Source organism: Pan troglodytes, chromosome 20 (assembly GCF_028858775.2).
Source record: "Pan troglodytes isolate AG18354 chromosome 20, NHGRI_mPanTro3-v2.0_pri, whole genome shotgun sequence".
Classification (NCBI taxonomy): Eukaryota; Metazoa; Chordata; class Mammalia; order Primates; family Hominidae; genus Pan; species Pan troglodytes.
The window spans coordinates 46,809,674-47,069,109 of NC_072418.2; the positions used below are offsets into that span (position 1 = coordinate 46,809,674).

The 259,436-nt window shown below is 39.9% G+C and overlaps 6 protein-coding genes and 1 pseudogene across 80 annotated transcripts; 4 read left to right on the top strand and 3 right to left on the bottom strand.

Moving 5' to 3' along the window:
* Positions 1-22,484: 22,484 nt before the first annotated feature.
* ZNF404 (zinc finger protein 404) lies at positions 22,485-52,013 on the bottom strand. Its single transcript, XM_009435780.5, is given in 6 exon segments — positions 22,485-23,463; positions 23,465-24,098; positions 30,032-30,158; positions 33,990-34,085; positions 51,008-51,087; positions 51,170-52,013. Coding segments are annotated over 4 exon segments (1,656 nt in total). The 5' UTR covers positions 33,999-34,085; positions 51,008-51,087; positions 51,170-52,013; the 3' UTR covers positions 22,485-22,577.
* Positions 52,014-62,746: 10,733 nt separating this feature from the next.
* On the bottom strand, positions 62,747-85,457 carry ZNF45 (zinc finger protein 45). 50 transcript variants are annotated; one of them, XM_063801797.1, is made up of 13 exons: positions 85,078-85,457; positions 84,584-84,881; positions 82,774-82,855; positions 81,379-81,497; positions 80,051-80,133; positions 75,463-75,596; positions 74,540-74,699; positions 74,376-74,448; positions 73,437-73,487; positions 72,306-72,352; positions 69,690-69,816; positions 68,987-69,079; positions 62,747-65,315 (listed from the first exon to the last, which is right to left on the bottom strand). In XM_063801797.1, the coding sequence occupies exons 10-13, from the start codon at positions 72,318-72,320 to the stop codon at positions 63,505-63,507; spliced, it is 2,046 nt and encodes a 681-aa protein (XP_063657867.1). In that variant the 5' UTR covers positions 72,321-72,352; positions 73,437-73,487; positions 74,376-74,448; positions 74,540-74,699; positions 75,463-75,596; positions 80,051-80,133; positions 81,379-81,497; positions 82,774-82,855; positions 84,584-84,881; positions 85,078-85,457; the 3' UTR covers positions 62,747-63,504. The 50 variants fall into 50 exon arrangements, with proteins under 50 accessions (XP_063657867.1, XP_063657887.1, XP_063657865.1 ...); XM_063801817.1 differs by having other exon boundaries at positions 80,051-80,130; positions 82,770-82,855; positions 84,584-84,848; positions 85,384-85,446; XM_063801795.1 differs by having other exon boundaries at positions 82,770-82,855; positions 85,192-85,446.
* A 15,876-nt stretch (positions 85,458-101,333) lies between these two features.
* Positions 101,334-163,114, top strand: ZNF230 (zinc finger protein 230). Of its 18 annotated transcripts, none has more exons than XM_054674106.2 (10): positions 101,348-101,535; positions 112,884-112,966; positions 115,102-115,228; positions 115,385-115,477; positions 115,957-116,138; positions 138,042-138,141; positions 139,623-139,711; positions 160,267-160,393; positions 160,561-160,647; positions 161,738-163,114. In XM_054674106.2, the coding sequence occupies exons 2-10, from the start codon at positions 112,886-112,888 to the stop codon at positions 162,931-162,933; spliced, it is 2,082 nt and encodes a 693-aa protein (XP_054530081.1). In that variant the 5' UTR covers positions 101,348-101,535; positions 112,884-112,885; the 3' UTR covers positions 162,934-163,114. The 18 variants fall into 18 exon arrangements, with proteins under 18 accessions (XP_063657911.1, XP_063657916.1, XP_054530081.1 ...); XM_024351432.3 differs by lacking the exons at positions 160,267-160,393; positions 160,561-160,647; positions 161,738-163,114 and adding exons at positions 141,147-141,273; positions 141,441-141,533; positions 145,685-147,918; XM_063801841.1 differs by lacking the exons at positions 112,884-112,966; positions 160,267-160,393; positions 160,561-160,647; positions 161,738-163,114 and adding exons at positions 141,147-141,273; positions 141,441-141,533; positions 145,685-147,918 and having other exon boundaries at positions 101,334-101,535.
* Positions 163,115-176,780: 13,666 nt separating this feature from the next.
* ZNF222 (zinc finger protein 222) lies at positions 176,781-184,578 on the top strand. Of its 3 annotated transcripts, XM_001158893.6 has the most exons (5): positions 176,801-176,953; positions 177,501-177,561; positions 178,497-178,623; positions 178,871-178,963; positions 183,285-184,578. In XM_001158893.6, the coding sequence occupies exons 2-5, from the start codon at positions 177,547-177,549 to the stop codon at positions 184,496-184,498; spliced, it is 1,449 nt and encodes a 482-aa protein (XP_001158893.1). In that variant the 5' UTR covers positions 176,801-176,953; positions 177,501-177,546; the 3' UTR covers positions 184,499-184,578. The 3 variants fall into 3 exon arrangements, with proteins under 3 accessions (XP_001158938.1, XP_001158893.1, XP_009434065.1); XM_001158938.6 differs by lacking the exon at positions 177,501-177,561 and having other exon boundaries at positions 176,781-176,953; XM_009435790.5 differs by lacking the exons at positions 176,801-176,953; positions 177,501-177,561 and adding an exon at positions 176,982-177,237.
* An 18,204-nt stretch (positions 184,579-202,782) lies between these two features.
* Positions 202,783-241,027, top strand: ZNF284 (zinc finger protein 284). Of its 6 annotated transcripts, none has more exons than XM_063801853.1 (6): positions 202,818-203,282; positions 203,554-203,655; positions 206,568-206,650; positions 211,921-212,047; positions 212,215-212,307; positions 217,528-219,433. In XM_063801853.1, exons 3-6 carry the CDS (start codon positions 206,636-206,638, stop codon positions 218,736-218,738), a joined length of 1,446 nt encoding a protein of 481 aa, XP_063657923.1. In that variant the 5' UTR covers positions 202,818-203,282; positions 203,554-203,655; positions 206,568-206,635; the 3' UTR covers positions 218,739-219,433. The 6 variants fall into 6 exon arrangements, with proteins under 6 accessions (XP_054530086.1, XP_063657923.1, XP_063657924.1 ...); XM_063801854.1 differs by lacking the exon at positions 202,818-203,282 and adding an exon at positions 237,471-238,761 and having other exon boundaries at positions 203,478-203,655; positions 217,528-218,704; XM_054674111.2 differs by lacking the exon at positions 203,554-203,655 and having other exon boundaries at positions 202,783-203,282.
* Positions 236,633-236,723, bottom strand: LOC112206482 (U6 spliceosomal RNA; annotated as a pseudogene).
* A 4,717-nt stretch (positions 241,028-245,744) lies between the features above and the next one.
* On the top strand, positions 245,745-258,057 carry ZNF224 (zinc finger protein 224). Of its 2 annotated transcripts, none has more exons than XM_003316429.6 (6): positions 245,745-245,956; positions 247,770-247,858; positions 249,286-249,368; positions 252,288-252,414; positions 252,620-252,712; positions 256,127-258,057. In XM_003316429.6, the coding sequence occupies exons 3-6, from the start codon at positions 249,354-249,356 to the stop codon at positions 258,013-258,015; spliced, it is 2,124 nt and encodes a 707-aa protein (XP_003316477.5). In that variant the 5' UTR covers positions 245,745-245,956; positions 247,770-247,858; positions 249,286-249,353; the 3' UTR covers positions 258,016-258,057. The 2 variants fall into 2 exon arrangements, with proteins under 2 accessions (XP_003316477.5, XP_003339371.3); XM_003339323.6 differs by having other exon boundaries at positions 245,754-245,914.
* Positions 258,058-259,436: the final 1,379 nt, after the last annotated feature.

Sequence of the window (259,436 nt, forward strand, 5' to 3'; positions counted from 1 at the left end):
ACTTCATCTTGCAATACCTCAGAAGCAGATAGTATCCATTTCCCCCAGTATCACCAGTGCCAAGTTTGATCACTTATGATAACTACTGGAGTTGTCCGTTATAAAGATCCATTATATACCTAATAGGATTGGTCAACCTTGATCAATGATCTTTGGAAATGTGTGATCATATGGTACGTATTTTACTTTTTTGGGGGGGGGACAGGATCTCTCTCTCTGTCACCAAGGCTGGAGTGCAGTGGTGTGATTTCGGCTCACTGCAACCTCCACCTCTCGGGTTCAAGTGATTCTCGTGCCTCAGCCTCCCAAGTAGCTGGATCCACAGGTGTGCACCACCACACTGGCTAATTCTTGTATTTTTAGTAGAGATGGGGTTTTGCCATGTTCGTCCAGGCTGATCTTGGACTCCTGCACCTGCCTCTGCCTCCCAAAGTGTTGGGATTACAGGCGTGAGATGCCGCGCCTGGCTGTATTTTACTATTTGGAAATCACAATGCATCTTAAAATTGATGGCTTCTTGCAACCACTTTCAACCAGGTGCCTGTCATGATTTAGTGCTAGCATCAAGGCAGGTTAGTTATGAAGAAATAGAGTGTGTGTTTATATACTCACACAGTTAGAAATCGACCCTTTTAAAAATTATTTCTTTTTGAAAATAATGTCAGTTCCATCAGAACTAATGCATTGATAACTAAATGTCTGTGGTTCCTTGTCATAGGTCTACACCTGACCTCTCTATTTTGTGCACATAGGGGATTCGTAATACTGTCCAGTCAGTCATTCACCATCTAGTGATCATCATTCTACATGATTGCACTTTTTCAAAGGCATAAAAAGCCAACAGTTGCACTTTTAATAATCAACTGTAACACAAAGCAGAGTACTTTGGGAGTTTTAACAGGATATATTATTGGTAACTGGCTATTATGCCACTCCCTCTGGGTGCCACATTTGCCTGTTAACCAAGAAATGTAGACATGGTGCCTTATCCCAACATTTCTGAAATTATATCTCAAGGAATCACCAGTGCTTACTAGTACTTGACAATGAAGGAGGATTTTACAGTTAAAGAAGCTTATAAAGTAGCATCTACTAAATCCCCTCTTAAGGAACAAGCAAAAGCACCTCACCAGCTTATCAAAAGACTAAAGAGAAGTGAAAAAAAAAAAAAAAAGACGGCCAGGCGCGGTGGCTCATGCCTGTAATCCCAGAACTTTGGGAAGCCGAGGCGGGCGGATCACGAGGTCAGGAGATGAAGACCATCCTGGCTAACACGGTGAAACCCCGTCTCTACTAAAAATAGAAAAAATTAGCCGGGCGTGGTGGCGGGCGCCTGTAGTCCCAGCTACTCGGGAGGCTGAGGCAGGAGAATGGCGTGAACCCGGGAGGCGGAGCTTGCAGTGAGCCGAGACTGCGCCACTGCACTCCAGCCTGGGCGACAGAGCGAGACTCCGTCTCAAAAAAATAAAAATAAAAAAAGACTAAGGAGTATTCTAGTGAAGAAAATGGTTGAACTTTGTTTAAACTGGTGTATGGCAAACTTCACTGTTGAAATACTTATTCCCATGACCTATTATCTTTGTAGGTGGGTGAAATTGCATTGGGAACTGCTGCTATAACCAAAAGAGAATTTCAGTCACCATGTCTGGTTGTTAGCTATGATGGAATGGCAGCATCATGGTCTCAGTTATGAGTGAAAATCTTTATTGTAGCTAAGTAGTGGTGCCTCCTGAGTTTTATTAAATGCCGTTTCACTATCTTTTTCTGCACTTCTATAGTATTTAATTTGTTCATGTGATAATTTATTCTGATGGATTCACTGACTTTTTCCCATTCCTGGATATTCCAGGTTAGTCATAGTATCCTTCTGATGCATTGCTTGATTTCATTTTGCCATTTTATTTAGTATTTTTGCATCTCATGAGTGAGATTATATAGTAGTTTTCTTTTTTATTGTATTTTTGTTTGTTTTGGTATTGCAATAGCCTGTTTTTTAATATTGTATGATCCTATTAGGTTATTTTGTTTGATCCTTGACCACTTTTCTAGTTCCATCTGTTGCATTTTTTTTTTTGTCTTTTAATTCCTACTTCAGACATAACAGATTTATTGAGTGTTAGCACAGTTCCTTTAAGGAGCCTTCATAGCCATGTAGTACTAGCCAAGATCCGCATAAAAGACGCATCCCAGCATGGCCCCTTGTTGAAAATCCTTCATTATGTGTTCTTAAGAATAATGTGTTGGGAAGTCAGAACTTCCTTATAGGGCTGTTATGATCATACTTGTACATGTCTTTTGGAGCACACGTGTACACATTTCTTTCTGTATATACTGGGAGTGGAATTGCTGGGGTGTGGTCATGGATACACATCTATTCAACTTTTTAGTAAGTTTAAATTCTTCTGAACAGTTTTCCAAACAAATGAACCGTCTTATACTCTCACCAGCAGTATATCAATGTTCTGCTTTCTCCACATCTTTGATAATACTTGACATCATCAGTTTAAAGAATATTTTCATTACTCTCATAGGTAATATAGTGGCATTTGATTGTTGATAATTGTGGTTTAATTTTCCATTTTCTGATTGCTGCCTATTTGTATATTCTTGCAATTTCTCTTTGCTCCTTGCTCCGGGCATTGGAGGCATTCGATGTGTCTGTTTTTTACAGAGCCTCCGTTCAGTTTGCAGGACAACAATTAACACCTAGGCCATGACATTCTCTCTCTCTGTGTGTGTGTGTGTGTGTGTGTGTGTGTGTATGTGTGTGTGTGTGTATTCCCCACCAGTGAGCTGGTTTTGATGACTGTGATGGAATCAGCTTTATCTCTGCATCTCCAGTTCCCAGTATGAACCATGACCCTTAGTTGTTTGATTCAGTTAGGATACACTCAGCAGAAATTAAAATACCACACTGGGGCCAGGCGCGGTGGCTCACGCCTGTAATCCCAGCACTTCGGGAGGCCGAGGCGGGTGGATCACAAGGTCAGGAGACTGAGACCATCCTGGCTAACACAGTGAAACCTCGTCTCTACTAAAAAAAAAAAAAAAAAAAAAAAAACCCAAAAACATTAGCCAGGCGTGGTGGCGTGCGCCTTTAGTCACAGCTACTCGGGAGGCTGAGGCAGGAGAATGGCGTGAACCCAGGAGGCGGAGCTTGCAGTGAGCCAAGAACGTGCCACTGCACTCCAGCCTGGTGACAGAGCGAGACTCCATCTCAAAAAAAAAAAAAAAAAACCACATTGGCTAGAGCAATGAGGAAGTATATTGAATGATATAACATGCTTTCAGAGGGACACTGGGCTCCAGATATTTTTGATTCATCAGCAAAATTAAATTTCTTTTTTTTTTTCTTTTTCTTTTTGAGACAGAGTCTCGCTCTTTCACCCAGGCCGGACTGCAGTGGCACTATCTCGGCTCACTGCAAGCTCCACCTCCTGGGTTCACGCCATTCTCCTGCCTCGGCCTCCCGAGTAGCTGGGAGTACAGGGGCCCGCCACCGCGCCCGGCTAATTTTTTTGTATTTTTAGTAGAGACGGGGTTTCACCGTGTCAGCCAGGATGGTCTGATCTCCTGACCTCGTGATCCGCCCGCCTTGGCCTCCCAAAGTGCTGGGATTACAGGCGTGAGCCACCGCGCCCGGCCGCAAAATTAAATTTTCAGAGGCTCAGTTTCTCTTCCATTTTCCACTCTGCACTCCCCAGTGTTGGCTGGCACCATGATGGCTGGCAGGTTTCCAGATATTACAAACAGACATGACAACATCCACAGAAAATAATAAGGGAGAGCATCTCCTGTGACAGGAGCAAGGAAACATTTCCCATTGGCCAGCAGCGTACATCTGCTTTTAGTTGCTAAAATGGGTTATATGTAATTCCTGAAATAATCATTGGTATTACTTTAAATTAGCCATAGACTCTCAAAGGTTTTAGTTAAATAAAAAATCAGACTCTTAAGTTTCATTAGCTTTTTATGTATGAGACATAACAAGTGATCCTTTATTTTAAAAAGTAAAATTACAAATATGTATAAATTTCATAATACAGATAATTTAATGTATATATTAAGACCACAAACATAATTTCACCTTTTTGAGATTAATGTTAATTTTTAAAAGCAGAAATTCTGAAATAGAAAGTCTATATTGTTAGAACATTTACTAGGAATTTTTTATGATATAGAATATTATCTGATTGTTTGTAGATGTAGGGGACAGGGAAAATATTTTTGGTCTAACCTTGTTAAGTATTTTTTCTTCCAGACTCAGAGGAGCCTACTCTTAATTTCTAGAATTCTGTTAGTTAACCTGAAGACTGAGAAGGCCAAGATTTACAATGTGGAAATGAAACCAAGGTGTAATTGGAATTTGGGTGAACATATTTACTCAATTCATTTTTTAAAATTTGAGACAGAGTCTCTCTCTGTCACCCAGGCTGGAGTACAATGGTGTGATCTCACTGCAACCTCTGCCTCCTGGGTTCAAGCGATTCTCCTGCCTCAGCCTCCCGAGTAGCTGGGACTACAGGCGTGTACCACCGTGCCCAGCTAATTTTTGTATTCTTAGTAGAGACAGGGTTTCGCCACGTAGGCCAGGCTGGTCTTGAACACCTGGCCTCAAGTGATCTGCCTGCCTCCACCTCCCAAAGTGCTGGGATTACAGGTGTGAGCCACTGCACCTGGCCTCAGTTCATTTTTACAGCACACATACGTAGCACTAAATTCAAAAGAAACAAAAATCTTATCTCTCACCTTTTCTGAAGCTTTAAAATCACCCTTTTCAGAGACAACTACACTTTCCAGCCTCTTCTGTGTTCTTGAGCAGATAGTCCATGTAAATAGCAGAGTACATTGCCTTAGAGTAGACATTCAAGATTTGAAAGTATTCCTTTACTATCTCATAATTCAGTGTTAGTCATATACCAGTGTCATTATGGATTTCATCAATAAAAATTTTGGTTCAATTTATTTTCACTATACCCAAGTGTTTACTGTGGAGGAAGGGTCTGCAGTGTCCTTGGCCACATTTAAAAAATATGGTTCATTCCGGACTGTTTGCCCAGATCTCTGCCTGTTGCACAAGAGATATTGTGGCCTCTACCACCATCACCACTGGGATTCTCTTCACCTCTCTCCTCTACTGAATTTCTTGTTTTCTACTCATTCATTCTGGTGGAAAACCCCTTCCACTTGCTTTCTTTGAAGAGTGACTTGGAAATAATTCACGTGGTTGAAAGGATTTTATTCAAGAACAAAAAACCAAACACCGCATATTCTCACTCATAGGTGGGAATTGAACAATGAGATCACATGGACACAGGAAGGGGAATATCACACTCTGGGGACTGTGGTGGGGAGGGGGGAGGGGGGAGGGATAGCATTGGGAGATATACCTAATGCTAGATGACGAGTTAGTGGGTGCAGCGCACCAGCATGGCACATGTATACATATGTAACTAACCTGCACAGTGTGCACATGTACCCTAAAACTTAAAGTATAATAAAAAATTAAAAAAAAAAAAAGAAAGGATTTTATTCTACCCTTCTGTTTTTGGTGTCTCCCTATTCTTGGCCAGCAGGTTCCTAGGCATGTTCTTTTCATAGTAGATGGCAGAAACACAAGAGGCTGAGCCAAAGCATATTTAAAGTATCTATATCCATTGTAATCCACCCAAATTCTGTTGACTAGACACATGGCCAAGCCCAACACCAATGGGGCAGGGATGAGCTCTGCCAAGGGTGGAGAGTAAGGGAAGAATTGTGGGCAAATATTCTAAGCCACCAGATTCATACCAACATTACTGGCATGACTGTGAGTCAACACATTCCACTGTGGGGGGCAACTGAGCAATAATTAATGATGTCATTGAGAATAGTTTATTCTTCACAGGCTTCTTGTAATTCAGGTCTCTGCCCAAATGCCACCTGATTGAACAGGTCTTTCTTGACCACCCACTTGACTAGCCCCACCCTTCTGTCAGTCACACTGTTTCAGATTATTTTAAAAAATTTCCTCATTTCACCAAACACTAAGTGACATTCTTTGATTTTATTTATGTATTTATTTATTTTATTTTTTGAGATGGAGTCTTGCTCTGTCGCCCGTGTCTGAGTGTAGTGGCATGATCTCAGCTCACTGCAACCTCTGTTTCCCGAGTTCAAGCAATTTTCCTGCCTCAGCCTCCTGAGTAGCTGAGATTACAAGCATGCACCACCACGTCCAGCTAATGTTTGTATTTTTAGTAGAAATGGGGTTTCACCATGTTGGTCAGGCTGGTCTCGAACTCCTGACCTCAAGTGATCACCTACCTCAGCCTCCCAAAGTACTGGGATTACAGGCGTGAGCCACCACGCCCGGCCAGGCATTCTTTGATTTTAAATAATGTGTCAAAGAAAGTGACATTATTTGTCCCCATGTTGATTGTCTACACTCTTGGACATAAGTTCCACAGGATCAGGGGATATGCTTCTCTTGCTATCATTGTATCTCCAATATCTAGAGAAATGTATGGCTCAGAGAAGATGCTCAAATATTTGTTGAAGGTATAAAAATGAAAATGGATTGATTCATATTTAGACTCTAAATAGAGGTGGAGTACTGCTGCCTCCTTTAGAGAATAAAACTCAAGGCTCTGAATAGTATGAGTTTCTCATATTTAGGGAAGGAAAATATGTGAGGACTAAAGTAGAGTTAAATGCACTGAGGAACCTAATATTTATAAGGATGCAATTTGGAATAATATTACTTCCTGGATTTAATTGACTTCTGGTAATTTGAATGTAGTGTGAAGGAATCAACCCTTATTCTTTGATTCTGGAACTCACACCACACAAAATAATGCAGTGGTTGAGGGCATTGTCTCAGAGACTAAACCTCCACCACTTACTAGTAGTTTACTTAATGTCTTAATCTCAAGTCACTTAATCTTTAGTATCTGTAATAGAGATATAACAATAGCATAACCATGTCGTAGCACTGCGGAGGGTATTATATGAGTGAAAACATGCAGCATGGTTAAGGCACTGCCTGTAAGTTCTGTATAAGGGCTTCCCACAGACCTCCAGATCTGGCTTGCCAAGACTATAAGTGGCATCCAAAAGGCATGGGCAAAAGCCCTGAGTCCATACCTTTTCTGAATTCTTATATTAGTTCTAATAATTTATCTGATGATTTTTTGGTGTTTTCTTGGCTTACTATCATATTATCTAAAATATTAATTTTATCGTGTTCTTTTTATGTATTTTCTTTCTCTGGCTTTATTTATATAATTTTTTGAGATAGGATCTTTCTCTGTTGCCCAGGCTGGAGTGCAGGGGTATGGTCATAGCTCACTGCAGCCTGAAACTCCTGGGTTCCATTGGTCCTTCCACCTCAGCCTCCCGAGTAGCTGGGACTGCAGGCACAGGCCACCATGGCTGGCTGGTTTTTAAACTTTTTGTAGAGACAGGGTCTCCCTATGTTGCCTGGACTAGTCTCAAACTCCTAGGTTCAAGTGATCCTCCTGCCTCAGCCTCCCAAAGTGCTGGGATTACACGCATGAGCTGCTATGCCTGGCCCTCTTTTTCTTGCTTTAAAGCAGGGGTCCCCAACCCCCGGGCCACAGACTCATACTGGTCTGTTAGGAACTGGGCCACACAGCAGGAGGTGAGCAGTAGGAGAGTGAGCAAAGTTCATTTGTATTTACAGCCACTCCTCATCACTCACATTACTGACTAAGGTCCCCCTTCTGTCAGATCAGTGGAGGCATTAGATTGTCATAGTAGCATGAACCCTATTGTGAACTGTGCATGCAAGAGTTCTAGGTTGTGCATTCCTTATGAGAATCTAATGCCTGATGATCTGTCAGTGTCTCCCATCACCCCCAGATGGGACTGCCTATTTGCAGGAAATCAAGCTCAGGGCTCCCACTGATTCTACATTATGGTGAGTTGTATAATTATTTAATTATATATTCTAACATAACAATAATAGAAATAAAGTGCACAATAAATGTAATGTGCTTGAGTCCAAGCAGGTAAGTCTTTCCCTATAAAACCTACTCCAAAATATTGGAAGATGTGAGTTTCACTAGATGACTAGAAATCAACATAGGGAAACATCAAACATGAAAATGCAAGAAAACGTAACACCTCCAAAGAAACACAATAATTCTTCAATAATAGACCCCAATCATAAGGAAATATATGAAATGCCAGAACAAAAGTTCAAAATAATGCTTATAAGAAAATTCAACATGGTACAAGAGAACACGGATAGATAATTCAACAAAATCAGGGCAACAATGTATGATTTGAATGAGAAATTCAACAAAGAGAGAAACATCATAAAAAAGAACCAAACAAAATTTAGAGCTGAAGAATTCAATGAATAAAATAAAAAATACAGTCAAGTGCTTCAAAAACAGACTAGGCCAAGCAGAAGAAGGAATTTCTGAACTTGAAGACAGGCTGTTTGAAATAACATAGGCAGACAAAAAAAGAAAAAAGAATGAAAAAACCTTACAGGATTTGTGGCACACTATTCAGTGAACAAATATTCACATAATGGGCATTCCAGAAGGAGAAAGTTGAGGGAAACATATTTAATGAAATAATAGCTGATTTATTCATAGATGGCAGAAATAAAAAGAAATAATAGCTGAAAACCTATAAACACCATCTTGAAAACATGCAAAACTATAAAACTCACTGGTAGAGCCAATGCACAAGAAGAGAAAGGAATCAAACCTTATCACTACAGAATACCACCCAAGCAAAAATAATAAGAGAAGAAGTAAGGAACAAAGACTATATAAAACAACCAGAAAATAATCAATAAAATAACACGAGTATGCCCTCACCTATTCATAATAACCTTGCACGTAGACAGATTAAATTCCATATTTAAAAGATATAAACTGGCTAAATGGATTTAAAAAAAAAACAAGACCTAACTATATGCTGCCTATAAGAAACTCACCTCACCTATAAAGACACAAATAGGCTAAAAGTGAAGAGATGGAAAAAGGTATTCCATGCAAATAGAAACCAAAAGTGAGCAGGAATAGCTATATGTATATTAGACAAAACAAATTTTAGGTCAAAAGCTGTAAGAACAGACAAAGAAGAACATTATATAATAATAAAGGGATCAATTAAGGAAGAAAATGTAACAATTGTAAGTATATATGCACCCAACACTGGAACACTCAGATTTATAAAGCCAATATTATTAGATCTAAAGAGAGAGATAAAGTGAAATACAGTAATAGTTTGGGACTTCCACACTCTACTCTCTGCATTGGAGAGATTATCTAGACAGAAAATTAACAAAGAAATATTGGATTTCAACTGCACCATAGATGAAATATACCTAACATTTATGGAACATTCTGCCCAATGGGTGCAGAATACACATTTTTTTCATCAGCATAATAAATACCTACATCAAAAATAGAAAATTTCCAATAAACAACCTAATTATGCATCTCAAGGATCTAGAGAAGAAGAACAGGCCCAATTAGTAGAAGGAGAGAAATAATAAAAATCAGAGCAAAAATAAAATTGAGAGTAAAAAATACAATAGAGCAACGAAACAAAAAATTGTTTTTTTGAAACAATAAAATCAACAATTAGCCAGACTAAATAAGAAAAGAGAGAAGACTCAAATAAATAAAATTGGAAATGAAAAATGAGACATTACAATGGATACCACAGAAAAAAGGATCATTAGACAATACTATGAAAAATATATGCCAATGCAATTTTAAAACTAGAGGAAATGGATAAATTACTGGACATATACAACCTACTAAGATTGAACCAAGAAGAAATAGAAAACCTGAAAAGACTAATGACAGGTAATGAGATTAAATCAGTAATAAAAAGACTCCCAATAAAGAAAAGTCCAAGAATGGATGGTTTTAATTACTGAATTCTACCAAATCTTTAAAGAATTAATACCAATTTTTCTGAAAATATTTCCAAGAAATTGAAGCAGAGGGAACTCTTTCTAAATCATTTTATGAGACCAGCATAACCCTGATACCAAAGTCAAATAAGAATGCAACAAAAGAAAACTACAGGCCAATATCCTTGATGAACAGAAATGCAAAAACCTCAGCAAAATACTAGCAAATGGAATACAACAATACATCAAAAAGACAATACACTATGATCAAGTGGGATTTATTCCAGGAATGCAAAAATGGCTCAACATATGCAAATCAATAAACGTGATCTATCACATCAACAGAATGAAAGACAAAAACCATATGATCACCTCAATAGATGCAGAAAATGCAACTGATAAAATTCAACATTCCTTCATGATAAAAACTCTCAATAAATTAGGTATAGAAGGAAAGTTCCTCAACACAATAAAGACCATATATGACAAACCCAAAGCTGTCATCACACTGAATGCAGAAAAGCTGAATGATTTTCCTCTAAGATCTGGAACAAAACAAGGATGCCCACTCTCAGCACTCTTATTCAACATAATACTGGAAGTCCTAGTTAGAGCTATTAGGCAAGAGAAAAATAGCAGGCATCCAAACTGGAAAGAAGGAAGCTAAATAGTCCTTGTTTGCAGACTACATAATTTTCTATATAGAAAAACCTAAAGACTCTACCAAAAAACTCTTAGAACAGATAAACAAATTCACTAAAGTTGCAGGATACAAAGTCAACATGCAAAAATCAGTATCATTTCTACACACGAAAAACAAACTAGCTGAAAAAGAACTCAAAAAGGCAATCTCATTTTCTAAAGCTGCAAAAACAACAACAACAACAAAAACCTAGGAAGAAGCTTAACCAACGAGGTAAAAGATCTCTACAAGGAAAACTACAAAATGCTGATGAAAAAAATTGAAGAGGATACAAGTAAATGTAAAAACACCTTATGCTCATGGATTGGAAGAATTAATATTGTTAAAATAACCATACTACCAAAAGGAATCTACAGATTCAATGAAATCCCTATCAAAATTCCCATGGCATTCTTCACAACAACAGAAAAAAATCTCACAATTTGTATGGAACCACAAAAGACCTCGAATAGTCAAAGCAATCTTGAGCAAAAAGAACAAAGCTGGAGGCATCATACCATGAAACTTCAAAATACAAAACAAAGCTGCAGTAACCCAAACAGCATGGTGCTGGCATAAAGACACACATAGACCAATGGAACAGAATAGAGGACCCAGAAATTAATCCATATATACACAGTCAACTGATTTTTGTCAAAGGTATGAAGAACACTCATTGGAGAAAGGACATTCTCTTTAATAAATGTTGCTGGGAAAACAGAATATCCATATGCAAAAGAATGAAACTAGATACCCATCTTTCATGCTATACAAAAATAAACTCAGAATGGATCAAATACCAAATGTAAGACCCCAAACCACAAAACTACTAGAAGAAAACATAGGGGAAATGTTTCAGGACACTGGTCTGGGAAAAATTTTAATGAATTTTTTTTTTTTAAGTAAGACCACAGGCAACAAAAGCAAAAATAAACGAATGAAATTATATCAAACTAAAAAGACTTCTGCACAGCAGAGGAAACAATCATCAGAGTGAAAAGACAACCTAGAGAATTGGGGAAAATGTTTGCAAACTATTTATCTAACAGGGGATTAATATCCAGAATATACATTTCAACAGCAAAAAAATTTTTGGTTAAAAAAATGGGCAAATTTTTTGAACAGGCATTTCTCAAAAGAAGACACAGAAATGGATGACAAATATATGAAAAATTCCCAGCCTTATCATCAGGTAAATGCAAATCAAAACCAAAATGAAGTGTCATCTCATCCCACTTAGGATGGTTATTATCAAAATGACAAAAAAATTAACAAGTGCTGGCAAAACTGTGGAGAAAAGGGAACTCATAAACTGTTGATGGGAATGTAAACTTGTATGGCCACTATGGAGAACAGTATGAAGGCTCCTCAAAAAAAACCTACGAATAGAAGTAATCATATGGTCCAGCAATCCCACCCAGACATTTATCAAAGGACAGGATATCCGTATATCCAAGAGACATCTACATCCCCATATTTATTGCAGCACTATTTATAATAGCTAAGACATGAAATCAACCTGGGTGTCCAACAACAAATGAATGGATAAAGAAAATGTGGTATATATACACAGTGGAGGACTAAGCCATAAAAAGAATGAAATCCTGTCATTCACAGTAACATGGATGGAAGTGTAGGACATTATGTTAAGTGAAATAAGCCAAGAACAGAAAGTTAACTGCCACATGTTCTCATTCATATGTGGAAACCAAAAAAGTTGATCTCACAGAAGTAAAAAGTAGAACAGAAGATACTATAGGTTGAGAAGGGGAGAATATGAACAGATTTGTTGAAGGAGGAAAAAATCACAGCTAGATAGGAAAAATAAATGCTAGTATTCTATACTACTGTGGGATGCCTATAGCTAACAGTAATATATAGTTTCAAATAGTTAGAAGGAGGATATTGAATATTCCCAATACAAAGAAATGAAATATATGAAATGATGGCTACGCTAATTACTCTGATCTAATCACTATGCATTTTATATGTATGTGTGTGTATATATATACATAAACATCACTATGTACCACATAAATATGTACATTTGTCAATTTTTAAGTTTCTATAAGTAAAATAATAGGTTTTTAACCCCATAAAGTGTTTCATAACAATTTAATTTTAATTGTAATCATGCAAATGAATAGATGCTTAGGTGCTAATTAGGAAAAAATTGCTAGAAATAATTTTTTGAAGTATTATATATCTTTAGAAGTATTTCTCTACTTCGGAGGTGGAGGGGGAAGAGAGACATATCACTAAGTCAGAGCAAGGGTATTGGGAATACCTTGCTCTGTGTATCAAGAATTATCTGTATACTGCATAAATAATAATTCTTGAATGTATGTAGCAATCTTTAGGTATATAGATGCTGTTTTAACAAATGACAAAATTTTTAAAAAGTTAAAATATATTAAATCTCACACACACAAACACTTACAGACCCTACATGGTACCATTTGCAGTTGGAGAAATGTAATTAATTGTAAAGATGCAGTATTAAATTATAACTGCATAAAATTAACTGTAGAACATACTGTTCTATTATAATAATATCATAGTCACCTCCAGTTGTTATTGCAGTGGATGCAAGTGTTGCAAGTATTCACTTAAAACACTATGTGATACTAGTCATTTCTGTGGAAGCAGTTTGTCTCTCCAGTAAATTGCATATTGCAGTAAAAAGTGATCTCTTGCAGTTCTCATATATTTTTCATCATGTGCAGTGCAATACTGTAAACGATGAATAACAGCATGGGGCCCATACAAAGCACTGCTTGTGATATTCGAAGTGCTCCCAGGAAGCCGTGAAAAGTTATTACATTACAAGAAAAAGTTGAATTGCTTGTCATGTACCATAGACTGAGGTCTGTGGCTGCAGTTGCCTGCCATTTCAGACAGATGATTCATCTTATAAACAGATTACGTAAATATGTTATTGATAAATACAGTATGGTACTGTAAATGTATTTTCTCTTTTTTATGATTGTCTTTAAAATATTTTTCTTTCTCGGCCAGCACTTTGGGAGGCCGAGGCAGGCAGATCACCTGAGGTCAGGAGTTCAAGACCAGCCTGGCTAACATGGTGAAACCCCATCTCTACTAAAAATACAAAAAATTAGCTGGGCATGGTGGTGTCTGCCTGTAGTCCCAGCTACTAGGGAGGCTGAGGCACAAAAATCGCTTAAACTCCAGAGGCAGAGGTTTCAGTGAGCTGAGATCACGCCATTGCACTCCAGCCTGGGTGACAGAGCGAGACTCTTTCTCAAAAAAAATTTTTTTTTCTTTCTCTAGCTTACTTCATTTTACGAATACAGTGTGTAATACATATAGCATACAAAATTGTGTTAATTGACTGTTTATGTTATTGGTAATGCTCAATAGTAGGTTATTAGTAGAAGTTACTAATTGGTGGAGTCAAAAGTTACCTCTCGATTTCTGACTGTACAGGGGGTTGGCACTCCTAACCTCTGGACTTTCAAGGGTCAACTGTAGTTGTTATACTGTATTTTGAAAATTTTGCATTTTTTATTGTCTTATTGCTATTTTTTTGGTCCTCAGTTGGTTGAATCTGCAGATGCACAATCCACAAATACAGAGGGCAGACTGTATTTGCTTTGCTAGTATTTACTTTTGGTTAATGTGCATGTGTGATTTATGAATGATGGCAATAGCTATGCAGTGGCAGAAAGTTGGGAGTTTATGCCCCATAATGTGTTTTTGAAGGCAGAATACTGCTAGGTGAAATTGAACAAAACCTAAATATATAGAGAAATATACCATGTTCATGGATTGAAATACTCCACATTGTTAAAATGTTTATTCTTCCCAAATTGATATGAAGATTCAATGCAATCCTAACAAAAATCCCAGCAAACATTTTGTAAATCTTTCCAAGCTAATTCTAAAATGCACATAGAAATAAAAAGGTCTAGAATTACCAAGAGCAGTCTTGAAGAGGAAAAACTTTGGTTTCAAAGAACATCTTTATTTCTGCCTTCATTTTGTTAGGTACCCAGTAGTCATTCAGGAGCAGGTTGTTCAGTTTCCATGTAGTTGAGCGGTTTTGAGTGAGATTCTTAATCCTGAGTTCTAGTTTGATTGCACTGTGGTCTGAGAGATAGTTTGTTATAATTTCTGTTCTTTTACATTTGCTGAGGAGAGCTTTACTTCCAAGTATGTGTCAATTTTGGAATAGGTGTGGTGTGGTGGTGAAAAAAATGTATATTCTGTTGATTTGGGGTGGAGAGTTCTGTAGATGTCTATTAGGTCCGCTTGGTGCAGAGCTGAGTTCAATTCCTGGGTATCCTTGTTGACTTTCTGTCTTGTTGATCTGTCTAATGTTGACAGTGGGGTGTTAAAGTCTCCCATTATTAATGTGTGGGAGTCTAAGTCTCTTTGTAGGTCATTCAGGACTTGCTTTATGAATCTTGGTGCTCCTGTATTGGGTGCATATATATTTAGGATAGTTAGCTCTTCTTGTTGAATCAATCCCTTTACCATTATGTAATGGCTTTGTCTCTTTTGATCTTTGTTGGTTTAAAGTCTGCTTTATCAGAGACTAGGATTGCAACCCTTGCCTTTTTTTGTTTTCCATTTGCTTGGTAGATCTTCCTCCATCCTTTTATTTTGAGCCTATATGTGTCTCTGCACGTGAGATGGGTTTCCTGAATACAGGACACTGATGGGTCTTGACTCTTTATCCAATTTGCCAGTCTGTGTCTTTTAATTGGAGCATTTAGTCCATTTACATTTAAAGTTAATATTGTTATGTGTGAATTTGATCCTGTCATTATGATGTTAGCTGGTTATTTTGCTCGTTAGTTGATGCAGTTTCTTCCTAGTCTTGATGGTCTTTACATTTTGGCATGATTTTGCAGCGGCTGGTACCGGCTGTTCCTTTCCATGTTTAGCGTTTCCTTCAGGAGCTCTTTTAGAGCAGGCCTGGTGGTGACAAAATCTCTCAGCATTTGCTTGTATGTAAAGTATTTTATTTCTCCGTCACTTATGAAGCTTAGTTTGGCTGGATAAGAAATTCTGGGTTGAAAATTCTTTTCTTTAAGAATGTTGAATATTGGCCCCCACTCTCTTCTGGTTTGTAGGGTTTCTGCTGAGAGATCTGCTGTTAGTCTGATGGGCTTCCCTTTGAGGGTAACCCGACCTTTCTCTCTGGCTGCCCTTAACATTTTTTCCTTCATTTCAACTTTGGTGAATCTGACAATTATGTGTCTTGGAGTTGCTCTTCTCGAGGAGTATCTCTGTGGCGTTCTCTGTATTTACTGAATCTGAACATTGGCCTGCCTTGCTAGATTGGGGAAGTTCTCCTGGATAATATCCTGCAGAGTGTTTTCCAACTTGGTTCCATTCTCCCCATCACTTTCAGGTACACCAATCAGACGTAGATTTGGTCTTTTCACATAGTCCCATATTTCTTGGAGGCTTTGCTCATTTCTTTTTATTCTTTTTTCTCTAAACTTCCCTTCTTGCTTCATTTCATTCATTTCATCTTCCATCGCTGATACCCTTTCTTCCAGTTGATCTCATTGGCTCCTGAGGCTTCTGCATTCTTCACGTAGTTCTCGAGCCTTGGCTTTCAGCTCCATCAGCTCCTTTAAGCACTTCTCTGTATTGGTTATTCTAGTTATACATTCTTCTAAATTTTTTTCAAAGTTTTCAACTTCTTTGTCTTTGGTTTGAATGTCCTCCCGTAGCTCAGAGTAATTTGATCGTCTGAAGCCTTCTTCTCTCAGCTCGTCAAAGTCATTCTCCATCCAGCTTTGTTCCGTTGCTGGTGAGGAACTGCATTCCTTTGGAGGAGGAGAGGCGCTCTGCTTTTTAGAGTTTCCAGTTTTTCTGTTCTGTTTTTTCCCCATCTTTGTGGTTTTATCTACTTTTGGTCTTTGATGATGGTGATGTACAGATGGGTTTTTGGTGTGGATGTCCTTTCTGTTTGTTAGTTTTCCTCCTAACAGACAGGACCCTCAGCTGCAGGTCTGTTGGAATACCCTGCCGTGTGAGGTGTCAGTGTGCCCCTGCTGGGGGGTGCCTCCCAGTTAGGCTGCTTGGGGGTCAGGGGTCAGGGACCCACTTGAGGAGGCAGTCTGCCCGTTCTCAGATCTCCAGCTGCGTGCTGGGAGAACTACTGCTCTCTTCAAAGCTGTCAGACAGGGACATTTAAGTCTGCAGAGGTTACTGCTGTCTTTTTGTTTGTCTGTGCCCTGCCCCCAGAGGTGGAGCCTACAGAGGCAGGCAGGCCTCCTTGAGCTGTGGTGGGCTCCACCCAGTTCGAGCTTCCCGGCTGCTTTGTTTACCTAAGCAAGCCTGGGCAATGGCGGGCGCCCCTCCCCCAGCCTCGCTGCCACCTTGCAGTTTGATCTCAGACTGCTGTGCTAGCAATGAGCGAGACTCCGTGGGCATAGGACCCTCCGAGCCAGGTGCGGGATATAATCTCGTGGTGCGCTGTTTTTTTAAGCCCGTTGGAAAAGCGCAGTATTCGGGTGGGAGTGACCCGATTTTCCAGGTGCCGTCTGTCACCCCTTTCTTTGACTCGGAAAGGGAACTCCCTGACCCCTTGCGCTTCCCAAGTGAGGCAATGCCTCGCCCTGCTTCGGCTCCCGCAAGGTGCGCGCACCCACTGACCTGTGCCCACTGCCTGGCACTCCCTAGTGAGATGAACCCGGTACCTCAGATGGAAATGCAGAAATCACCGTCTTCTGCGACGCTCATGCTGGGAGCGGTAGACCGGAGCTGTTCCTATTCGGCCATCTTCAAAACTTTGGGATATTTAGCTTACCTTGTTTCAAAGCTTAATATAAAGCTATTTCACAGAGTGTAGTATTTGTATAAGGAAAGTTAAATATATCAGTGTAACAGAAGACAGGCTCCAGAAATAATTCCAAATATATACAACCAATTGATTTATAAGAGTCACCTATGCAAATCAATGAGGCAAATAATTTTTTATCTTAAAAAATCTATTTGGAGAGATTTTATAATAAAAAAATTCCTGCAAACTATTCAAAAATCCATCAATAGAAGAACAGATGAATAAACTATGGTATATTCATACCTTGACTATTACTAAATAGTAAAAAGCTATAAACTACTAATCTAAGGAATAACATAGCAGAATCTCAAATTTTTCTATTGAATGAAAGAATTAAGGAATAGTAGTATTCATAATGTATGATTCCATTTACATGAAGATCAAGATAAGGTAAAACACATTAATTGTAATAGAAATCAGAACAACAGTAGCCTTAGGAGAATGAAAGATAAGAAGCAAGAGAGAACTTTTAGGAATGATGGAAATGTTCTGTAAGTGTCTTCCCGTTGCAGATACTCTGAATTTTTGATGAGTTGGGGATGAGTCCTTACGTGGAAACATTCATGGAAAGTATTAGCTCTGGGGTTTTTTTTGTTTTATTTTTTGTTTTTGACAAGAGCTCACTCTGTTGCCCAGGTTGGAGGGCAGTGGCACCATTTCGGCTCACTGCAACCTCCACTTCCCACGTTCAAGCAATTCTTGTGCTTCGGCCTCCTGAGGAGCTGGGATTACAGGCATGCATCACTGCACCAGGCTAATTTTTGTATTTCTAGTAACATCGGGGTTTTGCCATGTTGGCCAGTCCAAGAACTCCTGGCCTCAAGTGATCCGCCTGCCTCAGCCTTCCAAATGCTGAGATTACAGGCGTGAGCCATTGTGCCCTGCCTTGATGTATTTATTTGAATACTTCAAAAAGAAGAAGAGTTACAGTGATACTAAGGAAATAATTATTAGTAATTAAATGGAAATACTTAGTACTTTATAATTAAATTATTATTCTAGGTTGAAAAATAAGTATGGACAAAATTTAAAATTTAAAACAAATGAAGGCATATTACACAGAATTGAGTGGAGACCAGTACTATGGTCAGAATTGTAAAAAATGAGCCTGGAAGATAATATACTATGAATTTCATGATGAATGTCAATTGCAATTTGCTGTGAGAGAGCAAACAAAAAAGCTGTTTATTACATAACAAATTAAATTGTTAAAGAGAAAAATATTGTGAAACATTTTCAGCAAATACATAGTAAATTTGATGAGACATTTTCTCTTGATAAGCAAAATGGAATAGATGAAGTTAGTTGCCTGAAATTAGAATTAAATGTCCAACCAAAATATTTAAACAATTTTTAAACAGAATCTGAGTTTGTAACCTTTTTGAGCTATAAAATGGCTCTGATTCTTGCACAAAAAAGAAATGTTGGATATAGAGATAAGATAAATTATTAGTTTGGTTGCAAAAATCTTGTTAGCATATTCTGAGAAAGACTAAAATGATCTTATAAAAAGTAAAAAAAAATTAAGTCACCTAAAAACTGCTCATAGAATACAAGATATTTCTAACAATATCATGGATCAATTAATTCAAAGTTAGCAAAAGCTTCAAGTACTCTTCTTTAGCCATATATGAGTTGTGCAATATAAGATAATTTAGCCCAATTGATACTGTGGGTACACTTTGTCTCAAAAGATCCCCAAATAAAAAAGCTGTCAATTCGCAGCCTACAAAACCAGAGTCATGACATAGATATTTTTGTCTTTTATATCTGTCAAAGAAAAATTTCTGTTAGGTATCAAAAAATATTTCTATCACAATAGATGATACACCAGCTGTATTAGGTTAAAAATCTGAATTCCTTGGAATTTCAATGCAAGAGACTGATGTCTCCCTAACTGCTTTGCTCTACTGTATAAAGAATATATCTATGAAGTATATACATGTAAATATTATGAATCACGACTACTTCATGGAACTGTTAAAAGAAATAGAGGCCAGGCTTGGTGGCTGACGCCTGTAATCCCAGCATTTTGGGAGGCTGAGGCGGGCGATCATGAGGTCAGGAGATCGAGACCATCCTGGCTAACATGGTAAAACCCCGTCTCTACTAAAAATACAAAAAATTAGCCAGGCGTGGTGGTGGGCACTTGTAGTCCCAGCTACTCGGGAGGCTGAGGAGAATGGCATGAACCTGGGAGGCGGAGCTTGCAGTGAGCCGAGATCGCGCCACTGCACTCCAGCCTGGATGATAGAGTGAGACTCCGTCTCAAAAAAACATAACAAAACAAAACAAAAAAGAAATAGAGAACGATTAATCGTATGTTCTTTCCCAATGCTCATCTGTTTAATGGTGTAAGACATTTACAAAGATTTCTCGTACTTTGAACTCCAGTTCAAGATTTTCTTTAAAGAAAGTTTTCCAAATACTTAATAATAAAGGAAAAAGAAGACAGTGATTTTTTTTCCTCACCAGTATCACATTGCATATGAATAAACAAAATCTGAAACTCCAAGGAAAGGAAAGCTTTTTTTGTGTGACCTAGTGAAAATAATAGGAACATTCATTGAAATGAAAACTTTTCACAGTATAAGTTCATAATAATGATTTTATATATTTTTCTAGCATGAATCAATATATAGAGGATTTTAACAGGACTGAAAAGCCTTGTGAAAAGATGCATGCAATGAAGAAATAGGCAATCTTAGTAAAGAAATAGGAACTATAAAAGTACTAAAGGAAAATTCTAGAACTGAAAAATGTAATATCTGAAATTAAACAATTTGATAGATAGGCTTAGCAGCAGAACTGAAATGACAGAAAAAAAGAATAAGTGAATTTGAAAATAGAGTAACAGAAGTTGTCCAAGCTGAAGAACAGAAAAAAAATACTGAAGATAAATAACAAAGACAGTGACCTGTGGGACAGTACCAAAAGATTTAACATATGAGTAGAGTAAATGCAGAAAAAATATTTGAAGTTATAATGGCCAAGAATTTCTGGAATTTGGTGAAAGGCACATGTGTACAAATTTCAGAGGCTCAGAGTACCCCAAGCAGAATTAACACAAAGAAAACCATACCTAGGCACATCATACTCAAACAGCTGAAAACCAAAGGTAATAAGAAAATCTGGAAAGCACCCAGAGAAAAAGGACACATTACATAAGAGAAAAAACAATTCAAATGATTTCTTCTTGTAATCTATGGAGACTTGAAGACCAGAAGTCGGTGATTTATATATACATATATAAAACAATATATATCTCTTTACGAGTATATATATGTGTGTGTATTCTTTGTGTGTGTGTGTATACACACACATATATTCATATATCTCCAAAAAACTGCCAACCCAGAATTCCATAGCCAGAAGAAATCCTTAAAAAATAAAGGCATTTCAGTAAAAGAAACTATGAAAATTCATCACCAGCAGACGTTCACTCTAAGAAATGCTAAGTTAAGTTCCTCATACTGTAGGGAAATGATACCAGAGAAAAATTCAGATCTCTGGAAAGAAATAAACCGCATGGGAAATAGTAAATATATGGGTAAATATAAAAGATGAGGATTTTCATCTTAATTTCTTTAAGCAACTGGGTGTAGCACTGTGTGCCTATAGTCCCAGCTACTCCAGAGGTTGAGGCAGGAGGATTGCCTGAGCTCAGGAGTTCAAGGCTGTAGTGTGCTGTATAACATCTGTGAATAGCCACTGAATTCCAGCCTGGGCAACATAGCAATACCCCATCTCTAAAAATAGAATACAGAAGACTGTTCAAATTTCCAACATGACTTTCCATGGATTACTTATTTAATTGCAAAGAAAAAATTCACCCATACAATGGAAGGAGCTGGTGGTCAATACATGAATCAAGGGATAAAACATAGTTTCACTTGTAGGCCACCTGATACTTTACAATATTAAGTACATGATACTATCTATGAAGTAGTCTTTTGAAAATGTTTAATCTGAAACCCAATCAAGCCTCTAATCATAACCTCCAGGTCACAGTAAATATAGAGGACAAAGAAACAAGTTAATCACACCTCCAGAAACAATAAGACAAACACAGCATGTGCAACACTATTTAGGTCAAATCTAAAGTCTTCAAAAAGTCTATGTCACAAAATGATGAAGGGTAGGCTGTTGACTAAAAGAGACTTAATAAGCCATAATCATATAAAATATATGAGATTAGTTTGGTTCTTGGCTTGTGAAAAAGACAGTGCTAAAAGACATTATTTTAAAAATTGGAGAAATTTGCAAATGGAGTGAATATTTTAAGACATTATAGGGTTACTGTGAATTTTTTTGTGACAATGGTTTAGTAGACATCTAGAAGATTATCTTTGATCCTAGCAGTTGTATGTTGCCTTTTTTTTAGAGGTGAATGATACCTAAAACATTCACTCAAAAAACAGGAAAAGTGATATATGTAATATATACATATATTCATGTGTAATAAGTATGATATATATGCATCTGTGTATATACATAGACATAAGACATGCATGGGTATATATGTATTTGTGTGTATATATGTGTTAGTATACACATAAAAAAGAGAGACATCAGATGTACTGAAACTAGGTGAAGGGCAAACAAGCCTTCACTGCACCACTGTAAACAGTTACCTTTTCTGTAAGGATGTAAATCTTAACATTTTCATAAACTTAGGGAAAACTTTTCCAAGTTAATATCTGTCTTTTGGCTACCTAACTGTTCATTTCTAATTTATTTTAATTGTAGAGGATGCAAAATATATGTTATCTGTATTATAGGATTTGTGAAAAAATTTCTTTAAACCACTCTCTAATTTTCAACAGCTATCCTTTCATTATTCAATAAATACACATTATTTATTCCAGCATTAATCTTCAGGGGTATGAATTCTGAATTTAAAAATTTCTCATTTAATATATTCTACAGGATTTTGTCCAGAATAAATTATATGAAGTGATGATAGAGCATTTTCAAAATATCACACTCATAGGGTCTTCCTTCTATAAAATTTATTTTTAGTAATTCTAACAATTATCATAAAAATAATTTAGTAAGCAAATACTATGTGCCAGATGCCTTTCCAAGTATTTATATTCTATATTAACTAGTTTAATCTTCACTATAGCATCATAATAGTGACAACAGTAAAAATGTGCCATGGCTAAAGGCTTTCCCTCTCATTACATTAAGAGTCTCTCACCATGGTGAAATCTTTGATGTTGACTAAGTTGATAGCAATGACTAAAGGCCTTACCACATTCTTTGCATTTCTGTGGTTTCACACCAGTATGAATTGTCTGATGTTGAGCAAGTCGATCACTGTGATTAAAGGCCTTATCACATTCTTTACATTCATAGGGTTTTTCACCAGTATGAATTCTCTTATGTTGAGAAAGACCTGAGATAGAACGAAAGGCCTTCTTACATTCTTTACATACATAGGGTTTCAAACCAGTATGAATTGTCTGATGATAAATTAGTTGAGAATTAAGTCTAAAGGTTTTTCCACATTCCTTACATTCATAGGGTTTCTCCCCAGCATGAATTGATTGATGTGTCTTAAGGTCTCCAACACGACTGAAGGCTTTCCCACATTGCTTACATTCATATGGCTTCAAATCAGTATGAATTATCTGATGTTGAATAAGATATGAATGAAGCTTAAAAGTCTTCCCACATTCTTTACATTCATGTGGCTTCTCACCAGTATGAATTCTCTGATGCTGTGTAAGTTGAGAGCCTCTACAAAAGGCCTTTCCGCAATCCTTACAATCATAGAGTTTCTCACTACTATGAATTCTCTTATGTTTAAGAAGGCTTGAGCCCCTACTAAAAGCCTTTCCACATTCCATGCATTCATGAGGTTTCTCACCAGTATGACTTCTATGATGTTCAACAAGTAGATAGCTGCGAACAAAGGCCTTTTCACATTGTTCACATTTATATGGTTTCTCACCAGAATGAATTTTCTTATGTTGGTAAAGACTTGAACGATGACCAAAAGCCTTTCCACATTCTTTACATTTGTAGGGTTTCACACCATGATGAATTTTCTGATGCAGACACATGTCGATATAATCTAAACGTTTCCCCACATTCCTTACATTCAAAGGGTTTCAAGCCAACATGAATTTTCTGATGTTCTGTAAGGTGAGAATGACGTCTAAAAGCCTTCCCGCATTGCTTACATTCATAGGGTTTCATACCAGTATGAATTATCTGATGCTGAATAAGCTGTGAATAAAACCTAAAGGCCTTCTCACATCCATTGCATTCATAGGGTTTCAAATCAGTGTGGATTTTTCGATGTCTAATAAAATGCTGGAAAACTACAAATGCTTTTCCACGTTCATTACATTCATAGGGTCTCACACCAGTATGGTCTCTCAGATGTTCAGTAAGGTGTGAATATTTTCTAAAGCCCTTCTTATATTCCTTATACTCATATGATTTCTCTCTTGTGTTATTTCTCTTATGTAGAGGAAGGGATTTATGTTTTTTGAATATCATTTGACTAAAACATCCCACTTTAGGTCTCTGTTGTCTCCCAAATTCAATTGTGTACTGTGGGTCAGTTCTGAAAATAAACCTCATAAGGTTGAAGGTTTTATTTCTTTTCCATGTCTCCTGATGGTACGCATTTACTTCATAATTTCTTTTTTCTGAAGATAACTTGTCGCTTTCAGTTGTGAAATCAAATTCTGGAAGAAAATGAAAAAACAAACAAATGCTATTTTCCAATAATAGGGGTAGGGAGAGGACATCTATATTAAAAATAGTGATAAACTAAAAAGTGTATCTGTTAGTAGTAAAAGAGTTTAGAAAATTCTAAAGTACTGCCATGCAATTTTTAAAAGGCAAGAAGGGCTCAGAAAATTATGAAAGTGCACAGGAGGATGTAAGATTTATGAGTAGGCAAAGACAAAGTCACTAGTTCTCATATTTAGTTGCAAATCAGAATTACCATAGGAGCATTTTACATACACTATCTTTTAGATATCCACTCAGACTGAGTGGATCAGAATGCACAGGAGTATGTCCTGAATATCTCTATTCCTAACATTATCACATTGCTCTCTATATAATTTTGTCAGTGGTTTGGCTTTATCTTAGAATGAAAACCAAACACATAACCATGAATAAAAGGCCCTGTCTTATCCACACAAATTCATTTCAAGCCCTTGATATCTGCTCCCTATATTGTACCACATTGCATCTTTTCAGCTGTGAGAACACACCACAAATCTTTCCCATCTCCTGGGGTGTTACATAGATGTTCCACCTTTCAGAAATCCTCTTAAGTGGCTTCTTTAAATAATTGGCTAACTTTAAGTAAATTCATATTTTTAAGTCTATATTCCATTTCCCAATTATTTGCCTTTATACTCCTTCTCTCAATTACATATTTACTAAATCTCATTTGTTTTACTACTTATTTTGTTACCCTAAAACATAGCATAGGTGCAAATCTTCTTTCAACTCCCATTGAAAAACAAGTCCCTACCATTGGTAAGTATTACATAATTCATTGTAGAATGAAATGTTGAGTTAAAAATGTAAACTGGATGAAAATAAAGGTCATTGGAAAAGACAGCTGAGTAAAATAACCATTTCATTTCTGAAAATTATGTAAAAATTATCAGGTATCTCTCCCTGACTCCAATGTCTCACTCCTTATTAATCTTTTACCTCACATTTACTTTACAGGTGAGAAAAATGCACTTCCAAAATAGCTCAGTCAAGAATATAAGTGGAAAAGGCTGATATGTGGCCATTCTGCAATAACGTGTCCCCTTAAAAATATACATGCCTCTACCACTGGTGTTCATTCTTTCCTTTGCATAGCCATGCTTTTCTGTTTCTATCTCAATCAAAGTAATCACATGTTGCATTAATTTTTACTGTAATGTTTTAAATAATGTTTTTTTAAAAATCTACAAATAATGCCTGTAAGGTTGAAGGTTTTACTTCTTTTCATTCTACACATGTTCAATCTGTTGTGTTTCTTCAATGCGTTTCCCAAATTCTCCCTTCTATTCATTTAAAGCCAAGGTGGATCATTCTTGAATTCTACAGAAATGCATCTCAGCAATTTTTCAGGAATTGCACGAATTAATATATTGAAAGGCTTATCAAAGTCAAAGCAAATAAACCTGGGGATATTGGGAAAAATAAAGTAAAAAATGGGGCAAGAGTCTAGGAAACTGAGTGCCTAGTAGTTTGCAACAAAGAATATATTGGACGTAGGCTGAAGATTGATAATCTGTGTGAGGGAGCAGCCTTTGAAATCTAATATGCTAAATGGGTCAAGTATTGAAAACAAGTGGAATTCTGTGAAAAAAGTATAAATTTAAAAAGTCAAAATAATACAGATGTTATCCTCTGAGCCAATGCAATAAAGGATAAGTAGCAATATCAAACAGCCAAAACACTTCCTATTTATAAACAGAAAGTACTCAACAACTACTGTTAGGTCAAAGACAAAATACAAACTGAAACTGTAGAATTTCTTGAAGATAGTGATAATGGAGATACTACATATCAGAATCTATGGCTTTCAGTTATAATGCACCGAGGCAAACTCAAAGATTAACATGCTTACATCTAATTGAAAATAAAAGAATTAAAATGAATAAATGAAGCATTTCATTTAAAAATTAGGCAAAACAGCCAGGCTCAATGGCTCATGCCTGTAATCCCAGCACTTTGGGAGGCCGAAGCAGACAGATTGTTTAAGGCCAAGAGTTCAAGACCAACCTGGCCAACAATGGGAAATCTAAAATTACAAAAATTAGCCAGGTGTGGTGGCACACGCCTATAGTCCTGGCTCCTTGGGAAGCTGAGGCACAAGAATCATTTGAACCCAGGAGGCAGAGGTTGCAGTGAGCTGAGATTGCACCACTGTACTCTAGCCTGGGCGACAGAGTGAGATTCTGTCTCAAAAATAAATAAATAAATATAAATAAAAATTAGGGAGACATTAGGAAAAGAACGATGGACTGCAGAAAAGGAAAATATAATACAAGCAAAATTTAAATAAAACAGTAGAATTAACACATACAAACCATTATTTCCTTTATACCTAAGGAATAAAAGATAGGAGGGAAAATCCAAATATAATGACAAGGGGGAAATGACCATCAATAAAGAAATAAAGAATGTTAAAAAAACATACAACTGTGCTAATATATTTCAAATGTACATGAAATGATGAATCTTCCTTAAAATAAAATTTATCAAAAGTGACACCAGCTAGACTTACTGGCTGGCTTCTAGCAAACAGAATATGAAAAGGGAAAAATAATAACTTTACAGTGAAGAAAAATGACGGACATCACCTTAAACAAATTTATAAGGTTAATACCCCAGCAATAAATCATGCTGATATCATGTATTTCTGATACGATATGATGAGAAAGGTACTTCTCTGGTATTCTTCCCCAAAGCCGATAATCCCAGTTTAATCATAAAAAATTCAACAAACCCAAATTGTCGGGCACTTTTCAAAATACCTGACTAGTACTCTTCAAAAAGTATCAAGGTCAGAAAGGACAAGGAAAGACAAACTGTCACAGGTAGGAGGAAACTAAAACACATGATGGCTAAATGCAATGTGATATCCTGGATTGAATCACGGAATAGAAAAAAAGACAGTGGAAAAACTGGTACAACTGAATAAAATCTATAGTTTTGCTAATAGTTTGCCTATAGTTTTGTTAACAATGTTAACTTGTTAGTTTGCATAAATGTACCATGGTTATGTAAGATGTTATCATTATAGGAACCTGTGGTACCACATTTGTAACTTGTCTATAACTCTAAAATTATTTCAAAATGAAAGTAAAACAATAACAACAAATAGACTCCAGAAGAGATGGAAAATCTAAACAGACCAATTTCCATGAAAAAAAATAGAAAAAAAATTTAAAATATTTTTCCCCACAAACAGCTGGTCACAATTAGTTAGCTCCCTGTTGGCCAGGCTTCGGTCTCTATATACTATTTCCCATTAATGTGAACTAGGGTGCCTTGGAGAAATAGCTAATTCCTAGTTCAGGGAGGGAAGATACAAGGCGAATCTGGAACCTCTTGTACTAAAATGCAAAGAAGCTTTTAAAGATAACAGAAAATAACTTGTGCTTTTAGTTATGAAACATTAAGAGGGATCAGATTTCCCCTTTTACTTTATTTTTATTTATTTATTTATTTATTTTTTATTATTATACTTTAAGTTTTAGGGTACATGTGCACATTGTGCAGGTTAGTTACATACGTATACATGTGCCATGCTGGTGTGCTGCACCCACTAACTCGTCATCTAGCATTAGGTATATCTCCCAATGCTATCCCTCCCCCCTCCCCCCACCCCACAACAGTCCCCAGAGTGTGACGTTCCCCTTCCTGTGTGCATGTGATCTCATTGTTCAATTCCCACCTATGAGTGAGAATATGCGGTGTTTGGTTTTTTGTTCTTGCGATAGTTTACTGAGAATGATGGTTTCCAATTTCATCCATGTCCCTACAAAGGACATGAACTCATCATTTTTTATGGCTGCATAGTATTCCATGGTGTATATGTGCCACATTTTCTTAATCCAGTCTATCATTGTTGGACATTTGGGTTGGTTCCAAGTCTTTGCTATTGTGAATAATGCCACAATAAACATACGTGTGCATGTGTCTTTATAGCAGCATGATTTATAGTCCTTTGGGTATATACCCAGTAATGGGATGGCTGGGTCAAATGGTATTTCTAGTTCTAGATCCCTGAGGAATCGCCACACTGACTTCCACAATGGTTGAACTAGTTTACAGTCCCACCAACAGTGTAAAAGTGTTCCTATTTCTCCACATCCTCTCCAGCACCTGTTGTTTCCTGACTTTTTAATGATTGCCATTCTAACTGGTGTGAGATGGTATCTCATTGCGGTTTTGATTTGCGTTTCTCTGATGGCCAGTGATGGTGAGCATTTTTTCATGTGTTTTTTGGCTGTATAAATGTCTTCTTTTGAGAAGTGTCTGTTCATGTCCTTCGCCCACTATTTGATGGGTTGTTTGTTTTTTTCTTGTAAATTTGTTTGAGTTCATTGTAGATTCTGGATATTAGCCCTTTGTCAGATGAGTAGGTTGTGAAAATTTTCTCCCATTTTGTAGGTTGCCTGTTCACTCTGATGGAACTACCCTGGAGGCTCTGGCTGAGTACTGATATGAATTTACATGTGAGCAAACTAATGAGGCAAAGGAAAGCACCACCATATAGGGGTAGGCAGAACAATACCTGAAAGTCACCAAGGGTAGTTAGGGGATAGTTCCTGTTTCCACCAGTCAGGAGTGGTAAGTTGGCCCTAAGGCTCTACAACTACTTTTCCCCTGAAAAAACTCTCTGATTCTAAGTACAGCAGGAGTTAAAAGAACAGCGATTACAAAGAGGTAGCTGAGCATTATCAAACTGAAAACCAGCAGTGACCCATTTAATTCCTGGTTGTATTACTGTCATCAGCCTGCATTCTATCAGACTAACAGAGGAAAACATAAATACCCTCTGGTGGAAGATACCATCATCTGAAACCTCTTCATTTATTTTATATGCAATGTCCAGCATACAATCACAACTACTAGTAACTTGAAGATGCATTAACAAATGACAAATAACAAGATTAAAAGAAAGAAACAATAAAAAAGCAGACCCCCAGATGATACAAAAAATGAGGCATAAAAGAATTAAAAAATTAACTATGATTAAAATGTTCCAAGAAAACAGATGAAAATTTAGTAATAAAAGGAAAGCAAATAAAAGAATGAAGATTTCAACAAGTATTTGGAAGTTATAAAAGAGAATTAAATTGAATTTCTGGAACTGAAAAAGACAATATCTGACATGAAAAACCCCTCTTTAGAAAACAGAATAAGTGAGCTGGAATACAGGTCAACAGGAAACATTCAAACTCCATCATATGAAAAATAGAGGGGAAAGAGAGGAGAAAAGCAGATAAGGACATGATAAAGTTGTGGGATATGCTCAAAAGGTCTAACATAGGTATAATTAAAGTCCCAGATGGGAGGAGAGAATGGTCACCTATCTTCCAAAAACTGAACAAAGACTGCCCCTTCTGCATGGAATCTATCAGATCACTGGAAGCCAACAGGCCCACTGCTAGAACTACAAAAATAACAGTAAAAAAGAGAATAATCTTAATTCATTCTACTACTATAAAAATTATGGAGGCTCTTTTGTGGTAAAGAGAAAACCATGGTTTTTTATGTAGGAAGATCAGCAATTAAAGTATTTACAGACATTCTGAACACACATATAATTTAAAATTTGTTTTTGCTGATAGTGTCTTTGCAGAAAAATACCAGAATTCAAACCTCTAGTCATTTAGAAAAAGAAGTAATTATAGGACAGGGCAGAGGCAGGCATAAAGGCAAGTGAAGAATAGTGAAGATTCAGGTGCTGAATGGGGGTGCCCATTCCACCTAACAAACTTCAAATATGCCCATTTCCACCTAACAAACTTTGAGAATATGGAGCAGAAATGTAGCTGGTTTCTTGGCATAGACCATAAAATATACAACAGAGAAGGCTGATATTCTAGAGAGCATATTGTACATCATTTTGTGCAGATATTCTTACCCAATGAGACCAAGTTAGTATAATTCTCCAACATCACATCTCTGTACAAATCCCTCTGATCCGAGTTTAAATATTCCCACTCCTCCTGAGAGAAGTCTATGGCAACATCGCTGAATGTCAATGGCACCTGAAATGACAAACCTGTGTATTATTTGTAAAAGTAAAGAAGTCTTTTCAAGATGGAACATTAAATTGCAATAAAGGGGCAATATGTAAAAAGAAGTAGTCTAGAGTTACAAGATGATGACATGGTTAGATAAGAGTAAATAAATTAGCATGTCTTAAGTAGAGTGCCCACACAATCTTAAGGAATCCTGTTGGAGCACACAAAATTTTCTTAGTAATATTAGAGAAAAATCCAAATATATAAAAATAAATGAAGTCACCAAACTTTCCAAATTAAATAGTATATATAAGCACAACACCTTCTACGTACCTAAGCCATATAATATTAATAAATACAAGTTGTTACAGCTTTTCTCTTCAAGGAATATGAAAAAACATGAATTGATAACTACCCCCTCCCCCATTGTATTATAAAATCTTTTCCAGCCAAGATGGAGTAACAGGGATTGAATTTACCTTCTTGTATGAAATAACTGAAAATCTGAACAAAATATATTAAACCATGGTTTTCAAGACAGAAAACATTGGGCAATGATACCCGAAAGACAAGTAACAAATGAGGTGAAACCTACAGTCACACTAGTTTACTGTAAGGAGACAATTTCTAGGCTATGGCACAGGGAGCGGGAACCTAAGCAAAGCCCACTGGATTCCACTGAGAACAAGAAAAGTACAAACCAATATCCATCGTGGACACAGATGCAACGATTCCAAACAAAGTTTTAGCACATCAAATCTAACAATATATAAGAAAGGGAACTCTATTATGACCAAGGCTCAATCCAAGCCTGTCTCACATTTAAAAATCAATCAAGGTAATGCACCATATTCACAAACTACAAAAGAAAAACCATATGAACATATCAATAGATGCAGAAAAGGCATCTGACAAAAGCCAACATCCACTGCTGATATCCTTGGTGAAACAAGAAAAGAAGGGAACATCCTTAACCCAATGAATGACATCTATAAAAAACCCATAGCTAACATCACATTTGATAGTGAAAGGCTGAATGCTTTCCTCCCCAAATCAGGAATATAGCAAGGATATCTACTCTCACCACTTCTATTCAACATTGTACTAGCGGTTCTAGCCAGTGCAACTCAGGCAAGAAGAAGAAATAAAAAGCATCTAGATTGAAAAAGAAGTAAAAATCTCTTTATTCACAGATAACATGATTGTCTACATAGAAAATCTAATAGAATCTAATAAAAATTCATTAAAACTATCAAGTGAGTTAGCAAGCTGAGAAGATACAAGCTCAATATGTTAAACATAAATGGCATTTTAATTAGCAACAATTGGTGGAAATTAAAATAAAAAATACTGAATATCAAATGAAAAATATAAAATACTTAGGAATCAATCTAACAAAAGATGTACAATACTAATACTCTCATAACTACAAATAATTACTGAGAAAAAACTTAAAAGATCTAAATAAATAGAAAGTTATAATATGTTCATCAGTCAGATGACTCTTACCTTTGCAAACACAGATTCAACAAAATCTCAGTCAAAATCCCAGCAGAGGCCGGGTGCGATGGCTCACCCCTGTAATCCCAGCACTTTGGGAGGGTGAGGCAGGCGGATCACCTGAGGTTGGGAGTTTGAGACCAGCCTGACCAACATGGAGGAACCCTGTCTCTACTAAAACATACAAAATTAGCCAGGTGTGGTAGCGCATGCCAGTAATCCCAGCTTCTCAGGAGGCTGAGGCAAGAGAATCGCTTGAACCTGGGAGGCGGAGGTTGCAGTGAGCCAAGATCCCACCATTGCACTCCAGCCTGGGCAACAAGAGCGAAACTCTGTGTCAAAAAAAAAAAAAAAAAAATCCCAGCAGAGCTTTTGTAAAAATAGACAAGCTGATTCTAAAATTCAGATGAAAACACGAAGGATCTAGAATAACCTAGACAACATTGAAGAAGAGCAAAGTTGGAGGATCAACCCTACTAATTGGAAAGCTTAACATAATCCTACAATAATAAAGAGTATGTGGTGTTTGCATAAACGTAGACAAATAAGTCAATGGAACAGAGTTGAGAAATAGACCTATACATATCTAGACAACTGGCTTTAAACAAGTGACCAAAGGCAATTCAGTGGATAAAGGACCGTCTTTTAAAAAAATGGTGTAGGAACAACTGGGTATCTATATGCAAAATAAATGATCTATACCTTCTACCATATGCCAAGATTAACTTAAAATGGCTCATGGAGATAAACATAAAACCTAAAACTATAGATCTTCTATGAGAAAACACAGTATGAAAATCTACATAAGCTTGGGGTGAGGCAAAGATTTCTTAGATACAACACTAACAGTACAATCTCTAAAGAAAAAGTACAATCTGTAAAGAAAAGAAAAAGCTGATAAACTGGATTTCATCCAGAAATGGAACTCTCATACACTGTTGGTGGGAATGTAAAATGGTATTATCACTTTGAAAAATTAAAAATTTCTGCTCTTCAAAATTCAGTTAAAAGAATGAAAAAATGGCCAAGTGTGGTGGCTTATGCCTGTAATCTCAGCACTTTGGGAGGCTGAGGTGGGAGGATCACTTGAGCCCAGGAGTTTGAGGCTGCAGTAAACCTTGATAACAAAACTGCACTCCAGCTTGGGCAAGACAGCAAGACTCCATCTCTAAAAAAAAAAAAAAAAAAATTAAAAAAAAATTAAAAATTAAAAAGAGGCTGGGCATTGTGGCTCATGCCTGCAATCCCAGCACTTTGAAAGGCTGAGGTGGGCAGATCACTTGAAGTCAGGAATTCGAGACCAGCCTGGCCAACGTGGCGAAACTCCGTCTCTACTAAAAATACAAAAATTAGCTGGGCATGGTGGCAGGCGCCTGTAATCCTGGCTACTTGGGAGGCTGAGGCGGGAGAATCGCTTGAACCCGGGCAGCAGAGGTTGCAGTGAGCCAAGATAGCGCCACTGTACTCTATCCTGGTGACAGAGTGAGACTTCATCTCAAAGAAAAAAAAAAAAAAGAATAAAGTGACAAGCACCCTCTTATTAGATTTCATCTTTCTTAAGGTATTAAGGCACTATTATTAAAAATAATATTATTGTATAAAGTATTATACTAACATGGCATGTATGTTGGACACAAATCCCAACCTCTTCCCCATAGTTCAATATCATCTACCACATATCATTCTAGTTGACTTTCCTTTCTACAACCCTTTATAGATCTGTTCCTGAGTTGGAACACAGTAATGCAGAATGATCCAGAACAACCTTGATTCCCTCAGGACTGTCAATTTCTCTTCCACTACAAAATGAGACCCTGGAATTGTTTTCATTTCTCAGTGATCCCTTAGCTAGATCCCTAATCTCTCTCTAGGTAAGTGATAATCCCATCTTCACTCAAACGTAAATGCATTTCAAGGTTGAGATCTCATCTCAAACAGACTGAGACCACTCATAACCAAGTTTTCCCTTATCTAACTGTGGAGATAAGGGAGCTGTGGAGAAAGTTTCCACTCCTGTAGTCAAATAGGACCATTGTTCCTATGCCATGAAACCATGAACCTGACAAGGGCTGCTCAACTATTTCAAGGTACTTCACTCTTTCACTGCTCTAACACTGCTCTTGAGAGAAGACTGAACACATGGAAGATGGATGAATTATTTGAAAATAAGTGAAAATCAGTTCAAAAAAGGAGGGCAAATGAGGAGGACATCATCCTTCGCTGGAATGGGAGGAATGTGAAATAGGTTCCGAGAGACAGCTTTCTGAGATAGGAGGTTTCAGGATAAAAAATGAAAATATTACATGAATTAAAAAATCACAATATGTCAGAAAAGCAAAAGAGACATCAACTCACCTGGGCCATGGTTTTAGAAATGCTAGTTCTCTTCAGGTTTCCTCTACCAGAGAAGCAGAGTTCAGAGAAGCCAAAGGTAGGTAATCAAGGCATCACCTGCCAAAAGATATGTAACTTTACTAAAGAGATGTTTCTAAGCAATAAGATACTGTCATTTTACAGGTATTTAGTTGTCACATTTAAAAGGTTGATGATGTACCACATATTAGTAAGGCTGTAGGGTAAAGTGCATTCTCATGGTGTTCTGTAGAGTTGTGAAAATCAAGGGCATTAATACATGTAAGTTCTGCATAAGAAGAACTTAACCATGAAAGGCCGTTTCTGAGACTCCATCCAAAGGAAATAATTATAAAATGTGCTCAAAGATGTATAAAGGAATGTGATGATACATATTAGTTGTAATGAAAAAAGCTGGAGAAAAATCTAAAGATACATAGATGGGTAGTTAATTAAATAAATGACTGTGTATTCACATAATGGAAAACAAGGTAGATATTAAAAACAATTGTGTAGATCACTGGTTCTGAACAGGCAGTGAATTTGTTCTTAAGAGAACATTTGACAATGTCTGGAGACACATTTGGTTGTCATAATGTAGGCAGGGGTGTTAAGGTATCTACTGGGAAGAGACCAGGGATGCTGCTAAACAATGTACAATGCACAGGAAAGTCCCTAAAACAAAGAATTAGCTAGCCAAATATGTCAATAGTGTCAAGGGTGAAAAACCCTGAAGTAGACTCATTAAAGGAAGATACCATAATCCAGAGTCTCTATAATATATAACAGATTATGCCAACACATGATAACTGTTAAACATGAAAAAAACAGGAAAAAGTCACTAATGAGCAGGAGAAAAAAAAATCTCAACAGAAATAGACTCACAAAGAATCCAGATATGGGAGCTAGCAGACAAGGGCTTGATAATATGATTAACATGCTAAAGAAAAGAAAGGAAAAGATGAGCAAAATGGATTGCAAAATGGAGTAAATCAATAGAGTATCAGATCTGAAAAGACAATCACATGAATATTTTAGAATTATAAAATTAATTAAGAGCTTATTGGGCTGGGTGCGGTGGCTCATGCCCATAATCCCAGCACTTTGGGATGTCAAGGCGGGTGGATCATTTGAGGTCAGGAGTTTGAGACCGTCCTGGACAACATGGTGAGATCCCGTCACTATTGGAAATACAAAAATTAGCCAGGTGTGGTGGCATCCACCTGTAATCCCAGCTACTTGGAAGGCTGAGGCAGAAGAATTACTTGAACTGGGGAAGTGGAGGTTGCAGTGAGCTGAGATCGTGCCACTGCACTCCAGCCTGGGCGACATAGTGAGACTCCATCTCAAAAAAAAGAGCTTATTATGCAACATTAAGTCAAATTTACAATAATCTGTCTTTCAAAAAATCCTCTATGTCTATTATTATTATTTTAGAGATGGGGTCTGGTTCAGTCACCCAGGCTGGAGTGCAGTGGTATGATCATAACTCACTGCAGCCTCAAACTGCTGGGCTCAAGTGATCCTCACATCTCAGCTTCCCAAGTAGCTGGAATTACAGGTATAAGGCACTGCACTGAGCCTCAAATTAACAATAATCTTATGCAGAGAGGAAAAAAAAGAGAACACAATTGAAAAGAAAAATGCAAGAAACAGTGAAAATGTGACACTGAACATCTAGAAGAAAATAAGAGAGAATGGGACAGAAAAATTATTTAAAGAAATAATGAACAAAAACATTCCAAATCTCAGGAAATACCTTGATATACAAATCAAAAAAGTTGTCAAGCCTAATCAAAATAAAATGAAGAAATTCACCCCTAGAGATATCATAGTCAAACTGCTGAAAAAAACACTGAAAAACATAACTTAAACCACATCAATTTAAAAAAAAGCTGTCAGCTATAAGAAAACAGTAAGAAAAATGGTTGACTTCTCAATAGAAACTATAGTAGCCTAAAGAATGGAATTTGTAACTTTAAAGTACTGAAAGAAAAAAACTGAGAACTCTGAATTTTATACCCAGAGAAAAAATTTTTCAGAAATAAAGGTGAAATAAATACTTGTTGAAACAAATGCTAAGATAATTCTTTATTAGTAGACCCACAATATAAGAAATACTAAAAGAAAGCATTAGGCTAAAGGAAGGTAATCCCAGATGGAAGCATGAATATGCAAACAAGCAATGAACAGCTGTAGATGGAGTAAAGACACGACTGATATGACTAAACAAATGAATTATTTAAAGCAACAAAAATAATAATGTTTTATGGGGCTTGTAATATAGGATGGAGGAATGACAATAATAGCAAAAATGGTGAGCAAGGAGGTTAATGGAGTTAACACATTAACCTCTATTAATGACTATTGAAATGCCCTTACACTATGGGGACTCTATTAAAGACGCACATTATATTATAATATCTTGGCAGCCAGGAGTGGTGGCTCACACCTGTAATCCCAGGACTTTGGGAGGCTGAGATGGGCAGATCACCTGAGGTCAGGAGTTTGAGACCAGCCTGGCCAATATGGTGAAACTCCGTCTCTACTAAAAATACAAAAATTAGCTGGACTTGGTGGCGTGTCTGTAATCCCAGTTACTTGGGAGTCTGAGGAAGGAGAATTGCTTGAACCTGGGAGGCGCAGGTTGCAGTGAGCCGAGACTGTGCCACTGCCCTCCAACCTGGGCAACAGAGTAAGACCCTGTCTCAAAAAATAAATAAATAAAACAAAAGAATGTACAAACATGTACAATTGAAAAACCTGATAGAAGAGGCCAGGCATGGTAGCTCATGCCTGTAATCCCAGCACTTTGGGAGGCCGAGGCGGGTGGATCACCTGAAGTCAGGAGCTCGAGACCAGCCTGGCCAACATGAGAAAACCTCGTGTCTTCTAAAAATACAAAAATTAGCCAGGCATGATGGTGGGTGCCTGTAATCCCAGCTACTCGGGAGGCTGAGGCAGGAGAATTGCTTGAACCTGGGAGGTGGAGGTTGTAGTGAGCCGAGATCGAGCCATTGCACTCCAGCCTGGGCAAGAGCGAGACTCCATCTCCAAAAACAAAAACAAAAACAAAAACAAAAAACAAAAAACAAAAAAAACTGACAGAGGAGATGAAATGGAATAATAAAAAAAAAAACTTAATTTATACAAAAAAATCAGGAAAAGAGCAATTAAAAATATAAAGAATAAATGGGCCAAACAGAAAACATATAGCAAGATGGCAGACTTATATTACAGTAAATATAAATTATAGTATATTACTACAGTATAATTTATACTTATACTAATTATAGTAATTATAGTAAATACAAATGAACTAACAATTGCAATTCAAAACTAATATTATAAGATTAGGTTAAAAAGAAAAATAGGATCAATTAGGCTGCTTACAAGAAACATTCTCTAAATATAAAGACACGTGTTTAAAAAAATGGAAAAAATCTATCAAGCAGTATTGAGAAGAAAACAGACATAGCTATACTAATAACAAATAAAGTAGATTTTAATGCAAGAAGTATTGTAAGTAATAAAGAGGGTCATATTCTGCAATTCAGCAAGAATACAACAGTAGTCCTATATTTGTATGTACCTAATAACATAGTTTCAAAAAATATAAAGGTCAACAGAATTAAAGGATAGACAAATTTTAGAGATTTCAACACTCTCTATTGGTAACTACTAATAGGAACACCAAAAAAAGAAAAAAAAAATCCACAAAGCCATAAAAGTTTGAAGAAGATTAACCGAATTGAACCAAATGAACATTACACCAAACTGCAGACTACACATTCTGTTCAAATGATTACATCACATTTATCAGAATAACATTCTGGGCTAGAAAGTAAGTATCTATAAATTACAAAGGATTAACATAAAACAATGTATATTTTCTGAGCCTTTACAATTAGCTTAGAACTCAAAAAGAGGCAGTTCTCAAATGTTTCCAAATACAGACATGCTGTGGAGATATTGCAGCCTTGGCCCCAGACCACCATGCTAAAGTGAATATTGCAGTAAAGTGATTCACATGAATTTTTTGGTTTCCCAGTGCATAGAAAAGATATGTTTATACTGTATTATTAAGTGTGTAATAGCATTATCCCTAAAAAATACGGTGCATACCTTAATTTAAATATACTTCATTGCTAAAAAATGCTAATGGTCATCTGAGCCTTCAGAGAGTCATAATCTTTTTGCTGGTGGAAGGTATTGCCTTGATGTTGATGGCTGCTGACTGATCAGGGTTGCTGAAGGGTGGGATGGCTATGACAGTTTCTTAAAAGAAGACAATAATGGGCCAGGTGCGGTGGCTCATGCCTGTAATCCCAGCATGTTGAGAAGCTGAGGTGGGTGGATCACAAGGTCAAGAGATCGAGACAATTCTAGCCAACATGGTGAAACTCTGTCTCTACTACAAATACAAACATTAGCTGGGCATGGTGGTGCGCACCTGTAGTCCCAGCTACTCGCTCGGCAGGCTGAGGCAGAAGAAGCGCTTGAACCCAGGAGGCAGAGGTTGCAGTGAGCCGAGATCGCGCCACTGCACTCCAGCCTGGGTGACAGAGCGAGACTCTGTCTCAAAAAAAAAAAAAAAAAAAAAAAAAAGACAGTAATGAAGTTTGCCACATCAATTGACTCTTCCTTTCACAAAAGATTTCTCTGTAGCATGTGATGCTGTTTGATAGCATTTTACCCACAGGGGATCTTTTTCCAAAATTGGGGTCAATCTTTTCCAACCCTGCTGCTGCTTTATCAACTAAGCTTGTGTACTATTCAAAATTGTTTGTTTTTATTCAACAACATTCACAGCATTTTCACCAGGAGTAGATTCCATCTCAAGAAACCACTTTAATTGCTCATCTGTAAGAAGCAGCTCCTCATCCATTAAAGTTTTATCATGAGATTGCAGAAATTCAGCCACATCTTCAGGCTCCATGTCTAATTCTAGTTCTCTTGCTATTTTTGCCACATCTGCAGTTACTTCCTCTACTCAAGTCTTGAACCCCTCAAAGTTATCTGTGCGGGTTGGAATCAACTTCTTCCAAACTCCTGTTAAACATTTTGACATCTTTCTATGAATCAGGAGTGTTCTTAATGGCATCTAGAATGTTAAATCCATTCCAGAAGCTTTTCAATTCACTTTGCCTAGATCCATTAGAGAAATCACAATCTATGGCAGCTAGAGTTTTATGAAATGTATTTCTTAAAAAATGAAACTTGAAAGTTGAAATTATTCCTTGATCCATGGGCTGCAGGGTGGATGTTGTGTTAGTAGGCATGAAAGCAAAATTAATCTTTTCCATACATCCCTAACAGAGCTCCTGGATGACCAGGTGGAATGTCAATCGGCAGTAATATTTTGAAAGGAATCTTTTTTTTTTCTTTCTGAGCATTGGGTCTCAACAGTGGGTTTAAAATAGTGAGTAAGCCATGCCATAAACAGATGTGCTGTCATTCAGGCTTTGTTGTCCCATTTCTAGAGCACAGGCAGAGTAGATTTAGCACAATTCTTAAGGGCGCTAGAATTTTCAGAATAGTAAATGAGTATCGCCTTCAACTTATAGTCACCAGCTGCATTAGCCTCTAATAAGAGAGTCAGCCTGTCCTTTGAAGCCAGGCATTGACTTCTCTCTAGTTATGAAAGTCCTAGATGGTATCTTCTTCCAACAGAAGGCTGTTTTGTTTACATGGAAAATCTTTTGTTTAATGTAGCCACCTTCATCAATAATCTTGGCTAGATCTTCTGGACAACTGGCTGCAGCGTATATATCAGCATTTGCTGCTTCACCTTGTACTGTTATGTTATGGAGATGACTGTTTTCCTTAAACCTCATGAACCAACCTCTGCTAGCATCCAATCTTTCTTCTGTAGCTTCCTCACGTCTCTCAGACTTCACCAAATTGAAGACAGTTAGGTCTTTGCTCTGGCTTTGGCTTAAGGGAATTTTGTGGCTGGCTTGATCTTCTATGTGGACCACTAATCTTTCTCTGTATCACAGTATCTCCATATGACTCGAGAAGCACTTTTCATTTCCTTCAAGAACTTTTCCTTTGCATTCACAGCTAGGCTAACTGTTTGGCACAAGAGATCAAGCTTTTGGCCCATCTTGGCTTTTGACATGCCTTCCTCACTAAGCTTAATCACTTCTAGCTTTTGATTAAAAGTGAGAAACAGAGGACTCTTCCTTTCATTTGAACACTTAGAGGCCATTGTAGGGCTACTAACTGGCCTGATTTCAATATTGTTGTGTTTCAGGAAATAGGGAGGCACAAAGAGAGGAAGAGAGACAGGAATAGCTGGTCGGTGGAGCAGTCAGAAGACACATAACATATATTCATTCAGTTCACCATCTCATATGGGTGTGGCTCACGGTGTCCCAAAGCAATTACAACAGTAACACCAAGGACCCTGATCACAAATCACCATAAAAATAATGGAAAAGTTTTAAATATTGCTAGAATTACAAAATGTGACAAAGACACAGAATGAGCACATGCTGTTGAAAAACAGAGACAATATACTTGCTCAATGCCGGGTTACCACAAATCTCAATTTGTAAAAATTGCAATATTTGCAAAGTGCAATAAAGCAACATGCAATAAAATGAGATGTGCCTGTGTAAAAGGCATACTTCTAAATAGTTACTGGTCAAATAATAAATCAACGGAAGCTAGAAAATATTTTGAGTTAAATGATAGTGAAAGTAAGATATATCAAAGTTTGTGAGACGCAGGTAAACCAATGCTTATGAAGATATAAACTTTAAATATATGTTCTATCAAAACAGAAAGGTTGAAAATCAGTGATATACATCAAGAAGCTTGAAAAGGAAAAGCAAATTAAACCTATAGAAAGAATAACATACCAAAAGTAACCAATAACATAAAAAACCCCAGATATACAATAAAGAAAAATCAATAAAGCCAAAGCTATTTCATTGAAGAGATTAATAAGAATAATAAACTTCTAGTTACACTGATCAAGAAAAAATTGCCAATATCAGGAATATAAAAGAAGATATCACTACCTATTTAACTACATACATTAAAATCAGAATTGTATGAACAACTTTATAACTTTCTAATAAACTTGAAAATGTAGCTGAAATTTTAAAATTCCTTGAAAACACAATTTGAACTGATATAAGAAATTGAAAATCTAAATATTGTTTTATTTATTAAAGAAATTAAATCTGTATTAAGGATCTTCTTACAAAAATAATGTCAGGCCAAGAGGATTCAGTAGCAAATTCTCCCAAACATTTAAGAAATTAAAAATGCCAATCAAACTCAACTTGTTCTAGAAAATAGAAAAAAACAAACTATGTCATAAGGCCAGAATAACTGTGATATCAAAACCAGATGAGGATATTACATAAAAGGAAAATTACAATATATCTGTTTCATGAACACAGACGCAAGCATATTAAACCAAATATTAGCAAAGAGAAACCAGTAACATATTGACCAAGAGAGCTTTATTTTAGAAATTCAAAGGCCATTTAATTTAATTTTTTACCATAACCTCAAACAAGTATAACTTTAATTTTTAAAAAATCAATGTAATCTTTCAATGTTAACTAATAAAGGAGAAAACCATTCAATTATTTCATTGGAAATAATCCATTTAACAATATACAACATTAATCATGATAAAAATTCTCAGCAAACCAGGACTAGAGGGGAACTTCTTTCATCTGATAAAGAGGACCTAAGGAATAAAAACTACAACTACCATTGTACATAAAGGGATCATTATACATAATATGGACCACTGTCTTTCTGATTTCAGGAACAAGGTAAGGTTGTCTACTCTTACATGTCTTTTCAGTTTTGTAGTAGAAGACCTATCCAATATCATAAGGAAAAAATAAAAGGTGTAAATGGAAGGAAGTAAAATGATCTTTATTTGCAGATAGTGTAGATTACATGATTATGTACATAAAATATTTTTTAATTCCACAAGCTTTAAATTAAATAATTTATTGTTGAATAAAGGGTAAAAGTATAAAACAATTATATTAAAGCAAAGCTACTGAAAAATAAAAATTTTAAAACCTTAACAGTTTGTAAAAACATAAAAAATGTAAAACACTCAGGAATAAATTTAACAGATGTGCAAGACCTTTAGACAGGAAACAACAAAACCTTAAGGAAAGAAATTAAAGATGAATTCAATAAATGGAAATGTATTCCATGTTCATGAACTGTAAGACTCAATTTTGAGATAATTCTCTCTAAATTTATCTACTGATTCAATGTACTGCCAACAAAATGTCAGCAGGGTGTTTTGTTTGTTTTGAGAAAATTAATTAACTCATTCTAAAATTATAGAGCAATGCAAAGAACCTGGAATAGACAAAGTGATTTTGAAGAACAAAGTTTTTCTTCAACTTATATTACCAGATTATCAAGATATAATATAAAGCGACAGGAATTAAAATGGAGGTGCTGGCACAAAGATTGACAAAGAGGACCAACGAAAAAGTAGAAAGACTCCTGCACATATATGGGCCCATGCTTTACAGTAAAAGTCTGACTGCAGCTTAAGAGAAGGCCAGTGTTTTTAACAATCGTGCCAGTGCACTTGGATATCTGTATGAAAAAAATGATTTTGAACTTCATCCCACTACATACACAGATATAAATTCAAGATGGATCATAGGTCTAAGTGTGAAAACAAACAATAAAGCTTCTGGAGGAAGAAACAGAGAAATAACTTTGTGATCTTGGGATAGATAAAATTTTCCTTTTTTTTTGTTTTAACTTTTAATTTCCACTTATTTTAGACTTAGAGAAAAGTTGCAAGAGTAGTACAGAGGGTTCTCATATACCCTTCATTCTAGCGTTTATCTTACATAACCAAAGGATAATTATCAAAACCAGGAAATTAACATTGGTACAATACGAAAAATTTGCACATCTTATTCAAATATGTTTTCCCATTAATGTCCTTTTTCTTTTCCATGATCCCACACATTAATCTACGTTGTATTTAGCTGTTATTTCTCTTTAGTCTCTTCCGATCTCCTTAGACTTTCTTACTGCATTAATTTTCAGTTGCTACCATAACCAATTACCACGAATTTAGCTTAAAACAACATATATATATGTATGTGTATATATATATATATATATATATATATATATATATATATATATATATATATATAATCTCAGTTTCCATGGACCTGGAGTTTAGCTGGGTGCTCTCCTCAGGCTGGTCTCACAGGCTGCAAATGAGGTGTTACCTGGGCTGTGTTCTCCTCTGGAGTTCAACTGGGGAAGAATTCATTTCCAGGTTCATTCAGATTGTAGGGAGAATTCATTTCCCTGTGGCCATATGACTGAGAGCCTCACCTTTTTGCTGACTGTTGGCTGGAGGCTGCCCTCAGGTTCTGCAGGCCACCTGCAGTTCCTTTGCAAGATGGGCTTCTCCAGCATTGCCACTTACTTCATCAAGCCCACAAAAGAATTCCAATCTGCTATGAGTCTTATATGGTATAACATAATCACAGTAGAGACATCTCGTCACTTTTTTTTTCATATGATAGGTTTATTTTTATTATTTTAAGGAACCTTCATACTGTTTTACATAATGGCTATACCAATTGATATTGCCACCAACAGCGTACAAGTGTTCCCTTTCCTCTACATCCTCACCAACACTTATCTATTTTCTTTTCTTTTTTTTTTTTTTTTTTTTGAGACGGAGTCTTGCTCTGTCGCCCAGGCTGGAGTGCAGTGGCGCCATCTCAGCTCACTGCAAGCTCCGCCTCCCGGGTTCACGCCATTCTCCTGCCTCAGCCTCCGGAGTAGCTGGGACTACAGGCGCCTGCCAGCATGCCCGGCTAATTTTTTTTGTATTTTTAGTAGAGACGGGGTTTCACCGTGGTCTCAATCTCCTGACCTCGTGATCCGCCCGCCTCGGCCTCCCAAAGTGCTGGGATTACAGGCGTGAGCCACCGCGCCCAGCCCACTTACCTACTTTCTTTTTATAATAGTCATCCTAACAGGTATTGTGGTAACATCTCATTGTGGTTTCATTTGCATTTGTCTGATGTGCTTTTCAGGTACCACTTAACCATTTGCGTGTCATCTTTGGAAAAAAGTCTATTCAAGTCCTTGCCCATTTTTAAATTGGATTATTGGTTTCTTTTTCTTCAAAATTAATTAATTCATTTTTATTTTACTTTAAGTTCTGGGATACATGTGCAAATGTGTAGGTTTTTTACATAGGTATATATGTGTCATGGTGGTTTGCTGTACCTATCAATCTGACATTTAGGTTTTAAGCCCCACATGCATTAGGTAATTTGTCCAGTGCTCTCCCTCCCCTTGCCCCCCAACTCCCCGACAGGCTCCAGTGTGTGTTGTTCCTTTCCCTGTGCCATGTGTTCTCATTGTTCAACCCCCACTTATGAGTGAGAACATGTGGTGCTTGGTTTTCGGTTTCTGCATTAGTTTGCTGAGAATGATGGCTTCCAGCTTCATCCATGTCCTTGCAAAGGACATGATTTCATTCTTTTTTATGGTTGCATAGTATTCCATGGTGTATATGTGCCATATTTTCTTTATCCAGTCTATCACTGATGGGCATTTGGGTTGGTTCCAAGTCTGCAATTGTAAATAGTGCTGCAATAAACATACGTGTACATGTGTCTTTATAGTAGAATGATTTAGAATCCTTTGGGTATATACCCAGGAATGGGAGATTCCTCCAGGAGCTAGAACCAGAAATACCATTTGACCCATGACTTTTGCCATATAAATTAACCTAATGAGAGGAGTGACATTTCCTGACCTTTGCCATTTTCCACTGATTAGAAGCAAGTCACCACCTCTGCTCATACTCCAGGGTAGGGGACTAAACAAGGCTGTGGACTCCAGGAGGTGGGAATCATGGGGCCACCTAACATCTGCCTGTCATACCTATCTTCATGTCCTTTCAATTTGGAAGAGTACCAATAATTTATTCTGTCAAATTTCCCCCAGCTGGGTTTGTATGATGTGTTTTTATAACTGAAATGAGGCATGTATTCTTGGCAGTGGCACAGTAATGATGCTGTGTCCTTCACATTGCATCATCATGTCCAAGGGTGCGTGATATCAATGTTCTATTACTGGTGACATTAACCTTCATCACTTGGTTAAAGTGTTTTCTCCTGTGTTTTCCTTCTGTACATTACTACCTTCCCATTTGTAGTTAATAAACATCTTGGGAGGGTAATACTTTAACACTATGCAAATCCTCTTTCTCCTCAAACTTTCACCCACTAACTTTAGCATCTCTTGTCTTGGTGTCCAATGTGAGGATACACTGCAGCTCCCCTATGTACATAAGTTCTGCTAATAAACACTTTGAATTGGTCACCCTGGTATTGCTGTTTCTTTCTTTGGAATCCCAACAGCCCCATCCTGGGATGGTTTGGGGCAGTCCCTTTAGGGAACTCCCCTGCCACTGCTTTTGGGGTGACTCCAGCTGAGTGTTCAGCAGGACAAAATAAGGTTGTTTCTGGTATTTGACTACTATGAATAAAACTTCTATGAACATCCTTTACAAGTCTTTGTGTGGACATATATTCTTGTTTTTCTTGGGTATATACCTAAGGGAGGATGTGGTTTACCTAGTTTATCAGACTGCAATGTATATAAGGTCCAGTTGCTCCTCAAACTTGCCAATACTTCGTGTTGTCAGACATTTTAACTTTAGCTATTCTGGTGCATGTGTAGTGGTATCTCATTGTGATTTTTATTTACATTTTCCTGATAATGATGGGAACACCTTTTCATATGATATTATCTATTTTGATATACTCTTGGGTCATTCAACTCTTTTCCCCATTTTTTAATTTGATTTGTCATTTTCCTATTGATTTCTAGGAATTTATAAATGTATTTTGAACACAAGTATTTTGTGTGTGTATACAGACATAAAAAGGAGGGTGGAGGAGGAGAGGGAGGGAGGGAGGAAGGGAAGGGAAGGGAGGGAGGGAAAGGGAGAGGGAGAGGGAGACGGAGACGGAGAGGGAGAGGGAGAGAGAGAGAGAGAGAGAGGAAAGAGTTGCCTGTGTCTTCTTATTCACTTTCTTAATCATGTCTTATTATAAATAGATGTTCTTAATTTTCATGAAGACCCATCTACTTAGGTATGTCCACAATAAATGGGCTGGGTTATGAAATTTATAAGAGGGCTTAAGAAATTTGGCTCAGGATCACAGCTAGCTTGTGTGTGTTGTGCAACACATTTTGATCTTCCAGTGTTTCAGGCCATAACCTACACAACTTCACTAGTGCCTGGGAATGTTCAAGGCCTTGGCTTGGGTTCAAACCTGCAGGGAAAACATGCAGCTGAACAGGTCACAGAGAGATCAAGGCGCTCTGTGAAACATAGAGAGCGAGGGAAACTTGGGGAACCTACAAACCTATCATCATGAGAATGAATAAAAAATTGTGGTGTGGTCATATAAAGGAAGATTATATAACAATTGAAAAAAAGCCCTGTTGATTTCCAAAACAACATGGGTGAATTCCAGAAGTACCAGTTTGGATGAAAAAAGAGAGATACAAGAGATTCCATTTATATGAAGTTCAAGAACACGCAAATCTTATCTTGAGTGACAGGAGTCAGAATAGCACTTACTCCTTATGGGAGAACAGTGGATTCTAACTAGGACAGGACACAGAAAAATCCTCTAAAGCAGGGCACAGAAATCTTCTGTGTCTTCATCTGGCTGGTGAGTACACTGATCCTTTCAAATACAAAAATTCATTGGATTATATATATAGCTAAGATGTGGGCACCTTATTGTATATGATACATGCTTCAATAAAAAGTGATGACAGAGCTTTATTTGATGATAGTGAGTAAAAATATTACATTACAAACTGTTATTCTGTTATGGTGGGTAAAATAACACATATGAATATATGCATATGCCTTGAGGGATGGAGATATACATATATATATATTGTGTGTGTGTGTGAGACAGGGACTCACTCTGTCACTCAGCCTGGAATGTGGTGGTGCAAACACGGCTCACTGCAGCCTCGACCTCCTGGGCTCAAGCTATGCTCCTGTCTCAGGTGGTGGCATGGACCTGTAGCTGGGACTACAGGTACATACTACCAGGCCCGGCTAATTTATTTTTAGTAAAGATGAGCTCTCATTATGTTGCCCAGGCTGGTCGCACACTCCTGGGCTCAAGTGATCCTTCTGCCTCGGCCTCCCAAAGTGCTGAGATTACAGGCATGAGCCACCGTACCCAACCACAAAGATTTGGAGTAAAATGTTTACAGTTGTTGTTTCCTCACTTTGGGTTTTTCTGTATTTTCTGAACTACTATATGAGAATGTATTACTTTTATAGTAAAAAATGATAATAGAGCTAATCAATCTCTCTAAGATTAGAGAATGTAATAAAATAAGTTATGAATACAGTGATATTTGGAGTACGGTGAGGAGGCCTTGTTTTCTCCCAAGTCCTAAAGTCTTTGAGTTGTCTCAAATTAGAATATCAAGGCTCTGAGTTTTGAAAACTGATATACAACAGTTTTCCTTTTACTGGTTTTCCCTAAGTCACTTGGATAAATCCTCTTGTCACTACACTCTCCACCTATGAGGACTGGACTCCCTGCTCCAGTTCAGGAATTGCACCTACCTTAGAAATAAGCCATTTTGGTTAAAAAATCAATTGTTTCCAACATGCAGGAAATATCTGCATATGAAAAAAGAAATGGGACTTTGGCATGCTGAGGCTTTTGAAAAATTCCAGTACAATCCTGTGGCAGAGAGGTTCCATACAAGAAAGGCCAAATGAAAGCCACCCGAGGGACCAAGAAAATGATGCTTCAAGGAAAACAGAATGGAATGATCAATGAATCTCAAGAAATCCTTCATAAATTCAAACACTCCAGGGCCTCTCTAGAGGGTCACATTAAGGGATAAAAAAGCTCTAGAGATCATATTTTGAATTTAAAGAGTTGATCATAAAGAGTCTGCTCCTGTAGTTTTTCAGTATCACAATCATTTACAAGTCCATCTGAAATAGTACAGTGATCAGTGCTCCACACAGTAGAGGATGCTGCCACGTTCTCAGATGTTACTATCTCTGAAATTATAAAGACTGAAGTTCCCATGTGGCCCAGAGGAATGGAAAGAAGTGAGCTGATCACTCTATGAAAGGAGAACAGCATGTAGAAGCAGGCATGCTCACCATTCTGAGCTCAGCAACAGCTGATTAATTAAATATGTAACAGGACATCCATATAATGAAATATTAAGCAACCATTTAATGCTAAGTTTAGGAAGCTGTTTAAGGGAATAAAAACACTCAAGATACATTGTCAGTGAAGAAAATTAGGTTACAACATTTTAAAAAAGCAATTAAAAAGGGGGCAAAGAATTTGAATAGACATTTCTCCAAAGATGTACAAACGGCCAATAAACAAAGGAAAAAATGCTCAACACCATGAGTCATCAGAGAAATTCAAATGAAAACCACAATACCCACTTCACACTCATGAGGATGACAATAATAAAAAGAAAGGTAATAACAGGTGTTGGTAAGAATGTGGAGAAACTGGAACCCTCTTACGCTGGGGGGAATGTAAAGGGATACTTTCGATAACAATCTGGCAGTTCCTCAAAAGAGTTACCATATGACCCAGCCATTCCACTTCTAAGTATATATCTAAGAGAAATAGAAACATATGTCTATACAAAAACTTGTACACAAATGTTCACAGCAGCATTATTCATAATAGCTAAAAGTAGAAACAACTTAAATGTCCAATAACTGATGAATAAACAACAAAAATGTGGCATATTCATACAATGGAATATTATTCAGCAATAAAAAGAAACAAAGTACTGATATATGCTACAACCCAGATGGATTTTGAAAACGCTAGGCTAAGTGAAAGAAGCCAGTCACAAAACATCACTTATTATATAACTCTATTCATATGAAATGTCCAGAAGAGGTGAATTCATAGGGACAGAAAGTAGATAAATGGTTGTCTATGGCTGGGGAAAATGCAGAGTGAGTGCTAGTGGGTATGGAATTTCTTTTTGAGGTTATGGAAATTTTCTCATGTTGACAGTGGTGATGGTTGCACAACTCTGTGAATATATTAAATACATTAAACTGTATACTTTAAATGACTGAATTTTGTGGCATGTGAATTATATGTAAATAAAGCTGTTTAAGAATTGGGTTACGGGCCGGGCACAGTGGCTCATGCCTGTAATCCCAGCACTTTGGGAGGCTGAGGCGGGTGGATCCATGAGGTCATGAGATCGAGACCAGCCTGACCAACATGGTGAAACCTTGTCTCTACTAAAAATAGAAAAATTAGCTGGGCGTGGTGGCACGGGCCTGTAATCCCAGCTACTCGGGAGGCTGAGGCAGGAGAATTGCTCGAACCTGGGAAGCGGAGGTTGCAGTGAGCCGAGATCGCGCCACTGCACACCAGCCTGGTGACGGAGTGAGACTCCGTCTAAAAAAAAAAAAAAAAAAAAAAAAAAAAGAATTGAGTTACAAATGTATACAATTATGCAAATATAAATATGATTACATTTATAAAATATATGTATTTATCAATATATATAGAAAAACTGACAGACATCAATAAATTGAAAAAAGTATGGAAAACATAAACCCATATATTAACTTACTTAATATTTCTTTTATAGTCCTGGGTTTCTGCCTATTCCTAAAAGTATATTTCATAAAATTAAAACTTTTTTTAAAAAGGCAACTATCTTACTTATTCCTATTTTGATTTATTCTTCCTTACTGGATACCAAGTCATTTGAGGATAGCAACTATATCTTTTTGTCTTGAGACACAGTTAGATAGATTTTTGAATTTTTAACAGAGCAATCTTTTCTCTGAACAAGTGGGAAAAAATCCTCCCTGCCTTACCTTTTAAATATCTTTTGATCTGGAGGAGAAAACTTAGTATACTCTAGAACAAAGGTCCTCTAAATATAGTCCCTGGGAACTTGTTACCAATGCAGATTCTCTGCTCTACCTCAGACCTACCGAATTAGAAACTCTGGGGCTGGGGCCCAGCAAACTGTGTTTGAACAAGCCCTGCAGGTGATTCTGATGCATCCTACATTTGAGAACCAGCGCTGCTCTAAAAACTGCTGCTGTGTTTTATTGAAAGCTTTTACTTTATCTTCATCAGTTCCCATTACCTGAACCCACCCTATGATTCGTTTGCCTGTAGAAATGTATGTCAATGTAAATCGGAGACTCTGATATTTCGTATGCATTACTGGTAGTCTCAAAGCTGCTTCCTATTATACATTCCTGATAGATGGGTTTATTTTACTTCTGAATCTATCCTCCTAATCACAGTGTCCTACAAGCAGCTGTTAAGACATCTTGTTCCATTTAATGTCACTTTGCATTTAACATCATTAGAATAAAAACTCTAAGGTATAAGATCCATTTTCTTTCACTGAGTTCTCACAGTTCGATCATATCCTGACAATGCTGCTATAGCCAGAATGATGCCTCTTCCCTGTGAACTCCCAAGACAGGTCATCTGAATTTCTCTAGTGGCCTTTCACATCAACTATCTTTCTTATCCCTATTCCGATTTCATTTTCCTTACTGGATACCAAGTCATTTGAGGATAGCAACTATATCTTTTTGTCATTGTATCCCAACAAGTACAAGCACATGGTAAATATCTGATATTTGACTCAAATTTTGAAACTAGGGTTTATCCTCAGGGAATGGTTATAAAAGGAAGCAAAGATCTCTGCAAAATGGTGTTCATTATAGACTAGTTTTTAGTCAACAATTAGAAACATAATAGCTCGCAGTAGGCAAAAGGTTAAATAAATTATGAAGAGAAGGGCTTAAGGGCCTTGAAAGGAGGCTGTAATGGCATATTCACAGATACGTCACTGTTAGGCAGGACATTTCCAAAGAGAAGAAAGGGTCTCATGTCTTTAAAATTAAAGAGCATCTTACAAGTAATGAGGAAATATAAACTCACCTGGACTTTAGCTTTCAGATGTGTAGCAAAAATTCTTTCCTCTTTCAGGATCTTTTTTTTTTTTAAACAGAAGGGTAGCACTGGAAAAGAGAAGGCAATCATGAGACAGCTGGGGTTTCTTGGATAGCACAGTAACTTAGAAAATACCCTCAATGATCATACCTGCTCACCTACTTCACCGAGCACAACCAGATGGGAGTAGGAGAGAAACTGGAACAGTGTTGACCTTCCCAATACAAGAGAGGCCAAGATCACTGATGTCTAGGGTGGAATCTGTCTCTAATTCACAGCAGGTTCCTGGGGCTGGAGCTTTAGAAATGCTATGGTTACAAACATACAGCTGGCTCCTCGGCGCTTCCAAGGGGAAAATATCCAGGAGGGATGCCTATTCCTGAGAACTCTTTATCGAGTCTTCTCAGAGCCTGCCTTGAGGCCGCAACCAATTTCAAAAATCTCGTCTCAAGATCAAGTCTGTGTTTTCTTGCTGGGATCCTTCACGCCTCCATGAACCTGGCTTCTCTCTTTTACCTGCTGCACATCCCAAGTGTCTGTGAGGCGATAGGGCTGAGGAATCTGCAGAGCCTAGAGCCTGGAGTCACAGTGACAATTCACACAGGTACACAACACTGTTCATTTGTCTAACGCACACACACGTACACAACCCTGTTCATTCATCACACACACACACACACACAGTCTCTCACAGGCACACAGAAACTCCTCCTCTGCTGCTCAAGCAGACAGGCCTGAAATTCTACTGAAACTCCAGGGATGACACGCCCCGTTCACGCCCTGGGTCTTCTGGTCTTCAGCGCCTCTCATCCTCACCGCCGGTTCCATTCCAACCAGGGACTGTGGAAGCCTCCGCTGATTTCTGTGGACACGATCTACTCACCACGTAGGGGCTACAGCAGCTCGGACACCGGAAAAAGATCTAGAGCTCGAGGGTGACCCTAACGCGGTGACTTCTGGGAAATGTAGTCCACCCGGAATAACCATGTCCACGGCGCCCGCCATTCTGTAGCCTATGCTCGGAGGGCACATGAGCAAGAGCTTGACCATCTGTACCGTTGGTTGACTTGCTCTATTAAGGGCTATGATTTCAGGTCGTCCTGCGTGTTTAGAGGAGGCGAGTGGAATCTTGAGTCTCGGCTGGAGAAGGCAGAGCACGGGCATGCAGACCTCAAAGCCTCAAACCTGCGTGTGAGAGGAGAAGTTGGCGAGCTCCAGCGTATGGTCCACGGTTGGTACTCTAGGTGCGAGCTGAGGACAGGGGCTTTTGTTTTTCGCGCTCCCAGGTAGCGCCAGCACCTATAGTAGCTCCAGGAGCACAGAAGGCGTTAAGTGTGCATTGGTTTTAGAGAAAGAATGCCTGTGCGTTTTGTGTTTTCACTCTGTGACGTTGTGAAACTCATTGTGTGAGAACATGGATGGGGTTGTATTCCAGATTATGGTTTGTTTCTAAGTGTGTTACTTTGGACATGAAATGGTTTGTTTCAGATTTTGAGATTATGTAAATTTTTTAAGCCCTCTCCCTTCACTCCTACTCCCACTCTGAAATTTCTCCTGCCCAATTGCCATTCTCTCACTTAAAATACGAGTCTGGCTGATTTGTCCAAGGTAAATACTACTATGGCCTACTTATCCATTAGGCTGAATGGGCAAAGTACCGAGAGCCCACAGAAATGTTTTCTTTCAAAATAAGAAAATGAATTTTAAGGTCAAAGAAACTTAATATCGTAGTCTACTGGCGAGTGTATAAATTGATATAATCACTTGGGAAAACTATTTGGCAAGATCTATTGAATTTGAATATATGCATTTGCTATAACCTAGCAGTTCCATTCTTACCTTTAACCCAAAAGTAAGTGTATACATATTCACCAAAATACATGAATGGGGATGTTTGTGGCATTGCCATTTTGATTGGAATTGCACTCAATATATGGGTACTTTTCAGGAAAATTGGTATTTTAAACATTGTGAAAAGGCTGGGTGTGGTGGCTCATGCCTGTAATCCCAGCACTTTGGGGGGCTGAGGTGGGTGGATCACTTGAGGTCAGGAGGTCGAGACCAGCCTGGCCAACATGGCAAAACCCCGTCTCTAGTAAAAATACAAAAATTAGCCAGGTGTGGGGGCCCGTGCCTGTAGTCCCAGCTACTTGGGAGGCCGAGGCAGGAGAATCGCTTGAATCCAGGAGGTGGAGGTTGCAGTGAGCCGAGATCGTGCCACTGCACTCCAGCCTGGGAGAAAGTGTGAGATTCTGTCTCCCCCTACAAAAAAAGAAAAAGAAAATTGAGAAGGGACCTCCAGGAAGATGGAATAGATGTACTTTTTTCTATTTGTCCAGCTAAGTACAATAAAAACCCTGGGCATTAGTTATAAAAAAAGAGAAAAAGAACACTGAGTGGTAGAGAAAAGGTAGACTGGTGCTGAGTTCCCTTGGTTTTCTTTGTGCCTCCTTTGTGCCAGACTTAAAGCCAAAGAAGCTAGCAGTCCCAATACACCAATGGGCACAGACAAAAAAGTCCCAGCAAAAGCCTGCTGTCTTTAGCCAAAAGACAAGGAAGAGGGCAGCCTAGCAAGAAGGAAAACTTTTAGACAATTACTGCCATGCTCTAGTCAAAACACCACAGGAAAAACCTTCAGCACTATCCCCAGCATGCCAGCAAAGACCCATGCTTCCACTCTTGCCTGGAGAGTTAGGACTTTCCTCCCCACCCCTCAACCCAGTGCTAACAGTAGAAGCCACATGGAGTGCAGTAATAAGGCACTCCTTTCCCTCCAAATTAGAAAGGTATCAGTGGAGGTCTAGTGGGAAACCGGAACTCCCACCCCTGCCACTAGTAATGAGGAGCCCCCCTGTGGGTATCAATGGAGGCTGAGTGGGAAATCTGGATTTCTGTCACCACCTAATAATAATGAGGCAGGATCCACTTCCCCTACCACAGTGATGTCAGAGGAGAACAGGTGATATAAACTGAATTGTGTACTCCACTCCCTGAGTTCATATGTTGAAGTCCTAACTCTCAGTACCTCAACATGTGGACTGTATTTGGAGATAAGGTCTTTAAAGAGGTAATTAAGGTTAAATGAGGTCTTTGGTGTGGGCCCTAATCCAGTATGACTGGTATCCTTATAAGAAGAGGAGATCAGGACACAGATACACAAAGGGTGTGTGAAGGTAGCACGTTTACCAGAAGAACATGGCCATCTACAAGCCAAAGAGAGAGACCTCATAAGAAACAATACTGCTGACACCTTGATATCAGACTTCTACCCTTCAGAACTGTAAGGAAATTAATTTGTGTTGTTTAAGCTGCCCAGTCGGTGGTACTTTGTTAGGTATGATCCAGAGCCTCAGATCAGAAAACCAAAAATGTTCAGTTCTAACAGAAAATCACTTACCACACCAAGAACTGGGAAGATCTCAAACTGAATGAAAAAGCCTCAATAGATGCCTACACTAGGATGATAGAAATATTAGAACTATTTGACAAGAATTTTAAAGCATCCACCTTAAAAATGCTTCAGATAATAATTATGAACATGCTTGAAATAAATTAAAATATAGAATGTCTCAGCAAAGAAATCAAAGATATAAAGGAACACCAAGGAATTTTGACTCCTGAGAAATTTAGTAACCAATTAAAAACTCATTGGATGTACTCAGCAGCAGAAAGGAAAGAACAGAGGAAAGAATCAGGAAACCGGAAGACAGAACAGTAGAAATGACCCAGAATGAACAACAGACTGGATAAAAGACCAAAAACACAAAAATGTGTAAAACTCTACAGAAATTGACATAACAATTATAGTTAAACATAGTAATACTCTGCTGACAATTGATAGAATAGATGAAAAATCAATAAGGACAGAGAAAACTTGAACAATATTATCAACCAATTAAATTTAATTGACATAACATTCTGCCAAACAGCAGCAAATTGCCCAATTTTTCCAAGTACATATGTCAAGATAGGCCATAACCTGGACCATGCAACAAATCTCAAAAGCTTTATAAGGATTCAAGTTATATAAAATACGTTCTCTATTCCACAATGGAATTAAATTAGGAATCAATAACAAAAAGATAGCAGGAACTAAATAACTTTTTTTTTTTTTTTGAGACAGTCTTGCTCTGTCACCCAGGCTGGAGTGTAGTGGCACAGTCTTAGCTCACTGCAACCTCCACCTCCTGAGTTCAAGCGATTTTCCTGCCTCAGCTTCCCAAGTAGCTGGGACTACAGGTGTAAGCTGTACACCAGGCTAATTTTTGTATTTTTAGTAGAGACAGGGTTTCGCCATGTTAGCTAGGCTAGTCTCCAACTCCCTAGTGACCTGCCCTTCTGGGCCTCCCAGAGTGCTGGGATTACAGGTGTGAGTCACCACACCCGGCCAGCATTTCACAGTCTATAGGTCAAATAAAATAAAATAAAAAATAAAAACAACATATCAAAACATATAGGATGTAGATAAAATAAGACTTCAAGGAAAATTTATAGCATTAAATGCCTATATTAAAAGAGAAGAGTGTCTCAGTGACTGATATGGTTTGGGTTTCAGATGCTCTTCTTTTTCTCGTTTCTTAAGATAAACACTGTATTCGTCCATCAGTGACTGATATGGTTTGGATCTGTGTCCCCACCAAATCTCATGTCAAATTGTAATCCCCAGTGTTGACGGTAGGGCCTGGTGGGAGGTGAATAGATCGTGGGTGTGGAGTTCTCATGAATGGTTTAGCACTATCCGCCTTTGGTACTGTACAGTGAGTGAATTCTCAGGAGATCTGGTTGTTCGAAAGTGCATGGCACCTCCTCCCTTGCTCTCTTCCTCCTGCTTCAGCCATGTGATTTGTGCCATAAGTAAAAGCTCCTTGAGACCTCCCCAGAAGCAGAAGCCACTGTGTTTCCTGTACAGCCTGCAGCACTGTGAGCAACTAAACCTCTTTTCTTTATAAATTACTCAGTCTTAGGGATTTCTTTATAGCAGTGTGAGAACAGACTAATATAGTGACCTAAGCTTTTACCTTAAGAAACAAGAAAAAAAGAACATCTGAAACCCAAAGTAGGCAGAAGGAAACAAAAAAAAGAGAGAAATCCATGAAATGTGCACACCTGTTCATGATAAAAAACACATTCAACAAATTAGAAATGGAAGGGAACTTCTTCAACATAATAAAGGGCACCTATAAAACACCCACAGCTAATATCATACTTAATGGTGAAAGACAGAGTACTTTCTAAGATCAGGGACAAGACAAAGATGTGCACTCTCACCACTTTTTTTTTTTTTTTTTTTTTGAGACAGGAGTCTTGCCCTGTTGCCCAGGCTGGAGTACAGTGGCGCGATCTCAGCTCACGGCAACCTCCGCCTTCCATGTTCAAGGGATTCCCCTGCCTCAGCCTCCTAGTAGCTGGAATTAAAGGCGCCTACCACCACGCCCATCTAATTTTTGTATTTTTAGTAGAGATGGGGTTTCACCATGTTGCCCAGGCTGGTCTTGAACTCCTGACCTCAAGTGATCTCCCTGCCTCAGTCTCTCAAAGTGCTGAGCCACCACGCCCAGCCAACTCTCACCACTTCTATTTGATACATGCTGGAGGTTCTAGCCAGGGCAACTAGGCAAATAAATGAAATAAGAGACATCCATATGGAAATGAAGAAGTACAATGAAGAAGTAAAGCTATATTTGCAGATATGATTTTATATACATAAAGTCCTAAGGAAATCACAAAAAACTAATAAGACTAGTAAATGAGTTCAGCAAAGTTACAGGAAGATCAATATGCAAAAAAATTGTGTTCTTACACACTAGCAATGAATAATCAAAAAATGAAAGTAGGAAAACAATTCCATTTACAACAGAATTTGAAGAAAATACTTAAGGAATAAAGTTAACAAATGAAGAGGAAAGTTTGTACACTGAAAATTATAAAACATCATTGAAAGAAATTAAAGATGACCTAAATAAAAGGAAAGACATCTGTGGTTCATGGATAAGAAAAGTTAATATTGTTAAGATGCCAATACCTCCCAAATTGATCTATGGATTCAATACAGTCCTTAACAATATCCTAGCTGGCTCCCCCCTCCCAACCCCACTGCCTCTAGAAATTGACCAGCTGATCCTAAATTCATATGGAGACACAAGGGACCCAAAATAACCAAAACAACTTTAGAAAGGAAGAACAAAGTTGGAGGACTCGCATTTCCCAATTTCAAAAGTTACTGGAAAACTACAGTGTGGTACTGGCACAAGGGTAGACATAGAGATGAGTGGAATAGATTTAAAAGTCCAGAAGTAAGTCTTGACACTGTCGATTCATTTTCAATAAGGGTGCTACGGCCATTTAGTAGGGGAAAGAATAGTCTTCTCAACAAATTATGGTAAGACAACTGGATATCTGTCTGCAAAGAAAGAATGAAGTTGGAATTCTACTTTATACCATACACAAAAATTAACTCACATCACTGACCTAAATCCTATAGGAGCTAACACTATAAAACTCTTCAAAGACAACACAGGGGCAAATCTTCATGAGCTTGGAATAGGCAATGATATTTTGGATACACCAAAAGCACAAGCAAAACAATAAATAGGAGTATATCAAAATTAAAACTTTTTACTGCAAATGATACCATCAAGAAAGTGACAAGATACCCACTGAATGGGAGACAATATTTGCCCATCATACATATGACAATGGACTTGTATCTAGAATACAAAAACTCTTAGAACTCAACAATAAAAAAAAATGGATAATCCAATTTCTGGAAGTCAGTCAGATTTCTGGGATGATCACTCCCATCCTCACAACAACAACAACAACAAAAAAAACTAAAGAAATTAATTTTTTCTGGATCTGTCAGATAATAGAGGTCACAAGGCAAACCACCAGCCTTAAATCTGGAGAGACAAGCAAACAGAGATCAGCTTACTTGGAGCAGAAGGACCAAGGTAAGACCATTTAGGCGGGGAAAGAATATTGGTAACTAAGTGTTACCAATAACACTGCTAATTAAGTATTACCAGCTAATTGGTAATATTTACTAGCAGTGTAATTAAGTATTACCAGCTAATTGGTAACTAAGTGTTGGTAACTAAGTGTTACCAATTAGTTGATAATAAGTAATTAGCAATGCTATTGGTAGGAGCGCTTAATTGGTAATTTAGAGAATTCATTGGATGCTAGCTTCAAAAATCTTCCAGGGATGCAGTCTTAGGGGGAGCCTCACACTTTCATGGAATTTACGTCCAGTAATGCTACTATGTTCTCATGGTGAATTTACAAGAAAAATCTCATGTTTTGGAGGAGGACAAAAGTAACTATTTTGAAATACACTGAGAGTGTTCCACATAACAAAGGACTGCTATCCAAGGGAAATGACTTTATCAGATACTTATATAACTGGGGAGAAAGGCAATATGTCAACTCGCCTTCCTGTCTTACCTAAGGGGAAAACAGAAAGACTAAGAACTGCGTCTGAAGATCACAGGCCAGGGACTCAGGCCCACTAAAAGACAGATTAAATCATATGATTGTAGAACACTTCCCCTCTCCCCACACTTTACCACCATATCAATAGGATTCTTGTATAACAACAGGATAATAAAAGTGAGAAGGCTGCAAGACACAGATTCTATTTTTAAAGTTCTTAGGGAAATTCAAAGGCAACAGGGAAGGAAAAAGAAGGGACATTAGAGAAAGGTAAAACTGAAACCTCTGACACCTTCAGCTAAATCAAACATTAAACACAGCGCAACACCTAGCCAGATTAACATAAAACCTCACACTTAACTGAAGCTCCCACATTGCCTGCTATATAGCTGTCTACAGTTGTGTATTCTCCTGTCCTGCACAATGTAATCACACTCTGCAAGAAGCTAAAGCTTACTGGCAGGCCCTTACTTATCTAGGTATATCCAAACCCTGATGAATGACGGCACACAGGGACCTACCATTGCCAATGACCTACTCTTCTGCATCAAGGAACTGCAGATTAGATTTGTCCTTGTCCCATTCTATTGGCTCCTCATGTGATGCCCTTTTGGTGTAAGCCAATGCCCTACAAACTAGCCAACTTACACCCATTGGTGCCACACCACTTAATTTCATCCTTTGGGTGAAATGACCCCTACACAAAAGCCTTTAAAACTATACTTCCCTTCATGCTTAACAGTTGGGACCTGGACATGATAACTACCCCTCTGTGGTCTCCACAGTGACCTCCACAACCACATCAGCGCCAGTCCCATTGTCCAACAATCCATGCTTCACTCTGCACTATTCCTTCATCATGACACCACATCCTACTTTCTTCAACTTGCCAGATAATACATGTGAAACAGTAACAGAACATGTCATCCAAGAGATAAAACCCCAACAATGCTGGGCCTGCCAGCAGGCGTCCCAACCTGGGTAACCACTCGTACAACTAATTTCCACACTCTTGGAGGTATGTGATATCCATACTACTAACCAGTCGCCATCCTCTCTGGTCACCCTCCAGCTCCTTTACTTCCCCAGGCACCCTCAACCTCATCAGGTTCTTCCTCTGAATTTTTCCTTCACAGTCCCACCTTTCCTGCCCTCTGTCAACGATTGATATTATATAAAGCCATTGAAAGTACAAGGGCCTCACACGTATGCACTGGTGAATGCCCTTCCCATAAAAGGGGATACCAGGCCACCTTTTTGTATATTATAAATTGGGCCTCATCACAATCTTTGGTATAATAGGCATAAGTCTAGATCTTTTCAGTTCTGTAGCAGACTTCATTCTTAGAGCTGCCAGCCAAACAACGTCACAATTCCTGGCAGACCATATATACCAAACAGCCCAAGATTTAGAAGCCCTTAATGAGATAAAGCTCTGTAGCTGTCATGGTAGTTGATAAAATACTGCATTAGACTAACTAGTGGCATCTCAAGGTGGCCCTCTGAAGGGAACCTCTGGCTGTGTGAAGGTCAGTAAAAACAGGAAAGCTCTCCAGAATCGTTCAGTAGATAACAAACCAAAACAGTCAACGATGTTACTAAGTTACTAAAATGTGGCAAGAGTTTCTGAATCCCTATTTCTTCTCCTGACTGCTTCCTTCTGCCTGGATTAACATTATCTGGCACCACATTATCTTTCAGGGAGCTATTATAATTGCTGGCCTAATTTTATTGGGTCAACTTTGCATATTTGGCCTCTCTCAAATGCAAGTTTATTTATAGGAAACCTAGGAGTTTGCTGTGCTAACCCAAACATCAGGGGTGAATTGTGAAGACTGGAGGAAACTTGGTGTTTGACTTAGTGCAAGCCACCTATAAGCATCTCTTGCCTATGTCCAGTCTCCCTCACAATCCTGATGAGGTTCACTTACTGCTCCACAAGTGCATATGCCCTCCACCACCTCTTTTAAACTCTGTGCTGGCAGGACATCCCCTTTTATAAACTGCCTGAACACTAACTATTCTGTTTTGGATCTTTTCTTGGACAGCCCTCCCACCCCGTAATCATCTTTCTTTGATCATTCCAAAGGACTACCGTCAGGAGTTTGACATACAAACCTAACCTTGGAAGGAGTTTCGACATTCAAACCTAACCTTGGAAGGAGTTTCCCCACATCATAGTAGAGGTGCTGTAATAGGCATATAGATTGGGAGGGAAAAACTTTTTTTTTTTTTTTTTTTTGCAGATGACAAGATTGTCTACACAGAAAATCCCAGGCAATCAATAGAACAGCTACTTAAACCAATAACTAAGTTTAGCAAGATCACAGGACACAAGGTCAACATAAAACAATCAACTATATTGAAAAAGAACAATTGGAAATTGAAATTTGAAAAACAGTACTAATTTAGAACCCTAAAAAAGGAATATGTAGGTATAAATCTAATAAAGTATGTGCAGAATCTATATGTTAAAACTACAAATTACTGATGTAATAAGGGAGTCCTAAATAGGCAGATACTGTGTGTATGGTTTAGAACATTCTCAGTATTGCTAAAATGTCAGTTGTCCCCAAACTCATCTATATATTCATTGCAATCTCAATAAAAATCCCAGCAAATTATTTTTACAGATGACAAAGCTGATTCTGGAAATTATGGCAAGACAAATTTGATAGCCAAAATAAAATAATGAGTTGGAAGACTCACAGTATCTGGTTTCAAGACATTATATACAGATACAAAAGTCAAGATGTGCAATATTTAGCAAAATGATAGACACATAAATCAATGAAACTGCACTGAGGCCAGAAAAAGACCCATACATGTATGGTTAATGGATTCATAAAGGTGCCATGGCAATACTGAAAGAATAATTGGATTCTCATATGCAAATAGTGGACCTCCCTTATATAAAGATTCACATCTTATATAAATACTAACTCAAATATATGATAGACCTAAATATAAAGCCTGAAAACATAAAATTTGTGATAAAAAAGTGGGAGAAAATCTTTGTGACCTTGGATTAGGCAGAGTTCTTATATTTGAAACCAAAAGCACAATCCATCAAAGACAAAAAAGGAACTTCATTAAAAAAAATTTCTTGTGTGAAAAATACTGTTAATGGAATAAAAACACAAGCCACATAATGGTATACAATATTTGCAAAACACATAACTGACAAAGATATCTATCCAGAACATATAAAGAACTCTCAAAAATCAATAAGAAACAATCCAGGTTTTAAAAAAATGGACAAAAGATTTGAACATAGTTCACAAAAGAAAATAGGCAAATGGATAGCAAACGAGCAGTGAAGATGCTCAATGGCCATTAGGGAAGTGTAAATTAAAACCAAAATGAAATCCCACTATAACCCTTTGAAATCCTAACAACAAAATAAAAATGAAACCAAACCCTGACATACCAATTGTCAGTGAAGTTAAGGAACTGGGACTTTCATACACTGGTGGTGGGAATGTAAAACGGTACAGTTATTTTAGAAAAGTCTGTCAGTTTTTCATAGATAAGTATACTGTTACCATACAACCCAGCAATTCCACTCCTAGATATTTACTAAGACAATGTGGACACACAAAACTGTTTGCAAATGTTGACAGCAGCTTTCTTCATAATCACTGAAAACTGAAAACCCAAGTATCCCACCAGTGATAAATGGATAAACAAACTGTGGAACATCCATATGACAGACTACTACTCAGCAATAAAAGAAATGACTTCTGTACTGATATATGCAACAAGACAGATGAGTCTCAGAAGCATTAAGTGAAAGGTGCGACTCCAAAGGAAACATACTCTAGAATTCCATTTATATGACATTCTGGAAATGATACAAACTATACAGACAGAAAATGAGTCAGTTGACAAGGGCTGGTGATGGGGAGAGGAGCTGACTAAACAGAACAAGCAAGTTTCAGGGCAGGGGGTACTAGAACTGTAGACTATCTTGATTGTGATGGTGGTGTTCACATAACAGCACTTGCCAAAATGCATGATAGAGTCAGTTTCACTGTATATAAATTATTCCCTAATTAAAAAAAGAATGTTAGCTTATATGATTTTCATGGATGCCTTTTATCTCATTGAAGAATTTTTTCATCATGAGTGGATGCTAAATTTTGTCAAATGTTTTCTCTGAATCTACTGAGATGATCATACATTTGATCATAAGAATCCAGATATAAGAGTACATACTAAATCCATAGGAAGCTCAGGAACAGACCTAATTAATTTATGGTGTAGAAATCATAATACTTGGCACTGGAGGTGGGATTGACTGGAAATGGGCACAAGAAAACTTTTTGGTTTAATAGACATATTGTATACATTGATCTTGGTGATGATTACATTTGTCAAAATTCAGAAAGCCATGAACTTGAGACTTGTGCATGTTACTGCATGCAGATTACACCTCAATAAAGTACTGTTAACATACAAAACTTCTAGTTGCTAGCCAGAAACTGATTTCTGGACCCACTAACAAGCTGCAACCTTCAGTTTGATAAACACTTGTCCACGAGATCTGCAAAAATGGGAAAATCAGGCCATATGACTAACTTATATATCCTCCAAGCCTTGCAGAATTCTTCTGAGTACAATTTTAGAGAAACTTCTAGAGATAAATAAAAATGTCAAATATTACTGAATTTCAAATATGACAGTAATTTCAAATACTACTGAAAAATTACAACGTATTAGGCACTGAAAAGGCAGAGTAGATTTGGCAGTCAACAAAGTCCCTGCCCTCTTGGATCTTATATTCTAGTGGAACAGAATTCAGCATTTCCATCTTAGTACTTCTGATTTACTCCAGATCAGACTCATCCTTCCTGATCCTCTTGTCTGCATGTATCAGCTAATGGTCAATGTTCTGAATGCAGTCCATATGTCTCCACTCTTGTGAGGCTTCTCTGCTGTGTGGTCTCCCAATCACTTGGCTGAACTACTGACTCTATAAAACAAATGTTTTGTCTATGATAGCTCTGATTATTAAAATATTTCAGCACCCATCTGAGATAGTAAAACATATTTTATCGAGTTTTCCTGTGTGAATCCTGTGATGAAGGAAAGTCCTTGTCACCCTCATCATCAGCATGGACTCGCTGATGAATGATAAGACTTGAGCTCCAACTGAAGCCCTTCCCACACTCCTCACATTTGTATGGTTTTTCTCCGGTGTGAACTCTTTGATGGGCTTGAAGGTATGAGCTCCAGCTGAAGACTTTCCCACATTCCTCACATTTGTATGGTCTCTCTCCTGTGTGGACCCTCTGGTGGGCTTGAAGGTAGGATCTCTGTCTGAAGCGCTTACCACACACATCACATCGGTATGGTTTTTCTCCTGTGTGGACTCCACGATGTGCCAGAAAATTGGAGGCCCGACAGAAGCCCTTCCCACACTCCTCACATTGATAGGGTTTCTCTCCAGTGTGGCACCTCTGATGGGCTTGAAGCTGTGAACCTACACTGAAGCCCTTCCCACACTCTGCACACTGATATGGTTTCTCTCCAGTGTGAACTCTCTGATGCACCTGAAGGCTGGAGAACTGACTGAAGGCCTTACCACACTTCTCGCATTTATAGGGTTTCTCTCCTGTGTGGATTCTACAGTGTACATTAAGATCTGAGCTCCGACTGAAGCCCTTCCCACATGTACCACATTTGTAGGGTTTCTCTCCAGTGTGGCCTCTTTGATGGGCCAGAAGATTTGAGGCCTGGCTGAAGCCCTTGCCACACTCCTCACATTTATAGGGTTTTTCCCCTGTATGGACTCTAAAATGAATGTTAAAATCTGAGCTACGACTGAAGCCCTTACCACATGCATCACACTGATACGGTTTCTCTCCAGTATGGCCTCTTTGATGGTCCAGCAGATTTGAGGCCCGGCAGAAGCCTTTCCCACACTCCTCACATTTGTATGGCTTCTCTCCAGTGTGGCTTATCTGATGGGCCTGAAGGTGTGAACCCACACTGAAACCTTTCCCACACTCCTCACACTTATAGGGTTTCTCTCCTGTGTGGATTCTACAATGAATGTTAAGGTGTGAGCTGTAACTAAAGCTCTTGCCACATGCATTGCATTTGTATGGTTTCTCGCCAGTGTGGATTCGCTCATGAGCCTGCAGTCGTGAACGCCAACTGAAGCTCTTCCCACACTCTTCACACTTATACGGTTTCTTTCCAGCGTGAACTTTCAGATGAACTTGAAGATATGATCTCTGACTGAAGCCCACCCCACACTCCTCACATTTATAGGGTTTCTCTCCCGTATGAACTATCAGAGCTTTACAATGTGAGCTTTTCCCAACATTCCTCCCACACTCTTCATATTTGTATGGATTCTCTCCAGTGGGAACTCTCTGATGATGGTGAAGATGTGACCTCTGACTAAAACTCCTGTAACTTGCATCATTTGTGTATGATTTTGCTCTACTGTGGACTCTCTGATGGGCTTGAAGACTTGAAAACCGACGGAAGGCATTATCACATTTTTCACATTTGTAGGGCTTCTCTCCTGCGTGAGCCCTTTGGTTAATTTGAAGATGAGGGCTCCAGCTGAAACTTTTCACACAATGTTCTCCTTTGTAGGGTTTTTCACCAGTGTGGACTCTGTGAACTTGAAGATGGGAACTCTGATTACTGACTCCCTCATCTTTATAGTGCAAATCATCTCGTTTTTCCAACTGGCAGCCTGTTCTTTGAATATTTACCACAGAATCTTGATACTTGATTAACTCTCTTGTAATCTGTTGCCAGATCTGGGAGCAGAAAAGCTCTTCATGAGGCAGGTACCTTAATCCTACTTCTTGAAGAGTCTCCATCTCTTTTAGATTCTTGGCTCCTAAAAGGATAAAGAAAATTTGGAGATGGGGCATGTGAATAATGTTTTGTTCCAAGATGTCAAGTTTATAAACTTGGGCCCATAGCCTAAGGCTTCATTGAACCAGGAGAAGGTTCCATTGCCTACTGCATAGACATCTGAACAAAGTGGCCCTGTTCAAAATGTCTAGTAAAACTCCTACACATAAATTTTCAAAAACCTTTGCCTGGGATTATTTCATTGGAAGTTTATTCCAAGGTTGGGAGATGTTGAGGCACTGTGCTAGTTAGAAAGACACATTTTTCAGAAAATACCTTATCACCTAAGTCAGGGCCCCCAACCCCTGGGCCGTGGATCAGTACCAGTCCGTGGCCTGTTAGGATCTGGGCCACACAGCAGGAGGTGAGCGGGAGGCCAGTGGGCATTACTGCCTGAGCTCTGCCTCCTGTCACATCAATGGTGACATTAGATTCTTATAGGAGTGCGAATCCTATTGTGAACTGCGCGTACGAGGGATCTAGGTTGCGTGAGAATCTAATCTTATGAGAATCTAACTGAGGTCTGATGATCTGAGGTAGAACAGTTTCATTTCAAAACCATCTCCCCGACCCCAGTCTGTGGAAAAACCATCTTCCAACAAACCAGTCCCTGGTGCCAAGATTGGGGATCACTGACCTACATACCTAAAGTTCGAGTGCAAACAGATAGTGGTCCTTTACCTCTTGCTAGGAAATAGCCTCCATGAGAACACCTGGGAGAAGAGGTTTATGGTAATAACATACATTATTCTAAAACCTGATAGCAATTAAAGTTTCCATAACCACCAGGGGGGTTTCACCATGTTGGTCAGGCTGGTCTCAATCTCCTGACCTCGTGATCCACCTGCCTCGGCCTCCCAAAGTGCTGGGATTACAGGTGAGAGCCACCGGCACCTGGCCTTCTTTTTGTTTTTTTGAGACAGAGTCTCACTCTGTCACCCAGGCTGGAATGCAGTGGCGCAAACATGGCTTGCTGCAGCCTCAACCTCCTGACTCAAGTGATTCTCCTGCCTTATCCCCCCAAGCTGCTGGGACTACAGAAGCACACCACCACACCTGGCTAATTTTTGTATTTTTTTGTAGAGATGGGGTTTCACCATCTTGCCTAGGCTGGTCTCAAGCTCCTGAGCTCAAGCTATCCACCTGCCTCAGTCTCTCAAAGTGTTAGGATTATAGCTGTGAGCCCCCACGCCTGGCCCAGTGATGCCTCTTTATCACTCAATATCAGATAGTAAATTCTCCCCATCTACATTACACCCCTGGCAATTTCCATTCACCTGTTTTGTTTTGACAAAGCACATATTACCCTCTGACAAACTATATATGTCCCTTATTATTTTTTATGTCTCTGTTGAATGGATGTTGCCATCCATGAGAACAAGCATTTTATATCATTCACCACTTTATCATCACCCAAGAGCTCTGCCTGACTCAACACAGTGTTCAATAGATGTGTTGAATAAAAGAATTCCCACTTGTCTTCTCTGGGAGACTTTGAGCCAAATTACAAAAGTGAAAGAACTTTTTCAAGTAAACGATGCATAATGGGAAAGGGACTGGAAAGAGCGATTCTTCTGGGAAGTTTAAAGGTTTCACCAGATTCAGGGCTAAGTGGATGGTGCTGATAAGAAAATCATGCTGATCACAAAATCATGGTAAGAATTACTTAGGAAAAAAAAAATCATAAGGCAGAAAAGTGGCCAGGGGATCTAGGGACTGATTGCTTCTAAAATTTTTGTTCTCTGATTTTTCCTTTTTCAAGTAGGAGTCAATATTTAGAGCCTCGGGAATAATGTTTTCTCTGAAAGCAGACTATAAAAATGGATGGATGTAAATATATTTTTCTATATAGATCACACCATTGTTTTTCAAACTGAAGGCTAGGACTATTAGTGAGTTGGAAATAAATTCAGTTGCTTGTGACAAGCATTAACAGAAAAGAAAAATATTAGACGTGTTTTGTAAGCAAGAAATGTATTTCTCTGCATAAATTCTTGTTTAAGGCCACACGCACACACCTACCCATATGTGAATGTTTGTATTGTTTATGATATAAAATGTATTTCTTATTGTAACTCATACTAAAAAGTTTGAAACCTCCCAGTCTAAATGATTAAGAAAGGTATTAATTTCTTAATCAAACAAATTGTTCAAATAGAAAGTTACATTGTAATAATGGAAACTTGGGAAACAGATAAATGTGTTTCCTTTAAGTTGAAGCCTACATAGTTTGTCATGTCTGTATATATTTTGCAAGTTTTCACTTTTATTTTTATTTATTTTTTTTGAGATGGAGTTTCACTCTTGTTGCCCAGGCTGGAGTGCAATGGCGCGCTGTAGGCTCACTGCAACCTCCACCTCCCAGGTTCAAGTGATTCTCCTACCTCAGCCCCCCAAGTAGCTGGGATTACAGGTATGCGCCACCATGCTCAGCTAATTTTTGTATTTTTAGTAGAGACGGGGTTTCACCATGTTGGCCAGGCTGGTCTGGAACTCCTGGTCTCAGGTGATCCACCCACCTCCGCCTCCCAAAGTGCTGGGATTACAGGCGTGAGCCATCATGACTGGCTGCAAGTTTTCACTTTTAAATGTGACTTTTTTTGGTCTTCCTGAGAATGTGTCAATTTGAGGAGGGCAATTTCCCTATTTTGCCCAGGTTATAATGTTTCTAATTGAAAATGATATGTTAGGCCCTTATTACAATGCAGAGAAAACTAAAATCTACCTTCTTTAGTATATGTTTATTTAATGGCTATCTTCTATAACATTTATTTGCTTAGTGGCTAATTTTGTAGAAAATAAAGGCATTGCCATACATACCATATTTGAATAGGGATTACTAAAATGATAAGTAATATTCTTTTCTGTAACTCTCTTTGGAAGAGGTGGATGGTTGCCACAAAGAAAATTTTTAAAGGGAAAGACTTAAAAGCTATTCTCTAAACATTGTTTTTTCCTTGTGTAAAGTGTTTTTGGGGACCTGCCTAAAAAGTGGCTATGAGAACTTTTATTCTAAAAAGTAGTTCTTCACCAAGTGAGCAAGATTCACTATTAACGGCTACAGGAAAGCCACAAGGGGGAAGTGATACTCAATTTGATTACAACTAAAGCTAAGCTTTCATTAGATGTGAGTGCTATGGTCTCAATGTGTGTGCCCTTGCCATTTGTATGCTGAAATCCTAACTCCTAAGGCATTAGGAAGGTGATTATGTCATGAGGGCAGATCTTTCATGAATAGGATTAGTGCCCTTATAAAAGAGGCCTGAGAGAGATTTCTTGCCCCTTCCCTGTAAGGACGCAGCAAAGAAGGTGCTGTCATTGGATCAGGAAGTGGGCCCTCAGCAGACACTGAATCTGCTGGTGCTTTGAACATGGACTTCCCAGCCCCCAGAAATGTCAGAAATAAAATTCCGTTGTTTATAATTCCCCCAGTCCATAGTATTTTGTTTTAGCATCCTGAGCAAACTAAGTGGGTTAATGAATACAGATCTTCATATATCCAAAAGCACCCAATAAATTAGAATTAGATTAGATATTCATCAGGGGGAAAAAAACTGTTCTAGACTATGCCTTCGTCACACATTTTTGTTTGCCAACCTTGGAATATCTCCAAGACTAACAGAAAAATGTCCAGCAGCCCCAGCCCCTCCTCACCTGAGGAGTTATCTCTCTGGGTTGCCATCTTCATCACCCACAGCTTTTCTTCTCTCTCTAACTGTGGTAGACCATCTGGTGTGGACTGATGCCCTGTGAAAAGGCAAGGACATAGGTTTATAATTAATACATCAGAAGCCAAAATTACTCAAAATTATTGTCCTCATTTCATCGTCTTCAGGACATCAAACTTAGTGTTTTCCACACTTCTAATCATGACCCATTGGAGGAAGTATATTTCATGCAAAGACCCAAGATATGCAGATATAAGTATAAATTACTGGAAAAAAAAATGTTTTCATCATACCCCCTCCATTGTCTCTCACATTCTTCTTGGCAACAGGACATAGTTTTTGCTGCAATGTGCAGTTATTGCCAAGTGCTCTGACATTTTCTACCCCATTTTATTTCATTAAAAAAACCAATGGTACAATTCATCAAATGTATATCAGGACCCACTAACTGGAGATGACCACAATTTGAGAAAGGATAAAAGTGTATAGTTGTCATGCTGTCAATTTATGGTTCATTAACAAAATACACACTTTCGCCAGGGGAGAAAGACTTTAAAAATTCCATATCTGTCTTATGATGGATGATTAGAAAACTGAAAACCAGTTCAAGAGCTCCAAAGCCCTGTATACCCAAGGACAGAGAGACAATAGAGGGAGCCAATGTTCAGTCAGAGAATGCCTGTCCTCACCCACTGAGACCACATTCCTGAAGTTCTCCAGCATCACATCTTGGTACAGCTTCCTCTGGGCAAGGTCCAGCAGTTGCAGCTCCTCCTCAGAGAAGACCACAGCCACGTCCTTGAACGTCACTGCCTCCTACAACATCAAACACACTCCACCTAAATCTTGGAATAAAGGTCCACTGGAAAAGGGATAGCACTGAGAAATGTGAAAAAGATGTGTAGGGAAAGGTGTCAGATTCTTAAGAGACCATACTCAACTTTACTACAGTTAAACACATATAAAGTGTATTATATTTTAGAGGTTTTTCCTTTTCATAATAAATGCTGTAAAGAACAACTTTTTGCATAGATATTACCCACCTATTTTCTTAGGTAAGTTCCAAGAAGTGAAAAATCACAATGTCAAAGAATATGCAACTTCCAAATTATGATGTATGACAGATTTTCTTTTCAATTTTTCCCTATCTTATCCTTCCCCCAAGATAAAGTAAGTATCATTGATTTTCCATACCATAGATAACACTGAATATAACCAATTTTTAAAAAATCCTAGGCAATCTGTTCAGTAAGAAACAACTGGGTTTTTTGGTCTGTAATTAACTAGTAAGATCATATTTTCATATATTTACTGGACATCTTTATTTTTCTTTGGTATCTCACCTGTTACTGTCCTTTTATTGATATTCCATTTAGAATTTTATCTTATAACTCTGTAAAATTTCTAGTGATGATTTTAAGTCATTTTTTAGCATATACGTTGTTGTTCACCTACATTTTGCTGGTGTTTTATAGCTTTGTGTTCAGGAGTGTTTCTTAAACTCAACACTATTGCTGTCTTGGGCGGGACAGTTGTCTGCTGTGTGGGGGTGTCTAGGGCACTGTAGGGCGTTTTGCAGCACCCTTAGCTTCTACCTACTAGATGCTGGTAGCACCCCCGACCTGTGGTACCAGGAATGTTTCCAGATGTTGCCGGGTGGGGCGGGGGGGGGGGGGCAGTGGGCGGTAAAGTCACCCATGATAAAGAAGCACTAGCATATCGTATTGGTTTTTTTTTTTTTTTTTTTTTTTTTTTTTAAGACAGAGACTTGCTCTGTTCCCCAGGCTGGAGTGCAGTGGTACGATCTTAGCTCACTGCAATCTCCACCTCCTGGGTTCAAGTGATTCTTGTGCCTCAGCCTCCCGAGAAGCTGGGAATACAGGCGTGCACCACTATGCCAGGCTAATTTTTGTATTTTTAGTACAGATGGGGTTTAGCCATGTTTGTCCAGGCTGGTCTCGAACTCCTGACCTCAAGTTATCCACCTGTCTCGGCCTCAGAAACTGCTGGGATTACAGGTGTGAGCCACTGTGCTCGGCCAGCATTATCATACTGTTTTAACTTTTCATATGAAGACTGTTCATCCCTGGAGCCCTGCACATTCAGGTGCCCTAAATGAATGACAGTGGTCATAGAGAAGAAGAGGCCACTGGAGAGTGAATCGAGTAGGGGCAGTATTAGCTAAGGCATCTTCCACTAACCAGGACAAGCTAGGCACCCACACAAAAAGGGCCAGGTCCACTAAGTGGAGAATTCTTTTACTTTGCCTCTCTCCAGTCAAGTAAAAATCCTGGAGTCTTTTGAAATCAGTTGGATCTTTGGTATCCTATGTGAAACTAAGCAACTTTCCACAATTCTACAATCTTGTTTCTTTGTAATTAAAATGCACATGAGACCAAGTACTGCCTCATAAAGTTGGTTTGAGGAATAAATACAGTAAGAGAAGTATCTGGTAAGTCCTCTTGTACTGCTAGACTTTTAAAATTAAGTACATTATTACTTCAATAAAATAAGTTAACATAAGAGTAAAAGAATACGGATCAGTAAGTAAACATACATAGGGTGTAACTCAGGCCTGGGTAAGAAAAATCTAGCTTTCTTACGTGGAAATATCTAATAATATTTTCTCTAAAATCAGTGGCATCATGTCACACGATGTCATATTTGAATCATTGACATAGGAACTACCCAAAGTACCACATATCAAAAGTACTTTTTCAATATAGTGTTTCTATAACATTAAAAGTAAATAATAGCAAAACTCCTTCAAATTGCTTTTTGGAAAAAATGGTTATTTGTGGGAAAACTGTAGTAACAATTTTCAGTAAAAATTCTAAACTACCTAAACATTGATGAATGAGGAGAAAAGTTATCTCACATACACACCACAGAGTAACATCAATTCAAGGGACTATAAAAATATGGAGCAAGTAATATTAATTAGAAAAGGTGTAACTTGAACATTTTGTCTATACAATGCTTATAAATACGCAGTTATGAATACATCTGAGGAAAAGAACATGGAAAATCAAAACAGTTGTTTTGTAAGGGAAACAGTAGGAAAATGAGAGATTTTTATTGTTACTGACTTTTCTATTCTATGCTTATTTATCAAATTATAAAGTCATAAAATAAAGCAACAAAAATTAAACAACACAAAAGTAAAAAGCAGCAAGCATCTGGCACACAAGAGGTTCTCAAATGTCTACCGTTCTCCTTCATCTTCCTAACAAAGAGAATAAGGTGTGTGTAATCTTTCCGAAATGAGATGACAATTATTACGGAGAAAGGGAGGTCCAACTCACCTTAGACTTCGTCATTTTGTCCTCCTCCTTCTGGAGAAGTGCCAAGTCTTAAGAGGGAAGGAGAAAACATGGGGGAAGGAGAAAAAAGCCATGAGAGTTTGGCCAAAAAAAAAACCATAGCTGTTTTTTTGTTTTGTTTTGTTTAACGTGAAATAGCAACAGTGTTCCTTCCTCGGGCTGGCTTGATGAACAGAAACTAGGCTGGATTCCAGATACTACTTGTCCCTTTGGCTGTAAGACCCTGGCAGCAAGTGACCTGCCCGACCACACAGAGTATGCCCCCAACATAATTTCTCCTTGTGGCTCTCAGGGTATGACTGATTCTAGGGAGAGTAGAAATTGAGAGTAAAATACCCAGATTAAGAGTATTTGGCCCCTCTGGAGCCAAATGCCTAGATTTATGGCATTGCTATTTATTCGCTATGAAATCCAGGACAAATTATTAATATCTCTGTGCCTCAGTTCTTTCATCCATAAAATGAAGAGATTAACAATGAGAGAATTAACAATCTCATAGGATTGTTTACGAATTAAATGAGGGAAAAAGCTCAAAGAATATTTTCAGAGTACCTTATTTCTTAGCTGCAGAAAAGCACATAACATTCAGTAACATAAAACCTGTGCTCATTAATGGTTTCTACCAATAAATTCTTTGGTTTTTTTTTTGTTTTTTTTTGAGAGAGGGTCTTGCTCTGCTGCCCAGGCTGGAGTGCAGTGGCACAATCATGACTCACTAAAGCCTTGACCTCCTGGGCTCAAGCGATCCTCCCACCTCAGCCTCCCAAGTAGCTGGGACCACAGGTGTGCACCACAATGTCCAGCTAATTTTTTTACTTTTTGTAGAGACGAGGTCATGCTATGTTGCCCGAGCCAGTCTCAAACTCCTGAGCTCAAGTGATCCTCCTGCCTCAGCCTCCCAAAGTGCTGGGATTACAGGTGTGAGCCACCACACTCAGCCAATGAATTCTTTAGTAGAGGTTTTTTAACCTCTACTTTAACCTCGCCTTTAACCTCTGAAATACCTGTTATTCTCTCTTGGTTCCCCATACTTAATTTGAGGCTTTTGCAATAGTATTTAAGATTACAGTGGTCCTTCCTATCCATAGTTTTGCTTTCTGTGGTTTCAGTTACCTGAAGTCAACTATGGTCCAAAAATAGGTGAGTACAGTGCAGTAAGATATTCTGAGAGAGAGAGAGAGACCATGTTTATAGAACTTTTGTTACAGTATTTTATCATTATTCTATTTTATTATAAGTTATTGTTGTTAGTCTCTTACTGTGCCTAATTTATAAATTAAGCTTTATCATAAGTATGTAGGTAAAGGAAAAACATAGTATATTTAGGGTTCAGTAATATCTGAGGTTTAAGTCATTCACTGGGGGACTTGGAAGGTATCTGCTGTGGATAAGGGGGGACTACTGTACATAGATGACTGCTTTTTTTGATAGTAAAATATGTAACATAAAATTTACCATTTTAACCATTTTTTAAGTGGTTACATTCAGTAAGTACATTTACATTGTTGTGCAGCCATCACCACTATCCATCATCAGAATTTTTTATGTACCCATTAAGTAATAATTCCCCATTGCCCCTCCCAGCCCCTGATAACCACGTTATCTCTATGAATTTGACTATATGGACTGGTTTCTAAAAGGTATAAGACCTTGCAAAATTTGGCTGTGTAGAGTGGCTCATGCCTGTAATCCTAGCACTCTGGGAGGCCAAAGTGGGAGGACTGCTTGAGGCCAAGAGTTCAAGACCAACTTGGCCAACAGAGCGATCTCTAAAGAGAAAAAAAAAAAATCTAAAAAAAAAAAAAAAGACCTTGCAAAATTTACTTTAACAGTAGGGCCTTAAAAAGACTATCACAGAGACAGAGAAAATTTAATAAAAAATCATGACTCTGCAAGATTTATGCAACTATAAATTAGATAATGTCACTGAAATTAACAAGCTATAGGAAGCACAATAATAACAACAAAAATGGTGATATTTAACTAAATACATATTAGGGACCTTATGAAGAACTTGGCACATGATGTTTCATTAAGGTACTTCACACATACCTGTGAAGAAGCTACTGTTGTATCAGTTGTGTGACCTTGGTCCAAACACCTAAACTTCTGTGCCTATGCTCAGCTATAAGAAGGGAAATGAAAACAGGATGTTAATCATAGGATTACTGTGAGGAATCAATGAGTGAATTTATGCAATGCCCTTGGCACAGTACCTGGCATTTTAGGGAGTTCTCAACAGATGATAATGACGACAATTGTATCCATTTAACAGGCGAGGAGGCTGAGGCTTGGTGAGGTCAAGAGGCAGGAACAGTACCTGAATCCAGCTTTCATACCAGAGCCAGTATTCTAAATCTTGTCTCTCTGTTGCTTCTAAAGACAAAAATAAGCAGATGGGAGTCTAAGATCTCATGGAAGGAGAAATGAGGGCTCCAGAGTTAGGGGTAAAAGACAGACACAGAAATGGAGATTGGACTCTGAAGCCAAGGGAGCTGCTTGAGGGAGTAGAGAACAGAGTTGTGAACAGTCTAGACTCCAGAACCAGCCCACCAGTACTGGAATACAGGCATCTCCAACTTGCTAGTACTTTGTGCTCTAATGTCTAATCTATAAACTGGATATAATAATAATACCTACTTCATAGGAAGGTCAGTGAAAGTGACTAAGTATACACAAAACATGTGGAACAGTTTCTGGCAGCTTAAACAATCAATAGAAGTTACACATAAACCCATGCAGATGCTTTACATGAAACAGTCAGGGAGCCCCTCCCTTGCTGCTGTGGACCAATGTCTGTGTCCCCTCAAAATTCTTATGTTGAAGCCCTAATGTGATGTTATTGGGAGGTGGGGCCTTTAGGAGGTAATTAGGTCATGAGGGTGAAGCCTCCGTAATGGGATTGCTTTCCTTGTAAGAAAAGCAAGTAACCTAGCTCTTTCTCTCTTCCTCCCAGGAAGATACAAGACAACAGCTTCTGCGAACCACTAAGAGTGGCCTCATTAGACATTGGATTTGCCAGTGACTTGATCATGGACTTTCCAGTCTCCAGGACTGTGAGTTATAAAGGTTTGTTGTTTAAGCCACCCAGCCTATGGTATTGTTTGTTATAGCAGCACAAATGGACTAAGACACTCACGGAGTCTGCAGCTTCACAGGGCTTGATGATGGGGAAACATGGGCTGGATTCCAGATTCCACTTGACCCTTCAGCAGAGAGCCTCTGCACAGTGAAAAATGGAGTTCTTGTAGCTCTCAGGGTATGATTCTGATTCTATGGAGGGTGGAAACGAGTAAAATACCCAGATTAAAAGCTTAGTATTAGTTAATTACTGCTTGATTTATTAGTAAATTATTCTTAGTTCTCTTACTTCAGATAGAAGAACCCTTACTATTGAAAAGGGAAACATAAAACCTTCCAATCTTAGAAGAAATACTTATTTATTTATTTTTCTGAAATGGAGTCTTGCGCTGTGGCCCAGGCTGGAGTGCAGTGGAATGATCTCAGCTTACTGCAACCTCAGCCTTCCGGGTTCAAAAGATTATCCTGCCTCAGCCTTCTCAGTAGCTGGATTATGGGCACCCACCACCATTCCTGGCTAATTTTTTTTGTTTCTTTTGTTTTTTTAGTACAGATGAGGTTTCACTATTTTGGCCAGGCTGGTCTCGACCTCCTGACCTCAAGTGATCCACCCGCCTTGGCCTCCCAAAGTGCTGGGATTATAGGCGTAAGCCACCACACCCAGCCTGAAATACTCTTTTAGAATTTGTAATTCACTTTGTTCTAACTCTATATTTGCCCAGCAACCTCTGCTCAGTAAGAATGTTTTGCAGGGGATATATTTCCATCGCCTCGGGAAAAAAAAGAGATAATAGCAAATCAACCATCTGTCTTGTGATGAATGTTTATTCAGCTTTATATCCCAAGTACCTAAAACAGTTCCTGTACAAAGTAATTGCCCAGCAGAAATGACTGAACCCACCATCAGACATGGAGAGGCATATAGGGAGACTAGACTAGTTGGTCTAAGTCTCCCTGAGACTGACTCCAGTTGGGAAGATTTGGAGAGCAAGGGTTTTATTTCCAAATTTTTCCTCTAGGTCTTTCACCATATTTGCTGTCCTTGGGCAAGATCAAAGTCATCTTTGGAAGGAAAAGCATCTCTGGATTTTGTTAAATACCATCTTAGGAAAGTACTCTCTGCTCTTCAAAGTCAGCGACGACATGAGTCACTGTTACAGAACCCACAGAATGTGTCCCTTAAAATATTGAGAATGAACACTATTTTACTGCCTGCATAATTAGCACTAGACAGGTGAATTTATTACTACTTCATTAAATAGATGAGTTTATTAACTCAGTGAAGACTTGTGGGAACCTTACTAAAAGAGATGCAATTCCCCAGCCTCAAGATGCTCACAGTCTAGTGATGAGGAAGCTGGCAATTCCACTATACATGGCTAAATGCCAGAGTAGTGCACAGCATCCTTTAGCGGCATGAGGAACGGGCTCATAAGCCCACAGTGGAATGCAGGGGGTTCTACACAAACGTAGCTTAATCTGAGCCCTGGAGGGTGACTGAGCTCTATTAGCCAGAGAATCCAAATCACTATAAAACTCCCAGAGAACAAATGTCATGATGTGAAGACAAATAACAGGCAGAAAGAGATGGGCAGGAAGGCAGAATTCAAACCATGATGACGTTCAAGTCACAAAATTATCTGCAAGTCAGCAGGAGAACTGAAGGACTTCTGGAAAGGAGAGTAAAAAGATTCCTTTTGTGTTAGAAACAGATTACCCTCTCGGATGGGAGGAGGCTTGAAGGGGAGGAGGCTAGGGCCAGAGAGACTATTAGGAGAGCCACACTAAGAAACTCTTTCTTCTTTATTCAAATGTCACCACCTCAGAGTCTCTCTCTAGCCATCCTGTAGATAATTTCGGTCTCCTAACTGCACCCCAACACTTCCTATCCCTCATCTCTGCTTACTTCTTTTCTCTAAGCCCTTATTCCTCTCTAACATCCTTCTAGGTATTTACTTACTTATATTCATTACACTTGTCTAATGTGGAGTTTCGTTACCTGCTCCATCCCCAACACCTACTAAGTTGCTACAAGCATTTGGAAGGAACCCAAAGATTTGCAGAATGACTACTTTAATGACTCAGTGAATAGTTGATAGATACACCATGTGGATCAGGGCCTCATTATTTATCACCTGAACCATTCATTCAACATATGATTGTTGAAGGGTCTACTCTGTGCCAGCCAAGGGTCCTAGATGTGAAATATACAGCAGTGAACAAAGACCTTGATCTCACAAAGATGATATTATAATGGGCTACGAGGGCATAGCAAACCCCCAATATATAGCGAGAGACACTTTTAAGAACAATAGGGCAGGGTAAAGAAATAAAAAGAGATGAAAGGAGGGGCTGTCACAGAATAAGTTTTTGTCATGAAAGATTTCTCTTATAAGACCTCAAATATAGGAAGAGAAAGCCATGTAGATATCTGATATCTGAAGGCATGTAACTCAGCCCTGAAGAACATAGAACATTTTTTTTTTGTTAAAAAGCCATAGGTCTGGTATTTAGCAAAGACATGGAATCAACCTAAATGCCCGTCGATAGCAGTCTGGATAAAGAAAATGTGGTGCATATACACCATGGAATACTATGTGGCCATAAAAAAGATGTCCTGGCTGGGCGCGGTGGCTCATGCCTGTAATCCCAGCACTTTGGGAGAGTGAGGCAGGCGGATCACCTGAGGTTAGGAGTTCGAGAACAGCCTAACCAACATGGAGAAACCCTGTCTCTACTTAAAAAAAAAAATACAAAATTAGCCAGGCATCGTGGCGAATGCCTGTAATCCCAGCTACTCAGGAGGAGAGGCAGGAGAATCGCTTGAACCTGGGAGGTCGAGCTTGTGGTGAGCCAAGATCGCACCATTGCACTCCAGTCTGGGCAACAAGAGCGAAACTCTGTCTCAAAAAAAAAAAAAAAAAAAAAAAGATGTCCTTTGCAGGAAGATGGATGGAGCTGGAGGACATTATTCTTAGTAAACTAATACAGGAACAGAAAACCAAATACCACATGTTCTAACTCATAAGTGGGAGCTAAATGATGAGAATACATGGACACATAGAGGGGAACAACAGACACTGGGGTCTCCATCAGAGGGTGGAGGGTGGGAGGAGGGAGATGATCAGAAAAAATAACTCATGGGTACTAGGCTTAATACCTGGGTGACAAAATAATCTGTACAACAAACCCCCATGACACAAGTTTACCTATATAACAAACCTGCACGTGTACTTCTGCAGTTACAGAAGATCAAGGATGGGACTAAGAACCTATTTCTACCAATATCCCAGGTGATGCTAATGCTGCTGGTCCCTAAATTACAATTTGATAGCATCAGTTAAAACAGCTCTCTAGATATTTTCAGACAGACTAACACTTGAGGTTTTCACCTCCAATTTTTCTACTAACCCCAGTATACTATCCTATTGCCTAAGGGCAAAAAGAACTAAAGAAGGTAAAAACAAACTGCAAGCTTCTCTTTCTCTCTGATACTAACAAACAGGAATGAAGGTTTGTTAGGATCAGGAGTGCCAAGATCAACTCTATGCTCCTAACATTAACCACGAAAAAACCCAGGCCACTCATAAAATACTCCCTATAATGACAGCAACTGACATTTGGAGCAACTGACTGACTGCCTACCAAGGCACTGTTTACATAAATTCTTCACATGTAGTATCTCATTTGATTTTCATAACAATGATAGAGATTGAGAAAATAATTATGCCCATTTTACAGACAAGGAAATAGAGGCACACAGAAGTAACTTGTTCATGTTTAACAAGTGGCCAACAGAAAAGTCAGGATTTTCACCCAGTGCCTTATCTACTAGAACACTGGCTGCACCAGGCAATGAACCCAGGCAATCTGACACCTGTGCCCATGTTCTTAACCGCTCTACAGTGGTTCTCAAACTCTGGTATGCATCCACATCAAAAGGCCTGAGGTTCCATGTGCTGCCTTGATACCTTTGAGACTCACAGGGCCCTGAAGGCCTAGCCGTGAGCTCCCGGCTCTCTCCAGATATGCCCTCTCAGTGGGAAAGGATCCCTGCCCACCTAGTTCCTCGTGTGTTAACCATGTTTTATGTACTGGCTATTTGATATCTGCTATTCCTAATCTCTCCCTAAGTCTGCTGAATCACAGGGCCAGACTAACAACCAAAATTATTTGCATCTTCCCTGCAAGCAGCTTTCACTGGTGGGAGAAAGACATATTACAAAAGCATAGGCCCCAGTTCCTTTCTCTGTCTGCTTCCTGACCCTTGCCTGTAGTGGGCTTCATGTGGTCTGGTGTGGTGTGATGTACCAGTGGAACTCTAAGTATTAAAATACTATTCATTGGCATTAATCTCTCCATGTTGTCACTCAGCCACTTTTATAAAATTAAGACTTAGGCACAATTCATCCTATTTAGCCAGACCACCTGTACCCCACCAGGTCCTCCACATAACAGGTTTCGCCTCCCTGCCAGCCTGTAGAATTATCCAAATGGTCAATGAAATCTTCTTGCAGGAACCAAGGGTCACCCTGCTACCCTCCTGTCACTACAAAATCAACCTACCATGGCCCCTGTTGGTTCAATCTATTCTCAAGTGCAAGTCCCCTGGGCTGTGAATATGTGACTAATAAACTGCTACCAACCTCTTCTGCATAGGCTGACTGTAGGGTTTGTGTGTTCAGCCACCTCCTGCCAGTTCAAGTGATGTCTTAGTCCATTTTTGCTGCTATAACAAAATACCACAGTTATAAAGAACAGAAATTTCTCACAGTTCTGAAGGATGGGAAGTCTAAGATCAAGGCTCCAGCAGGTTGTGGGTCTGGTAAGGGCCTTTCTGCTGTGTTCTCACGTGGCAGAAGCGTAGGGGAAAAGGGGGATGGAGGAATGCTGTGTCTTCATAGTCTTCATATGGCAGAAGAACAAGGGAGGTGAACTCTCTCTCTGAAGCCTCTTTTATAAGAGCATTAACTCCTTCATGCCCTCATGACTTAATCACTTCCCAAAGGCCTCACCTCTTAATAACACCACAATGGGGATTAAGTTTCAATGTTTGGGGGACACTCAGACAGCAGCAGGTGGGGGAATCCCTCCTTCACCAATGGGGTGAATAGGTGACCAGAACCCCTGAATTACTAATAAAGAACACAGAAGTTCAAGCTCATAGAAGCAGTGTAGGGCCTGGGTCTTATGATTCTGATGTGACCACAGTTCAAGAACCACTGCATTATTCTACACTGCCTCTTAAAGAGTTGACGGAACTGTCCAAGGGCACCCAGGAAACCAGGGGCATGGCTCTGCCTGGCACTCAGGCCTACTGATTATCAGCTCCCTGCTCCTCTCCAGTATAAGATGCCCCTAGAGCTCTCTATAAGAGGAAAGGGCTGCAGAATGACTGGTAATGCCTCTGGAGGCAAATTCTCAGAATGAAAGGGGAGGCTTCCCTTAGACCAGTGCTGTCCAACAGAAATATAATGCAGGCAAGCTATTTGTGTAATTTAAATTTTTCTCATAGCTACATTGAAAAAGGTAAGATGAAGCAAGTGAACTTAATTTCAACAATATATTTTCTTTAACCCAACATATCCAAAGTATTATCCCCTCAACTTGTAATCAGTATAAGAATTATTGAGGGATTTTACTTTCTTTTTTCATACTAGATCTTTGAAATCTGTTGTGCCTTACCATTATAACATATCTCAATTCAGACTAGTTACGTTTCAGGTGCTCAATAATCACATGCGGCTAATGGCTACACTATTGGATAGTGCAGGTTTAGACCTTTTTATTAAGGCAATATAGACTATATAATCATCTCACAGGGACTTGCTAAGCTCAAAAGACAGCAAATTAGTTGTAGGTTTCAACAATCACTATCATAGAAACTATGCACATTTGTTTAAATATGTAACAGAATTAAAGTATCCATAGAAAAAGTGGAAAGTGGGGAAGAAAAGAATACTTAAAAATATACCTTTGAGGCTGGGCACGGTGGCTCACGCATGTAATCTCAGCAGTTTGGGAGGCCCAGGCGGGTGGATCACGAGGTCAGGAATTCAAGACCAGCCTAGCCAAGATGGTGAAACCCCGTCTCTATTAAAAATACAAAAAAATTAGCTGGGCGTGGTGGCGGGTGCCTGTAATCCCAGCTACTCGGGAGGCTGAGGCAGAGAATTGCTTGAACCTGGGAGGCAGAGGTTGCAGTGAGCTGAGATCGTACCATTGCACTCCAGCCTGGGCAACAGAGTAAGACTCTGTCTCAAAAAAAAAAAATGTATATATATATATATATATATATATATATATATATATATATATATACCTTTGCTCCTTCAATAACTTGTTGCATTTTTCAACTTATCTGTAGAAGATGAAGGCCAGCTTTAGTCGATAATACACAGAGGACTTACTACATGCGACGCACTATTTCAAACATGTTACATATCTCTTTTAGTCTTCACAGAAACTTTACGAGGTAGTTATTAATATCATCCCTACTTAACGGGTAAGAAAACTGAGGCACAGAAAGGTCAAGTAACTTGCCCAAGGTTATTCAGTCACTGAGTGTTCCAACCTAGCTGCTGAGGTTTGATTCTGGCTCTGCCCCGCTGATTGTGCCACCAGTTCATCTGTACAGTTAACTTGTGTGTGTGTGTTTGTTTTTTCATCTTTAAAATCAGAATAAAATAGAACTGTCATAAAGAACAAATAAGCTAGTGCATGGAAAGCACTAGAAATTCTCCAAGTCATAAGAAACACCCAACAAATGTCAGCAGTCCTCATCAGAATCTCCATGTGATAAATATTAAACCTGGCCAGGCATGGTGGCTCATGCCTATAATCCCAGCACTTTGAGAGGCGGAGGCGGGCAGATCACTTGAGGTCAGGAGTTCAAGACTAACCTGACCAACATGCCAAAACCCCGTCTCTACTAAAAATACAAAAATTAGCTGGGCATGGTGGTGCACGCCTGTAATCCCAGCTACTGGGGAGGCTGAGGCAGGAGAATTGCTGAAACCCAGGAGGCGGAGGTTGCAGTGAGCCAAGATCGCGCCACTGCACTCCAGCCTGGGTGACAGAGCAAGACTTTGTCTCAAAAAACAAACAAACCAAAAAACCCAAAAAACTGAACCTTAATAGTGGTCTGATTTGTCTTTAAGGGAGTTTGTTTTAGATCTTGACAATATTATCCACAATTGTTCATCAACTTTTGAATACCCTGAAAAAGTTGATGGATTCTACAGCCCACCAAACGTGAGATAACAGACAAGGACTGTGGATAATCCTTCTATTTTGTTCTCTAATTGCAAGCTGTAGCGCCCAAAATCCAGATGCCTGTTGGAGAGCTACATGAATCACACTTACTCACTGAATAACTCCTCTTTGCAAACCTCTTGCTGGGTACTCTGAGAAGAATATGATAATGTCCATGAAACAGAGGTCCCTGAAGTCTAATGGGAGAGAGATAGGAAACCAAGAGTTATACGCCAGTGGCAAGTGCAACTCCAAAAAAGCAAAGAAAATCAATCATCTTTCTTTTCCTAATTGCAACTCTTTCTAGCTTTCTCACATAAGTAGCATTCTCCTAGCTGCCAGGAGTGAAAAACCTCAGAGTTACTGTTAATATCTATTATGGGCTGAATTGTGTGTGCCTCTCTCAAAACGTTAAAGTCCTAACGCTCGGTATCTCAGAAATAACTGTCTTTGGAAATAGGGCCTTTAAAGAGGTGATGAAGTTGACTTACAGCAAGGGAGCTCACGCACACAGAGGGGAGAGGCCTTACAAGACACCAAAACTGGTGACACCTTGATTTTGGACTTTTAGCCTCCAGAACTGTAACAAATACATTTCTGTATAATCCAGCCAATTTGTAGTATTTTCTTATGGCAGCCCTGGCAAATGAATATAATTGCCCCTCCCTTGGCCTTCATATATAAACGATTAGTGAGGCCTAGCATGGTGGCTCACACCTGGAATCCCAATACTTTGGGAGGCTGAGGTGGGCGGATCACTTGAGGTCGAGTTTGAGACCAGCCTGGCCAACATGGAGAAACCCAGTCTTTACTATAAACACAAAAATTAGCAGGGCGTGGTGATGGGCACCTGTAAAGCCAGAGGCAGGAGAATTGCTTGAACCCAGGAGGCAGAGGTTGCAGTGAGCTGAGATCGTACCACTGCACTCCAGCCTGGGCAACAGAGCAAGATTCCATCTCAAAAAAAACAAAAAACACAATTAATGATAATTATTAGTTTTTAAGCCTTACTGACTCATCATCTGGGTTTGTTTTAAAATACTCAAGGGAAAAAAAGTTGGTGGGAGAGGCAATAAGATTAGCAAGAATGGAAGCAGGGTGACTGTACATAAGAGTTCATTATATTTGGGTATGTTTGGATATTTCCATAGTAAAAAATAAGGGAATAACAACCCACTATGAATAGTGTGATAACAATTTCATAAAACACAGACAAAAACACATTAAAAACTGCTAAACAGAAATGCATTAAAATGTTAATAATTATCTATATCCTAGTATTAAGGAAATTTGTAATATTTTATATTTCTGTATTTTCTACATCCTGTACAGAGAACGTGCATCTCTATGATCAAAATATGAACTACTAATATTGCTTAAAATTAAATGAGAATTCTTTCAAAATTTTCTAAAGTCTAAACTCAACCTTGCTTTCAAAATCTTCTACAGTAAAATTCCAACCTCCCTCCCCAACTTGATCTCAAATGGCTCCTCTGCAGCCAGTTTCCTATGATTATTTATATGGATCATTTATCTATTTTATTTCCTAATTCTAAGTTGGGATTTCAAACTGTGAGACCAAGGGTATTCAGATGTAAGGAACCCAAGTCTAGGACACAAATCCCACTGTTCTTACTAGCACTGTGATATAGGAGAGTAAATTAGGCTCTCTCCATTTCCTCATCTGTATAATTGGTGTAATAACAGTACCTACATCACAATACCCACATCACCTTTGTAAGGTGAACAGAACCCACAACACAAGGCCTTTGTGAAGGTTCAGTGTGTTAGTTTTTATAAAGCCCTCAGAGTGATACTCAGCACCCAATGTTTAACTAGTGTGACTAATATTCATGTCACATTTTCTCCAATTATACAATAACGGAACACTTCTGTAGCAGAAACATTTGCAAGGAATGAAATACCTTCTCGCACTCGGAACAGAAGAGAAAGGTGAATGCTAGGTCCTGTCACAGTGGGGCTCTGCTGCCAGGAGCCAGGATGCTCTCCCTCCTCTCCGCAGCATTCTTTCAGAAGTCAGGGCAGGGGAAGGAAAGGAGGCTGGGAGATTGCACGATCTTGTCTGAGATCCTGGAAAATCCACAGAGGATAACTCCAGACGCCACCTGTTGACTGATGCACTCTTTCTTAAAAAACGGGTCAGGCATAGTCCAAGAACAGCCTCCTTTCCTGCAGGAATCAGAAAGAAGAGCCAGGCGCTTGCTGAAAAATGAATATTTTTTATTATGATCGTTTTAATATTAACAGCCAACATGTTGCCACATTCCTGTACTATTCCATACACATTTTACTTGTACTATATTACTAATTGTCAAAACAAATATATAAGGTTAATATTCCCTTTTGCAGAAGAGGAAACTAAGACCAGAAACTAAGCACCGAAAGATTAAGTTCTCACCCAACGTTACACCGCTAGGAAGCGACAGAGCTGTGGGAGGTGGGGGAAGGGGGGTCGGGCCGCTGAGAGCCCAGGAGACCCTCAGACGCCTCCCCATTCAGGTCCACTTCCAACCTGGGGACTCCCGAACCGCCCCGAACGCAGCAGCTCCGGATACAGTAAGGCAATCAGCTGCCCAGCCATTCAACTCCGCCCTCCGCTGCTCGCCGCAGCGTCTTTTCCTGCTGACCGAAGTGCGAGCCCTGCTGATCCTACGACCAAGCCATAAAAGTTAAAACAGGTCGCGGAGTCCCAGGACTCACTGACTTCCACGAGAGGAATGAAGGCCGCGCTCTCAACCTCTTGCAGCGGAAGTGCCCGGGAGAGCAGGGAGCTCTGGAACTACATTGCCCAGCATCCCCGGGAGGAACGGAAGCCGCTGCCCCGCCCCCTGGGCGGAAGTGCGGGCTTCGACTCCCACGGCAGAATCGTATTTCTCAGAATCCCCAAGGGGAGCGGGCTTCGTGTTCTCGTCCTCAAATAGCCGAAGTACCACCGAACCCACTGAGCACTGGGGTATAGGTTCCTATTTCCCCAGGGGAGCAAATAACAAAGCCGCGCTTTCCCAGAGCTGAAGTGCCCCCAGAAGTCTGGACCACACGTCCCAGAATCCTCTGTAGGGCTGAGCTTCCCGCCAGCCTGCAATTTTCCTTTTGAATTAGCGGGGGGAGTCTAAGTCATTGCTTGTAGAGCTCAGCCTGCTTTTTCCTTTTGCCATTGTTCCCTTTTATACGTGACAGAAGTTGCGAATATGAAAAAAAAAGGAAAATACAAAGGAATGCTATGTGTGAGCTAAAAACAGAGGTGATAAAAGAGGTGGCCAGAGCCGCCCAGAGCAACAAGCCTTTTTATAATACGGGTATGGATTCATCTGTGATTAAAAATGCTCAAAAAAGGAGATGCAATCATCCAGCAGGACATGAAACAAAAGCAGCAAAATTCTCCACTTTTCTTGCGCTTAGTTTTCTTTCATTCGCAGGATACTGAAGAAAGTATTATAGTATTGAATAGGCTCTATCCTATATAAAATCTTGAAAACATTCAGTTCAGATTAAGGAATCACATCACTTCTTGCTCTCAGAATCAGGAATCTGTAAAGGTGTCTTATGATTTGACAAAGTGTCTATGAATATTCAGTAAGGAGAGGGAGGTGAAGTGAGGGATTAAGACATGAAGTGCAAAAAATACAGAAAGCTATACTATTCACTTTTCTCCTAGGTAGAAACTAAATATTTTTCCAACTTTATTATGAAAGGATAAAGAAGAAAAAATGGAAGTTGACTACATAGGAGTAGCTGTAAACATCTGAACAATGTTTAATTTAGGCTGAGGCAGGAGACCAGCAGGGCGTGATTCCAAGATCAGATAAGAAACCTGCTGAAACCGGCAAGTGATGGAAAGCAACCTGTAAGTTCCCTTTGCTACCTATCAGTATAAGACACTCCCACCAGCGCCATGACGGTTTATAAATGCCATGGCAACACCTGGAAGTTACCAACCCCTTTTCTAGAGATTTCCGAGTAACTCACCCCTTAATTTGCATGTAATGAAAAGTTGGTATAAATATACCCAGCCAACAGCCCATATGCTGCTACTCTGGGCACACTGCCTGTGGGCTAGTCTTGTTCTGCAAGGAACAGTCACTGAGCTTTAACACTGTTGATTCGATAAACCTGCTTTCTTCCACTGCTGGCTTGCTGTTGAATTCTTTCCTGAGCAAAGCCAAGAAACTGCCCTGCATCAATGCCATTTCAAAATCCGGATAAGTACTCTCTCTACTTTAATAAGAGGAAGAGAGAAATGTAATCACCCAATGGACTCATCTTGCCTGCTGCCCAGATAGAGCCAATTTATCAAGACAGGAATTGCAATAGAGAAAGAGTTTAATACACGTAGAGCTGGCTAAATGGGAGACCAGGGTGAAGATTGAACTCTGCCGATTTTTCTTTTCTTACTCAAATTCCTATCTAAGGGTCTGTGGAGGCAAGCCCTCCAAACCATGAAGTCTCATGAGAGGGGTTTTAATTTAACCCTATATAATGTGACTTACTTTCCAACCTGTCATAACACCTCATGACGGATAAGAAAGGAAATCAAAATGCTTCAACCCCAAATATGTTTCATTGCCCTATCATGAAATAGCCCTGCAAAGTTGTCCTTTGTGGAGAAAAATCTACATTCTGTAGAGAATCTCCTTTCCTTTTTCCAGGCCATTTTTTCCGATCCAGGAGAGAATAAACTAAGAGTCTGACACTTTTTCTTTTTTTTTCAAGAGTTTTGCTCTTGTCATCCAGGCTGGAGTGCAATTGTGCAATCTCAGCTCACCACAACCCCCGCCTCCTGGGTTCAAGCGATTCTCCTGCTTCAGCCTCCCAAGTAGCTGGGATTACAGGCATGCACCACAACGCCCGGCTAATTTTGTATTTTTAACAGAGCCAGGGTTTCTCCATGTTGGTCAGGCTGGTCTCGAACTCCCAACCTCAGGTGACCTGCCTGCCTCGGCCTCCCAAAATACTGGGATTACAGCCATGAGCCACCGTGCCTGGGCTACCTTTTTAAGTCTGATGAGAAAAATCTACAATCTCTTATTTCTGAAGACTGATACCTGGAAGCTTCATCTGCATAATAAGAACCTTGGTCTCCACAATCTCTTATCCTAACCCAGACATTTCCTTTCTATTGATTCCAGGACTTTAGATAAACTCTTTCAACCAATTGCCAATCAGAAAATCTTTGAATCTGCCTATAACCTGGAAGCCCCACACACTTCACATACCCCTACCCCCCACCCTGCCCTCCACTCCCAACCCCCTCTGCTTCCAGTTGTCACACCTTTCTGGACTAAACCAACGTATGTCTTGCATATATTGCTTGATGTCTTATGTCCCACTGAAATGTCTAAAGCCTAGCTGTGGCCTGACCACCTTGGGCATATGTTCTCAGGGTCTTCTGAGGGCTGTGTCCTGGGCCATGGACGCTTGCATTTGGCTCAGAATAATCTCTTCAAATATTTTACAGAGTTTGAGTCTTTTCATTGACAGAAGTTTTACTGTTACTGAAATCAGCCTCCCTGAAAATTTGGAGGCTGGGGTTTTTAAAAGATAAGTTTGGTGGGCAGGGGGCTAGGGAATGGGTGTGTTTATTGGTTGGGGATGCAATTGGTTGGGGATGCAATCATGGGGTGTGGACCTCTTCTGGGTGGATGTCACATGACTGGTAGAGTCAAGAGTTGTGGGTCTGGGTGGGGTCGTCTGGTCATCAAAAATGCAAAAGCCTGAAAAGACATAGCAAAAGGCCAATCTTAGGTTCTGCAATAGCGATGTTATTTATAGGGATAATTGGGGAAGTTGCAAATTTGTGACCTCCAGAATAATGATTGGTAATTATTTATCCCTACATCTTAGCAGAATTCGGGTCTCTCTCATAATCCTAAACTTGTGGCCTTTTATTAGTGCTCTTGTGAGCAAAGGCTGCTCCTTTCCCAAACAATGCAAATCTAAAGACAACTACCCTGAACATGTTTCTCCTATAAGTGTGTCTATATGAGATTTAAATATGTTACTCAAATTCAGATTTGAGAAAATAGCCTTACTTAATCCTTGGATGTCATTGGACATTTTACAAACTCAATTTCTTTTAACATTATTACTACTAGAGGTAGTGGTACTGCTAATATTTTAAAATCAACTTTATTAAGTATAATTTATATTAAAACATACCCCTTTTAAAGTATAAAGTTCAATACATTCGATGAACGTGTACACTTGTGTAAAGCCACCGTACTCAAGATACATATATTTGCATCACACCCCAAAAAGTTCTCGTTAGCCCTGCTATGATTGTTCTATCATGTCCCCAGCCCCAAGCACTAATCTGCTTTCTGTTATGAAAAATTAGTTGTTTTCCTGCGGAAGAATCTCATACAAATGAAATCATATAACATGTACTCTGATGTGTGAAGCTTTTTTGACACAGCATTTTTTTTTTTTAGTTGGAGTCTCGCTCTGTCACCCAGGCTGGAGTGCAGTGGCGCCATCTCGGCTCACTGCAAGCTCCGCCTCCCGGGTTCACGCAATTCTCCTGCCTCAGCTGCCTGAGTAGCTGGGACTACAGGCGCCCACTACCACGTCCGGCTAATTTTTTGTATTTTTAGTAGCGACGGGGTTTCACCGTGTTAGGTAGGATGGTCTCAGTCTCCTGACCTCGTGATCTGCCTGCCTCAGCCTCCCAAAGTGCTGGGATTACAGGCATGAGCCACTGCACCCAGCCGACACAGCATGTTTTTAAAATTCATTCGGGTTGTACTATTTGTTCTTACTGTTGAGTACTCTTCAATGATACGGATATATCACAACTTATTAATCCATTTATTTCTTTATAAACATTTGGAATGCTTTCAGTTTTTTGCTACTGTGAGCAAAGCCGATGCGGACATTTCACAACAACGATTTGTGTAAACATATGTTTTTACTTCTGTAGTTTAGATTCCTAATAGTGAAAGTGCTGGCTTACATTATATTTTATAGCATCATGAAAGCATAAATGATGTGCAATACACTGCCCATAAAGTATATAATTTGATGAGACTTAACATATGTACACACTTAAGAAACCATGCCACAATCAAGGTAATGGACATATCCATCACACTCAAAACTTCCCTTGTGCCACTCTGTAATTTTTTTATAGGCTTAACTTTATCAGAAATTGTCAAATTGTTTTCCAAAAGCGTTGTAATTTTTATATTTCCATCAAAATGTATGAAGATTCCAGCATCTCCAATCTTCACCAACACTTGGTGTTGTCAGACTTTTTAAGTCATTCTGTGGGTGTGTAGTGCTTACGGTGGTTTTTGTTTGCATTTTACAGGTGACCAAATATTCATCACATTTTCACGTGCTTTTTGGCCATTTATGTATTTTGTTAAGTGTCTGCTTAAATCTTGAGCCCATTTTTTTAACTGGGTTAGTTGTCTTATTATTCATGAATTAAGAGTTCTTTTATATTTTGGATTAAAAAACCTTTTGTCAGATATGTGTAGTGAGAATAGTTTCCTCCACTCTGGGCATGTATTTTTATCTCTAACAAAATCTTTTGAAGAGCAGGTTTTTATTTTTATGAAGTCCAATTTATCAATTTTTTTATAGTTAGTTTAAAAAAATTATATCTAATAAATCTTTGTTGACTCCAAAGATAAGATTTTTCTCCTATGTTTTCTTCTAGAAGTTTTATAAGCTTTAGCTTTTATATTTAGGCCTGTCATCCAAGTAATTACTATTTGTATAGGTGTTTCCAATTCATTTTTTTTCCAATTTATTTTTTAAAAAGACTCCTCCCTTCTTTAAATTACTTGAGACCTTTGGTACAAAATCATTTGACCATATATGTGTGTGGGTTTATTTCTGACTTCTGGACTCCCTATAGTGTTCTTTTGATTTATATGTCTAATTTGATGCCAATATTATGCTGTTTTGATTGCTGCAGCTTTATAAAAAGTCTAGAAGCCAGGCAACATCCATTCTCCAACTTTTTTTTTTTTCAAGGTTATTTTGGCTATTCTAGATGCTTTGGATTTTCATATGAATTTAACAATCAGCTTGTCAATTTCCTCAAATAAGCATGTGATTTTTTTTTCCTGAGACAGAGTCTCACTCTGTCACCCAGGCTGGAGTGCAGTGGCATGATCTCAGCTCACTGTAACCCCCACCTCCTGAATTCAAGCGATTCTCTGCCTCAGTCTCCCAAGTAGCTGGGGCTACAGGTGTGCACCACCACACCCAGCTAATTTTTGTAGAGATGGGGTTTTGCCATGTTGGCCAGGCTAGTCTTGAACTCCTGGCCTCCAGTGATCCATACTTCTTGGACTCCTATAGTGCTGGGATTACAGGCATGAGGCACCACACCTGGCCAGCCTGCTGAAATTTTAATCGGGACTGCATTCAATTTATAGATCAATTTGGTAAGAATTGATGACTTAACAATATCGTATCTTCCAATCCCTAGTCATACTATATTGCTCCATTCATTTAGGCCTCTTTTAATTTCTCTTGGCAATATTTTATAGCTTTCAATGTAGATGTCATGAATGTCTTTGATCAGATTTACCTTTAAATAGTCGTTTTTAAAATAAACCTCATACTTAAAAGCTTTAGATTTACAGAAAAATTTAGCAGGTAGTAGAGGAAGTTCCCATATATCCTATACCCAATTTCCCGTTATTAACTTCTTATGTTAGTATGTTACATTTGCTAGAATTAATGAACCAATATTGATACATTATTATTAACTAAAGTCCACGGTTTGTTGAGATTTATTTAGTTTTAAACTAATGTCCTTCTTATGTGCCAGTATGCCATCCAGAATATCATGTTATATTTAGTTTATCATGTCTCCCTAGGCTCCTCTTGGTTGTGATCGTTTCTCAGACTTTCCTTGTTTTTGATGACCTTGACAGTTTTGAGGAGTGCTGGTCGGGTGTCCTGTAGAATATCCCTCAATTGGATTTTTTCCTCATAATCAAATTAAGGTTATGGATTTTGGGGAAGTAAAGTGCCATTTTTATCATGTCATTCAAGGGTACATGATCAATATAACCTATCACTCTTGATGTTGACCTTGATCACGTAGCTGAGGTAGTGTTTGTTAGGTTTCCTCACCCTTTTTCCCCTTTTCTCATATTGTACTCTTTGGAAGGAAGTCACTATGAGTAGCCCACATGGAGGAAATAGGGAATTATATCCCATCTCCTTGAGGGCAGAATAGCTATAAAAATTATGTAGAACTATTTCATATTTTCAATGTTACTAATATTATAAATAATGGTTTTTATTTTTCATTTCTGATTGTGTATTTATCTATTTTGTTTTTTAGGTTCGATCAGTTTTTGCTTTATGTATCTTGGAGCTCTGTTTTTAGGTGCATACACAATTAGGATTGTTAGGTCTTGTTAGTGAATGGATCCTCTATAATTGTGTAATGTTTCACTTTATCCCTGGAAGTTTTCATTGACCTAAAGTCTAAATTGTCTGATAATAATGTAACCACATCAGCCATACATTTTTTCTTTTTATTGTGGTAAAATATGCATAGCATAAAGTTTACTGTTTTAACTGTTTAAGTGAACAGTACAGTAGTGCTAAGTATGTTCACAATGTTGTGCAACTATCACTACTGTCCATCTCCAACTTTTGCTCAGTACCCATTAAACAATAACTTCACATCCTCTCTCTCCCTAGCCCCGAGTAATTGCTGTTCTACTTTCTGTTTCTGTGTATTTGACTATGCTAAGTACCTCGCATAAGTGAAATCATACAATATTTGTCCTTTTATGTCTGACTTCTTTCACTTAACATAATGTCTTTAAGCTTCATTCATGTTATCACGTGTCAGAATTTAATTCCTTAAGGCTGAATAATATTCTGTTGTATGTATATACTACATTTTGTTTATTCATTTATCCACAAACATTTGAGTTGTTGCCACCTTCTAGATATTGTGAATAATGCTGCTATGAACATTGCTATACAAATATCTGTTCAAGTGTCTGCTTTCAATCATTCTGTGTATACACCCAGAAGTGGAACTGTTATATCAAATGGTAATTTTATGTTTTTTTTTGAGGAACTACTATATGGCTTTCCACAGTGACAACACCATTTTACATTTCCACCAGAAATGCACAAAGTTTCCGATTTCTCCACATCTGTGCCAACACTTGTTGTATCAGCAATCTTTTGATTAGTGCTTTCATGGCACATATTTTTCATCACTCCATTTTCAGTCTCTCTATATAATTATATTTAAAGTGAGTTTCTTATATATAGCTTATAGTTGGGTCACTTTTTTTCGTTGTTGTTGTTTTTTTGTTTATTTGTTTTTGAGACGGAGTCTGGCTCTGTCGCCCAGGCTGGAGTGCAATGGCACGATTTCCGCTCACTGCAAGCTCTGCCTCCCGGGTTCATGCCATTCTCCTGCCTCAGTCTCCCGAGTAGCTGGGACTACAGGCGCCCGCCACCATGCCGGGCTAATTTTTTGTATTTTTAGTAGAGACGGGGTTTCACCGCGTTAGCCAGGATGGTCTCGATCTCCAGGCCTCGTGATCCGCCTGCCTCAGCCTCCCAAAGTGCTGGGATTACAGGTGTGAGCCACCATGCCTGATCGGGTCACGTTTTTAAAATAAATAATGTGACAAACATTGTCTTTATGTAGTTAAATTAGACACTTCACATTTAATGTAATTATTTATATGGTTTGATTTATACCTACCAATTTATTATTTTTGTGTTTGTCTCTTTTTGTTCCTATGTTACCTCCTTTCTTTCTTCTTTTGGATTATTTGAATTTTTTTAATGCTCTATTTTTATTTACTTTTTTTTCTTTTTTTGAGACAGAGTCTCACTCTGTTGCCCTGGCTGTACATGTTATTTTTAAACTACATGACTTTGGTTTTATCTTTTGTTTTGTTTGATTTAGTGTTGCTTTAGAAACCCATGTATACATACCTAACATATTGTGGACTATTTTGAGCCAATAGTTTATGGCTTCACATAAAACAAGGAAAACTTACAACTATTGAGATCTGTTTATCCTCCCCTCTTTATGCTATAGTGTGTGTATTATATCTACATGCTCTGAAAAATCCCACCAATACTTTAATTTTTTATATTCAACTATCATATATATTTTAAAGAATTTAAAAGGGGGGGAAATATTGTATTATATGTACCAAGTTTACTATTTCTGTTTCTCTGCCTTCATTCCTGAAACTTTCCTCTGATATTATTTCTCTTCAGCATTTCTTTTAAAGTATATCTGCTAGTGATGAATTCTCTTAGTTTTCTTTTGTCTGAGAAGGTCCTTATTTTATTTTCATTTCTGGAGGATATTTTCCTTGAATATAGTGTCTGGATTGACAATTCTTTACTTTCAGCACATTAAAATGCTGTTTTACTGTCTTCTGACATCCAGGGTTTCTGATAAGAAATTTGCATTCATTTGAAATGTTGTTGCCCTATTTGCAATGTATAATTTTTCTTTAAACGCTTTCAAACATTTTTTTCTTTATCTTTGATATTTTAATAGTTTCATTATGATGTGCTGGGGTATGGTTTTCTTCATTTTTAACATATTTAGGTTTTGCTGAGTTTTTTTTCAATCTGCAGATGTATTTCTTTTATTAAATTGGTGAAGTATTCTACTATAATTTATTTGAAAAGTTTCCTATTTCAATACCTTTCTCCTCCTCTTCTGGAATTCCAATCATGGGAATGTTAGATCTTTTAATGTTGTCCCAAATGTCCTTAGGGCTCAATTCAGTTTTTCTATTTTTGCTTTTTCTCCTCCAGATTCGATATTTTATACTGTTCAGTTTTTAAGCTCAATGAGTTGCCTTTGTCATCTCCATTCTGCTACTGACTGATTTTAAATTTCAGTTATTGTATTTTGAAGTTCTGAAATTTCCATTTGCTTGCTTTTATAGTTTCTAGTTTTCTGACAACTTTTATATTTCCATTTATTTCAAATGCTTACCTATACCTCATGGAGAATGATTACAATAACTTTTAAAAGTCTCTGATAATGCAAAAATCTAGAACATTCAGGGGTTGGAATCTCTTGAATGGTTTTTTTCTTGAAGTTGGTCAGATATACCTGTTTTTCTTTTTACATGTCAAGTAATTTTGGATTGTATCCTGAGCATTTTCAATATGTTACCAGATTCTGGTCCTATTAAAATCTATAGAGAACATTGAGGTTTTTTTTTTTTTTTTTAGCAGGCAGCCAACCAGGTTAATTTCCTTTTTTTTTCAGATGGAGCCTTGCTTTGTCACCCAGGCTGGAGTGTAGTGGCGTGATCTCAGCTCACTGCAGCCTCTGCCTCCTGGGTTCAAGCAATTCTTCTGCCTCAGCCTCTCAAATAGGTGGGATCACAGGCACATGCCACCACACCTGGCTAATTTTTGTATTTTTAGTAGAGATGGGATTTCACCATGTTGGCCAGGCTGGTCTCAAATCCTGATCTCAAAGTGATCTGCCCACGTCAGTCACCCAAAGTGCTGGGATTACAGGCGTGAGCCACTGCACCTGTACTTAATTTCATATCATAAGTTTTGTCTCATATTCTCTATGTGTTAGTTCTAAAAACTTTGCTGTGCTGTTTGGGTATGCCACTCAGTGCGCCACTCAGGGATTAGCTGATTTCTGAGCAATGGTTTATAACATAGTTCAGTTCTCAATGTATTTTCTATGTTCCTTTGGGTGTGTTATTTGAATGTGCAGCTTAGTGATGAGCCTTTAAATTGTGTCAGTTCATCCACAAAACTGAGGTATCCCCTTCTCCAGCTCTGTCTTCTGAATCTTCTCTCACACTCTCTGGATTCTAAGTGCTTTCTTCCCAAGATCCTTTGACCCAAAAGATGAGATTCTCTCAGAGTTTTAGCCTCCCACCCTGTCACCCTTGGCTTACTCTGGTGAAAGAAAAGAGAAGTATATAATAACTATCCCTCCCCACATTTTGAACAACAGAGACCTCTTTTTTTCAGTTTCTCTATGTAGACACATACATTTTCACTCAGGATTTTACATGCCCATATGCACTAATATTAGTGCAGTTCCACCATCAGTGCTGGCATTGGGAAGGGCCAGGAAAAAAAAAAGAGATGAAAGGGAGTTTCCCCCATACTTTCTGACTCACAGAGGCCCTCTTTCTAGTTTTCTGGCCAGAAAGATGAGTTTCTTTTAGAATTGTTTCAAGAGGAATGCTTCCTGCATTTGCCCATTTGGTATGATGTTGACTGTGGGTTTGTCATAGGTGGCTCTTATTATTTTGTTTCTTCAATAGCTAGTTTGACAGTTTTTAACTTGAAGCAGTGTTATTTTATTAAAAGCCTTTTCTGCATCTATTGAGATAATTTTGTGGTTTTTGTCTTTAGTTCTGTTATGTTAATGAATCACATTTATTGATTTGCGTATGTTGAACCAAACTTCCATCCCAGGAATAAATCCTGCTTGATTCTGATGGATAAGCTTTTTGATGTGCTGCTAGATTTGGTTTGCCAGTATTTTGTTGAGGATTTTTGCATTGATAGTCATCAAGGGTATTGGCCTGAAGTTTTCCTTTTTTGTTGTGTCTCTACTAGGTTGTGGTATCAGGAGGATGCTGGTCTTATACAATGAGTTAGGGAAGAGTCCCTCCTCCTGTTTCTTGAAATAGTTTCAGTAGGAATGCTACCAGCTCTTCTTTGTGCATCTGATAGAATCTTTGGCTGTGAATCTGTTGGTCCAGGGCTTTTATTTTGGTAGGCTATTTATTACTGATTCAATTTTGAAGCTTGTTATTGGTCTGTTCAGGGATTCAGTTTTTTCCTGGTTCAGTCTTGGGAGGATGTATATGTCCAGGAATTTATGCATTTCTTCTAGATTTTCTATTTTATATGCATAGAATATTCATAATATTCTCTGATGATTATTTGTATTTCTGTGAGGTCAGTGGTAATATTCTCCTTGTCATTTCTGATTCTGTTTATTTGAATCTTCTCCCTTTTCTTCTTTATCAGCCCAGCTAACAATCTTTTTTTTTTTTTTTTTTTTTTTTTTCAAAAAACCACCTCCTGGATTCGTTGATATTTTGAATGATTTCTTGTGTCTCAGTCTCCTTCAGTCATCTCTGATTCTGGTTATTTTTGTCTTCTGCTAGCTTTGGGTTTAGTTTGTGTTTGGTTCTTTAGTTCTTTTAGTTGTGACCTTAGGCTGTCAAATTGAGATCTTTGTAACTTCTTGATGTGGGTGTTTAGTGCTATAAATTTCCCTCTTAACACTGCCTTAGCTGTGTCCCAGGGATTCTGGTATGTTGTGTGTTTGTTCTCATTAGTTTCAAAGAACTTCTTTATTTTTGCTTTAACTTTATTATTTACCCAAAAGTCATTCAGGAGCAGGTTAATTTTCATGTAATTGCATGGTTTTCAGCAATTTTTTAAAGTCTTGATGTCTATTTTTACTGTGTGATGGTCCAAGAGTGTGTTTGGTATGAGTTCCATTAATTTGCATTTGCTGAGGATTGTCATATGTCTGATTGTGTGGTTAATTTTAGAGTATGTGCCACGTGGCTATGAGAAGAATGTATATTCTCTTGTTTTGGGGTGGAGAGTTCTGTACAGGTCTATTATATCCATTTGGTCCAATTTTGAGTTTAGGTCCTGAACATATTTGTTAATTTTCTACCTCAATAAAGTTTGTAATACTGTCAGTAGGGTGTTGTAGTCTCCCACTATTATTGTGTGGGAGCCTAAGTCTCTTTGAAGGTCTCTAAGAACTTGCTTTATGAATCTGGGTACTCCTGTGTTGGGTGCATATATGTTTAGCATAGTTAGGTCTTCTTGTTGAATTGAACTCTTTACCATTATGTAATGCCTTTCTTTGTCATTTTTGATTTTTTTTTTTGGTTTAAAGTCTGTTTTGTCTGAAATTAGGATTGCAACCTCTACTTTTTCCTGTTTTCCATTTGCTTGGTAGATTTCTCTTCATCCTTTTATTTTGATCCTGTGGGTGTCACTGCATGTTAGATGGGTCTCTTGAGGACAGCATACCAATGGGTCTTGGTTCTTTATCCAGATTGCCACTCTGTGCCTTTTAATTGGAGAATTTAGCCCATTACATTCAAGGTTAGTATTGATATGTTTGGATTTGATCCTGTCATCATGATGTTAGCTGGTTATTATGCAGACTTGTTTGTGTGGTTGCTTTATAGTGTCACTGGTCTGTGCACTTCTGTGTGTTTTTGCAGTGGCTGGTAATATTATCTCCTTTCCATATTTTGTGCTTCCTTCAGGAACTCTTGTAAGGCAGATCTGGTGGTAGCAAATTCCCTCAGCATTTGCTTTTCTGAAAAGGATCTTATTTCTCCTTCACTTATGAAGCTTAGTTTGGCCAGATTTGAAATCCTGGCTTGGAATTTGTTTTCTTTAAGAATGCTGAATATTGACTCCCCATCTCTTTTGGCTTGTAAGCTTTCTGCTGAGGTTCACTGTTAGTTTGATGGGCTTCCCTTTGTAGGTAACCTGTCCTTTTTCTCTAGCTGCCTTTAACATTTTTTTTCTTTCATTTCGACCTTGGAGAATCTTTTGGTTATGTGTCTTGTGGGTGATCTTCTTGTGAAGTATCTTCCAGTGGTTCTCTGCATTCCCTGAATTTAAATGTTGACCTCTCTAGCTAGGTGGAGAATTTGTCGTGGGTGATATCATGAAGTATGTGGTCTAAGATTCTCCACATCTCTTTCAGGGACACCAATGGGTTGTAGATTTGGTCTCTTTACATAACCCCATATTTCTTGGAGGTTTTGTTCATTCCTTTTCATTAATTTTTCTCTATTTTTGTCTGACTGTTTTACTTCAGAAAGCCAGTCTTCAAGCTCCAAGATTTTTTTCTTCAGCTTGGTCTATTCTGCTATTAATACTTGAGATTGCACTATGAAATTCTTGTAGTATATTTTTCAGCTCTATCAGGTTGGCCACATTCTTTTCTGTAGTGGCTATTTTGTCTGTCAGCTCCTGTATCATTTTATTGTGATTCTTAGCTTCTTTGGATTGGGTTTCAATGTACTCCTGCATCTCAATGATCTTCATTCCTATCCATATCCCAAATTCTATTTCCATCATTTCAGCCATCTCAGCTCTGTTCAGACCCTTCCTGAAGAGCTAGCATGGTTATTTGGAAGAAAGAAGGTACTCTGGCTTTTTGAATTGACAAGAGTTCTTGAGCTGGTTATTTCTCATCTTCATGGGGTGATGTTCTTCAATCTTTGAACTTGCTTTCCTTTGGATTTTTTTTTTCCTTTTATTCTATTTGATATCCTTGAGGGTTTGATGTGGTATAAGGTGAGTTCAGCTGACTGGCTTCATTTAAGGAAGATTTTAGGGGGCCAATGCTCAGCTCTCAACTCCTGGACTGCATGTTGTAACTCTGGTGGGCTTATATCGGGCCCTGACTTTGTTCTCTGGATTCTCGAGGTTGGGAACGAACTACACTGGGGTGGCCAAGGTGTTCCCAGGCTGCTGGTCACTGCACTACAATGGATGGTGCCAAAGCATTTTTTAGTGCAGTGGCAGCAGGATTTGTCATCATTCTCACATGCCAGCTGTAGTGGCAGTGGCAGCATGGTGGGGTGCATGCTCATCAGCTGTGGCAGCTTGCTAGTGGGTACCGGGAAGCCTGCTTCTGTGTGAGCACCTACAGCAGTGGTGGAGGCAGCATGGCTCAAGGGGGCAGGGGGGCCCCCCACTGGTGACTGTATGTGTAGTAGTGCTGGTGGTGGTGTTAGCATGGGGATGAGGCACTGGCTTCTGCAGGTCTGTGTGTGTCCCCTGTGCATGTTCATATGTTATTTAACCTACACTCCATATTTAAATTTATTCTGTTTTTAATTTAAATTCCTTGTAATTGATTTGCCTCCAGTTTAGCCCACTTTTATGAATTGTTTTTAACTGTCACGTTTCTCCTGTCTCCATTAATCTGGCATGATTCTTCAGCTTTCTCTTTTTGCTCATGGTGTTTTTGATACTATTTTAATGTATGGATATACTGCATTTTCTATATCAATAGTAATCAAAAGTAATGCCATTTTTAATAGCCACACATAAAGTCAAATACCTAGGAATTAACCAAAAAAGTTAAAGTTGTCTATAATAAAAACTATAAAACACTGACAAAAAAATTGAAGAGGACACCAAAAAATGGAAAAATGTTCCATGTTTATGGATTGGAAGAACAGTAACGTTAAAATATCCATACTACCCAAGCAATCTACAGATTCAGTGCAATCTCTGTTAAAAATACCAATGACATTCTTCAGAGAAATTAAAAAGCCTCAAATTTATATGGAACCACAAAAAAACCCAGAATAATTGAGGCTATCCTGACCAAAAAGAACAAAACCGACTTCAAATTATACTACAGAGCTATAATAACCAAAACAGCATAGTACTGGCATAAAAACAGACACAGAGACCAATGGAACAGAACAGAGAACACAGAAACAAATCCACACACCTACGGATAACTAATTTTTGACAAATGTGCTGAGAACACATATGAGGAAAAGACAGTCTCTTCAATAAATGATGCTGGGAAAACTGGATATCCATATGCAGAAGAATGAAACTAGACCTCTATTTCTTACCACATAAAAAAGCAAATCAGAATGGATTAAAAACTTAAATCTAAGACCTCAATCTATGAAACTAATAAAAGAAAACTTTGGGTCAGGCGCGGTGGCTCACGCCTGTAATCCTAGCGCTTTGGGAGGCTGAAGTGGGTGGATCACGGGGTCAGGAGATCAAGACCATCCTAGCTAACACGGTGAAAACCTGTCTCTACTAAAAATACAAAAAATTAGCCTGGCGTGGTGGCAGGTGCCTGTAGTCCCAGCTACTTGGAAGGCTGAGGCAGGAGAATGGTATGAACCCAGGAGGCAGAGTTTGCAGTGAGCCGAGATCATGCCACTGCACTCCAGCCTGGGTGACAGAGCGAGACTCCACCACAAAAAAAAAAAAAAAGAAAGAAATTTTCAAGAAAAAAGAATTATTTTACAAATGTATAAACAATATTTGAATAATGAGGGAAAAGGCCAAAAAGCCATTAGTACAGTAGGCAAAAGGTTTGAACAATTAACCAATAATAATAATAATAATAATAATAATAATCATGGCCTTTGAAAATATGAAAAGATGTTCTATTTCATTTACAATACAGGAAATGTAAATTAAAATTACATCAGCATACTATCAGTTTTAGCCTCACATCATCAGGTTATACTAAACATTTTCCTCTTTTCAGTTCTCTACTGATCCTCAAGCAGTAATTTCTTGTCAGTTCCTTGAAGATTTTATCTCCACCTTTGTTCACTCTCCAGTAATACTTCTGTAATAATTGGGGATATTTCAATCAGGAAATCATTGTTTATGTAATATTTTTGCTTGAAGACTCAAGAGAAAGGTAAGGACGACACTCAGTGCAGGAGTCCATATTACCACATAGGCGTTTCGGATGGGGGATTCCCTTCTCCGGGGACTTGGAAGAAGTGTGGTCAAGAAGCTATGTGTAGTTGCAACACTTCCCCCTGGAGGGTAAAACTGTGAACGTTTACACCTTGGGCATTCTGGGAAGTGTCCCAACGGTCGGTGGGGTTGCGGGCACTTCCGGTCAGGCCGGCGGATCCGGGGAATTCTGGGAAATGTAGTCCAGACGCTCTGTGGAGTCGCGGGAGCTACGGCTGCGGGAGTTACGGCTGCGGGAGTTACCCTTTATTCTGTGATAGTTTGAGCTGTTCTGCGTCTCGCAGGCCCTTCTGAATTTCCTGGACCTACTCTCGGAACCCTCAACGAGCTAGCGATAGATTTAGAGGAAAGGAAGCACCGTCGGAAAGCAAAGGTTTGGAAGGGTGAGGGCGGCGGTTTGCGATCCCCGCGGCAGAGCCTTCTTGCGTTTAGGGCTGTCCTAGCATCCCGAGGGACTCGGTCCTGTCACGTTTCGCCCTATTTGGGGGTTTCTGGGGCTCTCAGCTCGCCCAATCCGCATCCCTCCACTACTGGCGCGGGGCTGAATCCCCCGGTACAACGTTGGGGTGTTACTTAATCTCCCTGGGACTCTTTTTGCTTTTCTTTAAATGGGGGATATTAAGACCTTCCTAATAGAATTGTCTTGGGAATTGAAAGAGGTAATATAAAAGAGTCTTAAAACAGTTTTTGTTATAGTGAATGGCGATCTCTTGTTAATTTCCTGAGAAATGGTCAGGTCCCTGGGCTGGTGTCAGAGCTCCAGCTGGCTCTTCTCTTTGATCCCTGCAGAACGCTGGAAAATTCTGGACAGTCTTTGACCTCTTATTTAGGAAAAGGAGGGATATCTCCAATTTCCACAGAAGGAGGGGAGGGTCTTGACCGTTTTGTCAAGAGTGGTGACACAACCATGGTATTTCGTAGCATTGTTTCCGCATCCTGACTTCTCTAAAAGGATTGCTTGGAGGTAGACGGAGTGACTCCTTGACTACTGACAACAAAGCTCCACGCGAGTGTGACTTGTCATTTTTCTTTTACAGTAACGTTCACATCTATTGTAGGATGCTGTAATCGGGCATGGGCATTGATAAGAAAGTCTTAATTGCTATCTTCAATTCTAAGGGCTTTATACAAAGAAATTCACGTACACCACATGGTAGCTCTGTGGAGAGGTACTGCCATTTCGTCTATTAAAGATGAGAGTGAGACAAAGGGAGCAGGAGTTATTTGCCCATAGTTGCCCAAGTAATAAGAAGTGGAGCCGGGGTTGGAACCTTTGCGGTCCAGGTCAGAGCCCAAGCTGATAATTTCTGGGATATATTCTCACTGAGGCAGAGGAACTAGCTGGAATCAGGTGGGGAAAGCAAGTTAGGACTTGATTGGAGGGACCTTGAGAGCAAGGCTCATGGGCTTGGACCTCTCTAGGAGTCTTTTAAAACTTTATCAACTATTTTTTTTTCATTTATTACACATATTTTGTATTCTTATAGAACCATATCATTATGGAGCATTCAGAAATTGCAGAAATACGACAAGAAAAAAAGCTTAATTACCTCTGAATGCAGGATATAAAGATAGTAACCATTAAGCTTATTTTTATTTATTTATTTAATTCATTTTAAAATTTTCTGAGACAGAGTTTCACTCTCCTGCCCAGGATGGAGTGCAGTGGCATGACCTCAGCTCACTGCAACCTCCACTTCCCGGATTCAAGCGATTTTCCTCCCTTAGCCTCCCAAGTAGCTGGGATTATAGGCACACACCACCCCATCTTTTAGTAAAGACGAGTTTTCACCGTGTTGGCCAGGCTAGTCTCGAACTCCTGACCTTAGGTGATCTGCCCACCTCAGCCTCCCAAAGTGCAGGGATTACAGGTGTGAGCCACTGTGCCCAGCCATTAAGCTTTTTTTTTTTTTTTTAATGTTTATTGCCTTATTACAAAGGATATTACAAAAGCTACAGGTGAAGAGATGCATAGGGCAAGGCATGTGGGAAGGGATGCAGAGCTTCCATACCTTCCTGGGTATGCCACTCTCCAGGAACCTCCATGCATTCAGCAATCCAGAAGCTCTCAGAATCCAGTCCTCTTGGTTTTTTATGGAAACTTCATTGCATAGACACGATTGATTAAACCATTGGCCACTGGTGATCAGCTTAACCTTTAGCCCTTCTCCCTTCCCAGAGGTTGGGGAGTGGGGCTGAAAGTCCCATGCCTTTACTCTCTAACCATACGTTGGTCTTTCAGGTGACCAGCCACATCCTGAAACTACCTAGGGGTTGCCAGCCATCACTCAATTCATGAGTATACAAAAGACCAATTTGGAGATTCTAAGGATTTTAGTTGTATGCCCGGAGACATGTTAGTGACCAAATATGCATTTAGGTTATCACCGTACATACCCATCTTTGAACCCAGATCCTCTTACATAAAAAGGATTTACAACTCAGCCAGGCGTGGTGGCTCACACCTGTAATCCCAGCACTTTTGGGAGGCTGAGGTGGGTGGATCACCTGAGGTCAGGAGTTCGAGACCAGCCTGGCCAACATGGGGAAACCCTATCTCTACAAAAAATAGAAAATTAGCCAGGTATGGTGGCACATGCCTGTAGTCCCAGCTACTCGGGAGGCTGAGACAGGAGAAACACCTGAACCTGGGAGGCAAAGGCTGCAGTGAGCAAAGATTGCCCCACTGTACTCCAGCCTGGGCGAGACAGAGTGAGACTCCGTCTCAAAAAAAAAAAAAAAAAAAAAAAGGATATGCAACTCAAAAGATACCACCACATTATCAGAATCCCATTTAGTCACATTAATAAGTCCAGTCCAGTGGGTGAAGCCACTCAGGTTTGCTGGCTTCCATTTGATATAAGGCTCTAAAAGTAGGAGTGGTCTTAGCAAAACATATAGCTTCACCATTTCAGGCATCTGGTATAATTGAGCTAAGAGACAGTGTCATCTTAAGGTATTAATATACTACTGGAGTTCTCTCAATTCATAACTCATTTATTCATTCCTTTACCCTCAGCTACCGTTTCTCCTTCTTTCCATTAATACACAAACTTTTTCACCTTTGGAAGGGACATTAGAATCACCACTGTGCCGGTCTAGACTGCAGACAGCAATACTGGTCTAGCAAATGCTTCCCCCTCAGTTCACCTCCATTCAGATAGGGTAAGGTTACTTAGGTGCAGAATAGTGAACTGTTTTTACCATCAGGAAATACAGTTATATTCACTGTTAGCCCAATTTTGCCAGATGGGGTGAAGGCACAACCCATCCCCATCGGGCCCTCAGGAATTCTGACACAAGTTTTAGAAATTTAGTTATGGTTTCTTGCTTAGGAATCATCCCTGCTTCCAACACTTGTAGCTGTAGCCCTGATCCTGTGACCACTACATCAGGTATGGGGAAAAAAATTGAGGTAATATGGGGAAGAAGGAAAAAAAAAAGTATAATCATTATACTGGTGTTCTCCTCCCTTGGCAAGAATTGCATAGTCATCCCAGCCTCCTTTCCCACCAGGTCTTCCCCAGATCAACCAGAAAAATAGAGAAATTGCTATCCCACTGACATTGAGTATGAGCACACACTTGCGAAGGTGTGTAAGCCAGCCCTGATGCTTTTATCTCTTTGTTTTAGACAATCAATGTTTTAATTGCCTGTTCCACTTCCCTATCAAACTATTACTCTGAGGAGGATCGCTCTCTATTCATTGCTGGACATTGTGGGCTATATATCTAGTGTGTTTCTTGGTCTTCTTTCTTCTTTTTTTTAATAACACTCTGAACATTTGGATCTTCCACCATATAAGCAAAACCCGGTCAAGAATCAGTGTCTACTGCTGTCAAGACCCATCTGTAGCCTCCCAGGGCTACCAGCATCAGTCTCACTTGCCAGCTACACTCAGGTCCTTCCCACCAGGGAATCTGTTTCACAGCCATCTTCACTGTGTCATTTTTGCTGACAAACAGAACAGTTTTCATCTGCATTTTGTGCCTCAGAGGGTGCAAGAACATGTCTCGATTTAGCCCATCTTTGCACTGCTGCACTACTCCCATATCCACTAATTTCACGGACCCAGGCAGCCACTGCAAGGGAGCACATGGGGATATCTGCTTGTTGATTCAAAACCTGAAGGGGGCTCTGCCAATGAGCATCAACAGGTCCTACTTTAATGCACACCCCCTACTTCAAATTTCTGTAAGTTCATGCCTCACATGGGCATCCCCTTTAATAGACCAGATCTCCACTGCTCTTCTGCCTGAGTGTATGGCCAGGCCATTTGCCACTGCCCATGAGTCAGTAAAGATCCCAAAGTGGGTTTCTACCACCATTCAGTTTTTCATCAATGCTAGGAAAACAGCGTGTAATTCAGTGCATTGAGCTGATATGTTTTTACCTTCTTTGATCAGGGTAGCATCCTTCCAAATCATATGTTCATTCACTTTGGAACTGCCATTCACAAAATGAGCAGCTCTTTGCTGGTCAGTTGAGAGTTGTTTATAGCTTCTCACACAGTTCCAGAGTCAGTCTCCAGGTAGCATGACTCTGTATAAACTATTTCCATTTTATTATGGAACTCTTCTGGGCACTGCCATCCCCATTAGAATGTTTTCCTAACATTACCTAAGAGAGCATAGGTATTTCAGGTGTCAAGATTTTTAATGTCTTTCAGTCATAGGGCTAGCCTCAGTTAATGCCCCATAGCAGGGTAGTAAATACTCTTCAAGTCAAAATTCTCTAGTCCAAAGTCTCAGTAATTGTCACTAGAAGGCACTCACAGGCTTCTGTCCTAAGCCCCAGCCTACATTCCACATGGAGCTATCAAAACAGAATTTGTCCATACCAGCACTTCAGATTCTATTCTACACTGTGCGGACTCAGGCAATCTTACTGGTTCCCATTTAGCATGTCCAACTAATATTGCTTGAAGGGTAGATTTATATGCCTTCTGTTTTATAATGCTAGTCAGGAGAAACGTTCCCTAGTCAGATACAATGTCCATTCCCATAAAACATTTAGGTAAAGAAGATACAACTTCTTAATATAAAGTCTGTTTAATAGTCCAACTTTCATAATCCTATCAACCCTTACATTTTTATGTTCTGGTCCCAGGAACTTTTCCACCACTTGCCCACCCCAACACTCCCCCCAGCCATTTTATCCTCTCTTATGCGAAACACTGAGAGTCAGCAGGAGGGGATTGAGCCAAAGGACCCTGGCTCTTTTGTCAATCTTTATCTTGACTAATCTATTTGACTACTGCCCCCAAGCAATTCCAAATGGGGTTTCTCATCATAATCTTTGCCTTCAGCCTTTTAAAATTTCTCCAAACTGGAGTAAATACAACAAACTTATTTGAAACCCTTTAATATTGGGGGATCAGCAGAGGATCCCTTTGGTCCACCAAATTTTCAATATTATTGTGTTCAGACTTTTGTTTTAGCCTCATCAATTTCCATTTTATTTTTTCCATTTCTTAATAAAACTGTTAAAAGTAAAAAATCTTAAATAAGTCAAACAATTTAATTGAGCAAAAAACAATTTGCAAATCAGGCAGCCCCTGAGCTAGAATAGATTCAGAGAAGCTTCACTGCTACCATGTGGTTGAAGAAGATTTGTAAACAGAAAAAGGAATGTGACATTCAAAAAGTGGAAGTGAGGAACAGAAACAGCCAGTTTGGTTACAGCTCAGCTTTTGCCTTATTTGATCCCTGTTTGAACAGTTGGCTCCCTTTGATTGGTCAAAACTCAGTGACTGGCACAAGAGTAGGTTACAGTCTGTTTACACTTCCAGTTAGGTTACAGTTCACTATATATGGATAAACCTTTTCTTATTTTTATTTTTATTTTTTATTTTTTTTGAGATGGAGTCCTGCTCTGTCGCCCAGGCTGGAGCGTAGTGGAGCAATCTTGGCTCACTGCAACCTCTGCCTCCTGGGTTCAAGTGATTCTCCTGCCTCAGCCTTCCAAGTAGCTGGGATTACAGGCACACACCACCACGCCTGGCTAATTTTTAGTAGAGACAGGGTTTTACCATGTTGGCCAGGCTGGTCTTGAACTCCTGACCTCAGGTGACCCACCCACCTTGGCCTCTCAAAGTGCTGGTATTACAGGCATGAGCCACCACAACCCGCCTGGAGAAACCTTTATACCTAATTTAAAGTATGTAAGAAAGCAGCTTTAGGCTAAACTTAATTTAACATAATGATCTAAAGATTTTCACCCTGTTGGAATGAGTCCCATGACTCTCTCTCTTTCTTCTTAGTTTCGCCTTTATCATTGTTTTTTAAATGACCTTTAAAAAATTTCTAGCTTTCTGGGATGAGTCCTTTCACTCTGCCCTCTGTCTTTTTCCTCTTGCTAATTAACCTAATGTTTTTATTAACATCTTAATATCTTTAAAGGGAAGCTGAGACAGCAAATCTGATAAGGCTTCTAGGACTGTTGTTCAGTTTTGCAAGAGTTAAGGTGTCAACTAATAAATAAAATCAATACTGAGCCACAAACAAAAGAAAAGATGTTTTAAGTGGGGTCTTGTGAATTGCAATCAAGAAGTACAGATCTAGCAGTCAGCTAAATCATTTCCTGTTCTATCCAGGCAAGGTTGGGCAGGGGCTTATAAATGTTTACTGTAAGTTTACATATCTGGAAGGTATTAGTACAGTCCATGATTGATGTCAGTTGGTTAGCAACTTAGGATGTCTTTGGTTGATGATCAATCTAGTTCAGCATAGCTGTTTCCCCAAGAGGTTCGCGATCAGGCCATGTATAAACAATTCCAATCAAATGCAGCTGGTTTTACAATTTGGCCCAGTTAAACAGGTTAAAATCCATCTGGATGTTTACATAACTGAGGTCCAACTCCACATGCCTCTTTTTAGAAACTTCTGACATAACCATCTCCATTTTGAGTTTTCTTTTTACAAAAGTCACGTGGGGTATCCATGCGAAAGGGGCCCCCTTAGCCACAGCATTTACCATGACCTGGGTAAGAAGCATATTCAGCAGATGAATATCCCAGTCATCATAAATTCAGTCCCACGTGGCTTGCATGCGGTATATCAGCTGCATCATCTGGGGTATCCCACCGAGCATTTATAGGGTGAGTTGAGCAGTCCCCTTTTTCAGGGCAAGCAGACCTTACCATGTCTTTTATCCAGTTGATCAGCTGGCTGTTCCCTTGGGAACAATCTGTTAACATTGATAGTGAGATTCAGGCAATATGGTTAAATATTGAGTTTATTCAAACACAAACTTTGAAGATGTCCACCTGGGAGGACATGGACTTCAAAAGATTGGATAAGTGCTCTGAAGTGGAAAGGTTTGAGGGTCATTATGTAGGCAGGGTCTAGGAAGCTTAACAAGATGTCAGCATTTTCTATACAAGATTAATGCGTAGTTATAGCAATTCGATAGCAGTGTTTCCTTTTATTGGGAAGAACGTATTTAACATTCTGCATTAGGGATGTAATAGTCAAAGGGGTCTTTTATCTCAGACAAAGAATCTTTTATCTTAGATGCTATCTGGTCTGAGCCAGGAACAAGAAAACAAAGAAGGAAGTTAAGAGGTCAAGCTCAGTGACTCAGTTTCCTTCGGGCCTAACAACTTTTAGAAGCCCAAAATAGATAAGACTATTGGGTTTTTGGTTGTTGTTGTTGTTTTTCACATCTCCTGTGTGTCTGCATCAGGTGTTTACCGTCTGTAATTGTTGCATCATGTATCACCATCTGTAATTGTTTCATAGTGAACTGTGGGTCCTACATAAACCCAAATATGCTCTTCAATGCAACATTTTTGTTTTGTTTTGTTTTTTGTTTTTTGTTTTTTTTTTTTTGAGACGGAGTCTCGCTCTGTGGCCCAGGCGGGAGTGCAGTGGCGCAATGTCGGCTCACTGCAAGCTCCGCCTCCCGGGTTCATGCCATTCTCCTGCCTCAGCCTCCCGAGTAGCTGGGACTACAGGCGCCCGCCATCACGCCCAGCTAATTTTTTTGTATTTTTAGTAGAGACGGGGTTTCACCGTGTTAGCCAGGATGGTCTCGATCTCCTGACCTCGTGATCCGCCCGCCTTGGCCTCCCAAAGTGCTGGGATTACAAGCGTGAGCCACCGCGCCCGGCCCTCAATGCAACATTTAAAACCAAAGATGCTGCTACTTAGTTTCTCTCACAATCCAGTTGAGTAAAGGTTCCTTAAGAAGGTACAAAATAAACAATTTCTTCACACTGTACACTGTAGTTTCAGCTTCTTGGTTTTACCCTTCCCACACACTGATTGTCTTTTGGTAACCACAAGTCTTAGAGGTACTTACTGTTGTCCTGGTATATTTTTTCCCTTAGGGACAGCTTTGAGGCAAGTGGCTAAAGCTTAGATTCACTAAAATTCTAGCTTGGTCAAGCATCAGAGTCCAACCCAGTCCTTTTAATTACATTTGATATAGGTTGGATGTTTGGTCCCTCCATATCTCCAGTGTTGGAGGTGGGGCCTAGTGGGAGGTGTTGGATCCTGGGGGTGGGTCCGTCATAAATGGCTTAGTGCTATCCCCTTGGTGATTAGTGAGTTCCTGCTCAGTTAGTTCATGTGAGATCTGGTTGTTTAAAAGAGTTTGGGTCCTCCAATTTCTCTCTCTTGTTCCTGCTCTCACTTTGTGACATGCCTGCTCCTACTTCACCTTCTCCCATGAGTGAAAGCTCCCTGAGGCCTCACCAGAAGCTGAGCACATGCCAGCACCACACTTCCTTTACAGTCTGAATAAATGTAAGCCAGTGTAACCTCTTTTCTTTATAAATTACCCAGCCTCAGGTAGTTTGTTACAGTGACACAGAAATGAACTAATACAGAAAATTGGTACTGAGGTGCAATGCATTGCTGTAAAGATGCCTGAAAATGTGAAAGTGGCTCTGGAACTGACTAATGGGCAGAGGTTGGAAAAAGTTTGGAGGGCTCAGAAGAAGATAAGAAGATGAGGGAAAACTTGGAACTTTTTTTTTTTTAACTTTTTCACTGAGCCATGGGAACTTCTTACAGACTGATTAAATAGCTGTGACCAAAATGCTGGTAGGAATATGGACAATGAAGTCCAGGCTGATGAGATCTCAGATGGAAATGAGGAAGTTATTGGGAACTGGAGTAAAGGTCACCCATGTTATGTCCTAGCAAAGATCTTTGCTGCTTTGTGTTCATGCCCTAGGGATTTCTGGAAGCTTGAACTTAAGAGTGATAACTTAGGGTACCTGGCAAAAGAAATTTCTGAGCAGCAAAGCATTCAAGAAGTGGCCTGGCTGCTTCACTGCTTCAAACAGCCTACAATTATATATGGGAGCAAAAAAATGACTTAAAGTTGGAATTTATATTTAAAAGGTAAGCAGAGTATAAAAGTTTGGAAAATTTGCAGCCTGGCCATTTAGTAGAGAAAGAAAAAGCATTTTCAGGAGAGGAATACATGTCGGCTGTGGAGCAACCACTTGCAAAAGAGATTTGCATGACTAACAGAAAGCCAAGTGGTAATATCTGAGACAATGGGAAAAAGACCTGGAAGACATTTCAGAAGTCTTCAGGAAAGTCCCTCCCATCACAGGCCTAGGGGCCTAGGAGAAAAGAATGGTTCCAAGGGCCAGGCCCAGGGCCCCCCTGCCCTGAGCAGCCTCAAGACACTGTGCCCTGAATCCGGCGACTCTGGCTCCAGCCTCAGCTTAGAGTGCCCCAGGCACAGGCTGGGTTGCAGCTCCAGAGGGTTCAAGCCTTGATAGTTGTGGTAGTTTCCACATTGTGTTAAGACTGCAGATGCTCAGAATGCAAGCATGAAGGAGGCTTGGTAGCTTCTACCTAGATTTCAGAGGATGTATGAGAAAGCCTGGGATCCCAGTCAGAAGCCTGCCACAGCAGGGGAGCCCCAACAGAGAACCTCTACCAGGGCAGTGCCAAGGAGAAATGTGAGGGCTCCCCACAGAGTCCCCACTAGGGCACTACCTAATGGATCTGTGGTAAGGGGACCACTGCCCTCTGAGAAGTGGTCCTGAGACCACTGCTCAGTCATGTCACTTGGCTGCCCAAGGCCTTGGGAGTCTATCTCTTATACCAGGATGTGGGACATGGAGTCAAGGATTATGTTGGAGCTTTAAGAGCCCTGGCTGGAGTATAGTAGCACAATCCTAACTTGCTGCAGCCTTTAACTCCTAGACTCAAGCTATCCTCCTGCCTCAGCCTCCCAAGTAGCTGGGATTACAGGCTCAAGCCACAGCACCTGACTCTTCATATGCTCTTTACCCAAATTTTCCAATTATTTACATTTTGTATTTTGCTTTGTTAACACCCATCAGCCAAATACCACTGGGAACAAACTTATAATGAGAAACAACTTATTGTAGCTTTCTGCATCAAGGAAGCCCACATACCAAGGTGATCATGGAGTGTCTTGGTAAGAGGCATTTAGGAAGGGCTGGCTATAGAGTTTCATATAAGATGTTAGGTAGTATTAGATATAATATTAAGTAATATCACTATTAAATACTAGATATCAATTAAAAGACTATTAATATTAGTTAATTCTGTTACCTATTAGATATGGCTAGACAACATCATCTTTTCTATCCAAACTCCCATATTTAAATTTGTTGTGCTTTTTAAAGTTCTTGTAACTGTTTTCCCCCATCCCCCAGTCCAAAGTCCAATTTTATGTACTGCTTTTAGGTGTCACATTTCTGTAGTCTTCTTTAATCTAGAAAGATTCAACAGGCTTTGTCTTTTTATTCTTGACATCCTTGAAGTATATAGGCAAAGTATTTTATAGAAAGATAGTGATTTGGGATTTATGTATTTCATGTTTAGGTTCAGATTATGCATTGTTGGTGTGGATACCACAGAAGTGTTGAGGTGTCATAACAGGGGCCAAATGATGTCTGTTTTTCCCTTCATTGGAGATCTCAACTTTGTTCACTTGGCCAAGATGATATCTTTCAGATTTTTCCACTGAAAGGTTACTTTTTAATTAAATTTTGAAAATAAAAATGTTTCTTATGGGAGATACATTATTAGTGGGCATTGTCCTGTAAAGTTTAGCTTCCACTTCTCCCCGATTTATTAATCAGTTTCTTCAACTATAAATATTCTATCAATATGGACCAACAATCCAGTTAAATAACATGTAGATTAACCATTATTATTTCCAACTTTATTGAGGTGTATTTTACATGTCATAGAATTTACCCATTTCAGGCGTACGATTTAATAATCTTCAGGAACTTTGAACAGTGGTGTAACCGTCATCATAATTCAGTTTAGATCATTTTCGCCCCCCAATTGGACTCCTTGTGCTTATGTACAGTTAAACCTCATTCTCACCTCAAATCTGGAGCAACCACTAACCTACTTTCTCTATATATACATTTGCTTATTCTGGATATTTTATAAAATTGAATTTTACAATCCATGGGGTTTTTAGACTGGCTTCTTTAACTTAGCATAATGTTTCCAAGGTTCATACATGTTGTAGCATGAGCCAGTTCTTCACTCCTTTGAATTTCCAAATAAAATTCTGTTGTATGGATATGCCATGATTTGTCTATTCATTTACCCATAGGAGGGCATTTTGCTTGTTTGCAGTTTGGGGTTATGAGTAATGCTGCTATGAACATTCATGTGCTAATTGAAAATACTTGTCTGTGTTGGTGGTCGGCATTCCTAGTTACCGTTTCCTGTCTGTTTTTCTGCCTTTCCTGGCACTTTCCAGGCATGATTTCACCTTCACTTGAACTCCTTCATTTAGGACTCTGCAAATTCCCTGAAGTAGAAGGAAAAATGACCACATTCAAAGTGAGTAGGGCTTGCCTCTCTTGCTGTTAAAATTCCATCTTACTACTCATATTGTCACATTTTTATCTGTCTTGGGAAGACTCAAGGAGAACAACAAGCATTTGAGGGCATTTTGTTTGCCAGATGCTTCCTTTGTTGCTTTTGAATTGACTTTCCGTTTGGTTTTAGTTCTTGTTTTCTTACATAATTTCTTTTCTGTAGTAGAGAAAATAGTAGGAATGGATAATTCTTTCACTTCACTACTTCTCTGCTCACAAATTAGCTGTTTTTATCTTGTATTCATCATGTACATTCATAACTGTATTTTTATTGATGACATACCTCTAATTTTAAATTGTGCTCGTTTTATATAATATTATATAATGTTCCATTTTTATATTGGTATCATAGTCCCAATGAATTAATGTACCTTCTTATTTTTAACTACTTCACACTCATAGACATTTAGGTGGTTTAGGAATTTTACTGTTTTAAGCAACACTGCTGTGACAGCTTTCCTATATATAACCCCTTCCCCCCAAAATTAATTCTGAAAACAAGATAGGATACTTTTGACATGTATTACATTGGCTGTTTTATAGATGATAGATTATTTCAACAGGGCACAGCACATGAGGCTCTGACTGCTACTTCCCACAAATGTTGTTGGAGTTTTCACACAGGAAAAGCTAGATTCTGTGTTTGCCATGCCTCACTCATACCTTGTATGCATGTTATTTATTGGTCTCTTCTTATTCCTTTATGGAGTAAGCATTTTTACCAAAGTAGTAGGTACCTTCATTTCAAATGTCCAGTGATACTGGAAGATTGGCCAGTCACTTGTGTTCTGTTACTATATTTACTCAGAGAAGCAGAATGCAGGTTTTAGTCTCATCTTCCTCTTAAACTCATAAAATATGAGAAATCTGCTCAGATTCACATAGGCAACCAAGGTCAGGAATGTTAGCCATTCTGCTCATTTATAATCAAATAAGTGAGAATGATATTAATACAATGAATTCTTCTTCCTAATCATATTACTGAAACCATGGGAATATTTACAACCTGCTCTTAACCATCATAAGGAGAATAAGGGTACTTGTGTTCACTCAGAAGAGTGGGAAGTAGGTAAAAAATTTGGAAGAAAGTATGAAATTATGTAATCACAATTTTAAATGTGTTTATTTATTGACATTCTAATTTTCATTTGACATTATTTTAAATAATCAGGAGAATAAAGTCTATATAAAATTATTTTCTTTACAGGATTGATAATAAAAATATTTAATATGAAGTATTCATTATTTAAATAAAAAGAGATCATTTTTGCCCTGGAATACTTTGCAGATATGAAATGAGATGAAATAAATAACAATAATGACAGTTATAATAAAATAGATAATATTTATTAAATACTTAGTCTTTGCCACACAGTTTTCCCAATGCTATATATATTTCCTTCTTTAATCCTTGAAAAAACGATACCAGGTGAAAATCATTATACAGACAGGAAACTAATGCATGTAGGTGAGCTTGTCCAAAGCCACACATCTAGGAAGGGACAGGGCTTTGGGATGTGCTCTGAGGCATGATGGTTCCATATCATGACATTGAATGATACAACTAATGTATGTAGTTTGTGCCTTGAGCATATAGAGGATGCAATACATAGGTGTCCCACACAGGTCACCATAAACTGGTTAGTTTGACAGATACTAAAGAAAAGTTAACAACATCCACAGTTTGAGTATGAAAGGAAGACAATGGAAGAGAGGAAGACAATGGAAATTATCAAAGTTGGGACTAAACTTCTAAATGTTACTGGGGCAATTGGCAACACACTAAAACCTAAATACCTGTAGCCCAGGAGGCAGCATTTAGAGTCCTAGAGGGCTACTTACAAGTAGACTCAATGACTGCACAAAGTAAAAGTACAGGACTTCTTTTATATCATTGCACTTCTGATGAAGCTCATGAAAATCTGCGTGTGTCATTGTCAGGATATAGGCAGAATGAGTGGGAAATCTGTATGTTGACCTACATCCCTCAAGATCTAGGACAACTTACCACACCTGTCCCCTTTGCCTACTTAGTGCCACCCTTCTTTGAATAATCATTGGTCATAAGATTTAGGTTTTGTATATTGGATATTTTAGGAGGCAGTGACATTCAAGGATGTGGCTGTGGTCTTCACTGAGGAGGAGCTGGGGCTGCTGGACCCTGCCCAGAGGAAGCTGTACCGAGATGTGATGCTAGAGAACTTCAGGAACCTGCTCTTAGTAGGTGAGGACAGGCACCCTCTGTAACAGAATGTTAGGCCCCAGGAATGGCTTTGTATTCCAAGTTTGAGTATGCATTGGGAACCTAAATTTCCAGTAAATTTTCCCTAGATATTACCTACAATGGGTTGGAATTAAGCATGTCACTGTGTGTTCACAGGGAATCAACCATTCCACCAAGATACTTTCCACTTCTTAAGGAAGGAAGAGTTTTGGATGATGAAGACAACAAGCCAAAGAGAAGGGAATTCAGGTTAAGAACCAAGTAACTGTGCATCCTTGTACATGACTCTTCCATCTGTTTTACTTCTGTCCATGCCTATTTCCATCACCCTGGTCTAAATTGCCAAACTGCTTTCATGAATTATTGCAACTGCCTTCCTTCTTTAAAGTTCCTTTGGGTTCATTATTCATGTTCATATTTTATTAGTTTCATAATTTATCATACAAGATTTTAGACTAGGAAATTTACCAGAATTAGTAACGGGTTAAGTGTGTGTATGTTATTAATTATTTAATTCAGTCTTTTATTTCTACCAGGATTTTACATATGAGATGTGATGTGGTTCTAAATTGTTCTCTTGAAAACCAAAGACCATAGTGCACTCGGAAAACATGAACTTAATGTTTCCTGTATTCATTGAAGTTTAATGCCATTTCCTAAGTGTGAAATCTTGAAAACATTGAATAGGGCTTCACTTGCCCACATATATTAATTCTGTGTCTTTTTAGGAGGCAAGATCCAAATTGAGATGGAGACTGTTCCAGAAGCAGGACCACATGAAGAGTGGTCCTGTCAGCAAATACGGGAACAAATTGCAAGTGACCTAACCAGGTCTCAAAACTCCATAAGGAACAGCTCTCAGTTCTTCAAAGAAGGTGATGTCCCCTGCCAGACTGAGGCAGAACTATCTGTAAGTCACGTGCAACAGAAACCTTACCAGTGTAATGAATGTAAACAGTCTTTCAGTGATGTTTCTGTCTTTGATCTTCATCAACAATCACACTCAGGAGAGAAATCTCATACATGTGGTGAGTGTGGAAAAAGCTTCTGTTACATCTCAGCCCTTCATATTCATCAGAGAGTCCATATGGGAGAAAAATGCTATAAGTGTGATGTATGTGGTAAGGAATTTAATCAGAGCTCACATCTGCAAACTCATCAGAGAGTCCATACTGGAGAGAAACCATTCAAATGTGGGCAATGTGGGAAAGCCTTCCATAGTAGATCAGCACTTAATGTTCATTGCAAATTGCACACAGGAGAGAAACCTTATAATTGTGAGGAATGTGGGAAAGCCTTCATTCACGATTCACAGCTTCAGGAACATCAGAGAATCCATACTGGGGAGAAGCCATTCAAATGTGATATATGTGGTAAGAGCTTCCGTGTTAGATCAAGACTTAATAGGCATTCCATGGTTCACACAGGAGAAAAACCATTCAGATGTGATACATGTGGCAAGAACTTTCGTCAGAGATCAGCACTTAATAGTCATTCCATGGTCCACATAGAAGAGAAGCCATACAAATGTGAGCAATGTGGAAAAGGCTTCATTTGTAGGCGAGATTTTTGTAAGCATCAGATGGTCCACACAGGAGAGAAACCATATAATTGTAAAGAATGTGGGAAGACCTTCAGATGGTCCTCATGTCTTTTGAACCATCAGCGAGTCCACAGTGGACAAAAACCCTTCAAATGTGAAGAATGTGGGAAGGGATTTTATACAAATTCACGACGATCTTCCCATCAGAGATCCCACAATGGAGAAAAGCCATATAAGTGTGAGGAGTGTGGTAAGGACTATAAAAGGAGGTTGGATCTTGAGTTTCATCAGAGGGTCCACACGGGTGAGAGACCCTATAATTGTAAGGAATGTGGCAAGAGCTTTGGCTGGGCCTCTTGTCTTTTGAAACATCAGAGACTCCACAGTGGGGAAAAACCTTTCAAATGTGAAGAGTGTGGAAAGAGTTTTACTCAGAGTTCACAACTTCATTCCCATCAGACATGCCATACTGGAGAAAAGCTATACAAATGTGAGCAGTGTGAGAAGGGATACAACAGTAAATTTAATCTTGACATGCACCAGAGGGTCCACAGGGGAGAGCGACCCTATAATTGTAAGGAATGTGGAAAGAGCTTTGGCTGGGCTTCATGTCTTTTGAAACATCAGAGACTCCACAGTGGACAAAAGCCATTGAAATCTGGAGTGTGGGAAGAGATCTACTCAGAATTCACAGCTTCATTTACATCAGTAAGTCTATATGGGAGAAAAGCCATATAAATGTGAGAAGTGTGGGAAGGGCTTTGGCTGGGCCTCAACTCATCTGACCCATCGATTCTCCACAGCAGAGAAAAACCATTCAAATATGAGAACTATGGGAAGAGCTTTGTACATAGATCATATCTTTTTTTTTTTTTTGAGACAGAGTCTCACTCTTTCGCCCAGGCCTGACTGCAGTGGCGCTATCTCAGCTCACTGCAAGCTCCGCCTCCCGGGTTCACGCCATTCTCCTGCCTCAGCTTCCCGAGTAGCTGGGACTACAGGTGCCCGCCACCGTACCCGGCTAATTTTTTGTATTTTTAGTAGAGACGGGGTTTCACCATGTTAGCCAGGATGGTCTCGATCTCCTGACCTCGTGATCCGCCCACCTTGGCCTCCCAAAGTGCTGGGGTTACAGGCGTGAGCCACCGCACCCGGCCATAGATCACATCTTAAAGACCAAGAAAAAAGTCCACAGTGGAGATAATCCATACAAATGTGAGGAGCGTGGGATGTACTACAGCAGGCACTTGACTTGATATGCATCAGAGGGTCCATATGACAAAGAAACCATGGAAGTTTGGGGAGATTGCCATGTGCTTCAGTCATGCCTCAAAGTCTTCAACTTCATCGGAGTGTTCACTTTCAAGAGCAACCTTAGTAAGGTGATATCTGTGATAGTCTTCTCAACTACAAGCTCATCTGAGAGTTCACAATGGGAGAAGCATTAAAAATTTTATACATGTGGTAAGCACTTCAGTTTGAGTTCATATCTCATAGCTTATTACAGAATCCATGCTGATGATACATTTCATACAGTCTCAGGAGGGAAAATATTTAAGTTAAAGTCAGAGTTTCAGCCATAGTTCAGCATACCCACGTGGTTTTAGAACCACTGTAGCACAGAACCTTTGTAATTTGGGGCTTCATTCAGAAGTTTGGCAATTATAGTTATTCAAGAGACAGGCCTTAGAAAGAATAGGAGTTTGCTCAGGCATTTACAAATCTCTAATGATGGACATGTCAAAATTGATGTCAGCTAGAATATAAGCTGCATGTATCTTTGCTGCAGAATCTTCACAACCTTAACACTGATTGGCACTTTGTATGTGTGTTTGGTACATGTAAGAGATATAGAAAGAGCTTTGGCTGGGCTTCATATCTTTTGAAATATCAGAGACGTGATATTAAAGGATCAAAAGGGAAAACATATTTCAAAATTGTATCTAAAAGAGGAAACCTGGGATAGACCAAGATGGCCAATTAGAAGCAGCTATGGTTCATGGTACTCATACAGAGGAATGAAAATGACAGGTACATTCAGCACCTTCAACTGAAATATCTAGGTTCTCTCATTGGGACTGACTAGGCAATCAATTCAACCCACAGAAAATGAAGAAAAGTAGGGTGGAGTTATGGCCCACCTGGTGTGGCATGGAGCCAAAGGAAACCTCACCCCCACCCAAGGGAAGCGGTGAGTGATTGTGCAACCCTGCGCAGGAAACCATGCTACTCAAGGATCTTTGCAACCCATGGGTCAGGAGATCTCCTTGTGAGCCCATGCCACCAGGGCCTTGGGTTTGATACACAGAGCTGTGTGGAGTTTTGGCAGAGCAGCCTCTCAGGCACACACAGAGACCCAGGAGGTTTACATGCTCTAGCCCCAGAATTCCTGGCAAGGTGGCAGATTCATCCTTATATTCCCCTAGGAAGGGGGCTGAATCCAGGGAGCCAGGCAGCAACATTCTGTGGGCCCCACTTCCATGGCACCTTACAAAACCCACTGGCTTGGAATTTCAACCAACCAACAGCAACAGGCTTCAGCCTGAAATAGGAGGGAGCTCCTGTGGGGGAAGGCTGGCCACCATTTCTGTGGTTCAGTCTACTCAGCATTCCAGCCTGCCAGCTCTGGAGAGACCAGGTTGTCTGGACAAGGAGAGGCTCCCCCTGCCCAACACAGAGCACCTGCTTTGCCAGATCATGCCCAGACTGCTGCTTTTTTTTTTTTTTTTTTGAGACGGAGTCTCACTCTGTTGCTCAGACTGGAGTGCAGTGGCATGCTCTTGGCTCATGGCAACCTCCACCTCTTGGGTTCAAGCAATTCTCCTGCCTCAACCTCCCAAGTAGCTGGGATTACAGGCAGGTATCACCACACCTGGCTAATTTTTGTATTTTTCATAGAGACAGGGTTTCACCGTGTTGCCCAGGCTGGTCTTGAACTGACCGCAGGTGATCCGCCCGCCTCAGCCTTCCAAAGTGCTGGGATTACAGGCATGAGCCACTGCACCTGGTCCAGACTGCTTCTTTAAGCAGGACCCTGATCCATTCCTCCCCACTGTGTGGGGTCTCCCTGTGGGGGGTCTTCAGTCACTCCAGCCAGGCTTATACTGACAGAAATCTAATCTCTACCTCCGATGGAGCTCCCAGGGGAGTGGCAACCACTGTCTCTATGGTTCGGTTGACAAAGCTGTTCCAGCCTGCTGGCTTTGGAGAGTCTGGGCAATCTGGGTGAGGAAGGGTCCTCCCCCAGCGCAGCACACCTGCTGTACCAAAAGCAGCCGGACTGCTTCTGTAAGTAGGTCCCTGATCCTGTTCCTCCTGACTCAGTGAGACCTCCCAACAGGAGTCTCTAGACACCTCCTACAGGAGTCTTCAGGCCAGAAACTGGTCAGTATCCCCCTGGGACAGAGCTTCCAAAAGAAGGAGAAGGCTGCCATCTTTGCTGTTTTGCAGCTTTCACTGGTGACACCTCCAGGTACGGGAAAAACAGAGGCAACTAGGGTCTCGAGCAGACCCCAGCAAACTGTGGCAGCCCTACAGTTGCTAAAAGTCAGTGGCTTGACTGTTAAAAGAAAAAACAGGCAGAAAACAACAAGAACATCAACAAAAAGACCCCACAAAAACCCCATTCAAGGGTCAGCAACCTCAAGATTGAAGGTAGGTAAGCCCACAGATATGATAAAAAGTCAACACAAAAAAATGCTGAAAACTCAAAAAGCCAGAGTGCCTCTTCTCCAAATGACTACAGCACCTCTCTAGCAAGGGTACAGAACTGGGCTGAAGCTGAGATGGCTGAATTGACAGAAGTAGGCCTCAGAAAGTGGGTAATGAACCTTGCTGAGCTAAAGGAGCATGGCATAACCCAATGCAAAGAAGCTAAGAATCATGATAAAACAATACAGGAGCTGATGACCAGAATAGCCAGTTTAGAGAGGAACATAACTGACTTGATGGAGCTGAAAAACACAACACAAGAACTTAACAATGCAGTCACAAGTATCAATTGTAGAATAGACCAAGAGGAGGAAAGAGACTCAGAGCTTGAAGACTATCTTTCTGAAATAAGACAGGCAGAGAAGAATAGAGAAAGAATGAAGAGAAATGAACAAAACCTCTGAAAAAAAATATGGAGTTATGTAAAAAGACTGAACCTATGACTGATTGCGGAACCTGAAACAGATGGGGAGAATGGAAACAAGTTGGAAACATACTTTAGGATGTTATCCAGGATAACTTTCCAAACCTAGCATGACAGGCTAATATTCAAACTCAGGAAATGCAGAGAACCCCGGTAAGATACTCCATGAGAAGATCAACCCCAAGACACATAATCATCAGATTCTCCAAGGTCAAAATTAAAAAATGTAAAGGGCAGTCAGAGAGAATGAAAGGTCAGGTCCCCTACAAAGGGAAGCCCATCAGACAAATAGCAGACATCTCAGTGGAAACCCTACAAGCCAGAAGATATTGGGGGTCAATATTCAGCATTCTTAAAGAATTCTTTGCCAGAATTTAATATCTGGCCAAAGTAAGCTTTGCACATAAGTGCAAAGAAATAAGATCCTTTTCAGACAAGCAAATGCTGAGAGAATTCATCACCACCAGGCCTTCCTTGCAAGAGTTCCTGAAGGAAGCACTAAATATGGAAAGAAAAAAACCATTACCAGCCACTACAAAAACACACTGAAGTACATAGACCAATGACACTATAAAGCAACCACATAAACAAGTCTGCAAAATAACCAGCTAGCATCATGATGGCAGGATCAAATTCACACATAACAATACTAATATCAAATGTAAATCGGCTAAATGCCCCAATTGAAAGACAGAGAAGTGCAAGCTGGATAAAGAGCCAAGACCGATTGATACGCCATGTTTAAGAGACCCATCACACGTGCAAAGACACACATAGGCTCAAAATAAAGGGATGGAGGAAAATCTACCAAGAAAATGGAAATCAGAAAAAAGCAGGAGTCACAATCCTAGTTTTTGACAAAACAGACTTTAAACCAACAAAGATAAAAAAAAAAAAGACAAAGCAAGGCATTACATAACGGCAAAGGGTTCAACAAGAAGAGCTAACTATTCTAAACATATATACGCACCCAATAGCAGGGGACCCAGATTCATAAAGTAAGTTCTTAGAGACCTACAAAGAGACTTAGACTCCCACACAGTAATAGTGGGAGACTTTAACACTCCATTGACAATATTAGATCATTGAGATAAAAAATTAACAAAGATGTTGAGGACCTTAACTCAGCTCTGGATTAAGCAGACCTGATAGATATCTGCAGAACTCTCCACTCCAAAACAACAGAATATACATTTTTCTCATCATCACATGGCTCTTAAAAATTGATCACATAATCGGAAGTAAACACTCCTCAGCAAATGCAAAAGAACTGAAATCATAACAGTCTCTCAGACCATAGCACAATCAAATTGAACTCAAGATTAAGAAATTCACCCAAAAAATTAAAACAAAAATGAAATTAACTCAGAACCACACAACTATGTGGAAATTGAATAACCTGCTTGTGAATGACTCCTGGATAAATACTGAAATTAAGGCATAGATCAAGAAATTATTTGAAACTAATAAGAATAAAGACACAATGTACCAGAATCTCTGGGATGCAGCTAAAGAAGTGTTAAGACAGAAATTAATAGCACTAAATGCCCACATCAAAAAGCTAGAAAGATCTCAAGTTAACAACATCACAACTAAAATAGAGAACCAAAAACAAACCCCAAAGCTAGCAGAATACAGGAAATAAGATCAGAGCAGAACTCAAGGAGACAGAGACACAAAAAATCTCAAAAATTAACAAATCCAGGAGCTGGTTTTTTGAAAAAAATTAATAGACTGCTAACTAGACTAATAAAGAAGAAAAGAGAGAAGAATCCAACACAATCAGAAATGATAAAGGGGATATCACCACTGACCCCACAGAAATACAAGCAACCATCAGAGAATATTATAAACACCTCTCTGCACATAAACTAGAAAATCTAGAAAAAGAGAACAAATTTCTGGAAACATACACCCTCCTAAGGCTGAACCTGCAAGAAATTGAATCCCTGAATAGACCAATAACGACTTCTGAAATTGAGGCAGTAATAGTCTACCAAAAAAAAAAAAAAAAAAAAAGCCCAGGACCAGACAAATTTACAGCTGAATTCTACCAGAGGTACAAAAAAGAGCTGGTACCATTTCTACTGAAACTATTCCAAACAATTGGAAAGAAGGGATTCCTCCTTAACTCTTTTTATGAGGCCAGCATCATCCTGATACCAAAACCTGGCAGAGATAAAACGAAAAAAGAAAACTTCAGGCCAGTATCCCTGATGACTATCAATGCAAAAATCCTCAACAAAATACTGGCAAACTGAATCCAGCAGCACATCAAAAAGCTTATCTACCACAATCAAGTTGGCTTCATCCCCAGGATGCAACGTTGGTTCAACATATGCAAATCAATAAATGTGATCACATAATGAGAACCAAAGACAAAAATCACATGATTCTCTCAATAGATGCAGAAAAGGCCTTTGATAAAATTCAACATCCCTTCATGCTAAAAGCTCTCTGTAAACTAGGTACTGAAGGAACATACCTCAAAATAATAAGAGCCATAGATTTCAAACCCATAGCCAATATCATACCGAGTGGGCAAAAGTTGTAATCATTCCCCTTGAAAACTGGCACAAGACAAGGACCAGCCCCCCGCCCTTTCCCCACTCCTATTCAACACAGTATTGGAAGTTCTGGCCAGTCAAGTCAGACAAGTGAAAGAAATAAAGCATATTCAAATAGAGAGGAAGTCACAGTATCTTTGTTTGCAGATGACATGATCCTATATCTAGAAAACCCCATCATCTCAGCCCAAAAGCTTTTTAAGCTGATAAGCAACTTCAGCAATGTCTCAGGATACAAAATCAATGTGCAAAACCGCTAGCATTCCTATAAACCAACGACAGGCAAGCAGAGAGCCGAATCATGAATGAACTCCCATTCACAATTGCTACAAAAAGAATAAGTTATCTAGGAATACAGCTAACAAGGGAAGCGAAGGACCCCTTCAAGGAGAACTACAAACCACTGCTCAAAGAAATCAAAGAGGACACAAATGGAAAAACATTTCATGCTCATGGATAGGAAGAATCAATATTGTGAAATGGCCATACTGCCCAAAGTAATTTATAGATTCAATGCTATTCCCATTAAACTACCGTTGACATTCTTCACAGAATTAGAAAAAAAAACCTATTTTAAAATTCATTTGGAACCAAATAGCCAAGACAATTCTAAGCAAAAAAGAACAAAGCTGGAGGCATTATGCAACCCAACTTCAAACTATACTCCAAGGCTACAGTAACGAAAACAGCATAGTACTGGAACAAAAACAGACACATAGACAAATGGAACAGAATAGAGAACTCAGAAATAAGACCACACACCTACAACCATCTGATATTCAACAAACCTGACAAAAACAAGCAATGGGGAAATGATTCCCTATATAATAAACGGTGCTGGGAGAACTGGCTAGCCATGCACAGAAAATTGAAACTGGACCCCTTCCTTACACATTATACAAAAATTAAGATGGATTAAAAACTTATGAAACCCAAAACTATAAAAACTCCAGAAGAAAATCTAGGTGATACCATCCAGGACATAGGGACAGGCAAAGATTTCACGATGAAAACACCAAAAGCAATTGCAACAAAAGCAAACTTTGACAAATGGGATCTAATTAAACTAAAGAGCTTCTGCACACCAAAAGAAACTATTATCAGGGTGAACAGACAACCTACAGAATGGGAGAAAATCTTTGCAATCTGTCCATCTGACAAAGGTCTAATATCCAGAGCCTACAAGGAACTTAAACAAATTTACGAGAAAAAAAACCATTAAAAAGTGGGCAAAAGACATCAACAGGCACTTCTCAAAAGAAGACGTACATGCAGCTGACAAACATGAAAAAAAAGCTCAACATCACTATCATTAGATAAATGCAAATCAAAACCACAATGAGATACTGTCTCACATCAGTCACAATGGCAATTATAAAAAAGTAAAAAAGAAGCCATTTGCAGCAGCTCAAAGTGCTGTAATCCCAAACCTTTGGGAGGCTGAGGTGGGTGGATCACTTGAGGTCAGGAGTTGGAGACCAGCCTGGCCAACATGGCGAAACGAACCCCTGTCTCTACTAAAAATACAAAAAATTAGCTGGATATGGTGGTGCATGCCTATAATCCCAGCTACTAGGGAGGCTGAGGCATGAGAATTGGTTGAACCCAGGAGGCAGAGGTTGCAGTGAGTCAAGGTCATGCCACTGCACTTCAGCCTGGGCAACAGTGAAACTGTGTCTCAAAAAAAAAAAAAAGTCAAAAAGCAACAGTTGTTGGTGAAGTTGGGGAGAAAAAGGAATGCTTTTACATTGTTAGTGGGAGTATAAATTAGTTGAACCATTGTGGAAGACAGTGTGGCAATTCCTCAAAGATTTAGAGGCAGAAATACCATTTCACCTAGCAATCCCATTACTGTAATATATACCCCCAAATTATAAATCATTCTATTAGAAAGATACATGCACTTGTATGCTCACTGCATCACTATTCAAAATAACAAAGACATGGACTCAGCCCAAATGCCCATCAATGATAGACTGGATAAAGAAAATGTCATACATATAGACCATGGAATACTATGCAAACATAAAAAGAAATTAGATCATCCAGGACATGGATGGAGCTAGAAGCCGTTATCCTCAGCAAACTAACACAGGAACAGAAAACCAAACACTGCATGTTCTCACTTATAAGTGGGAGCTGAATGATGAGAACATATGGACACATGGTGGGAAACAACACACACTGGGGCCTCTTGGAGGGGTGGAGGGAGGGAGAGCATCAGGCAGAATAGCTAATGGATGCTGTGCTTAATACCTAGGTGATAGATTGATCTGTGCAGCAAACCACCATGGCTCACATTTACCTATGTAACAAACCTGCACATCCTGCACATGTACCCCTGAACTTAAAATAAAAGTTGAAGAAAAAAATAAATCATAGTATTAAAAAGGAGAAATCTTGCAAGAAATAATTTATGGAAACATGAGTTGAAATGCAAGGTACACTCAGCACTGCAATGTAGACCTTTATTTTGATTATTATCTTATTCCACTTGGCTCCTGGCTTCTCCTCATCCTCTGTTCTCAAGTCGGATTCTTATTATTTGGGACTCTGTCTAGTGTTCCCTTGATTGTATATAGTATAAATTTAACAATCATTTGTCACTTTTTTCACAATATGAGGTGAAAAGATTTTGTAATAACAGACCACTGCATATTGTACAATTAAGTTTTTTCAACAATTTTAAGGCAGGATTCACAGTAAACACTTTTTTCTTTTAAAAAATTATTTTTAAGGAATAGAGACAGTCTCACCATGTTGCTTGGCTGGTCTTGAACTTCTAGGCTCAGGCAATCCTCCTACCTCAGCCTCCCAAACTGCTGGAATTATAGGCATGAGCCACCACACCCAGCCCACAGTAACACTTCTAATGTGGCAGATGTAGTTACATTGACAAAAATTTTTCTAGTAAAGGCCAGGTGTGGTGGCTCACTCCTGTAATCCCAGCACTTTGGGAGGCTGAGGCAGGTGGATCACTTGAGGCCATGGGTTCGAGATCAGCCTGGTCAACATGGAAAAACCCCGTCTCTACTAAAAATACAAAAATTAGCTGGTGTGGTGGTGTGTGCCTGTAATCCCAGCTACCTGAGAGGCTGAGGCATGAGAATCGCTTGAGCCTGGGAGGCGGAGGTTGCAGTGAGCTGAGATTGTGCCACTGTACTCCAGCCTGGGCAACAGAGCGAGACTTCATCTAAAAAAAAAATTCCTAATAAGTTTTGAATTGATCATGATTTGTAATTCTGCGTTTCTGTGCAGGCTTTAATATGATTGCCTTCTAATTGCTGTAGTTATTTCTTTTATCAGACTTCTCAGGTAGAAGCTTTGCCAAATTTGAAGGAAAATTTTTGGCAACCTCAGTATTTCTTCCCATCTCCATGAACTACCAAGAAAATTTGTTGGAGTTTGGTGATTTCATCATACATATTCATTATTGGAGCAAGAGTAACCTTTACATACTCTTCTTTATTGTTGGCCATAAGAATACGTTTTTTGGAAAGTGGTATATGGCAGTATGTATAAGGTACAACTGTTCAACCTGGAAATCATAGGATAGAAAATTACAACATTAAAACTCTGAAAATTAGTAGATTACATGGATGATGTCACTTCATTTTAAAATGGAAAGAACAAGTGTTCAACCACAGGAATTTGTATGAAGTGCATTTATTCATATAAAAACACAAAGCCAGTAAAATGATGACATAGATGTACAATAAAAAGAGAAGAGCATAATGTATGCCTTAGGGAAATCCTATTGTAGCCTTCATAACAAACTAAGTGTCTTTGTGTTTCTGGGTTTGTTTATTGGTTATTTTTAGTGTGTACGTACATCATTTGTGAATGAATATTCTGACATTTTCCCTGGCAATGAGTATTTGCTGGAATTTTTCATTTTATAATTTTATGCAATTTAAATGTCTCATTGAACACCAATTTTACCAAAGCAGTTATGTGATGAAAAATTTGAAAAATTATTAATATTAATCACTTACCTATAAGGACTCTGAATAAGATTGCTCTACATTGTCATATGACAGTTCAAAATTAAGGAATAGGGATGTGGAAGTCATATTTCAAAATAAAAAAATGTATCTGGTCACCTGGATATACAGATTGATGAGTGTGGTCAACTGCCTTCATAACTAATGTGTGTGATTCTGCTTTAGGCATAAGTCAGGAAGCAAGCAAATCCTAGTGACAGAAATAATGTGGGTATATATAATTGTGGAGGTTAAAAAAACAGATTCTTTGAAGAACAAATGCGCATGATCAGGGAACTTAACATGACAGCAGCAGTCTCTTAGTGTGTGGAACCAGCTCGGACAAAGAGCTGATTTGGGTGCTAATTCATAGTTATACACCATGGTGTAACTTAACTGTATTAGGTTAAAAGGCATTCTTCAAAGTATCTAGTTGAGATACGTAAGCTTTTCATAATTAATTTTCTAAATAATATATTTTCATGATGCTATATTCATGCTGTGCCAGTTTGGATAGTAGATTGGAGGTCCCTAAGACCACCTCTGGGTTCTGTGATTTACTAAAATAACTGAGACTATAGTTGTACTTATAACAATATTACAGTGACAAGATACAAAACAGAATCTGTAAAGGGAAATGGCTCATGGGCAGTTGTCTAGAGGAAACCAGAAGCAAGCTTACCAGAGTCCTCTCTGCATGGTGTTACATAAGACTCAACTCCTCTAGCATTGAATTGTGATACTACTTGTGAAATGTCTACAATGGAAGCTCATTAGCAACCAGCAGCACAGGTTCTTATTGAGATTGATTATGTAGGTATGTGTCTAGTACATATCAAGATTCCCAACTCTAAGAAGAAGAGCAAGTGTTCCAAATAAGCTGCATTGTAGAGTTTAGGCGCAGTGACCACTCCTACCCGTTATGGAAAGGTGGTAACTCTCTCAAACCCCATGTTCCTTGACTCCAGCCAAAGGCCAGTGTTGCAAACAGCTCTTTTTAAAGTTAGCAGTCTGACTTATGCCTGCTATGTTAACTTTTTGTGCATGTGGTATCAGAAAAGTAGGGCCTGCAGTCTTGTGGGGTTTTCTTAAACTATCACCAGGTAATAGTTCATCTCTAAGATAATTATTTGTAAAAGAAAATTCATCAGATTACATTTTTAAATATTTTTATAATAAAAAATACCATAGGTAGGCCTTCCATCTACCCTCTTGTGTGCCTGGGTCCTCAAATTGGTCACAGGGTGATATTAACAGCTGATTTGTTTTTATTGTTCATATTTATGTCTCACAGACTGCATGAGTATTTGACTCCCAATAAAACTGAATATTGAATACCTAGCTTCATATGTAGTACCTGAGCTTTTGTGTGGCCAGTATTTCTTGCCACTTCTCACCATGGACTGGGTCCCTTTTATGTGTATGACCCTGGCGAGTTCATTATGTTAACTTTGAAATTGGGTACATTATTATAATTGGGAATTATTGCAGAGTCTCAATCTCTGTGTTTGAAAAATGAGGGAAGCTTCCCAAGTTATTATTCTCTGACCATATCAGTAGGATATCCATTTAAATGTTTGAGTTAAATGCCACAACATTTGTGTGTGTGCGTGTGTGTTTTTTTTGATACACTATGACAATAACTTCCTGGATAGATTTGTTGTTGTTTTTAATTTTTATAGTAAAAATACACTCATTTTACTTGCAAGAATAATGTCTAGACATTGGAAACAATTACTTTGGTACAGAAAAAAGAAATTGCACCTTTTAGTAGCATCTTCCTCTCGTGGGTTAGTGTTCCATCTGAGCCATCCTGGGGTATAGCCACATGTTTTTTGCAGTTGCTTAGCCAGTCCCACAGTGGCATAAGAAAGTTCCTTGCAATAAATCATTTGTATATGTCATATTGATTTTGTTACTCCGTTTCAACGCTGACCAAAAGATATTTTGTTCCAGAAGTGGTTCTAGAGGAAGAGAATCTTAAAAATGAGTTTTCTAAATCAATTCTGTGTTTTCTCAAATTGGATTTCTCATCTTTTTTAGTTTAAAGGCACTATTGACTTTATTTCCAGTGGAAAATAGGGCATTGGTTGTTAAAGCCACGGCATGGTGATAAATGTATGCCAAATATATTGGATAATCCCAAGCATATACCTATAGAAGGCATGATTCTAGATGACTATGAATTTGTTAGTTTCGGACATAATAGTCAAACGAAGGACTCTAGTGGTATTTACTAGTTGCTCCGATTTGTGCTTCAGAAAGTGGGAAAGAAAAAGATGAGGACAAGGCATCAAATTCCAGCTCAATCAGAATAACCTGAAAGCTTCAGTCATTATGCATGGCTTCTTAACCTTGTGTTGTTGATCTTGGCATTCATAGTAAATAACTTGACGGGAAATCTATTACACTGTTACTTTATTTATATAGGCAGGAGGATTCTATTGCAAGTAAACAGAAATCCAGCTGGAATTACCTAACAGAATCACATCTCCCAAATCAATTCTAAGACATGTCCAGTTTACAAATCCACAATTGCTTCAATAAACGGGAGGTCAGTTCTGTATTAGGATGGACCCTGGTACATTGCAGAGTGCTTCACAAGGCCCTACAGCCATTAACCCGTGTGACTATGTACTCAAAAGGAGAAATATTCAAACATCTTGGCAACGACTAACTCCTATTGTCAAATGGCACATTTATATTTTGATGATTGGGCCTGGTGAGAAGGAAGCAGGAAGGAATCTAGGCATATTTGTAAGATACATACATACCAGAGGGAAGAAATAAATCTTATAATAATTCATGGGCCTTTCACCTTGGTGAAATTTCCACTAGTTCACTGATGTAGGCCTATTGAGCTATCCCTTCTGGGTGTAGGGCAAGTAGAATATAGCCCTTCCTACGATCAAAAAATAGCGTCACAACGCCTAGTGGACCACTGGGGCTATTGTATGCTACTTATTCCTCATTGAGGCGTGCTACTTTGCCTATTTTGTGTGACCTGAAAACATTTTGACTCATCCAAGATAAGTCTGTGCAATGTGTCCCAGCTGCTATGTAAGTTTCTCTGCCATCAGGACCCTATGACCCAGAAAAGCCAAAAGTGATTAAAATGTTAATGAAAGATAGTGATGGTTGAGCCTTTGGCTGGCCCTAGTTAGTAAATCAGCACTTTACAAGGCTGAGGTGGGAGAATCGCTTGAGCCCAGGACTTCAAGACAAGCCTTGGCAACATAGCAAGACCTTGTTCTAAAAAAAAAAATTGAGGCGAACAGACCAAAAACTCAACATAAAAATGGGTAATAGATTTGAACAATTTACAAAAAGAAAAATAATATTGACACAGGAAATATGCAAAAATGTTCTATGTTATTTAAAAAACAAGAAATATAAATTAAAACTAAATTTAAATACACTTCTTACCATTTGATTGGCAAAACTTTAAAAATGTTGTAATAACACATTTTGTTAGCTAGTTTCAAGGCAAGAGTATATTTATACATTACTTCTGCAAATGGAAATGGTACCAAAAAATTAAGGCAACTTGACAATATGCAACAAAATTTCTGTTAATATCTTCACTTTTCAATCCTGCTTTCTGGGATGTACTCTTCTGATGTATCTTCAACAGGGATAATATACAAATGTACAAGTGTATTTATAACAGCATCATTTGTAATAATAAAATATTGGAAGTCACTGAAATGTCCATAAATTGCAGCGCTGTTATATAAACCACTCAATGGAATTTATGCAGTTTTAAAAATAAATTACTCCATATGACATGATTTCCAAGATGTTATTATGTGAATATAGAAGAATTAGAAGTGTACTGTCCTAACATTTAAGTAAAAAGGAAAAATAAGAAACACATCTATTCTGTTAAAAAAAAGTGGTAATGAAAATAATAAAATTAGTTACATAAAGGTGTTAGGTGGCAACACTGTGGAAGTGGTTTAGGGGTAGGAAGGAGGGGAGTGGCACTTCTCTGAGAATAATATGTGGTAGAGCATTGACTCATGGGAACATGTTGATGACTGACATACCCAATAATATAAAATCAAGAATGAGATTTCTTTGTAGATAAACTAGGAAAGTGAAAATCATAGAATAACAAATTAACCTAAATGTATTTCAAATCAATAACATAAACAGTCTAAAGGTGACAGCAAGAAGTAATTTAAGCAACTTATTAAACAGTACAGTGTTTGACTATATATCCTCAGTCTAAAGACAAAAAGAACTATAAAAAATGTTGAACTCTACTTTTGAATTGTTTTTTACAATGATATGAATTAGTAATTCTGACACTGCATGATGCGTATGCAATGGTCTTAATGTTTGTGGCCCACCAAAATCCATATATTGTAATTTTTACCCTCAATGTGATGGTAATAGGAGGTGGGGCCTTTGGAGGGTGATTAGGTCACGGGATGAATACCCTTATAAAAAATGCCAGAAGGAGCTTGTTTGTCACTTCAACCAAATGAAGACACAGCAATATGGTGCTACCTATGAACAAGAAAGTGGCCAACTACCTGACACAAAATCTGCCAGTGCTTCGATCTTGGATCCCAGTTTCCAGATCTGTGAAGAATAGATTTCTGTTGCTTAAAAGCCGGCCGGGCGCGGTGGCTCACGCCTGTAATCCCAGCACTTTGGGAGGCCGAGGTGGACGGATCACAAGGTCAGATCGAGACCATCCTGGCTAACACGGTGAAACCTCTTCTCTACCAAAAATACAAAAAAAATTAGCCGGGCATGGTGGCGAGCACCTGTAGTCCCAGCTACTCGGGAGGCTGAGACAGGAGAATGGCATGAACCTGGGAAGCAGAGCTTGCAGTGAGCCGAGATCGCGCCACTGCACTCTAGCCTGGGCGACAGAGCAAGACTCCGTCTCAAAAATAAAATAAAATAAAATAAAAGCCAGGCAGGCTATGATATTTTGTGACTAAAAAATATTGGTACTGAGAGGTGGGCTTGCTGCTGCAACAAATACCTAAAAATGTAGCAGTCTTTGGAACTATGTAATGGATAGAGGCTAGAAGAGTTTTTACATGTATGCTAGGAAAAGCCTACATTGCCATGAATGGACTGATAAGGACAATTCTGGTTAGGGCTCAGAAATAGAGAATAAGAACTGTAGAGAAAACATCAATCTTGTTAGAGCATACCTAGGTAGTCATGATCAGAATGTTGGTAGAAATATGGACAGTAAAGGCCATTCTGAAGACCTCAGTCAGAAATGTTGAACATGTTATTGGAAGAGAAGAGAGCTTCTTGTTATAAAGGGACAAAGAATTTGGCTGAATTATATTCAGGTGCTAGTGTTTTATGGAAGGTAGAATTTGTGAATGATATAATTGTTTATCTGAATTAATTTCTAATCAAAGTGTTGAAGTTGCTTGAATCATCTTGACTACCCGTAGTGAAAGGCACGAAGTGAGGAATGACTGAAATAATTATTAATTAAAAGGGAAACAGAACTAAAATTTTTAAAAGTTTACAGCCTATCTACTTTGGAAAAAAAAAACAAAACAGGAAACCTGAAGAAAACAAGGGTATGGTTAAGCAACTAATTCATGAATTTAGTATGGATTGGCCATGTCAACTGAAGCCAGGACCTATTGTCCAAGACAATGGAAGAATGACCCCAAAGGCATTTCACAGATTATGGCAGCTTCTCCTCCCATCACAGGCCCAGAGTGCAAGGACCTGGGGGACAGAAAGGGCCTTTGATGCCAGATATACCCTAATATATTAGGCACAGTTTCCTGCCTACTACGATTCAGCGTGTCAATAAATTTTTCTCTCTTGGGAGGGCAGAATAGAGCAAGGATACAGCTGTAACTGGTTTAGAAATAGCAGTCACTCAATTTTCAGAGAAGTGTTCCTCATACTGTGGTTGGCACAGTTACTTTATCTAAAGAAAACCATGAAAAGTATTCTTTTTTAGTTTAGAAAAATTGATATAGAACATGAGACTCCATTTTTTAAAAATAAAAATATAGGTTGATAGGCCAGAATTCACAGGTCCACCTGCCTGAGCCAAAATTCTCACGCCTCCAGAGAGCAAATGGACTCCATTTCCCAAGATACCAGCGAAACGCCTGCGGGAGTCTAGTTGCCCGGTCGATGCGCAGGAAATTTGGCTCCCGCAGGCGTTTCGCGAGTATCTGGGGAGGCGTGGGAATTTTGGCCCAGGCAGGAGGACCTGTGAATTCTGGGAAGTGGAGTCCATTTGCTCTGTGGAGTCGTGGGAACTTTGGCTCAGGCAGGCGGATTCGGGGGATTCTGGGAAGTGTAGTCCAGACGCCTGTGGCATCATCGACACTTCCGGTCTCCGAGCAGGACATTGCTACTTAACAAGGTGGTTTGAGCCAACTATGTGTCTTGCGGGTCTTTGCGAAAGTGAACCAGTTATTAGGGGCGCCTAACGACCTGGGGGGTCAACTAAGGGGGTAAGAAGCCCTGGAGAAGACCTGAGGTTTGGAGATGGGAGGGGTGGGAGGGGAGTTTCGTTGCCGTCGATGGAGCCTTCTGGCGTTGGGGGCTGTACTCAGGTCCACCGGAGGAGTCGTCGGGGGTTCGGGGGGGCGGGGAAGAACTCTGTGTAGTCTTGTGTGCCTGTTTAGAGGGTTTTCCAGGTGTTTGACCTCGCTCAGTCCGCCTCCCTCCACTCTTAAGTGTGCGACCTCTTTCTCGCGATATAACGTGGGGTGTTACTTAATCTCCCTGTACCTCCCATTGCCGTTTTTTAAATGAGGATTTTAGGACCATCCTGATAGAATTGTTTTAGGAGTTGAAAGTTGTGGTATAAAACAAAGACTTAACAGCTCCTGTCACTTGGTGTCCTGTTAATTTCCCGCGAAGTGGTCAGGTGCCCGGGTGGGGTCAGAGCTCCAGCTGCCCCGGCCCTTCTCTTGGAGCCCGGCAGGGCTCTGGATGATCCCGGACGCCTCTGACCTCTTTTTAGGAAGGCGTGGGTTGCATCCACGTTTCACGAAGGGAGAGGAGCATTTAACTTGTATCCGGGACGGCGACGCAGAGTGTTTGACAGCTTTCTCCTTCCCCAGCCTGACTTTTCTAAAAGAGCTGCAGGGAGGGACTTGGCTACTGAGGACAAAGCTGTCTACACGAGTGGTCTTTGGCTTTTCTCTTTTTTAAAAAAAGTTATTTATTTTGTTAGTCTGTTTTTATTATTGTTATTATTTGAGAATGAGGTTTGCTCTGTCTCCCAGGCTGGAGTGCAGCAGTGGCGCGATCTTGGCTCACTGCAACCTCCGCCTCCTGGGTTCAAGGGATTCTCTGTCCTCAGCTCCGGAGTAGCTGGGATTACAGGCATGCGTCACCATGCCCGGCTAATTTTTGTATTTTTAGTAGAGACGGGGTTTCACCATGTTGGCCAGGCTGGTCTCGAACCTGTGGTCCTAAGTGATCCCCCTGCCTCGGCCTCCCAAAGTGCTGGAATTACAGGTGTGAGCCACCGCGCCGGGCCGGTTTTTTCTTTTACAGAGATGTTCACCTCAACCAAGAGTGTATAGGATGTGTCCTTGGGTATGGGTGTTGATAATAATTAAACCTTAATTGGTAACTTAATTCTAAGGGCTTTATGGAAATAAATACATTTACGCCACACCATGGCTCTGTGGAAAGGTATTGCTCTTTTTCTTTTCTTTTTTTTTTTTTTCCTGAGACGGAGTCTCGCTCTGTCGCCCAGGCTAGAGTGCAGTGGCGCGATCTGGGCTCAGTGCAATAGGCCGCCTCCCAGGTTCAGGTGATTCTCCTGCCTCAGCCTCCTAAGTAGCTGGGATTACAGGTGCGCACCACCACGCCCAGCTAATTTTTGTATTTTTAGTAAAGACGGGGTTTCACCGTGTTGGTCAGGCTGGTCTGAAACTCCTGACCTCGTGATCCGACCGCCTTGGCCTCCCAAAATGCTGGGATTACAGGCGTGAGCCACCGCGCCCGGTCGCTCTTTTCCATTTTAAATATGGGAGTGAGACACCTGGTGCTTAGTTCCCAGTAGAATGAGGTACAGCTGGAGCTGGAACCTAGGCAGTTTGGGTCAGAGCCTGAGCTGATCATCCCTTGGATACATTTTCATTGAGGTAGAGGAACTAGCTGGAATCAGGTGGGGAAAGAGAGTTAGGACTTGATTGAAGGGACCTTGAGAGCAAGGCTCATGGACTTGGACTTCTGTAGGAGTCTTTTAAAAATTTGTCAACATCCTGTTTCACTTTTTATAAGGATTTTGTATTGTGGAACCATATCATTGTGGAGCATTTTAAAATTAGATTAATAGGAGGAAAAAACATGTTTTAAATTACCCATGAATCCAAGATGTGAAGGTGGTAACTGTCTGATACAAGAGATGGAACTTCCAGTTCTCCTCCGTTTCTTTTTAGTCTTTCTCTGTGTCTATTGTATATTTATTTATAAGCATTTAAAAAAATTGTTATAATATCTTAATGTGTTTTCCCATATTTCTTTAACTATGGAAATTTTTAAATACTGCTAATAGAGAATAAACTAGTAAACTGCCATATTATGTCATGCTCATCCAATATTATTCCCTTTTTTTTTTTTTTTTTTTTTAGACGGAGTCTCGCTCTGTCACCTAGGCTGGAGTGCAGTGGTGCGATCTCGGCTCACTGTGAGCTCCGCCTCCCGGGTTCACACCATTCTCCTGCCCCAGCCTCCTGAGTAGCTGGGACTACAGGTGCCCGCCACCACGCCCGGCTAATTTTTTGTATATTTAGTAGAGACGAGGTTTCACTGTGTTAGCCAGGATGGTCTCGATCTCCTGACCTTGTGATCCGCCCACCTCGGCCTCCCAAAGTGCTGAGATTACAGGTGTGAGCCACGGCGCCCAGCCCCCATTGTTATCATCCTTATGACTATTTCCTGATAGTTGAAAACCTTTCATTTTTATATCATTTCAAAGCTATAGAAGAGTTGCAAAAATAGTATAAGGAATTCTCATATACTCTTTACCCAAATTTGCCGATTGTTTACATTTTTCCAGTTTGCTTTGTTGGTGGCCATCAGCCAAATACTACCAGGAACATATCTGTAACCAGAGACGATTGTAGATTTCTGCAGCAAGGAAGCCCACATTCCATGGTGATCATGGGGTGACTTGGTAAGAGGTGTTTAGAAAGGGCAGGTTATAGGGTCTCACATAACATGCTAGACAATATTAAGATATCATATTAAATGATATTTATTAAATATTAGATATCTGTTTAAAAAACTACTAATTGTGCTTATAGTGTTATAATTAGATAGTGCTAGATAGCATATTCCATAACATCATGTTATATGTGGTTCCATAATTAAATTTGTTCAATTTTTTCATTTATAGTCCTCACAACTATCTTCTACCCCACCCTTTACCCTGACCCCAGTTTAAAGTCTGATTATATGCATTGTGTTTACTCGTCACATTTCTGTCTTCTTTAATCTGGAAGGATTTCACAGCCTTTTTCTTTATATATGTGGTATTTTTAAAGAGTGTAGGCAAGTTATTTTGGAGAAAGACGTTCATTGGGATTTATCTGATATATCTCATGTTTAGGTTCAGATCATGCATTGTTATTGCTTCTGGGCCTTATGCATTGTTGGTGCGGATACTGCCAAAGTGATAAGGCTTCCTTCCTATTGTAACATAACAGGGCCAAACGATGTTGGTTTGGCCCTTCATTGGTGATCTCAACTTCATTCATTTGGCCAAGATGATGTCTTTCAGATTTGTCCACTATCAAATTACCTTTTTAAAAGAAATTGTCAAGTTTCTTCTGGGGAGATACATTATTAATGGGCATTCACTATAAAAATGAACTGCCAGTTCTCCCCCACTTATTTATTAGTTTCTTCAACTATAAATATTCTATCAATATGGACTCAGTCTTGTTAAGTTAAATGACATGTAAACTAACAATTATTTTTTCCAATTCTATTGAGGTATTTTTTACGTATCATAGCATTCACCAATTTCAGGTGTACAATTCAGTGATCTTCAGGAATTTCACATAGTGGTTTTGCCATCATCATGATTCAGTTTAGACCATTTTCATCCCCTAACTGGACTTCTTGTGCCCACTTACAGTTAAAACTCATTTTCAGGCCAGGCACGGTGGCTCATGCCTGTAATCTCAGCACTTTGGGAGGCCAAGGTGGGAGGTATAGCTTGAGCTCAGGAGTTTGAGACCAGCTTGGGCAACATAGCAAGACCCCATCTCTTAAAAAATAAAAACTTATTCTCACCTCAAATCTGGAGCAACCACTAACTTATATTCTCTCTATATACCATTATCTATTCTGGATGGTTCATATAAATGGGATCGTATAATCCATGGGTTTTGTGATTGGCTTCTTTCATTTAGTATGATGTTTCCGAGCTTTGGAAACATCCTTTAAATTTCCAAATAAGATTCCATGGTATGGATACGCCACCATTTGCCTATCCATTTACCCAGAGGAAGGCATCTTGGTTGTGTGCAGTTTGGGTTTATTATGAATAATGCTGCTGTGATCGTTCATGGGCTAATTCACAACACACATCTCTCTTTTTCTGCAGACTGTGGCACGTTTCAGGCAGGATTCCTCCTTCCTTCAAACTGCATCACCCAGGAGTCTGCAAATTCCCCAAAGTAGGAGGAAAAATGACCACATTCAAGGTGAGGGGGGCGTGCCTCTCTCGCTGTTAAAATTCCATGTCACTACTCATATTGTCATGTGTTTTTCTCTGTCATGAGAAGACTCAAGGGGAAAACAGGCATTTGGGGACCTGTTTGTGCCAGGTGCTTCCTTTATCTCTTTTGTGTTGACTGCATTTGGTTTTTGGTTTTGCTTTGTTTTGTTTTGTTACCATTATTTATTTTATGGAGTGTGAAAATTAGTAGAAATGAATAGTGCTACCACTTCCTTACCTCCCCTCTCTCAAATTATCTGTTTTTATCTTATCTTGCTGTTTGTCATGTACATTCGTAACTGTATTTGTATTGATGATATACATCTAATTGTAAACTGTGCTCTTTTTATATGTTATATAATCTTCCATTTTTATGGTTACATCATATTCCTATTACATTGATATATCTTTTTATTTATAACTACCTCACGCTCATAGACATATTTTAAGCAACACTGCAGTGACAGCTTTCCTATATATAACCTTTTCCCACAAAATTAATTTTGAAAACCATATGCCATTTTAGCTCAATTTTGAAAGGGTACTTTTGATACGTACCACATTGGCTGTTTTGCAGATAGAATATTTTAACTAGGCACAGAACAAAAGGATATAACTGCTGCACCACACAAATATTGTTGGAGTTTTCACACTGGAAGAGCTAGATTCTGTGTTCTCCTTGTCTCAGTCATACTTTGCATGTGCTTTATTTACTGGTCTCTTCTTATTCATTTATGTAGTAAGCAGTTTAACCAAAGCAGTAGAAAGCCTTCATTTAAAATGTCCAGTGATACTAAGTTTTGCCAATCACTTGTGTTCTGTTACTACATTTACTCCTCAGAGCAGCGGAATGAGGAGGTTCCTGATCTCTTCTTCTTCTTGAACAGGTGAAATATGAGAAACCTTCTCAGGTGTACACAGGCAACCAAAGGTCAGGAGTGTTAGCCATTCGGCTCAGGTGAAAAAGAGAAACAAGGAGAGAGACAGAATTCTCCATTGAGCAACCTGTGCCCTGTGGTGTGGATGTCTGGAGTGCCCTGTGGAGTGATGGTGTCCCTAGTGGTGCTGCTCCTCCCTGTCCCTACTTGGTGTAACTTCTTGTCACATGTCACTATAACATGGCATCTACTCCAGGCACTGAAGTATACTGATTACCATAGTTGTTATAGAAAATCTTTAAATCCCTTATGGCAAAAGATGCCTCACACAATGTTACCAGAAGAAATAATGACCTGGGGCAGAAATGTTTGCCACGTGGATACCTAAAGAAAATAAAATTCAAAATCAAAACCTTGAGCACAGAATAAAGGAAAAACTCCAAACAGATAGGAATAAAGGACACTAAAAGGCCAATGTAAAAGGAGAAGTAGAGATGTCCAATAACCTTGAAAAGTGATGTGTGAAAAGTGAAAAGTGATTTGTAATCAAATAAGTGAGAATAATAGAACGATTTGTTCCCCAAATCAGATTACCAAGACTGTGGGAATACTTATAACCTGCTCTTGGCCATGATAAAGAGAAGCAAAGTACTTGTATTCTGTTCAAAGATTATGGAGGTAGGTAAAAAACTGGGAAGAAAGCATGCAGTTATATGATCACAGTTCTAAATGTGCTTATTTTTTGACGTTTTAATTTTCATTTGAAATTATTATTTTAAACAATGAGAGAGTAAGATGTTCTTACATCTTGCTACATCATTACTTAATGATGCTCTTTACAGGATTGATAATGGAAAATATGTAAAATTAAATATTCTTTACTGTAGCTAAAAGTAGGTCATCAGATCTCTGGAATACTATGCAGCCATGAAATAGATAATGCTAGTAACAGCAGTAAAAATGATTCCAGCTAATGTTCATTAAACAGTGGCACAGATGTTTCCAAATGCTATGTATTTCCTTGTTTAATCCTTTAAAATACTGTGCCAAATAAGGACTATTATTTAGAGAGGAAAGTAAATCCTGTAGGCAAACATGTCTAAGGCCGCACAGCTAGGAAGGGGCAGACCCTTAGGATGTACAATGATGCATTCTGGCTTCTGATCAGGACACTGAAGGCTGCAATTAACATTTGTGGTTTGTACCTTGAGAGTAGAGGACACACTACATAACTGTCCCACTCAGCTGTCCACACTGGTACTGTGGAGTAGGTTCACTGTGCACTGATTACCAACTTGTGTGAGTCCTGTGAGACAGAACACGATCTCACTCAACAGATTACGTGAAGCAGATTTGTTATCTACAAATTGGCAGCAAGGGAGCACAGAAGTGTAGGATACACTGTGAGGTGGCCATCCAAGGCTGAAGAAAACGTCCTGGGGTGGGTAGAATCTTGACCCCATTTCCACCAGAGCAGAGGTACCCCAGAAGGCAGCCCACCCGAGGTTATATACCTCTGGGGCAATACGACTTACTGGGCACTTTCTCCCTAACTCAAGACATTATCTTCCCTAGGAAGGACAGGAACATTGCATTGCTACCATGTTCTATGTTTATTCTTCAAAACTATACACAAGAAAGAATGATTCAAGGCCACCCTGAAAATTACCCACAGTTACCTAAAACTTGTTAGTTTAGCAAATACTAAAGAAAAGCAATAGCATCCAGGGTTTGAGTATGAGAGAGGAGGACCCAACAAAGTTGGGACTGAATTGTTTAATGTTGCTGGGGCAGTTGGCAAGATGTGTCGAACCTATATATGGGTAGCTCAGGATGCAGCATGTAGAGTCCTAGAGGGTTACATACAAGTAGACTCAATGAGTGCACAGAATAAATGTATGAGACTTCATCATTGCACTTCTGGTGGAGTTCAGGAAAATCAGTATGTGTCATTGTCAGGATATAGGCAGAATGAGTGGGAAATCTCTAAGTTGACCTACATCCCTCAATATTGAGAGCAACTTTCCACTCATCCCCTTCCCCTGCTCAATGCCGCTTCTCCCCCAGTAGTCCTTGGTCATAAGATTGAAGTTATGTCTTCTTGATGTTGTAGGAGGCAGTGACCTTCAAGGATGTGGCTGTGGTCTTCACTGAGGAGGAGCTGGGGCTGCTGGACCCTGCCCAGAGGAAGCTGTACCGAGATGTGATGCTGGAGAACTTCAGGAACCTGCTCTCAGTGGGTGAGCACGGGCATCTTCTGTGTCTGAACATCAGGCCTCAGGAGTGGTTTTGTACCTTAGAGTGTTCAAGTTTGAGTGTGCATTGGGAACCTAAATATCCAGTAAATTTTGCCTAAATATTACCCAGAATGTGTTGGGATTCAGCACGTGACCTTACCTATTCACAGGGCATCAACCGTTCCACCAAGATACTTGCCACTTCCTAAGGGAAGAAAAGTTTTGGATGATGGGGACAGCAACCCAAAGAGAAGGGAATTCAGGTGAGAACTAAGCATCTGTGTGTCCTTGTACCTGACTCTCCCACCTGTTGTGCTTCTGTCCATGCCCATTTGCATTGCTCTGATGTAAATGACCACATCTCCTTCCTGGATTATTACAACTGCCTTCCAGTTGGTGGCCCTGTTCCCACCCTTCCCACCCTAATATCTGTTCTCATGGCAGCCAAAGCGATCCTTAGGAAATGGAAGTCAGATTGTCATTCCTCTCCTCAAAAGCTTTTATAACTTCTTATTTTTATTGATGTTACAACCTCTTTAAGTGCATCTTAGAGACCTATGTGGTCTGCTCTTCATCTCATTCTGCCTCTCTGACTACGTGTGTCCTTTCCATCTTTCTCCATCATTTCCAGCCACATTTCTTCCCTGCTGTTTCTGTCCTGCCAAGGACACTGTATTGCCTGTTGTGGTAACCAATGACCACAAACTTAGTGGACTAAACAAAAATATTTATTATCTCTCTGTTCTTTAGGCCTGAAGTTTGATACATTTCACTGGGCAAAAATCCAAGCATCCCTAGGGCTTTGTTTCTGCCTGAATGTTCTTGGAGGGAAAACTTCACTTTGGTTTACCAGTGTCTAGGCACTGTCCACACTCCCTGGCTCTTGTTTCACGTCTCCATCTTCGAAGGCAGCTACTTTGCATCTCTGACCATTCTTCCATAATCCCATTCCCTCTGCCACTCTTCCTAAGCCTCTGCCTTCTACCTTTCAGGTCCCTTGTGATTGCATTGGTCACTCCTGCATAAACCAGGATGATCTTCCTACCTTCTGCTTAGGTGACTAGTGACCTTTATGGCGTCTGCCGTTTTAATCCCCCTTGCTGTGTAACATAATAGGAAGGCTGACTGTATATTGCAGAACAATTTTTTTGGCCTGCTGATGGCTGCTTATCCAGTTCTGACTTTCTTAGGTTCCCTTGACATGATTGGTTTCAGGTGTGTACAATTGACCCATGTCCCGTGGAAACGTCTAAGCATTGTTTTTATGACCACACTGAGTAAGATGCCTTCCCTGAGACTTACCCTGGAGCTTTCCATAGGGAGCATATTTATATCTGGGAAGAAATTCTTTTTGAATGAGGATTTCCAGCTACATTTCCTTTGAAAGATTTACCCATCTGCAGCCCATTTGCCTTTTCCAAAGTCTATATACACTTCACTGGCCCCAGCTTCCTCCTTCTTCGTACTAGAAGGGGGAAGAATGAGGATGAGGGGACACAAGTCATGTAGCTGAACATTTACTCTATTTCTGGTCCTCTTTCTTCATAAATGTGTCTATTTCTGCATCTTTATGTCATACAAGTTTTGTTTTCAAAAACATTAAAGGATATAGATTTTACACAATTTTTTCTTGATTTTTATAGATTTAGTGCTGTATTTTGAACTGGTGAACTTTATGACCTGTTAGGAATTGGGAAACTGCCCTCTAAAACTAGAAACATCCTGAAGATTCTCCTTTCTCCTTAAAGATTTCTTATTAATTTATTTTTGAGATGGAGTTTCGCTCCATGGTGCAATCTTGGCTCACAGCGACCTCCGCCTCCCAGGTTCAAGTGATTCTCCTGCCTCACCCTCATAAGTAGCTGGAATTACAGGTGCCCATCACCACACCCAGCTAATTTTTGTATTTTTAGTAGAGACGGGGTTTCACCACATTGGCCAGGCTGGTCTCGAACTCCTGACCTCAGGTGATCCACCCGCCTCAGCCTCCCAAAGTGCTGGGATTACAAGTGTGAGCCACCATGCCCAGCCAAGACCTCTTATTTATACGTGACAGTATATTAAATATATCTACGTACCACTGTATACCAATAGGTACACACTTACCTATTAATCCTTTCCAAGATTCAACCTCTGCAACTTAACTTTCCATTGGAAGAATTTACTTAATTCAGGACTTGGTATTATCCTGACAAAGTTTTGAATGTTTTGCAAGCATGAGCCATAGTAAGAAGCACATATTTCAATATAACCCGGACAAACATTTTTCATGCCTGTAGATGTGTATGAGTGACTCTAGGAGGCATTTCATGGAATGACCACTTTCCTGCTTGTCATGATGCTGTGATAATTTACATTCCAGTTCTTTTTTGTAAATGTTTATTGCAGAGTTTAACTGTATTTCATAGCTCACTAATGTGTAGTCTTCAATATAAAAAGTTATAAAGTCCTATTTATCTGCATCATAGGCTTTCTTTTCATTTCATGTGATTCTTCACATTTTTGATTGTCTGCTCAGGAGCATCCCCCTTTGTGGACCCCTGGAAGGACAGCCTTTCAGATTCCCCTCAAAACTGTAGTTGTGTGTCTCTGTACTCTTTCAGATAACCAAGTTACTGTCCACATCAATACAGAAAAGTAAGATGAAGTATTTTACATATGCTGTGCAAAATTCTTGTGCAGGGATACTTTGAATGTGTACATAGAAACACTATGAAGTGTTTGATGTTTAATGTTGTGCAGAGTTCAACCAACTACAAAATTTACTGAGACATTTTACAGAGAACTGCTCTCACTTCACACCAAGTGCAAATTCGGGAGGTTTTCAAAACTGCCTTCGCATTCAATAATTTTCTAAACTCTCAGAACTCACTGAATACTTTTATTCTCACTGACTGATTTTTACAGGGAAAACATGTATATTATACTTAGAGAAAAACCAAATAAAACAGGGTCCAGATGAGAATAACAAAATGCGGACCTTCTATTGTATTCTCCTGGGAGAGTAGGATGTGTTACATTCCCAGGATTAAGGTATGACTTAGACTCAAAGTACTGTCAGTCACAGAAACTCACCTAAGTGCTGGGATCCAGAGTAATTATTGGGTCTCCATTACAGAGCCAGTATTGATTGATGATTCCTAGGTGGTTAGTCAGTCTCCTAGTCCACTAACTCTCTGTGACCTAAAGCTCCACCTTAAATCACATTGCTTATTTCTGACATGGAGAGGAGCATCTCCCACTCCCAATCCCCCAGAGGATTTGCCAGTTCCAACCATAAATTATATTGTTTCACTATGCAGAGTGATCCAGTGATTGCCTTCAAGCCAACCAAGACACTCTCCTGAGGTATGACACTTCAGGATCCTAGAGATTACCTCTCAGATGCTGAGGACAAAGTCCCAACCTCTTTTTGGTTAGGTTAACTTTTTTTTTTTTTTTTTTTTGAGGCAGAGTCTCGCTCTATCTCCCAGGTTGGAGTGCAGTGGCACGATCTCAATCTCAGCTCACTGCAACCTCTGCCTTCTAGGTTTAAGCAATTCTCCTGCCTCAGCCTCCTAAGTAGCTGGGACTACAGGCATGTGCCACTACACATGGCTAATTTTTGTATTTTTAGCAGAGATGGGGTTTCAAGGCCAGGCTGGTCTTGAACTCCTGACCTCAAGTGATCTGCCCACTTCAGCCTCCCAAAATGCTGGGATTACAGGTGTGAGCCACTGCATCCAGCACTTTTTTTTTTTTTTTTTTTGAGACAGGGTCTCGCTCTGTCACCCAGGGCTCACTGCAACTTCCACCTCCCAGGCTCAAGCAATTCTTCCACCTCAGCTTCCCAAGTAGCTGGGACTACAGAGTGCACCACCACACCTGGCTAATTTATGTATTTTTAGTAGGGACAGGGTTTTGCTATATTGCCCAGGCTGGTCTCGAACTGCTGGACTCCAGTGATCAATCCCAAAGTGCTGGGATTAAAGGCTTGAGCCACCGCACCTGGCCTAGTTTAACTTCTTTATAAGGATATACAGCATAAACACAAATATACAAAGTGTTGATTAAGTTATTGCTTTTCCTTAAAGTTCCTTTTGATTCATATTTCATTATGTACATAAATTTTTATTTTCATAATTTATCATGCAAGATTTTGGACTGACTAGGAAATTCATTACAAATAGTAACAAGTTAAATGTATATCATATTTTTAAATTAAGTCTATTATTTCTATCAAGGATTTCACACGTGAGACATGATGTGGTTCTGAATTGGCCTCATGCAAACCAGAAATCAGGGTGTACTTGGAAAACAAACTGAAAATTCTCTGTATTCATTAAAGTTTAATGTCATGTCCTAAGTGTGAAACCTTGAGATCACTGAATAAAGGCTTCACCTGTACACATCTCTTAAATCTGTGTCTTTATAGGAGGCAAGATCCAAACTGAGTTGGAGTCTGTTCCAGAAGCAGGAGCACATGAAGAGTGGTCCTGCCAGCAAATCTGGGAACAAATTGCAAACGACTTAACCAGGTCTCAGGACTCTATCATAAATAACTCTCAGTTCTTTGAAAATGGTGATGTCCCCTCCCAGGTTGAAGCAGGACTACCCACAATTCATACAGGACAGAAACCTTCCCAGGGTGGGAAGTGTAAACAGTCCTTCAGTGATGTTCCCATCTTTGATCTTCCTCAGCAGTTATACTCAGAAGAGAAGTCTTATACATGTGATGAATGTGGAAAAAGCATCTGTTACATCTCAGCTCTTCATGTTCATCAAAGAGTCCACGTGGGAGAGAAACTCTTTATGTGTGATGTGTGTGGCAAGGAATTTAGTCAAAGCTCACATCTGCAAACTCATCAGAGAGTCCACACTGGAGAGAAACCATTCAAATGTGAGCAATGTGGGAAAGGTTTCAGTCGTAGATCAGCACTTAATGTTCATCATAAATTACACACAGGAGAGAAACCTTACATTTGTGAGGCATGTGGGAAGGCCTTCATTCATGATTCCCAGCTTAAGGAACATAAGAGAATCCATACTGGGGAGAAACCATTCAAATGTGATATATGTGGTAAGACCTTCTATTTTAGGTCAAGACTTAAGAGCCATTCCATGGTTCACACAGGAGAAAAACCATTTAGGTGTGATACATGTGATAAGAGCTTTCATCAGAGGTCAGCACTTAATAGGCATTGCATGGTCCACACAGGAGAGAAACCGTACAGATGTGAGCAGTGTGGAAAAGGCTTTATTGGTAGGCTAGATTTTTATAAGCATCAGGTGGTCCACACAGGAGAGAAACCATATAATTGTAAAGAATGTGGGAAGAGCTTCAGATGGTCCTCATGCCTTCTGAACCATCAGCGAGTCCACAGTGGAGAAAAAAGCTTCAGATGTGAAGAATGTGGGAAGGGATTTTATACAAATTCACAACTGTCTTCCCATCAGAGATCCCACAGTGGTGAAAAGCCATATAAATGTGAGGAGTGTGGGAAGGGCTATGTTACTAAGTTTAATCTTGACTTGCACCAGAGGGTCCACACGGGAGAGAGACCTTATAATTGTAAGGAATGTGGGAAGAGCTTTAGCCGGGCCTCAAGTATTTTGAATCATAAGAGACTCCACTGCCAGAAAAAACCATTCAAATGTGAGGACTGTGGAAAGAGGCTTGTACACAGGACATACCGTAAAGACCAGCCGAGAGACTATAGTGGGGAAAACCCATCCAAATGTGAGGATTGTGGGAGACGCTACAAGAGGCGCTTGAATCTGGATATACTTTTATCATTATTTCTAAATGACACATAATTGTTCATATTTATGGGGTACAACGTGCTATTTTAATGTGTGCATACAATTTATAGTGATCCAATCAGTGTAATTGGTGTATCTGTTACCTCAAACATTTACCATTTCTTTGTGTTGGAAAATTCAAAATCCATTTGAGAGGAGTTGGTAGACAGCAAGGGAAGGGTCCCTGGAGACCCCCAGCCAAACGGGTCAGTGTCTCATCCCCACATAACACAAAAAGCAGCCTGGGGAAGACAATCAAGCTACAGGCACTGATAAGGGAACTAGCACAGGGGATTGTGCCTGGAGACATGCCCATGGCTGCACAGATAGCAGAACCTCCAGCCTATTCAGGTAAAAACTCGCACAAACCTCCGGCTCACTCAGTTAAGGGAACAAGACCAGACACAGAAATGCCTTTGTCCTTTGTATAATCAGCAGGCTCCCAGGAAAAAGTTTCTTCTTTTGTGGGCATGAACACAATGGGCTTCAGTAGGTTCAGGTTGGCACTTTCTTTTGTGGAAAAGGAAAAGCCCAGCCTCTGTAAATCATCACTTCAGCTCCTGATTGGTCCCAGGCCAAGCTGAATAGCCATTAGGAATAATCACTTCAACTCCTGATTGGTCCCGGGCCAAGCTGAATAGCCCTTATGAATCATCACTTCGGTTCCTGATTGGTCCCGGGCCAAGGTCCCAGACCAAGCTGAATCACGCTTTCTCCAAGACAGCCCGCAGGCTAAGTGCATTCCTTCCCCTTCCCAGTCCATAAAAACCCCGGACCCCAGCCTCATACTGGGCAACTTATTTGGATCCCCATCTCCACTGTGGAGAGCTTTTTTCTTTCACTTATTAAACTTTTACTCCAATTTCACCCTTGTGTCTGTGCTTCTTAATCATATTGGACGTGAGATTAAGAACTCCAGGGGATACATCACAACAGAGACTGTTACAGTGTGGTGCATTTGTGAGACTACAACATTTTTAGCAATTTGTAAATAATTGTTGATGATAGTCACCTTTAGTGCTGCAGAACAGTAGAACTTATTCTTCCCCTCTACCTCTTTTGTATCTGTTGGCCAACCTTTGGCCATCTCACCTGCCTCCTACACTTCCTTGCCTGTCTACATCCACTGTTCTACTCTCTACTACAAAATCAACTTTTTAAAACTTCCATATGAGTGAGGACAGTCAGTATTTCTCTTTCTTTGCTTGGCTTATATTAACAACGTCCTTGAAAACTCATCCATGTTGCCACAAATGATAAAATTTTGTTTCCTTGTTATGTCTAAAGAGGATTCCATTGTGTATATATGCCACCTTTTCTTCATTCACGTATTGATAGACACTTAGGTGGATTCCTTATCTTGGCTATTGTGAGTAGTGCTACAATGAACCTGGGAGTGCAGATATCTCCTCGACATACTAATTTCCTTTCCTTTGGATATACCCAGTAATAGAATTGCTGGATCACTTGAATTTTATTATGCTTCAGAAGCTCCACACGGGAGAGAAACTATGGAAGTATGAGGAGGGTGGTATGTGCTTCATTCAGGCATCAAGTCTTCAACTTCAGAATGTCCACATTGGAGAGAAGCCTCAGTAATGTGTGTAATAGTCTTTACTCAGTTTTCATGACTACAGTCTCACCTAAGCATTCACAAAGGGGAGAAACATTAAAATATGAGGCACATAGAAAGCAGTTCCGTTTGAGTTTGTATCTTGTAATTTATCACAGAATCCATGCTGATGATACATTTCATCCAGTCCTGTAGGAGAAAAAACATTTAAGTTAAAGCCTGTTTCAGCCATAGCTCAGCATACCCCAGTGGTCCTGGGACTGTCATAGAGGAGAACCCTTGTAAGTTGTGCAGTAGGGCTTCAAACAAAAGTTTGACAGTTACAGTTATTCAGGAGACAGACCTTAGAATAAGAGTTCATTCATACATTTACAAAACTAATCATGAACATATCAAAGTCGATTACCACTAGAATGTCAGTGACGTGTTTTCTGCTGCATCTTCACAACTTTAACACTGATTATCACTTTGTGTTCACTATGTGTTAAATGAATTAAAAGGAGCAAATGCGATGTTTTTAAATTGTATCTAAGAGAGGAAATCTACAAATAATTCAGGGACACCTGAGTTGAAATGCAGAGTACACTAAATACTGCAGTTCACAGCATTATTTTGATAATATCTGTTCACACTTGGTTCCTGTCTTCCCCTCCTCCTCTATTCCGAAGTTGCATTCTTAGTATTTGTGGCTTTGTGTAGTGTTCCATTGGTTGAATACAATATAAATTCAACAATAATTTGTAATTTTTCTCACACTACAGGCTGAAAACATTGTAATAAATTCAATAAAACATCTTAATAAATTCAAAAGTTTAATACCATAAAAGTCTTTTCCAATTATAATCTAGATCACAAAAGCTGAAATTCAATCACATCATGAAAAGTGGAAAATTCACAAGTATGTGGAAACTAAACAACACACTCTTTATATATGTGTATATATGTGTATATGTGTATATATGTATATATGTGTGTATATATGTATATGTGTGTATATGTGTATATATGTATATATGTGTATATATGTATATACGTGTATATACGTGTATATATGTATATATGTATATATGTATATATGTGCGTATATATGTATATATGTGCGTATATATGTATATATGTGTGTACATATGTATATATGTGTGTACATATGTACATATGTATATATGTATGTGTGTACATATGTACATATGTATATATGTATGTGTGTACATATGTACATATGTATATATGTATATGTGTGTACATATGTACATGTGTATATATGTATATGTGTGTACATATGTATATATGTATATATGTGTATATGTGTGTATATGTATATATGTGTGTATATGTGTATATGTGTGTATATGTATATATGTGTATATGTGTGTATGTGTATATACGTGTATATATGTATATATGTATGTATGTGTATATGTGTATATGTGTGCATATATGTGCATATATGTGTGTATATGTGTATATATGTGTGTATATATGTGCATATGTGTATATATGTGTATATATGTATATGTGTGTGTATATGTATATATGTGTATATGTGTATATATGTATATATGTGTATGTGTATATATGTGTATATGTGTATATGTGTATATATGCATATATGTATATATGTGTGTATATATGTATATATGTGTATATATGTATATATGTATATGTGTGTATATGTGTGTATATGTGTATGTATATATGTATGTATATATGTGTATATATGTGTGTATATATGTATATGTGTGTATATATGTATATATGTGTGTATATATGTATATATGTGTATATATGTATATATGTGTATATGTGTATATATGTGTATATGTGTATATATGTGTATATGTGTATATATGTGTATATATGTGTATATGTATATGTGTATATATGTGTATGTGTATATGTGTGTATATATGTATATATGTGTATATATGTGTGTATATATGTATATATGTGCATATATATGTGTGTATATATGTATATATGTGTATATATGTGCGTGTATATATGTGTATATATGTGTATATATGTGTGTATATATGTGTATATATACATATATGTGTGTATATATACGTATATGTGTGTATATATACGTATATATCTGTGTATATATACGTATATATCTGTGTGTATATACGTATATATCTGTGTGTATATACGTATATATGTGTGTATATACGTATATATGTGTGTATATATACGTATATATGTGTGTATATATACGTATATGTGTGTATATATACGTATATGTGTATATTTGTGTATATATACATATATACGTGTATATGTGTATATATACGTGTATATGTGTATATATACGTATATATGTGTGTATATGCGTGTATATATACGTGTATATGCGTGTATATATACGTGTATATATGCGTGTATATATACGTGTATATATGCGTGTATATATACGTGTATATATGCGTGTATATATACGCGTGTATATATGCGTGTATATATGCGCGTGTATATATGCGTGTATATATGCGCGTGTATATATGCGTGTATATATGCGCGTGTATATATACGTGTATATATGCGCGTGTATATATGCGTGTGTATATATACGTGTATATGTGTGTATATATACGTGTATATATGTGTGTATATATACGTGTATATCTGTGTGTGTATACGTGTATATATGTGTGTGTATACGTGTATATCTGTGTGTATACGTGTATATATGTGTGTACATATACGTGTATATATGTGTGTACATATATACGTGTGTGCGTATATACGTGTGTACGTATATACGCGTATATACGTGTGTACGTATATACGCGTATATACGTGTGTACGTATATACGCGTATATACGTGTGTACGTATATACGCGTATATACGTGTGTACGTATATACGCGTATATACGTGTGTACGTATATACGCGTATATACGTGTGTACGTATATACGCGTATACCCACCCTGTGTCCAAGTGTTCTCATTGTTCAATTCCCACCTATGAGTGAGAACATGTGGTGTTTGGTTTTCTGTCCTTGTGATAGTTTGCTCAGAATGATGGTTTCCAGCTTCATCCATGTCCATACAAAGGACATGAACTCATCCTTTTTAATGGCTGCATAGTATTCCATGGTGTATATGTGCCACATTTTCTTAATCCAGTCTATCATTGGTGGACATTTGGGTTGGTTCCAAGTCTTTGCTATTGTGAATAGTGCCGCAATAAACATACGTGTGCATGCAACACACTCTTAAATAATATGTCAGAGTAAATCAGGAGTGAAATTAGGAAATACCTTAGACAACTGAAAATGAAAACAATGGCCAAAACTTTTGGAATGAGGCAAAAGCAGTAGGAGGAGGGAAATTTATATCTGTAAATGCTTATATTAAAGAAGAAAGATCTGACATCCACAGCCTAATTTTATTTTCATGAACTAGAAAAAGAGAATCTTACAGAAAGTGATTAGGAGGGAAATAATAAAGATTAAAGTATTAATAAATAAAATAGAGAAGAAGAATACAAAGAAAATCAACCAAACCAAGAGTTGATTATTCTGAAAGACTAACAAAATTGTGAAAACTTTAGCAGGACTGACTAAAAAATAAAGACTCAAGTAACTAAAATTGGGGACATTATTACCAATTTTTACAGAGTTGAGCCACAGCGCCCAGCTTCATTTTTGTATAAGGTGTAAGGAAGGGGACCAGTTTCAATCTTCTGCATATGGCTAGCCAGTTATCCCAGCAGCACTTATTGAATAGGGAGTCCTTTCCCTGTTGTTTTTGTCAGTGTCATCAATGGCATGGTTTGGATGTGTCCCCACCCAAATCTCAGCTTGAATTGTATCTCCCAGAATTCCCACATGTGGGAGGGACCCCACAGAAAGTCAGAATTATTAATTAAAAGGGAAACAGAACTAAGAATTTTAAAAATTCACAGCCTATCTACTTTGGAAAAAAAATTAGAAAACCTGTTCTGGATAAAACAACGGTAGAGATAAGCAACTGATTTAGGAGATTAGTTTGGATTGGTCATGTCAACTGAAGCCAGGACCTGCTGTCCATTAACACTGGAAGAATGACCCCAAAGGCATCTGGGAGATCATAGAGGCTGCTCCTCCCATCACAGACCCAGAGTGCAAGGACCTGGGAAGCAGAAGGGACCTTTGATGCCAAGTGCCCCTAACCTTTTAGGCTCAGTTCCCTGCATGCTACGATTGAGTGTGTCAATACATCTTATCTTTTGGGAAGGCAGAGTAGATCAAGGATACAGCTATAACTGGCATATGAATAGTGATCACTCAATTTTCAGAGAGCGGATGTTTGGCATCAAAAGTTTGGCACAGTCACCTTATTTTTGTGTCTAAACAAAATTTTGAAAAGTTTTTAGTTTAGAAAAATAGGTAAACAGTAGACTCCATTTTTTTTAAAAAAGAAGAATATTGGTTTATAGGCCAATGTATGTTTATAGGGAGAAAAAAAGTTACCTTCAAAAGAGCAGGTTTTTAGATGAATTGTTTCCTAATTTAGCTTTATACTATTATTATTTTTTAACCAATGCCAGTTTTTAAATTGCTAACTATAATAAAGAAATTATGTTTCACCAAGAAATAAGAAGAAACTTAAAAAAAATTTTTTTATTACTGAGGTATCTGTTGCCTAGGCTGGAGTGCAGTGGTGGCATCATAGCTCACTGCAGCCTCAATCAAACTCCTGGGCTTCAGCAATCCTCCCACCTCAGCCTCCTGAGTACTTGAAACTTGTAGTCCCAAGATCAGGCCACCATGCCTGACCAGTTAAAAAAAAATTTTTATAGAGACGAAGTCTCCCTGTATTTCCCTGTCTGGTCTCCAATTCCTGGGCTCAAGGGAACGTCCTGCCCTGGCCTCCCGAAGGGTTGGCATTACAGGTTTGAGCCACTGCGCTTGGCCAGGAAGAAAACTCTTAATAAGACATGCTCCTTCACCTATAGAATCCTCCCGTTTTACTGCATTTACAATCTCAATGTAAGATTGATACCAATGCCTAGCTCTTCATCAGTCATTATTGCTCTGAGGTACTGAGCAATTCACTACATTCGCTGAAATTTGATGTTTCTACATCTAAGGAGAAATATGAATACCATGAAAAGTTTATGGGAAGATAGCTATTCCATGACGACACCGCTTCTCCACTAGTAGCTGTGATCTTAAATGGGGGTGGCTTTTCCTGCCAAACCAGTGGTCCCACAGCTTCTGGAGTAGGGGCTGGTGTCTTCCTGCTCCTCATTGCCCCTGCCAAACCATTCCACCTGGCTCATCCTTTAAACCGTTAGTTTTAACCTCCCATCGTCAGATTATCCTAATCCTTGAAGATTTTATCTCCTCGTTTGTTCTCTTCCCAATAACACTCCTGTCATCGTGGGAGGCGTTTAGACTTCAGGAATTCCTGTCTATACACTATTTTCGCTCAAAGACTCAGGGAGAGAGACGGACGACTCACAGGGTCACAGTCCACATTCCCCACCAGGCGCTCAGAGATATGGGATACGTTCCCGGTGGGCACTGCGGTGTGTGTGTAGTCAAGGACCACTGCGGAGTCCAACGCTTCCCGCTGAGGAGTGAGATTATAGACATTTTCCTTTGGCATTGGAGGAAGTGGAGTCCAGACACACTCTGAGCCGCGGGCAAGTTGGCTCAGGCGGGTGGACGAGTGAATTCTGGGAACTGTAGTCCATCAACTTCATGGAATGGCGGACCCTTTGGCTCAAGCAGTTAAACCGGGGAATTCTGGGAAGTGGAGTCCAGACGCTCTGTGGAGACGCGAGCACTTCCGGTGTGTGAGCCTGCGGTTGCTACATAACCGCGTAGTTTGAGCCATTTCTGCGTCTGGCGGGTCCTTCTGAACTTGTCACTTTCGCTTGGGGTCGCAACGACCGGATGATCGATGATCCAAGCAAGGGAAAAGAAGCCTTGGCGGAGAGCGGAGGTTTGGTGGGGCGGGGAATGGGGTTTTTTTCCCGTCCACGGAAGCTTTCTGGGATGGGGGTGCTGTGCTCGCATCCCGGGGGTTGGAATTGGCGGGGTCCTCTGTGCCCTGCTGTGAGCGTTTCCAGGACTTTGACCTCGCTCAGCCTGCCTCTCTCCACCCTACGTGTGCGACCGCTTTCTCGCAGTGTGACGTGGAGTGTTACTCAATGTCCTTATACTTTCCATTGCTGTTTTTTGGTAATGGGGACATTAGAACCATCCTAGTAGAATCGTTTTTGGGAACTGAAAGAGATAACGCAAATGAGAACCTTAAAGCAGTCCCTGTCACTTGGTGACTGGTGGTCTCTTGTTAACTTCCCGAAGAGGTCAGGTCCCCGGGTGGAGTCATAGCTTCAGCTGCAGGGGCCCTGGTCCTTCTCCCTAATCCCTGCAGGACGCTGGATGATCCCGGGAGGCCTTCTGACCTCTTTTTAGGAAAGCGAGTTGCGTCCGCTTCCACGAAGGGCGGGGAGCATTTAACTTTTATGGGGGACCGCGATGCAGTCAGGGTATTTCACAACTTTCGCCTTCCCCAGCCTGACCTTTCTAAAAGAGCTGCAGGGAGGGGACTTCTTGGCTACTGAGGGCAAATCTCTATGTGATTGGTCCTTGGCTTTTTTCCTTTATAGAGATGTTCACCCAACCGAGAGTGTGTCCTCGGGTATGGGTGTTGATAATCATTAAGCCGTAATTGGTAACTTCATTCTAAGTGCTTTATACAAATAAATTTAGGCCACACTGTGGCTCTGTGAAGTATTGCTTTTCTCTGTTTTAAAGATGAGAGTGAGACACAGGGTGCATAGCCGCCAACTAGTGAGAGGTAGAGCTGGGGTTGGCACCTAGGCAGTCCAGGTCAGAGCCTGAGTTGATCACCTCTTGGATACATTCTCATTGAGGCAGAGGAACTAGCTGGACTCGTAGAGAAAGCAAGTTAGGACCTGATTGAAAGGACGTTGAGAGCAAGGCTCGTGGGCTTGGACGTCTAGGAATTTTTAAAAATTTCTCAACTATTTTGTTTCATGTTTTCCAAGTATTTCGTACTGTTGTGGAACTGTATCACTGTGGAAAAGTCTGAAATAGGAGAAATGAGAGTAGAAAAAGTTTTTTAATTACCCATGTATCCAAGATGTAAAGGTAGTAACTGTTAAGCTTCTAATTGATTTCTTTTGTCTTTCTTTGTGTCTACTTCTATATTTGTTGATAAACATTTTTTAAAAAATTGTTGTATTTTAATGTGTTTTCCCATATGTCTTTTAACTATAGACAATTTTAAATATTGCTAATAGAGACTAAACTAGTGAGGCTGGTTGTGGTGGCTCATGCCTATAATCCCAGCACTTTGGGAGGCCAAGGCAGGTGGATCACTTGAGGTCAGTAGTTTGAGACCAGCCTGGCCAACATGGTGAAACCCCATCTCTACTAAAAATACAAATATTAGCCAGGCGTGATGGCACGTGCCTGTAGTCCCAGCTACTCTAGAGGCTGAGGCAGGAGAATTGCTTAAACCCGGGAGGTGGAGGTTGCAGTGAGCCAAGATCACGCCACTGCACTCCAGCCTGGGCAACAGAGTGAGACTCAAAAAAAAAAAAAAAAAAAAAAAAAAGAATAAACTAGTGAACTGCCATATTATATAATGCTCAATTTTATTATTCCCATTATCCTTATGACTATTTCCTCATATCTAAAATATTTTCGCTGGGCGCGGTGGCTCACGCCTGTAATCCCAGCACTTTGGGAGGCCGAGGCGGGTGGATCACGAGGTCAGGAGATCGAGACCATTCTGGCCAACATGGTGAAACCCCATCTCTACTAAAAAAAAAAATACAAAAAATTAGCTGGGCATGGTGGCAGGCAGTTGTGGTCCCAGCTACTCCAGAGGCTGAGGCAGGAGAAAGGCGTGAGCCCGGGAGGCGGAGCTTGCAGTGAGCGAGATCGCGCCACTGCACTCCAGCCTGGGCTAGGGAGCGAGACTCTGTCTCAAAAAAAAAAAAAAATTAAAAAAATAAAAACAAATAAAATAAAATATTTTCATCTTTATATCATTTAAAAGCTATAGAAAAGTTGCAAAAATAGTATAAGGAGTTCTCATACTCTATCCAAATTTGCCAATTGTTTACATTTTTCCTGGTTGCTTTGTTGATGACCATCAGCCAAATACCACCAGGAACATAACTAACCAGAGACAGCTGATTATGGCTTTCTGCAGCAAGGAAGCCCACATACCATGGTAAATGTGGGGTGTTTTGGTAAGAGGTATTTAGGAAGTGATGGTATAGGGTTTCACATAACATGCTAGATAATATTAGATATTAAATAATATTGTTATCTATTACATATCAGATCTGTTAAAAGACTACTAGTAGTTGTAGTGTTATTCATTAGATAGTGTTGAATAGCATATTACCTAACATCCTGTTATCTAATCTGTAGTTACATATTTAAATTTGTTCAATTTTTCATTTAAAGTCCTATGCCAGGCACGGTGGCTCATGCCTGTAAACCCAGCATTTTGGGAGGCAAAGGCGGGTGGATCTCCTGAGGTCAGGAGTTTGAGACCAGCCTGGCCAACATGGTGACACCTTGTCTCTACTAAAAATATTTTAAAAAGCCAGGTGTGGTGGCATGCTCCTGTAATCCCTGCTACTTGGGAGGCTGAGGCAAGAGAATCACCTGAACCCAGCAGGCGGAGGTTGCAGTGAGCCGAGATCGCGCCACTGCACTCCAGCATGGGTGACAGAGCGAGACTCTGTCTCAAAAAATAAAAAAATAAAGTCCTTATGACTGTGTCCCCTGCCCCACCCTTCACCTGCAACGCCATTCAAAGTCCAGTTTATGCATTGTCTTTAGTTGTCACATTCCACAGTTTCTTTAGTCTAGAAAGATTCCACAGTCTTTGTCTTTTATAAACATGGTGTTTTTTTTTTAATAGGAAAGTTATTTTGGAGAAAGATGTTCATTTGGAGTTTGATATATTTCATGTTTAGTTTCAGATTATGTATTGTTGGTAAGGATATTGCACAAGTGATGAGGTTTCCTCTTTATTGCAACATAACAGGGTTCACATGATGTGGTCTGTCCCTTCACTGGTGATCTCAACTGTGTTCACTTGGCCAAGATGATGCCTTTCAGATTTGTCTGCTGTAAAGTTACCTTTTTTAAAAAAAACTCAAGTTTCTTATTGGAAGGTACATTATTAGTGGGCATTCTACTAAAGATGAACTTCTAGTTCTCTTCATTTATTCATGTGTTTGTTCAACTATAAATCTTCCAACAATATGGACTCAGAATTCAGTCTTATGAAGGTAAATGACATGTGGATTAGCAATTTTTTTTCAACTCTATTGAGGTATATTTTACATAAAGTATTCTCTCATTTCAGGAGTACAGTGATCTTTAGGAACTTTGTAAAGCGGAGTAACCATCATCATAATTCAGTTTAGTTATTTTTCACCCTCAGTTGGACTCTGTGCCCATTTACAATTAAACCTCATTCTCACGCCAAATCTGGAGCAACCACTAACCTACTTTTCCTCTATGTATACATTTGCCTATTCGGACATTTCATATAAATGGAATCATATAATCCATGGATTTTGGTGACTGGCTTCTTTCTCTTAGCATGTTTCCAAGGTTTGTGCATGTTGTAGCATGAGTTGGTACTTCATTCCTTTTAATTTCCAAATTAGATTCCATTATATGGATATGCCATGATTTTTCTATCCATTTACCCAGAGGAAGGCATTTTGGTTGTGCACAGTTTTGGGGTTAGTATGAATAATGCTGCTGTGATCATTCATAATACATGTGCTTGTTGCTACACAGCCTCCCCAGCCACCATTTCATGTCTCTCTTTTGCTGTCTCTGGCATTTTCCAGGCACAATTCCACCTTCCTTTGTGCTCCATTACTCAGGACTCTGAAGACTCCAAAAAGTAGGAGGAAAAATGACCACATTCAAGGTGAGTAGAGCTCACCTCTCTTGCTATTAAAATTCCATCTTATTGCTCATATTGTCATATATTTTTCTCTGTCTTGGGAAGACTCAAGGAGGAAATGGGCATTTGGGACCTGTTGTGTGCCAGTTGCTTCCTTTGTCTCTTTTTTGTTGACTTTGCATTTGGTTTTTGGTTTGGGTTTTGTTTTGTTTTTTACTGTTACATTATGGAGTAGAAAAATTAGTAGGAATGAACAGTGCTCCCACTTCTTCACCTCCTTGCTCTCAAATTAGCCTGATTTTTCTTCTTGTGCTGTTCCTTGTACATTCATAACTGTATTTGTATTGATGATGGAGTTCCTTATGTCAAGGGTACGCTATACACCAAGATAACATGTCCTTCTGGTTTTCTTCATACTTGTCCATTAGATAGTTAGTCCCCCTTTCTGTGGAGGCCCACATTACGCATGTTGGCTCCATTTCTCTTAGATGCTCCAGGGACCCTCTGACCCACTTCACCCACCTCCTGAGTCCTCTGGCCCCAGGAATGAGCTATTATTTAAGGTGTCGCAATCAGCGGATCACACACCAAGCTCCTCTGTTTCCGTATTCTGTCCTCTCTGTCTCAATCCATGCAGCCAGCTCACATCTGTGGAGGGGTGGCCTGTGTCCCGCTTATCATTCTATCTTCTTTATAAATCATCAAGCTGCTGTCCAGCCTGTGCCCCCAGGCTGCCATCACAGCAGTGGGCCAATTGCCCAGGATATAAGTGCCCCCCCTTTGCCAGTCCAGAGTTCTGTCAAATTGGACCCTGCTGGCTGCACCAATTCCATGGAACAGGTTCACTAGTTACAGACTTGGCGAGTCTACCATGAGAGAGCACACTCATGTATGACAAATTACATAAAGCAGATTTATTACATGTAGGTAGCAAGGGACAACAGAAGCCTATGATCCACTGTGAGCCAGTCCTCCAAGGCTCAAGAAAGCTGCCTAGAGTGGGTGGAGTGACGACTGCACATGCCCCATTTGCACCATAGCTGAGGCACCCCAAGAGGCAGCCTGTCCCAGGTTATATGCCTCAGGGGTAACATGACTTACTGAGCAGTTCCTCTCTAACTCAAGATATTATCTTTTATGGATTGGACTAGAACCAAAGAAGGCATAAAAATAAAAAAATAAATAAAAAGATGTTATCTTCCCTGGGAAGGACATTGCATAACTAGCACATTTATGGTTATTCTTAAGACCTATAATCAAGAGAGTGGGGAGAATGGATCCAAGGCTACTTTGAAAATAGTTACCTAAAACCTGTTCATTTGGCAAATACTAAAGAAAAGTGATAGCATCCAGGGTTTGGGTCTGAGAGAGGAGGACAATAAGCCTCATCAAACAAGGTTGAGACTGAATTGCTCATTGTTGCTGGGGAAACTGGGGCAATTGGCAAAATTCATTGAAACCTATATAGGTGTAGCCCAGGATGCACCATTTGAAATCCTAAGGGGTTGCTTACAAGGAGACTCAGTAAGTGCACAAAGTAAAAATACAGGAGGTCTTTTTCATGATTGCACTTCTGGTGGAGCTCAGGAAAATCACTGTCAGGATACAGACAGAATGAGTGGGAAATCTATAAGTTGACCTCCACTTCTCTTCTCTGCCTGCTCAATGCTGCTCCTCCCCCAGGAGTCCATGGTCATAGGATTGAGGTTATGTATCCTTGATGTTATAGGAGGCAGTGACCTTCAAGGATGTGGCTGTGTTCTTCACTGAGGAGGAGCTGGGGCTACTGGACCCTGCCCAGAGGAAGCTGTACCAAGACGTGATGCTTGAGAACTTCACGAACCTGCTGTCAGTGGGTGAGCACGGGCACCCTCTGTAATGGAACATCAGGCCCCAGGAGTGGCTTTGTATCCTAGAGTATTCAAATTTGTGTATGCAGTGGGAACTTAAATTTCCAGTAAATTTTACCTTGATATTACCTAGAATGAATTGGTATTAAGCACATGACTTTGCATGTTCACAGGGCATCAACCATTCCACCCTTTCCACTTCCTAAGGGAAGAAAAGTTTTGGATGATGGAGACAGCAACCCAAAGAGAAGGAAATTCAGGTAAGAAGCAAGCAACTGTGTGTCCTTGTACATGACTTTCCCGTTTGTTTTACATCTGACCATGCCCACTTATATCACCCTGATCTAAATTGCCCAATCTCTTTCCTGGCTTATTACAACCCCTTTCTGGCTGGTGGTCCTGTTCCCTCCCTTCCACCCTGACATCTATTTTCCCCAGAGCAGCCAAAATGATCCTTGGGAAATGCAAGTCAGTTTTCCACTCCTTGGTCCAAAAGCCTTTATGGTTTATTAATGTTATTAAAGTTACAACCTCTTTATTGGCTTTTGGAGACCCTGAGGTTTGTTCTTCATCCCCTGCTGCCTCTTGACTACATCTGTCCTCTCCCCCTTGCACCATCTTTTCCAGCCACCTTGTCCTCCCTGCTGTTACTCTGTCCTGTCATGGACACCGTATTCCCTGTTGCTGGTAACAAATAACAGACTTCACAGATTAAACAACACTTTTGTTCTTTCTGACATGGGGAGGATGGTCTCCCACCCCTCACCCTCGAAAGGAGTGGCCAGCCACAACCCTAAATCATATTGTTTCACTATCCAGAGTGATCCAGAGTTGGCACCCTAACAAAGACACTCTCCTCCAGCATGATATGTCAGGATCCTAGAGATTACCTCTCAGATGCTGAGGACAAAGTCCCGACTTCTTTTTACTTAGGGTAACTTCTATATAAGGATATACAACATAAACACAGATATATAAACTATTGATTTTGTTATTGTTTTTCCTTAAATTTCCCTTTGATTTATATTTCACTATGAACATAATGTTTTAATTTAGTAATTTATCATGCAAGATTTTTGACTGACCAGAAAATTCCTTAGAAATAGTAACAAATTAAATGTATATATTATATCAGTTTTTTAATTGAGTCTGTTATTTCCATCAAGGATTTTACATATGAGACATGGTGTGGTTATAAATTGGTCACATACAAACCAGAAAACAAGATGCATGGGGAAAACATAAACTGAACATTCATTAAAGTTGAATGCCATATCCTAAGTGTGAAATCTTAAAAACACCGAACAAAGGTTTCATTTGTCCACATCTCTTCATTCTGTGTCCTTATAGGTGGCAAGACTGTTGCGGAAGCAGGACCACATGAAGACTGCCCTTGCCGGCAAATCTGGGAACAAACTGCAAGTAACTTAACCCAGTCTCAAGACTCCATCATAAATAATTCTCACTTCTTTGAACAAGGTGATGTCCCCTCCCAGGTTGAGGCAGGACTATCTATAATTCATACAGGACAGAAACCTTCACAGAATGGGAAGTGTAAACAATCCTTCAGTGATGTTGCCATCTTTGATCCTCCTCAGCAGTTCCACTCAGGAGAGAAGTCTCATACGTGCAATGAGTGTGGAAAAAGCTTCTGTTACATCTCAGCTCTTCGTATTCACCAGAGAGTTCACTTGAGAGAGAAACTCTCTAAGTGTGACATGCGTGGTAAGGAATTCAGTCAGAGCTCATGTCTGCAAACTCATGAGAGAGTCCACACTGGAGAGAAACCATTCAAATGTGAGCAATGTGGGAAAGGCTTCAGATGTAGAGCGATACTTCAAGTTCACTGCAAATTACACACAGGAGAGAAACCTTATATTTGTGAGAAATGTGGGAGGGCCTTCATTCACGATTTCCAGCTTCAGAAACATCAGAGAATTCATACTGGGGAGAAGCCGTTCAAATGTGAAATATGTGGTAAGAGCTTCTGCCTTAGGTCAAGTCTTAATAGGCATTGCATGGTCCACACAGCAGAGAAACTGTACAAATCTGAGGAGTGTGGAAAAGGCTTCACTGATAGCCTAGATTTGCATAAGCATCAGATAATTCACACAGGACAGAAACCGTACAATTGTAAAGAATGTGGGAAGAGCTTCAGATGGTCCTCATATCTTTTGATCCATCAGCGAATCCACAGTGGAGAAAAACCATACAGATGTGAGGAGTGTGGGAAGGGCTACATTAGTAAGTCAGGTCTTAACTTGCACCAGAGGGTCCATACTGGAGAGAGACCTTATAATTGTAAGGAATGTGGGAAGAGCTTTAGCCGGGCTTCAAGTATTTTGAATCATAAGAAACTCCACTGCCGGAAAAAACCCTTCAAATGTGAGGATTGTGGAAAGAGGCTTGTACACCGGTCTTTCTGTAAAGACCAACAAGGAGACCACAATGGAGAAAACTCATCCAAATGTGAGGACTGTGGGAAGCGCTACAAGAGGCGCTTGAATCTGGATATAATTTTATCATTATTTTTAAATGATATGTAAGTTGTACATATATATGGGATATGGTATGAAATTTTAATATGTGTATATAATACGTAATGATCAAATTGATGTAATTAGTGTATTACCTTAAACAATTAACATTTCTTTGTTTTGGGAAAATTCAAAATCCATTGTTCTAGCAATTTGAAAAGAAACAATAAATTATTGTTGATTATAGTCACCTTTGGTGCTTTAGAACACTAGAATGTATTTCTCCTATCTAGCAGTACTTATGTATCTTGTTACCCAATCTTTGGCTATCTCACCCAACCCCTACACTTCCCTGCTTCTAGAACCACTGTTTTACTCACTACTTCTATGAAATCAACTTTTTTAGCTTCCATATGTGTGTGAGGACAGTTAGTATTTATCTTACCTTGCTTAGCTTATATTGTTTAACATAATGCCCTCCAAAGCTCATCTGTGTTGCCACAAATGACACAATTTTGTTTTCTTTTTATGCCCAAAGAGTATTCTATTGTGTATATATGCCACCTTTTCTTCATTTATCTACTGATGGACACATAGGTGGGTTCCATATCTTAACTATTGTGAAGAATAGTGCTCCAATGAACATGATAGGGTAGATATCTGATCCACATACTGATTTCCTTTGCTTTGGATATACTCAGTAGTGGGATTGCTAGATCACTCGAATCTTATGCCTCAGAGGCTTGACACGAGAGCAAAACTATGGAAGTGTGGCTAGGGTGATATGGCTTCATACCACCTCAGGCCTCAAGTCCTCAACTGCACCAGAGTGTCCACGTTGGACAGAATCCTTAGTAATGAGGTGTGTGATAAAGTCTCTGCTCAGTTGTCTATAATCTCATTTGAGAGTTCACAAAGGGGCAAAATGTTAAAAAGAGGCATATGGTAAGCACTTCAGTGTGTGTTTATATCATAATTTATCACAGTCCATACTGATAATATATTTCATCCAGGCTTGTAGGACAGAAAACATTTGTTTAAGTTAAATTCAGTGTTTCACCATAGCTCAGCATACTCCCGTCATCCTAGGACCATCGTAGTAGAGAACTCTTGTAAATTGTGCAGTAGGGTTGCAAACAGAACTTACACTTGTCATTCAGGAGACAGGCCTTAGAATAAGAGTTTGTTCACACATTTACAAAACCCTAATGATGAACATGTCAAAAGTGATGACCACTAGAATGTCAACTACAGGTACCTTGTTTTCTGCATCCTCAGGACCTTAACACTGATTAGCACTTACATGTTTAGTATGTGTTAAATGACTCAAAAGGAGAAAGTATGATATTTTAAAATTGTATCTAGGAGAGAAAATCTACAAAAAATAATTCAGGGACACCTGAGTTAAAATGCAGAATACACTCAGTTCTGCAATGCAAAGCATTATTTTGGGTAATCTTACCCTGTTGCACTTGGCTGCTGGCTTCCCCTCATTCTCTGTTCTGAAGTTGGATTTTTACTACTAGTGGCTTTGTCTAATGCTCCATTGGTTGCATACAATATAAATTCAACAATCATTTGTAACTCTTCTCACACTACAGGCTGAAAATGGTTTGTTAACTTGTTAATAACAGTACACTGCATATATCACAATTACACTTTTTTCAACAGTGTTAAGGCAAAATTTATAGTTAATACTTTTTACGTGGCAGATGTAGTTACGTTGGAAAAAACTTCCTTAGTTCTGAATTCTCATGATTGCTTCTGTATTTCCATGCAGGCTTTGATATAATGGCCTTCTAATTGTGGTAGCATTTATTTTGTCAAACAACTCAGGTAGAAGCTATGCCAATTTGACAATTTTTGGAAACCTAACCTAACATTCTCTTCCTAGCTCTATGAAATACCAAGAGAAACCTATCGGAGTTTGGTAATTTCATGAAATGTATCCATGATTGGGGTAGGAGTGACATTTACATGCTCTTCTTTATTGTTGGCAGTAAAAATAAGTCTTTTGTAAGCAGTGTATATCAGAATGTATAAGGTACAAGTGTTTTACCTGGAAATGATGGGATAGGAAATTATGATTATGATGTTAAAACTGTGAAAAGTAGAAAACCACATGGATGATATCACCCCATTTTAAAATGGAATAAGTATTCAACAAGAATTTGTGTGAAATGCATTTATTCCTATAACATAAGACCAATAAAATGAGGGCACCAGACATACAGTAAAAGCAGAAAAACATAATGTGAGCTTTGTGAAATCTGACTGTAACCTTCATAACATAATCAAATATCTTTGTGTGTTTCTGGGACTTTTTAATGTGTATATACGTAATTTGTGAACAACTATTCTTTCCTCTGGCAATGAATATTTGCTGGTATTTTTCCATTTTATAATTTTATGCATTTTTTCTCAGTGAACATCAGTTTTATCAAAGCAGTAAATTTAGTGCAATAAATTTGCAAACTTATTAATGTTAATCACTTACCTATCAGGACTCAGAATCTCAGAATAAAATTGCTCCATATTGTCATATGATGTAAGTTCACAATGACTAGGGCATTTTGAAGTCATTTCAAAGTGAAATACTCTCTGGTTGGGCCAGGCGCAGTGGCTCACGCCTGTAATCCCAGCACTTTGGGAGGCTGAGGCTGGTGGATCATGAGGTCAGGAGATCGAGACCAACCTGGCTAACACGGTGAAACCCCATCTCTACTAAAAACACAAAAAATTATCCAGGTGTGGTGGCGGGCGCCTGTAGTCCCAGCTACTCGGGAGGCTGAGGCAGGAGAATGGTGTGAACCCAGGAGGCAGAGCTTGCAGTGAGCTGAGATCATGCCACTGCACTCCAGCCTGGGCAACAGAGTGAGACTCCGTCTCAAAAATATATATATATTCTCTGGTTTTTAGAATATGCAGATAAATGAAGTCTGGTTAACTGTCATGGTAATTAAAGCATGTGATGCTTCTTTAGGGGTAAGTCAGGGAGTGTGCAAATACTGGAGATCCTGCCCAGTGCCCAGACACAGCTGATTTATCGAGACAGAGAATTCACAATAGCGAAAGAATTTAATACACATAGAACTGGCTAAATGGGAGACAAGGGTTTTATTATTACTCAAATCAGCCTCCTTGAAAATTTGGAGGCTAGGGTTTTTCATAGATAGTTTGACGGGCAGGGGGCTAGGGAATGGGTGCTGCTGGTTGGCTGGGGATGTGAAAAATGGTCCTTGTGCACTAAGTCCACTTCTGGGTGGGGGTCACAGGACCAGTTGAGTCAAGAGTCATGGGTTTAGGTGGGGCCATCCAGTTGTCAGAAATGCAGAAGCCTGAAAAGACATCTCAAAAGGCCAGTCTTAGGTTCTACAATAGTGGTGTTATTTACTGGAGTAACTGGGGAATTTGCAAATTTTAAGACCTCTGGAATAACAGCTGGAAATCAGAATAATGACTGGTAATCCTTTACACATATATCTTAGAATTCAGGCCCCTCTCATCCTCGTAAACTAGTGGGGCCTTTCAATAGTGTTACAAAGGCAGTTTAGTTTGGGGGAAGGGCTATTACCATTTAAATTATAAACTAAATTCCTCCCCAAGTTAGCTGGGCCCACACCCAGGAATTACTACCAAGGGCAGTTTGGTGGTTAAAAGCAAGATGGAGTTGGTTAGACGAGATCTCTTGCACTGTCATAATGTTCTCACTGTTATAATTTTTACAAAGGTGATTTCAGAGATTGAAATAGATATACATATGTGTGAAGGTTGTTTGTTTGTTTTTGTCTTTTAAAGCAACAGATCTTCACCTGAGGTCAGGAGTTCGAAACCAGCCTGGCCAACACAGTGAAACCCTGTCTCTACTAAAAATACAAAAATAACCGAGTGTGGTGGCACATGCCTGTAATCACAGCTACTCAGGAGGCTGAGGTGGCAGAATCACTTGAAACCAGGAGGCAGAGGTTGCAGTGAGCCAGATCACCTCATTGCACTCCAGCCTGGGTAACGAGCAAAACTCCATCTCAAAAAATTAAAAAAAAAAAAAAAAAAAAACAGATCCTTTGAAAACCAGAGGTGTATGGGCAGGGAACATAGCATGACAGCAGCAGAGCTTCTGTTGCTATGGATCCAGTTAGAACAAAGACCTGGTTTGGATGCCAATTCAGAGTTATATACCTTGGTGTTGACAAAAAGAGTCAAACTCTATAAAATATAAAGAGGTTTATTCTGAGCCAAATATGAGTGACCAAGGCCCATGACAAGGCCATAAAAGGTCCTGAGAACATGTGCCCAAAGTGGTTGGGTTATAGCTTGGTTTTATACATTTTAGGGGGACAGAAGTTACAGGCAGATATCAGTCAACACAGGTATACATTGATTTGGTCTGGAAAGGCGGGACAACTCAAAGTTGGCCATGGAGGTGCTTCCAGGTCTTGGGTGGGTTCAAAGATTTTCTCATTGGCAGTTGGTTCAAAGAGTTATCTAAAGGCCTGGAATCAATAGAAAGGAGTGTCTGGATTATGATAAAGGGTTGTGGAGACCAAGGTTTTTATTATGCAAATGAAGACTCCATGGTAAATGGTAAATGTCTCTTATCAGTTGAAAGCAGTGCCAGACTCTTCAGTTGATTCTCTCCTAGAGAGAGACCTGGGAAAGGAAGAGGAATGTAGATTTTACAAAACGAATATACTAAGCATGCTAGATTCTAATGAGATTGCTCTGATTTGACAATATTAAAGGTTTTCTTAATAAATTGACTTCCAATCTTATCTTTAATGTCTGTAGTACTCTTGTGCACTGAATATTATTTTTTTCATTAAACAGTTTTCTGTAGATCCTGAGGAAAACATACAAAAAAAATTTGAAAAACTCAAAAGGCAGTTTCCTGCTGATGAACATCTGTGGGATAATTGATTTTAATGGATTTATAGTGCATAGACTATAGTCCCTAGTTATTTAATCAAGCACTAATATAGACATTGTGATGGTATTTTGTAGACATTCAGCCCATAATCAGTTGGCTTTGAGTAGGGATATTATGCTAAATAAGGGTAGGCCTGATCAATCACATGAAGATCCTTCAGAATAGAGCTGAAGCTTCTCTGAATGAAAAAAATATTGCATCTTCTGGTGGCATCTTCCTCTCATGGGTTAGAGTTCCATCTTCACCTTTCTGGTGGCCAGCCATATGCATTTTGGAATTGCTTAGTGATATGGTTTGGCTCTGTGTCCCCACCCAAATCTCATGTTGAATTGTGATCCTGAGTGTTGGAGGTGGGGCCTGGTGGGAGGTGATTGGATTATGGGGGCTGTTTTTAATGATTTAGCATCATCCCCCTAGTGCTGTCTTTTGATGGAATTCTGATGAGATCTGCTTGTTTTAAAAGTGTGTAGCACCTCCTCCTGCTCTCATTCTCTCCTGCTCTGCCATGGTAAGACATGCTTGCTTCCCTTTCACTTTCCATCATGATTGTAAATTTCCTAAGGCCTCCTAGCCACGCTTCCTGTACAGCCTGTAGAACTGTGAGTCGATTAAACCTCTTTTCTTCATAAATTACCCAGTCTCAGGTAGTTCCTTTTTTTTTTTTTTTTGAGATGGAGTCTTGCTTTGTCACCCAGGCTGGAGTGCAGTGGTGCGATCTCGGCTCACTGCAACTTCTGCCTCCCAGATTCGAGCTATTCTCCTGCCTCAGCCTCCCGAGTAGTTGGGATTACAGATGTGTGCCACCATGCCCAGCTAATTTTTGTATTCTTAGTAGAAACGGGGTTTCACTATGTTGGACAGGCTGGTCTCAAACTCCTGACCTCAGGCGATCCACCTGCCTTGGCCTCCCAAAGTGCTGGGATTACAGGTGTGAGCCACCACACCCAGCCAGGTAGCTCTTTATAGCAGTGTGAGAACAGACTAATAGACTTAGCCAGTTCCACCGTGCCAAAGCAGAGTTCCTTGCAATAAGTGCTTGTATATGTCATACTGATTCTGTTTCTCTGGTTGAATGCTGACCAAAAGACATTTTGCCCCACAAGAACTTCAGAGGAAGAGCACCCTAAGGATGAGTTTTCTAAATTGATTGTGTTTTCTAGAATTGGATTTCTACTCTTACTAAATTTAAGAGCACTATTGACTTTATTTCCAGTGCAACATAGGGAACTGGTTGTGAAAGGCATGGTGTGATAATATGCCAAATATCATACTGAATAATCCTAATCAAATGCCTATTGGAATGATTCTGGTGACCATGAATTTGTTAGTTTAGGACACAGTAGACAAACTTATCAGTATAGTAGTATTTTCTGGATGCTCCTAGTTGGGCTTCAGAAATTAGGAAAGAAGGCTGGGTGTAGTGGCTCACGCCTGTAATCCCAACACTTTGGGAGGCCGCGTAGGGTCGATCACGAGGTCAGGAGATCGAGACCATCCTGGCTAACACGGTGAAACCCCGTCTCTACTAAAAATACAAAAAAGTTAGCCAGGTGTGGTGGCACGCACCTGTAGTCCCAGCTACTTGGGTGGCTGAGGTAGGAGAATGGCATGAGCCCGGGAGGCAGAGCTTGCAGTGAGCCGAGATTACGCCACTGCACTCCAGCCTGGGTGACAGAGTGAGACTCCATCTCAAAAAAAAAAGAAGGAAAGAAAAAGATGAGGTCAATCACTATGCAGGGCTTAACTATGCCTTGTTGATCTTGGTATTCATAGTAAAAAAATTGATGGGAAATCTATGATACTGTCACTGGGTTTGTGTTGTCAGAAGAGTTCTATTGCAGGGGAAGAGAACTCTAACTGCAACCACCTAACATAGTCACAGCCCTCAAATCAATTCCAAGACATGTCCAGTTTACAAATCCACATTCATTTACATAAAGGGGAGGCCAATGTTAGATGAGTATGGGCCATGATACATTTCAGAGTTCTCCATAGGAAACCATGGGCATAAACCTGTGACTGAGTACATAAAAGGAGAAATAATCACTCTTTTGGGCAATGACTGAATCCTTATTGTCAAATGGCACATTGATATGATGATCAGACATGGTGAGGAGAAAGTAGGAGCTACACTAGGCATATTAGTAAGACACATACATGACAGAAAGGAAGAATAAATCCTATAAATATTCATGGGCCTTCCACTTTGGTGAAATTTCCATAGGTTCACTGATGTGGGACTATTGAGATATCCCTTCTAAGATATAGGACAAGTAGCATATGGTACTTCCTACAACCAAACAAAGTGTTAGAATGTCTAATGGCCCTCCTTGGCTGCTGGATGCTACTTATGCCTCACTGGGATATGCTACTCTGCCTTTTTTTGTCTGACCCAAAAACATTTTGCCTCAACTAAGATACCATAAGGCTGTGTAATGTATCCTGGCTGCCATGTAAGTTTCTCTACCCCTAAGACACTGTGGACCAGGAGATCCAAAAGTAATTGAAATATCAGTGACAGAGAGTGATGTTTGGAGCCACTGGCTGGTCACATTTGATGAATCAAACCACAAATGGATAGGATTTTGTAGCAAAGCCCAGTCATCCTCTACATATACTTACTCTTTTTCTTTTTGGTAGAGACAGGGCCTTGCTTTGTTGCCCAGGCTGGTCTTGAACTCCTGGCATCAAGAGATCCTCGTTCTTCAGCCTCACAAAGCAATAAGTACAGGTATGAGCCCCCAGCCCCAGCCTACTTACTCTTCTTTGGAAAAGCAGCCTATGATTTTGCTAGTGGTCTTAGCAGAGACAGAGCACTTAACCATGACCTACCAAATTAGCATGTGTGCCAAGCTTTCCATCATGAATTGGGTGTTGTTGGCCCCTCCTTGTCTTTAAATTGTATGTGCACATTGGAATTCCATTTGTAAGTGGTATATGTATGATTGGGTTTGAGCAGGCTCTGAAGCCACAGATAAGTGTATCTAAGGCCCATGACCCCTACTCCTACTATGTTATCTTCAGAATGAGTGAACATGAAGACAAGTCCTATGAATTATTGTGTCACAGCAGCAAAAAGAAATGAAGTGATTAAAAGTAAACAAAGCCTAAAGGACCACATGTGCAGTATAGGTGTCCTGGGTAGAGAGAAAGAAAGCCAAGAGAGATTATTTACAGAAATAAAAGCTGAAAACTTCTCAAATATGAAAAACACATCATTCTGTAAATCCAAGAAGCTCAATGCATTTCAAGTAAGATAAACCCAAAGGTACCCAACTGAGACATGTTATTTAAAAATTGTTGGAAACCAAAGACAAGTGAAAAATTTGACAGCAGCAAGTCCAAAGTGACTTGTCATGTACAAAGAAATCTTTAATGAAGATGTCAGCAGATTTCTCAGCAAACATCTGAGCCTAGCTGATATATTCTTTGCTAAAAACACATACACACCATACATACACACACACGTCTATCGAGAATTCAACATTCAGCCAAACTGTCCTTCAAACTTGAGAGATAAATCTATGTGAATGGGTAGACAATATGTATAGACATAATATATGACATCAGTTGTACAAAGTGGGGAGAAGGAGAAGCTGTGAATGAGTAGTGTTTTTGCACGTGATTGAAGTTAAGCTGGTATCCATGGAAAACAGTTTGCTACAACTTTAGAATGTTACATGTAGAATGTTACATGTAAGTCCATGAATCAGAAATGTTACATGTTTCTAACTACAAATACTAATGAAACATACACAAAGGGAAATGAGGAGAGATTCAAAATGTATCACTACAGAAAAAGAACTCAACATCAAGGAAGGCAGTAATGGAGGATATGAGGCAAAAGAGCCAGAAGACATATAGAAACAAATAAAATGGTAAGACCTTCCCTATGAATAATTGATTTACCATAAATGAATTAAACACCCTAACCAAAAGATGTAGTTTGGTAAAATGATTGAAAAAAACAGTATCCAAGTGTATGCTCTGCACAAGGGATTTGCTTTAGATCTAATAACATGCATAGACTTAAAGTGAAAGGATGGGAAAGTTTTTCCATATCAATAGTAACAAAAAGACAGAAAGAGTGGCAGAAAAGAGTGGCAGAGACAAAGAAAAACTATATAATGCTAAAGGGTGATTCCACCAAGAAGATATAGCAATTATAAACATATGTGCACCACACATCAGAGCTCCAAATTATATGCAGCAAATACAGAATTAAAGAGAGAAATAGGCAGCTACCCAGTAATACAGTTGACCCTTGAACCACATGGATTTGAACTTCACAGGTCCAATTATATGTGGATTTTTTTTAGTGAAACACACATTGAAAATACAATATTCATAGGATGTGAAAACCTAATATATGGAGGGCCAACTTTTTGTATGCACGGGTTCCATAAACCTGAGTATGTGTGGATTTTGGTATATACAGAGCTCCTGGAAACAATCGCCCCTGTAAACTGAGGAACAACTGTAGTAGGACACTTCATACCTCACTTTCTTTTTTAAAATGTGTACTTTTATTTTAGATACAGTGGGTATACGTGCAGGTTTGTTACATGGGTATATTGCACCAAGATAGTGAGCATAGTATCCAATAGGTAGTTTTTCAACACACGCCCCACACCCTACTTCCCCCCTCTACTAGTTCACAGTGACTATTGTTCACATGTTTATGTCCATGTGTGCTCAATATTTAGCTCCCACTTATAAGTGAGAACATGCAGTATTTGGTTTTCTGTTCCTATGTTAATTCACTTAGGATTATGTCCTCCAGCTCCACCCACGTTACTGCGAAGGACATGATTTCAATTCTTTTTTTATGGTTGCATAGCATTCCATGGTGCTTAACATACAAGTGCATGTGTCTTTCGGTATAATAATCTATTTTTCTTTGGGTATATATCCAGTAATAGGATTGCTGGGTTGAATTGTAGTTCCATTTTAAGTTCTTTGAGAAATCTGCAAACTGCTTTTTACAGTGGATGAACTAATTTACATTCCTATCAACAGTGTATAAGCATTCCCTGTTTTCTACAGCCTTGCCAGCTGTTGTTTTTTGACTTGTTTAATAGCCATTCTGACTGCTGTGAGATGGTGTCTCATTGTGGTTTTGATTTGCAGTTGTCTAAAATGGTTAGAGATGATGAGCATCTTTTCATATGTTTGTTGGCTGTGTGTATTTCTTCTTTTGGGAACTGTCTGTTCATGTCCTTTGCCTATTTTTTAATGGTGTTATTTGGTTTTTGCTTGTTGATTTGTTTCAGTTCCTTATAGATTCTGGATATTAGACCTTTGTTGGATGCATAGTTTGTGAATATCTTCTCCATGCTGTAGGCTGTCTGTTACAGTTTCTTTTGCTGTGCAGAAGCTCTTTAGTTTAATTAGTTCCCACTTGTCAACTTTTACTTTTCTTGTAACTGCTTTTGGGGGACTTAGCCAAAAATTCTTTGCCAATGCTGATGTCGAGAAGGGTATTTTCTGTTATTTTCTTGTAGGATTTTTGTAGTTTGGGGTCTTATACTTAAATCTTGAATCCATCTTGTGTTTATTTTTGTGTATAGTGAAAGGTAAGGGTCTAGTTTCATTCTTCTGCATATGGCTAGCCAGTTATCCCAGCACCATTTATTGAATAGAGAGTGCTTTCCCTGTTGCTTGTTTTTGTTGCCTTTGTCAAAGATCAGATAGTTGTAGGTGTGTGGCTTTATTTCTGAGTTTTCTATTTTGTTTCATTGGTTTATATGTCTGTATTTGTGCCAGTACCATACTGTTTTGGTTACTGTAGCCTTACAGTAGTCAGAATGTTGATAGTGTGATGCCTCTAGCTTTGTTCTTTTTGGTGAGGATTGCTTTGGTTATTCAGGCTCTTTTTTTGGTTCCATATGAATTTTATGAGACCAATGTGCTGCCTACTCCACTAAGGAGTCAACTCCATATGAATTTTAGAATAGTTTTTTATAATTCTGTGAGGAATGACATTGCATACCTCACTTTCAAATAGATAAGAAGACCAGACAGAAGATAATGATGAAATAAAGGACTTGAAAAACCCTACATACCAATTGGACCTAAAAGACATGTACAGAATACCTCATACAACAGCAACAATAGAATACACATTTTCTTATTTATACATGAAACACTCTCCAGGATAGGCCATATATTATGTCATAAAACTAAAGTTGACAAGTGGGAACTAATTAAACTAAATTTATTGTCTTAATAAATTTAAAACTTTAGTACCATAGGAAATATTTTTTTCCAATTATAACCTAGCCAAAAAAACCTGGAAATCAATAGCAGCATGAAAAGTGGAAAATTCACAAGTATGTGGAAATGAAACAACACATTCTTAAATAATCTACATGTCAGACTAAATTAAAAGTAAAATTAGAAATATCTGGAGAGAGCTAAAAATAAAAGCAATGTGTCAAAATTGGTGGGATGAGAAAAAAAGCAGTAATAGGTGTGAAATTTGTACCTGTAAATACTTAAATTAAAAAAGAAGAAATATCTCAAATTCACAACCCTATTTTACATTCATGAACTACAAAAAAGAATCTGAATAAGAAAGCTAGTGGAAGGAAGGAAATAATAAACATTAAAGCAATGATACATAGAGAATGGAAAAACCAAGAAAATCAACGAAACCAAGAGTTGGTTATTTTCATAAGAAAATTATGAAAACTTCAGTGAGATTGAATAAAAAATGAAGACAGAAGGCTCAAGAAACTAAATCAGAAACAAGAGGGGACATTATCACCAATTTTTACAGAAATAAAGATGATTGTAATAGAATACTATATACAATTGTATGCCAAGAATTTGTATAACTAGATGAAATAGACAAATTCCTTAAAGCATACACCTTACCAAATCTGAATTATGAAGACAAAAAAATCTGAGTAGACCTCTAACTAGTAAGGAGATTGAATCAGTAATCCAAAACCTCCCAATGTAGAAAAGCCCAGGACCAGATGGCTTCACTGGCAAACGCTTCAACACATTTAAGGAACATTTAACACCATAGCTGCTCAACCTCTTCCCAAAAATGCAAGAAGAGAGAACACTTCTTTGATCCTTCTGTCAGGTCAGTATTACCCTGATGCCAAACCAGAAAAAGACAATTCAATAAAATTATACACCAATATCCCTTATGAATACTGATGCAAGAATTCACCAGCAAAATACCAGCAAGATCCAGCAGCATATTAAAAGGATTACACATAGTGACCGAACTGTTTTATTTCTGGAAGGCAAATATAATTATGGTTCAACATACAAATATCAGTGTAATACTCCACATGAGCAGAGTGGAAGGTATAAATCACATCATGTCAGTGAATGCAGAACATTCAGTTTCACAAAATTCAGCACCTAGCACCTTTTCATGATTGAAATACCAAATAACTAGAAGGAGAATAAACTACCCCAACAAAATAAAGGCTATATATGGAAATTCTCAGAGCTGATTGTCATACTCAATGGTGAAAGACTGAAAGCTTTTCTTCTAATATCAGGAACACAATGAGTTTTCTCCACTTTTCCCACATTTAGTCAATGTAGTATTGGAAGTTCTATGCAGAACAATCAGATAGAAAAAGAAAATAAAGCTATTAAAATTGGAAACAGAGGTAAAATTGTCTATATGCTAATGACATGTTCTTATATATAAAAATGCTAAAGAATTCACAAGAAAAAAAAACTCTTAGAGCTAGTAAAGTCAGAAAGTTGCAGGAAAAATATCTATATAGAAGAAGCCGTTGTATTTCTATACAAAAACAATCTGAAAAGGAAAATAGTTCCCTTTGCAATAGCATTAAAAAAATAAATTACTTAGGAACTGTCTTAACCAATGACAAGAAACACTTGGACACTGAATTTTGCAACATCTTACTAAAGAAAATTAAAGAAGGCACCCCAGGCATGGTGGCTTATGCCTGTAATCCCAGCACTTTGTGAGGCCCAGGCAGGCGGATAACTTGAGGCCAGGAGTTCGAGATCAGCCTGGCCAACATGGTGAAACCCCTGTCTTCACTAAAAATACAAAAATTGGCCAGGTATGGTGGTACGTGCCTGTAATCCCAGCTACTTGGGAGGCTGAGGCAGGAGAATCGCTTGAACTCAGGAGGCGGAGGTTGCAGTGAGCCAAGATTGTGCCACTGCACTCCAGCTTGGGCGACAGACTGAGACTCTGTCTCAAAAAAAAAAAAAAAAAAAAAATTAAAGAAGGCGCAAATAAATGGAGATATATCCATTATTAATGGATTGGGCGATTTGATATTGCAAGGCTGTCAATACCTATACCTATAGATTCAATGCAATCCTTAATCACAGTAACATTTTTCTCAGAAATGAAAAAATCCACCTAAGATTCATGTGAAATATCAAGGGACACTCTCTCCCATGGTCATATTTTAAACCTCGTCATTTTCTAGCAAATATTCCTCCATAATAATTTGCAGCACTACTCTCCAACAACTTTGACTTGTATTTCCACCTCGGTCCCACCAGCATGCTAGCATCAGTAATACTAGAACCTCGCCAATACCTACAGTCCACTGAGACGATCACCTTTTTACTCTTTCAACTCCTCGTGTACTCACAGCCTGCCAAGCACATTTCTTGTCAGGAGAGGACAGCTCACTTCTCCTAAGGTCTCACTTCCCAAAATTGTCTCCCATGAAAATTTCTAGCTAGATGAAGGCAGAGAAAGAAAATATTTGATTTCTTAGGCTTTATGGAAGCGATAGGAATGGCAATAGTGGTTTGGAATGGAGACTGCACGCACCAGTCAACAGGGTGTGTCCTGAATAAGCAGTGGGTAAAGGACATTTACTGAAATGCTATCTCCCACTCCACTTCAGGAAAGCTTGCTGCAGAGTTAGAGTGATATAGTCCAAATTGCTCTGTTTGAGTCGCGGGCCCTTTGTCTCACACGGGCGAGTCCGGGGAATTCTGGGAAGTGGAGTCCACACGCTCTGTGGAGGCTCGAGCACTTCCGGTCCCCAACTGTGACGTTGCTATTTCATTTACCATAGTAGTTTGAGTCATTTCCACATCTTGCGAGTCCTTCCGAACGAGTCTCCTTTCCTTGGGGCTCGCAACCACCCAATGATCGATTCAGGAGAAAAGAAGCCTGGGCGGAGAGCAGAGGTTTGGAGGGGCGCGGGCGGGGATTGCCGTTCCAGTCAGCTGAGCCTTCTGGCGTCGGGGGGCTCTGCTAGGGTCTCAGGGAGTGGGATTGGCGCGGCCCGGTGTGCCCTACTTTGACCTCGCTTAGTCCGCCTCCCTCCTCCCTACGTGTGCAGCCCCTTTCAGTGTGGTGTGGAGTGTCACTTAATGTCCGTTTATCTTCCATTGCTGGTTCGTTTGTTTGTTTGTTTTGTAACGGGACTTTTCGGACCATCCTAATGGATTCATTTTGGGACCTGAAAGAGGTAACACAAATGAGAGCCTTAAAAGCAGTCCCTGTCACTCGGTGTCTGGTGGTCTCTTGTTAATTTCCCACGAAGCCTGTCAGGTCCTCGGGTGGGGTCAGAGCTCCAGCTGCAGGGGCGCCGGCCCTTCTGCCTGATCCCTGCAGGACGCTGGATGATCCCTGACGCCTTCTGACCTCTTTTTAGGAAAGCGAGGGGAGCATTTAACTTTTATGGGGGACGGCAAAACGGTCAGGGTATTTCACAGCTTTCTTTTTCCCCAGCCCGACCTTTCTAAAAGAGCTGCAGGAAGGGACTTCTTGGCTACTGATGGCAAAGCTCTACGTGAGTGATCCTTGGCTTTTTTTCTTTGACAGAGATGCTTACCTCAACGGAGAGTGTGTAGGATTTGTCCCTCGGGCATGGGTGTCGATAATAATTAAGCCTTAATTGGTAACTTTATTCCAAGTACTTTAAACCCCAAAATACATGATCTCCACAGTGGCACTGTGGAGAGGTGCTGCTTTTTTCATTTTAAAGATGGGCGTGAGACACAGGTGGAGCAGGAGTTGAAACCTAGGCAGTCCAGGTTAGAGCCTGAGTTGATCATCTCTTGAATGCAATTCTCATTGAGGCAGAGGTACTAGCTGGGAACAGGTGGAGAACTTAAGTTAGGGCTTGATTGAAGGCACCTTGAGGCAAGGCTCAGGGGCTTGGACTTCTATAGGAGTTTTTGTTTGTTTGCTTTTTGCTTTTTTTTTTTTTTTTTAACCTTATCTACTATTTTCTTTCTCTCTCTCTCTCTCTTTTTTTTTTTTTTTTTTTAAAGAGTTTCGCTCTTGTTGCTCAGGCTGGAGTGCAGTGGTGCAATCTTGGCTCACTGTAACCTCCGCCTCCCGGGTTCAAGTGATTCTCCTGCCTCAGTCTCATTTTCATCAAAGGGCCCGCGACTCAAACAGAGCATTTGGACTATATCACTCTAACTCTGCAGCAAGCTTTCCTGAAGTGGAGTTAGAGATAGCATCTCAGTAAATGTCCTTTACCCACTATTTATTCAGGACACACCCTGTTGACTGGTGTGTGCAGTCTCCATTCCAAACCCCTATTGCCTAATCAGTCATTGTCAGGACACAAACAGAATAAGTAGGAAATCTATAAGCTGACCTATGTCTCTCAAGATCCAAAACAACTTTACTCTTGTCCCTTGTGCCAGTGCAATGCTGCTGTCTCCCAATAGTCTTTGGCCGTAAGATTGAGGTGACATCTGCTTGATGTTGTAGGAGGCAGTGACCTTCAAGGATGTGGCTGTGATCTTCACTGAGGAGGAGCTGGGGCTGCTGGACCCTGCCCAGAGGAAGCTGTACCGAGATGTGATGCTTGAGAACTTCAGGAACCTGCTCTCAGTGGGTGAGGACGGGCACCCTCTGTAATGGAATGTCAGGCCCCAGGAGTGGTTTTTTAATCCTAGGGTTTTCAAGTTTGAGTGTGCAGTGAGAACCTACATTTCCAGTAAATTTTTTCTGGCTATTAGGTTGGTGCAAAAGTAATTGTGGTTTTGTCATTGGAAGTAATGGTACACTGTAATTACGTTTGCACCAACATGATATTACCTTGAACATGTTGGGATTAAGCATGTGACTTTGCCTGTTCACAGGGCATCAACCATTCCATGGAGATACTTTCCACTTCCTAAGGGAAGAAAAGTTTTGGGTGATGGGGACAACAAGCCAAAGAGAAGGGAATTTGGGTAAGAACCAAGCAATTGTGTGTCCCTGCATGTGATTCCTGTCTGTTTTACTTCTGTCCATGCCCATTTCCAGCATTTTGGGGTAAATGGCCAAACCTGTTTCCTGGATTATTACAGCCTTCTCCCTGCTGATGCCCCTGCTCCCACGCTTCCCACCCTGCCATCCGTTCTTACGGTAGCCAAAGTGATCCGTAGGAAACGGAAGTCACATTGCCATTCCTCAGCTCAAAGCCTTTCTGGCTTCTTGTTTTTATTAGTGTTACAACCTCTTTAAGTGGCTGTTGTAGACCCTGTGATCTGCCCTTCATCCCACACTGTCTGACTGCATCTCCTGTCCTCTCCCCCTTGCTCCATCTTTTCCAGGCACATTGTCCTCCCTGCTGTTTCTCTATCCTGCCAAGGACATTGTATTGCCTATTGTGGCCAGTGACATAAAACTCAGCAGACTGAACAAGAAACACTTATCTTTCTCTTCTGTAGGCCTGAAGTCTGACACATCTCACTGGGCAAAAATCAAGTGGTCTTAGGGCTTTGTTCCTTTCTGGATGTTCATGGGGAGAAGACTTCATTTTGGTTTACCAGTCTCTAGTCACTGTCTACACTCCTTGGCTCTCGTTTCCCTTCCTCCATCTTCAAAAGCAGCTACGTTGCATCCCTGACCATTCTTCTATAGTCATGCTTCCTCTGCCACTCTTCTTATGCCTTCCTCTTTCACCTTTCAGGTCCCTTGTGATAGTATTCATCACTCCTGGATGATTCAGGATGACCCTCCCACTTTCTGCTTAGCTGGCTAGTGACCTCAATGGCATCTGTAGCCTTAATCTCCCTTGCTGTGGAACATAACGTGTTCATAGGTTCTGAGGACTGGATGTAGACATCTTTCAGGAATGATTATTTTCTCTACTACAAAAGCTTCTGCCTCCGAGCCCTCACTTGCTCTTCTCTCTGATTGGAATACACTGTCCCCACAAAACTTACTGACCCCTCTTTTAGTTTATGCAGCTCTCTGCTCAGTTTTAATATCATGGGAGAGGTCATCTCCAAGCACCTTATTGAAAATACTATCCTATCTTTACTCTTCTTGGCCTGCCTGTGTTGTGTCTCATGTATTTCTGTCTACTGATAAGTCACCTCTCCCCTTTGCAATGTAATCTCTTGAAGGCATTTATCTGTTTCTTTATGACTGCATCTTCAGCACCTAGAATACTCCTGGTACATGGCAGTTATCTGTAAATATTTGGTATTCTTATGAATGAATTAATGGATGAGAGGACTTGACTGTCTGTAGGAATCATGGAGATAGCTAATAAGTAACAGACATACCAGAGTGAATGTTATATAGTCATGCCTTGGTAGCCGTGGGGTTTGATTCCAGGAACCCCTTGTGGATACCAAAAGCCAAGGATGCTCAAGTCCCTTCTACATGTAAAGTATTTGTATATATCCTACACACACCCTTTCATATACTTTAAGTCATGTCTACATTAGGTATAACACCAAACGCAATGCCTACCCATCGCTTTATTCACATGGATTCAATGTATAGGACTCAATGTGAGAAATTCAAGTTTTGCTTTGTGGAACTCTGTGGAATTTTTTTTTCCAAATACTTCTGATGCACTGTTGGTTGAATCCATGTATGCTGAACCCACAGATATAGAGGCTGACTATATGTTGCAGGACAGTTGTTGGTTTGTTTTTTTTGTTTTGTTTTGTTTTGTCTGTGCATGGCTGCTTATCCAATTTTGACTTTCTTAGGTTCTCTTGACATGGTTGGTTTTCTGTGTGTGCAGTTGACCCACATCCCATGGAAACTTTCAAGCATGGTTTTCATGACCACATTGAGAAACATGCCTTCCCTGGGGCTTACCCTTGAGCTTTCCTTAAGGACCGTGTTTATGTCTGTGAGAAATTCTTTATATCTATGAGCTGAATGTTGCTTATATTTCCAAATGTTTTTCTTCAAAAAATGTGTCTATTTCTGCATCTTTATACAAATTTAATTGTCAAAAATGTGAAGGAATATAGATTTTACTGAAATCTTTCTTTATATTTATAGAGATATATTGTTGTATTTTCATCTGGTGAACTTTATGACCTGAAAGGAATTGGGAAACTGCTCTCAAAATAGAAACCTCCCAAAGGATACTCTCCCTTCTCTTTAAAGACTTATTTATACGTGACAGCATATTAAATATATCCATGTACTACTGTGTACTGAAAGGTACATACTTATCAATTAATATTTTCCAAGATTCTTTCCATTGGAAAAACTTGGAAGTTATCTTTCCATTGGAAAAATGTACCTAATTCAGGACTTGGTAATATCCTGACAAAGTTCTAAACATTTTGTGAGCATGAGCCATAGTAAGAAACATATCTGTCAATGTAACACGGACAAACATTTTTCATGTGTGTAGATGTGTGTGAGTGGCTTTAGTAAGCAATTCATGTAATGACATTTTTCCTGCTTGTCATAATGCTGCAATAATTTTCATTCTAGTTATTGTTTTGTAAATGTTTATTGCAGGTTTTAACTTTATTTCAGCTCATTGAGGCATAGTCTTGAGTATAAAAAGTTATAAAGCCTGTTTACATCATAGACTTTCTTTTCATTCCACGTGTTTCTGAACAACTTTGATTGTCTGATCAGGAGCATCCCCCTTTGTGAACCCCTGGAAGGACAGCCTTTCAGATTCCCCTCAGAACTACAGTTGTCTGTCCCTGTACTCTTTCAGATAACCAAGTTACTTACTATCCATATCAAAACAGAAAAATAAGATTAAGTATTTTTATACATGTGTAAAATTATTGTGGGGGAATACTTTGAAGGTATAGATATTAAACACTCTGAGGTGTTTGGTGTTAACATTGTGAAGAGTTCAACCAACTACGAAGTTTAGTGGGACGTTTTACAGAGGACTGCTCTCACTTCACATCAAGTGAAAATTCGGCAGCTTTTCAAAACTATCTTCATGTTTAGTAATTTGCTAGAAAGACTCTTAGAATTCACTGAATGCTTTTATCCTCACACTTACTGATTCTTACAGGGAAAACATGCATATTATAGTTAACCAAGAGAGAAACTAAATAAGACAGAGTACAGGGAAGTACCAAATCCTTATTTTCTATTGTATTCTCCCAGTGGAGTGGGGTATGTTACATTGTCAGGATTAGCATGTGACTTAGACACAGATAACTCCCAATCAGGGGAACTTACCTGAGTGCTGGGATCCAGAGTAATTACTGGGGCTCCAATTTCATAGCCATGATTGGTTGGTTGATTCCCATGTGGTTATTTAGTCTCCTGGTTCACTGATTCCCTGTGAGGTAAAGCCCTTCCATGAATCACACTGATGTTCTTTCTGATGTGAGGAGTATCACCCCCCATGCCCCAAAGGAGTGGCCAGTCACAACCCTAAATAATATTGTTTCACTATCCAGAGTTACCCAGGTTTTACCCTCAAGCAAAGAGACTCTCCTCAGGCATGACACTTCAAGATCCTAGAGATTACCTCTCAGATGCTGACAACAACGTCCTGACCTCTTTCAAGTTAGGTTAACTTCTTTGTAAGGATGTATAACAGACAAATATACAAACTATTTATTCGTTATTGCTTCTCCTTAAAGTTCCTTTGGATTCATATTTCACTACATATGTAGTATTTTAGCTTTATAATTTACCACACAAAATTTTAGACTGACTAAAAAATTCACTAGAAATAGCAACAAGTGAAATGTATATATTAATTTTTTAAATAAGTATTTTATTTCTATCCAGAATTTTACATATGAGACATGATGTGGTTCTAAATTGGTCTCATGCAAACCAAAAACCAGGGTGCACTTGGAAAACAGAAAAATGAACGTTCATTAAAGTTAAATCCCACATCCTAAGTGTGAAGTCTTGAAAACACTGAACAAAGACTTCACTTGTCCACATGTCTTATTTGGTGTTTTTGTTCGTTTGTTTGTTTCTGTTTTTGTTTTGTTTTGTTTTGTTTTGAGACGGAGTCTCACTCTGTTGCCCAGGCTGGAGTGCAATGGCCTGATCTTGGCTCACTACAACCTCTGCCTCCTGGATTTAAGCGATTCTCCTGCCTCAGCCTCCTGAGTAGTTGGGATTACAGGTGTGTGCCACCACACCCGGCTAATTTTTGTGTTTTTAGTAGAGACAGGGCATCACCATGTTGGCCAGGATGGTCTCGAACTCCTGACCTCACAGTCCACCCGCCTCGGCCTCCCAAAGTGCTGGGATTACAGGTGTGAGCCACCGTGCCTGGCCTACTTGTCCACATGTCTTAATTCTGTGTCCTTATAGGAGGCAAGATCCAAACTGAGATGGAGACTGTTCCAGAAGCAGGAACACATGAAGAATTTTCCTGCAAGCAAATTTGGGAACAAATTGCAAGTGACTTAACCAGGTCTCAAGATACCACCATAAGTAACTCTCAGTTATTTGAACAAGATGACAGCCCCTCCCAGATTAAAGCAAGACTATCTACAGTTCACACAAGAGAAAAACCTTTCCAGGGTGAAAATTGTAAACAGTTCTTCAGTGATGTTTCCTTCTTTGATCTTCCTCAGCAGTTATATTCAGGAGAGAAGTCTCATACCTGTGATGAGTGTGGAAAAAGCTTCTGTTACATCTCAGCCCTTCATATTCATCAGAGGGTCCACATGGGAGTGAAATGCTATAAGTGTGATGTGTGTGGTAAGGAATTTAGTCAGAGCTCACGTCTGCAAACTCATCAAAGAGTCCACACTGGAGAGAAACCATTCAAATGTGAGCAGTGTGGGAAAGGCTTCAGATGTAGATCAGCACTTAAAGTTCATTGCAAATTACACATGAGAGAGAAACCTTATAATTGTGAGAAATGTGGGAAGGCTTTCATGCACAATTTCCAGCTTCGGAAACATCACAGAATTCATACTGGGGAGAAGCCATTCAAATGTGAAATATGTGGTAAGAGCTTCTGTCTTAGGTCAAGTCTTAATAGGCATTGCATGGTCCACACAGCAGAGAAACTGTACAAATCTGAAAAGTATGGAAGAGGTTTCATTGATAGGCTAGATTTGCATAAGCATCAGATGATTCATATGGGACAGAAACCATATAATTGTAAAGAATGTGGGAAGAGCTTCAAATGGTCCTCATATCTTTTGGTCCATCAACGAGTCCACACTGGAGAAAAGCCATACAAATGTGAGGAGTGTGGGAAGGGCTACATTAGTAAGTCAGGTCTTGACTTCCACCATAGAACCCACACGGGAGAGAGATCTTATAACTGTGATAACTGTGGGAAGAGCTTTAGACATGCTTCTAGTATTTTGAATCATAAGAAACTCCACTGCCAAAGAAAGCCATTGAAATGTGAAGACTGTGGAAAGAGGCTTGTATGCCGGTCATACTGTAAAGACCAACAAAGAGACCGCAGTGGAGAAAACCCATCCAAATGTGAGGACTGTGGGAAGCGCTACAAGAGGCGCTTGAATCTGGATATAATTTTATCATTATTTTTAAATGACATATAAGTTATACATATTTATGGAGTGTGAAATTTGATACATGTATATAATGTGTGCTGATTAAATCAGTTTAATTTCACCTGAAACATTATTTGTGTTGGAAAAAATTGAAAATCTGTTTTTTGGATTTGAAAACAAGTTACTGTTGGTTATAGTCACCTTTAGTGCTATAGAACAATAGAAGTGAAGTAGTGAGGAGTTTGTTTGTTTGTTTGTTTGTTTTGAGACGGAGTGTCGCTCTGTCGCCCAGGCTGGAGTGCAGTGGCGCGATCTTGGCTCACTGCAAGCTCCATCTCCTGGGTTCAGGCCATTCTCCTGCCTCAGCCTCCTGAGTAGCTGGGACTACAGGCACCCGCCACCATACCCAGCTAATTTTTTGTATTTTTTTAGTAGAGACGGGGTTTTGCTGTGTTAGCCAGGATGGTCTCGATCTCCTGACCTCATGATCCGCCTGCCTCGGCCTCCCAAAGTGCTGAGTAGTGTGCGGAGTTTTGAATAAAGTTACAGGATCAGGGGCCAGGGTGCCAGAGAGAGGAAAAGAGAGGGAGAGAGAGATTTTTCTTGGGACTGGAACCTGAACAAACTTAGTCCAGGGGAGGGGTGCAGTCCATCCCACTGCTTGCCAGGTTGATCAGGCCTGCAAAGTCAACCTTTTCAATTTGACTTTGAATAGAAATCCTGCATGGATTTCTATTCAGGTGACTCGGATCAGTAAGACAGGGAAACTTTCCACTCATTCCTCTTGGATGTCTATTCAGGCAACACAAGCCAGTAAGGATTAGGAAAGGAGAGGCAAAGCACCCTGAGTAAGAAAAAAGATAGGAAGAGGAAAAGAGAGAAAGAAAAAAGGGAAGGGATTGACTGGGCATGGTGGCTCATGCCTGTAGTCCCAGCACTTTGAGAGGCCAAGGTGGGCAGATTGCTTGAGTCTAGGAGTTCAAGACCAGTGTGGGCAACATGAGGAAACCCTGTCTCTAAAAAAACACAAAAATTAGCCGGGCATGGTGGCACATGCCTGTAGTATCAGCTACTTAGGAGGTTGAGGAAGGAGGATCACTTGAGCCTGGGAGGCAGAGGTTGCAGTGAGCTAAGATCACATCACTGCACTCTAGCCTGGGTGACAGAGTGAGACCCTGTCTCAAAAGGAAAAAAAAAAAGAAAATCATTGGCCGGTAGGGTGACGTGGCCCCAATTCCTGTTGGACTGAACAAAGGAGGACGAACGCGGGAATAAAGATAAAGACAAAAGAGTATATTTGGAAGAAGGGGTCAGGAGGCTCCTTGCTTCTAGTGAACAAGGGCCCTGAGCTTCTAGCTCCCTTTGTATTTATTGAGCAAAGGAGATAGAGAGAAGGAGGTGGTTGTCAGTCAGCTGCTTGACTCAGTGCAGGCCTGGATGACTGCATTCTCTGAACAGTAGTCTCCAGATATTCTAGTAGATAACCTCAAGGAGCACGGCACCAGGGAGTGATTGAACTCAGCATACCTTCTGGTGGCAGGTGCAGATATGAGTTTGCCCACATCCTGCATTCATGATAAACAGTGTGTTGTTTGATCATATAGCCTCACTGGAATGCTGAGTTGGTCACGATCCTCCGGCTTTCGGCTCTCTACAGTAGAGGCAGAGGCAAGGTCCATGAGGCTGGAGAAAGCCATCTGTTGAGGTAACACTGAATCAAAAGTTCAGTCAGGTGATTTTCAATCATGAAGAAATCTTGTCCAGCAGTCCTGTCAGCTCACATGTCTCCCCCTCAGGGAGAGAAAGGCCCCCCATGTCCCATGATCCTAGACAAATCCCCAAAGAATATGCCACCAACCACAGGTTCCTGGGCTCTCTGCAATAGAAATTGAAATGAGACTGAAAGGGTTTTCCCAGACAAGCCTTCACTGGAGCTTATGCCTGGACATAAGGAAGGCAGCACAAGAGAGAATTTCCTGACTCCCTTCAAAGAGCTCATAGGATTGTTTATTTGGCAAAGCGTGGGAATTAACATCAGGGATAGGGTTTGAAGGCTGGGCTGGGCAAGGCACATGACTGGTAGCGCATGCAGGTCAGCATTACCTGGTTGCAGTGCTTATCTTGTGTAATGGGCCACCTGGTGGTCTGGGTGGTGGCAACAAGGCTGTAAATCAGTTGTTTAGCATTTCATCCTGAAGGGAGACACTCTACAACTTTGGTTATCACCCAAGGCCAGTTCCTGGAATTCTTAGCAGTGAGGTAGAGGTGTGGGTTTTGTGATCATTGGGAATGCATGAAAGAACGCTCTAGTCGGGGTGAACTGAAGCCAAGCCCTGTATCTACTCTGTCAATAGAACTCAGAAGAGTTCTACTGCAAGTGAAGAAAAGGGTGACTGGAATCACCTAACAGAGTCACAGCCCCAAAATCAAATCCAAGACATGTCCAGTTTACAAATCCACATTCATTTACATGAAAGGGAGGCCAATACTGGATGAGAATAGATCCTACCACATTTCAGAGTTCTCCACAGGAAACTATGGCCATGAACCTGTGTGACTATGTACTCAAAAGGAGAAATAATCACTCTTTTTGACAATGACTGAATCCTTATTGTCAAATGGCACATTAATGTGATGATTGGACCTGGTGAGAAAAAAGTAGAAAGTAATCTAGACATGTTTGTAAGACACATGCATATCAGAAGGACAGAATAAGTCCTATAAATATTCATAGGACTTCCACCTCAGTGAAATTTCCATGAGTTCACTGATGCAAAACTATTGAGATATTCCTTCTAGGACAAGCGTGGTGGTCATGCCTGTAATCCCAGCACTTTGGGAGGCCAAGGCGGGAGATCACTTGAGGTAAGGAGTTTAAGACCAGCCTGGCCAACATGATGAAACCCCATCTTTACTAAAAATACAAAAATTAACTGGGCATGGTGGTGGGTGCCGGTAATCCCAGCTGCTTGGGAACCTGAGAAAGGAGAATCACTTGAACCCAGGAGGCGGAGATTGCAGTGAGCCAAGATTGCACCACTGCACTCCAGTCTCGGTGACAGAGTGAGACTGTCTCAAAAAAATAAATAAAGATATTCTTTCTAATCTAAGGTGTAGGGCAAGTAGCATGTGATGCTTCCTAAAACCAAAAAAAGTGTCCCAATGCCCAGTGGCCCTGCTCAGCTGTTGGAGGCTACTTATTCTTCACTGTGGTGTACTACTCTGCTTTTTATGAGTGACCTGAAATCATTTTGCCTCAGTTGAGACAAGGTTGTGCAATATGTGCCAGCTGTCATATAAGCTTCTCTTCCACTAGGGTCCTATGATCCAGGAGACCCACAAGTGACTGAAATATCAGAAACAGATAGTGATGTTTGGAGAGAGTGGCTGGCCACAACTGATGAATCAAAGCACAAACACATAGAATTTTGTAGCGAAGCCCTGAAATCCTCTACGTATGTTTACTCTCTCTCTCTCTCTTTTTTTTTTTTGTACAGATGGGGTCTCACTTTATTGCCCAGGCTGGTCTGGAACTCCTGGCATCAAGCAGTCCTCCCACTTAGTAAAGACAGAGCACTTAACCATGGGCTACCAAATTAGCATGTGAGCCAAGGTTTCCATTATGAATTGGGTGTAGTTGGCCACTCCATATCTTTAAATTGTATGTGCACATTGGTATTCCACTTGGAAGTGGTATATATGAGATTGGGTTGGAGTGGGTCCTGAAGCCATAGGTAAGTGCCCCTAAGGCCCATTGTTCCTACTCCTGCTACAGTACCATCAGAATGAGTGAACATGAAGATAAGTCATAGGAAATTATTGTGTCTCAGAAGCAAAAAAAAAAAAAGAAAAAAGAAAAAGAAACGAGTAAAAATACACAAAACCCAAGGCACCATATATGCATTGTAGGTGTCCTAGGAGGAGACAGAAAAAGTCAAAGAGAGCTTTACAGAAATAAAGGCTGAAAACTTCTCAAATATGAAGAACACATTATTCTGTAAATCCAAGCTCAATGAATTTCACATAAGATAAAATCAAAGAGACCCAATTGAGACATATTATTAAAAATTATTGGAGGACAAAGACAAATGAAAATTTTGACAGCAGCAAGTCCAAAACGACTTGTCATGTACAAAGAATCTTCAATAAGATGTCAGCAGATTTTCAGCAAACATCTGAAGACAGATGATGTATTCTCTGCTGAAAAAACCAAAAACACACAGTTGTCTACTGAGAAATCAATATTCAGCAAAACTGTCCTTCAAACATGAGAGATAAATTAATACTTTTCTAAAGAAACAAAAGCCAAGAGAGTCCATTACCAGAAGACAATTTATATGAGAAGTTATAAAGGGATGCCATCAAGTTGAAGTGAAAAGATGCTAGACAGCAACTTGAAACCATATGAAAACATAAATATCTAAAGTAAATAAAATTACATGAATGATGTAAAACTCACTATTTTTGTAATTTTAATTTTTACTCCACTTTTTATTTTGTACACTATGTAATAGGAAAATGCATTAAAATGATTGTAAATCTATGTGAATGGGTACACGATATGTATAGTTGCAATACATGATACCAGTCACATAACATGAAGGGAAGCAGAAGTTGTGGAGTAGCATTTTTGCATGTGACTGAAGTTAAGTTGGTATCAATTTTAAATAGATGGTTATAACTTTAGACCGTAGCATGTAGAATGTTATGTTTCTTCAAATAAAGAACATATCAGTGAGACACACAAAGGGAAATGAGAAGAGATTCAAAATGTATCACTACAGAAAAAGGACTCAACATAAAGGAAGGCAGTAATGGAGGAAATTAGGGGCAAAAGGCAGTAAGACATTTAAAAAATAACAAAATGGTAAGACCTTTCCTACAAATAATGAGTTTAGTGTAAATGAGTGAAACTCCTCAACCAAAAGATGTTCACTGGCAAGACCATTGAAAAAAACAGTATCCAAGTGTATGCTCTGCACAAGGGATATGCTTAAATCTAACGATGTGCATAGATTGAAACGGAAAGGATGGAAAAAGTTATTCCATATAAATAGTAATAAAAAGAGAGCAACGGTGGCTTTACTAAGGGCTAAATTAGACTTTAAGTGAAAAATTGTTAGAAGAGACCAAGAAGAACATTATATATTACTAAAAGGATGATTTCACCAAGAAGATATGACAATTATAAACATATGTGCACCAAACATCAGAGCTCCTAATTATATGAAGCAAATACAGAATTGAAGAGAGAAGTAGCTACCCAATAATACAGTTGACTGTGAGCCACATGGATTTGAACTGCATAGGTACACTTACGTGTGAACTTTTTTCAACCAAACTCAGATTGAAAATACAATATTCATGGGATGTGAAACCCACATATATGAAGGGCCAAATTTTTATATACATTGGTTCTACAGGGCTGACCGCAAGACTTGAGTATGTATGCATTTTGATATACCCACATATACTAAGGGTCAACTGTACTAGGACACTTCATACCTCACTTTCAAATAGCCAGACCAAAGATATGTAAGAAAAACAAACAAACAAAGATAAGTAAGGAAATAGAGGATTTGAAGAATATTATACACAAAATTGACCTAAAACACATATACAGAATAACCCACACAACAACAACAGAATATACATTTTCTCATTTGCACATGGAATATTCTCCAGGATAGCTATATATTAGGCCACGAATCAAGTGTTAATAAATTTTAAATTTTAATATAATAAAATACATTTTTTCCAATTACAATCTGGATCACAAAAACTAGAAATGATAGCAGCAAGAAAAGTGAAAATTCACAAGTATGTGGAGACTAAACACATTCTTAAATAACCTATATGTCAGAGTAAATTAGAAGTGAACTTAAAAAATATATGGAGACCATTGAAATTAAAAACAACGTGCCAAAATTTATTGGATGAGGTAAAAGCAGTAGTAGGTGGGAAATTTGTACCTGTAAATGCTTATATTAAAGAAAGAAATATCTTAAATTCACAACCTAATTTTATATTCATGAACTACAAAAAGGCAAAGAATTTGAACCAGAAAGCTAGTAGAAGGAAAGAAAGAATACCGATTAATGCAATGACAAATGGAGAATAGAAAAACAGAAAATTAACCAAACCAAGAGTTGGTTATTCCAGAAGATTAAGAAACTTGAGAAACCTATAGTTAGATGGACTAAAAAATAGAGAAGCCTCAAGAAGCAAAATTTACACGCAAAAATGTGAACTTTACTGCAAATTTTAGAGAAATAAAAATGATTATAACAGAGCACTATCTTTAATTGTATGCCAACAAATTGTACAACCTAGATAAAATAGACAAATCTCTTAAAACATATACCCTACCAAAAATGAATCATGAAGACAGAAAATCTGAGTAGATCCTTAACTAGTAAGGAGATTGAATCAGTAACCCAGTGCCTCCCAACAAAGCCCAAAACTAGGTGGCTTCACTGGTTAATTCTTGCATTTTAAAAAAAATTATTTTTATTTTTAGTAACCCTTATTTTACTTAGTAAGAATTATTCCAAACATTTAAGGAACACTTAACACCATAACTCCTTAACCTCTTCCCAAATAGGCAAGAGGAGGGAACACTTCCTAGTTCCTTCTCTGAGGCCAGGATTACCGTGGTACCAAACCAGACAAAGACATTGCATGAAAATTATACATCAACATCCCATATGAATACTGATGCAAGACTCTACCATAAAATACCAGCAAAATTCAGCAGCATATTAAAAGGATTATACTCAATGACCAAACATTTATTCCTGGAATGCAAATATAATTTATGACTCAACATACAAATATTAATGTATTATGCTGCATGAACAGATTGAAAGATATAAAAATATAATCCACATGATCATGTCAGTGAATGCAGAAAATTCATTTAACAAAATTCACACTTTCATGATTAAAATACCACTCAACTAAAAAGAAAAGAAACTATCTCAACAAAATAAAGGCTAGATGTGGAAAATTTCAAGAGCTTATTTTCTTATTCAATGGTGAAGGACTGCAAGCTCTTTTTCTAATATCAGGAACACAATGAATTTGCTCCACTTTTCCACCTCTAGTCAACATAGTATTGGAAGTTCTAGGCAGAACAATTAGGTAGAAAAAGGAAATAAACCTGTTAAAATTGGAAACACATAAAACTGTGTCTACATGCTGACGACATGTTCTTATAAGTTCTACAGAATACACAAGAAAAAAACCTCTTACAGCTAACAAAGTCAAAAAGTTGCTGGAAAAATACCTGTATAGAAGAAGTAGTTTGTATTTCTGCACAAAAAAACAATCTGAAAGGAAAATACTTATCTTGACAATAGCATCAAAAAGAAACAATTACTTAGGAACTGTCATAACCAAGGACAAGAGAAGCACTTGAACACTGAGCTCTGAAACATATTACTGAAGGAAATTAAAAGAGGCACAAATAAATGGAGATATATCCATTATTAATGAGTTGAGAGATAAATTACAAGGCAGTAAATACCACCTAAAATGGTCTACAGATTCACTGCAATCCTTAACGTAATCACAATGATTTTTTTTCAGAAATGGAAAAATCCACCCAAGATTCATGTGAAATATCAAGGGATGCTCTCTTCCATGGTCGTAACCTAAACCTTGTCATTTCCTAGAAAATACTCTTCGGTAATAATTTGCAGCACTAGTCCGCAACAACTTTCATCTGTATTGCCACCTGAGTCCCATCAGCATTCTTGCATCGATAATCTTAGTACCTTGCCAATACCTACAATCCACTGAGGCTATCACCTTTTTGCTCTCTTAATCCCTCATGTCCTCACAGCATCTCTTGTCAGGAGAGGACTGCTCACTTCCTCTTCTATCTTACTTCCCAGAATATGTCCCATGAAAATCTCTAGCTAGACAAAGGCAGAGAAAGAGAATATTTGATTTTTTTAGGCTTTATGGAAGAGAAAGGAATGGCAATAGGGGTTTGGAGTAGACCCTGCAAGCACTAGTCAGTAGGGCGTATCCTGAATAAATAGTGGGTAAAGGACATTTGTGGTGATGCTCTGTCCAATTCCACTTCAGGAAAGCCTGCCACAGAGTTAGTCAGAGTGATGTTTTATTAGAATAATGCTGACCTCCATGTTTTTGATTTTTGAATTATTCTCACACTTTGGAATTAAGGAATTTCTCATTAGAAATTATGCTTTAGATACTTTGTGTATAATTATGCTCTTGGTTTCTAAGCATTGCTGTCAGGTTATACAGGGCAGTGAGTAGACATATCTGTGAAGCATTAACTCTGGGCATTGTGGTGAGTGTAATGGTAGAAGTATTTTCAATGTGTTGTGAGGGAAGGGAATATACCAATTCATGATAGGTGAGTGGGCTATTGGTATAACTGAAAGAAGGTCCAGCTGCTTATCTCTTATAGAAAAAAGCCAAAATAACAACAGGAAGGTGTGATAAAAAGAGTGAATTTTATTACTTGTTGCTAACAAGGGAAAGAGTGATTGGAATCTTTTCCAAAAGTTGCCACTTTTCAATTTCTGGAGAGAGGGCCACAGTTTAAGAAGTGGGCTTGGAATGCAGAGAGGTAAGGGGGTTTAGGAGGTACCTGATGGCATGTCTCGCTCTGATGTTCTTGAATTATTGTTGCATCTGGTGAAGGGGCCAGCACGATCATGGGCTCAATCAGGTTATAAATTAATGGACTGTCAATCTTGCAGTTCATCTGTAGCCAGGAGGAGATAATTCCAGAGCTGCCTGATCCTCATCAGTATTCTTCCCCTGAAGCTTCTAAGGAAATATATGAGCAGATAAGTGAGCATGGTGTGAGCTTAACAAGCATCCAGGTAAATAAATGTGTATAGGGCATGGAAGCATAAGGTGGGAAAAAGAAGGGAGTGGAGTTTTAAAGCAGATTTGGAGGCTGTATTTCAACACGAAAGAAAATACATCTGTAGTTTGTCTCAAAGCTACGTCTTGAGTGGGAAAGAAAAGACGGTCTTTAAAATGTAGTTTGAAGCTAAGGTGCTTGGTTACACAGGCCCCAAAATACTATTAGGCCAACCATCCAACCTTGCTTAAACTTGAGTAATGATTCAAATATCATAAAATGCATCACTTTAAAATATATCCTTTAGTGGTTTTTTAGTAAATTCCCAAAGTTGTGCAACTGTCATTACTCTCTAATTTCAGGTTTTTTAAATCGGCCCAGAAAGAAATCCCCTATCCATTGGCAGTCACTCCCAATCCTCATCCTTTCTCCACCAGCTCCTGGCAACCACTATTCTACTTTCTGTTTCTACAGATTTGCCCATTCTGAATATTTCATGTAAATGAAATCGTACAACATGAGCTCTCTTCTGAATCACATCTCTTAGCTTTCATTTCTCTTGGTGTATACTTAGGAGTGAAATTGGGTAATAAGCTGTATTAGTCTGTTTTCACACTGCTATAAAGTACTACCCGAGACTGGGTAATTTATAAAGAAAAGAGATTTAATTGACTCACAGTTCCAAGGATTAACAGGAAGTATGACTGGGAGGCCTCAGGAAACTTACAATCATGGTGGAAGGTGAAGGAGAAGAAACATTAGAACAGAAGAGAGAGAGCAAAGGGGAAATGCCACACACTTCCAAACAACCAGATTTCATGAGAACTCACTCACTATCATGAGAATAGCAACGGGAGGTGGAGGTTGCTATGAGCTGAGATGGCGCCATTGCACTCCAGCCTGAGCGGCAGAGCGAGACTCCGTCTTAAAAAAAAAAAAAAAAAAAAAAAAAGACATTCCTTAGAAAAGCAGGGATTGATAATAATCAGTTGTGTTATCTTTTTGTAGTGAAATAATTTGAAATTCACATGAAATTGCAAGGGAAGTACAGAGAAACCCCCTGAGTCTTCCATCTACATTCTTAATTACATTTTACATTTTACATAATTTTAGTAAAATATCAAAACCAGGAATTCAACATTGGTACAATGTGTGTGTATACCACTTTTATTCGTCGTATTTCATGTAGATTTAATGGAATCACCAAGGCAGTGATGATACAGAAAGAACTATTCCATCACCACAAAGATCTCTTTTGAAGTACCCCTTTATAGTCAACCCAACTTGTGTCCCTACCATTCATTACCCCTAGCAACTACTCATCTGATGTCCATCTCTACATTTTGTCATTTTGGGAATGTCATATAGATGGAATCATGTATTATGTACTTTTTCAGATTGTCTTTTTACTCAGCATAACACCCTTTAGCTCAACTTGTCCAGCCAGTGGCACACATGCAGCCCAGGACGGCTTTGAATGTGGCCCATCACAAATTTGTAAGCTTTTTAAAAACATCATGAGATTTTTTTTTTTTGCTATTTTCTTTTTAGCTCATCACCTATCATTAGTGTTAGTGTATTTTATTTAATGCTGTGAGTATCTGTTTCTGTGTTCAAATACCATCCATAACTCTTCTTAAGTGAATTGTGTCTTTGTGTTTTTTGCTCCTTTTCTTCTTAGACTATTTTATGGTCTAAGAAGAAGTTGTGAGAGTTGTTTATATATTGTAGATATACGTTTTTCGTCAGATATGAGATCTGCAAACACTGACAAAGCTCTAGGTACTGACAGTTTTCCTACACTGTCTTCTTAAAATTTTATGATTTTACATTGATATTTCACATTTAAATCTATGATCCAATTTGACTTAATTTTGAAATAAAGTCTCAGATTCTTTTTCTTTTTTGCACATGGATGTTCAGTTTTCCTAGCAGTCTTTGATGAAAACACTGTCCCATTTCTATTTATTTGCTTTAGCATTTTGGCACAAATCATTTTGTTATAGTTGGTTAGGGTCATTTCTGGGTTATCTATTGTGTTCCACTGATCCGTGTGTCTATACTCAGAGAATATTACTCTGCCTTGGTTAATGTAGATATATAATAACTCTTGACATTATTAGAGTGATTCCTCCCACTTTATTCTTCTTTTGCAAAGTTGTTTTAGGTGATCTAGTTCCTTTGCCTTTTGATATGAATTTTTTATCTATGAAAAAAACTTGCTGGCCAGGTGTGGTGGCTCACACCTGTAGTCCCAGCACTTTGGGAGGCCAAGGCAGGCGGATCACCTGATGTCAGGAGTTCGAGACTAGCTTGACCAACATGGCGAAACCCTGCCTCTACTAAAAATACAAAATTAGTGGGGCGTGGTGGCTCATGCCTGTAATCTCAGCTACTCGGGAGGCTGAGGCAGGAGAATCGCTTGAACCTGGGAGGTGGAGGCTGCAGTGAGCCGAAATGGTGCCATTGCACTCCAGCCTGGGCAACAAGAGTGAAACTCCATTTCAAAAAAACAAAACAAAACAAAAAACAAAAAAAAACTTGCTGTGATTTTGATAGTAATTATCAAAAAGCTGTGCATCCATTGGGAGAGAATTGACATTTTTACTATGTTCAGTTTCACAATCTATTAATACAGAATATCTCTCCATCTATTTCATGTTGTTTAATTTTTTTCATAGGTGCTGTAATTTTCAACTTGTAACCTGTGTAATTCTTTTGTCAGATTTATACCTGAGTATTTAATTTATTTTGGTTTCCATGTGTTTATTGCTATTATAAAGAAATACAATGGATTTTGGTATGTTGGTCATGTATCCTATGATCATCCTGAATTCGCCTATTATCTAGGAGCTGAGGGGACAGGAAGACTTCACATTGTAAAGATGACAATACTACCCAGAGAATTATACAATTTTCATAGAATCTTTATCAAAATCCCAACAGCCTTTTGTGTAGAAATAGAAAAGCCAATACCGAAATTCATATGTAATTGCAATGGCCACAAATGGAAAAATCAATCTTGATAAAAATGAACAAAGTGGATAACTTGCACTTTCTGATTTCAAAACCTTTTACCAAGCTATAGTAATCAAAACAATTGTTTTATCTATTTAAAAAGATTCTAGCATACAAAGTTGTTCTAGCATACAAAGATATATACATTTATATATATATATATATATATATATATAGAGAGAGAGAGAGAGAGAGAGAGAGAGACTAATGGGCTAAAATTGAGAGTCCATAACAAAACCCATAAATCTAAGGCCACTTTATTTTCAGGAAACATTCAAGAGTACTTTATGGAGATAGAATAGCAGCCAGTACTGCTGGGACGCTGATACATAGACATGCAGGATAATGAAGTTAGGTTCATACCTCACACTATACTTAGAAATTAACTCAGAATCCATAAGTGACCTAAATTTAAGAGCTTAAACTATAAAACTCTTAGAAATAAGCATAGAGATAAATCTTCCTGACTTTTTATTTGGAATGGATTCTTCAAAGAGACAACGTGAGCAGAAGCTAATAAAAAATACATAAATTGGACTTCAGTTTTTAAAAATTCTGTGCATGGATATACATGGTCAAGAACACAAAAAGACCATGCAGCATGGGTTCTAGTATCCCGAATATAAAAAGAATTCTTATACCTCAATGAAAAAAGTTGAAAGCACCCAATTTGAAAATGGGCTAAGGACTGCCGGGCATGGTGGCTCACACCTGTAATCCCAGCACTTTGGGAGGCCGAGGCGGGTGGATCACGAGGTCAAGTGATCAAGACCATTCTGGCCAACATGGTGAAACCCTGTCTCTACTAAAAATACAAAATTTTTTGGGTGTGGTGGCACATGCCTGTAGTCCCAGCTACTCAGGAGGCTGAGGCAGGAGAATCACTTGAACCCGGGAGGCAGAGGTTGCAGTGAGCCAAGATTGTGCCACTGCACTCCAGCCTGGCGACAGAACGAGACTCCATCTCAAAAAAAAAAAAAAAATGGGCAAAGGACATACATGGGCATTTCCAGTATACAAGTGACCAATAAAGGGCTCGACACCATTAGTCATGAGGAAAATGCAAATCAAACCAACAATAAGATACCACTGACAACCACTGTGCTAGCTATCATTTCCAAAAATAGAAAATAATACATGTTGGAGAGACTGTGGAGAAATTACAACCTTTACACATTGAAGGTGGGAACATAAAATGGGGCAATTTTTCTGGAAAACTGTTTTGTGATCCTCAACATAGAATTACCCTATTAATCACTAATTTCATATCTAGGTATTTACCCAAAAGAACTGAAAGCACGTAATGGAATAAATATGCATATAGGAATGTTTGTAGTAGCACTATTCACAGCAGCCAAAAGGTGGAAAGAACCCAAATGTTACCAGTAGATCAATGGATAAGCAAAATGTAGTATAAGCACAGAATAAAATATTATTCCTGTATAAAAAGAAATAATGTACTGATACATGCTGTGATGCAGATGAACTTTAAAAACGTTATGCTAAATGAAAAGGGTCAGAAACAAAGATCCCATACTGTGTGATTCCATTTATATACAATGACTAAAACAGATAATTAAATAGGACAGAAAGATTTGTGTTTGCCAGGGATAGGGGTATGGCCAATGTGAGTGACTGTTTAGTGGGGATGGAGTTTTCTTTGGGTGATGAAATGGTTTAGAACTTAAGAGGCCGTGGTTTTGTATTTGTACTGGGTACCCTTGCCATTAAATAATATATTTTTAAATGGTTAATTTTATTTTTTGTAAATTACACTTAAAGAAAACTATTTAAAATAATAAAGACTATGTTCAAAATATCTGGCATAGCCAAAAAACCTAGAAGCACAGTCAGAGAAAACTCAAACTATTTTTTTAAGAAAACATTTGGAAGATATAATGTTAAGATTGTAAATGTATAAATAATACTTAAAATTAAGGAGAAAAGACCAAAAACACAATAGAAGATGGGACAAGAGATTTGTACAGTTTCCAAAAAATATAATAATGGTCCTTGAAAATATGCAAAGATGAGGTGCAGCAAACCACCATGGCACATATACCTACGTAACAAACCTGCATGTTCAGCACATGTATCCCACAACTTAAAGTAAAATAAATAATAATAATAATTATTATTATAATAAATGTCATAACATTTTAGAGGGGGAAAGAAAATTAGAGATTATCTTATACAACTTGGTTATTTTACAAATGACGAAGCTGTGTTTCTAATTCTTTAACTTGTGAATAAATGTGATGAATAAATGTGGAAAAAAAAGGAATATAGGCCTGACTGTGACATTTACAGGGTTCAGGGCAAGAATACAAATGGAGGCCTACCTACCATATGCCTTGATATTTAAGTGTACAAAGCAAGCTAATAACATGTAAAATAAAATATGTTCTACCCTTATAAAAAAAGAAAATATGCAAAGATATTCCATGTTATTTACAAAACAATAAATACAAATTAAAACTACATTTAGATACCATTTCTTACCATTAGATTGGGAAAACTTTAAAAACATCAAAATACTACATTCTGTTAGCTAGTGTCAAGGCAAGACATTCCTCATACATTGCTTCTGGAAATGAAAAATAGTATAAAATATAAAGGCAATTTGGCAATATGCAACAAAATACACTTCTATTCCCATTTTGGCCCTGAAATCCTACTTTTTGAAATGTACCCTTAACATATATCTTCAACAGGGAGAAAATATATATGTATGAGTTTATGTATCACGGCATTGTTTGTAGTAATAAAATATTGGAAACCACTGAAATGCCCATGAATGGGTGCAGTATTGAATAAAGCACACAATAGAGTTTGTGGAGTTGTGAAAAGCATGTACTCTATATGAAGTGATTTTCCAGGATATATTGTTGAGTGACCATAGAAGGTTTAGATGAATGCTACCTTTTGTTTAAGTAAACAGCGAAAATAAGAAATCTACATGTTTTCTGTAAAAACTGGTAATGATAAACCAGAAAATAATGAAATTGGTTACACATGGGTATTAGGAGTCAACATTGTGGAAGTGGTGCGGTGGAAAGGAGGGGAGTGAGTGGCACTTTTCTGAGAATAACATTTTGTATAGTATAGACTTATGGGAATATGTTATTGATTGACATACTCAATAATATAAAATCAAGAATGGAGATAAACCAGGAAACTTAAAATCAAAGAATAACAGACTAACCTAAATGCATTTCAAATCAATAACACAATCAGACTAAAGATGAAAGCAAGAAGTCATTTAAGTACCATATTAAACACAGTACAGTATTTTGAGTATATGTCCTCAGCATAAAGACAAAAAGAACTGTAATGATGTTGAACTCTAGTTAGCTGAGTTATTTTTACAATAATATGACTTAGTAATTATGAAACTACCTGATGCAATGGTTTAAATGTTTGTGGCCCACTAAAATTCACATGTTTAATTCCTTACCCCCAATAAGATGGTTTTAGGAGGTGGGGCCTTTGAAGGGTGATTAGATTATGAGGGCAGAACTCTTATTAATGGGATGAGTCCCTTTGTAAAAGAGACCTGAGGAAACTTGTTCGTCACTTCCACCATTTGAGGACACTGCAACAAGGTGCCACCTATGAACCAGAAAGCAGCCCCACTTCAGACATAAAATCTCCCAGTGCCTTGATTGTAAGGAATAAGTTTCTGTTGCTTATAAGCCAGCTAGCCCATGGTTTTTTGTGACTAAGAATATTGGTATTGAGAAGTGGGATTGCTGTTGTAACAAATATCTAAAAATGTGGAAGTATCTTTGTGACTGTATAATGGGTAGAGGCTGGGAGACTTCTGAAATGCATGCTAGGAAAAGCCTACATTGTCATGATTTGACTGTTAAAGACAATTCTGGTTAGGGCTCAGAAGGACAGAATGAGAGCTAGAGAAAACATCAGTCTTCTTAGAGTAAACCTATGTGGTCACAATCAGAATGCTGATAGAAATATGGACAGTAAAGGCCATTACGATGAGACCTCAGTCAGAAATGTGGAACATGTTACTGGAAACTGAAGAAAGCGGGGTTCTTGTTATAAAGGGGCAAATAATTTGGCTGAATTATATTCAGGTCCTAGTGTTTTTTGGTAGGTAGAACTTGTGAGCAATGTAATTGAATATTTAACTGACGCTATTTCTTAACAATGTGTTGAAGTTGCATCTTGAATAATCTTGACTACCTATAGTAAAATGTAGAAAGTAAGAAGTGACTGAAAGCCGGAATTACTAATTAAAAGGTAAAGAGAACTAAATACTTTTAAAATTTGCAGCTTATCTACTTTGGAAAACATGCAAAACCCTGTCCTGGAGAAAACAAGGGTGTGGCTGAACAACTGATTTATGAGATTAGTATGGATTGGCCATGTCAACTCAAACCGGGACCTATTGTCCAAGACAATGGAAGAATGACCCCAAAGGCATTTCACAGATCTTGGAGGCTGCTCCTCCCATCAGAGGCCCAGAGCACAGGGACGTGGGTAACAGCAGGGGCCTTTGATGCCAGGTGCCGCCTAACATCTCAGGCTCAGCTCCTTGCATACACTACCACTGAGAGTATCAATAAATTTTATCTTTTGTGAATGCAGAGTAGAGTAAGGATACAGCTGTAATTGGTATAGGAATAGCCATCACTCAATTTTCAAGGGGGCATTGAAAATTTGTTTGGCACTATGTGGTTGCTCAGTCACCTTAATTTTTGTCCAAACCAAATTGTGAAACGTCAGCCAGGCGCAGTGGCTCTCACCTGTAATCCCAGCACTTTGGGAGGCCAAGGTGGGCAGATCACGAGGTCAGGAGATTGAGACCATCCTGGCTAACACGGTGAAACCCCCTTCTCTACTAAAAATACAAAAAATTAGCCAGGCGTAGTGGTACATGCCTGTAGTCCCAGCTACTTGGGAGGCTGAGGCAGGAGAATCACTTGAACTCAGGAAGCGGAGGTTGCAGTGAGCCGAGATCACGCACTGCATTCTGGCCTGGGCAAAACAGTAAGACTCTGTATCAAAAAAAAAAATTGTGAACAGTCTTTTTTTAATGTTTTAATTTTTTTTACTTTAGGAAAATGGATACAGGACATTAGACTCTTTTTAAAAAGAAAAATATAGGTCGACAGGTCAATGTATGTTTATTTGGGAGGACAAAAAATCTGGTTTATCTTCAAAAGAGGATTTTAGATGAATTGTTTCCTGATTTAGCTTTATACTATTATTAATGTCTTTCAACTAACATATGCCAGTTTTCAAATTGTTTCCTATAATGAAGATATTTTAACCAAGAAATGGAAAGGAAGAAACTCTTAATAATAAATCATGCTCCGTCACCTACAGAATCTTCTCCAGTTTTATGGCATTGAATCAGACATTGGGTGTCAGATTGATACCAATGCCAAGCTCTTCAACAGTTATACTTGCTTTAAGATACTTAGCAATTCACTAACTTCTCTGAAATTTAGTGTTTCTACATCTAAAGTAGAAATATTACTACCATGAGAATGTTAAATGTAGCTTTTCCATGAGGACACAGCATCTCCATTGGTGGCTGGAATTTTGTTTTTCCTGTCAAACCAGTGGTACCACAGCATCTGGACTAGGGGTGTAACTGAGAACCACCATTTTTCTAAGAGACAGCTTATTTATTTCTCTCTCTTTTCACATTCCCTTAGTTCCCCACTTTCTACGTAGCCCTTTAAAAATGCAAATATAGACTTTTACCTCCCCTTCACCAGACACTTCCTACAGGGAAAGTTCATCTAACTGTGTGCTCCAAGCCAGAACTCTCCTCCAGAATTAACAGTCAATTTACAAACTAAAGCATGCTGGCCTCTGAACTCTCACTCACCAGGAGGTTGCCTGAAGAGACAACAGTTGAAAGCATGCCTGCTACTCTCTCCCTTCTGGTTACAACTTATTTCTGCCCATGAAAAAGCCAACTCAACTGCCTAATAGATAAGGCACCAAGCCAGCTCACAGACCCCTTCCCTCTTCCTCCCCTACCTTTTAAAAGTGCCTGCTTTCTGCTCTAAAAGCCAAGCAGTGCACTTAAAGACAACACCTGTGCTTCTTCCCCTACGCTAGCTCTAGGATAAATCACTTTCTTTATACCAGATCTCCCTCTTGTTAACTGGACTTTGCAAACGGGAAGCCACTGATCTACTTTTCAGTTACAGGGGCTGATGCTTTCCTGGCTTCTCATTGCCCCTCCCAACCCATTCTACCTGGCTCATTATTTAAACTAGTGGTCCCCAACCGTTTTAGCACCATGGACCGGTTTTGTGGAAGACAATTTTTCCACGGACTGGGGAATGGTTTCGGGACGAAACTGTTCCACCTCAGCCATTAGATTCTCATAAGGAGCGCCTGACCTAGATCCTTCGCACGCACAGTTCACAATAGGGTTCGCGCTCCTATGAGAATGTAATGCTGGGCTGATCTCACAGGAGGTGGAGCTCAGGCCATAATGCTCCCTCACTTGCCGCTCACTTCCTGCTGTGCCGCCCGGTTCCTAACAGTCAGTGGACCGGTACAAGTCTGTGGCCCTGGAGTTGGATATCCTTGCTTTAAACCCTGAGCCTCCTTTCAGCCATCTGACGGCTCAACAGTCACTCTCTCTAGCTCCTTGAATATTGTATCTCCTCGCTTGTTCCCTGTCCAAGAACACTCCTGTCAATCATGGGAGACATTTAGACTTCATAAATTCTTTCTATTCAATATTTTCGCTCGAGGACTCTGGGAAGGACAACTGTCAGGGTAACAGTCTGCATTCCCCACCAGGAACCTGGGGCTATGAAATTCGTTCCCCGTGGGTGTTGCGGGAAGTGTAATCGAGGAGCACCATGTAGTCGCAACACTTGCGCCTAAAGGGTGAGATGATGGACATTTTCCTTTTGCATCTGAGGCTCTGCAGTCCAGACACCTTGCGGGATTCCTGATACTTCAGCTCAGGTAGGCGTTTCCGGAGAATTCTGGGAAGAGTAGTCCACTGGCTCGTGGAACACTGGGCATTTTGGCTCTGGCAGGTGAACCGTTGAATTCTGGGAACGATAGTCCAGACACTCTGCGGAGTCCCGGGCCCTTTGGCTCAGGGGGGCGGGTCCGGGGAATTCTGGGGAGTGGAGTCCAGACACTCTGGCGCAGAGAGGACACTTCCGGTCTCCTAGCCTGAGGTTGCTGCTTTAATGACCCGGGTAGTTTGAGCCATTTCTGCGTCTTGCAGGACATTTTGAACGAACCGCCTTTGCTTGAGGCTCGCAACCACCCGATGATCGATGATCGTCTCAGGGGAAAAGAAGCCTTGGCGAAGAGCAGAGGTTTAGAGGTGCGAGGGCGGGGAGAGTGTTTATTGTTCCCGTCAGCGGAGCCTTCTGGCGTCGGGGGGCTTTGCTCGCGTCCCGGGGGGTGGGATTGGGGTGGCCCTGTGTGCCCTGCTCTGAGGGTTTCCAGGACTTTGACCTCGCTCAGTCCGCCTCCCTACGTATGCAGTGTGTACACTCTTTCCCGCAGTGTGATGTGGAATGTTAATGTCTCTGTACTTCCCATTGCTGTTCTTTAAAATGGTGCTTATAGGGTCATCCTAATAGAATTGTTTTGCGAGTTGAAAGAGATAATACAAATGAAAGCCTTAAAGTTGTCCCTGTCACTTGGTGAGTGGTGGTCTCTTGTTTCCTGATATTTTAAAACGTTTGATATCATTTCAAAGCTATAGAAAAATTGCAAAAACAGTATAAGAAATTCTCATATACCCTTTACCCAAATTTGCCAAGTGTTTACATTTTTCCTGTTTGCTTTGTTGATGACCATCAACCAAATACCACCAGGAACATACCTGTAACCAGAGACAGCTGATTGGTAGCTTTCTGTAGCAAGGAAGCCCACATACCACGGTAATTGTGGGGTGTCTTGGTAAGAGGCGTTTAGGAAGGGCTGGTTATAGGGTTTCACATAACATGGTAGATAATATTGGATATTATGTTAAATAATACTGTTACCGATTACATGTCAGATAGATGTGTTAAAAGAATACTAGTATTTGTAGTGTACTTACTAGATAGTGTTGGATAGCATATTACCTAGCATCATGTTATCTAATCTGCAGTTCCATATATGAATTTGTTAAATTTTTCATTTAAAGTCCTTATGACTGTCCTCTGCCCCACCCTTCACCTATTCAAAGTCCAGTTTATGCGTTGTCTTTAGCTGTCACATTTCCATAGTTGTTCATTTGGAGTTTGATATTGAAGGGGGCCTGCCTCTCCACACCTGTGGGTGTTTCTCACAAGGTGGAAATGAGAAACTGAGAAAAGAAATAAGACACAGACACAAAGTATAGAGGAAGAAAAGTGGGCCCAGGGGACCGGCGCTCAGCAAGTGAGGACCTGTACCGGCACTGGTCTCTGAGTTCCCTCAGTATTTATTGATCACTATCTCTACTATCTTGGTAAGGGGGATGTGGAAGGACTATAGGGTAATGGTGGGGAGAGGGTCAGCCGGAAAACATGTGAGCAAAGGACTCTGTCATAAATAAGTTCAAGGAAAGGAGTTGTGCCTGAATGTGCACATAGGCCAGATTTATGTGTGACTTTACACAAACATCTCAGTGCAGTAAAGAGCAGTATTGCCGCCAGTATGTCTCACCTCCAGCCATAAGGCGGTTTTCTCCTATCTCAGTAAATAGAATGTACGATTGGGTTTTACACCGAGACATTCCATTCCCAGGGACGAGCAGGAGACAGATGCCTTCCTCTTACCTCAACTGCAAAGAGGCCTTCCTCTTTCACTAATCCTCCTCAGCACAGACCTTTTATGGGTGTCGGGCTGGGGGACGGTCAGGTCTTTCCCTTCCCACGAGGCCATCTCTCAGGCTGTCTCAGTGGGTGGAAACCTTGGACAATGCCCAGGCTTTCTTGGTCAGAGGTCCCTGCGGCCTTCCGCAGTGTATGGTGTCCCTGGTTAATCGAGACTGGAGAAAGGCAATGACTTTTACCAAGCATACTGCCTGCAAACACATTTTTACCAAAGCACATCCTGCACAGCCCTAAATCCATTAAATCTTGAGTCAATACAGCACATGTTTCTGCGAGCACAGGGTTGGGGCTAGGGTTACAGATTAACAGCATCTCAAGGCAGAAGAATTTTGCTTAGTACAGATCGAAATGGAGTTTCTCATGTCTTCCTTTTTTCTACATAGACACAGTAACAGCCTGATCTCTTTTTCTTTCCCCTACAGATATATTTCACATTTAGGTTTAGATTATACATTGTTGGTGGGGATTCCACAGGAGTGTTAAGATGCCCTTTTCGTTTTTTTTTTGTTTGAGACAGTTTTGCTCTTGTCACCCAGGCTGGGGTACAATGGTGCAATAGGATGCCCTTTTCATTGTAACATAACAAGGTCCAAGTGATGTTCGTTTGTCCCTTCATTGGTGATCTCAGCTTTGTCACTGGCCAAGAAGATGTCTTTCAGATTTGTCCACTCTTATGTTACTTTTTTTTAAATTATGAAGTTTCTTATGGGAAAATACATTATTAGTGGGCATTTTCTTGTAAAAAAGAGCTTCCATTTCTCCTCTATTGGTTCATTGATTTGTTCAACTATAAATATTCTATCAATGTGGACTCAGAACCAGTCTTATTGATTCTAATGATATGTGCATTAACAGTTTTTTTTTTTAACTCTAGGTTTATTTTAGTTATAGCATTCACCCATTTCGGGTATACAAGTCAGTTCAGTGGTCTTTAGGAACTTTGAAGTGGAGTAATCATCATCATAATTCAGCCGAGATCACTTTCATCCCCCGGTTGGACTCCTCATGCCCATTTACTTTAAACCTCATTCTCAACTCAAATTTAGAACAACTGCTAACCTACTTTCTATTCTATTCTACTTGTCTATTCCAGACATTTCATATAAATGGAATCGTAGGGTCTGTGGGTTTTTGTGACTTGCTTCTTTCATTTACTGTAATGTTTTCAAGGTTCACGGGTGTTGCTGCATGGGTCAGTATTTCATTCCTTTACATTTCCAAATGAGATTCCATTGTATGAATATGCCACAATTTTTCTGTCCCTTTACCTATAGGAGAGCTTTTTGGTTGTGTGCAATTTGGGGTTAGTATGAATAATGCTGCTGTGAGCGTTCATGTGCTAATTGACAATATGAGTCCTTGTTGGTGGGTGACATCCCTGGCCACCCTTTCATGTCTCTTTTTCTGTCTTCATGGCACTTTCCAGGCACAATTCTGCTTTCCCTGGAACTGTGTCATTCAGGACTCTGCAAATTCCCTAAAGTAGGAGGAAAAATGACCATGTCCAAGGTAAGTAGGACTTGCCTCTCTTACTGTTAAAATTCCATCTCACTACTCAGATTGTTGTATGTTTTTCTCTGCCCTGGGAAGACTCAAGGAGAACAGCAGGACTTTGAGGATCTCTTGTCACCTGGCTAATTTTTGTAGTATTAGTGGAGATGGGGTTTCATCATGTTGGCCAGGCTTGTATCGAACTTCTGACCTCAAGTGATCTGCCCGCCTCGGCCTCCCAAAGTGCTGGGATTATAGGCGTAAGCCACCGCACCCAGCCAGAAAGCCTTCATTTAAAATGGCTAGTAATACTGGGCTGGGTGCAGTGGCTCACACTGGTAATCCCAGCACTTTGAGAGGCTGAGGCAGGCGGATCACCTGAGGTCAGGAGTTCGAGACCAGTCTGACCAACATGGAGAAACCCCATCTCTACTAAAAATACAAAATTAACTGGGCATGGTGGTACATGCCTGTAATCCCAGCTACTCGGTAGGCTGAAGCACGAGAATCACTTCAAACCGGGAGGCGGAGGTTGCAGTGAGCTGAGATTGGGCCATTGCACTCCAGCCTGGGCAACAAGAGTGAAACTCTGTCTCAAAAAAGAAAACAAAACAAAAAAAGTCTAGTAATACTGAAGATTGGCCAGTCACTTGTGTACTGTCACTCATTTACTTCTCAGAGCAGCAGAATGAGGAGGTTCCTGATCTCTTCTCCTAAACTCATGAAATATGAGAAACCTGCTCAAAATCAGAGGCAATCAAGGAACAGGAATGTTAGCCATTCTGCTCAAGTGAAAGAGAGAGACGAGAAGAAAGAAAAATTCTCCACTGAGGGTCTGGTGCCCTGTTGTGTGGGTGTCTGGAGTGCTCCCTTGAGTGATGACATCCATAGGTGGTGCTGCTTCTCCCTGTCCTGCGTTGGTGTGACCTCTTCTTTTCCAGACCTGGCACCTACTCAGGTGTACTCATTGTTCCAAGTACCCAAGGACAGTGATTACCACAGCTGTTCTTATCTCCAAATTCCTCCTTATGGCACAAGATACCTCACACATTTTTTCTTTGGCTGGGCGCGGTGGCTCACACCTGTAATCCCAGCACTTTTTCGGAGGCTGAGGCAGGTGGATCACTAGGTCAGGAGATAGAGACCATCCTGGCTAATATGGTGAAACCCCGTCTGTACTAAAAATACAAAAAAAAAAAGAAAAAAAAAAAAATTAGCCGGGCGTGGTGCGGGCGCCTGTAGTCCCAGCTACTCGGCAGGCTGAGGCAGGAGAATGGCGTGAACCCAGGAGGCGGAGCTTGCAGTGAGCCGAGATCGCGCCACTGCACTCCAGCCTGAGTGACAGAGTGAGACTCTGTCTCAAAAAAAAAAAAAAAAAAAAATCCCTAAATTCCTCCTTATGGCATAAAATGCCTCACCATTTTTTATTTTTATTTTTATTTTTTGAGACAGAGTCTCTCTCTGTTGCCTAGGCTGGAGTACAGTGTTGCGATCTCAGCTCACTGCCAGCTCTGCCTGCCGGGTTTACGCCGTTCTCCTGCCTCAGCCTCCCGAGTAGCTGGGACTACAGGCGCCCGCCACCACACACCCGGCTAATTTTTTTGTGTGTTTTTAGTAGAGACGGGGTTTCACCGTGTTAGCCAGGATGGTCTCGATCTGACCTCATGATCTGCCTGCCTCGGCCTCCCAAAGTGCTGGGATTACAAGCGTGAACCACCGTGCCCGGCCCGCCTCACACATTGTTACCAGAAAAAATGACAACCTGGGGCAAAAATATTTACCCCTTGGATAGTTAAGGAAGAATAAATCCAGAATAAGAATCTTCTAAAAGGATAAAGAAAAAAGTTCAAACAGATTGGAACAAAGAATACTAAAAGGCAATTGTAAAAGAAGAAATAGAGATGGCCAATAATCTTGAAAAGTGGTGATACTCATTTATAATAATAAGTGAGAATGATAGAATGAATTGTTCTTCCTAATCAGATTACAAAACCATGGGAATATTTATAAACTGCTCTTGGCTATCATAAGGAGAATTAGGGTACTTGTATTCTGTTGAATGATTAGAGAGGTAGGGAAAAAAGCGAGAAGAAAGTATGCAATTATATAATGATAATATTAAATGTGCTTATTTTTCACATTTTAATTTTCATATGAAATTATTTTAAATGAGACAGAGTCAGATGTTCTTACATCTTACTACTTACCATATCATCTTTGCTGGACTGATAATGGAAAATATGTAAAATTAAATATTTATTATTTAGTGTAGCTAAAAATAGATCATCAGTTCCCTGGAATACTATGGAACCCTGAAATAGATAATGGTAATAACAGTAATAAGTAATACCAGCTAATGTTCATTAAACAGTCTGTGCCGTAGACTTTTCAAAATACCGTATATTTCTTTTCTTAATTCTTGAAAAAACTCTTGTCATGTAAGAAGTATTATTCAGAGAGGGAACAAGCCTTGTAGGAAAACATGTCTGAGGTCACATGGTTAGAAATGGGCAGACTCTCAGAATGTGCACTGAGGCATTCTGGCTTCTGATCAGGACACTAAATGCTGCAATAAGCATATGTGGTTTGTGCCTTGTGAGTACAGAAGACACACTGCATAACTGTCTCAGGGTACCATGGAGCAGGTTCACTGTGCACTGATTACCAACTCGTGTGAGTCCTGTGGGACAGAACACATTCACACGCAACAGATTGCATGAAGCAGATTTATTACTACAGATTGGCAGCAGGCGAGCCCAGAAGCCTAGGGTCCAGTGTGAGCTGGCCATCCAGGGCTCAAGAAAGCTACCTGGAGCAGATGGAATCTTGACTGTATGTGCCCCACTTGCACCAGAGCTGAGGCACCCCAGAAGGTAACCTGCCCCCATTTATATACTTCAGGGTGCCATGACTCATGGAGAAAAACTTGAAGGTCATCTTCCTTCCAGGTGAGAGAGGAACAAAGCCCAGACTGTCAAAGGCAGTTCCTCCCCATAATATTGCATTCTTAGAATAATCTACAGTTATTCTTGAGAACTACAAGCAATAAAGGGGAGAGAGCTGGGTGGGGTCTGCACCCCAACTGTCCTGCAGTCCATCCCCTGACCCAGATATCCCTCTTAGCAAACTGGTCCATTTCATATGTCCATCGACCTCCCCTGGCCTCCCCTGATCTTGTTAGATCAGTGTAACACCTTGACTGACACAATCTCTGCCAACTTCATGGAATTATAGCTGGAATACATTCCGTGGACCCCAGAGGAGCATGACCACAAGCAGCACAGCCAGACCTTCCTGAAGTAGTAATCCTGCCCAGGTCCCAGTTATCAAAATAAGAAGCTGCTGAAGATACCAAAGAAGAATCATTCAGGTGGCCCCAGTGTCTGAAGCCAGTGGACCTGCTTCTGGGTTGCCTCTCATTGAGTTTTTACAATAGCTATGTATCCAGAGAAGGCCAGAGGTGTTGGCAGTTGCAGACCCACTCCTCCCAGTAGGGCTAAAAGCACAGAGCACTTGTGTTTTTTGAACCTTCCTGAGGGAGTGAAGGGATGTTGCTGGGCTCCCAAGGCAGTGGCCGTGGAATAAACAGTATCTATCGGCCATTGCCTGTGGCAGGTGTCTCATCATTTTTCATGGGAATTCACTTGTAGGTGTAGGACATAAATCTGGAGCTAGCTGCACCTCCAGGCAGGTCCCCAGTCAGCCCGGGGCACAGCTTTAGCCTTCTTGCCCAGTGGTGCATCTCGCTTCCAGGGTGACATCTAGGGGCACCCCCAGCAAGCCCAATGTTTAGGATCTAACAGTCTGCCAGCTTTCCAGGCATGACATTGCCCACCCTGTATCTGGGTCACCCTCCAAACCACCCACAGAGAAAGCCATAAGGCTCAGGTGCACACAGCACCCATTCCCTTGTTTGGCTGTTCTGTGACCCATTTGTGGGAATGGGGACATTATCTTTTGCCAGCCACATCTCATTTTTGGCACAGTTGCATAAGGTCAGTTCCCCCAGTATGACATTCATGCGGCCCTTACAGAGAGGAATACCACTCATCCAGTCCTGGTTTTCATTATGTGGAACATTTCTCATCCAGGTAATCAAAGGAACATGGTGCGAGAAAGCACAGTCCACTGTAGCTTTGTTGAGGTTGTGTGATTCTGCTGCCTTACACCAGTTACCACAGGGCCCTCCAGCTCTTTCTCATGTGGCAGGTGCCAGGTTCTGACTTGACAAGCCAGGGTTATGGAGCTGTTGGTGTGCACTGTGGCATGAAGGATGCTGGTGTGGTTTACCATAGTCAGGATGAGAGGGTCACTGTGGTTGGTGATAGAATAAATGCAGGGTAGCAGATGGAACACTTAGCCAGGTGACATGAGGTGACTGCAGCTTGAGATAAGGAATGTGCTGTGCTTCCAGGCCTCTGCTGCCATATCCTTGGGGGAACAGCAGATTAATAGCTGTTGGATAGTGGGTGGGCTGAGGTGGTGCAGCGACCCAGTCTGTCTGTCCCTGTCCTGAGGCTACTAACATTGTAGACATCCATTCCCCTGGTTGTTTGGCTCAGACCTTCCTGCCTCAGTTGTTCAGTCAGGAAGGGACGTCACGTCCTATACAAAAAATGCCTGCTAGTGCCAGCCACCCAAATGGGATCAGGTGTCCCCAGTACCATCAGAAGGACCCTGGTGACCCCTATGGTATTCCGTGGTCTCATTCTTCACCACTGTGGGATCCCGTAGAAGTCAGGGGATGTTCAGGAAAGCATCACCTCCAGATTAGAGTCAGGAGGACCTTTGTCAGTTACCGCGGTGATCTGAACCGCAAATTACCAACAGGATGTGCATTATAAAGGGGAAAAGGAAAAATAATTATTGGGAATACTGAGATTGGGGTTTCACAGCCACAGCCTCATCAACCGGCTGCCAGGTCGGGCAGATACTGACTGAATTGCTCACTGTCGCTGGGACTATTAGCAAGGTTCATTGAAACCTATATGCGTGTAGCCCAGTATGCAGCATTTAGACTCCTAGGGGGCTACATACAAGTAAACTCAATGAGTTCACTAAATAAGACCACAAGACTTCTTCGTCGTTGGACTTCTGATGACACTTGGGACAATCAAGGTGTGTCATTGTCAGGACACAGACTAGAATGAATGGGAATTCTATAAGTTGACCTACATCTCTGAAGATCCTGAAAAACTTTCCATTTTTCCTCTTGGCCTCCTCAATGTTCCTTCTCTCCCAGTAACCATTGGTAGTGAGATTGAGGTTGCATATGTTTGATGCTGTAGGAGGCAGTGACCTTCAAGGATGTGGCAGTGGTCTTCACTGAGGAGGAGCTGGGGCTGCTGGACCTTGCCCAGAGGAAGCTGTATCGAGATGTGATGCTGGAGAACTTCAGGAACCTGCTGTCAGTGGGTAAGGACAGGCATCTTCTATAAGGGAATGTCAGGCCCCAGGAGTGGTTTTGTATCCTAGGGTGTTCAAGTTTGAGTGTGCAGTGGGAACCTAAATTTCCAATAAGTGTTACCGTGATATTATCTAGAATATGTTGGGATTAAGCATGTGACTTTTCCTGTTTACAGGGCATCAACCATTCCACCGAGATACTTTCCACTTTCTAAGGGAGGAAAAGTTTTGGATGATGGATATAGCAACCCAAAGAGAAGGGAATTCAGGTAAGAAGCACGCAACTGTGTGTCCTTGTTTGTGACTTCCATCTGTTTTACTTCTGTGCACGTCCAACTCCATTACCTTCTTCTAAATGGCCAAACATCTTTGCTGGATTATTATAACCTCCTTCCAGCTGGTGGCCCTGCTCCGTGCCTTCCCACTCTGACATCTGTTCTCCTCATGGCAGCTAAAGTGATCCTTAGGACATGGATGTCAGATTGTCATTCCTCAGCTTAAGAGCCTTTCTGTCTTCTTAATTTTATGAAAGCCTCTTTAAGTTGCTTCTAGAAACCCCTGTGGTCTACTCTTCATTCTTCACTGCTTCTTGACTACATCTCCCATACTCTCCCTTATTCTCCATCTTTTCTGGCCACCTTGTCATCCCTCTTATTTCTCCATCCTGCCAAGGACACTGTATCACCTGTTGCTGGTACCCAATGACCACGAACTTAGATGATTAAATAAGAAGCATTTATTATTTCTCTGTTCTTTAGGCCTGAAGTCTGACACATCTCACTGGGAAAAAATCAAGCTGTCTTAGGGCTTTGTTCCTTTCTGGATGTTCATGGGGAGAGGCCTTCACTTTGTTTTACCAGTCCCTAGACACTGTCCACACTCCGTGGCTCTAGTTTCCATTCCTCCATCTTTGAAGGCAGCTACATTGCATCCTTGACCATTCTTCCGGAGTCATGCTCCCTCTGCCACTCTTCTTATGCCTATGTCTTTCACCTTTCAGGTCCCTTGTGGTTGTATTCATCACTCCTGCATGATCCAAGTTGACTTTCCTACTTTCTGCTTAGCTGATTAGTGACTTCAATGACATCTGCAGCCTTAATCTGCCTTGCTGTGTAATGTGTCAGAATCATAGGTCCTGAAGGCTGGATGTGGACATCTTTCAGGAACAATTATGTTCCCTACTACAGAAGCTTCTGCCTCAGGGCCCTCACTTGCTTTTCTCTCTGACTGGAGTCCTCTGTTCCCACAAAACTTACTGACCCCCTCCGTTAGTTTATGCAGGTGTCTGCTGAGTTTTAATGTCATGGAAGAGGTCATCTTCAAGCACCCTATTGAAAATACCATCCTATCTTTACTTGGCCTGCAAGTATTATGTGTCATATGCTTTTGTTTACTGATAGATCACCTGTTCCCTTTCAAATATAATCTCTACAAGGTGTTTATCTGTTTGTTTATGACTGCATCTTCAGCGCCTAGAATAGTCCTAGTACATGGAGGGATCTGTAAATATTTGGTATCCTGATGAATGAATTAATGGATGGGGGGACTTCACTGTCTGTAGGAATCATGGAGCTAGCTAATAAGTAATACATGAACCAGAGTGTATGAAATATATTAGTCCCTTGGAAGCCATAGGGGTTTGATTTCAGGACCCCACATGGATACCGAAAGCCAGAGATGTTCAAGTTCCTGATATATGTGAAGTCTTTGCCTATAACCTATGTACATCCTCCCATATACTTTAAATCATGTCTAGACCAGTTATAATACCAAATGCAATGCCTACCTGTCACTTCATTCACAAGGATTCAACATAGGACTCAGTGTGTGAGAAATTCCAGTTTTGCTCTTTGGAACTGGAATTTTTTTCCCTAAATATTTTTTATGTCCTGTTGGTTGAATCCATGGATGCCAAACCCATGGATATGGAGGGCTGATTATATATTGCAGAACAGATTTTTTTTTTTCTCTGTGGATGGCTGCTTATCCATTTTCAACTTTCTTAGGTTTCCTTGACATGATTGGTTTTATGTGTGTGCAGTTGACCCATGTCCTGTGGAAACTTCTAAGCATAGCATTTTTTTTTTCATGACCACACTGAGTAATATGCCTTCCCTGGGACCTACCCTGGAGCTTTCCATAGGGAGCATATTTATATCTGAGAAGAAAGTCTTTTTGAATGAGGATTTGCAGGTAGCTTTCCTTTGAGAGATTTACCCATCTGCAGCCCATTTGCCTTTTCCAAAGTCGGCCCACACTTCACTGCCTCCAGTTCCTCCTTCCTTCCCTTAGAGGGGGAAGAATGAGGATGAGAGGACACAAGTTATGTGGCTGAATGTTGACTCTGTTTCTGGTCATCTTTCTTCAAAAATGTGTGTATTTCCCTCGTCTTTACATTATGCAAATTTAATTGTCAAAAAGTTAAAGGACAGGCTTTTTGTTTATTTTTATAGATTTAGTGCTATATTTTGAACGAGTAAGCTTTATGACCTGGAAGGAATTGGGGAATTACTTACTCAAAATAGAAACATCCTGAGACCCCTTCCCATCTCCTTAAAGACCTCTTATTTATAAGTCACAGTGTATTAAATATATCCATGTACCTATTAGACAGGATTGTTCCCTTGACCATCTTTGCAGGCAGGAACTTCAGGGTTTGTTTCACTCAGCCCACCGCTGTCGATTCCTTGCAGGAGGGAGTGTGCAAGCGAGCGAGTGCAGGAACCGGAGCAAATGAATGCTGGAATTGGCTGGTCGCTCCTCTCTGGCGAGAGCAGGCTCTGTTGTGCACGCCCCACAGCAGTGTCCAAGCATGTTACAACCCATGCTGTTTCAGCTCTGCCATCTGGGGATGGCCAAGTGCCATTCAGCTCAGTGGAGCGTCAGGGTAGCAGCCCCTGCCCTCTTGGCACCTGGGTTCTTGTCCAGCATCCAGGAAGAACCAGGTCACATGAACTGTGTGAAAGGTGATGAACGCAGAAGACTTTATTGAGTGGTGAGTGGTTCTCAGCAGAAAAGGAGGCTGGAAAGGGGATGGGAAGGGGATCAACATGTTCCTGAAGCCAGGCCATTTGTGGCTGGGCCCCTCTCCAAAGCCGCACCTTCTGAAGTTAGCCACATCTATCCATACTTTCCGACACTCAGTTGCTTCTCTGCTCACCGCTCAGCAACTTGTATCCTTGCCACTCAGCTGCTTGTGTTGCTCTGCCAGCTGAAATCTTTTATGGTCACAGGATAGTGGCAGGCAGGCCAAAAAAAGCAACATTTGGGCAGAAAAATGGGGTCATCTGTTTTCACTTAGGGCTGAGGTTCTAGGCTTAAGGGTGGAGTTTGGCCAGGTATACTGATGGGTACCCACTTACCTATTAATATTTTCCAAGATTCAACCGTTGGAACTTAACTCTCCATCAGAAAAATTTACCTAATTCAGGACTTGGTAATATCCTGACAAAGTTTTGAACATTTTGTGAGCATGAACCATAATAAGAAACACCTCTTTCAGTATAACCTGGACAGTTTTCATGCATGTAGGTGTATGTGAGTGACTTTAGCTGACATTTCATGTAACGACACCTTTCCTGCTTGTCTCCACACTGTGATAATTTTCATTCTGGCTCCTTTCTATAAATGTCTATTGAAGGTTTTAACTTTATTTCAGCTCACTGATGTGTAGTCTTGAATATAAAAACGGTTATAAAGGCCTGTTTATCTACATCATAGGCTTTCTTTTCATTCCAAGTGATTCTTCACATCATTGATTGGCTGATGAAGAGCATCCCCCTTTGTGGACCTCTGGAAGGACAGCCTTTCAGATTCCCCTCAGAACTGCAGTTGTCTGTCTCTGTACTCTTTCAGATAACCAACTTACCATCCATATCAAAACAGAAAAATAAGATTAAGTATTTTATATGTGTCACGCAAAATTCTTGTATAGGAATACTTTCGATTTGTAGATATAAACATTCTAAGGTGTTTGATGTTTAGTATCATGAAGGGTTAAACTAAAAAGTTTAATGGGACATTTTACAGAGAACTGCTCTCACTTCACTCCAAGTGCAAATTCAGGAGTTTTTCAAAACTACCTTCACATTCAATAATTTCCTAGAAAGACCCTCAGAACTCACTGGATGCATTTATTCTCACAATTACTGATTTTTACAAGCAAAAGATGCATATTATAGTTAACCAAGGGGGAAAAACCAAATAAGACAGAGTCCAGTGAAGTACCAAATGTGGATCTCCTCTTGTATTCTCACAGTAGAGTCGGGCATGTTACATACCCAAAATTAGCATGTGACTTAGACACAAGGAACCACCAATTAGGGAAACTCAACTGAGTGCTGGGATCCAAGTAATTATTGGGGCTCCATTACATAGCCATAATTGGTTGGTTGATTCCTGTGTGGTTATTTAGTCTTTTGGTCCACTGGTTCCCTGTGACCTAAAGACCTACATTAAATCACATCGTTATTTTTTCTGACATGGGGAACACCACCTGCCATTTCCCATCCCCCAAAGCTGTGGGTAGTCACAACCCTAAATTATATTATTTCACTATCAAGAGTTACCCAAGATTTGCCCCCAAGCAAACAGAGAGACTCTCCTCAGGCATGCCCCTTCAAGATTCTACAGATTACCTCTCAGATACTGAGGACAAAGTCCCGACCTCTTTTTAGTTAGGTTAACTCCTTTTCTTATTTTTAAAAATGTTTTTTAAGCCATCTTAAACTGAAAGGAAGGTTAACTTCTTTATAAGGATATATAATATACAGGCAAATATACGAAGTATTTATTATGTTACTGCTTTCCCTTAGAGTTCCTTTTGATTCATATTTCATTATGTACATAATAGTTTAGTAATTTATCATGTAAAATTTCAGACTGAGTTGGAAATTTTAAAAACAGTAACAGGTTAAATGTATGTGTCATATTAATTTTTTATTAAACTTTTTATTTCTATCAATGATTTTTTATTTGAAATGTGGTATGTTTTTTTCTTTCTTTCTTTTTTTTTTTTTTTTGAGGCAGAGTCTCACTGTGTCGCCCAGGCTGGAGTGCAGTGGCACGATCTCGGCTTGCTGCAACCTACGCCTCCTGGGTTCAAGCAATTCTCCTGCCTCAGCCTCCCAAGTATCTGGGATTATAGGTGTGTGCCACCACACCTAGCTGATTTTTGTATTTTTAATAGAGACGGGGTTTCACTATGTTGGTCAGGCTGGTCCCGAATTCCTGACCTCAAGTGATCTGCCTGCCTCAGCTTCCCAAAGTGCCTTGGTCTCCCAAAGTGCTGGGATTATGGGTGTGAGCCACCGTCCCCAGTGACATGGTACGGTTTTAGATTACTGTCATGCAAACCAGAAACCAGGGTGCACTTGGAAAACACAAACTGAACATTCGTTGAAGTTTCATACCATGTCCTAAGTGTGAACTCTTAAAAACACTGAACAGGGCATAGCTTGTCCTGATCTCTTAATTTTGTATTCTGATAGGAGGCAAGATCCAACCTGAGATGAAGACTTTTCCAGAAGCAGGACCACATGAAGGGTGGTCCTGCCAGCAGATCTGGGAAGAAATTGCAAGTGATTTAACCAGGCCTCAAGACTCTACCATAAAGAGCTCTCAGTTCTTTGAACAGGGTGATGCCCACTCCCAGGTTGAGGAAGGACTATCTATAATGCACACAGGACAGAAACCTTCCAATTGTGGGAAGTGTAAACAATCCTTCAGTGATATGTCCATCTTTGATCTTCCTCAGCAAATACACTCAGCAGAGAAGTCTCATTCCTGTGATGAGTGTGGAAAAAGCTTCTGTTACATCTCAGCACTTCATATTCATCAGAGAGTCCACCTGGGAGAGAAACTCTTTAAGTGTGACGTGTGTGGTAAGGAATTCAGTCAGAGTTTACATCTGCAAACTCATCAGAGAGTGCATACTGGAGAGAAACCTTTCAAATGTGAACAATGTGGGAGAGGCTTCAGATGTAGATCAGCACTTACAGTTCATTGCAAATTACACATGGGAGAGAAACATAATTGTGAGGCATGTGGGAGGGCCTTCATTCATGATTTCCAGCTTCAGAAACATCAGAGAATTCACACAGGGGAGAAGCCATTCAAATGTGAGATATGTAGTGTGAGCTTCCGTCTTAGGTCAAGTCTTAATAGGCATTGTGTGGTCCACACAGGAAAGAAACCAAACAGCACTGGGGAATATGGAAAAGGCTTCGTTGGTAGGCTGGATTTGTGTAAGCATCAGACGATCCACACAGGAGAGAAACCATATAATTGTAAAGAATGTGGGAAGAGCTTCAGACGGTCCTCCTATCTTTTGATCCATCAGCGAGTCCACACTGGAGAAAAGCCATACAAATGTGACAAGTGTGGGAAGAGCTACATTACTAAGTCAGGTCTTGACTTGCACCATAGAGCCCACACAGGAGAGAGACCTTATAACTGTGATGACTGTGGGAAGAGCTTTAGACAGGCCTCAAGTATTTTGAATCATAAGAGACTCCATTGCCGAAAAAAACCATTCAAATGTGAGGATTGTGGAAAGAAGCTTGTATACCGGTCATACCGTAAAGACCAACAAAAAAACCACAGTGGAGAAAATCCATCCAAATGTGAAGACTGTGGGAAGCGCTACAAGAGGCGCTTGAATCTTGATATAATTTTATCATTATTTTTAAATGACACGTAAGTGTTGTACATATTTATGGGGTACAGTGTGATATTTAAATATATGTATATGATGTATAATGATCAAATCAGTGTAATTAGCACATTTATCACCTCAATTATCTCTTTTTTGTGTTGAGAAAATTAAAAATTCATTGTTCCAGCAGTTTGAAAATAAATTGTTGTCGATGATAGTCACCTTTAGTGCTGCAGAACAGCAGAACTTCTTCCTCTTATCTACCTGTACTTTTGCATCCATTAGCCAACCTTTGGCCATCCCACCTATCCCTTACCCTTCCCTGCCTCTAGAGCCACTGTTCTCACTACTTCTAAGAAATCAGCTTTTTTAGCTTCCCCATGTGATTGAGGACAGTTTGAAGTTAGTGTTTCAGCCATAGCTCAGCATACCCCAGTGGTCGTGGGACTGTCAGAGCAGAGAATGCTGCAGGGTTTCTAACAGAAGTTTGACAATTAGTTATTATTCAGGAGACAGGTCTTAGTATAAGAGTTTGTTCACACACTTTGAAAACACTAATGATGAACATGTCAAAATTGATGACCACTAGAATGTCAGCCACATGAGTCTTTGTATTTTTGCTGCATCCTTACATTGCTTGAGTCTGGAAGATTGAGGCTGCAGTGACCTATGATAGTGCTACTGCACTCCAGCCAGGGCAACAGAGTGAGACCCTGTCTCCAAAAAAAAAAAAAATTAAATAAATACCTTTCTTTGTTTCTAGACAAGCATCTCTCTGTGTTTCTGGAATTTTTTTTTTGAGTGTACATACATAGTGTGTTACAATTATATTCTTATTTTCTTCAGCAGTGAATATTTGCTGGTATGTTTCTATTTTATAATTGTATGCATTATTTTTAGATTTCTCAGTGAACATCAGAAACTCCATCTCTACAAGAAATACAATAATTAGCCAGTTGTGTTGGTGTATGTCTGTAGTCCCAGCTGGAGACTACTGGAGAGGCTGAAGTGGGAGGATCGCTTCAACCCAGGAGGCAGATATATAGACAAATGGAATAGAAGTGAGAGTCCGTAAAGAAACCCATATATCTAAGGCCACTTGATTTTCAAGAAGGATCCAAGATTACTTTATGGAGACAGAATAGTCTCTTCGACCAATACTGCTGGGACACCTATACACAGACACACAACATAATGAAGTTAGATTGTATCTCACCCTACACTTAAAAGTTAACTCAAAATTCATCAATGACCTAATGTAACAGCTAAACTATAAAAGTATTAGAAGAAAACATAGAAGTAAATCTTCCTGACTTTATTTGGAATGGATTCTTCAATGAAACAACATAAGCAAAAGCAAATATGAATACCTAAATGGGACCTAAGTTTTAAAAAATGCTGTGCATACATGGACATTGTCAAGAACATGAAAAGACCATACAGCATGAGTTCTACTATCCAGATTATATAAAGAATTCTTACAACTCAATAACAGAAACCACTCAATTAAAAAAATGGGCAAAGGGCTGGGTTCAGTGTCATGCCTGTAATCCCAGCACTTTGGGAGGCTGAGGTGGGCAGTTTACTTGAGGCCAGGAGTTCAAGACCAGCCTGGCCAACATGGTGAAAGTCTGTCTTTACTAAAAATACAACTAGCTGGATGTGGTGGCCTCCTGGGCTCAAACCATCCTTCCACCTCAGCCTCTTGAGCAGCTGAGACTACAGGCGTGCACCACAGCCTCTGGTTAAGTTTTGTATTTTTTTATAGAGATGAGGTTCCTCCATGTTGCCCAGGCTGGTCTCGAACTACTGCACTCAAGTAATCTGCCTACCTCAGCCTCCCAAAGTGCTGGGATTACAGGCATGAGCCACTGCACTCAGCCTAAAAAAAAAAAATCCTAATTTTTATGGGTACACATATGGAGTATATATGTTGATACAGGCATACAATGCATAATAATCATATCAGGGTAAATGGGGTATCTGTTACCACAAGCATTTATCAGATTTTTGTGTGTGTTAGAAACAATCCATACTCGTTTAGTTATTTCAAATGTACAATAAATTATTATTGACTGTAACTCTGTTGTGCTATCAAATACCAGATCTTATTCATTCTATCTAAGCATATTTTTGTACCCACTAACCATCCCCACTTCCCTCACCACCAACCCTACCTTTCCCTCCCTCTGGTAACCAACATTCTGCTCTCTGTCTCCATGCATTCAATTGTTTTAATTTTTAGCTCCTACAAATAAGTGAGAAGATGTGAAGTTTGTCTTTCTGTGCCTGACTTATTTCACTGAATGTAATGTCCTCCAATTCCATCCATATTGTTGCAAATAACAAAATCTCATTCTTTTTGTGGCTGAATAGTACTCCATTGTGTATATGTCCATTTCCTGTATCCATTCACCTGTTGATGCATACTTAGGTTGCTTCCAAATTTTGGTTATTGTGAATAGTGCTGCAATAAACATTGCAGGGGAGGGTGCAGATATCACTTTGATATAGTTTTAATTTTTTGAGGAACCTCCATACTGTTCTCCGCAGTGGTTCTACTAATTTACATTCCCACCAACAATGTGCGAGGATTCCCTCCTTCACTCCTTCCACATCCTCACCAACATTTGATATTGCCTGTCTTTTGAATAAAAGCTATTTTAACTGGAGTGGGATATCTCATGGTAGTTTTGATTTGTATTTATCTGATGATCTATGATGTAGAGCACGTTTTCATATACCTGTTTGCCATTTGTATGCCCTCTTTTGAGAAATGTCTATTCAGATATTTTGCTCATTTTAAAATTGATTTATTAAATTCTTTCCTATTTGGTTTGAGCTTCTTATATTCTGGTTATTAATCCCTTGTCAGATGGATAGTTTGCAAATATTTTCTCCTATTGTGTGGGTTGTCTCTTCACTTTGTTGATTGCTTCCTTTGCTGTGCAGAAGCTTCTTAACTTGACATGATCCCATTTGTCCATTTTTGCTTTGGTTGTCTATGCTTTTGGGGTATTACTCAATAAATCTTTGCCCAGACCAATGTCCTGGAACATCTTTTCCCCAATGTTTTCTTGTAGTAGTTTCATGGTTCGAGGTTTTAGATTTAAGTCTTTAATCCATTTCGATTTTATTTTTGTATATGGTGAACAACAGGGTTGAAGTTTCATTCTTCTATATGTGGATATCATGTTTTTCTAGCACCATTTATTGAAGAAACTGTCCTTTTCCCAATATATATACTTAGCACCTTTGTTGAAAATGAGCTCACTGTAGGTGTAGAAATTTATTTCTGGATTTTCTAGTTTACGCAGCACTAAAAAGAATGTACTGTACATGAAGTGATTTCTAGGATATGTTGTTACATGACCATAGAAGAGTTAGAAACGTGCTTTCTTTTAAGTAATAATGGAAAATAAGAAATCTACACATACTGATATGGTTTGGCTGTGTCTCCACCCAAATCTCATCTTGAATTATAGCTCCCATAATTCCCAGATATCATGAAAGGGACCTAGTAGGAGGTAATTGAATCATGGGGGTGGGTCTTTCCCATGCTGTTCTCGTGATAGCAAGGACAGATAGAGGAGTGACTTTGAATAGAATGGGAGGCAGGTTTGCCCTAAGCGATTTCCAGCTTGAGGTTTCCTTAGTGATTTTGGGGGCCCAAGATATTTTCCTTTCACAATACTAAGCAGTTTAATTTCTCTTAAATGTGGCATTTCCACGTCTAAAGAATATTAATATGAAAACTTTAAAAGTGGGAAGATAGCTTTTCCAGGAGGGCAATTGGCCCTCCATATTGGCCCTTGACAGGGCAGGAGCATCGCCATCTTGGACAAACACTGCCATTTTAAAGTTCGCGTTGATCAAAAACTGCCTAAATCCAAAGGGCATCAGCCTAATGGCTAAGGTCAGCATGACCATAAACCACAAATGACATCTCCAATCAGAAACATTCCAACCATAAGATAAACCCCTCCCTGACCAGACACATGCCAGCACCGAGATAACTTCCCTTCCATTGGAGAGATGTCAGTCCCAAGATAACTTCCCCTCCAACCAGAGATATTCCAACCCCACAACAGACTTCTCCCCAATACAGAAACATTCTAAGCCTGTGGTAAGCTCTCTCTCCCTAAAGCCAATACATACTCTTAGTCCGTAAGAGAGAGCGCTCCTGACTGCAATCGGCCAGAAGCCCCTCTCGGTTTATTCTCCAAAACGAACCTGTCTTTGACTGTTGAGCCGCTTTTCGTGTTTTTTTTTTTTTTCTCTTTAACTCTTACAGCCCTCTTAAACACTTAAACTGTGGTTGTTTTTCTTGCCAAACCAGTGGTACAACAGTGTCTGGTTGTACCAGGGGCTGGTGCCCCACTCAATGCCTCTCCCAAACCATTTTTCCTGGCCCATTATTTAAGCTCTTAGATTTAGCCTCATACTGTTAGCGTCTAGTATATTAGCCTTTCAGCCATCTCCTGACCGCTCCACAGTCACTCCCCGCTAACTCCTTGAAGATTGTATCTCCTTGCTTTGTTCTCTTTCAGTAACACTCCTGTCATCACGGGAGGCGTGTAGACTTCAGGAATTCCTGTCTATTCAATATTTTCTCTCCAGGACGCAGGGAGAGGGAAGGACCACTCTCAGGGCCACAGTCCATATTCCAAACCAGGCGCTTGGGTCTATGGGATTCATTCCTCGTGGGCATTGCAGGAAGTGTAGTCAAAGAGCACCGCGGAGTCCCACGCTTCCCGCCGGAAGGTGATACTATAGAACGTCTCCTTTGAGATTCAAGAAAGTGTAGCGCAGGAGATCTGTTGAATGACGAGCAAGTAGGCTCAGGACGGCGTATCCGGGGAATTCTGGGAAATGTAGTTCACACGCTGCGCGGGGTAGGGGCACTTCCGCTCCCGGGGGGTGAGGTTGCTGCAGTGCATTCGGTGGTAGTTTGGTGTCAGTCCTGTGTCTTGTCGGTCCTTCTAAACGTGTCCCCTTACGATGCTGGCTCGCAACCACCTGGAAGTTGACTAAGGGGAGAAGGAGTCTCGTTGGAAAACGGAGGTTTGGAGGGACAACGGCCTCTCTTTTCGTTCTTGTCAGCGGAGCCTTCTTGGTCTTGGGGCTGTCCTCGCGTCCCCGGGCATGAGGCTGGGGGTTGGGACTTGGTCGGGACGCGCATCGCCTGGTTTGAGGGTTTTTGGGGCTCTCAGCTCGCTCAGTCCGCCTCCCTCCATCCCACCTGTGAGGCTACTTTCTCACAATTTAGGGTTGGGATGTTATTAATCTCCCTGTACCTCCCACTGCTGTTCTTTAAAATGGGGACTTTAGGACCATCCTAATGAAATCGTTTTGGGAACTGGAAGAGGTAACACAAATGAAAGCCTTAAAGCAGCCCCTCCCTTAGTGACTGGTGGTCTCTTCTTAGTGTTAATTTCCCACGAAGCCTGTCAGGTCCCCGGGTGGGGTCAGAGCTCCATCTACAGGGATCCCCGCCCTTGTCTCTGATTCCTGCAGGACGCTGGGTGATCCCGGACGCTTCTGACCTCTTTTTAGGAAGGCGAGGGTTGTTTCCACTTCCACGAAGGGAGAGGAACATTTAACTTTTATGCCGGACGGCAATGCGGTCAGGGTGTTTCACAGCTTTCTCCTTCCCCAGCCTGATTCTCAAAAAGAGCTGCAGGGAGGGACTTCTTGGCTACTGAGGGCAAAGCTCCACGAGAGTGGTCCTTGGCTTTTTTTCTTTTACAGAGATGCTCACCCCGACCAAGAGTGTAGGATGTGTCCTCAGGCATGGGTGTTGATAATAATTAAGCCTCAATTGGTAACTTTATCCCAAGAGCTTTATACAAGTAATCACATTTTCGCCACGCCGTGGCTCTGTGGAGAGGTACTACTTTTTTCAGTTTTAAAGATGAGTGAGATACAAAGGAGCAGGAGTTATCTGAGAATAGTCACCTAAGCAGTAAGAGGTGGAGCTGCGGTTGAAACCTGGGCGTTACAGGTCAGAGCCTTAGTTGATAATCTTTTGGATACATTCTCATTGAGGCAGAGGAACTAGCTGGAATCTGGTGGGGAAAGCAAGCTAGGACTTGATTGAAGGGAGCCTTGAGAGCAAGGCTTATGGGCTTGGACTGTTCTGGGAGTTTATCAACTATTTCATTCATTAGAACTATTTCATTTATTACAAATATTTCACTTGTTATGCAACGGTATCATTGTGGAGCGTTCAGAAATTGGAGAAATACGAGTAGTACAAGTTTATAATTACCCATGAATCCAGCATGTAAAGATAGTAACTGTTAAACTTCGAGTGCATTTTTTTTTTTTTTTTTGAGACAGAGTCTCACTGTGTTGCCCAGGCTGGAGTGCAGTGGCACGATCTCGGCTCACTGCTAACTCCGCCTCCCAGGTTCACGCCATTCTCCTGCCTCAGCCTCCTGAGTGAGTAGCTGGGACTACAGGCGCCCGCCACCACGCCCGGCTAATTTTTTTGTAGTTTTAGTAGAGATGGGGTTTCACCGTGTTAGCCAGGATGGTCTTGATCTCCTGACCTCATGATCCACCAGCCTCGGCCTCCCAAAGTGCTGGGATTACAGGTGTGAGCCACCGCACCCGGTGCATTTCTTTTTGGTCTTTGGCATATTTGCATATCTATTTATAAACATTTAAACAAAATTTTATGATTAAAAAATGTGTTTTCCCTTATGTGTTTAACTATGGAAATTTGGAAACACTGCCAAGAGGGAAATAGCTAGTGAACTTACATGTTATATCATGCTCATCCTAATTTATCTCATCGTTATCTCATTTTTTTTTTGGTAAATGTTTCCTGATATTGGCCAGGCACGGTGGCTCACGCCTGTAATCCCAGCACTTTGGGAGGCCGAGGTGGGCGGATCACCTGAGGTCGGGAGTTTGAGACCAGCCTGACCATCATGGAGAAACTCCATCTCTACTAAAAATACAAAATTAGCCAGACATGGTGACGCATGCCTGTAATCCCAGCTACTCAGGAGGCTGAGGCAGGAGAATCGCTTGAACCCGGGAGGCGGAGGTTGCGGTGAGCCAAGATTGCACCATTATACTCCAGCCTGGGCAACAAGAGCGAAACTGCATCCTCTGCCTCCCGGTCTCAAAAAAAAAAAAAAAAAAATTAACGTTTTATTTTCATATCATTTGAAACTATAGAAAAATTGCAAAAATAGTGTTAGAAATTCTCATATACTCTTTACCCAAATTTGCCAAATGTTTACATTTTTCCTGTTTGCTTTGTTCTTGCTGATCACCCAGATACCACCAGGAACATACCTGTAGCCAGAGACAGTTGCTTGTAGCTTTCTGCAGCAAAGAAGCCCACATTTCAAGATAATTGTGGGGTGTCTTGGTAAGAGGTGTTTAGAAAGGGCTGGTTATAGGGTTTCACATAACATGCTAGATACTATTAGATATTATACTGGCTAGGCATGGTGGCTTATGTCTGTAATTGTAGCACTTTGGGAGGCCGAGGCAGGTGGATCACTTGAGGCCAGGAGTTCAAGACCAGCCTGGCCAACATAGAGAAACCCCATCTCTACTAAAAATACAAAAATTAGCTGATTTGTCCACTGTGAAGTTACTTTTTTAAAATTTGAGGGGGCGTGCGCCTGTAATCCCAGCTATTAGGGAGGCTGACGCATAAGAATCATTTGAACCTGGGAGGCAGAGGCTGCAGTGAGCTGAGATGGCGCCCCTGCACTCTGATCTGGATGACAGAGTGAGACTCTGTCTCAAAAAAATAATTAAATATTATATTAAATAATATTGTTATCTATTACATATCACATCTGTTAAAAAGCTAATAATAGTAGTTGTAGTGTCATTTATTAGATAGTGTTGGATACCATATTACATAACGTTGTTATCTAATCTGCAGCTTCCATATTTAAATTTATTCAGTTTCTTCTTTTGGTCCTTATAACTATCCCTTGCCCCACTTTTTACCTGTAACCCCATTCAAAGTCCAATTTTATGCATTGTCTTTATTGTCACATTTCTATACTTTTGTTTAATCTAGAAGGATTCCACAGCCTTTGTCTTTTATATGCATGGTTTTTTGAAGAGTATAGGCAAGTTGTTTTGCAGAAAGACATTCATTTGGGGTTTGTCTGGTAAATTTCATGTTTACGTTTAGATTATGCATGATTGGCAGGGTTACCATAGTAGTGGTGAGGTGTCCTTTTCATTGCAACCTAACAGTGTCCAAATGATGTTGGTTTGTCCCTTCACTGGTGATCTCAACTTTATTCACTTGGCCAAGACGAAGTCTTTCAGATTTGTCCACTGTGAAGTTACTTTTTTTAAATTTTGAAAATAATAAAGTTCCTTATGGGGAGATACATGATTAGTGGACATTCTACTGTAAAGAAGAGTTTCCATTTCTCCCCCATTTATTCATTCCTTCATTCAACTATAAATATTCTATTGATATGGACTCAGAATTCAGTCTTACTGATTTCAATGACATGTAGATTAACAATTATTTTTTCCAATTCTATCAAGATGTATTTCACATATAGCTTTCACCCATTTCAGGCATGGAACTCAGTGATTTTTAGGAATTTTGTGAAGTGGAATAACCATGATCATGATTCAGTTTAGATCATTTTTATCTCCCAGTTGGACTCCTTGTGCCCATTTATAGTTAAACCTCATTCTCACCTCAAATGTGAAGCAACCACTAATCTACTTTCTCTATGATACATTTGCCTATTCTGAACATTTCATATAAATGCGATCACACAGTCCATGGGTTTTTGTGACTGGCTTCTTTCATTTAACATAATGTTTCCAGGGTTCATGCATGTTGTAGCATGAGTCAATATTTCATTTCTTTAAATTTCCAAGTAAGATTTCATTGTATGGATAGGCGACAATTTGTCCATTTACCCATAGGAAGGCATTTTGGTTGTGTGCAATTTTGGGTTATTATGAATAATGCCCCTGTGAACATTCAAGTGCTAATTCACAACACATGTTCGTACTGTTGGGTGGCATCACTGACCACCCCTTCATGTCTCTTTTTTTTTTTGCCTTCCATGGCATGTTTCAGGCACAATTCTGTCTTCCCTTGAACTGCATAACTGAGAACTCTGCAAATTCCCCAAAGGAGGAGGAAAAATGACCATGTTCAAGGTGAGTAAGTCTGGTCTCTTTTGCTGTTCAGATTCTGTTTTGCTACTTAAGATTGTCACATGTTTTTCTCGGTCTTGGGAAGACTCAAGGAGAACAACAGTTATTTGTGCACCTGTTGTGTGCCAGATGCTTCCTTGTTTCTTTTGTGTTGAATTTGCATTTGGATTTGATTTTGTTTACTTTTACCATTATTTATGTTACGAGTAGAAATTTAGTGGGAAGGAACAATTCTCCCATTTCACTACATCTTTTCTCACTAATTAGGCATTTTTATTTTCTCATGCAATTCTCATGTATATTCATAACTGTATTTGTATTGATACTTATCTAATTTAAATTGTGTTCTTTGTGTTTAATATTATGTAATATTCATTATTTATGGTTGCATCATGTTCCCATTGAATTGATGCTCCTTTTTTTTTTTTTCCTCGAGACAGAGCCTTGCTCTGTTGCCCAGACTGGAGTGTGGTGGTGCAATCTCGGCTCACTGCAACCTCCGCCTCCTGGGTTCAAGCGATACTCCTGCCCCAGCCTCTCAAGTAGCTGGGATTACAGGTGCTCACCACCACACTTGGCTAATATATGTATTTTTAGTAGAGACGGGGTTTCACCATGTTGGCCAGGCTGGTCTCGAACTCCCAGCCTCAAGTGATCTGCCTGCCTCGGCCTCCCAAAGTGCTGGGATTACAGGTGTGCACCACTGCACCTGCCGATGTTTCTTTTTAACTACTTTATACTCACAGGCACTAGGAGCTCAGTTTTGAAAGAGTACTTTTGTCATGTGCCACGTTGGTTGTTTTGTAGATAAAATATCCATATGTGGCATGGCACAGCAGGCTGTAACTGTGGCTTCACACAAGGATTTCTGGAGATTTTCACATAGGAAGAGCTAGCTTTTGTTTTCCCCATGCTTAAGTCATGCATTGTGTGTATGTTATTTACTGGTCTTTTCTTATTCCTTTATGTATTAAGGAGTTTGACCAAAATGCAGCATCCTGGGCTGCACATATATCGGTTTCAGTGAATCTTGCCAGTTGCTCCAGCAACATTTAGCAATTCAGTCTCAACTTTGTTTGATAATGCCCAGGGTTCTCGTACTTGAACCCTGGATGTAATCATTTTTCTGTCTTTTTTTTTTTTTTTTTTTTTTTAGTTTTTTAGTTTTGGTAGCTTTAGTTTCAAATGTCCATGATATCAGAAGATTCTCTAGTCACTGTGTTCTATTCCTTTGTTTGTTCCTCAGAACAGCTGAATGATGCAATTCTCAGCCTCATCTTCCTCTTAAATATGTGAAATATGAGAAACCTGCTGAGGTTGAGAGAGGAAACCTAGGGTCGGCATGTTAGCTATTTTGCTAAATTGAAAGAGAGAGAGAAGAAGAAAGAGGATTCTCCATTGAAGGACCTATGCCTTCTGGTATAGGTGTCTGGAGTGCCCTCTTGAGTGATGACAAACACTGGTGACATAGCTCCTCCCTGACCCCTCCTCGGGGGTCCTCTTCTCTTCCTGTTGTGCCACCTCCTCAGGTGCACCTAGTACTCCAGGCACCAAAGGACAGTGATTGCTACACTCACCATAGAAAATCTTTAAATTCCTAATGGCAAAGATGGCTTATAGAGTGTTACCAGGGAATATAACAGCCTAAGGTGAAAATATTTACCACTTTGATATCTAAAAAAGACATAATCCAAAATAAGAATCTTATGTACAGAATGGAGAAAAAAATTCAAAGGGATATGAATAAAGGACATTAATACATTAATTGGTAAATTTTAGAGAAGAAATAGAAGTGGCCAATACATATTTGAAAAGGTGATAGTATTATTTATATTCAAATACATGGGATTAATAAGGTGAATTCTCTCTAATGAGATTATCAAAATCACGGGAAATTTGATAATCTGCTTTTGGCTATTTTAAGAAAAACCAGGGTAATATATCCCCTTGAAAGATTTTGGAGTTTGAGAAAAAATTGAGATCTGACATATATGATCACAATTTTAAACATTCTTATTTTTTGACACTTTAATTTTCATTTGAAATTATTGTATTATAGTTTATTCTTATTCTTTAGAGACAGAGTTTTGCTCTGTTGCCCCGGATAGAGTACAGTGATGTAAGTGTAGCCCACTGCAGCCTTGAACCCCTGGGGTCCAGATCTTCCTGCCCCAGCCTCCCAAGTAGCTAGGACTACAGGCACGCACCACGATGCCTGGCTAGTTTTAAAAATTTATAAAGATGGTGTCTTGCTGTGTTGCCTAGTCTGGTCTTGAACTCTTGAATTCAAGCAATCCCCCCACCTTAGCCTCTTAAAGCACTGGGATTACAGGTGTGAATCACTGCACCTGGTTTGAAATTATTAAATTCAATTAAATTATCATTTTATTTTATTTCTTTTTTGAAATAGAGTCTTGCTCTGTTGCCCAGGCTGGAGTGCAGTGGCACAATCTTGGCTCACTGCAACCTCCACCTCCTGGGTTCAAACGATTCTTCTGTATCAGCCTCCCAAGTGTCTGGGATTATAGTCACGTGCCACCATGCCTGGCTAATTTTTGTATATTTTGTAGAGACGGAGTTTTGCTATGTTGCCAAGGCTGGTCTCGAACTCCAGAGGTCAAATGATTTGCTTGTCTCGGCCTCCAAAAGTGCTGGGATTACACGCATGAGCCACCATACCTGGCCAAAATTATTTTCAATGATCAGACGGGAGAGTAAGGTCCACATACATGATTTTCTTTGCAGGATTGGTATTAATGAAAACTACATAAAATTAAATATTCATTATTTAGAATAAAGATAGATCATCAGTTCCCTGTAATAGTATGCAGACATGAAATGAAATAGATAACTATAATGAAAGTTATAATAAAAAATCCAAAGAAATACGAATAAAGGACATTACCAGCCAGGTGTGGTGGCTCACGCCCATATTCCCAGCACTTTGCGGGGCTGAGGTGGGCAGGTCACCTGAGGTCGGGAGTTTGAGACCAGCCTGACCAACATGGAGAAACCCCATCTCCACCGGGTGTGGTGGCTCATGCCTGTAATCCCAGCACTTTGGGAGGCCGAGGCAGGCGGATCACGAGGTGAGGAGATCGAGACCATCCTGGCTAACATAATGCAACCCTGTCTCTACTAAAAATACAAAACATTAGCCGGGTGTGGTGGTGGGCGCCTGTAGTCCCAGCTACTCGGGAGGCTGAGGCAGGAGAATGGTGTGAACCCAGGAGGCGGAGCTAGCAGTGAGCCCAGATCGTGCCACTGCACTCCAGCCTGGGGACAGAGTGAGACTCCGTCTCAAAAAACAAAACAAAACAAAAAAAAAACAGCAAAAAAAGAGAAACCCCATCTCTATTAAAAATACAAAACTAGCTGGGCATGGTGGCGCATGCTTGTAATCCCAGCTACTCAGGAGGCTGGGGCAGGAGAATTGCTTGAACTGGGGAGGCGGAGGTTGCCGTGAGCTGAGTTTGCCGCCATTGCACTCCAGCCTGGGCAACAAGAGCGAAACTCCGTCTCAAAAAAAAGACAAAAAGGTAATAAAATTAACTAATGTTAATTAAAGACCTAGTCTGTGCCACAGACCTTCCCCATTTATATTCTCTTGCTTATTCCTGGAGAAAACTGATGTGACAGTCTTTATACAGAAAGGAAACGAATGCATGTAGGCACACTTATCCAAGGTCACGTGGCTGGGAAGGCAAAGGCACAGAGCCTTGGGATTGAGCCTTGTGAGTGAGCACACACACTCAGTGTGATCATAGGCACACTGGCTCCAGATCATGACATTCAATGCTGCAATTAATATATGTAGTTTGCGTCTTGAATACAGAGGACCCACTCCATGGCTGTCCCACACAGGTCACCGTAAACTTGTTAGTTTGGCAGATATTAAAAAAAAATGGGCCGGGTGTGGTGGCTCATGCCTGTAATCCCAGCGCTTTGGGAGGCCGAGGCCGGCAAATCGCCTGAGGTCGGGAGTTCGTAACCAGCCTGGCCAACATGGTCTCTACTAAAAATACAAAATTAGCTGGGCATGGTGGCAGGTGCCTATAATCCCAGCTATTCAGGAGGCTGAGGCAGGAGAATTGCTTGAATCCAGGAGGCAGGGGTTGCAGTGAGCTGAAATTGCGCCACTGCACTCCAGCCTGGGCGACAGAGCGAGACTCTGTCTCAAAAAATAAAAAGAAAGAAAGGAAAATGATTACATCCAGGGTTCAAGTACGAGAACCCTGGGCATTATCAAACAAAGTTAAGACTGAATTGCTAAATGTTGCTGGAGCAACTGGCAAGATTCATTGAAACCTATATATGTGCAGCCCAGGATGCTGCATTTAGAGTCCTAGAGGGTTACTTACAAGGAGACTTAATAAGTGCACAAAGTAAACCTATGGGACTTTTTCATCATTGCACTTCTGGTGGAGCTCTGGAAAATCAGTGTCATTGCGAGGATACAGACAGAATGAATGGGAAATCTGTACGTTGACCTACATCTTTCAAGATCCACAGCAACTTCTCACCCATCCCCTTCACCTGCTCATTGCCACCCTTCTCCCAGGAATCACTGGTCATGAGATTGAGATTGCATACGTTTGATGTTGTAGGAGGCAGTGACCTTCAAGGATGTGGCTGTGGTCTTCACCGAGGAGGAGCTGGGGCTGCTGGACGTTTCCCAGAGGAAGCTGTATCGAGATGTCATGCTGGAGAACTTCAGAAACCTGCTATCAGTGGGTGAGCACAGGCACCCTCTGTAATGGAACATCAGGCCCCAGGAATGGCTTTGTATCCTAGGGTGTTTGTGTTAGTTTGTTCTTATGCTGCTATGAAGAAATACCCAAGACTGGGTAATTTAAGAAAAGACATTTCATTGACTCACAGTTCTGCATGGCTGGGAAGGCCTCAGGAAACTTACAGTCATGGTGGAAAGCCGATGGGAAGAAAGGCACCTTTTTCATATTGCAGCAGGAAGAAGTGCCGAGCAAAGGGGAAAAGGCCCCTTATAAAACCATCAGATAGGGCCGGGCGCGGTGGCTCATGCCTGTAATCCCAGCACTTTGGGAGGCCAAGGAGGGCAGATCACGAGGTTGGGAGATGGAGACCATCCTGGCTAACACGGTGAAACCCCGTCTCTACTAAAAATACAAAAAAAATTGCCGGGCGTGGTGGCGGGCGTCTGTAGTCCCAGCTACTCAGGAGGCTGAGGCGGGTAAATGGCGTGAACCTGGGAGGCGGAGCTTGCAGTGAGCCGAGATCGCGTCACTGCACTCCAGCTGGGCGACAGAGCCAGACTCCGTCTCAAAAACCAAACAAACAAACAAACAAAAACATAAATAAAATAAAACCATCAGATCTCGTGAGAACTCATCCACTATCACGAGAACAGCATGGAGGAAACTGCCCCCATGATTTAATTACCTCCCACCAGCTCCCTCTTATGACATGTGGGGATTATGGGAACTACAATTCAAGATGAGATTTGGGGACACCGCCAAACCATATCAGCGTTCAAGTTCAAGTGTGCAGTGAGAACCTAAATTTCTAGTAAATTTTACCTAAGATGTATTGGGATTAAGCATGTGACTTTGTTCACAGGGCATCAACTTTCCCACAGAGATACTTTTCACTTCCAAAGAGAAGAAAAGTTTTGGATCATGGAGACAGCAACCCAAAGAGAAGGGAATTCAGGTAAGAACCAAGCAACGATGCATCCTTGTACGCGACCCTTCCATCTGTTTTACTTCTGCCCATTGCCCAACTCCATTGCCCTGGTGTAAATGGCCAAACCTGTTTCCTGGATTCTTACCTCCTTCCTGCTGGTTGTCCTGCTCCCCCACCCCCTCTTCCCACCCTGACATCTGTTTTCCTCATAGCAGCCAAAGTGATCCTTAGGGAATGTAAGTCAGATTGCCATTCCTCAGCTTAAAAGCCTTTATGGCTTCTTATTTGTGTTAATGTTACAACTGCTTTAAGTGCCTTTTAGAGACCCTTGATCTGCTCTTCATCCCCCACTGCCTCTCTGACTACATCTCCATTTTCCAGCCATGTTGTACTCCCTGCTGTTTCTCCATCCTGCCAAGGACACTGTATTGCCTGTTGCTGTCACCCAGTGACCACACACTTAGCAGATTAAACAACAAACAATTATCTTTCTGTTCTTCAGACCTGAAGTCTGACACATCTCACTGGACAAAAATCAGGGTGTCCCTAGGGCTTTGTTCCTGTCTAGATGTTCTTGGGGAGAAGCCTTCACTTTATTTTACCAATCCCTAGGCACTGTCCACACTCCTTGGCTCTTGTCTCCCTTCCTCCATCTTCAAAAGCAGCTACATTGCATCTCTAACCATTCTTCCATAGTCATGCTGCCACCCTTCTTAAGCCTCTGTTTTCCACATTTCGGGTCCCTTGCGATTGGATTGGTCACTCCTGCATAATCTAGAATGACCTTCTTACTCTCTCTTTAGCTGACTAGTGACCTTAATTGCATCTGCAGCCTTAATATCTCTTGCTATATAACATAACAGGTTCATAGGTCCTGGGAATTGGATGTGGACATCTTTCAAGGACCATTGTTCTGTCTACTACAGAAGCTTCTGTCTTAGAGTTTATATATGCTCTTCTTTCTGATTGGAATACTCTTTCACCTCAAGACCTTCTGACCCTTCCTTTATTCTGGTCTCTGTTCAGTTTTAATATCATGAGAAAGGCCTTCTCTGACCACTCTATTTAAAATACCAGCCAGGCGTGGTGGCTCACACCTGTAATCCCAGCACTTTGGGAGGCTGAGGCAGGCAGATAGCATGAGGCCAGGAGTTTGAGACCAGCCTGGCCAGCATGGCAAAACCTGACTCTACTAAAAATACAAAAATTAGCTGGGTGTGGTAGCACAGTCCTGTAATCCCAGCTACTCGGGTGGCTGAGGCGTGAGAATCACTTGAACCCAGGAGCCAGAGGTTGTAGTGAGCTGGGATTGTGCCACTACACTCTAGCCTGGGTGACAGAATGAGACTCTGTCTCAAAAAATAAATAAAGAAATATATATATATATATATATATATGGAATGGAATACCATCCTATCTTTACCCTTCTGGTGTTGTCTTATACTGTGTCTTACATATTTCTATTTCGCTGTCATCTCTACCCACTGGAATGGAATGTCTTAAGAGGAGGACTTTTAGCTGTTCAATTTTTATTTTAAGATTCAGGGGGTACATGTGCAGGTTTGTTACCTGGGTATATTGTGTGATGCTGAGGTTTGCATTGCAAATGATCCTGTCACCCAGGTACTGAGCATAGTACCCAATAGTGGTGGCAAGATAACCCTCAGGTTTCAAGGCTATGTGTACCGGTGTTAGAGGTAGTGGTGATGGGCTGGGTGGGCCAGTCCTGAGGCCCCCACATGGTGTGTGCAGGTGAGTGTCAGCGGTGATGGTGGCAGCAGGCTTGTAGGACCTGTCCTCAGGTCACTAGGAGGAGTACACAGATGCCAGTGGTGGTGATCAGGGCAGGGAAATCCTTAGGTCTCCAGACAGCATGCTTGGGCACCTGCGGCAGGGTTCTGGGTCTGTTGTAAAGCTCCCTGCATGGTACATGCTCATGCCTGGGGCAACCAACATGGCAGGGTGATCTCAACAGCCCCAGGTGGTATGCTTAGGTAGTGGAGGAATGACGCCAGGCCAGGTGAGCCTGTCCTCAGGCCTTTCAGTGGTGCAGGCAGATGTAGGCTGTGGTGGAAGAGGCGGTGTGATCCCTAGGTCCCCAGATGGCATGCTCCAGCACTGGCAGCACACAAGCTGGGTCTTTGTCAGGTCTCCTGTTTGTGCACACATGTGCCTGAGGCAACACAGGGTAGAGCAATCCCCAGGTCCCTCTGTGTCATGCTCTGGCACTGAGATGGGTAGTACCAAGTGAAGTGGGCTTGTCCTGTGCACGGGCACAGGTTGTGGTGGGCAGTGCAAGGGACTCCCCATGCCTTTAGGAGGTGTGCTTGGGTGGCAGTGGCAGAGTGTGCAGAGAAACTTTCCTCAGAATGAGAACACATATGAGTGTACAGTGGCCCTGCTGCTGGGGGTGAGGTAGCATTGCCATTAGAGGCAGCAGCCCCAGACAGGCAGCTTTCAAGCTCTGGTGAGTGCACACACTTTGGGTCCCTTTGTACTGTACTGGGGGCAGCCTCCCTGGTGTCCTGCATGGCCCATTCCCCAGAGTATGGGACACTATGTGGCCTAGATTGCTGGGGACTCTGCCATACTGCTGGGTCTAACAGGCATTATTGTAACCCTCGGGGTGGATGTGGGGGCAAGTCGATGGGGCTTCAGGGATTTGGAGATGCAAAGGCTGTTGGGCCCCAGGGTAAGATGCAGTCTGGTGGGGGTGCAGCTCTCAAAATAGCGCTGTGCCATAGCTGCTTGAGTCTTGGGAAGTGTGTGGGTCCCATCATGAGCACCCTCTCTGAGTGCCATTGCATGGACTCCAGGTAGCCCCCTGTGCTAGTCTCAGGGCCCACAGGGGTCGAGGGCCTCTCTCATGGCTGATTGCTGGAGTCCACAGCAGAAATGTAAACCACTAGGGCTCTCTCACTTACCCTTTCCCAGCACTAGGAGCCTTTCCCGGCTTTCAGGTGATCACGGCCAGAAGGGCTACCTCCCTTCGCTCTCCTTTTGTGCTTCGGGTGTTTCCTGTCACTTCTCTGCTGAATTCCAGTGATCCCTCTTAGATGCTATTTGATGTATGAGTATCTATTTGCTTTTTAAATTTTTTAGTAATAAAATATATAGAACACTTCATGAATTTGCATATCAGCCTTGCGCAGGGGTTGATCATTCCAGTTTTACCATATGTGCTGCTGAAGTGAGCACTACTCATTATTTTGGCTCTTTGTGGAGGACGCAAGCTCTAGGTGTCTTTAGTCAGCCATCTTGAAGTCCTCCTACCCTTAACGTTCCTTCTGATTCATCATATATATAATTTAGTAGTTACATAATATACCACGCAAGATTTTAGACTAACTAGGAAATTGGTAGAAATAGTAACACATTAACTGTATTATGTTAATATTTTAAATTAAGTCTTTCATTTCTACCACGTATGAGACATTATGTCATTCAAAATTGGTTTCGTGACAACGAGAGACCGTGATGCACTTGGAAAACACAAACTGTACCTTCCTTGTATTCAGTAAAGTTTCGGGCCATGTCCTAAGTGAAATCCTGAAAACACTGAACAAAGGTTTCACTTACCCACATCTCTTAATTCTGTGTCCTTATAGGAGGCAAGATCCAAACTGAGTTGGAGTCTGTTCCAGAAACAGGACCACAGGAAGAGTGGTCTTGCCAGCAAATCTGGGAACAAACTGCAAGTGAGTTAACTAGACCTCAAGACTCCATAAGTAGCTCTCAGTTCTCCACACAAGGTGATGTCCCCTCCCAGGTTGATGCAGGACTATCTATAATTCACATAGGAGAGACACCTTCTGAGCATGGGAAGTGTAAAAAATTCTTCAGTGATGTCTCCATCCTTGATCTTCATCAACAATTACACTCAGGAAAGATATCCCATACATGTAATGAGTACAGGAAGAGATTCTGTTATAGCTCAGCTCTTTGTCTTCATCAGAAAGTTCACATGGGAGAGAAACGCTATAAGTGTGATGTGTGTAGTAAGGCATTTAGTCAGAACTCACAACTGCAAACTCATCAGAGAATCCACACTGGAGAGAAACCATTCAAATGTGAGCAGTGTGGGAAAAGTTTCAGCCGTAGATCAGGAATGTATGTTCATTGCAAATTACACACAGGAGAAAAACCTCATATTTGTGAGGAATGTGGGAAGGCCTTCATTCACAATTCCCAGCTTCGGGAACATCAAAGAATCCATACTGGGGAGAAGCCATTCAAATGTTATATATGTGGTAAGAGCTTCCATAGTAGATCAAATCTTAATAGGCATTCCATGGTCCACATGCAAGAGAAATCATTTAGATGTGATACCTGTAGTAATAGCTTTGGTCAGAGATCAGCACTTAATAGTCATTGCATGGACCACACAAAAGAGAAACCATACAAATGTGAAGAATGTGGAAGGAGCTTCACTTGTAGGCAAGATCTTTGTAAGCATCAGATGGACCATACAGGAGACAAACCGTATAATTGTAATGTATGTGGGAAGGGCTTCAGGTGGTCCTCATGTCTTTCAAGACATCAGCGGGTCCACAATGGAGAAACAACATTCAAGTGCGACGGATGTGGGAAGAGATTTTATATGAATTCACAGGGCCATTCACATCAGAGAGCCTACAGAGAAGAAGAACTGTATAAATGTCAGAAGTGTGGGAAGGGCTACATTAGTAAGTTTAATCTTGACTTGCACCAGAGGGTCCACACGGGAGAGAGACCTTATAATTGTAAGGAATGTGGAAAGAGCTTCAGGTGGGCCTCAGGTATTTTGAGACATAAGAGACTCCATACTGGAGAAAAACCATTCAAATGTGAAGAGTGTGGGAAGAGGTTTACTGAGAATTCAAAACTTCGTTTCCATCAAAGAATTCACACTGGAGAAAAGCCTTACAAATGTGAGGAGTGTGGAAAGGGATTCAGATGGGCCTCAACTCATCTAACCCATCAAAGACTCCACAGCAGAGAAAAACTATTCCAATGTGAGGATTGTGGGAAGAGCAGTGAGCACAGTTCATGCCTTCAAGACCAACAAAGAGACCACAGTGGAGAAAAAACATCCAAATGTGAGGACTGTGGGAAGCGCTACAAGAGGCGCTTGAATCTAGATATGATTTTATCATTATTTTTAAATGATATATAATTATTGTCCATATTTATGGGTTACAGCATATTTCAATACATGTATACAATGTATAATGATCAAATCAGTGTTATTAGCATATCCATCACCTCCTTTATCATTTATTTGTGTTGATCATTTATCATTTCTTTGTGTTTTGAACCTTCAAAAACTGCTGTTCTAGTTATTTGAAAATAAGTTATTATTAAGTATAGTCACCTTTAGTGCTGTGGAACACTAGAACTTGTTCCTTTCATCATCTTACTATACTTTCATATCTGTTAACCAATCTTTCATCATCCACCCTCTCTCCTACTTTTCCCTTCTAGTAATTGCTATGCCATGCTGCTTCTGCTTTTTTTTTTTTTTTTTGAGAACAGAGTCATCCAGGCTTGAGTGTAGTGGCATGATCCTTTCTCACTGCAGCCTCCACCTCCTGGGTTCAAGCGATTCTCCTGCCTAAACCTCCTGAGTAGCAGGGATTACAGGCACGCGCCACCACGCCCAGCTAATTTTTGTACTTTTTTTTTTTTTTTGAGACAGAGTATTGCTCTGTCGCCCAGTATGGAGTGCAATGGCCTGATCTCGGCTCACTGCAACCTCTGCCTCCCGGGTTCAAACGATTCTCCCTGCCTTGGCCTCCCGAGTAGCTGGGACTACAGGCCCCCGCCACCACACCTGACTAATTGTTGTATTTTTAGTAGAGATGGGGTTTTGCCATATTGGCCAACCTGGACTTGAACTCCTGACTTCAGATGATCCGCCCACCTCAGCCTCCCAAAGTGCTGGGATTACAGGCGTGAGCCACCATGCCCACCATGCCTAAAAATTTTTGTATTTTTAGTAAAGATGGGGTTTCACCACATTGGCCAGGCTAGCCTTGAACTCCCAGACTCAAATGGTCCACCTGCCTTGGCCTCCCAAAGTGCTGGGATTACAGGCATGAGCCACCGTGCCCAGCCAATGCTATGCTGCTTCTATGATGTCAACTTTTTAGCTTCCACATATGTGTGAGAACATGTGGTATTTATCTTTCTGGGCCTGAATTTACATCACTCAACATCATGTTCTCCAAAGCTTATCTTTATCTTGCCATAAATGACAGAATTTTATTATTTTTTATGGTTAAATAGTGTACCTTTGTGTATGTATGCCACATTTTCTTTACCATTTTCTGTTGATGAACACTTAGATTGGTTCCATATGTTAGCTATTGCAAATAGTACTATAATAAATATAGGAGTGCAGATAGGAGTTCAACACACTGATTTCCTTTCCTTTGGATATACAGCTAGTAGTGGGATTGCTGGATCACTTGAATGCTGATATGCATAAGAGGATCTACACTGGAGAAAAACCATGGAAGTGTGGAAATTGTGGTACATGCTTCAGTCAGGGCTCACATCTTCAAATTCAGTGTCTGTTCTGTAGAGAAACCTTAATAATGTGATATATGTGACAGCAAAGAGTTATAAGGTATGAATATGTTAATTTTAGTAGATACTTCCGAAAAGTATTTCAAACTGGTTGTACCACTATAAACTCTGACCATTATTAGGCAAGAATTGGCTTTTTCTTTTTTTCTTTTGAGACAGTCTTGCTCTGTCACCCAGACTGGCATGCAGTGGAATGATCACGGCTCCCTGCAGCCTTGACCTCCCAGGCTCAAGAAATCCTTCTGCCTCAGCCCCTCAAAAGCTGGGACTATAGGCATGCAACAACACGCCTGGCTAAATTTTTGTTGTAGAGATGGGGTCTCACTATGTTGCCCAAATTGGTCTCAAACTCCTGGGCTCAAGCGATTCTCCCTCCTCAGCCTTCCAAAGTGCTGGGATTACAGGCCTGAGCCATGCGCACAGCATTTTGTTTTGTTTTGTTTTGTTTTTGAGATGGGGTCTCTCGGTGTTGCCCAGGCTGGATTGCTTATTCACAGATGCAGTTACAGTGCCCTATAGCCTCGAACTCCTGGGCCTAAGTGATCCTCTTGCTTCAACCCCCTGAGAAGCTGGGACTACAGGCATGGACCACCACCCCTGATTGATCTTCTTTAGTTTCTATAACAAAATAGTACACTGTTTCCACAAACTTGGGAAGGCTAGTATTTTGGCGGGGGGGGGGGGGGGCGTGGAAATCACTAAACAACAAAGAAAATCTGATGAATTGGACAGCATAAAAATATTGGCATAAAGATGAACATAACATAAGCAGGAATATTTAAAGCACATACTTTTTATAGAGTGTCTCCCCTGTAATGTCTCTGGTTAAATGAAAGGGTTTCAAATGTGAAGACAACCCTAACCATACTCATTATCTGTAAAAGATGTAGCATTGTCATGGACTCCTTAATAAACGTGAAGACTTTAATCCATCTGAAGGTGCATCACATTTCTGAAGTTTCCAACACTGACAAGGTGATGGGCTTATGGATGAAAACTCATGAATGGGCAAAACTCAGCTATTGTTAAAGCCCATATATTTTATTAAAGATATTGGGGCTGTCTCCTAAATCTAGTTAGTGATGAATTTCAAGTCTAGAGCCATCACTGAATCCTTGTCCACATTCATTACACATAGGTTTTCTGAGAAAATTGTCTGCTGGTTATGAGAGGTCTTCTCCAGTGCCAAAGTGAGTATAATAACCTTGCTTTCGGCCAGGTGCAGTGGCTCACGCCTGTAATCCCAGCGCTTTGGGAGGCCGAGGTGGGCAGAGTGCCTGAGGCCAGGAGTTTGAGACTAGTCTGGCCAACATGGTGAAACCCCGTCACTATTAAAAATACAAAAAAATTAGCTGGGTGTGGTGGTGGCGTGTGCCTGTAATCCCAGCTACTCAGGAGGCTGAGGCAAGGGAATTGCTTGAACCAGGGAGGTGGAGGTTGCAGTGAGCCGAGATCGCGCCACTGCACTCCAGCCTGAGTGACAGAGCGAGACTCCATCTCAAAAAATAAAAATAAAAGTAAACAAGCTTGCTTTCTTTTATGTGCTCCTTGATTTTGATGGTGATGTGAAATCAAACTGAAGCTGAAAATACAATAATCACATTTATACACGGCATTTTTCAAGGAAATTTATTGATTTTTACTTTAATTTAGTGCCTCACTTTTGTAAGTCTCTTGTAAGTGACCAGGCATGGTGGCTCACACCTGTAATTCCAGCACTTTGGGAGGCTGAGGCAGAAGGATCACTTGAATCTAAGAGTTTGAGACCAGCTTTTTACAGAGTGTCTCCCCTATAATGTCTCTGGTTAAATGAAAGATTTTCAACTGTGAAGACAACCCTAACCATACTCATATTCTAGTTCCTTTGCCTTTCCCTATAAATTTTAGAATAATTTTATATCTACAAAATATCTTGCTGGAATTTTGATAGTAATTATTTTAACCCTGTGTATCAATTTGGGGAGAATGAACATTTTTGCTATATTGAGTCCCACGATCCTCAAACATGAAATGTGTCTCCATTCATTTAATATTATTGGATTTTCTTCATCAGTGTGTTGTAATTTTCATCTTACAACCCTTGTACATCTTTTTTCAAACTTCCATCTAGGTATGAACTTTGATTTCCACGTGTTCATTGCTAGTATAATATATATAAATTAATTTTGGTATCCTGATCATGTATCCTATGATCATGCTGAATTCACTTATTGTCTAGGCATTCATGGATTGGAAGACTTCACATTTTTGTGATGACAGTACTACCCAAACCAATCTACAGTTTTACTGCAATCACTATCAAAATCCAAACAGCCTTTTTTTTTTTGCAGAAATCAATTCATAAATTCATATGTAATTGTAATGGAGGCAAATAGACAAAATCTTTCTTTTTTAAAGGAACATGATGGATGGCTCCCACTTCCCCATTTCGAAACTTACTACCAAGCTATAGTAATGGAATAGAATTGAGAGTCCATAAAGAAACTCATACATCTAAAGTCACTTGATTTTCAAGAAGGATCCAAGATTGCTTAATGGAGAAAGCATAGTCTCTTCAGCAAATAATGCTGGGCAAATATATATACATATGCAACATAATGAAGTTAGATCCGCACTTCACACTATACTTAAAAATTAAAATGATCAATGACCTAAATATAAGAGGTTAAGCTATACAACTCTTAGAATAAAACATAAAGGTTAATCTTCAAGACTTTTTATTTGGAATGGATTCTTAGATAAGACACCATATGCACAAGCTAAAAAAACCCCACATAAATTGGACTAGAGCAAAAAAAAAAAATGCTATGCATACAGAGACATTGTCAAGAGCATGAAAACACCATACAGCATGGCTTCTAGTATCAGAATATATAAAGAACTCTTAGACCAGGTGAGGTGGCTCTCACCTATAATCCCAGCACTTTGGAAGGCTGAGATGGGTGGATCACTTGAGCCCAGGAGTTTGAGGCCTGCCTGGGCAACATGGCAAAAACCATGTCTCTACAAGAAAGAAATAAACAAACAAAAAACAACAACAACAAAAAACAAAGGTAGCCAGGCATAGTGACCCATGCCTGTGGTCCCAGCTACTCAGGAGGCTGAGGCAGAAGGATTGTTTGAGCCTGGGAGGTCAAGGCTGCAGTGGGGCGTGATGTACCATTGCACTCCAGCCTGGGCAACAAAGAGAGACTCTGTTTCTTAAAAAGAAAAGAAAGAAAGAAAGAACTCTTACAACTCAATAACAAGAGGAGAAACCACCCAATTTTCTAATGGGCAAAGATACAAATAGAAATTTCAGATATACAAGTTACCAACAATTATGTGAAAAGATGCTCAACTATTAGTCATTAGGAAAATGCAAATCAAACCAATAATGAGATGCCATTTTACAACAGCTATGTTAGCTATCATCTTTAAAAACAGAAAATAGCCGATGTGGTGGCAGGCACCTGCAGTCCCAGCTACTTGGGAGGCTGAAGTAGGAGGATCGCTTGAGCCCAGGAGTTTTGAGGTGTAGTGAGCTATGCCCACTGGGTGTCCACACTAAGTCGACATCAACATGGTGATCTCCCAGGAGCAGAGGACTACCAGGTTGCCTCAGGAGAGGTAAACTGGCCCAGGGTGGAAACACAGCAGGTCAGAACTCCCATGCTGATCAGTAGTGAGATGTTGTCTGTGAATAGCCACTGCAATTCTGCCTGCACAACACAGGGAGACCCCGTTTTCAATTTATACATGCACACATATACATATACATATATATTTTATACATACATATATACAAAATAAGTATTGGAGAGGATGTGGAGAAATTACTACCCTCACACGCTGAAGGTGGGAATGTAAAAATGGTGCAGTTGCTGTGGAAAATTGTTTCGTGGTTCCCAACATAGAATTACCATATGAATCACTAAATTTCATATCTAGGTATATACCCCAAAGAATTGAAAGTAGGTGATGAAACAAATACTTGTACACCACTGTTTGTAGCAACACTATTGACTACAGCCAAAAGGTGGAAAGAACCCAAATGTCCCTCAATCAATGAATGGATAAACAAAGTGTGGTGCACGCCTGTAATCCCAGCACTTTGGGAGGCTGAGGTGGGCAGATCACCTGAGGTAAGGAGTTCGAGACCAGCCTGACTAACCTGGTGAAACCCTGTCTCTACTAAATACAAAACAATTATCTGGGTGTGGTGGCGCATGGCTGTAATGCCAGCTACTTGGGAGGCTGAGGCAGGAGAATCGTTTTAACCCAGGAGGCGGAGGTTGCAGTGAGCTGAGATCGTGCCATTGCACTCCAGCCTGGGCATCAAGAAGGAAACCCCATCTCAAAACAAAACAAGACAAAGCAAACAAAAAAAAAATCGTAGCAGAAACATAAAATATTATGAAGTACTGGTACATGCTGTGATGTGGATGAACTTTAAAAGCAGTATGCTGGCAGGGCGTGGTGGTTCACGCCTGTAATCCCAGCACTTTGGGAGGCCGAGGCGGGAGGATCACGAGGTCAAGAGATCGAGACCATCCTGGCTAACACGGTGAAACCCCGTCTCTACTAAAAATACAGAAAAATTAGCCGGGCGCGGTGGCGGGTGCCTGTAGTCCCAGCTACTCGGGAGGCTGAGGCAGGAGAATCGCTTGAACCCGGGAGGCGGAGGTTGCAGTGAGCTAAGATCGTGCCACTGCACTCCAGCCTGGCCACAGAGTGAGATTCCGTCTCAAAAAAAAAAAAAAAAAAAAAAAGCAGCAGTATGCTAAGTGAAAGGTGTCAGAAACAAAAGGTTCCATAATGTATAATTCCATTTATATGAAATGTCCACAATAGGTAATTCAATAGGACAGAGATTAGTGTTAGATAGTGACTGCTTAGTGGGTATGGGGTCTTTGGGGTGATGAAAATGTTTCCTAACTTTTTATTTGTACTACATATATCCTAAAATGGTGAATTTCACGTTTTGTGCATTACACCTCAATAGAGATGTTTTAAATAATAAAATACATTAAAATGTTTTGCATAGATAATAAAGAAAAAAAGTTTTTGTTGAGAAAATATTTGCGAGATAAAATGTTAATATCATGAATATAAGAACAGTGCTTGAAAAGTGAGGGATAAAACCAAAAACTCAATAAGAAAGTGGGCAAAACATTTGGACAATTTACAAAAAATGTAATAATGACACCTGAAAATATGCAAGAATATGCCATCTTTACAAGAGATATAAATTAAAACTACATGTCACTTCTTACCACTGGCAAAACTTATTTGAAGAGTGTATCATCTCGCTTGTTCCCTTTCCAGTAACACTCCTGTCCTCACTAGAGGGGTTTAGACTTCAGGAATTCCTTTCTATACGGTATTTTCTCTTGGGCACCCAGGGAGAGGGAAGGACGACTCTCAGGGTAGAAGTCCACATTTCCCAACAGGCGCTCGGGGGTACGAGATTCGTTCCCCGTGGGAAGAGTGGTCAAGGGCTTCCCAGTAGTCGTCAACACTTCCCCTTGAGTGCAATGCTGCAGGAGTACAGTCCAGACCCTCAGTGGAATCGCGGTCGGTTTAGCTCCGGCAGTTGGGTCCCAGGGAATTCTGGGAAGTGTAGTCCAGACGCTCAGTGGAGTCGCGGTCAGTTTGGCTCCGGCTGGCGGGTCCCGGGGAATTCTGGGAAGTGGAGTCCAAACATTCGGCGGAGTCGCGGACACTTCCGCTCGGGGACTGAGGTTGCTGCAGTTTTTCCGCGATAGTTTGGGGCAGTTCCGCGCGTTGCAGACCCTTCTGAATTTCCTGGACCTACGCATTGGATCCTCAAAGAACTGGTGATCGAATTAGGGGAAAAGGGGCCTCGTCGGAGAGTAGAGGTTTGGAGGGGCAAGGGCCGCTGTTTGCGTTCTCGTCCGTGGCACCTTCTTGGGCTTGGGTCTGTCCTCGCTTCCCGGGGGCATTGGTACTTGGTTGGGTCGCGTCTCACCTGGTTTCAGGGTTTCCGGGGCTCTGAGCTCGCCCACTCCGCCCCCTGCACCCCACCCGCGTGGCCACTTCTTCGCGATATAACGTTGGGGTGTTAATCTCCTTGGGTTTCCCGTTACTGTTCTTTAAAATGGGGACTTTAGGGCCATCCTAATGGAATCGTTTTGGGAACTGGAAGAGGTAACACAAATGAGAGCCTTAAAGCAGTCCCTGTCACTTGGTGACTGGTGGTCTCTTGTTAATTTCCCACGAAGGACCGGGTGGGGTCAGAGCTCCAGCTGCAGGGGCCTCGGCCCTTCTCCCTGATCCCTGCAGGACGCCGGATGATCCCGGAAGCCTTCTGACCTCTTTTTAGGAGAGCGAGGGTTGCGTCCACTTTCATGAAGGGAAAGGAGCATTTAACTTTTATGGGGGACGGCGACGCGGTCAAGGTGTTTCACAGCTTTCTCGTTCCCCACCCCGACCTTTCCAAAAGAGCTGCAGGGAGGGACTTCTTGGCTTCTGAGGGCAAAGCTCTACGTGAGTGGTCCTTGGCTCTTTGACCGAGATGCTCACCCCAACCGAGAGTGTATAGGTTGTGTCCTCGGGCATGGGGGTCGATAATAATTAAGTCTTAATTAGTAACTTCATTCTAAGGGCTTTATACAAATAAATTTACGCCACACCGTGGCTCTGTGGAGAAGTATTGCTTTTTTCTATTTTAAAAACGAAAGTGAGACACAGAGCGCATAGGCACCCGACTAGTGAGAGGTGGAGCTGGGGTTGGAACCTAAGCAGTCTGGGTCAGAGCCTGATTTGATCTTCTCTTGGGATACGTTGTCATTGAGGCAGATGAACTAGTTGGACTTAGGTGGGGAAAGCAAGACTTAGGGGCTTGAAATTTTCTGAGTTTCTAAAAATGTTGTCAACTATTTTGTTTCAATCATTACAAATATTTTGTATTCTTATAGAACCATGTCATTGTACAGCATTCTATTTTTCTTTATTAAGAACAAAATGGGCCTGGCGCGGTGGCTTACGCCAAAGTAATCCCAGCACTTTGGGAGGTCCAGGCGGGCGGATCACGAGGTCAGGAGTTCGAGACCAGCCTGGCCAACATGGTGAAACCGCATCTCTACTAAAAAATAATTACAAAAATTAGCTGGGCGTGGTGGTGGGCGCCTGTAATCCCATCTACTCGGGAGGGTGAGGCAGGAGAATCGTTTGAATCTGGGAGGCGGAGGTTGCAGTGAGCGGAGATCTGCCATTGCACTCCAGTCTGGGCGACAGTGCGAGACTCCGTCTCAAAAAAAAAAAAAAAGAACAAAATGTTTTTATTACCTATGAATCCATGATGTAAAGGTAGCAACTGTTAAGCTCGTAATGTGTTTCTTTCTTTTTGTATATTTATAGGTTTATTTATGAACATTTACAAATTTTTATAATTTTTTTCTTAATATTTCCCCCTTATGTGTTTAACTATGGAAATTTCCAAATGCTGACAGACTAAACTAGTGAATTATCATGTTATATCATACTCATTAATCTCATTATTGTTATTATTTTTCCTATGACTGTTTCCTAAAATTATAAAACTTTTTATTTTCATATCATTTGAAACCTATAGAAAAGTTGCAAAAGTAGCCTAAGAAATTCTTATTTACTCTTTACCCACGTTTGCCAAGTGTTTACATTTTTCCTGTTTGTTTTGTTGATGACCATCAGCTGAATACCACCAGAAACATACCTGTAACCAGAGACAGCTGATTATAGCTTTCTGCAGCAAGGAAGCCCACGTACCAGGGGCTGTCTTGGTAAGTAGAATTTAGGAAGACCTAGTATATGGTTTCACATAACATATTAGTTAATTTCAGATTGTATACCAGATAATGTTATTTATTAAATATTAGATATCTATCCAAAGACTGCTAATATAGTTTATTGTATTATCTATTATACAGTGCTAGATAACATATTACCTAACTTCATGTTATGTACTCTGCAGTTCTATATTTAAATTTGTTCAATTTTTCACTTAAGGTTCTTACAAGTGTCCACTACCCATCTGCCACCACCACCTGTGTTCACAGTCTAATTTTATGCATTGCCTTTAATTGTCACATTTCCATAATCTTTAATCTTGAGGATTCTACACCCTTTGTCTTTCTATGCTTGATATTTTTGAAGAGTATAGGCAAGTTATTTTGGAGAAAGGCATTCATTTGGAGTTGTGTCTGATGTAATTCATGTGTGGGTTCACATTATGCATTGTTGGTAGGGATACCACAGAAGTGGTGAAATGCGGGTTCACATTATGCATTGTTGGTAGGGATACCACAGAAGTGGTGAAATGCGGGTTCAGATTATGCATTGTTGGTAGGGATACCACAGAAGTGCTGAAATGTCCTTTTCATTGCAACATAACAGTGTCCAAGTGATGTCAGTTTGTCTCTTCATTGGTGATCTCAACCTTGTCCACTTGGCCGAGACGCTGTCTTTCAGATTTCTCCACTATAAAGTTACTTAAAAAAAATTGAAAAGAATAAAGTTTCTTAGGAGTAGATAACATTATTAGTGGGCATTCAGCTGTAAAATGACCTTCTCCTCCATTTACTCTTTGTTCAACTACAAATATTCTATCAATATGGCCTTAGAATTGACTCTTAAGTTAGATAACGTGTACATTAACCATTATTTTTTCCAACCTATTGTATCATATAACTTACTTATATCAGGTGTACATCCAGTGATCATTAGACAGTTTGCTGAATGGAGTAACCATCACCACAATTTGGTGATCATTTCATGCTCATATTGATCTCCTCCTGCCTACTTATGGTTAGACTTCATTCTCACTCAGATCTGAAGCAATCACTAATCAGTTTTCTCTATGCATTTTCCTACCCAGACATTTTATAGAAATGGAATCCTGCAATATGTGGTCCTTTTTAACTGGCTTCTTTCATTTAGCAATAATGTTTCAAAGGTTCATGTATGTTGTAGCATGAGTCAGTACTTCATTTCTTTAAATTTCCAAGTAAGATTCCATTGTATGGATAGACCATGATTTGTCTATTCATTTACCCACAGGAGGGCATTTTGGTTGTGCCGTTTTGGGTTTTTATGATTAATGCTGCTTTGAACAGTCATGTGCCAATTCACAATACACATCCCTGTTGGTGGGTGGCATCCCTGGCCACCTTTTCATGTCTCTTTTTCTGCCTTTCCTGGCACTTTGCAGGCACAATTCTGCTTTCCCAGGAACTGCATCACTCAGGACTCTGCAAGTTTCCAGAAGTAAGAGGGAAAATGACCATGTTCAAGGTGGGTAGGACTTGCTTCTATTACTCTTAAAATTCCCTCTCAGTACTTAAATTGTCACAAGTTTTCCTCTGTCTTGGGAAGACTCAAGGAGAAAAACAGACATTTGAGGATCTCTTGTGTACCATGTACTTCCTTTGTTACTTTTGAGTGGATTTTGCATTTGTTTTTACTACTTGTTTTCTTGTATCATTTATTCTATGGAGTAGACAAGATTGTAGGAATGGATAATTATTTCATTATACTACTTCTCTGCTCACACATTAGCTATTTTTATCCTGTGATACTCTTCCTCATGTGCATTCATAACTGTATTTGTATTGGTGATGTTAATCTAATTTAAATTGCACTCTTTGTATTTAATATTATATAATGTTCATTTTTAATGGTTGCACCATATTCCCATTTAATCAATGTTCCTTTTTAATTACTTTATACTTCCAGACACCAGGAACTCAGTTTTGAAAGGCTACTTTTGATGTGTGCCATGTTGGCTGTTTTGTAGATAGAGTATCCATATGTGGCACATCATGGCAGGCTGTAACTGTGGCTTCACACAAGGATTGCTGGAAGTTTCCACACAGGAAGATCTAGATTCTCTTTCCCCCATGCCTGAGTCATGCCTTCTGTGTCTTTTATTTACTGGCCTTTCTTTATTCCTTTATATATTAAGGAATTTGACCAAAGTAATATGTAAGCTAATTTTTTTTTTTTTTGAGATGGAGTTTCACTCTTGTTGCCCAGGCTGGAGTGCAATGGTGCAATCTCGGCTCACTGCAGCCTCTGCCTCCCAGGTTCGAGGGATTCTCCTGTCTCAGCCTCCTGAGTGGCTGGGGTTACAGGCATGCGTCACCATGCCTAATTTTGTATTTTTAGTAGAGACAGGGTTTCTCCATGTTGGTCAGGCTGGTCTCGAACTCCCGACCTCAGGTGATCCACCTGCCTTGGCCTCCCAAAGTGCTGGAATTACAGGCGTGAGCCACCGCACCCAGCCTAACCTAAATTTTTTGTGCATGATACTAGAAAATTTGCCAGTCATTTGTGTTTTGTTTCTTCATTTACTCCTCAGAACAGCTGAATGAGGCTGTTCTTATCTTCCTCTTAAACACATGAAATATGAGAAACCTGCTCGGGTTCAGACAGGAGACCAAGGGTCAAGAATATTAGTTATTTTAGCCTTTTTACTCAGTTGAAAGAGAGAGAAAAAGAAAGAGAGAATTCTCCATTGAGGGAACTGTGCCCTGTGGTGTGGGTGTCTGGAGTGTCCTGTTGAGTGATGATGTCCACAGGTGGCATCGCTCCTCCCTGGACCTACCTTGGGAGGGGGGCATCTTCTCTTCCTGTCGTGGTACCTCTTCCATGGCCCCCAGCACTTCAGGCACCCAAGGACGGCAATTACCACAATTGTTATAGAACATTTTAAAATTCATTATGGGAAAAGATGCCTTACACAAACCAGAAAATGTAACAGTCTAAGGTGAAAATATTTACCATTTGGATATCTAAAACAAGATACAATCCAAAATAAGAATCTTACGCCCAGACCAGGGAAGAAAATCCAAAGAAATACGAATAAAGGACATTACCAGGAATGTATAGAAGGAGAAAAACAGATGTCAATAAATATTTGAAAAGATGGTGGTATTCATTTATAATCAAATAAGTGAGAATAAAAAAACAAAATCATGGCCAGGCCTGTGACTCACACCTATAATCCTGGCACTTTAGGAGGCTTAGGAAGGAGGATTGTATGAAACCAGGAGCTCAAGACCATCCTGGGAAACATAGCAAGACTCTTATCTCTACAAAAAGAAAAAAAAGAAAAAAACAATTTCTTCCTAATCAGATTACCAAAGTAATGGGAAAATTGATAACTTGCTTTTGGCTATGTTAAGAAAAACCAGAATAATGTATCCCCTTGAAAGATTTTGAAGTTAGGTAAAAAAAAAAAAATTGAGAAAACATGACATAATCATAATTTTAAATTTCTGACATTTTGTTATTTAAAACTTACTTTAAATAGGAGAGTAAGATCTACCTGAAATGTTCTTTATTGGATTGGTAATCATGGAAAAGATATAAAATTAAATATTCATTATTTAGAATAACAATAGATTAGTTCCATGGAACACTATGCAGACATGAGATAAAATCAACAACAATTGACAAAAATAAAAATAGCTAATGTTTATTAAGTATTCAGTCTTGCTACACACTTTTCCCCAGTAACATATGTATATTCCACTGTTTAATTATTTGAAAACTATATCATGTGACGATCATTATATAGAGAGGAAAGTAATGCATTCAGGCCAACTTGTCCAAGGTCACATGACTGGAAAGGGACAGAGCCTTATATATGCGCTCTAAGGCACGCTGGCTGCAGATCATGACATTCAATGTTGCAATTAATGTATGTAGTTTTTGCCTGGAGAGTACAGAGGACTCACTGCATAACTACTCAAACATGTCACCATAAGCTTGTCAGTTTGGCAAATGTTGAAGAAAAACAATAACATCCAGGGTTTGAGTTTGAGAGAGGAAGACAATGGGCATTATCAAACAAAGTCAGGACTGAATTGCTAAACGTTGCTGAGGGTGATTGTCAAGATTTGTCAAAACATATATATGTGTAGCCCAGGACGCCACATTTAGAGTCCTAGAGGGTTACTTACAAGAAGACTCAATGATTGCATGAAGTAAAAATACAGGAGGTCTTTTTCATCTTTGTGTTTCTGGTGGAACTCAGGGAAATCAGTCATTGTCAGGATACAGACAGAATGAGTAGGAAATCTATGAGTTGACCTATGTCTCTCAAGATCCAAAACAACTTCCCACCCCTCCCCTCTGTCTGCTCAGTGCCACACCTCTCCCAGGAATCATTGGTCATGAGACTGAGATTGCATATGTTTGATGCTATAGGAGGCAATGACCTTCAAGGACGTGGCTGTGGTCTTCACTGAGGAAGAGCTGGGGCTGCTGGACCTTGCTCAGAGGAAGCTGTATCGAGATGTGATGCTGGAGAACTTCAGGAACCTGCTCTCAGTGGGTGAGGACAGGCACCCTCTGTAACTGAACGTCAGGCCCCAGAAGTGGCTTTGTATCCTAGGGTACAAAGTTTCAAGTCTTAATTAGTAACTTGAACCTATGGTTCAAGTTTGAGTGTGCAGTAAGAACCTAAATTTCTGGTAAACTTTGCCTTGATATTACCTAGAATGTGTTGGGATTAAGCATGTAAGTTTGCCTGTTTGCAGGACATCAAGCATTCCACAGGGATACTTTCCACTTCCTAAGGGAAGAAAAGATTTGGATGATGAAGACAGCAATCCAAAGGGAAGGGAATTCAGGTAAGAATCAAGCAACTGTGAATCCCTGTATGTCTCTTCCACCTGTTTCACTTCTGTCCATGCTCAAATCCATTGCCCTGTCCTAAATGGCCAAACCTCTTTCTTGGATTATTGACAACCATCTTACACCTGGTGGCCCTGCCACCCGCCTTCACATCCTGACATCTGTTCTCATAGCAGCCAAAGTGATCCTTAGGAAATATAAGTCAGATTGCCATTCCTCAGCTCAAAAGCTTGTTTGGCTTATTTTTATTAAAGTTACAACCTCTTTAATTGACTTTTAGAGACCCTGTGATCTGCTCTTCATCCCCTCCCTGCCACCTCTCTAACTACATCTCCTGTCCTCTCCTTCTTGCTCTGTCTTTACCAGCCACTTTATTCTCCCTGCTGTTTCTCTGTCCTCCCAAGGGCACTGTGTTGCCTTTTGCTAGTACCCAGTGACCACAGACTGAGCAGACTGAGAGACAAACATTTATTATTTTTGTGTTCTTTAGGGATGAAGTCTGATACATCTCACCGGGCAATTATCAAGTTGTCTGTAGGGCTTAATGTTTTCTGGATGCTCTTGGGGAGAAGCCTTTACTTTAGTTTATCAGTGTCTAGGCACTGTCCATACTCCTTGGCTCTTGCTTCCCTTCCTCCATCTTCAAAGGCAGCAACTTGCATCCCCATAGTCACGCTCCCTCTGCCACTCTTCTTATGCCTTCCTCTTTCACCTTTTGGGTCCCTTGTAATTGTTTTGATCACTCCTGGATAATCCAGGATGATCTTTCTGTTCTCTGGTTAACTGACTAGCAACCTTAATTGCATCTACAACCTCTGTTCCCCTGCTGTATAACAACGTGATCATAAGTCCTGGGGACTGGATGTGGACATCTTTTAGGAACCATTATTCTGTCTCTACAGAAGCTTCTGTCTCAGCCCTTACTTGCTCATCTCAGTCACTGGGATACTCTGTCACCTCAAAACCTTCTGGCATCTCCTTCAGTTATTCAAGTTTCTTTTCAGTTTTAAAGTCATGAGAGAAGCCATCCCAAACCACTCTCTTTATAATTCCATTCTATTTTGATTCTTCTTGTGCTCTCTTGTACCAAGTCTCACATACTTCTGTTTATCTGTCACTTCTACATGCTGGACTATAATGTCTAAGGAATTTTAACTCTTCGTGGCTGTATTTTCAGTGCCTAGAATGGTCCTGGTACATGGCAGGTTTCCAAATTTTTGTTAACCTGATATATGAGCTAATGAATGGGGTGACTTCACTGTCTCCTGAAATTATGGAGAGAGCTAATAAGTGAAACACAAACTACGGTGAAAGAGAGATATTGCAGAACATGTTTTTTGTCTTCCAATGGCCATGTATTTAATTACAATGTTCTTAGATTCCGTTATTTGATTGCCTTGTGTGTTTACGGTGCACCCACATCCCATGGAAACTTCTAAGCATTCTATTTATTACCATACTGAGCTATATGCCTTCCATGTGACTTATCCTGGAGCTTTTCATAGGAAGCATATTCATTTCTGGAAAGAAATCATTTTTGAATGAGCATTCTGATGTCTACTAGTGAGACAGCTCTTCTACAAGGGGAAAAAATTCTCCATTTTGTGATGTGTCAGATAATAACCAGCTTCCCAGCTAGCTTTCCTTTGAGTCCATCTGCAGCCCATTTGCCTTTCCAAAGTCTGCATGCACGTCACTGACCCCAGGTTTCTTCTTCTCCTGGATGGGGAAGAATGAGGAAGAGAGTAACACAATTCATGCAGCTGAACATTGCCTATATTTCTGGTCATCTTTGTTCAAAAATATGTATATTTCTGCATCTTCATTGTATACAGATTTAATTGTTAAAAACATAAAAGAATATAGATTTTACAACATAATTTTTCCTTTATTTTTTAGAGACCTAGTGCTCTATTTTCAACTTTATAACTTGGAAGGAATTAGGAAACTGCCCTCTCAAAATATCGACATCCTGAAAGAGACTCTCTCTTCTCCCCAAAAACCTCTTACATAGCCATTATTTGTTGATTGATTCCCATGTGGCTAGTCAGTCTCCTGGGCCACTGATTCCATGTAATCTAAAGCCTCATCTTAAATCACGTTGCTCTTTGTGACATAGGGGGCACCAACCCCCAAAGGCGTGGCCAGCCACAACCTTAAATCATATTGTTTCACTTTCCAGTGACCTAGTTTTACTCTCAAGCAAACAAAGACACTCTCCTCAGGCATAAACTCCTAGACATTACCTCTCAGATCCTGAGGAAAACATCTAGACCTCATTTTGAGTAAGGTTAATATCTTTACTTTGTAAGGATACACAATATAAACACAAATGTACCAAGTCTTGATTATATTACTTTTCTTTAAAATTGGTTTTGATTCATATTTTATTATATACACAATTTATTAGTTTCATAATTTACCATGCAAGATTTTAGACTGATTAGGAAATTCACTAGGAAGAGTAGCAGGTATAATGTTTGTATCATATTAATTTTATTATTGTCTTTTATTTTTATTTTATTAAAAATTTTATTTCAGTAGTCTTTTTTTATTTTATTAAAGTATATACTGGTTTTTGGTTACATGGATGAATTGTCTAATGGTGAAGTCTGAGATTTTAGTGTACCCATCACCTGAGAAGTGTACATTGTACCCAACTTGTAGCTTTTTCCCTTACCCTACCTTCCGCCCTCCCCATTTTGAGTCTCCATAGTCCATTATATCACTCTGTATGCCTTTGCATACCCACAGCTTAACTCCCACTTATAAGTGAAAACACGGTATTTGGTTTTCCATTCCTGAGTTACTTCACTTAGAATAATAGCCTCCAGCTCCATCCAAGTTGCTGCAAAAGACATTATTTCATTTTTTTATGGCTGAATAGTATTCCATGGTGAATATATACCATATTTTCTTTATCCACTCATTGGTTGGTGGGCACTTAGGTTGGTTCCATATCTTTGAAATTGTGAATTGTGCTGTAATAAATATAGGCATGCAGGTGTTCTTTTGATGTAATGACTTCTTTTCCTTTGGGTAGATAGTAGTGGGATTGCTGGATCAAATGGTAGATCCACTTTTAGTTCTTTAGAGAATCTCCATACTGAATTTCATAGAGGTTGTACTAATTTACATTCACACCAGCAGTGTATAAGCGTTTCTTTTCACCACACCCATGTCAACATCTATTGTTTTTCGTCTTTTATTTCTATCAAGTATTTTACATATGATACTTGGTTTAGTTCGAAATTGGCCTCATCCAAACCAAAGATTATGGTGCACTTGAAAAATACAAACTAAATGTTGTCTATACTCATGAGAGTTTCATGCCATGGCCTAAGTGAAATCTTGATAACACTGAACGAAGGCTTCACTTGTCCTCATCTTTTAATTCTGTATTCTGATAGGAGACAAGATCCAAACTGAGATGGAGACTGTTTCAGAAGCAGGAACACATCAAGAGTGGTCCTTCCAGCAAATCTGGGAAAAAATTGCAAGTGATTTAACCAGGTCTCAAGACTTGGTGATAAATAGCTCTCAGTTCTCCAAAGAAGGTGATTTCCCCTGCCAGACTGAGGCAGGACTATCTGTAATTCACACAAGACAGAAATCTTCCCAGGGCAATGGATATAAACCATCCTTCAGTGATGTCTCCCTCTTTGATTTTCATCAACAATTACACTCAGGAGAGAAGTCTCATACGTGTGATGAGTGTGGAAAAAACTTTTGTTACATCTCAGCCCTTCGTATTCATCAGAGAGTCCACATGGGAGAGAAATGCTATAAGTGTGACGTGTGTGGTAAGGAATTCAGTCAGAGTTCACATCTGCAAACTCATCAGAGAGTCCACACTGGAGAGAAACCGTTCAAATGTGTGGAATGTGGGAAAGGCTTCAGTCGTAGATCAGCACTTAATGTTCATCATAAATTACACACAGGAGAGAAACCTTATAATTGTGAGGAATGCGGGAAGGCCTTCATTCACGATTCCCAGCTTCAAGAACATCAGAGAATCCATACGGGGGAGAAGCCATTCAAATGTGATATATGTGGTAAGAGCTTCTGTGGTAGATCAAGACTTAATAGGCATTCCATGGTTCACACGGCAGAGAAACCATTCCGATGTGATACGTGTGATAAGAGCTTTCGTCAGAGATCAGCACTTAATAGTCATCGCATGATCCACACAGGAGAGAAACCATACAAATGTGAGGAGTGTGGAAAAGGCTTTATTTGTAGGCGAGATCTTTATACGCATCATATGGTCCACACGGGAGAGAAGCCATATAATTGTAAAGAGTGTGGGAAGAGCTTCAGATGGGCCTCGTGTCTTTTGAAACATCAGCGAGTCCACAGTGGAGAAAAACCATTCAAATGTGAAGAATGTGGGAAAGGATTTTACACAAATTCACAATGCTATTCCCACCAGAGATCCCATAGTGGAGAAAAACCATACAAATGTGTGGAGTGTGGGAAGGGCTACAAAAGGAGGTTGGATCTTGACTTTCACCAGCGCGTCCATACAGGAGAGAAACTGTATAATTGTAAGGAATGTGGGAAGAGCTTTAGTCGGGCCCCATGTCTTTTGAAACATGAGAGACTCCACAGTGGAGAAAAACCATTCCAATGTGAAGAGTGTGGGAAGAGGTTTACTCAAAATTCACATCTTCATTCCCATCAGAGAGTTCACACTGGAGAAAAGCCATACAAATGTGAGAAGTGTGGAAAGGGCTACAATAGTAAGTTTAATCTTGATATGCACCAGAAGGTCCACACAGGAGAGAGACCATACAATTGTAAGGAATGTGGGAAGAGTTTTGGCTGGGCCTCGTGTCTTTTGAAACATCAGAGACTGCACAGTGGAGAAAAACCATTCAAATGTGAAGAGTGTGGGAAAAGATTTACTCAGAATTCACAGCTTCATTCTCATCAAAGAGTGCACACTGGAGAAAAGCCATACAAATGTGATGAGTGTGGGAAGGGCTTCAGCTGGTCCTCAACTCGTCTGACCCATCAGAGACGCCACAGCAGAGAAACACCTCTCAAATGTGAGCAGCATGGGAAGAACATTGTACAGAATTCATTCTCTAAAGTGCAAGAAAAAGTTCACAGTGTAGAAAAGCCATACAAATGTGAGGACTGTGGGAAGGGCTACAACAGGCGCTTGAATCTTGATATGCATCAGAGGGTCCACATGGGAGAGAAAACATGGAAGTGTAGGGAGTGTGATATGTGCTTTAGTCAGGCCTCAAGCCTTCGACTTCATCAGAATGTTCATGTTGGAGAAAAACCTTAGTGATGTGATGGTGCAATAAAGTCTTCACTCAGTCTTCATGAATGCAGTCTCATCTGAAAGTTCACAAAGGAGAGACACATTAAAATATGAGGCACATAGTAAGCACTTCCCTTTGAGTATTTTATCTCTGAATCCATGCTGGTGATAAATTTCACCCATTCTTGGAAGAGAGAAAACATTTGTTTAAGATAACATCAGTGCTTCAGCCATAGCTCAGCATGCCCCAGTAGTCTCAGGACCACCATAATGGAGAATCCTTGTAAATGGTGCAATAAAGCTTCATTCAGAAGTTTGATAATTACAGCTATCATTCAGGAGACAGGCCTTAGAAAGAGTAAGAGTTCATGAATTTACCAGACTAATGGTGGACATGTCCAAATTGATGTCCACTAGAATGTAAGCTACATGTGTCTTTCTTTGCTGCTAAATCGTCACAGCCTTAACACTGATTAGCACTTTGTATGTGTTCAGTACTTGTTTGTTAAATCAATGAAAGGATAAAACATATGTATGGATTTGGATACAATTTTGTGTATCCAAAAAGGGAAGCCTGCAAAAAATAATTCTGGTAAACATGAGTTGAAATGCAGAGTAAACTCAGTACTGCAATCCATAGCAATATTTTGCATATTATTATTTTTTCTTTTAAATTTTTTTCTTGATCAGATTTATCATATTCATTGAATATTATTTTATTGCACTTGGCTCCTGGCTTCCCCCCATCCTGTGCTCTGAAGTCAGAGTATTATTTGTGGCTCTATGAAATGTCCATTGCTTGTATACGGTATAAATTTAATTATCTTTTGTAGTTTTTCTCACAGTATAGACTGAAAAGGTTTGGTTAATTTTGCAATAACAGACCACTGCATATTTCACAATTAAGTGTTTTCAACAGTATTAAGGCAAGATTTACAGTAACACTTTTAAAAGTGCCAGATGTACATTGACAGAAATTTTCTTAGTCAATCCTAGATTGATCATGATTTGTGATTTCTATGCAGGCCTTGGTATGATTGCCTTTTAATTGCTGTACAATTTCTTTTTTTTTTTAACTTCTCTGGTATAAAATATTCTAAATTTGAAGGACAGCTTTTGTCAACCTTCTTATCCAATATTCTTCCACCAACGCTATGAAACAGGAAGAGAAAATGGAGTTTGGTAATTTCATCAAATATATTCATTATTGGGGGCAGGAGTAACATTTAAATCCTCCTCTTTATTGCTGGCAGTAAAAATATGTCTTTTGGAGAGCAGAACATGCCAGAATGTATAAGGTGCAACTGTTTGATATGAAAACCATAGGATAGGAAACTATGCCTATGACACTAAAACTCCAAAAAGTAGAAGACCACATTGATGATGTCACTGCATTTTAAAATGGAAAGAACAAATGTTCAAGAACAGGAATTTGTGTGAATTGC

Excerpts from the sequence above, each read along its gene's own strand:
- ZNF230 (XM_024351432.3), top strand. The coding sequence starts at position 112,886 with ATGATTTCACCTTCACTTGAACTCCTTCATTTAGGACTCTGCAAATTC. Across the intron at positions 112,967-115,101 it reads GAAAAATGACCACATTCAAA|GAGGCAGTGACATTCAAGGA; the intron begins GTGAGTAGGGCT and ends TGGATATTTTAG. Across the intron at positions 115,229-115,384 it reads CAGGAACCTGCTCTTAGTAG|GGAATCAACCATTCCACCAA; the intron begins GTGAGGACAGGC and ends GTGTGTTCACAG.
- ZNF224 (XM_003316429.6), top strand. Across the intron at positions 252,415-252,619 it reads CAGGAACCTGCTCTCAGTGG|GACATCAAGCATTCCACAGG; the intron begins GTGAGGACAGGC and ends GCCTGTTTGCAG. Across the intron at positions 252,713-256,126 it reads CCAAAGGGAAGGGAATTCAG|GAGACAAGATCCAAACTGAG; the intron begins GTAAGAATCAAG and ends GTATTCTGATAG.
- ZNF284 (XM_063801854.1), top strand. Across the intron at positions 212,048-212,214 it reads CAGGAACCTGCTGTCAGTGG|GGCATCAACCATTCCACCGA; the intron begins GTAAGGACAGGC and ends TCCTGTTTACAG. Across the intron at positions 212,308-217,527 it reads CCAAAGAGAAGGGAATTCAG|GAGGCAAGATCCAACCTGAG; the intron begins GTAAGAAGCACG and ends GTATTCTGATAG.
- ZNF222 (XM_001158938.6), top strand. The coding sequence starts at position 176,912 with ATGATCGATTCAGGAGAAAAGAAGCCTGGGCGGAGAGCAGAG. Across the intron at positions 176,954-178,496 it reads AGCCTGGGCGGAGAGCAGAG|GAGGCAGTGACCTTCAAGGA; the intron begins GTTTGGAGGGGC and ends TTGATGTTGTAG. Across the intron at positions 178,964-183,284 it reads CCAAAGAGAAGGGAATTTGG|GAGGCAAGATCCAAACTGAG; the intron begins GTAAGAACCAAG and ends GTGTCCTTATAG.
- ZNF45 (XM_063801797.1), bottom strand. Across the intron at positions 69,080-69,689 it reads CAGGAATGTGGTCTCAGTGG|GGCATCAGTCCACACCAGAT; the intron begins GTGAGGACAGGC and ends GCCTTTTCACAG. Across the intron at positions 65,316-68,986 it reads CCAGAGAGATAACTCCTCAG|GAGCCAAGAATCTAAAAGAG; the intron begins GTGAGGAGGGGC and ends TTATCCTTTTAG.